Source organism: Panthera tigris, chromosome B4 (genome assembly GCF_018350195.1).
Source record: "Panthera tigris isolate Pti1 chromosome B4, P.tigris_Pti1_mat1.1, whole genome shotgun sequence".
In the NCBI taxonomy this organism is placed as follows: Eukaryota; Metazoa; Chordata; class Mammalia; order Carnivora; family Felidae; genus Panthera; species Panthera tigris.
In genome coordinates, this window is record NC_056666.1 from 14,461,863 (window position 1) to 14,750,220 (window position 288,358).

Below are 288,358 nucleotides of genomic sequence, written 5' to 3' on the forward strand. Positions count from 1 at the left end.
TTTTCTTGACTGCTTTATGGTCAGCATATAGTCTATCTTGGTAAGCGTCCCACAGGCACGTATAAAGAAAACGTATCCACGGGTTTTTTTTCCAGTCATGTGAGGAAAGACCCTTCCAGTCTCCCAGCTGCACCTGTAGATTGAGAAGGAGACAAGCTCTCTCTTCTGTGCTCTGTTTAAACTGTTCAGACTCAGAATTTGTAAAATGATTGTTTAATGACATGAAGTTTGGGGATGGTTGGTTAGGTAGCAGTAGTAAAAAGTATACGCTATTTTGTAGGCTCAGTGTTTCTGAGAAAATCTGTGCTTTTTCATAATCCTATGGAATTTAGGACCCGAATTTGTTTTATATACATTTGGAAGTAGCCAAGATTAACAACAGCCAAAAAGACATTGTACAGCTGTAATTTTAGTAGCTAGAATCACAGTCCTGAACATAATATCACCAAAAGTCATACATAAAATCATGTGCCACTTTTTTCTTATGCTAAAGTCTACTTATATTAGAATAGTTAACATCTATGACAATTAAATAAAACCCCAAGTAAATTCACAGAGGAAATACACCTTCAGCTAAACAGTGAAGACAAAATTTAGTTCTCTTGACAAATACTTCCCAAGTGAAGGAAAGAAACAATTTCTGGCTATTCACATTTCAAATTGCTAGGCAACAAACCTGAAGGAAATTTCTCTAGACAGGATAGGTCTTCTGAAGCTTTGTCTACTCAGGTTCTAGCACTCGGGGCTGGCTAAGTTATAGAGCTCTTAGGTCAGCATATGGTTTGGTCTCACTTTTCAAGGCATTTGTTGAGTACATCATAGAAAGCTCAAGAACTTTCTGCTGGGCAGAAACACTGTGAAGTATTAGTTTCTTCTGAGTAGCTAATGTAAGAAATGCAAAGCTACAGTTAAAAAAAGTGTTTATTTAGACCATCCACCAGGATAATAATAAATAATGCAATATACTAATGTAATAACAGATGTTCTCATGCATTTATCACATAAATATACAAGAAAGCTGGCTTACAGGCTGCTGGGACAAATTTGGAAGAGTGTATTTGGCAATACAGTTAACAGTGTTAAGACTATCAAACAGATTCTCTTACCTATCATTTTTTTGAAATATGTTCTCTATATATCAGTGAATAAATGGTAATGTTTCCTTATAGTTTCTACTTTTTATAAACATGCCAGAGCTAAGCCAATTGGCAAAGATTCCAGGTTGATAATTTGTTATTTATCAGTATTTCTAATGGAAACCAGATTTTAGAAAAGAAATAAGATTGAACTCTTCTGCCTTTCCATGTGGAGGCTGAAAGAGTGCAAGCCAGGATCACTGAAATAATAAACTGTGTCTGAATGAAATAAAAACCCAAAGTAGAAGTTTATAAAGAGTAACTCTGCTCTATAGTATTAGGATGCTTTTAATTTGACAAATGACCAATTATCCGACTGTAAAAGTGATGAACTTTGATTAAAGCTTAATTTTGCTAGTAAATTTCACATAAAGAGTTAAAATAGGGTAACCTTTAACATAAAGCTTTAAAACAAATAATTTAAACTATCTTAAACACTGAAAATGTGTTCTTAATTGTTATTTACAGTTGATGATACCAGTGTATAGCTTAATGTAGCCAACCGCCTGTCCTGCATTCCTCTTTCAACATCTGCTATTACGAACTTTCTTCTAAATCCGTAGGCAAGTTAGTTCAGTGAAGGAGAGCGATCTGTGGTCCACAGTAACTCAATGTATGGCCATTTGGTTTGGAGACAGCGTTTAATAGGAGTGTCATCTGTCTGTAGCATGGGATCTTCAAAACCCATAACCACTGCAGTCCCTTCAACATACATGACCTGTTGAACAAAATCAAGCCACAAAGGTCAATCACTATTCTTAGCAAATTCTTATGAGGGATATGCTAACAAACAAGGTATTGCATATTGTTTCATCTGGAACTTGAATTTTACTTTGATAGAAATTATGAGCAAGAATGCCTGCTGACTAATGGGAAAATATATTTGGAAACGAGGGTGACAGGCATTGTAACTGAGAGCTCATCAGTTGATTTTTAGCTCATGATTTAAAGGAAACAAAAAGTCTATGTGAATCCTGAAGCACATGCAGGTTGTTTACGATAATCATCCTTTAATTAACATACACCACTTGGAAGAAATGTTTATTTATATAACGAAGGCACTGTAACAGAAACAAAGGTATATATTCTGAATTTAAAAGTGTTAGGTTTCCAGAACTGGAGGCAACTTGAATGTGTGTCAATGCAATTTGCTTAGTAGAAAATGCTTGACAGATAAAACTAACCAGGTATTTTATATACAGTGGTAATGATCATATAAAATATACATGGGCAGTTGGATACTGGAAGAAACTTTAATTTACAATGAACTTTTAGAACTCTCTATGAAATAATATACTAATACCCGAACTCATTAAATGGGCTCACCGTGTACATTAAATGAGTTAGTCAATTTCATTTCGTGAAGAGAAACTCAAATTATAAAAGGAACAGATACAGACTGCCTTCTTCCAAAGTACATATAAGTATTTTTATATATTCAGTGTTGGATACACATGATTGTAATTATGTTCGTCCAATGTAAAAGCTGTAAGCTGTTGGACTAAGGAGCCCAAAGAAACAAGTTTCTGTAAAAACACATTTGTATCTTTATTTTGGTTAATTTCTACTTTGATGAAAGAAACTTGAAAAGTGTGAATTGTAGTTTTACTATAATTATCAGATAAAACTGGACCTATTTTTCATAAGGAACTTCACTTGCTTCTGGCATTGGAGCAGACCTTCTTGGGCAAAGTACTAGGACCTACCTCTGTGGCCTCAGCCAGCCTGGGGTGGCTGGATCATACTCCCTCCTACAGTGCCAGCATTCCAATGTTTGTTTATTGCCTCAGATATTTTTGGTAGGACCCTACCCTGTGGGAAGTAGTACTGCTCATCGTATTTCTGTTTCATATATGTATACAACTTAACAACACACATGCTTTGCTTTCTAGTACTTACATCCTGTTGTCCCATTAATACTTGATTTCGGATCTTTGTGTTAGTGAGATGCTTGTCATGAGCATGATTTGAGAACTTACTATATACAGGTAGCATGGCCGAGTAGACCAAGGACATTATTGGGAATCAGGAACTCAGTTCCAATCCCTGCTCTGCCAATGACTTGGTGAGTCACTTAATTTCCCTGTCATTGATGCCTCATCTGTAAAATATGAATAATACTTGACTTACCTTGCAGGGACTGTGTAGGCAAATAACTAATTAATGACCATACAATACCTCCTATTACAAGGTTATGTAAAACTTCAAAATCTAGAGGAAGCACTCATCAACATCTATAGCAAAAAAAAATAAATAAAACTTGGATGCTCTGTTCTAATTTATCTTGTGAAAAAAATCTTTGCACTCATGAAAAAGTAACTTTCAGTCTCAGTTTTGGATTTGATGTACACTATGATTGTGTATAGCCATCCTCAATTTACTTACGAAACCAGCATGGGTATTTCAAATTAAAAAGGTATGTTAGGCCTTATTCCTTCTAATAGTAGCTGTATCGATTGCAACTGTTAATTGAATAAATGCAAATATTACCTATATATTTTATGTGTAAACAAAGCTAATTACCCAAACTTTTGACATAAACCAGGTAGAACCAGAGTACATGTGGAAGTGAATCACCTGTGTGCAGTTGTCAATGATTCACAAAGGAAAGCAGCAAAGTGCAGCACGTACAAATGCAGGCTCCGGGGTAGACTACCTCAAGTGCAATCCTAGCTCTGCCATTTCCTGGCTGCTTGACCTTGACAAGCTGCTTACCTCTCTGGGCTTCCACTTCATCCTCTGTAACATGGGGATGGATACGCAAACAATACTTACCCCACAGGGAGGGTGGGAAACTTCAGATAAAACCAAGTATTTAACAGAATTCCAGGTAAATGCTCAATAAATGGTAGCTATTATGTTATTAAATACTTAAAAATATTTTCCTCAATCAAAAATCTTACCATTACCCCTTTCTTAATTTAAACAGATCAGTAACTATCATTGGGTGAAACTTGGTTTGGTAATATCTCTACAGCAGAGAGCAATAAAACATATGCGGATCAAGTTAGCTGTTTTGTCACAGTGAAACTATTGTTCCAAAACTCCAATGAGGATCTCGATGACTAACATATACTGATCTATTTACCAACTCAGGTGAAGACAAATTACTATGTGAATTATCATACCTTTTCATTATAATTTGACTGCTTCAATCCATTGTAGTGATAGACAGTAAACGACTCTGGACCACTGGAACCCTATTATAAATAAAAGACTATTAAAACTTTAAATTATACTCTGATATTTGGCAATTTCTAATTAGCAGTTGAAACGAAAACACAAGTTGCTTAAATCCCTACTCTTTGGCGAATTGTTTGATAAAGCAAGAAACTTACTAGACGTCATCTACCAGAAAACCTAAGGGCTGAACTAGTTGCTTCTGGGGAAGAGGTTGCAAAGTGGGAAAGTATTTATTTTTATTATAAGCTCTTCTATACTAGTTTATATTGTTAACTGTGTGCCATGCATTAGTATATATTTTCTTAAAGGATAAGACTCCAAAACGCCCATATGTTTTGTAAAATATTATCTCTGCCTTTTTTTTTTCTCTGGTTGTAAATAATTTGTTCCTCTCAATAACTACCTAAGAACAGTAACGTCACTTTTTGTCAACCTGCAATCAACAGCTAGACATCAGTACTTCTCATTTGGCTCACAATATCAAATTAGGGGTTTCCACACCACCCACCTCATCTAAATACTGTCAAATTTAAATAGCGAAAAGAGCCTTGTGGGAAATGAAAAGCAAAACTATAGCGTTCAGAGCCTATAACAGCATCCAATAAAGAAAGGAAATCCTATAACTTGCTATTATACTAAACTTGCAGGAATGTCTGATGATGTTAGCTCAGCTGCCTTATCCTGGGTTCTCAGCTAAAGATCAAGTTCAATTCTCTGAACTGGGGCATTCAAGGCCATCAGTGGCCTGGCCTCACCAAGCGCACCCGGCTCCAGTGATTTCCCACAGGGCTTGTGGCCTTGTTTTCCTTGCCGTATTGGATACAAGGATGCACATGTGACAGAAGCTGGTCCTGCAGTCTGCCTTAGAATTTGTTCGTTTTGGAATGTAGAGAAGAGAGATACTAGGAATGCTGGCAAGGATGGGAGAGGGCCCGACTGCCTTCCTGGAGGCTCACTGCGTCAGTTCTTGAGTTTGTCTAAGCTACTCCCCCCAGCTATGACCTTCCCCCCCGACTTCAGTCAATTCAGGCTGTGCTTTGCAATGAAGCATCCTAAAATACAGGACCTAGTCTATCTTTTCAGCTGAATCTCCAGCTGTTCACTTTTCTGAATTCTCTGTTAGGACAGACATATTAGTCATTTCCCATGAAAAGACCTGGTGTGGTCAGCTGTTTGCACATTCATTTTTTAAAAACTCCTTTCTTCTCATTTTTCAAGATCTAATAAATCTTTCTACAAAAAATTCTATCCCACTCAAAATGCTTTACAAGAAATAGAAAAATAACTTGATCATTTTCTTAATTGTATACATCAGTCAATACAATTAGTTACTTAGATAATTTGGCTGCTTATTTTTCAGAGTTAATGTACTTTAACTTAGAAAGTATTTCACTGTCCTGGCTACACAATCTATATTCTTTAGTTCCACCTAACAATTGGGAGAAAATACTGAAATATCAGCAGAAGGTAGGGTGACATGGTGGCAAAGTACGTACTCTGGACTCCTCAATCAGCCACGGTCTAGCTGTATGACCTCAAGCATTTTTCTGAAATTCTCTAATCCTTAACTTCCTCATGGCCAAAATGGGTGAAAATAGCACCTAATTTATAAGACAGTACCTCATGCACAGTTGTGAGCTCAAAAAATGGTAGCTGCTTCTGCAATTATTATTAACAAATTGCCTTGAAATGCTTACCTGTATTCCACCCCCCCTCCCCTCCAATCTGCCTCTCCTTGAGGCAAAGAAAGGCTCTTCCCTACTGCCTACTTTAAGCATTTGTAGAGATTACAGAAGTTAGAGAAATGTTTTCCTGGCTGTCCTTCTGAGCCCAGTTTTACAACTTCACTGAGTGTTACCATACTGATGTGTTGGGTACAAAGCAGTATAAATGAATGTGAATAGGTGGGGATGTGACAAGTCTTCCTCTGAAGCAGCAGGTCTCAAACAATGGCACCATTAGAATCCTCTGGAGGGCTTCTGATTCCCTAGGGCTGGGGATGAACCCAAGAATCTGCATTTCTGACAAGCTCTGGAAGATTACATTTTGAAAGGCAAGGGGACTAAATTTATCTTTCATTAGCTCAAGGAATACTACAATTAAAAAATGTTCTTAGAATACTTGTAAGTCCTATCATGTAATTAATTACATCTAAGATGTATATTTCCAAAAGACATGGTAACTATCCCCCTTCATTTACATTTCGCCAGCACTTTTCAAAATCCTGCCCTAAATTTAGTGCAATTTTTAATTTAATGCTATAAAGTGCTATAACTTACTGAACATTAATTAAACTGTCTAAAACAGAGTATTAGGTTCCAAAAAAGAACTTTCAGAAAACGCTGGTAGTTGGGTGTATGAACAGATTGGTCATCACAATCCAGTGGACGTTCTAGTCATGTCCGGAAAAAGAAAAATTTTTTTTCATGAAGCGTTTACCCAAGTTTGGAGAAGTCTAATAGAGATCTTGTGATAAAGTTACTTTTTGAAATTCACCCCACTTTCTTTACTCATGGTAAGCGATCCAGATTTAGAAAATGTGGGTTCCTTTTTCTTTTTTAATTACCGAGGGTGAATGTCAGTAATATCATCTACTCTGTTAAAGATAATTTAAACCTGAAATATCAAATTAACAATTCTATCTTGACATTTTCCCTCCATTATTTTGTTCTAATTTTGCTTCTTGACAGTATGTCTCCTTTGTAAGAGAGGTGAAAGAGAAACTGGCATTTCTATTGAAACAATAATCTTTAACTTAAGCCAGGCTGGTATCTGATGAAATGATCCCCATACACCTGACTCAAGTATTTGGCTTGGCCGTAAAATCCTTCACTGGGATAGGAAGCGTGAAGAAAACACAGGCAGAGGCCGTACAACTGGCTTTGTCAACGATGCGGATGGAACACGTGTCCTAACAGGAAACGGCTCCACTCAAAGGTTCTTCTTTCACTCAACTAAAATTCTGCTGGACCTCAGCAGTTTCCACTACATACGAACCTCTTTATCTTTATTTAAACATATTTAAAAATTGTAAAACGATGCAGACCATCTATGAACAACAGTGACCTGAGAGAAGGAAAACAGGGGTGCAAGTGGATAAAGAGCATCTTTGTCTTTTTACTCCACGTACTTCTGAATGTTATGCTTCCTGTAGAAGAACAGTATCATGGCATGTATATACTGATGTGCGTACATTTTTCCACTACCCCCACCCCGCAAGTGTTGCATTACGGTACTGAAACAGACAATCAAAAAACGCTCATCCCAATGGAACAAAACCGTAAGTGGATTTCTTCAACCATGTTACCTGATCAGGAAAAAATTCTTGGAGGAATGGACCCAATAATATGATTCCTAATCCTTCTGGATCTAATTTATTCTTCATGAGATTTATACTATAGGAAGAAGAAGAAGAAAAAAAAGGAAAACAGTGGATACCAAAGGAAAAAAAGCTCACTTTTCTTCTTTCATGATCAAATTACTAGCACTGAAACACATCTGACTGCCAAAAATCATAAGAACTGTTCTTTTTAGACCCTTAATGACAAATACACAGGAATGACATCTAATTTGCCAAAACTTGGTTATTTTTAAACCAGAGTGATCTGTTACTATTTAGAATTTAAATTACAATGATGACTTTGGAATATTGTTCCTTATTAGGTAAAGTAATTTAAAAACCTCGGCTTATAAACTCAGGCTTATAACCTCCCAAAGGCAAATTCTCTTTGCTTCATAGGTATGTCTGCATTTAACAATCAAATGAAGCACTTAACCTTAAAAAATGTTTATTTTAAGCTCAAAGAGAAAAAAGAACAACATCGAAAGGCAGTGCTACATCAGATAATCAGAAACATCTCTAAAAATCTTACCTTTAAGAACCAAATGAGAGGGAACCTTGAAATTCTTAGTCAATGTAAGCTGAAGGGTAAAGAGGTAGGATAATTTTCAAAGAGCTCCAGTGCAGTGACTTAGAGCAGGGGCAAGGACCATATTGTTCCAGGAGCAGCCTGGATTGAAGGCTGCTTTGCTTGGCCCTTAACATGCAGGTGTAGCCGAGGCTGGTGAAAGGTGTTATATGTAACCAGAAAGAAGGCAAAGTTTTAAAAGTGAAAATGGTCTTTTTAGAAAATTTTCATTTTCCACCTTCTCTCCCAAGTTATAAACCCCAGGTTAATTATACCTTATTATATATACTATGCAAAGGGTAAGACATTTGAATGTCTGAGTAAGGGCAGCAGGTTAGGACATGAAACAAATAGGCAAGGTCATATTTAATATGTTTAATTCATTAATCCTGAATAGGGTCCTGTTAGTTTATAGGCCATCACATATTATAAATGTGACTGGACCAATATACAGAATGAAGAACTCAGTCCAATCTGTCAGCTACTTCTAAAAAAACAATCTAACTCAAGTGTACTAACTTCACAATTCAAGGTATGTTATGTATTCTGATGAAAAAAGGAAAATTAGGTAGATGATATACAGCCACCTATGTAAGAATACGGAAAAAAAAACCACCACAAAACTTTTTCCCTCCTTTCCCTAAGAATTGTCAGTAACCAAAATTGCCTGAATTCAGTTTTCTTCTGCAAATTACAGTGATATAAACAAGATGGTCTCCACTTGGAAATCAGTTTAGCACAGAGTAATTAGGATTATACCATTTATTGGACTAGTTCACCTACTTCAACTTCTAATGTTTTAAAAGCAATAGAGTCTGAGCCACTTAAATAACACTTCCTATTTAGCTTACTATTCAGGATCTGAAACGAGGTCCAATGCTTTCATCACATCTTCTAGAAGTGATTCAGGTATGAATCCATTATCTGGGGAAAAAATTAGCAAAAACATTTTGGAGTAAGAGTTTTGCCAAGACCTGCTATGAGAAAAACCATGTAAGAGGCAATTGTGGCTATTGTTACCAGACACTCTCTTCTTTTAGTTTTCTTGGGCACAGAGGCAAAGATTCATTTTAAGGTGAGCTTCTAATAAAAAAATTCCACATGCCTTCTACCTGAGAATTCCAAGGAGACTTTAAAGCTAAATGACTTCTTAAACAGGCTTACAAATTTCAATGAAAAGAAGTTTCTTTCTCTATTTAAAGTTATGGTAATTATTTAATAATTAGGTATGTCTTTGAATAAAACAATGTGAATTTTTATATTCCCTTTAAGAAATCCAATGAAAATCAGTCTTTACCAACAAATTCCTTTAGTTATAACGTCATTTAGCTTTTTGAAAGAATGTTAACTATGAGCTGGTATTTAGGTATTTGACAATATAAGACCGAGAGCTATCCCTGTAACAGACTTGATTTAAATAAAAACCATAGATTTAATGGGAAAAATTCAAAAGTTGAAATTCAGAATAGAATCAAATGGTTGATGAAGACTAGTTTGTGGAAAATATTCCTTTTCTTGGGCTTGTTGAGGGAACAGCATTGGGAAATGGCCCAAATTCAGATGAGGCAATGGAACATGACACACAAAGAGAGCGTGTAGGTCAATTTGAAATCACAGTTTTAACAAGCAAGTTCATTGCCTTAAATGTGCAGTGCCTGAGTTTCTCTACCCATTTACTCATTCTTGAAGACTGTTTCAGCTTTAAATCAACTTCCAACACAATATCCTTTTCAGGAATTAGATAAGTTAAAAACAAAGTCTTTTCATGGAGAACAAGATGTACAAAAGCCATGCTTCCGTAATTCTACAGAATAAAATGTAGCTGTTCTTTCGCGATGTGGCATATACTCTGTCTCTATCTGAAAGGAAATAAAGACTTTAAAGTCGTAAACCTCTCAAGTGGATGCTTACCCATTTGAAGCAAAACTGGCCTGGACTCAAGGCAAAGAATCATTTAGGATAATTTAAAAAGTACAGTTTTAAAAAGTGAAGGTTTCATTCCAAATTGTCAAGTTATCAATAATTTGAGGTATACAGACTAAACTCGTTTCAAGGTACTTGTGAAAGGACTCGAGCTCTGTAAGCCTAACACTGATGAGTTTGAAAAGCAATCTGCTTAGCTAAGTCAGAGCTAAAACCAGCACTCGAAATGTAAAATAGGCTTTGTCTGGCCACTCACTGACAGGAACGTTTCTCTGTATCGGTTTCCCTGTTTTCCAGCTATCATGTATATCCACTTGAGAGAAACCCTCTGTATTACAGTGTTCTCCATGAGCACTGAATGGTGGGCAGTTTTCTCTCTTCTTGCCATAACTAGAACCTTGGCTAACTGACTGTATCATCTATGCAAAGAACAACTAGGAAAACAAACAACCTTTTTGGCTCAACTGTGATTAACCTCAAGCATAAACATTCCAACATATTTTTAAGATACCTACGAGTATCTTAAACACAGACATTCTGGAGAATAACAGTCACCAGCAAGCCAGTATTCTACATTTGGTACATACAGTACTTTAAAGCTAGATGGTAATGTAATTTTCAAAGACTTTTTACTATACTCAGGATGAGAAGAGGTGATTTGGAAATTGCTTACCTTTTTAAAACCTTAATTTTGACGTTACTTTATTCTTTAATCATATCACATCAAATATCAGACAAATTCTTTAAGAAATTCTTAAGTCTGAAAGCAAATGAAACTTAAATCATCTAGTATTTAGGCAACGAATTTGTTGAAGAATATGGAAATAGAGACACTGATAAGATCTCAAGACAGCAGAGGAAATGTGAGTACCATTTGCTGACTAAACAAACCTAAGAAACACCCTAGAGCTTGAACGCATCGCTAAATTAAGCAGATAAACATAAAATGGACTTCCATTGGTTTTAAAGCTCAGAAGAAGGGGGACCAGGAGGTGGGAGAACACAAGAGAGTGTACCAGTTGTGATCCTAAGCAGTTACCATGTAAATATTTGAATATGATTAAACTGTGTTTGAAAGGACTTGAAGGGGGAAAAGCTGTGTGTTTAAAAATTAGAATTTGGGGGGGGGGGTGCCTGGGTGGTTCTGTTAAGCGTCAGACTCTTGATCTCAGCTCAGGTCATGATCTCACAGTTCGTGAGTTCAAGTCCCATGTAGGGCTCTGCACTAACAGCCCGGAGCCTGCTTGGAATTCTTTCTCTGCCTCACTCATGCTATCTATCTAGTAAATCAATAAGTCAATAAAAAATAAATTATTTTTATCAAAAGCTTGTAAAAAGCATCAAGTTCCTAAAGGCTGAGCAGAGGAATAACTCAATGTAAAAAATCAGTGATGCAGAAGAACGATAGTTCAGTAATTTCCTGATAAGCTAAAAAACATTTGCACCAATCATGATTTCTGTTCTGAAAGAAAACAGACTTGCCCATCTGATGCTGCAGATGGAAAGCAAATATCAGCAACTAACAGAGAAGACAGGAGATTACTTGTGAGGAGATGGGGGTTAGGGTTGGGCAGAACACGATGGCCCTTAGGACCGTACATATTCAAACCACTGTAGGTGTAAGAGAGTCAAGTTTCTTGGGAATAGAAAATAAAACTGAGATTTAAAGATGTTTAATGCCATTTATTTAGTCAAATAATTATTTTTACTAAATGTTGTGTTGTATTATACTTTACCTAATCTTATTAAAAATATAAGGGGAGGAGTTAAGAAGGTGGAGAAGTGGGGGGATGAGGTCAGATCACTTGGCACACTCAGGACATCAATCCGTGGAGTGGCAGAAGGATCTCGACAATGGGAGGGAGACAGCTTGGCAGGAGGAGGTGCCTGTATGTGAACTGGGGGAGATAAAAGGATGTAAGTATGGAGGGGAGGGAACCCCTTCTGTGGAGACACAAAAGGGAAAGACAGACTGTGAAACTGCGGTATTGAGTTAGTACAAGAGGAAAACCTCTCCGGACTGCAGACTGGGGAACAAGAAATACGGAGAGTGACAGTTTCTATTTTGCAAACAGACTTAGGAGCTAAAGAATGGAGGTTTCAAAAGTGGGCGACTTTCTCCAGACAGGAGCTGCCCCCGTGTGCATGCCTGTGGGGAGGGGAGCCAGCTGGGGGGGGGGGTGCGGTAGGGATCTCAGGGGCACACGGGAAAGAATAGTCTCCTTCCTCCAGGAATGTGGGAGGAGGGTTTATTGCCTCTCCAAGGGCAAAAGACCCTGCAGGCGCCAGCCAAAGGCCTTTCATCAGCAGGGTAGAGTGGTGCTACCTGGAACCAGGGGTGCGGGATCCTTTCAGACATCAGGTTTTGTATCCCGGCTGAGGCCTAGGAGGCTGGGGAGACAGTGGAGCAGGACAGGCTGAGTGCCCGCTCTGTGAGGGCCGCCACTACAGTGTGGTTTGACACACTTGGTCCGGGGAAGGGAGACTGCGGTGGGAGACCAATTTTTCTCCCCATCACCAACATGGTGGGGCTTCAGGGAATAGGCCAGAAAGGACAGCGGCCCCTAGTGGTGGCAGGACCCGCTTACACCAAATCCTGCCCCGCCGTGCCTGGTAACTGCGTATCTACTGACACTGACAGAACCAGACGGCCTCTCCTCCAAACCAGCACAGCCACTGATCCCTGGCACCAACAGACAACTATTACTATTTTTGTTTTATATTTATATTTATGTTGTTTAATCAGGCATTTTCACTCTATTCTTTTTACACCTTTTATATATCTCCTTTATTTTCTTTTCACTATGGATTAAGCCATGCCTTTTTTTTTTTTTTTTTTTTTTTTTTTTTTAGCTTCTCAGCTTGGTCTTTTTTTCCCCCACTTTCATTTTTCTCTTTGTTTGGGATCAGGCTCCCCCTCCCTTTCCTTTTTTCCAGGGTTACTTCAACGAACAAATCGAAGCACACCTGGCAGAAGGTCCAAGCACTCCACCCCTATAAGCAAGGGACAGCTTTGCAGAGGACTGACCAGTGTGATAGAGCAGCCAAAACACAACAGAATACGTGCAACATACTCGAAAAACACTTCCTGAAAAGCCAGGCCCTGGACAGTGTATTACCCCTTTTTAATATAGTAGTACTCACAGGTGCAGGACACATAACAAGCTTTTAAAACATGTAAAAGACAAAAACCTGGCTAAAATCCCAAAATGGAAGAATTCTCATTAAAAGAAAATCCGGGAAGAAATGATAGCCAGAGAATTGCTCAAAACAGATATAAACAATATATCTGAACAAGAATTGAGAATAGCAGTCTTAAGGCTATCAGCTGGGGTTGGGAAAAAAACATAGAAGACAGCAGGCAATCTATTGCTGCAGAGATCAAAGACTTAAGAACTAGTTATGATCAATTAAGAAATGCTATAAATTAGATGCAAAATAAACTAGCCACATTGACAGCAAGGATGGAAGAAGCAGAGGAGAGAATAGGTGAAATAAGATAAAATTATGGAAAAGGATGAAGCTGAAAAAAAGAGGGAAAGGAAATTACTAGATCACAAGAGGAAAATTAGAGAGCTAAGTGATTCCAGGAAACAAAATAATATCCGTATCATAGTTGTTCCAGAAGAAGAAGAGCAAGAGAAAGGGGCAGAAGGTTTATTTGAACATATTATAGCTGAAAACTTCCCCAATCTGAGGAAGGGAACAGGCATCCAAGAGTCACACAGAACTCCCTTCAAAATCAACAAAAACAGGTCAACACCATGACATAGAGAAACTGGCAAAATACAAAGATGAAAAGAGAATTCTGAAAGCAGATAGGGACCAATGGGCCTTAACCTACTAGGGTAGACTCATAAGGTTAGTACCAGTCCTGTCCACTGAAACAGTGTCAGAAGACATAGGGTATCAGACTGGATTAAAAAAAAAAAAAAAAAAAAAAAAAGATCCATCTATATTCTGCCTACAAGAGCCTCATTTTAGACCTGAGGGAGGACACCTGCAGATTGAAAGTGAGGGGATAGAGAACCATCTATCATGCTAATGGATGGCAAAAGAAAGCCAGAGTAGCCATACTTATATCAGACAAACTAGATTTTCAAAGACTGTAATGTAACAAGAGATGAAACATTATATCATAATTAAAAGGTCTATCCATCAAGAAGAGCTAACAATTGTAAACGTGAAAGTACCCAATATATAAATCAATTACAAATGTAAACAAATGTACAGATAATAATACCATAATTATAGGGGACTTTAATACTCCACTTACAACAATCATGTAGGCAGAAAATCAATAAGGAAATAACAGCACTGAATGACCATTGGACCAGATGGACTTAACAGATATATTCAGAACTTTTCATCCGAAAGCAGAATACACATTCCTCTCGAGTGCACATGGAACATTCTCCAAAATAGATGACATGCTGGATCACAAAACATCCCTCAAAAAGAATGAAAAGACTGAGATTATCATACCATGCCATAGGTCACAACACTATGAAACTTGAAATCAACTACAGAAAAATGTGGAAAGCCCTCAAATGCATGGAGGTTAAAGAACATCCTACTAGGGGCATCTGGGTGGCTCAGCTGATTAAACGTCCAACTCTTGATTTTGGCTCATGTCATGATCTCATGGTTCATGAGTTCAAGCCCCATATTGGGCTCTGTGCTGAAAGCATGAAGAAGCCTGCTTAGGATTCTCTCTCTCTCTCTCTCTGTCCCTCCCCTGCTCATGCTGTCTCTGTCTCTCTGAGGATAAATAAATAAAAACTTAAAAAACAAAGAACATTCTACTAAAGAATGAATGGGTCAACCAGGAAATTAAAGAAGAAATTAAAAAAATATATAGAGGCAAATGAAGATGAAAACATTTTGACAGTCTAAACCCTTTGGTATATAGCAAAGGCAGTTCTAAGAGGAAAATACATTGCAATTCACACCTATCTCAAGAAGCAACAAAGGTCCCCAATACACAACCTAACTTTACACCTAAAGGAGCTAGAAAGGCAGTAGCAAAGAAAGACCAAAGCCGGCGGAAGAAGAGAAATAATAAAGATTAGAGTTGAAATAAACCATACAGAACCCAAAAGAACCAGTAGAACAGATTAATGAATCTAAGAGCTGTTTAAGAGTAAACAAAATTGATAAAACCCCCTAGCCAGACTTCTCAAAAAGAAAAAGAGAACCCAAATAGATAAAATCACAAATGAAAGAGATCACAACCAACACCACATACAATTAATTATTAAAGAATACTATGAAAAATTATATGCCAACAAAGTGGATAATCTGGAAGAAATGGACAAATTCCTAGACACTCACATACTATCAAACCCAAATGGGATGAAATAGAAAATTTTACCAGACTCACGACCAGCCAAGAAATCAAATCGGTGATCAAAAATCTCCCAATGAGTAAGAGTCCTGCGCCAGATGGCTTCCCAGGGGAATTGTACTGGAAGCAGAGTTAATACCTATTCTTCTCAAACTGTTGCAAAAAGGGAAAAGCTCCCAGACTTATTCTATGAAGGCAGCATTACCTTGATTCCCAAACTAAAGACCCCAAACTAATATCCCAAACTACAGATATTACAGGCCAATATCCCTGATGAACAGGGATGCAAAAATTCTCAACAAGATACTAGAAAATCAAATTCAACAGTATATTAAAAGAATTATTCACCATAAATTAAGTGGGATTCATTTCTGGGCTGCAGAGCTGGTTCAATATTTGCAAATCAATCAATGTGATATATCACAATAGAAGAAAGGAGAACCATGTGATCCTGTTAATAGATGCAGAAAAAGCACTTGACAAAATACAGCATCCTTCTTTTTTTTTTTCTTCATGTTTTTTATTTATTTTTGAGACAGAGACAGAGCATGAGCAGGGAAGGGGCAGAGAGAGAGGGAGACACAGAATCTGAAGCAGGCTCCAGCTCTGAGCCATCAGCACAGAGCCCGATGCAGGGCTCAAAATCACAGACTGTGAGATCATGACCTGAGCCGAAGTCGGACGCTCAACCAACTGAGCCACCCAGGCGCCCCTACAGCATCTTTCTTAATAAAAATTCTCAAAGTCAGGATAGAAGGAACATACCTTAACATCATAAAAGCCACATATGGAAGGTCCACAGCTAATATCATCCTCCATGGGGAAAAACTGAAAGCTTTCCCTAGGATCAGGAACATGACAGGGATGTCCACTCTTACCACTGTTTGATAGTGTTGGAAATCCTAGCCTCAGCAATCAGACAACAAAACGAAATAAAAGGCATCCAAATCGACAAAGAAGTCAAACTTTCACTCTTTGCAGATGGCATGATACTCTATGCAGAAAACCCGAAAAGACTCCACCAAAAAGCTCCTAGAGCTGATACAGGAATTCAGCAAAGTCGCAGGATATAAAATCAACATACAGAAATCGGTCGCATTTCTGTACAACAATAATGAAACAACAGAAAGAGATATCAGGGAATTGATCCCATTTACAATTGCATCAAAAACCATAAAATACCTTTTACCTAACCAAAGAGGTAAAACATTTGTACACTGAAAACTATAGAAAGCTTATGAAATAAATGGAAGAAGACACAAAGACACAGAAAAACATTCCATGCTCATGGATAGGAAGAACACATATTGTTAAAATGTCAATACTACCCAAAGCAATCTATACATTCAATGCAATCCCAATCAAAATAGCACCAGCATTCTTCACAGAGCTATAACAAATAATCCTAACATTTGTATGGAACCACAAAAGATCCCCAATAGCCAAAGTAATGTTGAAAAAGAAAACCAAAGCTGGAGGCAACACAATCTCAGACTTCGGCCTGTATTACATAGCTGTAATCATCAAGACAGTATGGTATTGGCACAACAACAGACACACAGACCAATGGAATAGAAGAGAGAACCCAGAAATGGACCCACAAACGTATGGCCAACTAATCTTCAACAAAGCAGGAAAGAGTATCCAATGGAAAAAAAGACCATCTTTTTAAGCAAATGGTTCTGGGAGAACTGGACAGCCACATGCAGAAGGATGAACCTGGACCTCTTTCTTACACACACACAAAAGTAAACTCAAAATGGATGAACGACCTAAATGTGAGACAGGAAACCATCAAAATCCTACAGGAGAAAACAGGCAACCTTTTGGACCTTGACTGCAGCAACTTCTTACTTGACATGTCTCCAGAGGCAAGGGAAACAAAAGCAAAAATGAACTATACGGACCTCATCAAGATAAAAAGCTTCTGTATAGCAAAGGAAGCAATCAACAAAACTAAAAAGCAAGTGACAGAATGGGAAAAGATGTTTGCAAATGACATACTGGATAAAGGGTTAGTATCCAAAATCTGTAAAGAACTTACCAAACTTGACACCCAAGAAATAAATGATCCAGTGAAGAAATGGGCAGAAAACATGCAGAGACACTTTTCCAAAAAAGACATGCAGATGGCAGACACACGAAAAGATGCTCAACGTCGCTCATCATCAGGGAAATACAAATCAAAAGCACATTGAGATACCACCTCACATTGGTTAGAACAGTTAAAGTTAACAAATCAGGAAACAATAGATGCTGGCGAGGATGTGGAGAAAGGGGATCTCTTCTGCACCGTTGGTGGGAATGCAAGCTGGTGCAGCCACTCTGGAAAACAGTATGGAGGTTCCTCAAAAAAATTAAAAATAGAATTACCCTATGACCCAGCGATTGCACTACTAGGAATTTATCCAAAGGTTACAGGAGTGCTGATTAAAGGGGCACATGCACCCCAATGTTTATAGCAGCACTATCAACAATAGCCAGAGTAAGGAAAGAGCCCAAATGTCCATCGATGGATGAATGGATAAAGAAGATGTGGTATGTATATACAATGGAGTATTACTCGGTGATAAAAACAATGAAATCTTGCAACAACATGGATGGAACTGGAGGGTATTATGTAAGTGAAATTAGAGAAAGACATCATATGACTTCACTCATACGTGGAATTTGAGAAACTCAACAGATGAAATAGGCGAAGGGTAGGAAAAATAAGGTAAAAACAGAGGGAGGCAAACCATAAGAGACGCTTAAATACAGAGAACAAACAGGGTTGCTGGAGGGTGTGGGGTGAGGGATGGGCTAAATGTGCCATGGACATTAAGGAGGGAACTTGTTGGGATGAGCACTGGGTGTTATACGTAAGAGATGAATCACTGGATTCTACTAATGAAGCCAAGACTATACTGTAGGCTAACGAACTTGAGCATAAATTTAAAAAAAAATTTACTAACATATAGCTACAATTTAATATAACACATAGAAAAAAGTACTTTTGTCATTAGGCTAAGTTAACGACATTTTTCTGTTTCAGTGTTCCTTGGCCTCTTCACCTTAGTGTTACTGCTGGTTTGTTCATCTGGCTCCCTGATAGATAGGAGCTCCTGCACTGCAGCGACTCCCTAACCCCAGAGCTAGCACAGTGCTTGACACAACTTGCGCTCAAGAACATTTGTTACATTTAATTATTCAACCTAGTCCCAACTTCATGTTTCAACAAAGTACTCCATCCAGGCACCTTGGTTCAACCAGAAATGCTTTGTAAACATATTAAGTTCAGAAAGGAGTGCTTTATGGCTTCTCTTGCAGAACCACTTTTATTACAAATGATAGAAAAGCTACAAAACAAACATGGTGGTGGGATATGGAAAAACTATGGCTGGGCGCCTAAAACAGAGCGATAACTGTGCGACCACAAGGTAAAGCGTTGCAGTGACAAAAGGGGGAAAAGGGGAAGCAACAAAGGAACAGAGAAGAAAATGGTATCATTTCAGAGGAATAGAGAAGACTGAACAAAAGGCAATTTCTGGAGAATGTCTAAGGACTGATGAATAGTAAATAATCTCAAGTAAAATTATTCTCAAAGGTTACACAAATGCAGCACACTAAAATCAGACAAAAGATGGCAGTCAATATATCTCATCAACTTAAAAAAAATAGCATTTAAAGGGCTCTTTTTATATCAAAAAAATAGAGCCCTGGCCCAAACAAGGTTGCCTCCTGAAATATAATTATACCAGGGAGGAGCGCCTGGGTGGCTCAGTCGGTGAAGCATTCGTTTTGGTTCAGGTCATGATCTCATCATTTGAGTTTGAGCCCCACATCGGGCTCTGTGCTGACAGCTCAGAGCCTGGAGCCTGCTTCAGATTCTGTGTCTCCTTCTCTCTCTCTGTGCTTCCCCCACTCGTACTCTCTCTTTCTCACTCACTCAAAAAAATAAAATGTAAAAAAAAATTAATTATACAAGGGAAAAGAGAATAAAAGAAAATAAAACAAATCCCATGGTGTGTAATGCACAAACTTGTGTCTGTCATTTCAAATACCATTTACGTAGAATTCAGTGCTTTGAAGGAAACTGAATAAGCTCTATGCCATTTTTTTTTTTTTTAACAACATGGTCAATTTACAGAGTAACTGAATAACCATGTAAACTAGATATAAGTCCATTTTAGGGAGGAGAAAACTGAGGTTAGGAACTTTCCCAAAATCACACAGCTGAGTAACAGAGGTAGGATTTGAATCCAGGCTGTCTGATACCAACAGAAGTGTCCTTAGCAGTTTAGAAAGACATTTTACTTTTAATTTTTAATTGTAGTTGATATATACTATCAAATTAGTTTCAGGCATTAAACAGTGATTCAATAATTCTATAGGATACAAAATGTTTACCATGAGAAGTGTGTTACAATATTTATTGACTGTATTCCCTGTGCTGTACTTTTCATCCCTGTGGCTTAAATTTTAGAACTGAAGTTACTACCTCATGACCCTCTTCCCATCCCCCCAACCTCCTCTTCTTTGGCAACCATCAATTTGTTCCCCCCGAGTCTGTTTCTCTTGTCTTTGTCATCATTGTTATATTGTTGGCTTGTTCATTTGTTTTTTAGATTCTACACATAAGTAAAATCATATGGTGTTTTTCCTCTCTCTGGCTTATTTCCCTTAGCCTTATGCCCTATAGGTCCATCCATGTTGTTAATGACAAGATTTCATTCTTTTTTACGGCTGATATTCCTATGTGTATATACCACATTTTTATCTGTTCTTCTATAGACACTTAGGTTGTCTCCATATCTTGGCTACTATAAATAATGCTGCAGTAAACATACGGGGGGCATATATCTTTCCAAATCAATGTTTTCCTTATCTTCTGGTAAATATCCAGAAATGGAACTACTGGATTGTGTGGTACTTGTATTTTTAATATTTTGAGGAAACTCACTACTGTTGTCCACGATGTGCCAGCGTGTATGAGCCTGTATGCACCACCAACAGTGTACGAGGATTCCTTTTTTTCCATTTTTCTCCACATCCTTGCCTACGCTTTTTTCTTGTGTTTTTGCTACTAGAGGGGATATCTTATCATGATTTTGATTTGCACTCACCACATATACATTTCAACTAATGTGACATTGAGCATATTTTCATGTTGTCTGTTGGCCCCCTATAGGTCTTCTTTGGGAAGATGTGTATAGAGGTGTTCTGCTCATTTTAAAATTGGGATTTTTTTGGGGGGGGTGTTGAGTTGTGGGAGTTCTTTTAATATTTTAGATAATAACCCCTTATTAGATATATGACTTGCAAATATCTTCTCTCATTTGGTGCTTGCCTCTTTGTTTTGTTGGTTTCCTTTGCTGTGTAAAAATTTTCTAGTTTGATGGTAGTCCCAACAGATTTTGTTTCCCTTGAGGAGACAAATCCAGAAAAAATATTGCTGAGGTTGATCTCCAAATTACTGCCTATGTGTGTTTTTTTAAAAATTTCTAATTAAAAAAAAATTTTTTTAGGAGTTTATAGTTTCAGGTCTGACATTAAGCCTTTAATCTATTTTGAGTTTGTTTTTGTGTAGGGTGTAAGAAAGTGGTCCAGTTTTTGTAGCACCATTTATTGGAGAGACTGTCTTTTCCTTGTATATTCTTGCCTCTTCTGTCACAGATCAATTGACCATATACCATAGGTTTATTTCTGGGCTCTCTGTCCTGTGATATTGATCTGTGTGCCATACCATAATCGTTTTGATTACCATAGCTTTGTAGTACATCTTGAGACCTGGAATTGTGATACCTCCAACTCTGTTCATCATTTTCAAGCTTGCATTGGCTATTTGGGGCCTTTTGGGGTTCCACACCCATTTTAGGATTTCTGTTCAAGTTCTGTCAAAGCCACTGTTGGTATTTTGATGGGAATTTCAGTGAATCTGTAGATCATTTTGGTAATACGAACAATTTTAACAGTATTCTTCCAATCAAAGAGCATGGTACATCTTTCCATTTATTTGTGTTGTCTTCAATTTCTTTCATCAGTGTCTTGCAGTTTTCAGAGTACAGGTCTCTCGCCTCCTTGGTTAAAATTATATCGAGGTATGTTATTCTATTTGATGTAATTGTAAATGGGCTGGTTCCCTTTCCTTCTTGTGATTTCATTATTAGTGTATAGAGACACAACAGATTTCTGTGTATTGATTTCATATACTGTAACTTTCCTGAATTTATTAATTAGATCTAGTTTTTTGGTGGAGTCGTCATGATTTTCTCCATAAAGTAGTATGTCATCTGAAAACAGTGAATGTTTTACTTCTTCTCTACTAATTTGGATGCCTGTTATCTTTTTCTTGTCCAACTGCTGCAACTGTGACTTCCAGTACTATGTTGAATAAAAGTGGTGAGAGTGGGCATCCTTGTCTTGTTCCTGATCCTAGGGAAAACGTTTCAGCTTTTCACCACTGAGTAGGTCAGCAGTGGGTCTGTCATATATGGCCTTTATTATGTCAAGGTATGTTCCTTCTATATCCACTTTGTTGAGAATTCTATCATGAATGGATGTCGAATTTTGCCAAATGCTTTTTCTGCCATCTATTGAGACAATCATGTATTCTGTTGTGTGTATTAAACCGTGCTTGCAACAAATCCCACTTGATTGTGGTAAATGATCCTTTTAATGTATTTTTCAATTTGGTTGCTAATATTTTGTTGAGGATTTTTGCATCTTAAATTCTCGTTTTTGTTTTTATTTTTTTTTTTTGAGTTGTTTAGTATCAGAGTAATACTAGTCCCATAAATTAATTTAAAAGCATTCCTTCCTCTTTTTCATTTTGGAGTAGTATGAGAATGGTAAGTAGTAAGTCTTCTTTAAATGTTTGGTAGAATTCACCAGTGAAGCCACTGTCCTGCATTTATGCTTCTCACAAGTTCTTTTGTTTTAAAAAAAAAAATTTTTTTTTAATTTATTTTTATTTTTTGAGAGAGGGAGAAAGTGTGTGCAAGTTGGGGAGGGACAGAGGGAGAGAGAAAATCCCAAGCAGGCTGTGGAGCCTGACATGGGGCCTAACCCCACAACCCTAGGATCATGACCTGAGCTGAAATCAAGAGTCAGACACTCAACCAACTGACCCACCCAGGCAGGCACCCCTTGTTCCAAGTGTTTTGATTAGTGACTCGTTGTTTACAGTAATGGGACCGTTTTCAGAAGAAGGTTGTACATTTTTAGGAATTTGTTTCTTCTATGTTAATTTGCCAATTTTTAAATAATAATCACTTGTAATTATTTGTATTTCTATGGTCTCATAACTTCTCATTTCTGGTTTTGTTTGGGCCCTTTCTCTTTATTAGCTTCAGTAAAGGTTTATGAGTTTTGTTTATCTTTTCAAACAACTCAGTCTTGCTTTCATTGATCTGTTCCACTGTTGTTGTTTGTTCTCTATTTCATTTATTTCTGCTCTGATCTTCATAATATCCTTCCTTCTACTAACTTAAGCCTTTATTTATTCCTCTTTTTTAGTTCCTTTAGGTATAAGTTTAGATTATTTATTCAAGATATTTCTTGTTTCTTCAAGTAGGCCTGTATTGAGATATACTTCCTTCTTAGAATTGCTTTTCCTTCATTCCGAAGATTGTGGACCATTGTGTTTTCATTTGTCGACAAGTATTTCTTGATTTCCTCTTGGATTTCATTTTAGCCTCTAGGTGTTTGGGTTTCTCCTATTTGTTTTTTTCTTGTAACTGATTTCTAATTACTTGCTGTGGTAGGAAACGATGGTTCATTCGACTTCAGATGGTTCATTCTTCTTTTATTGAGACTTGTTCTGTGGCCTATCATATGATCTATCTTGGAGAATGTTCCATGTGCACTTGAAAAGAATGTGTGTTCTGCTGTTTTGGGGTAGAGTGTTCTAAACATATCTGTGAAGTCCACCTGGTTGAACATGTTATTCAATGTCACTATTTCCTTGATTTTCTGTGTGGATGATCTAGCCACTGATGTAAGTGGGGTATTAAAGTCTCCTCCTATTATTATTATATTGTCAATTTTGCCCTTGATGTCTGTTAATATTTGCTTTATATAATTAGGTTTTGTTATATTCGGTGCACAGATATTTACAAATCCCATGTCTTCTTCTTGGATGGATCGATTGCTTTATCATTATGTAATGTCCTTTGTCTTGTTATGGCCTTTGTTTTAAAGTCTATTTTGTCTGCTGTAAGTATTGGTACCTAGTTGTTGTTTTTTTTTTTAACTTCATTTGTATGAAATACTTTTCCAATTCTTCACTTTCAGTCTGTATGTGTTTTCTGAAGGAGTTTCTTGTAGGCAGCATATAGATGGATATTGTCCTTTATCCATTCAGTCACCCTATAGCTTTTGGTTGGAGCATTTAGTCCATTTATGTTAATGTAATTTTTATAGGTATGCTGCCATTTTGTTAATTGTTTTTTGGTTGTTTCTGTAGTTTTCTGTTCCTTTCTTTTCTGGTGGTCTGATGGTTCTCTTTAGTGTTATGTTTGAACTGCTTTCCCTTTGGGTATCTTTGGGTTATCAGAGGGTTCATATACAACATCCTATGTGTGTGGCAGTCTATATTAAGTTGATGATTAAGTTCAAATACATTCTAGAAGCACTAAATATTTACTCCTTTAAATATTTACTTCCTCTTTGAGGAAGTTCTCATGGATTTCATCCACTCTTCTCTAAAGTTAGTATCTTTATGACCGTTACTTTGAACTCTTTATCAGGTAGATTGCTTACCTCCATTTTGTTTAGCTCTTTTTCTGTAGTTTTGTCTGTTCTTTCATTTGGAACGCAGTCTGCTGTCTCCTCATTTTGTCTGAGTCTCTGTTTCTATGTAGTTGGTAGGTCACTTAAAATTCCAGGTCTTGAAAGGAGTGGTCCTGTGGTGTAGTGCCCTCCTGTTCAGGAGAACCAGGAGTTCCTGGGGTGACCCCTATGTGGATTGCATGTGCCCTAATGTTGTGGCTGAGCAGCGAATCCTGTGGGCACCCTGGTGTGCAGATCTTGTTCCCTGTGCAAGCAACTGAGAGAGAAAGTCATTTTCTGATACCTCGAGGTACTCCGAGATTTTTCTTTTATCCCATATCTTTGGTCACATCAATTTACCTCCAAAACATCTACTTTTTAAAGTTTTGTTATTTTTAAAACTTGTATAAAACATGAACCTGAATACAGTGCACATATCCAAACACTTCCCCCACAAAAGGGATACAAAAAAACCACGAAACTATGAACTTGCTTTAAAGACCATATGTAACACTTTATATAGGTCTGATACCTGATTCATTTTTGGGTCTGAGCACACCTACTGGTGTTTATTTTCATTTCTGAATTTGAGATTATTCATTAAACTGAGCCAAGTAAAGCTTATTTCATCCAGTGGTGGGTAAATATACAGAGGTCAGTTGGTTGTACTTTTCATCTGAAGATTTAGAATGATATGTTTTTGAAAAGTGATGATTATTAAGTCCAAGAGAAAATAAACTAGCATGTTTCTTAAGTTAGAAAAAAGGCAGAGTGGAAGAAGCTAAATCAGAGTCGAGTCACTACTACAAGCACCATTCGATGTATAGAGAGAAAGGATCTCACATTTATAAAGTGGATACTCTGTGTTAAGTACTGGACAAGGTTCTTTCCACAACATTACTCATTTAATCTTCATGATGATTCTAAAAATTAGATGTGGTTATTTTCATTTGATGGATAGGAAAAAAGACTCATCAGACCCAAAAGCAACTAGCCTAAAGCTAGAAAAAAAACTGAATCCATTCAGGAGTTCAAAAGGACTTATTGATTCCACAATGTAGATTTTCCTGTATCGTAATTTACAATGGCATGTCAGGTATGACTTGGTTTTAGTTACACACAAATGCAAAATTGATCAAATTAACCCACCTACAGTGATACAGTGGACGCTCTAGTGATATACATGTGAACTTTTAAAACTTTCTTTGCTAGAAATGTTAGACTCAGACTCATAAGGATAATTTGTCTTGTCCTTCTGCATCTTTTCCCAGCACAATCAATTACATGGAGTGGAGTGATGTCAGTAAGATGGTGTGCGAGGAGGCCCCGAGGCATATCTCCTTCCACTCCCCACAAAAAACAACAAAAGCAGTAAGTAGGTAACCATAAACTTAAGAAAACACCTCAGGCAAAGCTCTAGAGTACAGAGAAGCAGCAGCAGCAACAACCCTGTGGGGTTCAGAATAATGGAGGATGGCCGCATCCAGAAGTACAGCAAACATATTCCCTGGGTCACTCCGTCTCCTAGTCAAGATCAGAGTGCCACCAGGGAGGATCCCCTCTGAGGAAGTTCGCTACATGGCATAATGGAAAAGAGGAGAACCCCAGCAAGCCTCACCACGGTGACGTCTGCAGCCTTCGCTTCGCCCGCCTTCAGCAACGTTGATTCCAGTCGAAGGAGCTACCCACAACCCCCCTCACTTTGCGTCTACTTCCAGAGGCTGGAGCTGCTGCTGCAGTGAGCCCTTCAACACCGCTGTCTCACTCCCACAGAGGGGGGCAATAGAGCACTTCACCATATGTGAGATCAGAGGTGCCACAGGTCTGTGTCCCACCTCTGCCCACCGCCCCACCCCCCCAGGTTGCGGCTTTATTCCACCACTACCAGGGTGCCAATGGACACATCATTGCTGGCAAGGGTGCCCTGAGCCATACCCCATGTCCTGGATCACAGCTTTGAACATCACTTCCAGGGCTGTGCTGCCATTGCTCTGAGCCCAGTTCCCCAGGACCTGACATGCAGCTTCAACAGACCACCACTGAGACTGTGCTGCTCACCTGTGACTGCTTCCTGGAGCCCAAGTTGGGACTTTGGCTGACTCTATGCAGGCTATGCTGCTACTGCATCGTGTCATCACAGGGCCTGTGCCACTACTGTGTGACCCAACACTAGCTAGTCACCTGAGTGAGCCCCTAAAGCCCAGTTCTGTGGGATATCTGCACACACATGGACCCCAGACACCAGTACCACAGATGCAGGTGCATCTGTGGCCCAGGATCTAGGCACTGTGATAGTTCTACACATGCCTGATCCTTGGACCCTGATGTTAATAATGCTCCGAGTGCCAGCAGGCAAGACAAAGAGCAGAGAATACCCTCAGCAAGAACTTCCTTCCACAGGCAAAAGGGAAGAACAGAAATATTCCAGCAGCCACAGCCTTTGCCTCTGAGGACCACAACAGCACTACCAGCCACTGCTACCTGTAGGAAACTGTACAGTCTTAGCCACAGAAGATCCCCACGCTATGGTCAATGTCAAACTCAGCCAATGAAGATGTACACAGTCTGTACCACTGTGCGGTCTCAAAAATCCACGATGCTGTATCCCACCTAGGGGGTGCCATAGCAGCCACCTCCAGGTTAAAGTCTTCCTCCAATGAAGCCAGTCCAAAAAGGTGGGAAAAGGTGACAACTTCAAGTGCACAGACATAAATGCAAAGCCATCAGAATCATGAAGAAGCAAGAAAAGATAAAACCACCAAAACAGTGTAATTTTCCAGTAACTGACCCCATAGAAATGAGTATCTGCAAGTTACCTGAAAAAGAATTCAAGAGAATTCAGAAAACTCAATGAATTTAGGAAAACAACATGAGAACAAAAAGAAGTTCAACAAAGAAGTATAAATCAAAGAAATGAAATTTTGGAGCTTAAGAATATAAGAAATGCAATGAAAAAAGCAACAAGTAGCTTGAACAGGCTCAATCAGGCAGAAGAAAGATGGATAGGTCTCTGGATATTATCAAGTCAAAGGAAAATGAAGAAATTAGAATGAAAAAGACTGAGAAATCCTAAATGCATTACACTGTTGGGCATCAACAAGAAAATCAATATATGCATTACGGAAGTTCCAGAGGGAAGAGAGGGGGAAAGAAATGAAAACTTCCCAATTCTGGAGAAAGAGATAGCCATTCAGGTAACATGAAGGTCTAAGATCCAAAGACATCTTCAGTAAGACATATTATTGTAATCAAAGTCACTAAATTCAAAGACAGAGAATTTTGAAAGCAGCAACAGAAAAAAAAAAGACTCCTCTCACACAATGGAATCTCAAGCCTATCAGCAGGTTTCTCAGCAGAAACCTTGCAGGTCAAGAGAGTTTGGGATGCTACAAAGTGCTCAAAAGAAAAAACTGTTAAAGAATACTTTACCCAGCAAAACTGTCATTCACAAAGGAGGCAGAGATAAACATATTCCCAGACAAACAAAAGCTGAGGAATTTATCACCATGAGCTTGCCCTATAAGAAATACTGTTTTTTTTTTCAAGCTGAAATGAAAGGATGCTGAATTAATAACATGAGAACATAAATAAGTATAAAATTCATTGGTAAATGTGAATATACAGTGAAATTCAAAATCCTCTATTGGAAGTGTAATAGAGAATTGTTTATGTCCAACACCTCAAGGAACTAGAAAGAAAAAAATAAATGAAGCCCCAAATTAATGGAAGGGAAAAAAGAACAAGGATCAGAGTGGAAATAAATGAAACAGAAATGAAACAGAAAAGGTGAATGAAACTAAGAGCTGATTTTTTGAAAAGAGAATTGAGAAACCTTTAATAAGACACATCAAGGAAAAAAAAAAGACTCGAATAAAATCAGAATAGAAGATGTGACATCTGATACCACAATCATAGAAATACAAATGATCAGAGGAGACTACTATTAACATTTATATACTAAATAACTGTACAACTGGACAAGAAAAAATGGATAAATTGCTACAAACATACAACAGATCAACTGTGAGTAAAGAGATTGAATCAGGGGCGCCTGGGTGGCGCAGTCGGTTAAGCGTCCGACTTCAGCCAGGTCACGATCTCGCGGTCCGTGAGTTCAAGCCCCGCGTCAGGCTCTGGGCTGATGGCTCGGAGCCTGGAGCCTGTTTCTGATTCTGTGTCTCCCTCTCTCTCTGCCCCTCCGCCGTTTATGCTCTGTCTCTCTCTGTCCCAAAAATAAATTAAAAAAAAAAAAAAAAGTTGGAAGAAGAGATTGAATCAGTAATCAAAAATCCGGTCAACAGACACAAGTCCAGGACCCGATAGCTTCACTGGTGAATTCTAAATATGTTGAAAGAATACATACCAATTCTTCTCAAACTCTTCCAGAAGTAGAAGAGGCAGGAATACTCCCTAACTCCTTTCATGAAGCCAGGATTATCCTGATATCCAAACCAGACAAAAATGGCACAAGAAAGGAAAATTGCAGGCCAACATCCCTGATTAACACAGATGCAAAAATCTTCAACAAAATATTAGCAAATATTAAACAATACATAAAAGGTACCACATACAACCATCAAGTGGGGTTTATTCCAAGGATGAAAGGATAATTTAAAATACATGAGTCAACCAATATGACATACCATATTAACAGAATGAAAGATAAAAAATCATATGATCATCTCAAGAGACGCCAAAAAAGCCTCTGACAAAAATGAACATCCATTCATGATTAAAACTCTCCACATAGTGGATATAAACGGAACTACCTCAACATAATAAAGGCCACGTTTGACTAGCCCACAGCTATTATCACACTTAATAGTGAAAAGCTGAAACCTTTTCCTTTAAGATCAGACAAGGCAAGGATATCTACCCTTGCCACTTTCATTCAACACAGTATGAGAAGCCCTAGCCAAGCAATTAGGCAAGAGAAAAAAAGGGCATCCAAATTGGGAAGGATGAACTAAACCTGTCACTGTCTACAGAGGACATGACACTATATATTAAAAAAAAAAAAAAAACCACAAAAAAACCCCTAAAACACTCCACTAAAAAAGTGGTTAAACAAATTCAGTGAGGTTGCAGAATATAAAAACCTGTTGTACGTCTGTACACTTATAATGAACTATCAGAAAGAGAAATTAAGAAAATAATTCCATGTACTATTATGTAAAAAGAATAAAATAAGCATAAATTTAATAAGGAGGTGAAAGAGCTGTAACTGAAAACTGGAACACATTAATGAAACTGAAAACACAAATAAAAAGAAGGCTATTCTGTGTTTATGGACTGGAAGAATTAATATTGTTAAAATGTCTACACTACCCAAAGCAATCTACAGATTCAATGCAATCCCTAACAAAATACCAATGGCATAGTACACAGAACTAGAATCAACAATTCTAAAATTTCTGCAGAAACACAAAGATCCCAAATACTCAAAGAAATCTTGAGAAAGAAGAAAGCTGGACACATCACACTTCCTGACTGTAAAGTACATTACAAAGTTATAGTAATCAAAACAGTATGATATTGGCATAAAAAAAGACACATAATTCAATGGAACAGAGACCTGAAACTATAAACGGTCAATTAATAACAAAGGAATCAAGACATACAAGGAGGAAAGGACAGCCTCTTCTATGAATGGTATTGGGAAATGTGGAAAGCTACATGCAAAAGAATAGAACTGGACCACTATCTTATACCATACATAAAAATTTAACCCATTTAATACTAGAATATAATATCTCAGGTTTTCTAATAAAAGTTTTATGTTTTCTAAGTGGTAAGCTTCAAGACACGTCTTGGCTATGACTTTCTGAATTTAACCCCAAAGGAAAGGCAACAAAATCAAATGTACATAAAACTAAAAAGCTACACAGTGAATGAAATAATCAACGAAATGAAAAGTCAACCTACCAAATAGGAGAAAACATTTGCAAATGATGTATCTGATAAGGGGTTATTATCCAAAATACATAAAGAACTCATACAACTCAACAGCAAAAAACCCACGCAATATTTTTAAAATATGGGTAGAGGATCTGGATAGACATTTCTCTAAAGTGGATATAAAGATGGCCAACAGGTACATGAAAGGTACCACTAGTCATCAGGGAAATGCAAATCAAAACTACCATGAGATATCACTTCACACTTTTTGAATGGCTATTATCAAAAAGACAAGAAATAACAAGTGTTGGCAAGGATGTAGAGAAAAGGGAACATTTATGCACTGTTGGTGGGAATGACAGATGACATTATCATATTTATATTATATATATATGATATAAATATATTAACATAAATATAAAACCCTAAAAACTCCATTAAACCACTGCTAGAACTAATCAATTATTTCAGTAAATTTGCAGGCTACAAAATCAACATACTAACATCAGTTGCATTTCTATACATCAATGGACTATCTGAAAGAAAAATTAAGAAAGCAATCCCACTTACAACAGCAATGAAAACAATGAAATACTTAGAAATAAGTTTAACCACAGAGATGTAAGACTTATACACCAAAAACTGAGACACTGATGAGAGACTGAAGACTAACAAATAATGGAAAGATACCCTATATACTTGGATTGGCAGAGTATCGTGAAAATGTCCATAGTATCCAAAGCAATCTATAGGTTTCATGCAATCCTTATCAACATTCCAATGGAATTTTTCACAGACGGAAAAATTATTTTGGAACCACAGAAGACCCCACGTAGCCAAAGCAATCCTGGGAAAGAGAAATAAAGCTGGAGGCATCATGCCACTCGATTTCAACCTGCATTACACAGCTACAATAATCAAAGGAGTATGGCTCTGGCATAAAAACAGGCACATAGACCAGTTTAACAGAATGGAGAGCCCAGATGTGAACCCATGCACATATGGTTGACTAATTTTTCACAAGGGTGCCAGAAACATAAAGTGAAGAAAGGATAGTCTCTTCAATAGATAGTTTTGGAAAAACTGGATAGCCACATGAAATGGATATGAAATGAAACCAGATCCCTTACACCACACAAAATTAACTTGAAATGGATCAGAGACTTAAATGTAAGATCTGAAACTGTAAAACTCCTATAAGAAAACATAGGAAAAAAGATCCTCATCACTGGTCTTGCCAGTGATTTCTTGGGTAAGACACCAAAACACAAGCAATAAAAACTAAAACAAGTGGGGCTATATTAAATTAAAAAGCCTCTGCAGAGCAAAGGCAATAAACTGAAAAGGCAACCTATAGAACAGGAGAAGATCTTGGCAAACCATCTATCTGATAAGGGGCTAATACCCACAACATTAAGAATTCAAGGAATTTAATAGCAAAAAAGAAAATAACCCAACTAAAAATGGGCCATGGGTCTGAACAGACATTGTTCTAAAGACAACATACAAACAGACAACAGGCATATGAAAAGATGTTCAATATTACTAACCATAAGGACAGTGAAATTCAAAACTACAATGAGGTATCATCTCACACTTGTTAAGATGGCTTTTATCAAAGAGATGAGATAAATGTTGGTGAGTATGTGGAGAGAACAGTACCTCTATACACTGTTGGTGAAAATATAAAACAGTAACCCATTAAAAAATAGTATGGAGTTCCTTAAAAAATTAAAAACAGAACTACCATATGGTCCAGCAATCCTACTGGTAGGTATTCTCTGAAGACAGCGAAATCAGTAATTTGAGGAGATATCTGCACAACCCAAGTCACTGCAGCATTATTCACAATAGCTAAGATATGGAAACAACCTAAGTGTCCATAGATGGATAAAGAAGATGTGGTTTATATATGCATAAACAATGGAATATTGATTAGCCATGACAACGTAGGAAATCCTACCTTCTATAATAATATGGGTGGACCTTGACGGCATTATACTAAGTGAAGTAAACGAGACAGATAAAAGACAAATGCCGCACAAAGATTGATTTGTGAAACAGTAGAATGGTGGTTACAGGGGCTGGGCAGGGTAGATTAATTGGGGAGATGTTTAAGACGTTACTTGCAACTAGTAGATAAATGAGTTCGGGAGAGCTAATGCACAGCATAGTGATTATAGTACAAAATTCTATACTATGCTACAAGACTAGATCTTAATCGTTCTCACCAAAGAAAAATTATAACTATGTGACATGACAGAGGTGTCAATTAATGGTACTGTAGTAATCATTTTGTAATATATAAATTATAAAAGCAAAACTTGGTATACCTTAAACTTACAGAATATTATTTGTCAATTTTATTTCAATTTTTAAAAAAACACTCTGGAAGACTTACTTAATATTAGTTTGAATAATAAAGGAATACCTTTTCAAAAACCTTGTTCAGAAGGTGGTATTTTCCCGTTTAACACTGACAGAGGTCAAGATTCAAGTAACCATAACTTTGTTACCCCCAAGAAACCTGCAAACCTTCTATTATGCTATGTGAGGATTTGACAATCACTTCAGTATCCTTATTTGTTCCCATTTTGACACTTCCCCTTTAAAATTTTCAAGAAATGCAATCTACATTTCCTTCAACAATCTAAAAACACTTTTGGATAAAACTCAGGTATTAATATATTTCAAATATGTAAAGAGATAAAACACAGAGTCAGTGTTAATAAAATAATAAAATCTTTTACCTTCTGGATCATAGGTTTGAAAAACTCTCCTGGCTTGTTCTGAAGGTGCCTCAGGAGCAACTAAAGCCATGTCCTGAAAAGACAGAAAGCACGCTATCAACCAGCTACAATATCATGACCTTAAAAATAAACAGGACAAATACAAGGCTAGGGTGAGGACACAGGACATCGGGAGTCAGAAGACTTGGAGTTCTAGTTCTATCAGACGTGTGTGACTAGGTAAGTCACAAACTCTCTGGGCCTTCACTGTACATTTGAAATTTGAAAAACAGGACAAGTACTTCAGCCATAGGGAATCGTTGTGATCGTGACACTGAAGCTTTATATAAAAGCTCTTGAAAAGTTTAGTATTACAGAAATGAGTCATTACTATAAAATAGAATCTGCAAAAAGCAATGATCTACACATCATTGTTCAAATAAAAATAAACAGAACTTAAAATATACTCTGGTTTTCAAATACTTAAAAATTAAATCAAGATCTAGGATAGCAAACAATTACATAGAAATGCATTTGAAATTTATTAGTCTAGTAAGCATTTTACATCAATACCTGGCCACAGATCAACAATCAAATTTTGCATGTCCAGGATTTTAATTTTTCTTAACTCAAAGGAAACATCTAGAAGGCAGATTTCTTTTTCCCATAAAACGAATTCTCTATCATATCTAATTTCTTTACATAGTAAGCCATATTACAATTTATCAAAAATAACCACAAAATTGAGTGTTATCTTGGACTCTTCACAAAACTTTACTCCATATCAACTGTTAGAAAATTCTACTTGACTGACAGAAATGTAGAATCTGGGCCCCAGTGGTCCTCTATTTATAGTGTTGGTCTGAGCCTCTGTCTATAATTGTGTTCACTGACCCAAACCTCCTCAGGGAACAAGTTTCTAACTACCTCAATTTACCTTCTTGAATCCTCTTTAAGAAGTTATGGGATATACAATTTGAAATGCTGTTCCTCTTTGGAAACACATTTTTGTAAGAAATGTACTAATTATCTGTTGTCCTAATCACTCCCCACCCCTGCCGCTTCACCCCAAAGATGAAGGAACAAAGTGTAAGAATCAATTAGAGTAGTTCTTATGAGACTAGGTGCCTCAGTTTATATGGGAACATAAGTCAAATGGGAATGGGAATTAAAACAATTACACATTTTTCAGGTATTAAAGTAAAAAAAAAATGCTATTTTATAACACAGTCAAATTTGTTCTTTCCCACTTACTAGCCCTTTGCCTGCAGTTTGAATACTACTTTGCAGATGATCTGCATGTCAAGTCACATGTTTTCATCTGGCCTAACTTTCAATCCTTTCTGATTTCATGATCCAGTCCTTCATTGCTGGATACTTGGATACTGTCTTTCACTATGAGAAACAGTGCTCTACCAAACAAAGCAGCACATGCAATTTCACACATGTGCAATTTTATCTGTAGGAGACAGCACGGAGTAGGATTGCTGGGTCAGAGGAAGAATGCACTTGTAATTCTGGTTGATACTGACAGACTCTTGTGTTATGTTTATTTAGCCTATTCAGAACATTAGTTCTTAAAAACGCTTTCCTTTTTATAATACATCACCGGTAAAGCCTTAGAACTATAATTAACTTTGTACTGAAGCTAGGATCCCAGTGTCAGCTCTCAGATTTAGGGAGCAATTACTAACACTGGGGCTATTATTATTATTCCCTAGCTGCTTTTATCACATCCAAACCGTAAGTGTAAAAGTCGCTGCATGTACTTCACTGTAAGCTTTAGTTTCCTTAACTATTTTTTTAAGTATATTTTTTTTCTTTTTAAAATTTTTTAAAATTTCATTTTCTTAATTTACATCCACATTATTTAGCATATAGTGCAACAATGATTTCAGGGATTAAGATTCCTTAATGCCCCTTACCCATTTAGCCCATCCCCCCTCCCACAACCCCTCCAGTAACCCTATTTGTTCTCCATATTTAAGAGTCTCTTATGTTTTGTCCCCCCGTTTTTATTTTTGCTTCCCTTCCCTTGTGTTCATCTGTTCTGTGTCTTAAAGTCCTCATATGAGTGAAGTCATGATATTTGTCTTTCTCTAATTTTGCTTAGCATAATACCCTCCAGTTCCACCCACACAGTTGCAAATGGCAAGATTTCATTCTTTTGGATTAATACTGCATTGTATATATATACCACATCTTCTTTATCCATTCATCCATCGATGGACATTTGGGTTTTTTCCATACTTTGGCTATTGTTGATAGTGCTGCTATAAACATTGGGGTGCATGTGTCCCTTCAAAACAGCATCCCTGTATCCCTTGGATAAATACCTAATAGTGTAATTGCTGGGTCATAGGGTAGTTCTATTTTTAATTTTTTGAGGAACCTCCATACTGTTTTCCAGAGTGGCTGCACCAGCTTGAATTCCCACCAATAATGCAAAAGAGATCTCTTTCTCTGCATTCTCACCAACATCTGTTGTTGCCTGAGGTGTTAATGTTAGCCATTCTGACAGGTGTGAGGTGGTATCTCATTGTGGTTTTGATTTGTATTTCCCGGATGATGAGTGATGTGGAGCATTTTTTTCAAGTGTCTGTTAACCATCTGGATGTCTTCTTTGGAGAAATGTCTATTCATGTCTTTTGCCCATTTTTTCACTGGATTATTTGTTTTCTGGGTGTTGAGTTTGAGAAGTTCTTTATAGATTTGGATACTAACCCTTTATCTGATATGTCATCTGCAAATATCTTCTCCCATTCTGTCGGATGCCTTTTAATTTTGCTGTTTCCTTTGCTGTGCAGAAGCTTTTTATTTTGACGAGGTCCCATTAGTTCATTTTTGCTTTTGTTTCCCTTGCCTCTGGAGACGTGCTGAGTAAGGAGTTGCTGCGGCCAAGATCAGAAAGGTTTTTGCTTGCTTTCTCCTGGAGGATTTTGATAGTTTCCTGTCTTACATTGAGGGCTTTCATCCATTTTGAGATTATTTTTGTGTATGGTGTAAGACAGTGGTCCACGTTCATTCTTCTGCATGTCACTGTCCAGTTTTCCCAGCACTACTTGAAGAGATTGTCTTTATTCCATTGGATATTCTTTCCTGCTTTGTCAAAGATCAGTTGGCCACATGTTTGTAGGTCCACTTCTGGGTTCTCTATTCTGTTCCATTAATCTGAGTGTCTCTTTTTGTACCATGCTTAACTATTTCTAACCCTTCTTTTCTTTTTCAATTCTTCCCTTTGGAATGGCTGCTGGAATCCGGGGATTCATCACTGAAATACTGGCTAAGGAGAAAGTACAGCTCCAGATGAGATTTTATCCAAACATAAACTTGTACGGGCCCAAGATGAGGATACAGTCCTTAAGTTTCTCTTAACCATCTGCTGCATTTCAACCTTTGTTACTAGTAAGTGATGAGGAAAAACTTAAAACGAGGGTTAAAACAGGACTTTGGATTTTCTAAATATAAGTATGATCTAAACAGAGGGAAAGGAAATACTGTTTTTCTTGGTCAATAAATAAACTTTTTAGGGAAGAGGTGGCAGAGAATACATCTGAAGCATTATTTTAATACTCTTAATAAGTGAAGTTTTGGGAAATTACTACTGTTTAGTTACACTAATAAGGAAGATTCTGGTTTCAGCCACAGACAAAAGTTTACATCCAATCCTCTGCATTCAAGGTATCAGAAAATGCAGAAGTATAAAAGAATTAGAAGTGAACCACCATCTCTAAGTTCCAAGCGCTACAAATGAAAAATATACTATGCTAATGTCAAAAAGATTTAAAACAGGCTTAATGAAAAGCGTGCTGCCTTATCTCTTGCCTTTGGTTATGAACATACAAACCACGTAGGCTTCAGAAAACGTATCATTCTTGTTTGAATAGGCTATATATGCTGGCCTGATACAGAAGATCATCTGAAGCTTGGGCACAACTCCCAGCGTCCTCTGGTTTAACAAATGTTCATTTAGAACAGGGGCTGGTGGTATACTTTTTCTCTAATGGGCCAGGGAGTACATATTCCAGGTCTTGCAGGCCATGTGATCTCAGCAGCAAGACAGCACAGTCAATACATAAACAAATGAGCATGGATATGTTCCAGTAAGTATTTTACAAAAATAGCTCATGGCTTGATTTGCCCTGTGGGCCAGTTTGCTAACCCATGATGTATTATTTCCTCAAATGCACCGACACTTATTAAATACGCCTTCTTTCCAACACATCTGGGGGTATAAAGAAGTCTTAGTACCTTAATGGGTTTCATAAAGAAGATAATTCTGGCTCTCATCTGAAAGAGAAAAGAGGGTAGGGAACCCTTGCTGGGAGGAATTAAGAGCCATGGCTGGGGGACTAGAACTGTGAGAAGAGCAGGAGTCAGCAAGGGAAGTCAGCTGTGGTGGAAGAACGAACATCAGGAGTTAGGAGGTGATGGTTACGTATCCAGGCAGAGCACATGGCGTTCCCACAATGCTTAGCACACATGGAACACTTAGTGCTGCGAACAGGCCAGCGGAAGCCGGACGCAGGCACTAGACGAGACAGGGTTGCAGAGCCTACGAGATGAGGCACTGGAACGGATGACAGGCGGTTACTTCAAACATGTCACAGGAAAGGAAGGCAAAAAAGGAATTTAGACTGTTCACTGTTTGAAGTTTCTAAGTTGAACCAAGTAGCTCAAAACCCTGTATGTGAGCAAACAGCCCATGTGTCAACCACCTAAACACAAATTCTTTTTCTCCTCCCAAAACACGGCCCAGTGGCATGGGCTATGATATACTAATAGTGATACACTAATAGCTAATTTGCTAAACTCCTTAGAAATTAATTGTTCTTAATCATACCACTCATTTTAAGATGTGTTTATGCCAAAGGGAGAAGAGAAAAAGGAAAAGAAAGGCCAAAGCAAAAAAAAGTGAATTCTAATGAAAACATTCCAAATGTTTTCATCCACAAATCAAAGCCAGTATGGTCTTCTAAACTGATTCCTGGCTTGCTTATTTTGAGTATTTACAATGATTTTTAGATTATTATAGAAAGCCATCTCTTAGTTAACACGTGCTTAAATTTACAGAATGTTTAAATGTTTATAGATGAAACCTGGGAAAGTTACAAAACCACCTATTCCCATTCAAGTGTTTCATGCTGAACTCTCTTTAACTTTCTAATTTGGTTTAAAATGACAAATTCCAACACTAATTTTAACCAATTTCTTTAACTTAAATACATCTGAACAAGGTTCTAGTTTAAACATCTGTAACAGAATGATCCAGGTCGTAAATTTGGTAATATATTAATGTCAAATGTATTTCATATTTGCATAGCAAGTTTGGCAAATGAAGAACTCTATTCAACTGAGGAAGACTCCTTTACCATCTTAAGGCAAAATATTTTAGCGAGAGACACAACTGATGTGTTTTTCTCACTGAACATAAAGGATGAAGTAAAATGGAACTCCGATGTAATAAATAACTGTGTAAGTATGAGGAATAATAAGAGAACATTACCCTTCAGATTTCCATTTCCAAGACTTAATATAGCAATAGCTTTTAGATTACATATTTAGTATATTCTTTGCATATAACTATCCACACCTCCATAATGTTTTGAACACTGTCCAGCCTGTTAAATGGTAAAGAAAGAGGTAGTCTGTACATTTAAGGTGACCACCTAGTGGGAGGGAGAAAAATGTGCTACTATATGCTTATTTTGGTGAACAGTATTAAAACTGTCTTAAGAAAATTACACTGCAAAACAAAATTCAAACATACACCACCCCCCCCCCCGCCAGAAAACCAATGAGTTACAAATAGACTCCAATGATGTAATTCCAAGTTATCCAAATCAGCAAGTATACCTGTAGACGTTTTTTCCTTCGCCCCTAAATGCATCAAGTAGGACAAAATACCGAGTTGTACTGCATCTGAAACTCTTTTAGGTACCCCTCATTGGGAAAAGATAGAAAACCTAACAGTCAAATATTTAAATATTGTTTTAGTTATTTAAACTCTGATTTACCATCAAAATTATTTTTACTCTAAAAGTAGTTCTCCATATTGGTCAAATATAATTGGATGCTTTTATCAGAGCAGAGGAATTTTAGAACAATTTCTATTTAGCCAATTTACTGGGCAACTGGGATTGCTACACAATATAGCTTTTACAATGATCTGTCCTCAACCAACTTGCCTTAATTGGCAAAGTGCTATTGAAGAGAAGGGGGAAAAAAGGCAAGCTGTTAAGGGACTATCTAATATCCTATACTCATGAAACAAATATCTCTTTTCACGTAGTTCTTCCTACACTGTTACTATAATTATTTGGTGTTCACCATAAACCTTTTAAAATGTAACATTAGCTATCCTTCTAAACAGCCAGTGAAATATAAGGCAGGCCTATGTTCAGTTCATGGGCTAGGTGTAAGTAGCTCATTACTGAAAAGGTCTTTAAAGTTTATTCATTATGGCTTTCATCATTATCAAGAGCAATCTCTTGTCATAAGTAATCAAAGAACTTCTGAGAGTTTTACCTAACTTCAGGAATGATCACACATATAAAGTACAATTTAGCTCCCAGACAACATTTTATAGTGCTATGAAGATCCCTTCAAAAGAAAAAAAAGTTAACTGGTATAGAACATACCTTTAAGCTGTAAGTAATGTTTGCTTTAAAATCGCTTTATGTTTCATATGCACTCTTAAACTCATTATACTTCTGAAAATATTTGGGGGTTACTATGAAACATTTTATATCAATTACCAAATGCTATTAAATATGTAACAGTTTTCAGTGCCAATGTTAGAAACAATTCAGGTAATGCCACGTCAACTGAGAGTAGCTAGGACAGTGGTCTTTTTTCTTTACTCTTCCATTATTTCCCCCCAAATGTGCAAAAGCCCTTGGCTATCTCCACAGCAGCCCACGGCTGTGCAGCACTGATTTGTGCTGCACTGGCAGCGAAGTCAGGGAAGGAAACATAAGAAAAGCCCTTCAAGGCTCCTTCTCCAAAAAAAACCAAACAAACTTTAAATGTGCAAGTTGAAATAAGGCAGTAGGAGGAAGTCTCCAATAGGTATCATCATCGTCGTTACTATTATTAACACCAGTCAAGGGGCTTCTTTTTCTCCCTTTCATCGTAACTATACAGCTCATCTTAAAAATCCTTCCAACCTTTCTCAATTGGTTTCTGCCGGAGAATTCACCTCTAAGACCTAAGGCGTCTACTCTATGCAACCAGAATCATGTTCAGTGTTCTGTTGCTTATGTGAAGAACTGCGCAGAGAAGAGCTGTTAGCCTTTTAATTACTGATTTTCATTACGAAAACAGCTAACATAAGCCATTACTCTCTAGGCACATGATACCTCCATAATTCAAGAAAAGTGACTCCCTAACTTATTTAAATGGTTGAAGTTAATATTCACTGATCAGCTGGATAAAAATCAAATACGTTGTTAAAAAGTTCCTCCTGATTTCTAAGTAAAGACTCTATATCAATTGAATCAATTTAAACTGCTAAATCACCTGGACACAAGAGTAACTGATTTATGGTGGTAGAAGGGGTTGTTCTCACACTCTTGCCCCTCCGGGCCTTGTAAGAGGATTATTTATCACTGCCTGTGGCTAGAGGACACAAAGTACCTCTCTGGTAGGGGTCTACTTCCTACCCTCACGGACATCAGGTTTGGCCAGAGAAATGAAAGCAGAAGTGACATCACGCTAGCTCCCAGAAGAAGCTTTAAGCGCCACCTGCGTTTTTGCCAGGTGTCTCTCTGTTCTCCCTCTGCCAAGAGAAGTGCACAATCCTATGGGCTGCTCCTTCAGTCCAGATCTTAGAATGAAGAAGGCACATGGAACGCACCTGCAGCCAACATGTAAAAGTGAGAAAGAAATGAGCTTTTGTGTGTGTTTGGGGAGAAGGGGTATGGTGGGAGTGGTGTACCCAGAATATGCAAATACAGGGTGCACGGTCTGGAGAGGATTTAAATGTAACAAAACGGACGCCGTCGTAATGTTTTTTATCACCAACACATGCAGGCAAATTTGAACAATTCCAGTGGCAGACATCCCTCCTACCTGGGGTAGACTGCACTCCTCGAATACTGAATAAATCACTTAAATTGCAGGGTCTTTGCTTCAGGGAGCTGGCATGAGGAATTAAAACCTAATATTCCGCCCAGGGTTTCACTTTGCTTGTGCCCCACGTGTATTCGCTTTTCCTATTCATAGGTGGCTACCTTTTCCTCTCGTCTTTCCCTTCGTGTTTACCCACTAACAATTTTGATAATATGAACTGTATAAAGGGGTCGCAGTACTCAAAGTTCTAATATTCTTCAGTTTTATCACAACTTTAGAGAAACATTCTTATTCTTCATTATGAAAGTTGTTCTACTTCCATGAACATGCCTTACATTCATGCCTTGGGTATTCAGGTTAAGCCTTTCATATCAAGATAAGCATGCAAACATAGTATACCAAAGACGGTGTGGAAATAAATGATTATTCCAGCCGGTCCTGTATCTGATGCCAGCCTTTACTTCCTTCTTAATCTTCCAGCACAACTAGTCTGGTTCGGCCATCCTGAACCCATTACTATTCCCCAAATAGAGCATGGACTGTCGTCACCTCCCTCATCTCTTGTGTTTCTGCTTCATCTTTTCTCCAAACCTAGAACACAGCCCTCATTTCATATTAAGTCAAAAACTTATGTCCTTTAATTCATGTATCATATCCTCTGTACCTCTCCCCTCTTCCAGTCTCTATTCCACTCTTGTGTAATTATTTGCTTTTTGTATACCTAAGGGACAGAAGTCGTTAAAAGCTAAGGAGTCAGAAGATTTGAGTTTGAATCCTGGCTTTGGTGCTCACTAGCATTTAACTTTGGAGTTGTTATTTTTCACTGGCCCCAGACTATAAAATGTTGACGAAAAATGGTACTTACCTCACAGGGGTGAACTGAGGATTACACGAATGCATGTAAGACGGTTAGCGTAATACCTGGCACAGGCAATGCTCAGTAAATGTAAAGAGAAAACTACTACAATGCGTTCTTTATTAATCTTTGCATTTCAACAGTACTTAGTGCAATATAGGTAATGTAGCTATATTGGGTCCTGTGGGAAAACAGACCTCAGGTAGTATCAGTGATCACAAGAAGGTAGAAAGCTGGAAGAAATTACAGGAGCAACAAGGGAGAAAGAGAAACAGGAGTCCCAACACTGAAGATTTCAAGCCTGGACCATGAATAATGAGCAGGATTTTAATCACATTCTAGGCAGAGGGTAACATAAATAAAAGAAACATAAACAAAATCATAAACTTGTTAACACCATCATACATAAATACATGATATAAGACCTTTTGCTCCATTCTATCAACTCTATTTATTATAATTATTTTCATCAATTATAAACAAACACCTAGAGGTGTATCAATGCTGATTCTAATTAAAACCCATAAACTTTGGGGCGCATGGGTGGCTCAGTCGGTTGAGTGTCTGACTTTGGCTCAGGTCATGATCTCCCGGTTCGTGAGTGTGAGCCCTGCATCGGGCTCTGTGCTGACAGCTCGGAGCCTGGAGCCTGCTTTGGATTCTGTGTCTCCCTCTCTCTCTATCCCCCTGTCCCCTGCTGCTCGCGCTCTGTCTCTCTCTCTCTCTCTCTCTCTCAAAAATAAACATTAAAAAAAATTAAAAAAACAAAACAAAACATAGACTTAACTGATGACCAAACTCCTTTAGGCCTTTCTATCAATGATATTTTATCTTATTTGGACAATTATTTGGGTTCTACTGTAATAAAAAAATTATTAGAAACTAATTGAAAAGGAAAGAGGGACTGCTTTCAGTCAGCAAGTTGACATGACTGAGATAAAAAGGAAATTCCTAAAAATTATAAAAACCAGACACAGGAACAGCTGCATAAGGGCATTCAGAGTAGTAGGAAAGAGAACATAAGAGCAATTTAATTGTCAGTTTTAGGAGGTAAAAATATTTATAATGCATTTTCAAAGAGTTCTGAAAAAAATCAGGTATAAAACAAAAGCTTTATCATGATGGCACAATCGCTGGCCTAACCCTACAGATTAGCTGATGAGGGCTAGCTCCAAAGGGTGTTAAGCAGCCAGGAAACAGTTTGTGGTTAAAGATACATAGTTTTTCAATAATTCACATAACTAAAAATTAATTTATGTAGACTTCTACCCAAACTTTCCAAGTTGTTGAAATAACAGATGCTATTCTTATGTTTGAAGATAGATGTCAAAAGTCACATGACAAGTTATGACCTTAACTATTAAAATAAGTAGGTCTTAAATCCATTTTCTTTCTGCAGTAGAGAAGGCAGGGCATTGAAACCTAAGCACAAATTCACAAAGTTACTTAAGATAAATGGATAGGGTGGGGTGCCTCGCTGGCATGTGACTTGATCTCTGGTTTTTGTTTTTTCTGTTTTTTTTGTTTTGAGTTTCAGTCCCACACTGGGTGGAGATTACTTAAAAATCTTCAAAAGCAAAAAAACCCAAAAAACCAAAAACGGATACATGGATGGGATGACGAAACTCCTTTAATATATATAACAAAACCCCAACTATAACATTTTATGTGTTACAGAATGCCCAACTGTGAATTAACTGCATTCCAAGTTCCAGGACTTTGACTCAACAATGAAAGATACACAGAGGTGAATTTCTTTATAACGAAGTCTATAAAGTGTTGTTTTACTATTTTCCCTTAAAATTATGTTTCTTACATGTAGAGAAATGTATTACTGGTGAAGTAGAGCTGTCCAATTTTTAAATACCTAAAACAAGAAATCTAACACTCAACTGTAGTAGTTTTCCTAATGTTACACCAAAGAACAAACACATAAAAGGAGCTAACTCTATAAAAAGAATTCTAAACAGTCTCCCAGTAACAGATACTACAGTAAGAGCAGTCAGCTCATGGAGGAACAGTTACATGTTTTGTTTCTCCTTCGCATTAAATTCAGTTTCTTTATATATTCTGAGCTGAAACAGTAATGTGTTTTCATGTGTTCTTACTAAAAGGAAAACTGCTTTATCACAGGAAAGGTCAAAGGTGATACTCTGCACATACAAAGAGACCTTTTTATAACCACAAAAGAGGACAGAAAGGGATGTAAAACTCATCTCTCCAACTTCAAAAGAAAGTATGAAATGGATTACACCAAGGCAATTAGTCACTGATCTTCCAAAGATGAAACTAGATGTTATAGGTGGGTTCCAGCTACTTTTATATTGAACCAGCAGCTCTCATCCCACACCGAGGTTGAAATGCACAATAAAAACAAGAGACAAACTTATTTTGTCTACTATTTTATACACATAATTTTAATAAAATTAAAAGTATCGTATTTTCAAATGTAAAACCCTTGCTTTCAAATTTGCCCTGAAAACTAACTTCATAATTGCAATTCAAGAGGAAATTACGAAAATGACCCCAAAAATTTAATCTTAAAGCCAAAATATAAAAAAGAAAAAGCATCAAAGGGAAAAATGATGGTTGGAGAGAAGGAAAAGATGGGAGGAGAAATGCTCAAATACTGACTGTGTCAGGTAGTATTTGGGCATTTAAATTCTATGTTTCAGAATGAAAAGAACTGACTCCTAAAAGACGATTTAACATATTATAAAACAAATGTTACATAGCCTTGTTTTAATAATAAGAGCTCTTTTTTTAAAAAAATATAAGTTCTAAATTCTTGAAGCATGTGCAAAGTCTTTTCTTTTACCTGTTCAGTAAGTTTGCAAGTTTTAAGCTTATCAAAAGTACCATGGCACTAGAATTAAAAAACAAACAAAAAAGTACACTGGTATGATGATTTTTAACATATTATCCATACCTACAAGGCCTGCTTCCTCACAATGTACAGAAAATTTTATTCTGTTATGGCTCAGATGACTTGTTTGGAGAATTCTCCACTCTACTTAACGGAAATTAAGTTTCCTTCTTTGAAGAAGTCCCTTTACCTACTGCATTTAGCTCACCCACATCCCTTTTTCCCAGGGTTCTGTGGGACTCCTGCTGCTTGACGACTAGGTTCCTGTAAGATCCCTGCAGTCAGGCTATGTGCTCCTCCCTCTTAGTATAAAACTCCCACTTACACAGGATTGCTTCCAGTTATGTTTTGCAACCACATTCTCTAAGATACATCAAATAATACAATATCATTTTTGTTGTTTCACAGACATAGATAAGAAAGGTCACTTTTTCTATGTCAGATGGAAGAGTACGATGACTTACAAAATGTGGGAGATAAATTTAAAAACTTAAATGATATTAAAAAGATAGCTATAATCAATCTGAAGTTTTAACAACCTGCTCATAAAAGTCAATTATTAAATTTATTTTTACCATTGATTTTTAAATAAAATTGAATGGTGAAAAATCTCTTCCAATCCCACAAAATGTGTTGAATGAATCTCTCCACGGGTCAGGAAAAGGGCTCCGATAAAATTAAAAAAAAGTTAAATTCTGGGCCACTGAATATCTCAAATACGAAGGGATAACTTTATGAAGTAAATAGTTTGGCACTCAAATTTATAATGACAAATTGTACACCTCTTTTAAAATAAATTAATATATGTAAGAGTCCTAAAAGTAAGCTATTCATCTCAAAAGGAAAACCAAAACAGACAGTTAAGAAGTTATCTCACTGAATAGGAACAATTTTCTCACTCATCCTCAAACTATGAACATAAATTTTAAATATGATAGAGGATATGTGACAATGCTTATTTATAAATACTCATCAAAGCTGTTTTTATTCACTAATCTGGAGAAAGAATCTGCGTAGGTGTGTGTATTTAAGTTGATCAGCTAGGAGAGCAGAAGCAAGTTCTTCTCTTTTAGTCTCCATATAGTTAATGCACACACTAACTGTTATTTCTTGGTTTACAAGCTTACGGGTATGTTGAATTCTTATGATCAAAGACAACTTAGCATTCCTACGTCCCCATCTCCCTCCGTGTTCAAATCCCAACACAGCTGTATCACAATTTTTGGTGAGACAGATCTTCAGTGTTTTCTACATGCAATCATTTGTTCAACAAAAGTTTACTGAGCACCAACACTGTGTCTGGCCCTGTTCTAGGCACTGGAAAACAGCAGGAGATAAAACAGACAAAATTCCTGCCTTCAGAGAGCTTACTAGTGAGAAAGATAGATAATATATAAAACCAACAAGTAAAATATATAGTATGTGCCTAAAACCAGAATATATTAAGAACTCTTGCAATTCAATGAAAAGACCAACAACCCAATTCAAAAACAGGCAAAGGACTTGAACAGACATTTCTCCAAAGAATATATACAAAAGGCCAAAAAGTCTATTTAAAAAAAAGATCAACATTATTAGTCACTAATTAGGGAAATGCAAATCAAAGTCACAATGACTACTCGACACTCACTAGGACGGTTATAATAATAATAAAGAGGAAAATAACATGTGTTGGCAAAGACGTACAAGAACTTGGAACCTCGTACGCTGCTGGCTGGGATGCAAAATGGTGTAGCTGCTGTGGAAACAGGCAGTTTCCCAAAATGCTAACCAGAGAATTACAATATGATCCAGTCATTCCGGTTCTAGGTATTTACCAAACAGAACTGAAAACAGGGATTCAAACAAGTTCCTGTAGAGGAACCTTCACTGCAGCATCATCCACGAGAGTCAAAGTCTGTTGTCTGCAGAGAACAGAGTGTCATTTAGCCACGGGATGGAAGCAGTGAGGATACAGGCTACAAGGAGGTTGCACCTCAAAAACATTACACTCAGTGGGACGATCCCCAACAGAAGGCCACATGTATGATTCCATCTACACGAAATATCCCGTATAGGTAAATTCTCAGCGACTGAAAGCAAACGGGTGGCTCCTGGGGCTCTGGAGAGAACGAATGGGAGTCCATGCTTAATGGATATGCCATTTTATCTTGGAGCAATGGAAATGTTTTGGACCTAGTTATAGGCAGTGGTTGTACAACGCTCTGAACGTACTGAAAGCCGCTAAATTCTCACGTGAGAAGGGTTACTTAAGTTGTATGAATTTCACCTCAATTAAAGTGGATCTATATCTAGATGTGAGAGAGAGAATGTCAATGAAAAGGCGGGAAGAGCAAGGGGCAGAGAGCCAGGGCAGGCCTTCCTAAGGAGACGACATGTGAATACCGACCTGGAGGAAGAAGAGAATCCTTCACACAGGCAGCTGAGGCGAAGGCAACAGCAAATGCAAAGGGCTCGCTGCATCTCGGAGCCACAGCAAAGCTCGGTGAGCAGGCCAAGCACGACAGGAGGGGAGCAGTAGGAAATGCGATTAGAGGGGCAACAGGGAATCAGCTGAGGTGAGGTGGGGCCGCTAAGTTATTCTAAGGACTTTGGCCTTTACGCTGAGCACGGGGGAGCCTATGTAGGGTTTTGAGCACAAGCGTAACATGAAGTAACTTACATTTTAACAGGGTCATTTTAGTTGCTGAACTGAGAAGATCCTACAGCTCCTCGAAGGGCAACGACAGAGTCATCAGTTAGGACGCTACTGCCAACGATCTAGGAGAGAGATTTCTCCAATTTGTCTTTCAGTTCCTTATTCGTCCTTCAAATATTCTTTTCTCACAGCCTCCAGAGTTTCATGGATATAGTAACTTCTTTGACAGTTTTTGGTTTTTTGAAAAATTTTTTTTGATCCCTACACTGTCCTACACCAACTCCATTCTTTTTTTTTTTTTTCTTCTTCTTTAATTTATCTTGAGTTCCTTTCTCCCTATTGCTCTGATTTCTGTTTTCCATGTAAGCATTTCAAGCACTGTCCATGTGGGCAGGACTTGTAAACCTCACTGTGGGGTTATCTGGCCGGGCCGTCTCACTGAGATACCGCAAACTGCAGTATCCGTCTTTCCTCTTGACTGGGTCAACTGGCCCAACGAAAAATAAATTGCTTTAACCACGAGTGGGTGCATTCAACAATGCAAAGCTGCTGCGCTCTTTCTGAGGCTCTAAGATTGATCACTAAAAACACTCATCTCATTAGCTTTCTCCACCCTTCGTCTATCCAATCCAATCTGTCACCAAGCCTGTCAGTTTAACTCAGGAATGGCTCTCTCAAATTTATGCACCTCCATCCATGGCTACCGTCATGACCCTGGCCAAACCACATTCCCTGCTTACTGGAAATACCACAGACGTCCTCCCTACCCACTCCCTAGGTTATGTCTCTTTTCCACAGTTAGCCACAGTCATCTTTCCAAGATGCAAATTTAATCCTGTTTCTTTCCTTCCTACCCCGCCCCCCCACAACTATTCCCACCACCTACTTTTAACAAGTCTAGTGGTTGTCATTACTCTTTGAACGGTCTTCCTAAGTCAAAGACCTGCTTTTGCAGCCTCATCCTAGCCCTTGCCCCTCAAATTCTCCGTGCTCCCGCTCTTCTTCTTCAGTTGGTTCCCACCATAGTCTTGTACTCCGACTATCTCCTGTCCAGGGAAAGCTCTTTTCTCCTCTTCCCGTAGTCTAATCTTACTAAGGCCTCAGAGTGCTCATCTGAGAGACACATCAGTTCTTCAAGGAAACGTTCCTAATTTCCAATACTAAGATAAATTCTTACAGCTTTATATACCTGTGCTTTGTCAGCCCTCATCATAGTTGTAACTGTTATAATTTATTAAGTGTGATTCTTTGATTAATGCCCCCCCCCCCATTAGAATGTACACCTCTGGAAAAACAGGAGCACATCTATTTTTGCTCACCACTGTTTGAGCACCTGGCACAACGCTGGGCACATACTATATGCCCAGTAAATATCTGACCAATGAGTACACACGTGAATGATGACTGCTGCAACTCTTACTACCTCTGGTGTGTCACCTCAAGAATTATACTGCTTTTCAAAGGCATTTTCAAATGCTAAATTACAGATTACTTTGAAGATTGTGACTTTAAAACACACTTTTTTACTTAATCATAATCAGCACAAAGAAGCCAGCATGTGAAATACACATCCATACAATCCTATGAGTTTTACGGAAAAAGACACCAACACTTACATTAAGCTGCTGTTACAGGCCATAGAACATAAAGTGAATGACCCCCCCCCCCAAAAACAAACCCAAACTCAAAAATAAATAACAAACCCTAAATTACTTTTTGAGTAACAAAAACAAAGCTAAAATTACCTGTTCAAATATAGAAATATCTAACAAAGAATGATCAAATCATAGATCTTATAAAAACAGAATTTATAGTATTTTCTATATGGCAAATACTATATAGAAATATTTATTTCTATATAAATATTACTGTATTTAAAAATTTATTTTATTTTTTAAATTTTTTATAACGTTTATTTTTGGGAGACAGAGAGAAACAGACCACGAGAGCGGGAGGGGCAGAGAGAGAGGGAGACATGGAATCCGAAGCAGGCTCCAGGCTCTGAGCCTGACAGCTGTCAGTGGGGCTTGAACCCATGAACCGTGAGATCATGACCTGAGCTGAAGTCGCTGCTTAACCAACTGAGCCACCCAGGCGCCCCTAAAAAATGTTTTTAAACTGGATCTAATAAGTGTAATCAAGTATTAGTGGCCTCATTTCCTACTTCTGTAATCTTCCAGCTTTTATTTCAAAGGGAAAAATTCTTTACTTGCAACTCTTTAAAAAAAAAAAAAAAACACGTTCAAGCAACCTAAGTTCAGTTGTTTTAAAATACACTGAAAAGTAGGGGCGCCTGGGTGGCTCAGTCGGTTAGGGTGCTCCTTCTGGCTTAGGCCATAATCTCCTGGTTCCGTGGGTTTGAGCCCCAGGTCAGGCTCTGTACTGACAGCTCAGAGCCTGGAGCCTGCTTTTATTCTGTATCTCCCTCTCTCTGCTCTTCCCCTGCTTGCGCTCTCTTTCTCTCAGAAATGAATAAATGTTAAAAAATTTTTTTCTTAAACACAGTGAAAAGGAATTACCCATACTTTTAAGAAGCTTCAGAATGAGTCATGAAAAAGTATTTTTAGAAGATATAAATATCACTGGAACAAGTGTGGAAAATTCATGCAAAGGCTTTATTCACTGAACTAATGAATCCCCTGCACCACGTGCCAGACTATATATCAGATCCAAAGATAAAAAGGTAGGTATCAAAAGAATTAGTGTAAAATTCAAGACTTCTAAAGGAGAAGGTGATTTTTAAGACCTATTATAGCTGAAGAACCTAAAATCTTACTATAAAATTCTCTCCAATCACTTCATGCGGGTGTGCATTCTCCTGTCAGGATTATGAGTAGCTTCCGGGGATGCAAATAAATGAAGACAGATTCCAACACCTTGTCTGACTCAGGAGGTGTACACGGAGCTTGTTTTGCCAGGCCTACAACTGATGTGGCAGGGCTTTCTGTTTCTCTCTATCCTCAAGTCTCTAACTCGACATTTTGTGGCACGTGGCTGAGGCCTACGAGTAAGATGACTGAGAAAGCCCCTGCCCACAAGGGCTCACTGCTGACCACGGAAGACACAGAAACAGGCTTGGGAAGCAAGAACTGTGCACTGCCTGATACGAGCAATTGCACAATGGACCAAACATTATGGGATAATAGAAAATACCAAGCAGATGGGTAAGAAGTGTATGTTTCATAGAAATGTAGGTATCATTCACTTTCAGGACTCTTGTCAACAGACCTAACATTTAGATGCTTAAATACAAAATGCCTGCATATTTATGTAGCTCGGTTGACATTATTCCTTCTATTTTACCTCCTGTAAAATCTCTTCTGTTGACAACAAAAATCACTTCTTGAATATCAAACATAAAATTTAAGATTTAAAATATTTTCATCTCATTATCTTTTGTATCTGAAACTTTTACTGTTTCATAGGATTTATCACTTTTCCTATGCTAAAAAACAGAGCTGGAGATAAAAATAATAATTGGCTTGAAAATACATTTTTGCAAGTAAATTGGAACTGATTTTCTATTCTGGAAATTCAGAACACTTTACACAAAAATTAGTCAAATGGTGAAATCCTCCCTCTGGAATTAAAAGTTGTTCAGTTTCTGTCATTTACATTGTGCTTGTAACTTCTTCTCTACTTTAGGAGGGAAATAAACAGAAAAAGCTCTCAGACTCAATGTAACCTGTCAGTACTTTTAGTCCTGTAGTTCTATAAAAGCCTGTACTTTTAGTTGTATTTCATAGCTTTTTCTGTTTAAGAAAAGTTAAGTATGGATCTTGCTCTAAATCCATTATCTAGATTTTGGCAGCACATTAAAAGTAATACTGTAGGGGCGCCTGGGTGGCGCAGTCGGTTAAGCGTCCGACTTCAGCCAGGTCACGATCTCGCGGTCCGTGAGTTCGAGCCCCGCGTCAGGCTCTGGGCTGATGGCTCGGAGCCTGGGGCCTGTTTCCGATTCTGTGTCTCCCTCTCTCTCTCTGCCCCTCCCCCGTTCATGCTCTGTCTCTCTCTGTCCCAAAAATAAATAAAAAAAATGTTGAAAAAAAAAAAATTTAAAAAAAAAAAAAAATTAAAAAAAAAAAAAAAAAAAAAGTAATACTGTAATAAGGGGCGCCTGGGCAGCTCAGTTGGTTGAGCGTCCAACTTCGGCTCAAGTCATGATCTTGCAGTTCATGAGTTCAAGCCCCGCACAGGGCTCTGTGCTGATAGCTCAGAGCCTGGAGCCTGCTTTGGATTCTGTGTCTCCCTCTCTCTCTGCACTACCCCTCCCCGCCTCGTTTGTGCTCTCTCTCTCTCTCTCAAAAGTAAATAAACATAGAAAAACTTTTAAAAAAAAGTAATACAGTAATAAATGAGGAAATAGAATCCACAAAACTAAGTTTTTGGTACAATTTATACAATTCGTCTTCTTTCAGACACAAATAAAATTACACTAACAAGTACAACCTAAAAAAGTATATGGGGGTAATCAGGAAAGTCCACTAGAAATAAGAAACCTCAAAATACACAATTATATATTTTCTCCCTTTCCAACATCAGCAACTGCATCTAGGCACCCCCGTGTTTAAGGAATACAGAATAATGAAAATGGCAGTGATGATGGCAACCGCCAATATTTCCTGGGCACCTAACTTGCTCTAGGTGCTGCTAAATATCTTATATTTAAGCCTGATGACAATTCTAAGAGTTAGGTATTATCAGAAATCACTATTTTAAAGACATGGGAAAAAGAGGCTGAATGACGTTCAGAAGTGGCAAGGCTGGGATTCAAATGAAGTCTGACTCCAAAGCTCTTAACCACTCCACTGTGGACATAGAAATACTATAGTTAAAGGCTGAGATTTAGAAACAGGTTTAAGAATTTTAAAATAAACATATTCAAATACATTTAATCTATTTCAATATTGTAACCCCGTATATATTAAAATTATAGGAAATATAACATCTTAAAAGAGAATTTCTATACCACTGAACTATTCATGTATTTAATAATGTTTTCCTAGATGTTGTAACTTAAAATTATTTTATATTACGTAAATTAGATTCTTATCCTCTTTACAAAAGAGCAACCTAAAACTTTTAAATTCAGTTACTTTCACCATAACAGAGTGATTTCTGGAAAATATCAAAAGCCAAAGCTCTCAAGTCACAAAAGGTAAAGAAATTATAATTAAATCATGACAGATTTTACTGAAATAATTGCAAAACTAGAGCAGTGTAACAATATTTTCTTCAGTATCATTTTTTTAGATTTTGGAATAGTCCCCCTGTTAGTGGGAATACACTGAAGTTTGCACAAAGATCCAAACTAAATATGGACTTATATTACTTGTTTGCCTGATGTCATACTTAAAAAAAAAAAAAAAAAAAAAAAAAAAAATCCTGCTATAAGCATACCTTGGCAAAAAATACGGTGAGGTGAGTTTCACTGCCAACAATCCAAATAGGGAATTTTGGAGATTTCAAGTAAGAACCAACCTAGAACAAATGTAGCAAAATAAACAAACAAATGAAAATCTGACAGTGCCTGTTGAATATTTGCCTATGAATATCTGAAGCAAATGGAAAAATGTGCTGTGCCAGAATGCCTTACCCATAAAGGTCAAATGCTGAGTGTAAAAAAATCAATGTTATAAATACTGTCAGGGCTAAGTTTATATTGCATCTTTACCATCAGGATAACAATAATACACTTTTAACACAGGTAAAAAAAAAAATAGTTTAGCACTAAGAATCATTCTCAAGTTTTACTAAAGTTGCTAGACAGAATGACCACTTTAAGAATATCAGCTTGATTGTCAAACCCTACAACTATAAACTTGATAATTACTTTATCAGGGGAACAACTGTAAATTAACAAATATATTTATGAATAAATAAAGGGGAAAAACCTTAAGAACATCCTGTCTTCAAAGAACGTAGGGCAATATAATAATCCCTCTAAAGCAAAATATATACTCCAAAATATTTAAGAATATGAAAGAACCCTGTCACTCTTTATGGTTGGAAGTTCACTCCTGTCACTCTGCATGGTTGGAAGTTCAAAGTTTTAAAATATGAAGTCTCCTTAAGATGTACAAAAAGTTATAGCCTACCTTCTAGGTTATATATTTAATCTATAAAAACTTTAGTATCTGAAATTTGAGAGTATCATTTCTGTGGGTGATGGAGAAAGTTTAAAATTCAACAAAAAACAGACTTGGGAAATCGCATCATGTTCACGTCGATCAATTCTATACCCCTATGAGGACAGAGACTACAACTTAAAAACAACCTTACCATTCAAATTTGCTGAATTTTCTTTTCTCACACAGACTCCCCGGAATGGGGGACATTCCGAGCAGCTACTTGCAGCAGTCAGGGCAATTCTTCCCTCATCAGTCAACAGGGTACCCTGCTTTCAACCACCACTACAGTCCTTTAGCATTTATGTTCATCATGGGGAAGTAGGGGAGAGGGACTCTTTTGTATTCACGGATAGAAACACCGGTATGTCTGTCCTTTGATGGGCAGGGTGGGCTGGATGTGCTGATGGCAACGGTGAACCAGGAGAGCAGGAAGGGTGATGATTTGGGGGTAAAAGAGAATAAGGGCAAAGGACAAAGACAAGCTCTAATCACAGGTTCAGAGTAGACGGAATTTTAGAGGTGCTCAGCGCAAGTCCTTCAATTTTACATCAAGAAACAGGAAGTATCCAGGATCCGCGCCTTGTCTGAATTCAAACAGTTAACAGAGCTGGAATTAAAACTCAGGATTTCTGACTCCTAATATGGTAGCTTTCCCTTACATCACGCTACCTCTTGGGGTGAGAAGTAAATAGACATTATTTAATTTCTATTTTAGAAAATGAGTATGTGTGTGTGTGTGTATTTAAATAAGGTAGAAGTAAAAAAGTGAGGATTATATACAGTAGAATCAAAAGGTAAACAAATGAACTCATTAAGTGTTTCATAATAATATAAATAAGTAAAGAGTGCATAAATAGTGCAGCCACTTTGGAAAAAGAGTCTGACAGTTCCTCAACAAGCATATAATTACTGTACGACAAGCAATTTCATTCCTGGGTACACATCCAAGAGAGACAAAAACACGTTCACAAAAAACTTATACGGAATGTTCTTAGCAGAGTTATTCATAGTAGCACAAAAGCAGGAACAACCCGGACGCCCACCAGCTGATGAACAGATAAACACAATTGATATATAAATACAATAGAATATTTGGTCATAAAAAGGAACAAAGTGCTAGTAGGTAAAACAAGAATCAACACTGAAAACACTGTGCCAAGTCAAAGAAGCCAGACACTAAAGGCCACCTATTGAAGGATTCCATTGAGATGAAATGTCCAGAACAGGCAAAACCACAGAGAAGTAGAGCTGCCAGGGGCTGGGGAGGATTGGGGAAGCGACCGCTAGTGGGGTTAGAAGATCTGGTCAGAAGAAGAAAAACATTCTGAAATTCAGTAAATGGTGACAGGTGCACGACCTTCTGAACTGCACACTTTAAAATGGTGAGTTTTATGGTATTTGAGTTTATCTATTTAAAAAAAAAGCGGGGGGGGCACAGACCAAAGCAGAGTCACCCTCTGCACTGTGTGCATATGTACCGACACGGTTTCATCTGTGTTAACGAACACATATGATCAAAATGACATGAAAATGTTAATTTCTAAAGAGCAATTTGCTATGATGGTAAAGCACAGGGAAATGTTCAGATGCACAAAACTAATACAAACACAATGATTTCCTTAATGCCATTTCTCTAAATGTTTGGTAAAAAGTAAATCTATACAGGTTTCCAGAAGGCCATTTACAGTTATGTACACCACAGTGTAATTTAGTTCTTCAAAAAACTTTGTCACACCATCCCGATCACTTCCCTTACAGGTCTCCCACACTCCAGGCCACTACGTACGGCCCTAAGTGCCCTGGAGCCAGCTGTCAGACAAGCAGAGACAGCCCTCAGCCTCAGAGCTGACTGAAACTATCCAACCCCTAGGGAGCCTATGAAACCTAGCCAACTCCATCCCAACGCCCGTACACAGGCTGCTCTCTGTAGTAGCACCTTGCTGTTGCCCTGTCCCCAGGTGTCATCCCGTCTGTGGCGCTGTCTGGGAGCCCTCTCTTGTTTGGAGGTGTAAGTAACAGAGAGTTCTGCCTTTCATCTATCTGAGTACCAGTGTGTTGTGTCCTGCCATTATAATAATCTTTAGGGGTGCCTGGTCGGCTCATATGGTTAGGTGTCTGACTCTTGATTTTAGCTCAGATCATGATCTCGGGGTTGTGGGACTGAGCCCCATGTTGGGCTCTGCACTGAGCACGGAGTCTGCTTAAGATTCATTCTCTCCCTCTCTCTCTACCCCCGCCCGGCTCGCATGCCATTTTCCCCTACCTCTTGCTCTCTCTTGAAAACAAACAAACAAAGTTACTGCTAGAGCACTAGAGCAATATGCATTAGGAGAACACATAGCCATTACTGGTTTTCCACTAAGATCGTAGGAGGAAAATAGGCATTGCTCTACCTGCTCTTCCTGACAGCTAAAGAAAAGCAAAAAGCATGATTTAGAAAAGCTTACAATTCTGAAATTGGTAATTCACTCATTCAACAAATGTTTACTGACCACCAAGTATGTACCCAGAAACACATCATCACTGGCTTCAAAGGGTCTATAGTCCACTGGTGATGAACAGAGAAAAGCAAATTCAAGATCAAAAAAATAAATAAGTTAACAGATAAGAACATAATAATAGAGAGATTATTCCTATGCTATTATGAAAAAGGGTCACTGAGGCAATGGCCGAAGAAAGGGTCTTGGAGGCACCATTTTAAGTAGGACCTGCAGGGGACAGGGAGCCATCCACTCAAGATCTGGAGAATTCCTGGCAGAAATGATGGCAAGCACGAAGTCCTATTAGGCAGGAAAGGGCTTGGGTGTGTTCAGAAACTGGCAGGAAACCAGGAGGACGAGTGCACAGCAACAGAGAGGGCAGTGCGCCTCCAGAGGGCCAGACAGGATCTGGTTCAGGGCGTGGAGAGGGCAGTACGCCTCCACGGGGACAGACGGGATCTGGATCAGGGCGTTACAGGCCACACGGTGACAATTTCACAGTATATCATCTCCACACCCTATCCACCTGCAAAACCCACACACATGCTTTAAAAAAAAAGGCTTTACTGAAGTGTCTTTGACGTGCGAAAAGGGTACACATTAAAAGCGTGCAACTTGATGTTTTCATATATGCATACACTGTGAAAAGATCACCACCATCAAGCTACTTAACATATTCATCACCTCTATACAGTTACCATTTTTGTGTGTGCACCCATGTGCACACTTGCCAGCACACACACACTTTTTAGGATCTATGAATGTTTGTGTGTGTTTCCTGGGAGAACGGGATGCAGCTTGATGCTCTGGTTGCCAGGCTACTTCAGAATAGCTTTAGCTTGTAAGTTAAAGTCACCGAAAATAATAAAACAGTTGCTACTGTGTAACAATATGATGTCTACTAAGAGATCCGGCAGGATGGAACCTAATTCATTATCATACCATACCACTCCTTTCCAAGTGTTGTCATGAAAGAGGAACACTTCTGCTTAAAAGAAAGTAAGAAAGCAAGAAGGCAAGAGGGCAAGACACCGTCATTTTCTAAATCACTATCACCAGAGCTACTGCTATGGAACCACAATTCTAAAATGGAAAAGAAAATGAGATCCACTTCTCCCTTTCCAAAATCAGGACACCTCATTAAGTGCAAATCATTAATGATTTGAACCCCATTTAAAACTATCCAATAGTTATTTCAGAACATCCAATAGTTATTTTAGAGTATGCAGAAAAGCCATGAAATACTTATCAATAAATGAGAAGTTCCTAACCTTAGCCCATGTGCTAAAGAATTTAATGCTATGAAATGCTTGGAATTTTGTTTTTAAGTGTGAAATCATTTTTCAGATGGAATAGACAAAACTTAAAACTTCAGGCATCTAGCAAATTCTTTTTCTTTGCCTCCTAAGTATTGCCAGTTGTTTCAGCAAAGCGTACCATTATGAGGAAGCAACAATACATCCTTTTCCCTTGGTTTACCAAAAAATAAATGTATACGCAATAATAGATTTATTTTTATAAATTGTTTTTTTTTTTACTGGGTTCCGCCCTCTGTCCTCGAAAACAGGAAACTCGGCATCATCAGCCAGCTTAACTCTATCCTTCATACGCCTGTCAGTTTAGGAAAGGAGATCAGGAAAGAAGTGGAGAGTATGTACTAGCAAGTTAAATGTCATCTAGGAGAAAATACCATCCACGACATTGGACATGTGAATAAAAAGCATTGAAAACACCTTCAGAATCAACTTACCTTACAGTATCTTAAAGCTTCCATTAATGTTAAGAATCCTACTGCTGCTTGTTCATGTATACCAAGAAGTTCTACAAAAAAGAAGTTAGCACTGAATTAGCATATATAAATCTGAAAAGTACCTATATGTAAATATAGATGTACCCTATATACATATTTTACATCAAAACTTTTATTCCCCAAACTATACTTCAAAACCTAGCATGTATTTACTGTTAAGAGTTCCATCAAATCATCGTATTACTAATTATTATCAAATGCCATTAGATCATGTTTGTGTGGGTGATGTGATATTCAGATGTACATTAAATGTCTTTACGAACTTTATTTTCAATGTTAATGTTTAAAATGAGGACATTTTTCTCTCTGAAAACCAAGGAGTTACGGACAAAAAGAAAAAAGAGATACTCAATAATATCCATTGTTTTGACTTAGAAAAACAAATGAATATGCTAATCTTAATCCATAAAATTGTAGAATACTTAAAACATGGGAATTTGATTCCATTCCTGACTCCTATAAATAAACACAGTGTGCTTAAGACTCCAGAAATAAAGACAAATAGAACAAGTTATCTGCCTTACAAAGGCTAAATTTATCAAGAGAGATAGAAGAAAAAACTTGTGTCTTCACTGTTTACACACGCACATACACAATGCATCTTAAAAGTGATAAAAGAACATCTGTTTATTGTATTACGGAAGGTGTACAGAACTGACAACATGTGAGTTGAACCTCGAAGCATATGTAGGAATTTTTTCCAGGCCAAGAAGATGATACGAAGGAAATTCAAGGCAGAGGAAACAAGAAAGAATTATCAACAATAAAGAAAATCAATGTATTTAAGGGGTGAAGAATATGCCAAACCTTCCTTCAAGGTTTCTAGCCTGGGGAATCTGACAAATGGTGACTAACTGATAGAGTTAAGAAAAAGTAGTTTCCGAAAGTGGTATCAAGAGAGAACATGAGTTTGGTTTTAGACAAGCTGGAAGGGAGGAAACCTCAGGACTTCTAGCTACAGATGGATACACAACTAAGGCTCAGGAACACAAGGAAGAGGGGTCAGGGGAGGATACAGAGCTTTGGGCATCATCAGCATAGAGATGAGAGGTGATGTCATGGATGTGGTTAAGAAAGAACTGACAAAGCTCAGAAAATGAAGACAAGTGATTATTTCACAACAAAGATGCAACTGTGGTGATGATCTTATCTTTTACAGACTATAGCTTTCAGTTGAGGTATATTAAGTAGAACTACAATAGTATTTGGATCCATAAATGTTTCTACAAAGCATTTTTTCTGGTTCAAAATTATGTCCACTGTAAATACTACACACACACACACACACACACATATATATAGCTTTGCTTCCTTTTCACCATCTGGTCATGTTTTATCCACTTTTCTGTTAAGATATAGTGTTTTCCTTATTAATTAATGTAATAATATCAATTCTTAGTCATACCATGTATCCTTAAGTACAACATTCAGACAGTGTAAGCCAAGAACTGGTTGTTGAAACTTTTGGATTTGGAAATTCAAAATTAAGAGAATATACATATATTTTTCACTAGTTTCTTACAGGTACCAGGAGGGTATAGCAATAGTTCCCAAATTGTCATTTATGATTCCTAGGGATCCACAAGACCCTTTAGAGACTACATGATTTTCATAAAAGGACATTAATTGCCTGTTTTGTTGGTTTTTTTTTTTTTTTTGCTCTTAAACTTTCATGAGTAAAGTGAAGTTTTCCAGAGGCCAAATGACATGTCATATCTCAACAGACTAGATCTATAAACAGATATGAGAATGTCTACTAATAACCTCAACATTGAAGGAACTTGCAAACTTTAAAACAATGTCACTCTTCTTACTGATTTTCTTCTTATTTTGGAAAACAGTTATTTATACTGAGAAGTAAAGGATGTATTATTGTCATTTTAAAATGAATTGATACATCTTTTAAATTTCTAAGTCTTAATTTCTAAGAAAAATATTGATCATTATTTGGTTATAACCCATACAAGAAAAAGCTCTTTGGGATCTTCAATCATTTTTAAAAGTATAAAAAGCATGAAAACAAAAAACACCTGAATCACTGAGTTATAGCATTCAAAGGAAAAAAAGGGAGTGGGGGTGAGTGACCCAAATAAGCAGAAATGGTACTCTACGGTCTTACAAATTTTCCCCTCCTCTTCCTTCTTAGATTTATCTTCAAGTTCAAAGAAGAATATGTATGTTGAGAAACATTTTCACACTTTAATTTCTAAAAATCAGATATCACCACCTAGTGTTATGATTAGATATTGCATCATCGATTTCCTTGTAATTTTAAACAAATGTCTCAAAGAATATATTTGTAACTTAATGCTACTAGCTATGGTGAACCAGCTGTTCGTAATTGTTGGGGAATGAATTATTCAGATTAGGTCAGTAATCACATGTTTAGGCATGCAGTTTGGATGATAATATTTAAAAACTACTCCTATTTCCTTAGACTAAATATTTAAATTTTTTATCTGTAGTAGCTAATGTGCATCCTTAAGAATATTTATTAGTGTACAAAGTTGTAAATATAGTGAGGATATACTCACCTCACATATTACAACTTATAGAATTTACTTATATAAGACTTGTCTCAGTAAGTCTCAAAGAAGTCAATTTACATTTGCAGAAAATCCTAATAATTGTGTCATTATATTTGAGAATTTTCTAACTTTGTTTTCTTAGCTTCATATTTCAGATTAATCATGATCAGAGTCCTTATCAACCCCATCTGCTTCAGTCAGTGAGACCATACACATACATACACACACACACACACACACACACACACACACACACACACACAGTTTTATATTCCCTGGTTTGCCATTCTACCCTTTTCTCTTCCACTTCAAGTGTCACTTCTCACCACCATCAGCCCATCTACAAAAGTCCTGTTTGGGCCTTTTAAATTTGATGCTGACTTGGAAACCAGATGACTGCACTGCACTTGTTTAAGAAACATACTCGGAGTGCCAAGTAGTGAAAAGAAACAATGCTGCATAGTGCAGGAATACAAAGCTACCAGCAGGAATACAGAGATGAAGACAAGACCTTCTTTGCAAACCATGTAAAGATAAGGGATTAATAACCAAAATATATAGGGAACTCCTACAACTCAGTTGGAAAAATCCAAATCACCCAATTAAAAATTGGGCAGAGAACATGAATAGACATTTCTCCAAAGAATACATAAAAATGGCCAACGATGGAAAATGGAAACGATGCTCAACATCACTAATCATCAGAGAGATGCAAATCAAAACTACAAAGAGTTACCACCTCACACCTGTCAGCACGGCCATTATCAAAAACAAGCCAATCAAAAACTGTTGGTAAGGATATATAGAAATTGGAACCCTTGTACACTTCTGGTGGCAATGTAAAATGGTATAGCAGCTACGGAAAAGAGTGTGGAGGTTCCTCAAAAAATTAAAAGTACAACTACCATGTGATAGAGCAATTCTACTTCTGGGTGTTCAATCCAAAAGAAATGAAAATCTTTTGAGATAATCTTGCGAAAATCTCAAAGAGATACTGTGCTCCCTCACTCACTGCAGCACTATTCACAACAACCAACATGTTCAAACAACTTCAAAGTCCAGCAACTAATGAATGGAGCAACATACTGTGGTACATACATGGAATGGAGTATGACTCAGGCTTAAAAAAGAAGGAAATCCTATCATATGTGGCAACAGGAACGACCCTTGAGGACACTATGCTCAGTGAAATACACAAGTCACAGAAGGAGAAATGCTGCATGATTCCACTTAGATGGCTATCTACAATCATCAGATTCAAGCGTAAGAGACTCTTAAAAACTGAGAACAAACTGAGGGTTGATGGGACGTGGGAGGGAGGGGGGTGGGTGATGGGTATTGAGGAGGGCACCTTTTGGGATGAGCACTGGGTGTTGTATGGAGACCAATTTGACAATAAACTTCACATATTGAAAAAAAAATAAAAAATAAAAAAATAAAATCATCAGATTCATAGAGGCAGGGTGGAATGACGGTTGCTAGGAGCTGGGAGGAGGAGGGAATGGGGAGTTGCTACCCACCAGATAAAGTTGCAACCATGTAAGATGAGAAGGTTCTAGATATCTGCTGTGCAACTTCACACTTACAATTAAAACGGTATCTTAAGTTAAAAATTCATTATGAAGGTAGATCTCATGCTGAATGTTCTTACTACAATTGAAAAAAATCCTCTCCCCCTCCCTCAAAACAGTAGGTGACAGAGTAGAATGCGTTAAGTGCCATGAAAACGAAATGCTCAGAGGTCAGGACAGATCACTCTGGACTGTGAGACTCAGGAAGCTCCCCCTGGAGGGACAACAGCACTTGAGGTAGGCAGTGAAGGACTAGACAGGCACATGTGAAGGGACATAAGTCTTTGGCAAAAGGCATAGTATGAACAGAGAAATAAAAAACAAGCAGCATAATTTTGTTCAAGCACAGGTTCATGACAGTTGAAAAATAAGCTTGGATCAAGTTATGCAGAGTGCTTAAGAAAAAAGTTTGCAGTGAGAAAAATTAAAAATGATTTATTTCCAAGGATGTTAGAACAGCTAAACTAAAAGGTGATAAAATACTGAGAAAGACTTGGCTATCTACTGAGACATAAATTGCACACATATACACAATTTGAGCTATGAACTTTGTGAAATCTATTTTTGAAAGCGAAGAGCTTTTCAAACCCAGTTACTGTTTGTTTTATTCCTAAGAAGTCAGGTTGCTACAAGGTTCACACGTAGCTACGGTTGCCAAATTTAGCAAAAAAACCCCAAAAAACAAGAAACAAGATGCTCAGTTAAAATTTAAATTTCATATAAAAAAAAAAAAAAACCAATTTCTTTTGTAAAACTATATTCCAAATATTGAATGTCACATACTTACACTAAAAACGGTTTACTCTTTGTCTGAAATTCCAGTTTAACTGGGAGTCCTGTATTTTACCTGGCAACTTAGCTCCAACTAATTACATGTATTTTTACAAGTAAAAAAATTTAGAGAAAATAAGCACTTGTGCTCTTTTCTTACACAAATTCTGATAAACCAAACACTTCAAATTTGTATATCACCTAGCCACTTAATTACAATTCTTATTACTTAAAAAATACTAAAATTTCAAAATGATCTTAATCTTCAGGTTCTCTTAGTGATTATGTATCATGAGTTCATCAACTTTCAGTGAACTATTTAATTATAGCCTGGATAGACTGGGATATTGATTTCTATTAAAAAAAAAAAAAAAAAACAAGCAAGCAAGCTCTGTGTTTCTGATTTATAAGAGCTGACTCCACCTCAATTCCATAAAATGAAGAAAACATTAAAATAATTATCAAATGAAAATAAATGTACAATACATTCAATAGCAGGACACAAATACAGCAGAAGGCCTTTAAGACAGAAAAGAGACCACCAGAAAACTGATATACAGGCAAACCAAGTCAAAGAGAAGCTCGGCTTAAAATATAAGCAGTAGTGCAAGCTAAAGAAAGATGGCAGGTAAAGAGGGGCCAGACCACAAAAGGATTTGAGAGCCTTCATTAAGGAGTTTAAGTGCACAGGCAAGCCGGTCACTGAGTGGTTGTGAGAAACTATCATGATCTGATTTAGCTTGTAAAATGCTACACCAGCCACTGGGAAGGACTAAGGGGGCGGGCAAAAGTGATATTAGGTGACTAGTTCTACTGTGTTCTATTGCAGAAGCAAAAGATAGTTTTAATGGTTGAGGTAGAATAAAGTACTTGGATTTGGGAACTGTGATCAACAATATACACTGTCATTTAAAGATACAAAAATAACAATCTAAATGGGAAGATTACTATTGTAAAGATGTCACTTCTTCAAAATAATCTACAAATTTAATATAACCTGAATCGAATTCTAACAAATTTCTTAAAAACTGAAACTTACAAAGCTGAAAAAAAGTTCAGTTGGACTGGATAATATAAAAATGGCTATAATCATTTTGAAAAAGTTCAACAGCAGGAAACATTTGCTGACAAATGTCAAAAACATTATAAAAGTACGCAATAATGTAGTTTTGGCAAGAGAACTCACAAACCGATTAGTGGAATAGAGGAGTATGAAAAAAGTCTCATATACATGGAAAAATCTGTTCTTTGATCAAGTGGGTATTTCACATCTGTGGAGAAATGACAAGTTAGCAAGCACAGTAAGCAATTCTTTGGGAAAAAGAAAACCGATCCCTCTCTCACACCACTCATAAATAAATAATCCAAATAGTCAAAACAGCTAAACATTAAAAAAAAAAAAAAAAGCCTACAAAAGCAGTTGAAGAAAATACTAGGAAATATTAGTTTAATCTTGGGATGGGAGAAATACAAAACTGATTCAAGAAAAAAATTAAAAAGCAAAACAGAAGCCATAACAGAAAAGATGAAATGATTTATCTTCCTAAGAATGAAAAGCTTGGGTATGATAAAAGATACCACTAACAAAGTTAAAAGACAGAAAAGGCTGAGAGAAAATATTTACAACACATTTTTAACACACAAAGAATTTATAGAGCTCCTAGAAATTGTGAATAAAAGAAAATAAGTCCTTCCCCACAAAATTCCAAAAGCTAGAAAGAGGCAATTCCCAGAAGAGGAAATACTAAAAGCTAACAAACACACAAAAAGACAATAAAGCACAGGCTCAGGAGGAATGAGAGAAATGTGAATTAAAAGAGGCTATCAACTATCAGTAAGATGACATAATATTAAAGATGGACGGTTCTGAGAGGTGGCCAGGATGCAGAAAAACAGGAACTCCCCTACAATATTAGAAGCAAAGTGGACACATTAGCAGTTGGTAAGGCAGACTGTACAAGGTAACTTGGCATTATCTATCAGTTTAACAGGTGTTCTTCTAAGATTAAGTATATGAGTTATCATATTACCTAGGATTTTACTCCTAGGTATATAACAAAGAAAAAAGAAAAATGTATAGCCACACAAAAACTTGTACATAAATGCTCCCAACCACATTATTCAGGACAGCCAAGTGGAAACAAGCTGGGTGTCCATCAATCGATAAATGAATACATAAAATATGGCCTAGCCACACAATGGAATATTATTCACCAATAAAAAGGAATGAATAGCTGGTATATGGCTAAAACATGGATGAAACTTGAAAACATGCCAAGTGAAAGAAGCCAGTCACAGATGATCAGATACTGTAGGATTCTATTTTTAATTTTTTAAATGTTTATTTATTTTTTGAAAGAGAGACAGAGCATGAGAGGGGTAGGGGCCGAGAGAGAGGGAGACACGGAATCCAAAGCAGACTCCAGGCTCCGAGCTGTCAGCACAGAGGTCGACGTGGGGCTCGAACTCATGAACTGCGAGATCATGACCTGAGCCGAAGTCAGACATTTAACAGAATGAGCCACCCAGGAGCCCCTATAGGTTATTCTATTTATAAGAAATCCCCAGTTTCAGCAAATTTGTGGACAGAAAATAAAGTAGGCCTGGAGCTGAGTGGCAAAGGGATTATGGGGACTGACTGCAAAAGATAAAAGGGTTCTTTTTGGGCTGATAAAAATGTTCTAAAATTGATGTGGTGATGGCTGAATAACTCTAAGAACATATTAAAAACCATGGAACTGGACAAACAGTATCACATGGGGCGCCTGGATGGCTCAGTTGGTTAAGCATCGAACCCTTGATTTTGGCTCAAGTCATGATCTCTTGGTTCCTGAGATGGAGCCCTGCATTGGGCTCTGCAGACAGAGAGGAGCCTGCTTGGAATTCTCAATCTCTCTCTGCCCCTCCCCTGCTCACGCTCATGCATGCTCTTTCAAAATAAATAAACATTAAAAAAAAAAAAATAGTACCACAGGTATGTGAATTCTATCTTGATAAAGCTATTGCTAACAAAAATTAAGATGCCTAAATTTTTAGCACACATTCTACTTTTAGAAATCCTATAGGAATAGGATTGTACAGAAAGATTTATATACAAAACTGTTCACTGCAGTATTTCTTTATAACAGCCACAAACGACAACAATATACATGTTCACCATAAACTAAAGCAAAAGACAAACTGGCAAAAATGTTTATTATATGTTATATAATATAGGACAGATCAAGCATTGATCTCCTCAATAAATAAAGGCAAAAAAACTGCCCTATTTATCTTTCAGTGAGCCTTCTTGGCCTTTCCTGGATAATACAGAATACTCATTTTCTCATCAACTGCTGGATTGATGATTACTGCAGGGAAAAAAGCCTATCAGCTTTACTGGTTGGACCCACTCTAAATCCCTCTATGTAAACTCATCCCTACTCTTACTGCTGACTCCACACTTAAAAATTTCTCCCATCACCCATTTTTTTTATTCCTTCTTAAAGCAGTGGATTCAAACCCTTTCTCTCCTTTATATACCTCTAACTTTACCCCTGTCCACTCATTCTCAGCAGACTTCAAAATCTCAAAAATTCTCCCAATTTAAATCTTTAACACCTCAAATGCCTTCTTCTTTTCTTAGCACATTCTTTCTTTCTGCTTTAGAAGAACTGTGTATTGTTCCAATGTTACTGTTGTCCCTGACCCCATTTACTTTGATTAAAGGTGGTTTCCCTTTCCTGGGCCAATGAACAACTTAAGTGACTTCCATTCCTTAAAACAAAACCTAAATGCACCATCTCTCCACATGGGAATCAATTCCTCTCTTTTCCTCTTTCGCCAGCAAAACTACCTTGCTTATGCTGCTAAAATATGTACTCCCTACGATCTGGTTTCTAGCTCGATAGCTCTTTAAGTTTTTTTTTCAATGTTTACTTATTTTTTGAGAGCGAGAGACAGAGAGAGAATGAGAGGGGGAGGGGCAGAGAGAGAAGGGGACAGAGGATCCGAAGCAGGCTCTGCACTGACAGCAAAGCGCCCGATGGGGGGCTCAAATCTACAAACCATGAGATCGTGGACTGAGCCAAAGGCAAAGGCAGTTAAGACTGAGCCACCCAGGCACCCCCTCAATTGCTCTTTTAAAAGCAAAGACCTAGCTAATTGCTCAATTCATAGCCTGGTCTTAGTCCTCATTCTCCTTGAATGAGAAATATAGCATGTGGCTCATTCACTAACTCTGTATCACGGACAAGAATCTTTGGATTAAGGGCACCAGGGTGGCTCAGTCTGTTAAGCGTCCGACTTGGGCTCAGGTCATGATCTCATGGTTCTCACATTGGGATCTGTGCTGACAGCTCAGAGTGTGGAGCCTGCTTCAGATTCTGTGTCTCCCTCTCTCTCTCTCCCTGCCCTTCCCCCATTCACGTTCTGTCTCTGTCAAAACAAAATAAATAAATGTTAAAAACATTTATTAAAAAAAGAATATCTTTGGATTAAATTCTCAAAATCTGTTTCTTTCAATAAATGAGGCAAATAATTACCTCTCAGGGTATGAATGTAACAAGATGAACTCCTACCACATCATCTTATATACTTACTATCGCACTCAAGATTCTGTTAAGCGTAGTTTAAGAGGTGGTTTATCATAATGATTATGTATGCTGGTTACATGGAATCAGACTACTGTCATTCAAATCTCAGCTCTGCTAGTGTGAAACGAAGCAAGATTCTTAACCACTCTATGCCGTAGTTTCCTGTACTCTATGATCTTCATAGAACACTTATAAGAATGAAGTCATTAAGTACTAAGTACGGTTAAATAAACGTTCCCCACTGCTGCTTAATAAGCATTTAATCATCGATAGCTATACCTGCTCTTCAAAGAAAGTCAAATACTTGAGGCCAGAGATTTTTTCTGACACCAAAATACACCAAGTGACTTTCAAGTCAAGTGGCCATGACGTTCCTTCATGTGTTCATTTCTTCAAGAAGCTTTATTTGAAAACCTACCGGTCCTTTGTCCATCACCCTCGCACATCTAATCAGTTGGATGCTGTGGGTTCTACGTTCCTATAGTCTCTGTCACGGAGGCGCAGGGTTACAGCGGAAGGTGATATGGTGGAATGAGCACAGGCTGTGGATGTGGTCAGAAGCACTTGATGCCTCTGCTGTTTGACGTTGGGAAATTACTAAATTATCTAAGGTTCCATTTTTGTATCTTTCCATCAAAGTTAAGAAAACACACATCTAAAACATACTGCTTAGCACAAAGCACACAAATACTAGTTGCTCTTCTTTTCTTCCTTCCAAATGCCTTCAATGACTCTTTTCCTAATGTTTGCCAACTAAAACGTCAACTTCTTAGTATCAAGAACCCTGAGGTCTTCTTCAGCCCCACGTTTATGATCATTCCTCATACTGGTCTCTCTCACAGGTGCCGTGCTCTCCTCCAGTGGTCCTCAAATGTGGCTGCACATCAGAATGATTCTGGGGTAATTTTAAAAGTACCATGTCCCATCTCTACCATGAAGAATCTCTAATTTATTTGTTTACTCTTGGCGGGGGCCTGGGCACTGACTTATTTTTAAGTTCCTCAAGTGGTAATGTGTAGTCAGGATTAAGAACCTGGGGTCTCCTCAGTGTTGTCTGCCTCCCAGGCCCCAAACACAACCTGCTATTTTCCTCAAAATGCCCTCTCACTCATTCCAGCTGCCACCATGAAAATGTTACCTCCTACTTAAAGTCTCCCTGTTTAACATGGTAGGAACGTAAACATGGTAGGAAAAGTTCTCTCCTTCCTCTGAAGCTGTGCCACAGTTTCTTTCAACATGCTTCATTTCACACTGCATTATAGTCATTTACATGCACGTTCTTGTTTCCCCAAACTAGGTGTGTGTGCTTTTGAGGGAAGGCTGAGTTCGCCTCGTGGGCCAGTTAAGGCATTTTAGAAATTTGATCTTAATTGTCACAACATCTCTTTGAGGAGGGCATTAAACCTCCAAATTTTATAACCAAGGAAACAGAAGCTAGAAGTAAAGTAGCTTGCCTAAGTATTTTAAAACTAGTAACTTACAATTTTTCTTCATATATTACCTATATTGCAACTTTCTTGCAGGTTGTCACATCAGAAAAACATCCAATAAATGCTGAATAAAGTATAGATTTTTAAGTTTGGTCACTGAAAACAGATCAAGTCAGTACTGCTAACAATTGAGGGAAAATGAAAAAATATGACCTATTTTCCTTTCCAAGATAATTACTTCAAAGTCATTGCTTGGTTTTGATACTTACACTATACTGAAAAAAATTCAGAGCAAAACAATAGTTTGGGAAACTACTATTTCAAGAAACAGAAAACAATGAATTTGTACACATCAAGAACCAAAAGTTGTGTAAGTGACTAATATTCTATAAAGAAAGTAATGAATTTACGGCAAGAAAAAAAGCCTATGGGAGGGTAGGTGAGGAAAGGCCTAGGGAGACAGAAAGCACAGTCTGGCTCTGGGAGTAGGAGGGGCGCAGGAGAATTTGCAGAAGGAGAGAGGAGGACCAAGATAACCAGTATCAAGAGCCAGAGGAACACACCCAAGTCCAGGCGACAGAGTTATGCGCCCCAGCCCAGTAGGGGCACCGAGGACAGGGGCTGCGAGGCGGAGACCCCTCAACCAAAGGGGAGCAGGAACCTTCCTTCTCTGATCATCTGAGATGATGGAAGATACTTCAGGCCCCGGAAACCGCAGGGGGAAGGGAAAAAGAGGGGTGTGGAGAAGTCATGTGGGTGAGTGCATATTACTCAAGAAAGAATGACATACTTTTAACTGGCAGCATTAAATGCCTTCAGTGTTGAATCAGAAGGGCAGGTTCAAGAACAGGACAGGCTCACTTACAAACAACAGAGCAAGGCAACCCGTGTAGTTTGTTCGTTCATAAATTTTTTGTCCTTTCAGAAATCAGCAAGACTAGGTTCTCATTCTAACTAAATATTCAATGAATAATTTCGCAGTATTTTTTTTTTTTTTTTTAAGAGAGAGGGGGCAAGTGAGTGAGGGGCAGGGAGAGACAGAGAGAGAGAGAGACAGAGAGAGAGAGACAGAGACAGAGAGAGAGAGAGAGAGAGACAGAGAGAGAGAGAGAGAGAGAGACAGACAGACAGACAGACAGACAGACAGACACGGGACTCACTCGGGTTTGTGTTTTACCCAAAGAGGGCTCAGGCTCACCCGATGCGGGGTTCATCCTCACCCAATGTGGGGCTCGAACTCACAAACTGAGATCATGACCTGAGCCGAAATCATATGTGTAACAGCTGGGCCATCAAGGCATCCTAATTTTGCAATATTTTATACAATGTATGGAGGGAAGGTGGTTCTTATATTCCTTAAATGGTAAAACAAAGGGATGGATTGTGCGAATGTGCTTTTAAACTTGAAATTCTATAATCTTTACTAACATTGCCCATGTTAATATTGTATCCTTTCGTGTTTCTGTTAAATAACTATACCCTATTTCTAAAACTTAAGAAAAATTCAAATTTAAGAACAAGATTCGTTCATTTAAATGGGAGTAAAAAGCAAAATATTTGCTTCTGTCATTTGGTGACAGTTTCATCTCATTATAGAAAAAAGAAAGACATTTTTTCTCAACCATATTTGCTTCTATCATTTGGTGACAGTTTGATCCCATGATAGAAGAAAGAAATAAAATTCCCTGTAAAGTATAGAAACTACAGAAGCTTCCTGTCCTATGCTACATACTCCAAAAAGAGGTACACAGCAGTTAATATAAGTTGAATAAGGAAATAACTGAATTTAGAATGACTCAGTAATCAACTGAAAGGAATTTTACTCAGAATTATTTATCAGCTCTCAACTGGATGCACTGGACAATAATGTGGCTTCACTTAAACGTCCCTGGGAACATATAAAGCTACAGCAGAGAAAAAAGTGAGACCAGAAATGGAGGTGTGGTGGATGGGGTGGTGGTTTAAAATTCTCAGGTAACATTACATCTACCCAGCATTTTAAAGGAAATTATGGACATTACATGTAATACAGGAAAAACCATTACCCTCACAAAACTGCAATACTTGTAATTCTCCTCAATTTTACGAAAATCCAATAGTGTCTGAGGCTTATAGATACCACCGGATAAATATGTACCAGATTTATAGATAATAAGAGATTTATTACTTTTCTAATGAAATGAGTCTTACAATCCCAATTTTATACTAGAAAAAACTTAAAGGCTTGAGAAGTAATTTGACTGAAGTCTTACACTTGGAATTTGAATCCAGGTGTGTCTGTCTCCAAACTCCATACTCTTTAAGTGACAGTGCCTTGAAAACAGGTAAGGATTCTTATATATAAAGCACTTATCTTACCTCTAAGTAATGCAGAGCCATTAAATACATGAATAACAATCCACTGTACTCCAGCGAAACAGCAGTCATAAAAGAGATCAACACAGCAAAAAATATACTTACTCATTCCTGAGCATTCTCTATCACCGTCCCATACATTAGAAACAGCATGTCCAGTCAGTAGGAGGTTAATTAAACTTTGGCTATTAATAAAAATTTAAAAGTAATTAAAATACGAATAAACTAGTTTTCAAATCAAATGATCCCTATGGTAAAGCATAAAGTAATGACTACTTACATTACATTATGTTGGCTAAGAAACAAAGTTAGAGAAAACCTTACATTTTTATTTTATACGCTCAACTGAACAACAGCTTTGCTAAATGTATCACTACGTGTATCACCACATGGGTATCTATTGTGCTATACGTTCAACTACACTTAACTTCATCCAACACGTCACCTTTTAGTGGACGAAAAAAAGATGAGACTAATAATTTGCTTGATATTTATAATACTCTATAAATATAAACATAATTATTATTTTTTGTTTGATGGCTGATTTAACTTTAACCTCTGAGGCAAAGATCTAAAGAGAAAGACTTAGGTAATACAGTGGGTTAACTATCATTGTTTCATTGATTTTAGTAGAAATATTAAGAACTCGGGTATGTGTTGGGGGAGGATGTTTCAGAGAAAAGTAAGGAGAAAATACTTCCCCCAAACAGGAAAGCATTTACAAATAGTTAAGGATATACTTATTTCTAAGTTAATTTCATCCATTAAAAAATTTCATAAGTGAAACATACAGCAGAATTTGTTAAAACACCCCTGTTGTCATCTTAAAAGAAAATTTTTGCCGTAATAGATGCAACGCATACATAAACCTGAAGTGGAAATCAACATTTCATATATAAAGCAAACAATGCGTAAAGTACAAGGTTGCTCAAGTTTCTATACCTTATGGTGTCAACACTGACAGACAAAATTATCTGACTCAGGAGTGTTTTATCTTAAAGTCAAGTTCCTAAAAACTTAAGTCCGTGTAGGTAGGGAGATAACAGATTTTAGTTAATTACCTGCCATGTCCATATACAGGATCTATCAAAGGTTCATTTGAATCTTCAATTTCATTTTTTATGTTTTCAATGCCCTAAAGGAATCAAGAAATTCATTGGCTTATTTTAAAAACTAAAATTGAATATTACGGTAATTTAAAAACTGATCATTTTTTACTATAAAAGAATAAAGCACAATTATTTAAGTAACTTTTCTCCCCCAAAGTTACTCAGATTTGATGTGGGGCGGGGGGGGGGGGGGTGGCATTTGAGATGCTAATGGTAAGAAGTAGCTCCTCCAAGAATATCTTTTCTTTCATGGGCTGTATATCAAGAGTGCTGACGGACTCATGGGTAACAGATCTCATGTCAGCATGATGAGAGATAATGTTTAAGTTTCAGGAGGAAGGAGGAGAAAATTATTTAATCCAAAAGTTAATATTCACTTAATTCCAGGCTAAATAATACACCCGCTAAGGCATCTGATGTGATTGCTTGGGCCATTTAAAAAACATAGGAAATTTAAATATACAAAAGGTATAACTGGCATAAAAGAAAATAGAATTCTGATTTTGCATTCTCACAAACATCAGTAATTTAAATGTACTGACAAAATACAATGTAAAACTAGGAGGGCAGGAATTTTCTTATTTTCTTAAAAACCAATTTTCTGATATTTTTTGATTCCTCACAAGGGCATCCAGATCGTCAAAGGTCTGGATAAGTCCAAGACCTGGGCATTTTAACCTCATCAACTTGGAAAAGGCCAAGATAAACTGCCCTTCATTGTGCTACTCACCTAACTCTAACCACTGGTTCTATCAAATTACAGGCTATTTCTAAGGATTAAAGACATTCATCAACGATCCAAATACTGAATGACGGCCTGAATATTGTAGGAGAATACAAACAAGTATGAGGTCTTACACTTGCTTCCTTTTAAACAACACGCAGCAGCCCATGATAAAGCCAAAATGAGTACTATGAACAAGTGACATCATCACTGGTGAGGGAGGGGACATCATTTCAAAGACCAGCACAAAGAAGGACAATTAGACATGATGGATTATTGGCTGTAGAGGGCAAGAGACGGAGGAGGTATCAAAAGTTTTGAGTATAAAACACCGGGGAAATAATGAACAGTCAAAGCTCAACTCCTACGAGCCCAGGCATCTTAGGTGCCACCCTCACGGCCACGGCCACTCGGCACATCTCACCAACTACGAGATACTTTTGGTTCTTTCTCTTAAGACATGCTCCTAAGATGTTTTTAAATTTCCAAATTTAGAACATGCTTCTCAACATGCTCCTTGTCTTTTCCATTTCCACAGTCACTGCTCTAGCTCACGTTCGGCTATTCAGTGCCCACTTTTCTCACCTTCCTGACTCCAGCCTTCTACGCCATATACAGACTCTCTCCACACAACTCTTAGCTCCAGTTAAGGAATCTTATCAACAAAAAGATCTTGTTATTCCTGTATTCAAAATTTTTGTTCTAATTTTGGCCAGATGAAATCACAATTATTTTTTGCACGGCACATACAAGGGCCTTCACATTCTGAGCTTTTTTTATATAGATGCGCCGTCTCATCGTCCCCAGTTGCCTTTCTGGTGTAAAATATGCTGCAAGCTACACTGAATTCCTTACAGTTCTCTGGGTGTCATACCCCGAACCCATATGACTTTACTTGCTGTTTCCATGGCTTAGAAAATCTTCCCACAGCTTTTCCATCTAGAAAACTTTTCCTTATCCATCAAGACCCTATAACCACCACATGGTCCCTACCATATAAAATCTGTCCTTGAATTTACCGAAACAGAACCCCCAAACTCAGACATTTTCTGAGACATTTCTATTTTCCCCCCATGCCTTGTACATGTAACAAATAAACACCAAAAACCACTGCCATAATGGGATTATTAAAAGTGTCAATTTATTTTTACAGTACTGAAGAGGAACCATTAAAAAAAATGTATCTCTTATTATAATTCCAGTCCCTAGCATAGAGTCAATGCCTAATAAACATCTGTCCAATGAAAGAAATCTGCTATCAGACATGGTAAATCTAGCAGGATACTCAACTAACGTGCTGCTGGAGACAGGAGATTGGCACTTGGGGAAAAAAGTCAGGATAGGATGTATATACACTGGAATTAACCACATAAAAGTAAGTTGAGAAAATAAAATGCCCATAAAAGAAAAAGGATGTCTACTGACAAGGACTGAAAATTTTTAGAATATAAAAATGTAGAGGGGGAGAGAAAAGAGCAGGAGATAACAGGTAAAGAAGAAAATGAAGCTATCAAAAAAAAAGGGGGAGAGGCCTCATGAAACAGTACAAAAAGAGAACCAGCACCGTGATTTATCTGTAAGTTAGGAGAGGGACTAAGGGTCAGAAAGAGCTTCTAGAAGGCAGGAAGGGGTCAAATGCCAGATACTAGGATGAAAGAAAACAAAATTCAGAACTGAGTCCATTTCATAATTAGAAAATTATTGATTACCCCTGTACCAAAGAAGATCAGGGGTAAAAATAAGTATCAAAGTGCATAGGTACTAAGTGAGTGGTGAAGACAGAGAACTTGATAATTAGTAGCATAAGAGATTTTTACTCAGATTTAGAAAAAGTATTGATTTACAAACAGTATCAAGAGTAAAATTACTCATCACAGCAGGAGAAACAGTCCTAAACTCAAACTAATAAAAGCCAGAAGAGGTAACTTCTTAAACAAACCTTTGTCAGTAACACAGAATACAAAAAAAGCAATACTCCAAATTTGTTTCCCCACATTGAATACTGGTCCAGGACAGCATCCTTTAATTCAGGTAAACTTCTGAATGATCTTTTTCTGGGGGGAAAAAAGAATTAAGTATTAGTACTATGATGAGAACGAGGACATTCACAAACGGGAAAATTTTTAAATCGCCTTTATACATTAAACTGTGAACATACAAATGAGATTTCTGTAAGTGCCTCAAATTTTCAAATACGTATTTAGCCATAAAAGCAAAAGCTATTGCTGACAAACGTCCCTAAATATATACCATTAAAAAGAATGCCTATGTGGCAAGGAAACACTTCATCACCTGGGTGACCTATCTGGCATCAATAAATTCCACAATAATTATACATATTTAAAGAATGGAGTGGCCCTCTCTAAAAGGCGTCCAAGAAAAAAGAAAACTTGACTCTGTAAAGGCTGAAGATGATTTAATAAATATCTCAATACCAAAGATAAGGTGAACATTTGTGGCCTCTTTTAAGAGAAATTAACGTCATATTGCAAATGCCACCAGTAATGCTATCAATGCGGCCATCCTTACCTTTCACATTAACACGTTTAATGCTCTAATGAAAATACGAGCACTTTTAACAAAAATCCTAGAAGGAATCTGGCAAATAAGAAATAATAATTCAAATATTTATCCTATTAGAATTCTTTGCATTCATTCAGGTCAGAGAAACATTAAGCTACAATGATTTTTTTTTTTTTTCATTCTAACGATGGAGAAGATTTTCACATTATGAAAAAGTATATTTTGGTAGTTAGCTAATTTAGGAATCAGAGTAATTTAAGTAAACTTTTATAACTTATTATTTCAAAAACACTGGTAACAAACGAATCCTCAAGTATACAAATCTAAGTACCTTTCCATGGTATGAACAGACTTAAAATGGCAATGTGTCCACAAGGTAAGTATTTTAAATGTTCCAATGTTACTTACTGAATTAATGCATGAAATCGCTCAAAGCCAAGCTCTTCGACAGCCAAGGCAGCTATACATAAAAGACACTTTTCAGCACTCCACATGGCAAATAAATGACACAAGATACACACAGCAGGCTGTAAATACTTTCAAGCAATCAAAATTTTCCCTGTTTCCTTACTCCCTTAAAATTCTCAGTTTATTTTCAACTTTACTGTAACACAAATTTATATTTCAAATTCTAGTTACCATGATTCTAACTAAAATGGATATGATACTGAGGATGTGGAAGGGGGATTAAATAATAAACCTTTACTTTCGATTCAGTTACACTAGGATAGTTTATAATACATGAAAAATTACTGACAGAGTGCTTCACACATCACTGGAATGTGTCCTGCACTTTTAAATATTCAATTCATAGATCCAAGAAAAAGAGCTAATCTTCCTCCTTCATCATATAAGATCTTTAGGTTAAATGTTTAATTGTTAAACAAATGTTATAAAAAGGCATAGCACTTTGAAACTACACAGGTTCAAAGACAGCTTTAAGTTTGTTTCCTCATTTACTTGTACAACTGTTGAGAAGTTTTCAGTAACTTATTTAGATTATGATTATTATTAACACAGCACAATTATAAATTAAAAAAAAAACCAAAGTAAATAAAAGACAGCGTTTAAATCCAAGGTAATGTCTCTGCAGCACTTTAAGTGTCAGGCCCCTCTCCAAAAGCGCTACGGGTATTACGTCATTGAATCCTCTAACAACCCTGTTATCCCCATTTCACAGAAAAGGAACTGAGGCACAAAGAAGGAGCCTCGCTGGAGCAAAATGTAACTAACAACAGAGCTGAGATCTGAATCAAGCCAGTCTTGGCTCCCTCTACAAAGATACTCTCTTTAAAAATGTCATTACATGAATCAAAACGCCTACTCTATCACAATGCACAATTTCACAAAAATTTTATAAAGCAAATATTAGTACTTTTAAATATTAATTCTTACTAGAGAATGAGAGAAATGGATTTATTAGGAGTTCAAAATTAGGATTTTTGATTTATAATTTAAAATGTCTCATGAGGCCATCCTTTCAAAATCATTTTAATTTTCGAATGTTTCCAACAGTTTTTAAAAATCTTCACAAGTCCAAATAGGTTAATTTCAGTGATTTTTTGATTTGTGGGGGAAACAAACTGAAATTGAACCTGAGCATTCACTACTGCAAACAAGTGTGCGTTACCAAAAGCCAAAACTACACACACCACACAAGCCAATGAAATTAATGTTTGTGCAGAATGTAATATTGACAAGAGGGAAAACAGTTCACATGTAAAATCTCAGGATAAAACAAAAATTCGGCCTAATCTTTTCCAAATTGTACTAACTGTTCTGCAGTGCTTGACCACTTAAATAATTTTACTGGATATACACTATGAAAGTAGACATAAAGATAGTAATTTAGAGAAAAGAGGCAAGCAAAATAAAAAGCTTAGCAGGCAGGATGGTGGAAAAATATATAACACAAGAAAAAGAACATAGCTGGGAATAAAGGAAAGAACAGGTAAAACAGATTGTTATATGAAATATAAACTTTAAGTTTTTTTGCATTTGTCAACATCTATGGCAAATTCTCAAATTTTCAGTTAAAAAAACTTGTCATATTTTTACAGTACTAAAAACAGATTTAACACAAGGTTTTATTTCATGTCCACTCTTAAAATGAAGCAAGGGAAATTGGAAAACTACTAAGACACGTTTTTTGAAGAGGAATTAAATCTAATATACCCACCTAAATTAGTTACTGAAGTACCAAAGTTAATATGTTATGAGGCTATTTAACCTAGAGCAATTTAACCTGTAACTACAGAAATGTACCGTATATCCCATAGAAAGCACATCGCGTACCCCTAAAATACTAACGAGAAACGTCATAAGAAAAGACCTTACTATTTTCTTGCACATTAATATACAGATTGGCTTTAAGCAGATATTCTCTAAAACAAGTTTTAATTAGTTCAACTATTCCTCTGTCAAAATTTTAATGTCCTAAATGCAACTATTAAACATGCTTCCATGCAACCCAGTAAAGCCTGGAAAATATCTTAAAACCAATCTTAAGATTTTTTTACTATCGTCCTTGTGAACATTTTCTACTTGTTTTCTTCTACTGTCATCATCAATTCAAAAAGTATGTTGAATTCTTTTTGAAAGGCTAAGTTTGAAAGAACCAAACAGGAAAAGTCATTCAACGGTTCAAATTTTTTAAAACTGTTCCTGGCAAATGTCCTACTGTTAGAATTTGCAACTGTAACTGCAAAAGTAGGAGAAAGAAGATGCTGACACATCAGAGTCATTTCAGCCCATGGAGACAATAGTCCCTGAGGGATCATCCTACATGGAAATGAAGATGTACATCACAAGTAATCAAAATTTACTCTCTATAAATCACGTTTATAATTTCTTTAAAAACAGTTTCTGCAGAGATGATAGTTATTGAAATGCATCATAGGAAGAAAAAGTCACTTATTCAATATAAACACGTGGAGCTACCAATTATCAAAAGTCACATACTAGCAAGAGAATTCCTGAAAAGAAAAACAGAAAAGCAATTCTTTATTTAGCTTCAGTACTATCAGAAGTTTCCACTTTACTAGTTCATTCTGGCAGTTTTAAGGTCAATTAAATAAGAATTTTCAAAGGCTAAAATCCACAGGGTACATATTTTTATGAATAAGAATAGCTATTATTTAAAGAGAAATCTTCAATAATGAAAAACTTAAATGAAGGAATAATTAAAACCCTTACTTAAAACTACCTTAAAATAATGCGTATAGACTGTATCGAGTAATATCCAAAAAGTTCAGGAGGAAAGAAACAATATGTAACAAAGAACAATGTCCCCACCTTTGCTCTAAGAAACAACTAAAGGTATTTAAGAAATTTTCTGATGTCCCTAAAACCCCTTTTTTTCCATTACCAAAAAAACCCCACAACGCTAAGGCATCTAAAACTAAAGTATGTAGGATTATGTTCCTTAAATTTTCTAAATGACAGTTCTAAAGCTCAAAATTTCATCAAGCAGACATTAACTAAAACTTTCTTAAAAAGTTTAAGAGATGCATTTCCTTTCTTTTTTCCAAAAGTGACAACAAGGGAAACAGGCCCCATTGCCCTCTGGTAGGTCAAAGAATTGAAAGGGAAATGAAAAATACTAAGGCTCCTGAATTAAGCAGGGACTAAAAACGAGATGTGTTAGGAGATTTTACACCTTTTTTTTTTTCCTTCAAAAACTTCAACAATTTTACTAAAACAAAGGTACAAGAAACTCCTCCGGGAAGTAAAAAATAGATCTTACCAGAATGCTCCACTTGGCAACTAGATTCTGCAGGACTCCCAGAAATGCCCGCAGTCTGCTCCTCGGTTGTCTTTCCTCTTAACCAGGAAACCAGGCAGAATGCTCCAGAGTTGTCACAACAGGCACTTTCTAAAATATCACATAAGGTATGACAAAGGAGTTCCTTCCGCTCTTCCTCTAAAAATAACCAAAGTACCAGTTATGATGGCTTTCTTTGAATAGAAGAAAAAAAATCCTGTCATGGGTAACAACAGTAAGAATGTTTTAATTTAATAATGAAAACCATTTTAAGTGGATGGAGTACTCCTCCCCCAGCATAAATAGTCTTACGTTTTGGAACAACAATGTGCTTGAGGGTTAAAGTGTCATTACTATTAAATATTGCCATTAATTAGAAAAAGAATCCTGAAAAAGTAAGAACTAAACCTTAGGAGAGAGAAGTTCCCTGCACTAACCCGATACTGATCGCTCCCCTTCCTTGGGCTGTGAAGGGAGCACTGAAGCCGTGAGGGTCCCTCTACTGCAGAACCAGGCACAATGTGAGGGCCTGCTGAGACTTCTAGTTTTTTCCTCATTTCTGAATGAGTCTAATGTCTTTGATCTCCTTGTCCCACAGGGGTAAAGCTTAGGAGATAACACACCATCAGCACACACAATACCAAATTCATTACATTAGCAGACGCCATCATGGTTATGTTGTATAATATAGAGGCTCCCGATGCTGTATTGCAGTGATTGGAGCATTAGACTTTTATAGACAGGAGCACAAATGTTCAATTTCTTCCGGAACCTTAGCCACCTCCTCTTTTCAAGCAGTATCACTCCCCAAAAGTAGTGCTGTTCCTGAAACTTTCAGGAACAGCATGGGAAGATGGGTATAGGAGCTATGCAAAATTTTATACTATGGGGAGATTTCTATTTCTAATAGACTAGTAGTTCTTTAAAGGAGGAACTATGTCATTCACTTTCTAACCACCACCATCTTTACGTTTATGACAATGCTATATATTTTATCAATGTGCATATATTTCTGTACAAGAAATACTTCAAATTTTACCAGTAAAGCAGTGATGTTAATATTAAATAGTATCTCTTGGTTTCTTCTCTACAATTTATTTTGCATTTCAGCTAGTAAATAATAAAAAAAAATACATGGGGGACACTTTAACTCTTAAATTCAGTAGATTCTATGGGTATAGTTTGGAATGAAACTGTTCTGCCCTTATACACAAAACTAGGATTATATAATATATCCTACATTCTTCAGAAGTTACTGTGAGGTTCACATAAGAGTGTTCACGTATTAAAGGGAAGACGGTAAACCGTCAAGCAGAATGCAAACGTTTTATTATTATCAGCTAGCACCATACAGCTCTCTGACCTAATCATACTGCAGAAGCTATGACAGCTTCATCTGCGATTTAATTCGGTTCTTTGCAGTATCTGCATTGTGTAAGGCACGATACAAAAAGCTGCAGGAATGCAAAGATAACTCTGAGTTCCTCCTCAGAGCTAAGTGAGATAAAACAAACACAAATGACTATCCCTTACAGGGTGCTATCATTTAACAGTTGAGAGAAATGCACCACTTTTTAGCGAGAGGCCAAGGGTTTATTTTCCCTTAGGTCTATTATCCTGTCTTATGCCTCTCAGGTAACCCAAATTTGGGAATATACACATTAAAATTTGAGGTCACTGTTCATGAAATTTTCTGAAACACTGAAAAAATAAAACTCTGGAAAAAAATACTCCATTTATAGTTTTTTTTAAGATAAATGGTTTCAGTTCAAGTACTGCCAATGGAAGCTGCATAGATCATCTCTAAATTAGAAGGTGATGGAAAAGTTTATAGAAAGCCACTATCATACCTGGGCAATCCCTCCAAGAAGACTTCTCAGAAGAAAACAGGAGCTTCTTCAAAAGAAAGGCCTTTATACAATTAAAGCAATAATTATTAGAATCCATTATAAACAAGACTTATTCTTTTTTTTTAATGGGAAAAAAAACCTAATGTATATCTCCTTTATGGTCTACTGAACAGTGTTATAAAATTTTCAGATAGTTTCCCTTCACATTCAACAGTAATTGAGCATATTATTCAGAATATACCACTATAAACTTGATTCTAGATCCCTAAAATTCTTCTTTCATAATATGTACTTTCCGGCAAATAGAACAACTGACCCAAAATAATAGACACATAACTGGAAAATTAAAGAAACTTACTGCTCATTCACAAAGTAAAGACCCCAGAAACAGGAACAAGTCTACATTTCTCTTAGATACCTTGGGGGAAAAGATGTCACAACACAAAACTGGTTCTGCTCTATTAGTTCTGATTTGTGATATGAGAATATCACTACAAGACTCATCATTTTAAGGAGTTCCTAACTTCCTGGTTTAACTCAAAAAGCTTTAAGATTCAAAAGAAAAAAACAAATTGATCTCTGACCTTTTCTTAAGTGAGTTGACTCTGTTACACTGATGACTTGATAGAAAGAAGATCAGCGTAGTGTTTCCTTCTCAAAGTGTAGTTCAAGGACCATTTCCATCCCAGTCACCTGACTTGTTTACTTAAAATGAAGACCCTTAGGCTCCACCTATTGGATCTGATTCTCCAGGGGGCAGATCCAAGAAAAAGGTTACTTGGACGCTTCTCACTTACTGTTTGAAAGTGGTAGTGTATTGGTAAGAGGACTGCTTTTAGTCAGACACATCTGGGTCTGAATCCTGGTTCCACTACTTTACTAAAAATAATAATAGCATAAACTTTAAAAGGCTGCAGTGAGGATTATATAGAATAATCTATGTAATACACTTAGCACAGTACCTGGCACCTAATCAATCATTTGAAAGTATTTCAAACAAAAAACAAAAAATGAAGTAATATTCTGCAGTATCTTAAAGAAGTAAAATCTAAAACTACTACAATCAAGTGTTTCTGACTTTTTCCCAAAACAGCAACAACCATAAAATGGAGGACTATAACTACATTACAAAAGTTGGGAAAAGTGAGGTGGGATACCCACTGTTTTACCACTGATGTGATCACTGTCAGTATTTTGATATACTTCCTTCCAGTCTTTCTTTCATAACTGTCTTAATTTTTATTACAAGTGAGAAGCATAATGGGTATGTGATATTTCCCATTTTTCTGTTTTCCAACAGGATTCCTAACTATAATTCTTAATCACTACATATCTATCGAGCTGTCGAAATTTACTCAAACATTACTTCATGTTTAAACATTATTGTACACTAGCCTTATAATTGTTTACTACTGTAAATATAAAAACTTCTTATTGAATACAATCTTTTCCATATTAAGTATTATTTCTTTAAGAAAGATGCACAGAAGTGCAATGATTTCATCAAAAAATATGCATTCTTATACTTCTGGTTCTAATGTAAATTTCCCTCCCTGAATCAAAGTACAAATGTACCACATGGCAATATGAGTGTGCCAGCACCATCCTACCCTTCTAGGCCCTGGTAATTATTTTATATTTAAAAATTAGGAAGAGTCAGCAATAGAATCTAGTTGTAGTTTTCTTTGTACTTTTTTGGATTCCTAGTGAGGTTGAACGTCCTGATTCTTTGGTCATCCATCATCAGTCTACCTGTTATGCCTGCACACACATCATTTCACCACTGGAGCCTGAGTGGTTTTCTAACTGATTTGTACACATTCTTTGTAGAAGAAAGACAATATCCACTTATTGCTAATATTCGTTGCAAATCTTTTTTTGGTCCAAATCTTTTCCATCTTTCTCTTGGTGTTGGCAATACATTAGTTTTTCTGTGGTTCAGTATTATGTCAAGAACATATTTAGTATATGGTATCAGATGATCTAACTTCATTTTCCCCCTCAAACTGGCAACCAGTCTTATCAGTGACATTTACTAAATTTCATTTTATTCTACCAGTGATTTGTAGTTCCTTCTTTATCACGGTATGTGATAAATTCTTGGTAAACTGCTATCTATAACATGGTCTACTCCTGTATTAGCCACCTGGTTCCACAATAAGCCTATTCTGGCAACAGGACCATGTTCTAATTTTTATAGTTTAAAGAAGTTTTACTATCTAGACTTGCTCATTTCCCTTCATTAGGCTAAATGGTTTAGTTTCGACTTTTACACTAAAAGTATTTTAAAAACCCAAAATTCTTCATGATTGACAAGATTTATGTGACTATGAAACTAAATTATGACCTCAAAGATACAGGAGGGTTTTGAACACTACAATTATCCCTTGCAGAAACAGCTATCATTATGGAAATATACTGAATTTTATAAAACAGGAAACTCCTGTGGTACACCTTACACTTAACTACATTCGTAGACTTTTAGTAAAAACCCTGGGTGCTAATATGGCCCAGGAGGCCCTGGGTTAATATAATCTAATTTAAATACAGACAGAACAAGCAATCTTCAAATTCAGATGGTAAGATTTTGCTAGCAACCAAAATCTGTCCCCAGCATAATGGCATGATAACTCCAATACTAATTCACAGTTAAATTTTATTCTTTATATTCAGTAACTCCCAGACAATGTTCAAACATTCAAATTTTTCTTAATTTTTAAATAATTTTACTAACGCAAACAAAATCAATTTTAGTCCTTAAAGAAATAAAATGACTTATAAAGGGTATAATTTGGAATCAGTCATGAAAGGATTTTTTTCCTCCTTCAGAGAAATAAATTTTTAATTTAATAATATGTAGTATAAGGCTTGAGAGACCAGTTTACTCCGCAGCTAACAGTTCAGGAATGTGTTCCTTATGTCCAACGAAAAAATATCACATTAAATATGTACTTTCAAAATGTGCTGATTAAAAAACAGAATAAATTCCAGTTTCTTTTATAATAGTTGTTAAGTGTTGATCAGACATTGTAAGTATTATAGTAAACCAAAAATTCAATTTGTGGTTTTAAAAATGTAATGATTGTGGCAAACTGGCCCTTGAAATTCAAACAATAGAACATATCAAGATTCAAAATCATATACGTATATTCAGAGTAACACTACCTTGTGCAAAGAAAAACCTTTTTTTTTTAATTTTGGAAATTCTGTTTGAAGTCTGTTATTACTAATTTTATTTTAAAAGCTGAAGCCATAGCCTAAAATTGTAAAGACAACTTATTTTTAAAATGTATACAGTTTTAGAGCATGAAAGTATTCACTCGTCGTCAACTTTTTAGGAAAATCACTTCTACAGAAAGAACAAATGAAAATAGTATATTGCTATGATGTAGCTATCCCTAGTATAAAATGCTATTACTCAACAGGATCATTGTATTAGAAAGATGTCATTATCATTAATTCCTAATTTTCTGAAGGTCAGGGAACACCTATTCTGGTTTTTTTGATGTAAGATTGTCAAAAGGCTATTGCTGCATAACCTGCTGATGTTCTGAACTCATTTTTATTCTGGATATTCATAGCACTTTACAAGAATAAAAAGTTAAGAGATAACTGATCATGTCTCGTGACACAGATATTAGAAAACAAAAAATAAAGTATGAACGTTTGAACATGTCCCTCTAAGGAGTCGGTAAAGTAGTCTATGTTACCTGAACAGGTGCAATAACAGCACAGGGGCCACCTTCAAACTGTTCTAATGCAGATCCCTCTGATTCACTAAACACAAACCCTAAAAATGAAAGCAAGTAGCAAAGATTAAAAATGTAATTCAAACAGCAGCCCAAAGAATTTTTAATGTACTTTGCTTCGAGAAAGACCACTTATTACAAAAGCAAAATATCTCCAAGTTAGGCACAGTGGTTCTTAACTTTTTGGGGTACCAAGGAATCCTTTGAAAAAAGATACAGAGCCTATGTTCCCACCCCTGTGCCACACACATGCGCGCGCGCACACACACACACACATTTTGCCCCAGGGAACCCTCTCAGTAGAATAAAGGAATAAAGTGTGGACCTCAGTAAAAGACCACTAAATTAAGTCATTTACTTGAAGAAAGACTAGATACACTAGCTACTGAATTCAAACAATTTTTAGGACCTTTCTGTACAGAATCTTTTTCATTCCAATCTTTGAATCACATTCTATAAGCTAAAAATTAAATGGCATCATAGACAGTGTATGTGTCCACACTAGGTCTATCTCAATTTCAGTACTATCCAACCAAGATTGACTGGGAACAACTAGTACAAGTTCATTACAGAGAGCACAGGGCCAGAAGTATGGAGGATTGTATTTGTATCACCTTCAGGAAATCATTTTGCCTCTGTAGGTCTCTGTGTACTTATCTTTAAAATGATTGTTTCCAATTCCAACATGCTAGGAATGTGTAAGGTTTCACCTGTAGTTCAGTCATTCATCCAACAAACATTTGATGAACGTAAGATACTATACCAAGCATCTAGGATGTATGCATGAATGACAAAGTCCCCGGTCTGGAGGAGCCTACAGTACAGGTGAATACGGACATAGGAGCAAATAAATAATAAAGAATAAGTGAAGGTTACAACAGAAGTATGAAGATAGCACTGTGGATATAGAGAGGAATGATTTACATGCCTGAGTCAAGTTATAACAGGTGACTTTGAGGCTGATCTTGAATAGGAATTTGCAAGACACAAGGGTGGAGAATGACTCCGAGGTAAAGAAAACACCTTTATTAAAGGACAAAGGTTTGATAAGAGCAGGGCAAGTTTATGGGTCAGGGGGAAATTTAGTGTAGCTTAAAGGTAGCATGGGGGTAGGTAAAGGAGATGGTAAATGGGAGGAGGGAAATCTGACAAGAGGTTAATACTGGGAAGGGCCAGACCATGACAAGTACTGATTAAATATGATCATACTGGATTTCTGTTTCTTTTTAAAAAGAATAGAATGGGGATAAGACTGTTTCAACAGCCATACAGAGATGGTGTTGACCTAATAAAACTGACATTAGTATGGACAGGAGGAACCATATCTAAACAGTATTTCCAAGGTAAAAGTTAAGATTTGATGTGTATGTGCAAGTGGGACAAAGACATTAGAGCAGATGCTGAAGTTTCTAGCTTGAGACATGAGGTGATAGCAAGTGAGATTAGAAATACTGTCGAGGATCCCATTTCATCCACCTCCTCTCTTCGAACCTTTCAATCCCTCTCTTTCAAACAGTACTTAAACCTGGATCTCACATATTTAAAAACAAAAAAATCCTCCTTAAGAATCCACCAAAAGCTCCTTATTTACTCGAGTTGAAAACTTCTAGCAACACAAAAACTGGTACACAGATGTTTATGGTTCCTTTATTCGTAACTGCTAATGGAAGCAACCAAGCTGTCCTTCAGTAAGTGAATGGGTGGCTAAATGAACTGTGATACATCCAGACAACAAAGTATTTGTTGTATTTTATAATTTAGGGCACTGAAAACACTATGAAACCATAATAATGGATAAAAGTCATTATATGTTTGTCCAAACCCAAAGAATGTACAACATCAAGAGTGATCTGTAAACTATGGACCATGGATGACAATGATATGTCAGTGTAGGTTTGTCAACTAGAACAAATATTCTTCTGTGGTTGGGGGTAATGATAATAGGGAGGCTATGCATGTTGTGGGAGCAGGAGGTATATGAGAAATCTCTGTAGCTTCCCCATTTTGCTGTAACACTGCTCTAAAAAAGTGAAGTCTTGGGGCACCTGGGTGGCTCAGTTGGTTAATCATCTGACCCCGGCTCAGGTCATGATCTTACAGTTTGTGAGTCTGAGCCCCATATCGCGCTCTGTGCTGACAGCTCAAAGGCTGAAGCCTGCTTTGGATTCTGTGTCCCAATCTCTCTGCCTGTCCCCCACTCACGCTCTGTCTCTGTCTCTCAAAAGTAAATAAACGTTAAAAAAAGTTTTTAAAAAGTCCAAATTTAAAAAATGCATTGGACCAGTAAAAAAATCCACCAAAAACTCCAATCACCACCCTCTCCAAGCCCACCCAGTTGTCTATGTGCACTGTCTCACTCTCTTTACCTCACGATTTATTCAACCCACAAAAATTTGGTTTTCAACCTATGACTGCACCAAATTCATTCTCACCAAGTTCATCAATGACCGGTACAGGCTGTTCCTCAAGTCTCTTCTTATTTACTCCCGAGAGAATCATCTGAAATGCTCACCAACAACTTCTGAAAAACCTTTGCCCCTTAGCTTTACTGGTCCAATTTTGTTTCAATTTTCCTTTTTTGTTTCTTCTCAGTCTCCTTGGTCAGTTCCTCTTAAATGGTAATGTTCCTCATGTCTTGGCGTTAGGAGCTCTATTTTTTTCATTCCAGACATCCTCCTTGGGTAATTCATCTACTCCCAAGATTTCCATTACTGGTAGTATTCAGGGAATTTTCAATTAGAGCCCAGATTAGAACTCCAGACATAAACAGAATCTCATTTCCTTACCATGGTCCTGTCTGATCTGCTTTCCACCTGAATCTCCTCTCTCATCCTTTGCCACTCTTCCTCTCAGATTTCAGGCAGGCTGAGCTTCTTCCAGGTCCTCAAATATCCCTATTCTCTCCGGTTTCTTACCCTTTGAACATACTGTTCCCTACACTGGAAACATTTGCTAACCCTTTCTCTGCCACTTGAAGGCAAGATTCTCTTGTTTCAAGGCCCCAAAACATGACTTCTGTCTGTCCATTTCTATCCCATCTCGGTAGACCAGATCAAGCCATGATTGTCTCTCACCTCGAGGACTGTTAAGAGTTTCCAACTACATGTCTCCACTCCTCCCCACCTGTCCTGCCTCCATCTTTATTTGTTCACCACAGACTTGCCACAGGAATATTTTAGATTTGGAAACCAGATTTTGTCCCAGCCTGCTTCAATACATTTCAGGGGCAATTAGAATGAAATTCAAACTTCTTTCCCTGGCCTTATAAGACACCATGTTGTATTAAACCCACCTTCCCTCAGTTCACTCTCATTTTCATCATCCACAGTGATCTTACAACATGGCAACACCTTGACTTGAGACCTAGTGCTTGCTGTTTCTACTACATGCATGTCCCCTTCTCTCTTCATAAAGCTGAATCCTTTTCCTTCTTAAGGACTCATGTTGGTGTTGACTCCTCAGAGATACTCCCTGATACACCTATCGAAGTAGGTGTGTCTAAATATCTAAGACGGTAGGTCTCTCCTACCATCCTCCAGAACAACCAGTACTTTTCATAATCTGTGATTATGATATTATTGTTTACTTGTTTATTATTGGCCTTACACGTGTCTTGCGTGTTCTGTTGCCCACTGTTTTCCTAGTATGTTGTACAGTTAATGTTCCATAAATGCTTTTTGAACTGTTGCAAGGAAAGAAAATGGGGGAATTTGCTTCTAGGTTTTCCAAGTTCGGTTTTGAGATAACCATTTGGCAATATTTAGAAGTGGGGGAAATATGGGTTTGGAGCTCAGGGCAGGGGTTAGGATTAAAGACAGCAATTTGAATTATCTTCAACACGGCAGTCATAGTAAATGAGGACGTGTAAACAAAGACAACGGAGATGGGAACATTAAAAAATAAGCAGAGGCTGAGTCAGCGAAGATGGACAAAAAGATTAGAAAGGTAAGAGAAAAACACATTGAAGTCCTCCAGGAAGCAAAGAGTAGTTACTTATTACAAATGCTGCTGAGAAAACACATAACATTCAAACAATGGATTAACCACATCACTGGGAATACAAAAGAAATCTAGAGCACTGGAGAGAGTAACCAAATTTTAAAGGGTTGAGGTATGATTCAGAATACAAGGAGAAAGAGTAAATACAAACTATTTGTTAAACAAGTGAAAAGGAAAAAGGATGATATCTTGAAGGGCAGCTGGATAAAGAATCATTATTTATTATTATTTATATAGGCTGAAGGACAGGAGTTTAAAAACAGGAAAGGGGCGATTATATGGGAAAGAGGAAGTTTAAAGACACCAAGTCCTCAAAGAGCTATGGTGTGGGGGGTGGCGAGACTGGATACAGAGAGGTCCTCAAAGTGTGGTCTACAGAACTTTGGAAAACTGAGACCCTTTCAGGGGATCTAGAAGAGGTTAAAATAATTCTCATAATGGTACTAAGACATCATTTGCCCTTTATGCTGTGTTGACATTCACAGTGATGGTACAAGAGTAATGGTGGGTTTTACCGCTGGTGCCTCAGCACACATGAAGGCAGTGTGGTTAAGCTGTGCTAGCAGTCATCCTAGTAAACAAAACCACCCTCTTTGACACAGAAAAAGCCAATTTAACTTAAAGAATGCCCTTACTGATGCTAATTTTATTAAACCTTGACCTTGAATAAAATGTCCTTTTAAAAAATATTCTGCATGACAAAATGGAAACTAAAGCACTTCTGCTACATACCTTGATAATGACTGTTGTCTCAAGAAAAAGCACTTGTGTAATTTTCTGAATTGCAAGCTGGAACTGCTTTTTTTGTAGAGCACTGTTTTTATTTTGAAGAGCTATCGACAAACTATGATTATTCAGACCTGGGTATGTGGCAGACCTTTCTCGGAAGTGAATGAAGGAAGCCTAATACTTCAAGGAAAATAACAGACTGTATTTTTGCCAGTGGTAAGTTTTCAGGCTTTCAAGCAATAACTAAAATTTTTGGAAAACCTGCATGCACCACTGTGAACTTGACCGCATCTCAATTCTTAGAGATTTTTCTAATGAGATCAGAGGTCATAGTAATAAATATGACTTCTGATATTGTATAATGAAATGTGTTAACATCTCTGTATAAACCAGTGGACCAGTAACTTCCAGATGACGGATGCATGCTGTTAGAAATGAATGCATGGGTAAAGATCCATTCAAAGTACAAGGCAAACCAATGGATTTCAACTTAAGAGAGTACAAAAAATTCACTGATGTGGCTTCTGATTCCAGATCACTAATAACCTGTAAGAAACTACCACTTGCCAAGTTTGGGTGTAGTACTAAAGAAAAATATCCTTAATTGTCTGAAAGGCCACTATAACTCCTACTTTACCAGTCGCAGTCTTTGTGAGGCTGGGTTTCTGCATACACTTCCTAACAACATCCTAACACCCTGTAAAAGACTGAACAGAGAAGCAAATGCAAGGAGCCAGCAGTCTTCTAATGAGCCAGACATTCAAGATCCTTACAGAAATGTAAAACGATGCCTCAGGTCTCATTAATTTTATTTTTCATATTGAAATCTTAATAACTTTTAAGATTATAATGGGGCCCTGAGTTAAAAAAACAAAAAACAAAAACTTGAGAGTCGCTGGCCTATGAGAAGAAGTGAATCTTGGCAGGCTTCTAAATTAACTGTTCAGGCAAAGAGGGAGAATAAGAGTGATTTTTAATTACTAAAAATTAAATTATTAAAACTTAAAATTTTAAGTTTAATTATTCACAATTACTGAATAAGAATGAGGGGAATCGGAGAGAATTGAGAAGCAGGTTAATTCTGACAGACATAACAAAAGCTGACAGGATAAAGAACTAAGAGAAACACTGAGGGCTCAGCTAATGTTTGATCGCTGCATTTGTATTGATGGTGACAACAATTTTCTCCATCAGTACACAGCAGCCTGGGAAAAACAGAACAGATGACAGGCTAAATGGAGGGGAGAAACAGGTGCGACGCACAGGACAAATTCAGTAAGGACAATGAGACCTAAGGGTGCTGGTTATCACGTCAAGACAACTACATCTGAGGTCAACACAGGAACAAGAGCTGAAGCCAAGAGGCCCCCACTCAGCCCAGCTCTGCTCCTACTGGATGGAAATAGGGGAAGGGACCCTGGCCTTGAGCCCAAGGGCAAAGGTGAAACCAGGCTCTGTCAAACTTTCAGGGTACGTAATAAACATGAATCAGTACTGAATTCTTACCTTCCTTAAAATTACTACGAATGTAATGCAGTTGTCAAGATCCATGGGTGGGGCTTATAGCTGAAATGCATTACAGTGAGTTGTTTGGTATGTGAGATATAAAGACCCCATGGAGAGAATTCTTGGCAGACCGGCTGCCCACCAAATTCTGTTTAATTACAGTATATGCGTTTGACTGTGTTAACAGATAATGAACAAAGGCCATTAGTGCACAAAAGGAAATACAGTCAACTAAAAGTAAATTAAGTATTCTATTCTAAAACAGGACTATGCTAAATAGGCTTCTCCTTTCATAATAAGGTTGTGCTTGAATTCAAATTTTTTAGGATATAGAGTTCTCTCTTTTGTATTCTCATATTTAAATTACTTCCTACTTTTAAAAGGAATTAACTTTTCACAAAATGGTTGTTTTTCCTGATTAGATCCAGAATTAGCCATCTAAAGCATCTGATCCTAAATATATAATTTTGTATCACATTCCACAGTATTACAGACATGAAATCTGTTTTATAGCTTCTAATTTAAACCTGAGCCATGAACTTCTTTGCAATTTTCTAACCTTTCACTTTCATGTGACTTACTATGCATATATACGTTATTTAAACCAGTTTTACAACTTCTGTCCCCATAATTCTGGATCCCCATGTAAACAAAAGCCCGGAGGAAAAAAACTTGGTTTGTCATTACAAACTCGATGATAATGGTTGAGCCAAAACTGAACTGGGCCTTAGTTTCCCCATCTATGAAAATCAGGAAACTACAATTATCCTTTGCTATCTCTCAGGGTTGTTGCAAGGATTAAATAAGACTTCCAAAAACTGTCAAGTATAATACAATTTAAGATATTATGACAGATACTTTAAACTGAAAAACATGTATTCAAAGTACCAAGAAATTAACTTTTTCATATAAGCTCACAAATCTTAAATTTGAAAGAAATGGATTGTAGATGACATGATTCAGGTAGGTTGGAGAAAGGAGTATCTATTCTTGAGAGAAATAAAAGGCTTCCACCAACAAAAACCTCTGAAATGATACGATCTCACAGTATTATTCTTACTTTAGAAGAAAAATTAATAATACTGGCATATCACTTTATTATTTTGGTAAAATGTTAAATCACATTATAACAAACATATTAACTTGTAAATACATTTTATACTTAAGTACTTCAAATAAATACTTAAATACTTTATATTTAAATACTTTAAAATAAAACCATCCCTCACTTTTCCTAATACATAACTTTTCCTAAGTTATTTGTTAAGTTTTATTTTTTCTTCATATTACATAACAAAAATTGTCCTATACCCAAAGTCCAAACTCTAATTTGAACCAACCACAGCTCCATTCCCCACCTCACCCCCAAAACAAGGCACTGGTATAAATAGCAATTGTGTTTCTCCCTTTCTGGCCAATCTTATAGATGAAATAATAAAATAAAGCTTAGAGGAAAGGGGGGAAAAAAAAGGAAAAATGGTTTCTCAGAGTTTATAATCTAGATCAGGGGTTGACCTGTTTCTGTAAATGCAGTTTTGGAACACAGCCACACCTATATTATCTAGGGCTGCTGTTGCTGCAATGGCAGAGATGAGTTTTAAGACAAAAATAATAAATGCCAGTGACCCTTCTACAGAAAAAAGTTTGCCAAACACTGAACTAGACAATCAATACTGAAAAACAAAAAAAACCCCGCAAATATTCCCAATAAGTCTAATGACTAAATGACTTTGGTTCTGCCGGGAGCTGGTCACTGCGACCACTTGCCACCATCTCCAGTGCTACTGTCATTGGTCCAAGTCACCACTTCCTCCCCGCTGCATTACTGCCTTTGTCTATCATTTCATCTTGCTGTCTCACTCAAGCCACTACAGTCTACCCTCAAACACAGCAGTCAGATCAGTGCTTTAAAAACTTGTCATGTCGTCTCTCTCTGCTCTGAACCTCTCAATGGCCTTTCATTTCATTCAGAAGAAACATCAAAGTTCTGACCATGGTCTCTAAGGCTTTCTAGGCCACTGGATGAAAATGAGGTCTTACATCATCGTTTATTACTCTCCCCTTCCCTCATTCCTTCTCTAGCCGAACTAGTCTCCTTCCTGTTCCTTGAACAAAAAAGCAAGGAATATTCTGCATTAAGTCTTTTATAGTGGCGATCCTCCCTGCCTGGAACACCCTTTCTTCAGATAACTGCACAGTTCACTCAGCTGCTTCAAGGTTTGCTCAAATCTCATCTTAAAATGAGGCCTAGCCACACTACCCCACTGCACAATCCCTCGTTCTTTACCTTCTAACTATCACTTATGCTCAATTTATGCTATGCGCATTATCTGCCGTCCTTCCCATCCCACCAAGTCTAACCTGCAACACTGCTGCCTGGAACACTGTTGTAGTGTGTTTCGGGAAGAAGGCAAGGAGGACAGACAGTGCTTTTGAATAAGAGGTAGAGGGGCGCCTGGGTGGCTCAGTCGGTTGGGCAGCCGACTTCGGCTCAGGTCATGATCTCACAGTCCGTGAGTTCGAGCCCCGCGTCGGGCTCTGTGCTGACAGCTCAGAGCCTGGAGCCCGTTTCGGATTCTGTGTCTCCCTCTCTCTGACCCTCCCCCATTCATGCTCTGTCTCTGTCTCAAAAATAAATAAACATTAAAAAAAAATTAAAAAAAAAAAGAGGTAGAAAATACACACTTTTCTTAAAAAACTATCACAGGCAACAGAGCAGGAAGGAAGGCGGCAGGAGAGACTCAATTTCCTAGTTAGAAAATAATTGCAAACCTTAAAAGTACGTCTTTGAAAGAAAAACTGGCAACCCCCCCCCACAAAACCCTCTTTTTTTTTTTTTAAGAAAAAGGAATTGCAGAAGAGAATTATCTAAAACTGCCAAGTGAAATAAAACAACGACCATGTGCCACTTCTGTGGCTCACTGCTGTCATGTACAGTCTGTAACTGGCAGATCAATGAAGAGAAAAAAAGCAACTCTGGGCTGCACCAACCCCTGCAGCTTGTTTTAAACGCATCAAAAACGTTTAATGTGACCAATCGATATGGTTTCATAAATGGAATATCCCTAAACATAATTTTACAAATATTTACCCTAAACATCTCACCCTTTTAACGTGCTTCCAAAAAACTCGCTACGATTCCAGTTGTCAAAACACAGTGACAGACTGTGAGCTAGAGCCAAAGTTGGTGTCACATTTCAAATGCTGTAAGGCAAGTGCAGCAGAGCCGCGTCCTGTGCCTATGCTCAAATCCCAAATGACCCCCAAAGCGATCTTCAGCAATGACTTCTGCCTCTAAACAAATAAATGAATGTAATGGCTAACAAAGCAAAACCATTAACAACCTCCCTCTGATTCGGAAGTGGTAACTTACAAATACATATTTGGCTGCCTGAAAATCTTGATCAGTGTAAGACCATGAAGAATTACCTATCCACGATATAAACACACTCTAAAAAGAAAAAAAAAATGTAAACGGTATTGACTGAATGATTCTCATTAAGGAACTCCTACAGGACTACAAGGTGGCCGAGCGTTCTCATATCATTATAAAGTTATAGCTTAAATAGTGGTTATCATGTATCAACTATCCTTCAATAAAAAAGAAAGAAGAGTAAAAACAAAATGATTATTCATCAAATAAACAATAATTTCTTGTAACTGTCAGCTCACGGCCAGAGAGTGATCTTTGGCTTAGCCTACAATGAAACAATTTTTAAATCAAGTGCTAACGGACTTCCATTGTGTGAGCGTTCACTCTATGTCAGATATTGTGCTAAGCGCCTGAATGTATTTATATGCCTTTAATCCTCACAACAACCCTGTAAGGTTGACACTACTATTATCTGCATTTTACAGAGAAGGAGACTGAGGCCTGAGGAAGTGAAATAACTTGAACCTGGAACCAAACTACACCTGTTCCAAAGCCCTCTCTTAACCAGTAGAAGTGCCTTTCGATCCTCCTTGAAACTTCATCACAGTATTAATATAAACAAGGCTGGACACCATCTTATTCTACGTTGTACATGCTTAATTAATGTTGACTACATGGGAAGTAAAAGTTTTCTTAATGCTTCACAGCCTTGTAGACTTCAGGGCTGTTCGCTATTAGGATAAAATGAAGTCAACGTAGAAAGCAAGCTTTAAAATCTGCAAATGCAGGTGTCCAAGATTTCAGAAAATGCTACTCCAGTGACATAATCAAATGTGTAAAAAGTACAAAAGCAATTCCATGTTAAGGTTTGAAACCTTAACAAATCTGTGTGAGGAATCAGGAGACTTGTAATTCACTCCCTTTCTATCCATTTGTGTGACTCTGGCCTGGTCATTTAGCTTCATGACTCATTTTCCTCATCTGCAAAATAAGAGTGATGGACTAAATAACCTGTAATAACCTGTAATACATTACGATTCTAATTTTACCAGCTCTTAAAAGAGGCGTATCTAAGAGAGAGGAAGGGATTTCCTTCAACCCTGAATTCTTCTTACAAAATACACACTACGAACTAGGAACTTAGATTTACTAGGCTAAAATTCCCCCAAATCCTTTGAGAACACGGATTCTGTAAATAAATGATTTAACAATAGAAATGAAGAGCTACCATTTACTGGCCTATGTTTTACACACTTACACCACGAATCCTGCTGACTCCAAAGACTATGCTTGTAACCTCACTTAACTTCAGTCTTTCTGAAGTCACCTTAAGTAATGTGCAAAGTTGAGTTTTATCATTAAACTTAAGAATTACAGGTAATTACTGGTACAAAGTGCCAAACGCAGAGCCTGGCACGGCGGAGGAATACAATAAATGGTCATTTTTATTTCCTTAGAGTTCGTAATAATAAAACTTCTTACATAACTCAAAAATCCTGTCTGGATAATTAGACCGGCACGGGAAGTGCTGTGATCCACACTCCTTTGAACCGTAACTGATAACTAAACTATCTCAAAACTGGGGATACTTTGGGTCAAAAGAGCACCTGACAGCAAGCAACACTGGTATTTTTACGCCGAGGACCACGTCCGACCACACGGTTAAAACACAAACAACAACGCTGCCTCCTGGAATTGGCCACTTTGACTTTCCTGTGGACTCCCCTCTCGCCAAAATTAAACCACACGCCAATAACACGAAGCCTTGACAGTGGGTACGGATTCGGGAAGCCGCAACCCTGGCTGCGAAACTGACACCGGGGCACGGGGCACACCCTCAGTGTCACACACTGCAGCCCAACCACCATCCTTCTCTCATCCTGCCGGAGGGCAGCCCAGGGAGTGGCAGAGGCGCTTCGGGTCCTTAGGGGACAGCTGCAGCCATTCTCCTACTCAACCACTCCCCCCTCCCCCCACCCCGAGACAGGCAGGGCGTTTCTAGAAAGTCCAGTGTCCGAGCTGAGCACGGGAATCGGGACAGAGTGCAGGGCAAGCCAGGGGGGCTGTGGCGCCGGCGGCGTCGCAGCTAGACTCTCGCAGGGCAAAGGAAGCGGCTGGAAGTCAGAGCCCCATCAGGGTACCTTGTGTCCAGCGGCAGAAGATGGTGTCAGAGAGACCGGGGCTGCTCTTGGTGCCCCACACCAGCTCCATCAGCTCTTTAGTCAGTTCGGACATGATGGGGTACCGGCGAGCGGGTCTTCGCTTTCAGGACTCCCGCCCCGGAACATGGGGAAGGGGCGCCTTCAGGGACAGGAGTTGTGGGACGGCAGCGGCAAAAGAGCTGGGAGGGTGGACGGGCGGAGGGCGGAAGGCGAGAGGAGAGAGAGCTACTAGCCGAGACCGCGCCTGTCAAGCCAGCCGGAGCGGCAGCAAGGAGTTTCCCGTGCCGGAAGTGCCGGCCACTTCCGGCTTCCCTTTCGCTACCGCCCCCGCCCCCGCCCGGTGGACCCGGGAGTCGCCTCCCCGGAAGCGGAAGTGGGGGGGGGTTAGGAAGAGCTTAGGCACACTCCGGTGGTCGCCGGTTTTCCTGAGCTTCGCTCCCCGCTTTAGGTGGGGTGGTAACTTTTGTACTGGCGGGGACGCCGCGTTCCCTGGGCGTTGGCCTGTTTTCACCATCCAGGAACCCCTCCTCCCTCGGCGCACCGCAGGCCCTGCGGCCCACGCCTTAGGGCCTGGAACGTAGACTAGCCCTTAAAATATGTAATATTAGTTACACAGAGCTACAACTCTAAGACGATGGTTGAGTCTCCGTGAGGAAACATCTGTGACTTCACAGAGAGCCACCACTAATTTGAAGGCTGTCGGCCTGTGTGCCTCGATAAATCCTATAAAGTCCAACCACCTATTAAGTGCATAAGCGAAGGGTGTGGTGTGTAATGTGCGTTGGAAATGGCCTCTGCTGGGTGTAACGCAGACTTAGAAAGCTATTTATTGGGAAACAGATTCAAAGCAGCCTGTTTGTAAACGGTAGAGCATGCTCATCTCGTTTTTTGAGAGTGTTCGGTGAGTGGATAACACCTGAACTGAAGTCCAGGTTTAATCGTTGACAAACATGCGGTTGAATTTGGTTTGTGTAAAAACTTGTATTTAGGACGCCTAAAAAGGAGAGAACCTATTGACCAAACTTTGAATTTAAAACAAAAGAGCCAATCTGATGGGTTCCCTACAGGTTGCAAATAAGAGGGCGTTGCTAATTTATCCTTTATTCCGAACTGCAACAGTCTTTGCTGTAGTGCCTGAGCCATATCTATAGCCCTCCTAATTTTTATTCCCTTTGGAACTCTCTTTACCCTATTTTTGCAAACCAAATCTCACTCATTCTTCAAGACACAGTATGAATGCCATTTTGTAATAAAGCTGACTCCAGTCATTAAAATCTGAAGTACAAATTTTAGCTTCTGCAATTTCATGGTAACTCATGTGTAACTTACTCATGACAGTTACTGTCATCCTTGTAATTGCAAAGAATTACTCTTCTGAGGGGCACCTGGGTAGCTCAGTTGGTTAAGCCTCTGACTTTGGCTCAGGTCATGATCTCCCAGTTCATGGGTTAGAGCCCCACGTGGGGCTCTGTGCTGACCGCTCAGAGCCTCCAGCCTCCTTCAGTTTCTGTGTCTCCCTCTCTCTCTCTCTGCCCCTCCCCCACTCTCTCTCTCTCTCTCTCTTTCTCTCAAACATAAATAAATATTTAAAAAATTAAAAAAAAAAAAAAAACAATTACTCTCCTGGGATATAAGTTTATGGAAGTCAAGGACTTGTCTTACTCATAGCACCTAGTATGGAGCATTGAACATTGCTGGATATCAGTTAAGTATTCGTTGAAGGAATGATATTTGCCTTTACTGGAATTTAACAATTCGTTTTCTTTTAGCACATTAGGGATCAGGAGAAGTAGTATTAAGTCCAGTTAAACATCTATTATTTGCTTGGTGGTTTACAATTTACAGGATTATTTCACTTCCTGAAAGACATAGAAGGGTCTATGTTCATAGAGTGTGTAAGAGGCAGACCTCTAAGTTCAGAGGTGTTGGCCACAATTGTTTTCTTTCCATTAATATACAGATAGTAGTTATACATTTGATTAACTCTCTATACATATGGGGTAAGGCTATACTTTCAAAACATAATTTTAAAAACAGAATATTTCTTGATCTGTGATTTTTCTAAGTTTACAGCTACAACGAGCTGACAAAATCTTCAGCACATTGATATGTCCTTTCCACTTTTAGGTTATATTCTTCATTTGCAGCGTTTAAAAATTTTAAATTAGCAGGACATCTTTTTAACAAGGAATATTTGATGTTAAATTATTTATGTTGCTTAATTCATTAGTTATAACATCTAAAATGTGAACTTACTTAAACTACAATAGAAATGCAAATTAATATTCGTTTCAAATGTTCTTATTCAGTAATTATACATAAACATAATACATTTTGGAAGCAGTCAAGTTTGTTGCATTTATATCTGGCCCAGGATAATAATGAGTTTCTCTTATTATAATAACTTGAAAATTATGTACATTTACTTTGAAGTATTTATATTGCTCCATATTTTCACACATATTTTTTCTTAGGACCGTCTATGGTTTTGGTGAAAGTGATGTGTATCGTTAAGATGTACACAGGTTGCATGAATGATCTTTAGTCCTAAAAGAAAGTCCTGAAAAATCAGAAACATTCTGCTCGTATGTAAATTTTATTAGTAATATTTCTCTTTCGTTCAAATTCAAGTCAGGGCACAGCCATAAAACTAGGCTGAGATTTCCATCATGATTAATTCCCTTTAGCAGTCTTTACTAGTTCACAGCAGCAGAATTACTCTATCAAGCCCCTAACTCTGGGCTTAGTTTCCTGTCTTTCCCCAAATTTCCCTGTCAAACGAAGCACGATGACTTCGTTACCTTGCTCCTAGCAATCACCACGGAAAGAATATTTGTCCAACTGGAATCCCTCTTAGTCGTCATTTAGTGTATTTGCATTCCGGTTATCTAAGAGAAATCATATCGTTGAAAAAACCTACACTATAATGTGGTTAATACATTCCAGGTGAGTTGATCAAATAATCCCATACTTATTCACTAAGAAAGCTATTTTATTTATGGGCCCTATGTCTTCCAGTAACAGCATAAATCTATCAAACAAATGAAATTCTTTCCTTTCCTTTAGCCTGACCTCATCTCGGCAGGATAATTTTCCTACCAAGCATTTAAGCCCACCATTGTCATTCTCAAGTATGGCATACTGCATCATTTCCCAAAGCATTTTCTACTGGCATTAATGCATGGTAGAAAGGGGATTCTATGATTAAAATCTGGGTTAAGGAAAGTTAAACAGTTATGGGGTGCTTGAGTGGCTTGGTTAGTTAAATATCCGACTCTTGATTTCGGCTCAGGTCATGGTCTCATGGTTCCTGAGTTCCAGTCCCGCATGGGGCTCTGTGCTGACATGATGGAGCCTGCCTGGGATACTTTATCTCCCTCTCTCCATCTGGATTCTCCTCCTCTCAAAATAATTAAATAAATAAACATTAATAAATGAAAAATAGAAAAATAAAACAGTTGTTCACCGCAACTCTTCAAGAGAGAGGATTGTATTCAGGGCTAAAAGACATTTGAATGACTTTATTCACTGATCTTCTCACATAGTTTAGGTTGAGAATCACTGGTATAATGGAATGGGCTTCTGATTGGAATGAGAAAACATGAATGTTATGATTATGAATATGATTAAGAGGTACAAACTTTAAAAAAGGAAATATGAATGTTACTTATGTGACTACTAACTATGGCCTTGGATGAATCATTTAAACTATACTGTGCTTCTTCATCAATAAATTAAAAGGACTAACTTTAGATCATCTCTTAGGATGCCATTTATTTCAGATCCTGTCCCCTTCTATGATTTAAGAAAAAACACTGTTTAGAAATTTAAAAATATGGAAAAAGTGAGAAGAAAAAGAATGTTGAGCATGTATATAGAATAAACAAATGACTTAGCATTATTCTCCACTAACACATAGAATGAAAGAGGTTATTTGTCCCTTACCACTTACTTGGGCTAACATTATGAAATGAGAAGATCAAATTCCAAAATATATATTAGTCCAAGACTGGCTATGTTAAATGAGTACATAATATTTGCACACTTGGATGTGTCATAGACACCTCAAACTCATTGTGTGTCAAATAAAACATCTTTTTCCATAAAATCAGCTCCTCTTTCTATGGTTCATGGTCAATGAATAGTACCATCCTCTACAAACAAGCACATTTTTTAATGTTCTCAATTTTATAGGATGAATAAACAACGTCCTTGAGGCTAAGTTGCCACATTCATGAAAGAAGGTCATTAACAATAATTACATCATACAATGATTATGAGATTTAACAGAAAACATTGTATGTGAAAGAAATATGTAATTGAAAAATACCATTCTTATGTTAGCTATGTCAATGGTTTGACCAAAAGACCATAGGAGCAAACATGGAAGATGAGTTACTTACGCATTTGAACTGGGTATAATTTTGACCAGAGAAAAAAGGGAGGATGTGCCTTTTTGGCATGAAATGCTATTATGGCAGGAGCCTGGCATTTGTATCCCTAGAGAGAGATGAGTCAGGAATGTCAGATAAAGGAGGGTGCCATAGACTGAATTGCGTCCCCTTCAAATCCATATGTTGGAGACATAATTAAGTTAAATGAGGTCATAAAGATGGGGCCCTAACCCAATGGAACTGGTGTCCTAATAAAAGCAGAAAGACACCAGAGATCCCACATGCATCCGGCAAGAGGCTATGTGATGACACAGTAAGAAAGTGGCTGTCTGTAAGCCAGAAAGAGAGGTGTCACCATTAACCAACCCTGACGGAACTTTGATCTTTGTACTCGCAGCCTCCAAAAATTGCGAGAAAACTAGTTTCTGTTATTTAAGTCAGCCAATCTCTGGAATTTTGTTATGGCAGCCTGAGAAGACTAATATAAAGGGCCAGAATCTTAACATACTGTCTTACATAGTTAAGCAGCTAATATTTATTGATCACATTTTATGGCAGTCCCTATACTAAACAATTTACATGTGTTACAGTACAGAACCCTCATGACTCTGGAATAAGAACTATGATCTCTTAGGAGGATAAAAATCTTGCCCTGAATCATGCAGTGAATGGAGAAACTAGGATGGACACCCAGATTTTTCTGACCCAGAACCTGTGCACAAACTCATTTCAGAGCACAGGTGATTTGATTCTAGATCTGTGGCCTTAATACTACTCAGTCCTCAATGCTATGAAGTTTAAATATAACAAGAGCTAGTTAAGATTTTTCAACAGTGTGGTGCTAACATCATCTTTATATCTTATGATTATAACTGGCAGTATGCAGTGAGGACAATGATTACAAATGAGAAGTGGCTGAACCAGTTAGGAAGTTACTGCAATAATCCATGATGAGATGCTTAGGGCATAAAGTGGAATGGTGCCGTTGGCAATTTCACTGAGCAGTAAATCCCATGGCCATTTTAGAAATAGAATGGGTGAAACTTGGAGATTTACTAAGGAAGGTAGGTGACATTCAAAATTTAATGAAACTTAACTACGCTTAAATACAAGATTAGCATCTCTGTTGGGATCACAAACAGAACAGAAACACAAAGGGGGGTCAGACCTATAGGTGTGCTTGTTTCCAGATATGGAAACAGGAATAAAGAAGGAAGAGTTTGTCTTCTGAGTGCTGAAGTTTCCTGAAGCCGCTGTATAGAAACTGGAGTTGAGGATGCTGACTCTGCTCCTGAAAGGAAGCTATGACCACTGTATTAAACTGTGTTTTTGGTAATAGAGTGTCAGAGAATAAGCAGATCAAAAGAGAAGAGGAAGAAAGTGTATTAGTTTTCCACTGCAGTCATAACAAGTTACCAGAGAATTTACTGGCTTAAACAACACAAATGTGTCATCTTACTTCTGAAGATCCTAAGTCTAACAAGAGTCTCACCAGGATAAAGCCAAGGCATTAGCAGGGCTGTTCTTTCTGTAGGCTTTGGGAAGGGTTCCTTTCCTTGCCTCTTCCAGGTTCTAGAAGCTGCCTACATTCCATGGCTTGTTACCCCCTTCTATCTTTCAAGCCAGCAAAAGCTAGTTGAGTTCTTCTAACATCACACCACTCTAAGCTCCTCCTCTTGTCCCTCTTCCAGTTTTAAGGACTCTTGTGATTACACTGAGCCCACTCGGCTGCTCTGGAACGATTTCCTTAGTTTAAGGTCAGTTACTTAGCAACTTCAATTTCATCTGCAACCTAATTCCCCATTTCCATGTAATCTGCACAAGTTCCAGGGATTAAGACATGAATATCTTCGGATGGAGGTAGTCTCCTGCCTATCGTAGCGAATGACAGATAATGCTTGGTGTCTCTCGAGCATTAAAATGAAGTTGTTCGTTAGATGTTCACTAAAACTGGGGGTCTACCATTTATCCGTCTAATAAGTATTTACTTACTGTCTACTATACCGGCTCTTTTCTCTATATATTGGGGATCCAGCAGTTAAAAAATTGACAAATATTCTTACCCTCATCAAATTCACATTCTAATGTGGATCACATGCAAAAAAAGCCAGATAAGGGAAGTATATAGTACGATACATTAAATCCTCCCGAGAAAATAAAGCAGAGAAGGGAGATAGAGGGCTGGGTGAAGAGTAGGGGTTGCAGTTTTATGTAGTCCTTCCCTAAGTCATGATAAAGTGGCCTGTAAGCAGAGAAATGAGAGAGTGAGCCAATATATACAATGCAAAAATATTTCAGGCAGAGGAAATATCAACCGCAAAGACAAACTGAGAGTTAACCAGGAAGTTGGTAAGACCGCAGGGAGCACACTGAGATTGAGGACAAATGAGGAAATAGCCTTTGTTCTGTGCTGCAACTTTCCTATTGAGGATTGTTAGGGGTTTGTCCAGCTTCTTTCTCTCCAAAGGGTATCTTGGGAGCCCCCAGGTCTGTAGGATTGTATAGAGGAAGGGAAAGAGTTGCTTTCCTTGCAGCCTGACCTTGCAGTCAGGTATCTTTTTGCATTCAGCCCCACTCAAGAATTCATGCGGCACGTGATAAGCGAGACAGAATATTGTGCTCGAGTGTGGAATGTACCGCCTCTGAAGCATAAAGAAGGCTACTAAGTATCGTTCTTCTTTCTTAGTGGTTAGAGGTACAAGGTACATAACTTGTCCTTTATTTTGGAGGCAAGTCCAGAAATGCTCAAAACACTGAACCCAGAAATGTATCACTGATTTGCTGGGCCCCTGAATCTTTGTAGCGTTTCTCTCTTACCCTCTGGAGCACGTGTCTTACCAGGCATCTAGAGTACAGTTGGTCCTTGAAGAACATAGGTTTGAACCACACAGGTCTACTTAAATATGTGGATTTTTAAGATATACTACAGTACTGTACATTTTCCCTTATGGTTTTCTTAATAACGTTTTCTTTTCTCTAGCTGGCTTTATCATAAGAATATAGTATATAATACATAGAACATACAAAACGTGTGGTAATTGACTGCTTATGTTATTGGCGAGTCTTCCAGCCCACAGTAGGCTCTTAGTGGTTGGGGTTTTGAAGAGTTGAAAGTTATATGAAAATTTTCAACTGTATGAGAGGTCGGCACCTCTGAAACCCTGTGTTGTTCAAGGGTCAACTATCCTTGCCATTTCTTAGTTATCAGGTCCAATTAACATGACGTCATGTGTAGTAGCCAGATTCCAAGACTGTCCCCCGTGATTCTCTCCCCCCTGCTATTCCTGCATTTCTGTACTTCCATCACATTGAGGAGAGAAATCTTTCCAAGGCAAGGTCATGAAAGTACTTCCTTGCTTTCTTAGGGGATGTTACCTGCTGTGTTATGAGGATACCCAAGTAGCCCTACAGAGAGATCCATGTGGATCTAAGGTTTCTTCTCAATAGTCAGCACCCACTTCTGGGCCATATGGGTGAGCCAGTGTGAAAGTGGGACCTCCACCACCAGTCAGGACCAGGGTCAGTGTGGCACCAATGGGAAGAAGCCCCGGTAGGGTCCTGGAGAATGCATGGCGCAGCTCCCCAGAGCCGGTGTGTCCACAACTTCCAATTTCTGCACTGTCTGATGCTGGTAGCTTGAAATCTACCATAGCAGGGATATTCGCAGGATGGAAATCGCCAGTGCTACAGATTAGGATCTTTTATTCCTAGAGACCAGGATGTCAAATATTTACCAGCACACCATGGAGGAGACTCTGTCTCCAAAGGAAAATGTATGCATTAATGTCAGCTTAAAGGAGAATGTGCTCTGGAAATGCATAAACAACAGCAGTCCACCATGGAAGGAGAACTTCAGTTGGGACATTGATACTGAGATAGCCCCAGTTTAATTCAGCACTTAGTACATGCCAGGCCTTGTGCTGAGTACTTCATGCACATTCTTTTCTTTTAGAGAAATTTGAGAGGCAGTGGGGGGCAAACTGACTCCCAGTCACAGAGCTCGGATGGATGATGCCATTGTACCTATGCCCTGCTGACCAGATATGTCTGTTCTTTTATTCACCTGACTTCCCTCCCCCACCCCACCCCCAGCCCCATCCCAATACTGTTCAGCCTGAAGAAATCAGAGTCAACAAAACGGTGGCCTTTCACACGCTGGATCCAGAAAACCAGGGGCAACGTGAGCCAACCACAGCAGAAGAGTTTTTGTGGATGGTGTAAAGAAGGGGTTTAGTTTCATTCTGTTGCATGTTGCTATCCAGGTTTTCTGACACCATTTATTGAAGAGGCTTTTTCCCATTAGATATTCATTCCTGCTTTGTTGAGAATTAATTGACCATATAGTTGTGGACTCATCTCTGGTATGGAAGTGTTGAATGACTACAGTGTACGTCTGAAACTAATACTACACTGTGTGTTAGCTAACTGGAATTTAAGTAAAAAACTAAAAAACCCCACAAAACACTAACGTCTAATTTAAGAGATAATATACTTATGGAAACAGTGCCAATTTGAACTAAAAGGAGAAGAGACAATAAAAAATACAAATTGATCTTTGACTCCTCAAATTTATATAGGAAGAAGGCTGAGAACACAACCCAGCTGGGGTTGCAAACATGAGATATCTTCTATGGTCAAGGAAGGGTAGAACCAAAAGGTCAGAGAACAGATTCAGAACTACAGTGAGTCTTTCCCAAGACTTAAATCCTAATTGAGGAAATATCAACGTGTGTCTGATGTGTTATTCTAGATTTTAGAAATGCTATGGACCCACAACTCCTGTGGACCTCCTTTACCAGTTTCTGATGGAAGAGTCTACTCTGGTTATCCTATCCCTGCCCCACAATTCTGATGGGTGTCAGGCCAGATAAACTGTCTCTTAGTTCACCAGTCTTTGGAAATTACATTCAAGGAAGCTCATACATACTTTACCTAATTTAGATGATGAGACCCATAGGATTCAAGCTGATGCTGCAAGGGTATGAGACTTTATGAGAATTCATGTGTGGGAGAGACTTGAATTATTAAAGCCAAAAGGTAGTCTGTGGGACTCAGCCTACATTATGGCAACCATGATTCATGCCTCTTGATATTCATACCCTTAAATAGTTTCCTCCCACACTAAATGGAACTGAACTGTGTGACCCACACAGTATTGTGGAAGTGATGGTATCTATTTTCCAAAACTAGGTCATGAAAGGTATTACAGTTTTTGCATGATCTCTTCTTCCACTTTGTGGAAAGCCAACTGCCAAAATGGGAAGATATCCAAGCTGTCTGTGAATAGGCATGTATAGAGAGGACGTGAGGCTGGATATCCCCATTCCAAGTCTTGGGATCCCACTTTATTATGAGATCCCCAACCTAGGCAAGGAGAATTTGGCCTCCTCTGAATTTCTGATACTTTCACAAATAAATTTTATATTTGGCTTTTAGGTTTATTTACTCTCTTACTCCCAAAACTATTTTTAATGCTGCCAAGGAGAATTTTGAGTCTCATACTTTGTCTTAGACTGCCAATTAATAAGTATGAGCCTGTCATTTTGTTTCTTCAATGTCTCAATGATACTTACAAAGTGGTCAGTCTTTGTAATCTGACGTCAGTCAGTAGACACTCGTTGCCCCAGTGGCTCCAATTTGATCAAGGATAATTCTTTGTGGAAAAAGGCAGCTGCAAACTTTAACTGTCAGTAATTTCCAATAGCGAGAGGATGGTTGTATTGACTGGCTCCATGAAAAGAATCTTGGTTGAAACTGATAGCATCCATCATAGGAACCAAATATAATAAAGCCTTTGGCAACATCTTACTTAGTGGAGAAACTAGAAAAGCTTCCCTTTTAGATTGGCAACAAGAAAAAGATGCCTTCTATCATCACTTTTATTCAACATAGTAAAGGAGGTCATAGTCAGCAAGGCAAGAAAAATAAATCAGAGGGCGAATAAGATAGAAACAAAGCTGTTGTTATTCATAGCCTGTCCCATGTTTCATTCTGTAGATAGCCATTTTTTTTTTCTGGATTTCTGTAGCAAGGTTTGCCTTTCATGCTCAAGACCTTTCCCTCCTACAGTCACTTACACTTCCATCTAAGTCTCACCTACCTATGAGTCCCTCACAGCATTTCCTGAATATCTTTTGGATAGACTGAGGCCAAATAAATGAATATGAAATTGAGCTGCTTAATTTTTACCAACATAATAATCTAATTCTTTTTCTCTATTCTGGAAGAAGAATGGCAATTTCTGTTGGGTAAAGCTCATAAACTGGATAGAATGAGACAGCCAGAAAAGAAATGTTCTGCAGGTTTTAAACCAAGTCAGCAATGGTAAAACTGGATAGGAAAATTGGTTCCATCTGCTTTTAATCTCAGAATGCCTCCCCATCTTTCTTGGTTGTCTCAAGTAGGAGCTGTCCAAATTTGCCCGACTCAAAGTTCATATTGAAATGCTGATCATAAAACCAGAGCAGGAAGAGGTGTATGATCAGATTGAATTAGTGTCGTGATCACTCGTGGGGCTTCTGTTCAGCAGGATGTCATGCTTGCTGAAGGATGAATGACCTCTGCCCCTAAATCTTTTGGTGCCACACATTGTGCAACATTGGGAGGCAGCTTTAGGTGAGGCTGGGACCTAGAAGAATGGAGGTCTGGTTCACATTAGCAAAGAAAAGCAGATCCCTGAGGCTGCTTCTGTTTTCTTTGGTTTTTATTTTTGAAATCTGTTATGATAAAAAATTTCAAACACACACAAAAAGAAGGAATTATAAGCACCTATCTCCTAGATTTAACAATTAAATCACTGGTTTCATCTGTTTTGGTACATTTTGAATATAAATTAAAGATATCATAACAATATACTCCTAATATTTTCAGTATGCATCTCTAAAATGAAGATACTTTTCTACATAAACACGACAGTATTATCACACCTAAGATAATTAATAATTCCATTAAATAATTTAATATTATTTAATGTTATCCGTTTGTCTCCAGTAGTTCATACAATGCCTTTGAAACCTAGATTCTTCAGACCATGATTCAATCAGTGGTAATATAAGGTATTTCTCTAAAGGAGAATTTAATATAGAACATTTCCCTCTTTTCTTTTTCGTGACACTAGCTTTTTGAAGAGAATGGATCAATTTTCCTTTAGAACATTTGATTTTTAAAATGTATGTCATGATCCTTCAGGGATTGTTTGACTTATAGTTTTGGCATTTGGTATTTGGTATCACTGTAGGTTTTGGTATTGCCTATTATTTGGAAGTTTTGGTGTAAAGATTTTATTTGATTTAATCTGAATACATTATTTAGATTGCAAGATGCTTTTTTGCAAGTATATTTTAAGAATAATACTATGTGCTGCTTATTACATCACATCAAAAGGCTGTCTAATTTTGAATTTTGCTAACATTGACTAATGGTGGAAGGTGTCACCAGCAAGGAATCTGTGGGCTCGACTTTTGCTCTGTATCAATTCCATTTTCTGTCAACTTTTTACCTAATGGTTTGGCATCCACTAAAAATCTTTGCCTGAATCAATTACTTCATTAGGACTTGCAAAATGATTATCTTCTGTTTATTTTTTGTTCTTTTTTTTTCTATTTTAAACTTTTTAAATGTTTTATTTATTTTTGAGAGAGAGAGAGAGAGAGAGAGAGGGAGAGAGGGAGGAGTGGGGGAGGGGCAGAGAGAGAAGGAGACAGAATCTGAAGCAGGCTCCAGGCTCTGAGCTTTCAGCACAGAGCCTGATGCAGGGCTCAAACCCATGAACTGTGAGATCATGACATGAGTCAAAGTCAGACTCTTAACTGACTGAGCCACCCAGGTGCCCCTCTAATTTTTTTGAGTTACATGGTTAGTTTCATTATTTTTAATCTATCTGATGCATTGTAATACAGTATATAGTACTACAAAATTCCTAAGAATTAAACAAGCTTTGATATTTGGTATTTTCATAATCATCATTCAATTCAAATATGTTAACATTCTCATTTCTCTCCCTCAATTTATTATTTCTAAGTAAATTTTAAATCTTCAAGTATTTCTTAATCTATTTGTTATTAATTTCAAGTTTAATTATATTTTTTCTTAGTGAACAACATATTGTGATCCTGATACTGTAGCATTTGGTAACACTTGCTTTTAGGCTCAGTCCATGGTCAACTTTTAAAAAAGTTTCATCCATGAATGAGAGGAGTATCTGCTCCCTGATTTTTTAGTATATCATACTATGTGTTAGTAATAGATTAAGGGACTAATTCATTGTTGTATCCATCCATAGTCTAAACAACTTTTTAAAAAATCTAGTTGCTCAAACATTTAGAGAAAACGTTAAATTTCCCACTGTTCAGGAGGATTTGTCAATATTTTCTTGTTGTGACAGATAATGCTTTATGTATTATTATATATTAGGTGTTCACACATTTGGAATTGCTATATGTATCTGGAAAATTATACTTTTAGCTATAAGTAATGATCTGAGTTAATATAAGTAGTGGTAGTATCTGATATTTAGTTCTCACTTGTTTATGTAATCTCTAAATTATGTTTATTTCTTTAAATAAGTTAAAGTAAAACTTAGAAGTTAAAGTTTAAGTTTATTTAGTTAAAGTTTATTTAGATTTACTTGCATGGTTACCACTTTATTTGTTTACCATTTCTTTTTGGATTTAACTTCTTACTTCCTACCACATATCTTTTCTGAATCCTTCCAAAGAGAGGATTTTTGTGGACACTAAATATTTGCAAAAATGTCTTTATTTTGTCATTAATTGTAAGTGCTAATTTAGCTAGGTATAAAATGCCAAGTTTTAGGTTCACCCTTGCCATGTGACTTTGAGAATGTTACTTTACCTCACTGTCTCTCAATTTTCTCATCAGTAAAATGAGAGTTTAAAGTTGTTTAAAATTGTGAACACAACTGTAAATGGTGAATATTTGTAAGCACCTAAATAATGGTGGCTCATGGTAAGTGCCATGTAAATGTTGCTAAATAAAAATAAAATACATGGCGTGAGGGTGTGTTTCCAGTCCAAGATGGCAACATAGAAAGACCCTGAACTCACCTTCTCTACAGACACACCAAATCCACACTATTTATAGAGTAGTTCCTCTTAAAGAAGAACTGAGGGCTGACCAAACAGCTTCTGCACAACATAAGATAGATCACATAGAGAACATGGAGAGAGACAAAGACATGGTAATGAAGGGAATCCCTACCTCTAACACTTGGATTTGCAGTGGGGAGGGACAGTACTGAGGGACTTTGTGCAGATTCACCCACCCTGGCCCTGTCTCTGCACAGAAAAAAAAAAAAAAAGCATACTTTAAAAGAGGAACTAGTATTTAAAAGAGTCATTCTTAGAACTCCACCCAGTGGTGGGAGAGCTGCTGGTACTCTCTCCAGGTTGGAAGGGCTGGCAAACACCATGGTGTATGCTCCTCCCCTTCCCACCTTCAGAGTGCAAACTGAAGCAGGGTTCTGGATGCCATAGCTGTACCTGCTGCCTTGGTGAGCACTTGGTCCCTAGCCCACACTAGCCCTGGATGCCTTGGGGCACAGAAAAAAAAATCTGTATCTTAAAAGAGCAATTTAAAGGAACTAGGGCTAGAATTATGCCAAGTGTTGGGGGAGCTGCTGGAACTCTCTCTGGGTTGGAGGAGCTGGTGAATGTCACAGTTTATGTTCCCCCTCCACCTTGGTAGACTGGACAAGAGCAGGGTTCTAGACACTATAGCCAGCCCACTGCCTCAGTGATTCCCAGGCACCTCGACCACACCATTCTACCTATACGGTCCCAACATGGCACACACTAGAACACCCCTGGTTCTACAACTCTAGCCATTGCACTGGGAAGGCTCCAGGTCTGTATCACTTCAAATGGGTGGCTTGTTAGGCCACCCCTGGTGTGGGGTGCTCAGGAACTTCCTGGCTCATACTTTGTCTCCATAGTAATAAGTACATATTTGTCAATAATTACTTTAAATGTAAATGTTTGAAATGCTACAATCAAAAGACATAGAGTAGCAGAACATATAAAAAACCAAAATGCAACAGACAAAAATAAGACTAGCTATAGTTGCCTACAAAGACTCAGTTCAGACCAAAAGACACATATAGACTGAAAGTAAAGGGATGGAAAAAGATGTACCATGCAGCTAGAAGTGAAAAAAAAAAAAAGCCAGGATAGCAATACTTATATCAGATAAAAGAGACTTTAAAACAGACTGTAACAAGAGACAAAAAAGGATATTTCATGATGATAAAGGGGTTAGTTGAACAAGAGTTTTTTACAATTGAAAATATGTGTGTACCCAATATTGGAGTCCCTAAATATATAAGGCAAATACCAACGGGCATAATGGAAGAAATTGACTGCAGTACAATAATAGTAGGTGACTTTAACACCCAACTTACATCAATGGACAGTACAAATTACATCCAGGTACAAAAATTAACAAGGAAATAGTGTCTTTGAATGACATATTACATCAGATGGACTTAACAAATATATACAGAATATTCCAGTCAAAAACAGAAAGACATTCCTTTCATGCACACATGGAATATTCTCCAGGATATCTCCATATTAGGTAAAAAAAAAAAAGTCACAATAAATTAAAAAAATTGAAATCATGTCATGCATCTTTTCCATAACAACAGTATAACCTGAGAAAACAATCCCAAGAAAAAACTGGAGAAAGCACAAACATGTAGGGGCTCAACAACATGCTACTAAACATTCAAGAGGGCAATGAACAAAGACAAAATTTAAAAAATACATGGAGACAAATGAAAATGAAAACACAACAGTCCATAATCTTTAGTACACAGAGAAAGCCATTCTAAGGGAGAAATCTATAGCGGTAAATAGGTCTACTTCAAAAAAGAAGAAAAATATCAAATAAATACTTTAACCTGAACAGAATTAGAATTAGAATTAGAATTAGAATTAGAAAAAGAAGAGCAAACAAAGCCCAAGGTTAGAAGAAGAAAGGAAATAATGAAGATCAGAGCAGAAATAAATGACACAGAGACTAAAACAACAATAAAAAAAATCAATAAAATCAAGAGTGGCTCTTTGAAAAAATAAACAAAATGGAAAGATCCCAAATGTCCATTGACTGATGAATGATAAAGACACTCATATATATATCTATGTATGTATATGTATATATGTATGTACGTATATGCATATATGTATGTATGCACATAGACATATACAAAATGAAATATTATTCAGCCATAAAAGAGAATGAAATCTTGCCTTTTGCAGCGACGTGGAGCTAGAGAGTATTCTTATCAGTCAATCAGAGAAAGATAAATACCATATGATTTCACTCATATGTGGAATTTAAGAAACAAAACAAATGAACAAAGGGAAAAAAGAGAGACAGTCAAGAAACAGACTCTTAACTATAGAGAACAAACTGATGGTTTACAGAAGGGAGGTGGGGGGATGGGTGAAGTAGGTGATAGATATTAAGGACGGCACTTGTTGTGATGAGCACTGGGTGTTGTATGCAAGAGATGAATCACTGAATTCTGCTCCCGAAACCAATATCGCACTGTATGTTAACTAAAAATAATACTTTAAAAAAAGCTTCTAAAAGAAAACATGGCTAGTCACGTCTTTGACATGAGCTATGGCAACATTTTCCCAGAGATAACTCCTCAGGCAAGAAAGCAAGAGCAAAAGTAAATTATTGGGAGGACACCAAACAAAACCTTTTGCACGGTAAAGGAAACCACCAACAAAACAGAAAGGCAACTTACCACATGGGAGAAGATATTTGCATATTATATATTTGGGAAGGGATTAACATCCAAAATATGTAAAGACCTCATACAATCCAACACCTGAGAAACAAATAATCCAATTAAAAAACGGACAGAGGACCTGAGAGATATTTTCCCAAAGGAGACATACGAATGACAAGCAGACACATGAAAAGATGCTGAACATCACAAATGATCGGGGAAATGCAGATCAAAACCATAATGAGCTATCACCTTATGCGTGTCAGAATGGCTAGAATCAAAAAGACAAGAAAAACAAGCGTTGGTGAGGATGTGGGAAAAAAGGAACTCTTGTGCACTGTCGGTGGGAATGTAAATTGGAACAGCCACTGTGGAAAACAATATAGAGCTTCCTCAAAAAATTAAAACTAGAATTACTATATGATCCAGTCATTCCACTACTGGATGTTCACCTGAGGAAAATGAATACACTAAATTGAAAAGATATATGCGCCTTTTTGTTTATTGCAGCATTATTTACAATAGCCAAGATATAAAAGCAACCCAAGTGTCCATCTACAGATGAATGGATAAAAAAGAAATGGTGTATACATGCAATGGAATATTACTCAGCCATAAAAAAGGATGAGATCTTGCCATTTGAAATAACATGGGGGATCTAGAGGATGTTAGGTTAAGTGAAATAAGCCAGACAGAGAAAGACAAATACCATATGAATTTATTTATATGGGGAATCCAAAAAACAGAACAAACAAACAGAAAGTAGAAACAGACTCATAAATATGGTGAATAATTTCAAGGTTGCCAGAGATGAAGAGGGGTAAAGGGATGGGTAGAATGGGTGAAGGGGAGTGGGAGATACAGAGTTCTAGTTATGGAATGAATAAATGGAGGGGATAAAAGGTACAGCATAGGGAATATAGTCAATGATATTGTAATTGTGTTGGTAGCTACAGTGGTGGTGAGCACAACATAATATATCGACTTGTTGAATCACTCTGTTGTACAACCGAAACTAATGTAATATGGTGTGCCAGCCCTACTTCCATAAAAAATAAACTAAAATACATGAAAAATGTGAGAGCTATTTTCTCCCATTCCTTAAAGATAACATTCTACCATTGTCTGCTGCTTATTGTTTCTTTGGGGATGTCCATAGTTGATGTAATTGTCATTTCTTTTAGAAAACCTGTCTTGTCTGTTTGCACATGAGGGTACTTCACCTTTGGCTTTCTGTGCTGCATTGCGTTCCGTAGGCATGGTTCTTTTCTATCTACCGTTCTTGGTGTTTGTTGTACATTTTCAAACTGGAGATTTATGTTTTTCATCAACCTGGAAAATATGGCAGCCATTTAACTTTTAGTATTTTCTCTCAGTCATTCTGCTTATTTATTGTCCATCTCTGGAAATCCGAAGAAGTACACATTAGGTTTAACCATTTCTATGGTTCTATGTCTCAACTTGTCGTCCATATTTTTCATTTGTCATTCTCTGCAACATTTTATATGTGAAATACAGTCTTCTATTAACTCTGTTTAGCTTTGTCTTACCTGCTTTTAACCAACTTATTTACTTTTAAATATAAAGGTCTGTTTTCGATTTATACAAATCAAGATGTCTGATTATTTTTCAGACTGGCTAACTTGCTCGAACTTTTAGAATCGTGTTTTCTGACTCACTTATGATGACATGTTTCCTTGTTCTTTTATGATTTTGGATTGTAAGCATATTTCCGTGAAGCTTTATTTGTGAGAACCTTATGTGGCTGTATAGTCTAGAGTATTTGTCCTTCAAAGAGGGTTTGAATTTGATTCATACAGATATTCCAGTGATATTGTACAGTAATGCAGCCATAGACAAATTTTATCTTGCTTTCTCAGCTGAAACTTTCCTCGATCGTATAGATAGTAGAAATAAGAACTTCATCCTGTCAGAGGAAAACTCCAATATCAGAAATTCTCAAGTCCAACTTTTTATTGATCCATCTAGATTTCATGTCAACACAAACTTAGTTTTTTCCTGAGTTGGTGGGTGTATTTTTTTTCCCTATTCTGCCCTTTTACTTACAGTGACATTTGAAAGATTCAGTTTCATCTAACATTATCACAGAAGTTTAAGTTATTGTCTTTTGATTTGATGCCTTAAAACCCAAGAACTTTGAAAGTTTTTTCTTAATTTTCTTTCAATGTTTATTTTTGAGAGAGAGGAGAGAGGGAGACACGGAATCTGAAGCAGGCTCCAGGCTCTGAGCTGTCAGCAGAGAGCCCGATGTGGGGCTCGAACTCATGAACTAAGATCATGACCTGGGCCAAAGTCAGACACTCAACCGACTGAGCCACTCAGGCGCTCCAAAACCAAGAACTTCGAAAGCAATCCCCACTCCTCCAAAACAGATACACATTCCTCTAGGACAGCTGGGGGATATTTAGTTCACTGGCTTATGGCTTTTCTTTTGGGGGTCTTCTTCAGGTTCAGTCTTTGGGGATATCTCTTACTTTCTTGCAAGTATCGGTATGCACCTGAGAGTATGTTTCCCATATTACAAAGTTTATTTTTGAATGTGTTTACTAGATATTATTCAATCCAACATCTTTCCAGAAAACAAAGTCTAGATTCCCCAAAATGTATTCCAAAGATTCCTAATATTCAACTCAATGTGACGATGTGTTAGATGAAATAAATCATTCTTACAATATTTTTCTTCTAAGATTTACTTTTAAATATAGGTAAGAAAACTAACATTAATGATATATTTTCTTATGTTTCATCGATGATTAGCCCTTCAAAAACTGCTGTGCCATTCCAAAGAATGCCAGAAAGTAAAAAAAAAAAGCAAGTGACATTACTGATATATGTCATCTTATCAGTGGTTAATGACCTATGTTCTATACCTTGGTTTATAATTCCCATGAATATCTGACCCTGTGTTGTTTGGAAATTTAGGATTTAAATTCTGCCATTCCATCAATAGGTGGTGCCATTGTATTATAGTTTGAATATTGCAAAAGGAAAACAAAACAAAACAGAACATTTTGGAATAGTTGCACCTATCAGCCAGCATCTCATCTTTTCTAGATGATTCTGTCATTGCTGTGGCACCAAGAAACTTAGGTTTAAGGTTTTCTTCTTAAAAAGGTTTTATATTAGGATCATGTGGAATAAAATTGCCCGTATTCTTCTAATGTGTATTATGCTTTCAGAAATTGTGGGAGCACTTGTGTGCGTTTTGTTTACAAAGCAATTCTAATCAAAAATAATATTTGTGGCAGTTAGCGATATATTCTGATATCTACAGGACAAGTATATGCTTTAATATTTTAAATCATCACAAATTCTCATTTTAATTTTATGATTTTCAAAACACTCCTTTGTATTTATAAAAATGTTGCATTTTTTTATTTTTTATATTTAAAAAATTTTTTTAAATGTTTATTTCTTTCTGAGAGAGAGACAGAGCCTGAGTGGGGGAGAGGCAGAGAGAGAGGGAGACACAGAATCAGAAGCAGGCTCCAGGCTCTGAGCTGTCCGCACAGAGCTCGATTTGGGGCTCGAACCCGCGAACTGCGAGATCATGACCTGAGCCAAAGTCTGTCGCTCAACCGACTGAGCCACCCAGGCGCCCCGCGTGTTTTTTTAATACCGAGAAGAGCAAGACAATACCTATTTGTGTTTTTTCTTTTATGGATGCTATTAAATATTACCTTGGTCACAGCTCTGTGAAGAGATCGCTTTTAACTCAAGTGTTCCCAGAAATAACACCACTGTGGGGGTCCTCTCAGGTTGCAACAAGTTGTGCAGGGTCACTTGGGAATGAGTAACCCAGTATGTACCGGAATAAAGATGACAAATAGTGGGAGATACCAGGCTCTACCCCTTTCCTAGTTCTGCGTTTCGATTAACTCTGTAGGCTGACAAAACTATTCCCTCAAGGGGGATTGTCAAAGTCACGGCATGATCACAGAAGGTGGGCGTAAGAAGTGGGAACTCACCAACAGAGCTTCTGTAATTCTCCTCGGTGATTTCAGAAACGGCTGGTGCTTCTAAAATAATTAGTCCCGCAGTTGTTGATAGAGATGATCTGAGAAGAAGCAATTGAAAATGATAGTTCCTTTGCAATACTAAAAATGTAGGCAACATAAATATCAACAAAGGAAGCAAACATATTTACGGTCGTTTCTATCCACTAGATGAGTAGGTCAGCAGACAGAAAACTCAGTTCAAAGTAGATAAAATATAATCCATTCGGGAGGGAAAACCCAAGTTGGGGGCTATATGTGAGATGACGCAATTATCAAACAGTTAACACAATTAGTTTTATTAATAAGCTAACAGGTGTTCTTAAAATTATTTTCCTTTAGTGGAAGTTTAACTATGTATTTCTTATTTATGAACATATTTCTATGGTTTCAATACATATTTTCAAATTTATTCTCATTGATTTTTATTATATAACTCTGTAACAATCCATTTTATTTCACAATTTGCAATTCAGATACATTTTAAAAAGTTACACTGAAAGTAAGTGTTAAATCCCAGACTAAGCGAGGGCCCTCTAAATTATATGTTCTTTTTCATTACAAAATGGGGGTTGAGAAGATTAAATTTTAACCACGACTATAGTCACTCTGTAATATAGCAAGTGAAGAAGTTTAGAGGCAAAGGCATGTACAGAATAGTACAAATGTTATTTCAATTAAATTGTATTAATAGATGATAGGTATCCTCTGCTCTCCATGAATTATCTTACCATATTATAATTCTGTCTTCATTAGGGATTAAATTAGGAAGTCAGATTATCTGATTTTCAGATCTGGTTCCTCTTCTAGCTAGAGTGGTGAGGAGTAGGGAATATCATTTTTCTTGGAACAAAACCAAATAAAGGCATATTCTGGGTGCATTTTGTTGATATTCTATTCCTATCTGCCATTATGCTCTTTCAGAGTTTGTTTGCAGGTACTCATCCATTTTTCAAAAGATCATAAGAGTTTACATTTGTCCTTTTTTCTGTATGCCAGGGAAGTACATAATGATTTTTTAACCAGGCTGGACTTTTTAATCTTCTTTGAGACTGTTTTCCTTGATAATAGAAAGCATACTTTTAGTCATTGAAAAAAAATTGGTGCTTATCTTTTTTTTGCAGAAATTTTATGCAAAGTGGAAAAATATATTCATATTGTATACAACATATATATAACAAATGAAGTTTATATAAAGAATTCAATTTTTTGTTAAATGGAGAGTTTAATTTTTTGTTGCTATTGAAAGTTAGGGAGAACAGTTGAAGTTACAAGGAAGACAATATGCTTCCAGTGAAAAACACTGTAGGAAGTCAACTTAAGACATTGTTAAGATATTGTTTGCATCATCAATAGTATAAAAAAGAAATTCACTTTATTAAAAAAAAACTATAAAGATAGAAAATAGGAGATAAAATTTTGATGGATGAGGAAGAAAGCGGAGATTGATGACACAAAATTGATTCACATGGCGAGAAAATTGTGAAGAAACTAAAAACCGTAGAAAAGGAAAGTTCTTTCATAGAGTGATAAAGAGCATAATTCGTGGTGTACAAAATCAGTTAAGTACTCAAGCAGACAAACTGAAATAAGTCTTCCAGCATGCATATGGAAGATTAGAGCAATGCGTAAAGTGATGATAGACAAAGTAGACAGAGAGGATGGAGAATCAAAATAAACATAACTGGCTAGAATAAGCTCTGTGAGGAAAAAGCAATTGTTTCTGCTTTGTTCACTGCTTATGAGAGGGTGCCTGGGTCCTAATTACTTGCTTACTGCTTCAATTAGGATGCTTTCATCTGCGACCTAGAAGACTCAAGTCAAATTGACTTAAGTCATTAATGAAAACGGTTCACATAAGGAAGTCCAGAAGTAGAATGAAGGTCAAGGTTGGTTGATCCAGCAATTCAACAATGTCTTCAAGGATTCGTATTCTTACTATTGCTCCGCTCTGGTATACAGAGTAGAAGCTTCCTTTTCAGACTGATTCCTCTTGGAGTTTTAGAATGATGGCTACTTCCTCATTCATGTTTAGTGGGATAAAAAGAACGTCTCTTCATCAACCTTTGAAAGAATGTTCTTCCTCAATTTGGCCAATAGTTTAGAAATCCAGCTCTGTGGCCGGGGATTGCTATGCTGTGATTGGTTTAAGCTTGAAGTTAGAAACCACTCTGTAAGAAGCGTTTTGTGATTGCAATGATTGTTTAATACTAATCAGAAATCATTTGTGGAGCTCAGGCACTCAATTGTTGCTACATAATGGCAGAAGGGTAGAATTGGATTTGAAGAGTCAACTACATGTTCTTTACAAAATTCATAAAGACATTTGAGACAATTATATAGCAGGTATAGTTTTAAAACTTCTTTTGCTTAAGAAAGATTCATGTGTACAGATTAGAAAATCAAAGACTGTTCCTTAATTTTCTTGACTTTAGTGCTGTATTAGTCTATTAGGGTTGCCATACAAAATACCATAGAGTGGCTTAAATGGCAGCCATTTATTTTCTCACAGCTCTGGAGACTGGAAGTTCAAGATCAAGGTGATGTCAGTGTTGGTTTTTGATAAGACTTCTCTTCTAGGGTTATAGACAGCCATTTTCTCATTGTGTCCTTATATGGCTTTTCCTCTTTGCATGGACACCAAGAAATCTCTTGTTCTCTCTCTTTCTGTCTCTCTCTATTTCACTCCTTCTCTCTCCCTCTCTCTCTTCCTTTTCTTATAAAGACAACAGTACTATCAGATTAGGATACCACTCTTATGACCTCATAAACCCTAATTACCTCCTTAAAGACTCTATCTCTAAGTATAGTCACATCTCAGGTTAGGGCTTCAATTCAAAATCCATATGAATCGTGAGGGACACAACTCAGTTCATAACAATGGCTTTGACACTTTGAGAATTATGGGATACTTATTTTGTGAAATAGCAGTCAATTTGAGTGTGTTTAATATTTCCTCATGATGGGATTCAGCTTATACATCTTTGGTAGTGATGTTCTCTTCATTGTATCCTGTCAAGTGGCATGTGATTTCAATTTGTCCCATTACTCATGATGTTCACTTTGGTCACTCAAGTGATCAAAAGAGTGACATCCAGCCTTCTCTACCATAAAGTTATTTTTTCCTCTTTTGTCATTAATAAGTGTTTTTTAGGGGGATACCTTGAAACTATGTAAATGTCTCATATCTTATCAAGTACTATTTTAATCAATTAATTTTCTAGTTAATTTGTTATGCAGTATTTATTTTATTTAATCTTAAAGTTTATTGATTTATTTTGAGGGTGTGGAAGGGGCAGAGAGTAAGAGAGAGAGAATCCCAAGCAGGCTCTGCGCTGACAACACAGGGCTCAATCCCACAAACCATGAGATCGTGGTCTGAACTGAAATCAAGAGTCAGATGCTTAACTGACTGAGCCACCCAAAACACTCCCTTTTGTTTACTTTTATAATTATTTAAATCAAAATGGAATTATATTACTCCCATTATTTATTCCACTGCCTCAAATGCCTCCAATTTTGTCCGTGGGTGCCTCTTCCTGATGGTTTTTATACAACCCAGTTGAGGAATTTCTGGGTTTGCTTAAGGAAATCAGAGGGCTATTCATCAAAGGAGCTGCAGAACTTGGATAGCATGAAGCTTGGTACTGGCCGTATCTATTTCTACTAAAATAAATTCCTATCTCTTCCAGGGTTGAAAAGGTCTACTGTGGTCATCTTGCCAGTGAATGGCCAAGAAATGGTACCATATCAGGGACTCAGATTCAGTTTTTGTTTTTTTTTTGTTTTTTGCTGGCATGTGGTACATTTGGTAAGTGGGGTCTGTGTTTACTCCACAAAAGTCCTCAATTCCTGTCATTATGGCCATGTGTCCATTGTGCCAGCAGTGGGACAGGCTGATGTCATCTGGTTGAATCATTTTGTTTACTTGATTGTTTAGTGGATGCTCTCTGATGGACAGTAACATGAGTGTCTTCATACTTCATGCTCATTTTCACATGCCCATTCTCATGCCTTTATGACAGACCTCAATGTATTTAATCTTCTAGTCTTTCTTCCTCTTACACGTCCCTGATCAGCTGACCAAGCCATTTTCATTTCTCAAGAATCTGCCTGTGTATACTTTAACTGTAAGCAATATCTCTTCCTACATAAAATGGCTAAGCATGCACAAGGTCAAATCTTTGGCCACAAAGGATATTTTCTTCTCTCCTATTTTTCAAGGCTGTACTTGAGTGGAATTATACTGTCATCCATTTTTGGCCTGCACACACACATTCCAAGAAGACCAATCCATGAATCAAGCTTGAGCTTTTTCCTCCCCTGTCACCTAGACATAAGGAATTTTTTAGTGTGACTTAGACACAGGTACTAGTATAACTATGGTGATGAACTGGAGATCTGGGTTATCTGCTCATGGAGCTTATTTGTACTCTCTGGTCCTGCTCTGGTTTGATCCCAGATGTACTATTGCTACCTATGATGGATTATTGTTGGGACTAACACTAAAATGTGTTGCACCTAAAAAAATCTCAAGATGGGCACTTGTGGCCAAATGATCTTGTTGCCTTATCAGTTGGATGTTCTGTCTTTACCAAGTCCCAGTAGCATATCTGAAGGTGGAATGGTCTTTCTCCAGAACTCTAAGACTCTGCATTGTGATTCTCACGTGGCAATTTTCCCCAATACTGATGCTTTTAATACCATAGAGTCTAATGGGTTGTCCAAACCAAAGAGCAAGGATATTTATACCACACTCTGGATCTGCTATAGAGCTCTTTCCTGATTGATAGCTTTTTGCTGCCCAATGGATGGGTTGGAGCATATACCAGTATGGAATATGCTGCTTTTAGTGTGCAAAGATTTCTATTAGGCATGTGCTTCCTTCTACTTGGTAAAAGCTACAAGGTGTAATAAATTGTCCTTTATTATGGATGGGATATTCTGGGGTGCCCCTGACAACTGAACCCCTAATCATTTATGTGGCAGGGCCCTGAGGATTTATCTCTCATCCCTGGAGTATATGTGTCTTACAGAGGTCTCCAGCCTGCCAGCCACTTGGTGTTTTGCATGACAACATTCAACATAGTGAATCGATGTGATGTTCAGAAGGATGTCCACATATTTTTCAGACAATATTTTAAAAGAAGGTGGGAGACTTAGAGGACTTGGGAAAATTTGTAGTACATACTGTAGTCTGTTTCACGGGAATGTGAACAGATTCTGATCCTCCATAGGAATAGGAAAAACTTAATCTTCTCTAGCAATGACGCCCACACCCAGCAACATAGCTGCAATTAAATCTAGTACTTGTTTGAGTCTGTGGTAGTCTTCTGTTATTCTATAAGGTCTATCTATTTTTTTTCAGGGGCCAGACTGGTGAATTAAATAATGGCATCCATCACTCCCTCATCCTGAATCTTTCGAAGTGGCACACATTTCTGCCCTACACCCATGACTGATATGACTTAAAAAAAATTTTGCTAGCTTAACTTGAATGGGGGCAGATTCAGAGAATTTCACTTGGTCTTTATCACTATGATAAATCTCACTCCATAGGCCAAGAATCTAATGTGGGGCTTGTGCTAATCTGTAAGTAATCTCAATTGCAATTTTACCTTCAGAATTCAAGGAAGTGACCATCAGTGAACCCATTGTGGGTCACATATTGTCCAGGACTTCTTTATTGTCTTGTTCCCATATGCCCCTGAAATAATAGGGGGCCATGATATTGATTTGGGCCTCTGGGTGTCACTGTCAACTTGGACTCCCTGTTTAACAGAGTTCTAGAAATGTTTGGATAGTTCCCTTTCCCCAGTGCACAGTTACATGAGTAAATACCTGTAGGTTCTGTTGGGGAAGCACTAAGGAAAATCATGACTTTGTACACTTGCTTTATTGTTACAAGATCCTTTTCCCTGGGAACCCAGTCTCTTCTTAAGGCAATGAATTCCATGTCTAACACCTGATTCAGGTCTGAAAGCTGGTGTAACAGTATCACTTAAAAAAATTGGGGCAACTGTCTTCAATATCAATCCTTTCTTTCTTTTCGATGGTACAAATTGAGTAGTAACCCTGTTAGCTGTCCATCTATTTTGCTCCTTAGGGAGCATGTTCTATTAAACCATCCCCATAACTCTCTCTGGATCAAGCCCACCTATATGTCCTTCCAACTTTGCTACCCATTATAATTCCATTCACCTGGTTTCCTACGATTATGTGCATTCACCTAGACTCTAAAGTGTATGGGTGTCTATCAACACCATAGTTATCAGGGACACTAGTTCTTTAAAGGACTCTCTTACTGTCAGTCTCAGACTACATAGGAGATGTACTACTGAAGCTTTTCTTGACACTGGTGATTTCTCACCAGTGTATTTCTGATGGCCTGGAAAGGGTGTCTCTTCAAGGATTTCCAATTGAACATTATAATTTGATAGGTTTTCTGGCCTTATGTGATATATTCACTCTAGCATGAACACTTCTGTGAGCTTCTGGATACTTTTCTACCATCTTCTATGGCAATTCTGGCATTTCAATTTTCTTTTGTGTGGTCTATTGCTTTTTCCATGCTTCTGGGAGTAAGTTGTACCATCTTCTGGGGACCTTGTCAGGACAGTAAATCCTGCATCTTTGGAATATGCATTTATCCCCTTTCATCATACTCCCTTAGAATCCAATCCCATGAGAATCTTCTGGTTCTTTCTAGAATATAGAGGCTGATCTTGAAGGTCTTTCGAAGTATAGTCTTTTTCTTCTCTTATCAGGCCCAGCATGTTCCTGACTGAGTTGTACTGTGACATAATTCTAGTTACAGGCCTAGACACCGAGAGAAGAGATGGGGCGGATCTTGAGAAGGGCACATGTTGCCTTGGAAAGGAGAGGTCTTTGCATTCTCTTTAAATATTATGGAGCATTCTAGCTTTTAATCAGGATTGAATAGTTGTGCAGATTCGGAAGGTTTAGGGGAATCTTGGGATTCAAGATTTTGGGACCATTAAGCCAGATATATCTTTCTCATGTGTCAGGACACATTCTTTCTCAATCAGACCCTGACCTTAACCTACCTCAGTTTTGAGTTCAATTTTTTTTAAAGATTTTATTTATTTTTTAAATTTACATCCAAATTAGTTGGCATATAGTGCAACAATGATTTCAGGAGTAGATTCCTTAATTCCCCTTACCCAATTAGCCCATCCCCCCCCATCCCTCAAGCAACCCTCTGTTTTTTCTCTATACTTAAGAGTATCTTATGTTTTTGTCCCCCCATTTTTTTTTATTATTTTTGCTTCCCTTCCCTTATGTTCATCTGTTTTGTCTCTTAAAGTCCTCATATGAGTGAAGTCATATGATATTTGTCTTTCTCTGACTAATTTCACTTAGCATAATACCCTCTAGTTCCATCCACATAGTTGTGATTGGCAAGATTTCATTCTTTTTGGTTGCTGAGTAATACTCCATTGTATATATGTACCGCATCTTCTTTATCCATTCAACCATCAATGGACATTTGGGCTCTTTCCATACTTTGGCTATTGTTGATAGTGCTGCTGTAAACACTGGGGTGCATGTGCCCCTCTGAAACAGCATCCCTGTATCCCTTGGATAGATACCAAGTAGTGCAATTGCTGGGTCATAGGGTAGTTCTATTTTTAATTTTTTGAGGAAACTCCATACTGTTTTCCAGAGTGGCTGCACCAGTTTGCCTTCCCACCAGCAGTGCAAAAGAGATCCTCTTTCTCTGCACCCTCGCGAACAACTGCTATTGCCTGAGTTGTTAATGTTAGCCATCCTGACTGGAGTAAGGTGGTATCTCACTGTGGTTTTGATTTGTATTTCCCTGATGATGAGTGATGCAGAGCATTTTTTCATGTGTCGGTTGGCCATTTGGATGTCTTCTTTGGAGAAGTGTCTATTCATGCCTTTTGCCCATTTCTTCACTGGATTATTTGTGTTCTGGGTGTTGAGTTTGAGAAGTTCTTTATAGATTTTGGATACTAACCCTTTATCTGATATGTCATTTGCAAATATCTTCTCCCATTCCGTCAGTTGCTTTTTAGTTTTGCTGATTGTTCCTTTGTTGTGCAGAAGCTTTTTATTTTGATGAGGTCCCAATAGTTCATTTTTGCTTTTGTTTCCCTTGCCTCCAGAGATGTGTTGAGTAAGAAGTTGCTGTGGCCAAGATCAAAGAGATTTTGGCTGCTTTCTTCTTGAGGATTTTGATGGCTTCCTGTCTTACGTTTAGGTCTTTCATCCATTTTATTTTTGTGTATGGTGTAAGAAAGTGGTTCAGGTTCACTTTTCTGCATGTCACTGTCCAGTTTTCCTAACACCACTTGCTGAAGAGACTGTCTTTATTCCGTTGAATATTCTTTCCTGCTTTGTCAAGGATTAGGTGGCCACATGTTTGTGGGTCCATTTCTGGGTTCTCTATTCTGTTCCATTGATCTAAGTGTTCGACTTTCTTTAGAGTTCATTTACACTGAAAATTTATTCCTGGGCATGATCCTCAGCTTTTACTGCCCTCTCAATACTTGAGAAACTATAATGGAAGCCATCTGGATTTCAGACTTCACTTTCAATTTGGCTACTAATCACTCTTAGTTTTTTGTTATCTTTTCTAGCATTTAATAGTTTAACCCCATCCACTTTCATTACCTTTGTAGTTATTCTTTCCACCATATTTCTCAAATGCGTGATTCACAACACCAGCTAGTGCATTCACTTCTACTGACATCATTCCAGTTCATCATCAGTGAAAGTTTTAACAATTGTTCCGGGGAATACCTACACTCTAGTTACTACCAGTGATGTGGTCTTCATTGCTGGCAGGTGCAACACCTAACTCCAAAACCCCATCTAATACCCTGCCTTCACAGACTATTCCTGGTACCAATCATTGCAGGTTGGCTTCTTTGGGAAGCAGGCTCTGAGACAGAGCTTAGGGTTCCAGCTGTTAATTAGAACTGTATTTGGAAACATCACCTGTGGAAGGGAGGGCAAGGAAGGAGCACTGGGCTGCTACAGGAAGACCTAGCTGTGTTGCAGACCCAACACCAATCTGGGCTGATCACTTGAGACCTCTGGAACCCAAATGGTCCTACAGAGTTGTACTGAGCTGAGTTGAAATGTTAGCATTTTATATTCCTGCATTAAGCAGTCATTGGATGTGGACCATTCTGAGAAGGGTGTCTGACCTTAGTTGAGGGTGTCTCTGTAGCTGAGATGATGCCTGAGAGTGTAGGCAGCTGAAGACTATTTTCCACTGTGACTGGCATCAGCATCAGGGACATCTAGTCCTTCATTGAAGGGGATCTGAGTGACGCATCACAGTGCCCATAACAGTAGTCAGGAAAGGTATTTTGCCATATAGATATTCAAAAGAAATAAAGAATGAAGACTGAATAATGAAGAAAAGAAAATCTGAACAGATTAATTACTAGGAAAGAGATTACATCAGTAATAAAAATCTCCCAACAGACAAAAGTCTAAGACCAGATAGATTCACTGGTGGATTGCACCAAACATTAAAAAAAGAATTAACACCAATCTTTCTCAAACTATTTCAAAAAATTGAAGAGGATGGAATACTTCCAAACTCATTTTATGAGGCCAGCCTTATCCTGATACCAAAACCAGACAAGGACACTATAAGAAAAAAAAAATTACCTGCCAATATCCCTGATGAACATAGATGCAAAATTCCTCAACAAAATATTAGCAAACCAAATGTAACAATACATCGAAAGAATCACACACCATGATAAAGTGGGATTTATCCCTTCAATGTGGGGATAGTTCAACACCCACAAATCAATCAACATGATATGCCACATAAACAAAATGAAGGATAAAAATTGAGTGATCATCTTGATAGATGCAGAAAAAGCATTTGGCAAAATTCAACATTCATTTATGGCTAAAACTCTTAAAGTGAGTATAGAGGGAATGGACCTCAACATAATAAAAGCCATGTAAGACAAGACCACAGCGAATATACTCAGTGGTGAAAAGCTAAAACGGTTTCTTCCAAGATCAGGAACAGGACAAGAATGTCCATTCTTGCCACTTTTGTTCAACACAGTAGCGGAGGTCCTTACCAAAGCAAGAAAAATAAAAAGCCATCCTAATCAGAAAGGAAGAAGTAAAATTGACTCTGTTTGCAGATGACATGGTATTTTATAATAAAAATCTATGAACTATCACTCAGCCATAAAAACGAATGAAATCTTGCCATTCACACCAACATGGGTGTACCTGAGGGTATTATGCTAAGTGAAATAAGTCAGACAGAGAAAGACAAATGCCGTAAGATTTCACTCATTTCCAAAACAAAGGAGCAAACAGAAAACAGAAACAGACTCAGAAATACAGAGAACAAACCGGTGATTACCAGGGGGGATGGAAATGGGGGTTGGAAAAAATAGATGAAGAGGATTAAGAGGTACAAACTTACAAGTCATAGGAATGAAAAAGTACAGCATAGAGAAGACTGTCAATAATATTGTAAAACTTTGTATGGTGACCAATGGTAACTACATATAGCACGGTGAGCACTGCAAAATATATAGAATTGCTCAATCACGGTGTTGTATACTGGAAACGAATCTAACATTATCAATTATACTTAAACCAAAAAAAAAAAAAAAAGAAAAAGAAAAAGAAAATCCTAAAGACTCCACCAAAAGCTGTTAGAACTAATGAATGGAGTAAAGAAAAAAAGAAAGAAAGAAAGAATGCGTGAGTAGAGGATAAGGCTGGTGCCCCAATGGAAAATCACGAACCTTTGTCTAGTGGCTAGACCAGAGCTAGTTTTCAGACCCTGAACTCAATAATTGAGAAAGAAGCCTGGTTCCCCTGGGGAAGGACTCTGCAACTCCACGCGTGTAAAAAATCGTGATTCCTCTAGTCCTTTAACAAAGAGAACTATGTCCACTTATTTTGATAAATGTAGATTGGGGAAGGGGAAATCCCCAGATCATTTGTAAACGGTTGGATATAAGATCCAAGTTGACGCTGATATCCAGGGACCCAAAATAATGTCATCCCTGCCCCAGCCTCCCCATCTCCCCATTCAAGTGCAGGCATATGGGGCAAAGTAATAAACGAAATCGTGGCCTGGGTCTGTTTCCCTCAGTCTTCTAGATCCACCTATATCACATATAGTGTCATTATCAGTTTGGTGAACTTCAAATCTATCATCTTGCTCTTTGTTTTCTATTTGGCCTATTTTTTCCTGCGTTATTTTTGGAACAGATGAGTACTTTTTAGAATTCCATTTGTCTCCCTGCTTAGCTTTATCTTTTAGTGGCTGATCTAGGCTTACCATGTATCTTTAAGTTATCAGAGCCTGCCTTCACCTCTTCATATGGAATGCACCAATCTCGCAACACTGCTTTCACTTCCTTTTTCCTGTGCTTGGTATTATTACCGCCATATCTTTAACTTCTATGTGCAGTGGGAATGTTACAACTATTAACAAGTGTGGGGGGTGAATTCTCAGTTCCAACTCCCTTGGGCAGGCAGAAGGCCTATTTCCTGTCCCCTAAAAGTCTCTTAAAAAACACAGTCAAGAAGCTTCAGCTTTGGCTACCACTCTGATTCTTGCAGCCTACATTCTACCTCTGTTGCTCTTATGAAGAATTTTCCTTACTTTCTGGAAGGCTAGGCTATTAATATAAAGGGGTTTGCTTGGTTTTATGTATCATTTCTAGTTGGTCTGAATGGGGAAAATACTTCAGGACATTTCGTATATCATATTTCTGAAAATGCATATATGATTAATACAATAAACCACATCAATTTTACAATTAAATACATAGTTGTATGTATGGATATGATAAGCTTTGCTTCTTAAAAAGAGTTTTTATCTGGGCGTCTGGGTGGCTCAGTCAGTTAAGCGTCCGACTTCAGCTCAGGTCATGATCTCACAGTCTGTGAGTTCGAGCCCCACATCGGGCTCTGTGCTGACAGCTCAGAGCCTGGAGCCTGCTTCAGATTCTGTGTCTCCCTCTCTCTCTGCCCCTCTCTTGCTCATGCTCTGTCTCTATCTGTCTCAAAAATAAATAAAAACATTAAAAAAAATTAAACTGCAACCCAAAAAGAGTTTTTATCTACTCTCTTTAACAGAACCTTTGAACATTTAGAAGACTCAACGGAATTTTAGGTCACAAATACATTTCTTAGTAAATGTATAAATCATACAGGACACATTTTTGTCCCAAAGCAATAAAATGAAAAAATAATAAAAAATATACCTAGAAATATATAAAATACTTTTTAATATAACTTCTGGATCATGTTGAAAATACTGGCTTCAGGAGATACTAGGAATAATTTTAGGTTTTCTTGGGGGGGGGCTCTAAATACTTTTTATTTTTAACATTTTTTATTTAAATTCCAGTCAGTTAACATATAGTTTAATATTAGCTTTAGATGTAGAATTTAGTGACTCATCACTTACATACAATACCCAGTACTCATCACAGCAAGTGCCTTCCTTAATGCCTGTCACCCATTTAACCTATTCCTCCTACCCACCTCCCATCCAGTAACCCTCAGTTTGTTCTCTGTTGTTAGAGTCTGTTTCCTGCTTTGTCTCTCTTCTCTTCCCCATATGTTCATCTGTTTTGTTTCTTAAATTCTACATATGAGTGAAATCATATGGTATTTGTGTTTGATTGACTTACCTCACTTAACATAATACTTTCTAGCTATAGCTGGGTTATTGCCAATGGCAGATTTTATTCTCTTTTATGGCTGAGTAGTATTCCATATATATATATATATATGTCATATATAATATATATCACATCTTCTTTATTCATTCATTAGTCTATGGACATCATTTGGGCTCTTTCCATAATTTGGCTATTGTAGATAATGCTGCTATAAACATCGAGGTGCATGTATCCCTTCATATCAGTATTTTTGTACCTTTGGTTAAATATCTAGTAGTGCCATTGATGGATCATAGGGTAGTTCTAAATTTAACTTTTTGAAGAAACTTCCTACCGTTTTTCAGAGTGGCTGGACCAATTTGCATTCTCACCAACAGTGTAAGAGCATTCTTCTCTGCATTCTCATCAACACTTGTCATTTTCTGTGTTGTTAATTATAGCCATTCCGAAAGGGGCGAGGTAATATCTCATTGTAGTTTTGATATGTATTTCCCTGATGATGAGTGATGTTGAGCATCTTTTCATGTGTCTGTTGGCCTTGTGTATGTGTCCTTTGGGAGAATGTCTATTCATGTCTTCTGCCAATTTTTTAATTGGATTATTATTATTATTTTTGGAGGGTGTTCAGTTTCATAAGTTCTTTATAGAACTTGGGTACTAACCCTTTATGAGATATATCTTTGGAAATATCTTCTCCCATTATATAGGTTGCATTTTAGTTTTGTTGATTATTTCCTTCATTGTGCAGAAGGTTTTCATTTTGATGAAGTTCCAGTAGTTCATTTTTGCTTTTGTTTCCCCTGCCTCAGGAGACATATCTAGTAAGAATTTGCTATAGCCAAGGTTAAAGAGGTTACTCCCTTTGTTCTCCTCTAGGATTTTGATGGTTTCCTGTTTGACATTTAGGTTTTTTTAAAATCCATTCTGAATTTATTTTTGTGTGTGGTGTGAGAAAGTGGTCTAGTTTCATTCTTTTGCATGTCGCTGTCTAGTTTTCCCAGTACCATTTGTTGAAGAGACTATCTTTTTCCCAGTAGATATTCTTTCCTGCTTTGTCAATGATTAATTGACAATACAGTTGTGGGTTCATTTCTGGGTTTCTATTCTGCTCCATTGATCTATGTGTCTATTTTTGTGCCAGTACCATACTGTCTTGATCGCTACAGCTTTGTAATATAACTTGAAGTCCAGAATTGTGAGGTCTCCAGCATGTTTTGCTTTTTCCAGAAGCCTCTGGCTACTCAGAGTCTTTTGTGATTCCATGCAAATTTTAGGACTGTTTGTTCTAGCTCTATGAAAAATACCGGTGGTATTTTAATAGGGATTGCATTAAACACGTAGATTGCTTTGGGTGGTATAGACATTTTAACAATATTTGTTCTTCCAGCCCATGGGCATGGAATGTTTTTCTATTTCTTTGTTTCTTCAATTTCTTTCATCAACATTTTATAGTTTTCAGAGTATAGTTCTTTTACCTCTTTAGCTAGGCTTATTCCTAGCTATCTTATGGTTTTTGGTGTAATTGTAAATAGGATTGATTCCTTGATTTCTCTTCCTGCTGGTTCATTATTATTGCACAGAAATGAATCAGATTTTTTAATGTTGGTTTTGTATCCTGCAGCTTTACTGAATTTGTGTATCAGTTTTAGCATTTTTTTTTTGGTGGAATCTTTTAGGTTGTCTATACAGGGTATCATGTTATCTGCAAATAGTGAAAGTTTGACTTCTTCTTTGCTGATTTGGTTGCCTTTTATTTCTTTAAATAAATAAATATTTAATAGATAAATAAATAATTTAAATAAATTAATAATAAATTAAATAAATAAATAATTTAAATAAATAAATATTTATTTATTTAATAAAGTTAGATCTTCCAGTATTATGTTGAATAACAGTGGTGAGAGTGAACATCCCCATCTTGGTCCTGACTGTAGAGGAAAAGCTTTCAGTTTTTCCCCATTGAGGAAGATATTGGCTGTGGGTTTCTCATCTATGGCCTTTATTAAGTTGAGATATGTCTCCTCTATCCCTACTTAGTTGAGGTTTCTTATCATGAACAGCCATTGTACTTTATCAAGGGCTTTTTCTGCATCTGTTGAGAGGATCATACAGTTCTTTTATAAATGTGGTGTACCATGTTGATTGATTTGCGAATATTGAACCACCTTGGCAACCTAGGAATAAATCTCACTTGATTATGGTGAATGATTCTTTCAACGTACTGTTGGCTTTGATTTGCTAATATTTTGTTGATAATTTTTGCATCCGTGTTCAACAGGGATATTGGCCTGTAGTACTCTTTTTTAGTGGTGCCTGTCTGGTTTTGAAATCAGGGCAATGCTGGCCTCATAGAATGAGTTTGGAAGTTTTCCTTTCATTTCTAATTTGTGGAATAGTTTGAGAATAATAGGTAATAATTATTCTTTAAATGTTTGGTAGAATTTGCCTGTGAAGCCATCTGGCCCTGGACTTTTGCTTTTTGGGAGATTTTTAATTACTGATTCAAGGTCTTTGCTGGTTATCAGTCTGTTCAAGTTTTCTATTTCTTCCTGTTTCAGTTTTGGTAGTTTATGTTTCTAGGAACTTATCCATTTCTTCCAGAGTGCCCACATTGTTGGCATGCAATTTTCCTAATATTCTTTTATAATTGTATTATGTGGTGTTGCTTATGATTTCTCTTCTCTCATTAGTGATTTTATTTATTTGGGTCTTCTCTTTTTTCCTTTTGATAAGTCTGGCTAGAAGCTTATCAATTTTATTAATTTTTTCAGAAAACCAGCTCTGGTTTCATTGGTCTGTTCTACTGGTGTTTAAGTTTCTATATCATTTATTTCTGTTCTAATCTTTATTATGTCCATTCTTCTGCTGGCTTTAGCATTCTTTTGTTATTTTTCTAGTTCCTTTAGGTGTAAGTTTATGTTGTTAGAGATTTTTCTTCTTGAGATAGGCCTATAGAGCTATATACTTCCCTCTTAGGACCACTTTTGCTGTATCCCAAAGGTTTTGAGCCATTGTGTTTTCATTTTAATTTATTTCCGTCTGTTTTAAAATTTATTCTTTGATTTCTTGATTGGCCCATTCATGTAGTATGTTTAACATGTTTAACCTCCAGAGATATGAGGTCTTTTCAAATTTTTTCTTGTGGTTGACCTCAAGTTTTATAGCACTGTGGTCAGAAAAAGATGCATGGTATGATCTCATTCTTTTTGTACTTTTTGAGGTCTGATTTATGACATACTATGTGATCTGTTCTGTAGAATGTTCCATGTGCACTTGGAAAGAATGTCTATTCTGCTGTTTTAGGATGAAACATTCTGAATATATCTGTGAAGTCCATCTGGCCCAGTGTGTAATTCAGAGCCATTATTTCCTCATTGATTTTCTACTTAGATGATATGTCCATTGATGTAAGTGGAATATTAAAGCCCCTTACTATTATTGTATTATTATTAATTAGTTCTTTTATGTTTGTTATTAATTGTTTTGTATATTTGGGTGCTTCATATTGGGAGCATAAATATTTAAAACTGTTAGATTTCCTTGTCGGATAGTCTTCTTTTTATTCTATAGTGCCCTTCTTCATCTCGTTACAATCTTAGGTTTAAGATCTAGTCGGTCTGATACACGTATTGCTCCTCTGGCTTTTTTTTTGACATCCATTCCATGATAAATGTTTCTCCATCTGCTCACTTTCAATCTGCAGGTGTCTTTAGGTCTCAAATTCGTCTCTTGTAGGCAGCATATAGATGGGTCTTGTTTATTTTAATCCATTCTGATACTCTATGTCTTTTGATTGGAGTGTTTAGATTATTTCTATTCAGAGTATTTATTGATAGATATGTATTTAATGCCATTTTATTACTTGTTTTGTTGTTTCTGGAGATTTTCTCTGTTTCTTTCTTGTGTTTGTCACTTCTGATCTTCCCTTCCCACTCAAAGATCCCCCTTTAATATTTCTTGCAGGGCTGGTTTAGTATTCACAAACTCCGTCAGTTTTGGTTTGTCTGGGCAACTCGTTATCTCTCCATCTAGTCTGAATAATAACCTTGCTGGGTAGAGTATTTTGGTCGCATATTTTTCCCATTTAGCATACTGTATATATCATGCCACTCCCTTCTGTCCTACCAAATTTCTGTGTAGGGAACATGGTGGAGAAGTAGGGGGATCCATACTTCCTGTGTGTCTCAAACAAAGAAGAGCTGAAGCCAAAGGACTCTGAACCCCAAGAGTCTGGGAGGAAAAGAGACTGAGTCTAAAAGGGAGACACCGGGACACCCTTGATGGGCTTTAGGTGGGTGATTGCGAACTGGGGGAAATAAAATGGGCCACGTGGGCACTGAGGGGAGGGATCCCCTTTTGCAGAGAGACAAAGGGAAGAGAAAGAGTAGCTGGGGAAGCGTGGGACTGTATCTAGACAAGAAATAAACTTCGGACTGGGACTAAGAGGGATCCCATCTCTAGCTGCGGGGCTTTCTTTGGACTGTGGCCAGCTGCCCATTCATGCACCTGGGGAGGAGGGGAGCCAGCCCTGGGTTCGGTGGGAAGTTAGGGGTGCAGTCTGCAGGAGAAAGCGGCCCCCTCCCTGGAATGCTGTGGGAAAAGACAAAGCCTGCCTGCGTTTGCCACCCCTGGGGCTCAGCAGCGAGGTTGGCGGAGCAGTCCACAGTAGGAGCAGGCGGTCCTCCCTGAAGTGTGGCGGCACAGACAGAGCCAGCCGGGACCACATATCCAGCCGCACAGAGAGGTGCTTCCCCAGGGTCAGAGTGCACAGAGCTGAACTTTGAATACTAGCCAAGAGCTGGGTCAGGGGAGTTGGTGGAGCGAGAAGGACCGCCCCATCTACTCCCAGGGCACATTGAGTACGACCCGAATGGAGTCCACCGGGTCCATGGAGAAGAGACGGGGGGGACGGCCATTCCCCACCACCCACACCCCACCACCACCAAGGTGGGGCTTCATGGATCCATCCCGGGGCCCACAGTGGAGGTGGGACCAGCCTACACCATGCCTCGCCCCTGTGTGCTGGGTAACTACGTATCTGCTGAAGCCGGATAGATGCTGTGGAGCCAGATGGCTCCAACATGCAGATCAGTGCTGCTGCATTGCCTGGATTAATTCCAGGACAATTCTTGATATTTAGATATATGCTCCCTTCTTATCTCTTCCCTCCTCTAGCTGGGTTACTCTGGTTGTCGGTTTGTTTAAGCAGACATGTTTAATCCATTCCCTTGATACATGCTCTACATCTTCTGCACTTTGCTTTCACTCTCTCTGGAATAATCAAGCTGTATAGTTTCTCTATCTGGGTAACTTTATCTTCTCCCCCTCCGCCCCCCAACCTCCTCCTTTATTTTCCTTTCTCTCTCTCTGGATTAAGCCATTTAGTTTCTCTACCCAGTCAATGTTTACTTTCTCGCTTTCCCCACCCCTGTCATTCCTCTCTTCCATCAGCATCACCTCCACCCTGTTCTTTACTTGTAGCTGGTGTTCCTGGTGTTTTTGCTTTTGGACTGCTGTGTGTGTGTGTGCGCGCGCGCGTGTGTGTGTGTGTGTGTGTTTGCCTGTTTGTTTTATTTGTCTATGTGTTTGCGTGTCTTTTTTTCCTTTTGTTTGTCTGTTTGTTTTCCTTTCCAGGGCTACTTCAAGGAACAAATCAAAGCACACCTCGTGGAGGGTCCAAAACACACTACAAGGAGAGAAATAAAATAACCGAAGTCACAACAAAGAGCAAGTAACACTCTCCAAAAAAACACCTCCTGAAGGACCAGGCCCTGGACAGTGCTCGCAGGTGCAGAGCACATTAACAAGCTTTTAAAACTCATAAGGGACAGAAAACTAGCCAAAATGATGAAATGGAATTCTCCTCAAAAGAAATTCCAGAAAGAAGTGACAGCTAAAGAGTTGATCAAAACAGATATAAACAGTATAACTGAACAAGAATTTAGAGTAATAGTCATAAGATCAATTGCTTGGCTTGAAAAAGGCATAGAAGACAGCAGAGACTCTATTACTACAGAGATCAAGGAACTAAAAAATAGTCATGATGACTTAAAAATTGCTATAAATGAGATGCAAAATAAAATGGAGGTGGCCACAGTGAAGATTGAAGAGGCAGAGGAGAGAATAGGTGAATTAGAAGATAAAATTATGGAAAAAGAGGAAGCTGAGAAAAACAGAGCTAAAAAAATCTGGGATCAAGAGGGGAGAATTAGAGAACTAAGTATGTAATTAAATGGAACAATATCTGTATCATAGGAATTCCAGAAGAAGAGAGAGAGAAAGGGACTGAAGGTATACTTGAATAAATGATAGCTGACAACTTCCCCAATCTGGGGAAGGAAATAGACATTGAAATCCAAGAGGCACAGAGAACTCCCTTCAGACATAACTTGAATCGATCTTCTGCATGACATATCATAGTGAAACTGGAAAAATACAAGGATATAGAGAGGATTCTGAAAGTAGCTAGGGATAAATGGGCCTTAACATACAAAGGTATAAGCATAAGGGTAGTAGCAGACCTATCCACTGAAACTTGGCAGGCCAGAAAGGAATGGCAGGAAATCTTCAATGTGATGAACAGAAAAAATATGCAGCTGAGAATCCTTTATCCAGCAAGCCTGTCATACAGAATAGAAGGAGAGATAAAGGTTTTCCTAAACAAACAAAAACTGAAGGAATTCATCACCACTAAACCAGCTCTACAAGAGATCCTCAGGGAGACTCTGTGAGTGAAATGTTGCAAGGACCACAAAGTACCAGAGCACCACTACAGGCATGAAATCTACAGATAACACAATGACTCTAAGCCCTTATCTTTCAATAATAACACTGAATGTAAATGGACTAAATGCTCCAATCAAAAGGCACAGGATATCAGAATGGATTAAAAAACAAGACCCATCTATTTTCTGTCCACAAGAGATGCATTTTAGACCTGAGGACACCTTCAGATTGAAAGTGAGGAGATGGAGAACTATATCATGCTACTGGAAGTCAAAAGAAATCTGGAGTAGCCATACTTATATCAGACAAACTAGGCTTTAAATTAAAGGCTGTAACAAGAGATGAAGAAGGGCATTATATAATAATTATAGGGTCTATAATGCAGGAAAAGCTAACAATTATAAATGTCTCTGCACTGAATTTGGAAGCACCCAAATATTTAAAACAATTAATCACAAACATAAGCAATCTTGTTGATAAGAATGTGGTAATTTCAGGGGATTTTAATACTCCATTTACAACAATGGACAGATCATCTAGACATAGAGTCAGTAAAGAAATAATGGCCCTGAATGATATATTGGACAAGACGGACTTGACAGATATATTTAGAACTCTACATCTCAAAGCAGCAGAACATACTTTCTTCTCGAGTCCATATGGAACATTCTCCAAGATAGATCACATACTGGATCACAAAACAGCCCTCAACAATTATAAAAGAATTGAGATCATACCATGCACACTTTCAGACCACAATGCTATGAAACCTGAAATCAACCACAGGAAAAAGTCTAGAAAACCTCCCAAAGCATGGAGGTTAATTAAAGAACACCCTAATAAAGAAGGAATGGGTCAACCAGGCAATTAGAGAAGAAATTTAAAAATATATGGAAACAAATGAAAATGAAAACACAACAATCCAAATGCTTTGGGATGCAGTGAAGGCAGTCCTGAGAGGAAAATACATTGCAATCCCGGTCTATCTCAAGAAACAAGAAAAATCCCAAATACAAAATCTAACAGCACACCCAAAGGAACTAGAAGCAGAAGAGTGAAGACACCCAAAACTCAGCAGAAGAAGAGAAATAATAAAGATCAGAGCAGAAATAAACAATATAGAGTCCAAGAAAACAGTAGAACAGATCAATGAAACCAAGAATTGGTTTTTTGAAAACAAAAACAAAAACAAAAACAAAATTGAGAAACCTCTAGCCAACTTTTTCAAAAAGAAAAGAGAGAGGACCCAAATAGATAAAACCATGAATTAAAATGGATTTATTACAACCAATCCCTCAGAAATATAAGCATTTATCAGGGAATACTATGAAAAATTATATGCCAACAAACTGGACAACCTGGAAGAAATGTACAAATTCTTAAACACCCACACGTTACCAAAACTCAAACAGGAAGAAATAGAAAATTTGAACAGACCCATAACTAGTGAAAAAATTGAATCAGTCATCAAAAATCTCCCAACAAGTAAGAGTCCTGGACCAGATGGCTTCCCTGTGGAATTCTACTAGACATTTAAAGCAGAGTTAATACCTATCTTTCTCAAGCTGTTCCATAAAATAGAAATGGAAGGAAAACTTCTGGACTCATTCTATGAAGCCAGCATTACTTTGATTCCCAAACCAGACAGAGACCCAGCAAAAAAAGAGAACTACAGGCCAATATCCATGATCAATATGGATGCAAAAATTCTCAACAAGATACTAGAAAATCGAATTCAACAGTATATAAAAAGAATTATTCACCATGATCAAGTGGGATTCATTCCTGGGCTGCAGGGCTGGTTCAATATTCACAAATTAATCAATGTGATACAATGAGCCCTGCTAGTTGTAAAAACTCGTGAAAATCAGCCTCTCCTGTTTCCCAGCCAATGGCTTTGGGGAAGTGTTATCCTTCTGTGTATCTCTGTGCACTCCATTCTCTCGTCTTTCTCTGTGACCAGGGCTCCCTCCCCTCCACAGCACCTGCAATCTGTTTCTCCCCCAAACCATGTCTCCGAACCTCCTTCCTTCCTTGATGTGACCTACTCTCTCCCTCTAGTTGTGCAGTTTGTTCAGTCAGTCCTCAGGTTGATTTCTTGGGTATTCAGAATGACTTGATTGTTAGCTAACTGTGTTAAAGGGATGAGGCAAGTCTGGGGTCCTTCTACTCCACTGAAATTTTAGCTTCCCAAAAGGGGAATGATTTTGGATGGGTGAAAGTGCCACAGGCACTATATAAAATATGTAAATACATGATACGTATAAAGCTGAACCATTTATTGCTCTTCATTCAAATAAGTAACAGTTCAACATCTTCCAAAAATTTGAAAAGCAATTTAAATCTTTATAGTGGCATAGTTGGCACACATTTCTTAAAGTTTTTTCTCTTCTCTCTCTGTCTCTCCCTCCCTTCCTCCCTCCCTCCCCTTCTTTCTCTTTCACACACACACACACACACACACCACATTTCATAGTCAAAGCTTTACTATTCACTTTCATTACAATCTTCTTTTCTCTTTTCCTTCCATATTCCACATCTATTTTCTTCTCTTTTTTAAAAATTTTATTTATTTATTTATTTATTTATTTATAATTTACATCCAAATTAGTTAGCATATAGTACAACAACGATTTCAGGAGTAGATTCCTTAGCGCCTCTTACCCATTTAGCCCATCCCCCCTCCCACACCCCCTTCTTTAACCCTCTGTTTATTCTCCATATTTATGAGTCTCTTCTGTTTTGTCCACCTCCCTGTTTTTATATTATTTCTGTTTCCCTTCCCTTATGTTCATCTGTTTTGTCTCTTAAAGTCCTCCTATGAGTGAAGTCATATGATTTTTGTCTTTCTCTGACAAGTTTCACTTAGCATAATACCCTCCAGTTCCATCCACGTAGTCGCAAATGGCAAGATTTCCTTCTTTTTGATTGCAGAGTAATACTGCATTGTATATATATACCACATCTTCTTTATCCATTCATCCATCGATGGACATTTGGGCTCTTTCCATACTTTGGCTATTGTTGATAGTGCTGCTATAAACATGGGGGTGCATGTGTCCCTTTGAAATAGCATACCTGTATCCCTTGGATAAATGCCTAGTAGTGCAATTGCTGGGCTGTAGGGTAGTTTTATTTTTAGTTTTTTGAGGAACCTCAATACTGTTTTCCAGAGTGGGCTGCACCAGCTTGCATTCCCATCAGCAGTGCAGAAGACATCCTCTTTCCCTGCATCCTTGCCAACATCTGTTGTTGCCTGAATTGTTAATGTTAGCCATTCTGACAAGTGTGAGGTGGTATCTCATTGTGGTTTTGATTTGTATTTCCTGGATAATGAGTGAGGTTGAGCATTTTTTCATGTGTTGGTTGGCCATCTGGCTGTCTTCTTTGGAGAAGTATCTATTCATGTCTTTTGCCCATTTCTTCACTGGAATATTTGGGTTTTGGGTGTTGAGTTTGGTAAGTTCTTGATAGATTTTGGATACTAACCCTTTATCTGAGATGTCATTTGCAAATATCTTCTCCCATTGTGTAGGTTGCCTTTTAGTTTTGCTGATTGTTTCCTTCTCTGTGCAGAAGGTTTTATTTTGATGAGGTCCCAATAATTCATTTTTGCTTTTGTTTCCCTTGCTTCCAGAGATGTGTTGAGTAAGAAGTTGCTGCAGCCAAGGTCAAGGAGGTTTTTGCCTCCTTTCTCCTCAAGGATTCTGATGGCTTCCTGTCTTACATTGAGGTCTTCCATCCATTTTGAGTTTATTTTTGTGTATGGTGTAAGAAAGTGGTCCAGGTTCATTCTTCTGCATGTCACTGTCCTGTTTTCCCAGCACCACTTGCTGAAGAATTTTATTCTCTTTCAATGACCTTTTGTAGGTAAATCATTCAAGTTAGTATTTCTTTCTTCTTTTTCAAAAAATTGTGGGGTGGACACTTAACATGAGCTCTAGCCTCTTAACAAATTTTTGAATGTACAATACAGTATTGTTAACTATAGACACAGTGTTGTAAGGCCTTACTCAACTTGTATAACTGAAACTTTATACACATTGAACAACAACTCCTCATTTTCCTCTTCTCTTTGTCCCTGGAAACCATTATTCTATACTCTATTTCTGAGTCTATTTTGAATATCTCATACAAGTGAAATCACACAGTATTTGTCCTTCTGTAACTGGATAATAAGCAGAAAGACATTTTATGTTTATGGATTGGAAGACTTAATGTTATTAAAATGTTCATACTATCCAAAGAGATCTACAGATTTGATGCAATCTCTATCAAAAGCCCAATGACCTTCTTTAAAGAAACAGAAAAAAATAATACTAAAGTTAATGTGGAATCACAAAAGACCCCAGATAGTCACAACACTCCTGATAAAGAAAAGTAAACCTGGAGGCATCAGGTTTCCTGATATCAAGATATATTACAAAGCTATAGTAACTAAAACAGTATGGTACTGAAATAAAAAGAGACATACACACCAATAGAACAGAATGCATATACTGCCAACTAATCTTCTACAAGGGTGTCAAGACTACACAAAGGGGAAATGACAGTCTCAACAAATAGTGTCAGGAAAACTAGATATCTACATGCAAAAGAATGACATGGGACCCTCAGCTTACACCACACACAAAAAACAAGTCAAAAGGAGTTAATGATTTAAATCTATAAATCTAAACCTATAAAACCCTTAGAAGGAAACTTAGGTGAAAAGCTTCATAACATTGGTTAAGGGAGTGATTTTTTGGATAGGATGCCAAAAGTAAAAGTAGGCAAGTAGGATTACTGTCTTTTTTTTTTTTTTTAATCATCCAAGGAATGGCATATTTCCTTCCAGTTTTCTTTCCATGGTGTTTTCTTTTCTTTTTTTTTGAAATCAAGTTTTTAATTTTAATTCTAGTGTAGTTAGCATACAGTGTTTCTATTATTATTATTTTAATGTTTATTTTATTTTGGGGGGAGAGAGTACAGAGCACGAGTGGGGAAGGGGCAGAGAGATGAGGGAGACCCAGAATCTGAAGCAGGTTCTAGACTCTGAGCTGCCAGCACAGAGCCCAATGAGGGGCTGGAACTCAAGAGCTGTGAGATCATGACCTGAGCGGAAGTCCGACACTTTACCGGCTGAACCAGCCAGGTGCCCCAAATGTTATATTAGTTTCAGATGTACAACACAGAGTGATTCAACAATTCTCCACATTACTCCGGGCTCATCATAAGTGTACTCTCATCTTCGCCTATTTCCCCCATCGCCGCACCCCAACGCTTCCCTTCTGGTAACCATCTCACTTGTATGTAGAATTTAAGAAACAAAAACAAATGGGCAAAGGAAAAAGCACGAGACAGAGACAGAGAGACAAACCAAGACGAAGACTCTTAACTATAGACTTAACAGATGGTAGGACTACAGTCTTGACTTTTTAAAGTATCTATCTCTTACAAATGTATTCTACACTGTAAACAGCAAGGAACTCTGACGACAGACACAGCATCCTTCTCAGCCAGCATAGAACTATGGCTGCTTCAGTTTTTCCCTGCTACATATGATTCACCAATAGGTATGAGGAAAGGATTGAAACATAAAAGATAAAATCGTAATACTGTTTACCGTCAGAAGGAGAGATGATGGCTAATTTTAAAACATATCTTATTTTTATCTGTTTTTCTAACTTTTAAAAAATGATAAAAATGCAATAGTTGGAAAACGAATTAAAATTTACAATATGGAAAATAAACATATAGATGCTTCTCTCGTGCCCTTGATTCTTATTAATATTTTTATCTCTACCTTATCCCATGCAGATCAAAGCCTCCAAATCAAATACTTTATTTTCTATAATATCCTGGCAAACCATTTTACTTACAATAGTGGTTTAATAAATATCTATTTTAAAAATGAACCAGTAAATACAAAATACATAAAATAAAAGTTAATTTTGTAGTTTACACGGCAACCAAAATGGAAATACTTGTAAAAACCATGTAACAAAGGCTAACATTGTTTTAAATCACAAAGAGTCTTCATGTAACCATTATTTGAAATTGATTTCTACCAACAAAAAACTCCATCATTTTGCAAAATAGTGACAAAAACTAATATCCTCTACTCGGCTGGAGCTGGATAAGAGTTTAACAAAAGTCACTGTTAGAAATAATGCAATGTACTGGGCTCAAAGCTATCCACTTGATACGGAGTTTTGTTGTATGTTGTTAAAGTTTGATTTTCTTATGTTGTTTTAGACTTTACTTTCAGCATACTTATTAATGCTGTGAGAGCCCTGAAGGACTTCAGAGTTGAGTGTTTCCCACTCTGGCATTCACATGTCCTTGTCTCGGACACTTGTCCCTTCCCGACTTTTCTTTCTTTTGACTTGATACAGTAATTGTTCCTCTCCACCTCCCTTGATAAAATCTAGTCACCCAAACAATAGCTGTTAGCCTTCAAGAACAATCCCTCTATTCCCGGCACCTGATGCACTGGCTGACTTTGGTGATGCTCTCTTGCCTTACAGAACATCCGATCCTCCTCTCCAAAAGAGGACTCCCCTGGCTCCCTGCCACATAAAGACTTAGGGTAACAGTGCGCTGGTAAAGTTTCTTCCAAAATATGAACAATTGTTAATACTAGGAGAATTAGGTTAAAGGGGACATTGTTAAAATGTTTGCTGATGCAGTAAGGATTTTACTTGGTTTCAGGGAGTGGGCAATGGAAGAGTAGCATTTGGTTCAGAGTGGGAATTATATCGCTATTTTCAGTATGTCTGTATCTCATGAAAAACATACGGTACTTAACACCAAGAAAATCACTCATAAGCCATCTTCTATAGCTCTTGGTAGCATAAGTGGAAGCTGTCACTCAGGAGATCTTGAGCCAAAAGTTAGGTGTTCTAGTTTGCACCAGAAGTTCGTGAATTTGGAGCCTGTTAGTAGATGAAGTGAACTGATTTGATTCTTGAAGACTGTTATTTGATACTTATCCAAACTCCCAGAAATATTTTTTAACTCTCCAAATTCTTTAATATATCTAATATCTTGGCTGATATTGGGACAAAGATTTAAATGCCCTTATATGTATTTGTAAAAATGACCCACTTATTGTAATTTTTTAAGGCAAGGGAAGGTTAATTCTTTAACCTATAAAGCTGCACAGGGGTCCATCTCACAGAAATTTGGCTGATCTGTGTTGTGGATATCAGATAACTCTGGAATCTGGACAACACGTCCTTTAGACAATCCATTTTCTAATACTATGTCAGGAAATAATGTTTCATTCCTCAGTACTATTCCATGGGCTTTACGTATTTTGGCAATTTTGCTAACCCAGGGAAAGGCAAAATAGTAGATTCTTCCATAAACTTGACAGACCACAGGAATGGGTGTGGTAAGGCATCGTGAAACTCCTTCATAGCTCTACTAAATCATCATGTGATGCACTTGGAATTTTCAGAGTCACTGAAGTTATAGACAATTCCATGTATTTAAGGAATACATTTTAATTTGACAAATATTTCCTTAACACTTGTGCTGAGGGCTGCAGAAGAGGCAAAAAGAGGGTCCTGGTTTCAGGAGATTTCATTCTATTGGGGCAGGACAGTGTGTGACAGTGGCAATAAAGGGACAGTTACATAAATAATTTGAATACGAGGAAGAGTGGGCTAAGGCAAAAATAAAGTGGATTCTTCAGAGAAAGAAGACACAACATCTGGTTGGAGAGATCATTTTACTTCATAGCCAAGATAGGGAAACAACTCAAGGGTCAACAGGGGAATGGGTCAAGAACACGTGGCGGATTCTTGTGACAGAATATCCAGCCATGAGAACGGAGAAGATCCCGCCATTTGGGATGACACGGAGGGAGCTTGAAGGTGAAATAAGTCAGAGAAAGACAAATACTGTATGATCTCACTTATAAATAGAATCTAAAAAAGCCAAACTCATAGAGGAGTAGAATGGTAATTGCGAGGCGCTGGGGGAATGGGGGACAGGACGAGATGTTGGTCCAAGAGTACAGACTTCCAATGATAAGTTCTGGGCCTCTAACGTAGAGCATGGTGACTACAGTCAAAAATACTGAATTATATACTTGCAAGTTGCTAAGAGTAGATCTTAAATGTTCTCACCACCAAAAAACTGTGACAGGATGCACGTACCAGCAACACTAGACTTGTAATTCCTTTGCAATGTGTAAGTGTATCGAACACATTGCACACCTACACTTTCCTTGTGTTGTATGTCAATTAAATCCCAATAAAACTGAATAAAAAATGAAGCAACAAAACTCCACCTCCTACAGCTGGTTGGCACTTGAAAGTTAGACAAGACTCCCAATACTCCCTGGTTAAAATACAATCTGTTGAGGTAGCTTGTTCACTATTTATTGTGTATCCTATGCCTAGTATAATGCTAGCACATAGTAGGTGCTCAGAAAAAAATTTTTTTTGGTTGAATAAAATAAAATGGTTTTTGAGAATTTCGGTGTTTCAGAAGGTAATTTTTAGAAGCCCCCCCCCCCCATCTCCCATTACCTTATAGCAATATGAATTTCTGAAATAATATTTATAGGAAAGATGACATCTTCTTTTGAGTTTCTACGAATATTGTGACTTTTGATCTTTCTTATTTAAAACTGTTGACCTGTCTTCTTGTATGTCAGGAATCTTGAATGTTCATGCTCCTCTCTTTCTCTACTTCACAGATTTTGGCAGAAAACTCCATTCTCAGGGGAGGCTAGTTGAGTTGAAACTTCAAATAGAATCTGAGTCACACACGTCTGGTAACATGAGAGAGACGAGGACGGGTGTACAAGTACAGAAGATGATGGCAAGACAGCTACTTAATTTCCCCCCCTCCCCATCTTCATCAGGAAATAGTCTTTCCTCCCCCACTTTTATTATTATTTTTTTTTAAACAATGTATTTCACCGACAGGAGACTTAATGATGAGTCACTTCTAGGAAGCAGACATTTGATTTTCTAAATACATAGCAGGGATCCAACAGTGACATTTAAGAATTATTCTGTTCCTGTAACTTGGTAACTTTTTAAAATAAAAGGACAATGTATGGGAAGGGGGTGCACCTACATGATAATTCATGTCACCCATACACTTACTACAAAATCTCAAATGCTTCTCCACATAAATCAGTTCTGAGACCTAAGGAATCTAACTCATTAAAATTTACTTGAGATTCCTGTAACCTTTTCTCAGGAAGCAACAGCAGGTATAAAATGTGCAGGTTTTTTTTTTTTTTTTTTAATATGTGCAAAGCTTTAACTCCAGTGTGTAAAAGAAAACCTTTTTGTAGGTAGCTGAAAAGCCTGGAAGAGGGTGGGTGGGAAAGTCGTGGAATTTTGGAAGTATGACGTAGATTTTGGTAAATTAGAAATTTGTCACAGGACAGTGATGGAGGAGATGCCAGGCTGAGTCAGAGGTTCTCAATGCCTAGGTGACCAAGTGGTTATAAATTAGGTTCCTTTGAAAACTGCACGGACATCGTCGGCCACTAGGTCATCGGAACTCATTTCTCCCAAACGCAGTTAACAATACTAGTGAGTCAGTCTGCATATGGTGTAGCCGGTATTGTGCTAGCAGCTCGGTGTCTGGTGTTTGGAGCAAATGTCACATCATCCCCCTGCTTAGTAACCGCCAATGACTCTATCTTATCTACAGAATAGAGTCATCCTCTAAAATTCTTTGGTGTGATAGGCAAGGCCCTCCGTGATCTGCTCTGGTGATTCAGTATTCCTCATCCTAAGCTACTACCCACATACAATCCTACGTTAAGACTCAGATCCTCCCCTCCCTCCTTTATGCCACCACTGTACCTTTCAGGGGCTCCATTGCTGCATTCATCACAGCAAAGATGGATCCATAAGTCACTCTCCTTGAGGACCACGGGTTATTAAACTTTGTACGAATAGCACCTGGTATAGCGTTGGAGGGCCATATATGTTTGTTGAATTCGTAAATATGCCCTTAATCTTTTTTTTTCAAAAAATTTTAATGGTTCTTTGTTTTTTTGAGAGAGTGCGTGCAAGCAGGGGAGGGGCAGAGAGAGGGGGACGCAGAATCTGAAGCAGGATCCAGGCTCTGAGGCTGTCAGCATAGACCCTGATGCGGGGCTTGAACTCAGGAACCGTGAGATCACGACCTGAGCTAAAGGCAGATGCTTAACCAAGTGAGCCACCCAGGTGCCCCCTTTTTAAAAATAAATCATAATTACTACTACTAAGGTGACATATGCAGTAGGCAGAGTATGACAATGAGCCCGATGACCCTTGCCTTTGTAGCCTCTCCTCCCCTTTGGGGGTGGTGAAATAAGAGACAACTCCCACGATTATGTTATATGGCAAAAGGGAGGAGATCTTGGTGGGCATAATATAATCTCACAAGCCCTTTCAAAGCAGAGTTGTAACAAGCGGTGGAAGAAAAGGAGGCCAGAGATCCAAAGTTTGAGGGACATGTGATGCAGCGTTCCTGGATTTGGAAATGGAGGGGACCATGTACCATGGATTGCAGGTGACTCCCAGGATCTAGGAGGAGCTCCCAGCTGACAGCCAGCAAGGAAATGGGGACCTCAGTCCACCAACTGCAAAAGGACTAACTTCAGTCAATAATACTCGTGAATTTGGAAGTGGATTTTGCTACATCCTTCGGGTAACAGAGCAGCCTGCTGATACCTTCATTTAAGCCCATGGGACCCTCAGCAGAGAACCCAGTCATGTTATCCCACACTTTGGACCTACCCAACTGTGAGGTAACACATGGGTATTGCTGAAATCCACTAAGTCTGTAGTCATTTGCTTTGCAGCGATAGAAAACTAGTACCACTACTGTGCAACCTCATCAGATAAACTGGATGCCTACGTCGTGCTCTGTTTTGGTCCATTTCTTTAAATGGGTATGCCCGCATCAAATAGATGCTTGTTAAGTAGGCAAAAATACTTAGCCCAAGGTGGTTTGCTCATTTCAAATCAAGTAACAAACTGTTATGGAATATATTCCACATTTCAGGGACTCTGCAGGGCTCTGGCTGAAATTCAGCCCTGAATATAATATATACGGTCAGAATGGATTGATATTCTGGCTCATGATAGCACAGGCCTAACTGCAGACAAAAATGTTACATCAAAGATGTCAACATAATAGCCTTTAAGTCTGAATATTCAGGGGGCTTCTGCTGGGGCAAGTGCATTTATTTCCTAATCACCAGTTCTCTTTGGTTCTGTGTCCAATATGCCTGGCATTTTTATATTTTTTGACATTTTAAGTAAAACAATTTTGGGTAATATCCCAATTCTCTTGTTTTTAAGAAATAGATCCTGATTTTTAGTAATGCTTAATAAATCCATTTATGCCAGGTGTGAGACAATTAGAAATTTATACACTGGATATTTAATAATAGAGAATACTTTAGATATAAGTACATGGTTTTGTTTTTTTAAAAAGTCATTCTTTTCTGGATAAAAGGAACTTGCTTTCAAATAGTATGTGGACTGAAGGGAGTAGATGGGAGTTCGGGTGGGGCAGTGGGTTGACTGTAGTTGACGGCTGTTGGGCTGGGTGATGGGTATATGGGAGGTGATTTTAAAAATTTGTCTTTAAGGGGTGCCTGAGTGGCTCAGTGGGTTAAGTGTCCAACTTCAGCTCAGGTCACGATCTCATGGTTCATGAGCTCAAGCCCTGCATTGGGCTCTGTGCTTGACAGCTCAGAGCCTGGAGCCTACTTCGGATTCTGTGTCTCCCTCTCCTTCTTCCCCACCCCGGCTTGCACTCTGTCCCAGTCAAAAATATAAACAAACATTAAAATAATTTAAAAATTCGTGTGTAATCTATCTAAAAGAGTATCTGCTTCTCCCCATAGAGCACTTGTAACGTTTTAGGGTTGGCGTCTTCAGGTTAACTAGTCAGTTGTGTAGCTAGAAACTGAAGTATTGGTGAATTTCACAGGCTTGGAATTGCTAAGGTGATGTTACGCTAAGCAAGCCATGGTGACAAGTGCTCGCATTGTGGTAAACTCCTCCAGTATGGATTTAAGAGCTTCAGTGTGCCCTGAATCACGATACACCCCATGGTATATACAGAAGTTTAAAAAACTGGCTAGAAAATTTTGCTAGGTAGCTGAGACCTACCTCTGATATATAGAGAGCTGGCTATGAGGTAGGCCGGCTCCAAAATTGTACTATCATGTCTGTAGGATTTATCAAACATGAAAAAAAGGGTAAGACCAAGATATTGTATTACAGGCAATTTTCTAAGGGCATGCACATGGGCTGGTGGGAGCAAATATGTTTGAGTAGCTTCTTGATGATGATGAGATCCGCAGAGGGCATCCCGAAATGCAGGGTTTGTGTTTGGGGGGCGGGTAGGGTAGGAAAGTTTTGGGAACAGGAGAGTAGTAGCTGAATTCTACAGTCCTCCTGTGTCCTTCCCCCATACCACCCCGGCCTCTCCTTCGCATAAAAGTTAAACTAATGTTTAACTAGAATGAATGAGAAACCTGCTGGGGATGCCCACACATGTATGGGCTCACAAATCGTTAAGAAGCCAATAAATACTACATAGCACTTAGAAGCAGGTCTAAAGCATGCAGAGCATGTAGGATTCAGAGTTAAGACCATGGCAGGCTGCGTAAGTCGGTGCTGTACATGTTGAGACTTGAGAAGTGGAGAAGTCACATCTTCCCGCAGGGTAATGGTTCTTCTGGGAGATGCATGGCAGACTGGGGGCCAGGGCAAGAGACGCCAGGCTGCAGTCGGGGTTTCAGACAGGGATCTGGGCGCAGGAGACAAGACCAGCTGGTGGAGAGCCTGAATTCCTGCCAGAGAGAGGTTTTAGAGTTGATCTAATGGACAATGGGGAGTGATTCACTTTTGTTAAACAGGTGGTGCTAATTAACCGAGGATAATCAGCAGTCAGCTGTTGAGCAACAAGTTAGCTCAAGAGTTTTAGGTGATTAAGGGATATGTGTGTCGGGAAAGTGTTTCCTCAAGCGATCTGAAAAGAATCAGTTGGGGGCAATTTTTAAAAGTGCAGATTGGCAAGCTCCTCTTCTGGCATGCATGTTTCAGTGGATTTGGGATAGAAACGGTGTTTTCACAAGCTCACAGAATGAGTCTTACTTATCCATAGCTCTCTTCTAGGCAGTCAGAAAATGCATTTAATAACATATTTCGTGTTTGCCCTGACTTCAGTGAGATTAGACAGAAAGTACAACCATGATGAGGAAGAACGAACTCTGGTGAATTTCATTTAAGCAATTTGACATTTCCCGTTTAATAACTTTAAATGAATCCCTCAACTCACTCGAATCTTTTCTGTCACTAATAAGTTTCTGAAATGCGGTATAGAGAAAAGAATACATGGTTAGCCTGAAAGAAGATCTTCCAAGATATCGCTAATATTACCAGATAGTTTAATAAAACGTCCAGTCTTTGTCTAACCATTACAATGATCGGTTGAGGGTGTTTTTACTCTTGACCAGCAGAGGGGGCTATGACTCTTGATATAAAGAATCTTTTTTTTCTCCAGGTAGAAATAACACGACCATCGTTTACATTTAATATCCCTCATAATTTATCACTTAAAACTTCTACATACATTGTCTATGATACTCCTTTTTACATATCTCTCAGGATGAACTTTGACAGATCAAATGGACTATATTACCAGCATATTTTTGGCTCTTCCTTTCCCATCCACCTTTACTCATGCTTTCCCCTTTTCTGGAAGGCTGGTGATGATCACCTCTCTAAATCTGTCTTGCTTGAGACCCAGTTCAGAAATAACTCGTTAATGTATCCTCTGATCTCCCAAGTCTGAACTTGTATAGAACGGTTACGTTCCTGTTTTACAGCGCTAATACAACTGTTTACGTTTACTAGAAGAAATAATGGTTTTTGTTACTCTTCTATTATATCATAATTGGCTTGCCAGATAACATAGTGGATACCCAGTTAAATTTGAATTTATGATGAACAAATGATTTTTTTAGAGTCAGTATGTCCTATGAAATATTGGTATACATTTGTACTAAAGATTATTTATCCGGAATTCATATTTAACTGGGCATTTTGTGTGTGTGTGTGTGTGTGTGTGTGTGTTTTGCTAAGCACTTTGTAGAGTTTTATATTGTTCATAACCACAGAACACAATGCCTGCTCTTAGTGGTTGCTCAATAAATAAAAGGATCAAAGTGTAATATGTGGCTAAATTATTACAGTATAAAGGGCTATCATTTTTTAAAGCAATAATGGCTTTAAATTACCTACATTTGCATTACACTAATGTGTGGACAGTGAATTTTCATTCAGTCTAAAACAGAAAATAGTTATAAGAAAGAACTTTGTGTTAATTAGAAACTTCAAGATTTAACAATAAAAATTGGAGGAAACATTTGAAATAGATTTAAATGTCTTAAAATATCTCAAGTAGTTAAGAAACATTATGTGGTTAAGAAAATTCTTTTGTGAAATGAGCATGGATCCTTTGTAAGGAAAAAGTTATTTTAAAGATGCATTATGTGGGGTGCCTGGGTGGCTCAGTCAGTTGAGCATCTGTCTCTTGATTTGTGCTCAGGTCATGATCTCACGGTTTCGAGATCGAGTCCCACATGGGGCTCTGCACTGGGCATGGAGCCTGCTTGGGATTCTCTCTTTCCCTCTCCCTCTGCTCCTCCCCTGCGCATGTTCTCTCTCTCTCCAAAAAAGAGTAAAGAGGCACTGTATGTTGAATCAAGACACGAGTTATAAAAAAAGACAGTACTGGGGCGCCTGGGTGGCTCAGTCGGTAAGCATCTGACTTCGGCTCAGGTCATGATCTCGGTCTGCGAGTTCAAGCCCCGCGTAGGGCTCTGTGCTGGCCGCTCAGAGCCTGGAGCCTGTTTCAGATTCTGTGTCTCCCTCTCTTTCTGACCCTCCCCCGTTCATGCTCTGTCTCTCCCTGTCTCAAAAATATATGTTAAAAAAAAATTAAAAAAAAAAAGACGGTACTGATGCTACTCACTGTTTAAAACAATGAGTTTATTCCCATACCTTGCCTTTGAAACAAGGGGGAAGCACTGTTGCATGGGTATTACCCTGTTTGAATAAATTAATTCTGTCTACTTAATCTAAGCTATAAGACTCACTGTGTTAAACCAAACCTACAGCATTTCTCTATAAATCTCCTAAACTTTTTTGACTTACTAACCTGGAAAGAATAGAACCAATATTTATAATTTTCCTCTATCAAAACACAAATACTGTACAATCTCTGAAGCCTCTCTTAAACACTTGGAAGTTGTATGTTGGGTCACCTTATGACTAAATTCCATTATACTTAGCATGATGTGACATTAGTATGCAAAGAGATGAAATTATACTGATAGGGCTAGTTTAAAAGAAGAACAATCCAAAACAACTGATTCACACACACACACACACACACACACTCGGAAGTGACTGAAAGTTGAAAAAAATTTTAATCTCATTAGATTTATACAGTTTATAATAACAACATAATGTAATTCTGCACCTATTAGCTGCAGATAATCCCATTACATTTGAGGAAGGGAGGGATGGTCACAGTTCCTCGTGGTAACGCCAAGTCCTTGGAGCTCCTCTTGCCGTCCATGGGCACAGAGGTTGCCTTTTCACAAGGGTCCCTGCACCCCTGGCTCTGATGTGGTCACCCTGTTGAGAGCTACCTTCCTGACATGTTAATCCCTACCTCTCCTATGTGGATGATGTCACAAAGGTCACAGCACTCTGTAAGAGTTCCGGCTGCTATAACAGAATACTATAGGTTGGGTGGTTTATAAAACAAACAAACAAAAAAACCCAGGAATTTATTTCTCACAGTTCTGGAGGCTGGACGTCCAAGATCAAGGTACCTGCAGATTCTGTGTCTAGTGAGGCACTGATTCCTGGTTCACAGACATCTCTGTCCTCACTGTGTCCTCACGTTGGTGAAGGGGTGAGCGAGTTCTCCGGGTTCTCTTCTTAAAAGGGCCCTCATCTAATTCACGTGGAAGCATCTTCTGACTTAATCACCTCCCAGAGGCCTCACCTCGAAATGCCATCACATTGGGGATCAGGTTTCAACATATGGCCTCTGTGGGGGGACACAGACACTCAAGTCTGGGAGGGAGCAGCATGGAGGCCTGCTTTGCTTCTGGTCTTGTAGCCTGGGAGGAAGCTGCCCTCCCTCGCTTTTGCAGGTAACAAGTGACAGTGGCTCTGGAGGGTGAATGAAAAACACAGGGTGTGGTACTCACTGCTTATTGTAAAGGGGGTTTAAAGATGAGAAGCTACACGCCTGTCTGGTCTAACCCCGATAGTGGACTCGGGGAAGCGTTAAGGGCCCATGGGAAAGTGGTCATTTGGGCAAATTTTCCCCATGTTTCCAGACTGCTGGCAATAGATTCAACCTCATGGTTCTGTGAACTCTCATGTGCCTAGTTCCCTGGTCACAATTTTTCTGTAATATTTTGCTCTCCATCCCTTCGTCAATCATACTAGATGCATGTTACCTAGCTTGCAGATATGCAGATTTGAAATGCGTTTTCAAGATAATCTTTTAAATTACCAGTCTTTCATTTTAAACAACGTCGGGGACTACAAACCTAAATTAAACACTCCCCCCCACCCCACCCCAAGCACTTTCAGTATTCTTCCAGTTTACTTAGGTAATTCTTTCTCCTCTATTACAATAGAAGAAAATATTTCCACGTTATTCCTTATGGTCATTAAAAATTTAAAATATCAGGTATCTGGTTCTTACCTGTTCAAAATGAATCCAGATGTTCCCCTACTGAAAAGGTGCCAGGTTTTTTTTTCTATCATGGATTGAACTTCGGAAAATAAATTTGGAACAATTCTGTAGGGACTGTTGGTCACAGATGGCTGAGTGATAATAAATCCTCAGGCTGAGATAGTGTCCTTCTGGATTGTAGCACTTGAACTGATTTTAATAATTTAGAATACTCTACCCAGCATCATCCAAGTAAACAGCAGGTATCTCTTGTTAAAGTACTTTCATTTTTTTTTAAGGTATGTCATTAGCTTATGACACCTTAATTTTTTTCTTACTCTTTTTTTCAATGTTTATTTCTTATTTTTGAGAGAGAGAGAGAGAGACAGACAGAGAGAGAGAGAGAGAGAGAGAGAGAGAGAGAGAAAGAGCAGGGAGGGGCAGAGAGAGAGGGAGACACAGAATTCAAAGCAGACGCCAGGCTCTGAGCTGCCAGCCCAGAGCCTGACGCGGGGCATGGACCCACGAGTTGCGAGATTATGACCTGAGCTGAAGCCAGATGCCCAACCGACTGAGCCACCCAGGCACCCCTTCTTACTCTTAATTCAATACTCTGGCATTCTTCCAGGATTTTGCTCTTTCTCTAAAGGCCATAAACAGGTTCAATTTCTTACATCTCTTAAAATAATCCCTCTTACTGCAAGAAACTCTTATATTCCCAAATTGAGTTTCTATAATGTTCTTTCTCTTATTCATCAGCATACTTACCACATACCATTATACTTATCAGCTTATACATCTGAGCTCCTTAGAGGCAGGGATCACTTTCTTATCAATCATTACATCTCTATACCTTAGCAGAGTTCCTGGTATATAATAAGTGCTCAATAAAATGAAGCATAGTCTTTGAAGTTAGAGGTTGATATGCCATTTATATTGCCCAGTAAGGAATAAAAAAAAGATTCAGTAAGTTCTTTGGTTATTTCAGTTAAAATGTTTTAAGCCACTTTTACAAGGAAAAGGGAAGTTTTAAAAATTTAGAATACCCTGCATCATCCAAGAAAACAGAAAGTATCTCTTGTTAAAGGACTTCTTTTATTTTTTTTAAAGATATGCCATTAGTCCTGACTCACAGAGGAATTTTAATACAACTTCTAAATGCTATTGTAAAATGTTTTTTCTTATGTCGTGAAGTTTTATAAATCAGGGCCCCAAGTAGAACCTGATGGGGGGTAGGGGGGAGAAAGGGACTATGTTTCATAAAGTGAGTATGGAAAAGTGGTGATCAGGTTGGAGAGACATTTCAAGAGGTAGACGTTTGGGGCGAATATCAATAGGGATGTGGTCACCCCTAAGAGCAAAGGGAGGAGTGGAGATAAGGGTACTAGAACTTGAAAAAAGAAAATCATGTGTTTTGAGGAAATCATAATGCTGTCGAGGAAGAGGACCATCCCAAGGCAACCCAACTGCACTCTTTTCTTTCCTTTTGATCTTTGGGGCTCCAGATTGACCAGCCCAACTGCAAGCCACAGGGGAAGCAACCACGTTGCTGTGGTCCTTACAGGCTGACTTTCTATTGCATCCATGGAAAAGGATGAAGAATGGTGATGGGAGATACAGGACATGGTGATCACTGTCTGTGATAATGTAGATTCTTTCTCAGTGGAATATTCATGTCACTTAAAGAAAGCCATAAAATCAGTAAAAAAAAAACCCCAAACAAACCAAAAGCCCCACCAAGTCCTTTGTACTAGTACTCTCCTTGTATTTAGTTTTATTTAAGTGCAATTAAAGCAGTCCTGACCTTCGGGAATTGCAATGGGGGATAAGAAATGATGAACCCACAAAAGCCTTCAATTGTACAATATTAGCTGGAAGGTGGTTGAATTGGGTTCCACAGATTGCATTGCTTTTGACCTCAGGTTCATCTTCATACAGAGTTCAGGGCCACATTTGCACTAATGGGATATTTCATCCCATAAGGGAATACATTTCTCAGTGCGCTAAAAAGCTTTGCTCTCACATCAGGCTGCTTAATAATATGAAGAGGTTTCTCCAATTGGGTTCACTGTGTATTGCCAGCAATATGCAATTTTTTTCATATACTATATTATCTTAGTCTACTTCCTTCAATTTAAATTTGAGTAAATGGTGCTTGCATTCTATGAAAATGCTCCTTATGCTCTATATTGGGCTTAAGCAGATACCGATTTTCACATTTCTGGCTAAAAAGAATATTGATGTCTAAATAAATTTGAGAATAGAAGACTTTATACATACTGATTCCATCAAACTACAGATATGTAGCATATATTTGATACTTAGTTGAAATTGGCATTCTGACACGGCAAGCTAATATCTTTAAGACTATGTACGAATAGAATAGAAAACATAATTTAGTATTTTGACAAACACACCACAATGGCCCTCAACAGGAAAAGTACCCAATGTTGGCAGTGGACTCTTAACTGAAATCAGTAGTTTAAAAGTCACCAGACCAGGGGCGCATGGGTGTCTCAGTTAAGTGTCCAACTCTTGATTTCAGCTCAGGTCACGAATGATCTTGCAATGTGTGAGTTCAAACCCCACGTAGGGGGCACTGACAGTGCAGAGCCTGCTTGCGATTCTCTCTCCCTCTCTCCTTGCCCCTCCCCCAACTCTCACTCTTTCTCTTTCTCAAAACAAATAAACGAACTTAAAAAAAATTAAAAGCCACCAGACCATTTGCAAAAATGGTAGAGTCCAACCTGTATGCCATTGTAAATATTGTATGCCATAATTGCAAAATAGGCCATATTTACGTGTGAAAAATCTGAAGCCCTTTGGAAAAGATTTATTTAGTATGTCTAGCAAGTTAATCAAACATGTTTTAAGCAAAACTTTATGCAGAGAGAAAGCACTATCCATTTACTTGGTTTGGTTGCAGTTAGATAGGATGGAACTGACTAAAAACCAACTAAAACCCAACTCGTTTAGGTAACAGCACATTTTGATTAGCACATTATATGCTATAAAAAAGGAAATACAATGCTTAACCTACTAAATGGGTATGAAAATAAATTAAAATATTTAATATGAGCCTTTTTGCAAAGAGAAAAATTTTCAGAGTCAGGACAAAGTTCCAACTGAATTGATTGCATTTTGGAAAGGGGGCAGCATTGGATAATGAACGCGCCTAGAAAGAAGAAATCTATGATTGAATCCTTAATATTTATTTTTCCATTGAATTGGATGTGGTGGTTGACAGCTTCAGCTCTGGGGCCTGACCACCTACCTTCGAATATAACCCCTTCCCTAGTCACATGAGTCTGAGAAAATTACTTGGCCTTTCTGTGATTTAGTACACTTATTTTCTTTCTTTTTTTAAAGTTTATTTATTTTGAGAAAGAAAGAGATGGGGCGGAGGGGGGGGGGGTGGCAGAGAGAGAGAGAATCCAAAGCAGGATTCACACTGTCAGTGCAGAGCCCGACGTGAGGCTTGAACTCACTGACTGCAAAATCAAGACCTGAGCCCAAATCAAGGGTCGGATGCTTAACCGACTGAGCCAACCAGGCACCCCTAGTGTTCTTATTTGTAAAAATGAAGATCTCAAAATACCTAGTAGTGAAATGATAATGGACTTAAAACTTAGTATATGTAAAATTCTTAGAATAGTGCTTGGTATACGTGGTGTTGTATAAACATTAGCTATATTATTCATTGTTGAATTCAATTGAGTACCACTTTATTCACTGACTTGAGTGGTTCTGCATAGGTTACTTAATCTCAGTACAGTTCAATTTAACTAACTTCAACATATGCTAATGAGAGCCTAACCTAATGCTGAATGTGTTGTGACTATAAATTTCTGCATCAACCCTTTTTCAGATCTCTGGGAAAAACACAGTAAGAGAGACACAGGTCCGGGTACCATGAAGCTCAGAGTCAAGTAGGCAATAATGATACTGTGATGAGTAATGCTGTAGTGCTATGGTTGAGTCTGAATGTTGGAGGGTACCCAAACTATTATCTTCTGAATGGTTGTAGCTCCAGAATTTTCATGTAAGTCTTGTATTTCTCCAATTGTCAATATGTCCTCTCTGTTTCTTCAAGCCCCGGAGAGCCCTTCAAGCTTTGAAGGTCTAGATCACTACTCCTGAATTGCCTCCAGAAAAAGGCACAAGACACTGGGATCCCTTTTTAGACCCATTACCTAAAGCACAGTGTGAGCAATGTGACGTTCCACTCCCTACTCCTCCCTTTGCATTCTCACTGGTGTCCTTCCCCCTCCCATCCCAATGACTATCCCACACCAGAGCCTTGGTAAGGTGGCTCCTTCAGTGCCCAGAAACACCACTTGAAGACTAAGCATCTCTGAACGCTTGACTCACTTCTTATTTCTCTCAGGATTCCCTTCCTAGGATAATTTATTAAGGGTGATTTTTAGAAAGAGAAGTACCATTTGTTTGATTGACTGATTCATTCTTATTTTAAAATCTGCGTCTTGTTGACATTAATTTCTGGAACTCCTTTGAGCCTGATTATGTTACGTGACATTTCTGCTCATTTTTTTGATGTGTTCATGCCTCCTTTGGTGCTTAGCTATTGTTTAGTTTGTGCCCGATACTGCAATTGCAGAATTGGTTATAGAAGTAATCTGAGGTCTCAGACAGTGCTGTCTTCCTCCAGAGAGGGCTTTAAGAGACTGAGATGTTCCAAAGCTGGACTGCATTTCCAGTGAGGTCCTGTGAACCTCCAGTTCCCTCTTAGATCAGGGATGCAGAACTATGGGTTCCCAACCTAAAGCAAGCCTCTCTTGGATAAGGGGGAGGTGAAGGAGAGGGAGGGGGGAGGAGGAGAAAGACAATGACAAAGAGGGGGAGGAAAAGAAGGGAGAGGGGGAGAAAAGGGAAGAAAGGAAGGAAGGGAAGAAAGGGAGAAAAAACCATATATGAGAGAAATTTCTATCTTTGAAGGAACATAGGCCAATGAAGAATTTATAGTTCCAGGGAACTTGAGTCAGGGAAACATCAGAGTCATTAGTAAAACCAAGTACTTTAGTTCTAGTTAAAGCTCATTAAGGGATGCTAAAATCCGTGCCCCTCTCCAGCAAAGTCACTGACCAAAAGGCACAGAAAACATTCCTCCAACTTAAAGATGCGGTACCATGAGTTAATTAAAGATTCCTTTGTAGATACTACAACAAGGGGGTGAATAGGGTGGGGTGAATAGGGTGGGGAGGAAGGGCGGGTATGGGGCAGGAGGAAAGCCTGAGAGGTATTTTTTGCTCAGATTTAGACTTTTTTGGAAAAATAATTTTCCAAAATATTTTTGGAATATTTTATAATCACTAAATAAATACAGGAGTTTGAAAGGTAAGGAGATTAAGAGTAACTTGTCATATACTTATTTTTGCATTTTTCCCATGGAAAAGAAAATACTGCAAATGAGGAAATTGGATGTTTACAGGTAAGTGGTGAAGCTGGCAGGTTATAGGTAAAATTTCCTGCGCTCCTGTCCTCCAAAATTACTTTCCATCATGACCACTGGCATCAGTGTCGGGAGAATTCACGATTATTTCCTATACAACATTTTAAAATTGTAGTCAAATATACATAACACAATATTAGTCATTTTAACCATCTGCAAGTGTACCTACAGTTCAGTGGCATTAAATATATTCACAATGTTTCTACATAACATTGCACATATTGGTTTTGTTTTATATTTGTTTTTATTGTTTTATGATACTTTTCAGGGTGTGATTTACAAAGTGTAAAATGGGCAGATCTTAAGTATTTAGTTCAATAACTTTACATGATGTAAACCAAAAGCAAGATCTAGAGTATTATAATTACCTAAAAAGGTCCTGTGTGCTTCTGAACCAACCACTGTTCTGAATTCTACTACTAAAGGCTCATTATAACCATTTTAAAACTTAATATACTGAGAAACTTAACAGACGATCATGGGGGAGGGGAAGGAAAAAAAATGGTTAGAGAGGGAGGGAGCCAAAACATAAGAGACTCTTAAAAACTGAGAACTGAGGGTTGATGGAGGGTGGGAGGGAGGGGTGGGTGGGTGATGGGTATTGAGGAAGGCACCTGTTGGGATGAGCACTGGGTGCTGTATGGAAACCAATTTGACAATAAATTTCATATTAAAAAAATAAATAAAACTTAATATAATAAAGTATCTGTTCTTTTGTGTCTGGCTTCTTTCACTCATCATTAATTTGTGAGATGCATCCATGTTGTGTATTTCAACAGTTCTTTTGTCTTCATTACTAACTAGTATTCCATGGTATAAATATACCACAGTGTATTTCCCCATTCTCCTTTGATAGATTGTTTCCAGACTTTGGCTACTATGAATAAGACTGCTCTGATGATGATGATAATGATGATCGTGATGGTGATTTTTGTGCAAAAATATGTAGGAGTAAAAGTGCTGGGATACAGTGTAGCTCCACACGTAAATTTGTAGAAAATTACTAAAGTGGTCATTCCATTCTACAATTATCAGCAGCGCATCAATGTTGGGAATTGTTTCTATTCTCACAAACATAGGATATTGCCAGTCTTTTAATTTCCTGGATTTGTAAAATGAGTTGGGAAACATTTTGCCTTCCTTGAAAGTTTGTGTAGGATTTTTATCATTTCTTCCATGAATATATGAATGAATTCAGCATTGAAGCCACCACAGGCTGGAGATCTTTTTGTACATGTGAGACAGTTTACGATGACATAAACAGCCTTTCATAGATATGGGGTACTTAGTTTTAAAAGTTCATCTGGGGTCAATTTTGCTAAGTTGTATTTTAGAAGAAATTACTCCATTTCATCTTAGTTTGCAGGTTAATTGACAAAATGTTGCTGATAACTTTCCTTTATTGATTTATCTGTAAATTCTTTTGAATATTTGTATCATCTGGTATATTTTCCCTTTTGATTCCTGATGTTGATAATTTATGCTTTCTCTATTTTTTTCCTTGATAAATCTTCCTGGAGTTTTATCAATTTTTCAAACCTTATCACAACCGTATTTCTCTTTGTTGATACTCTCTATGGTTAGTCCATTATTGCCCTATTGTTTTTCACTTTTACATTTGTGTTTTCTTTCTTAGGTTTAAGTTGCTCTTCATTTTGTCTCAGGTTTTGGTAAAAACAGTTGCTTGGTTTTATCTCTTGGCCTGCAAATCTTAAAATATTTCCTGAATCCTATTTTATTTGTTAATTTCTGTTTTGGATCAACAAACTTTATTTTTTTTCTCTTAGCTTTTTAAGTATGCTAATCCATTGTCTTCTGACATCCATTCTTTTTGATTAGAAGTCAACATTATCTTAATGGTTGTTTTTATCTTCTTTACAGCTTCTTATGGAAACTGAGACCAATGATTTAACATAATTCTTCCTAAGGGATGAATTCTTAGAAACAGCCTCCCAAGACTAATTCATGAAGAGATTAAAAATATGGACAGATAGATTACTAATGAGGAAAATGAATCAGTAATCAAAAATCTCCCAGCAAAAAAGTCCAGAACCAGACGGCTTCACTGGTAAATTCTAGCAGACATTTAAAGAATTAACACCAATACTTCTCGGATTCTTCCAAAAGACAGAAGAGGAAGAAGCACTTCCAAACTCATTACATGAGGCCAGCATTGCCCCCCAAAAATCAGACAAGGATGCCATAAGAAAATTATAGGCCTATGTTTCTGATGAACATATATGCAAAATTCCTGAATAAAATATTCACTAAATAAATTGAGCAGTACATTGAAAGGATCACACACCTGACCCAATGGGATTTATTTCAGGGATTCAAGAATTGTTCAATATCTGCAAATCAATGAGACATACCACATTAACAAAAGATAAAAATTATATAATTATCTCAATAATGGAGAAAAAACATTTGACATAATTTAACATCCATTTATGATAGCAATTCTCAACAAGCTGGGTATAGAAAAAACATACCTCAACATAATAAAGGCCATATGTAACAAATCCACAGCTATTATCATACTCAATGGTGAAAAGCTGAAAGCTTTCTGTCTAACATGAGCAACAAGAAAAGGATCCCCACACTCATCACTTGTTATATTCAACATAGTATTGGAAGGTCTAGCCACAGCAATTGGGAAAAATAAACAAGAAATAAAAGTTATCCAAACTGGAAAAAGGAGTAAAACTACAACTATTTGCAGATGACACAATATTCTATATAGAAAACCCAAAAAACTTCACAAAAAACCCCCAGAATAAACATAAACAAATAAATTCAGTAAAGTTGTAGGATACAAATCAATTTACAAAAATCTGTTGCATTTCTATACAGTAATAATGAACTACCGGGAAGGGAAATTAAGAAAGTAATGCCATTTATAAGTATATCAAAAAGAATAAAATATCTAGGAATTAATTTAACCAAGGAGGTAAAATATCTGTACATTATAAATCAGAAGATACTCAACACATCTCTGGAGGCAAGGGAAACAAAAGCAAAAATGAACTATTGGGACCTCGTGAAAATACAAAGCTTCTGCACAGCCAAGGAAACAATCAGCAAGACTAAAAGGCAACAAACAGAATGGGAGAAGATATTTACAAATGACATATCAGATTAAGGGTTAGTAGCCAAAATCTATAAAGAACTTCTCAAACTCAACACCCAAAAAACAAATAATCCAGTGAAGAAATGGGCAAAAGACATGAATAGACACTTCTCCAAGGAAGACATCCAGATGGCCAACCGACACATGAAAAAATGCTCAACATCACTCATCATCAGGGAAATACAAATCAAAACCACAATGAGATACCACCTTACACCTGTCAGAACGGCTAACATTAACAACTCAGGCAATGACAGATGTTGGCAAAGATGTGAAGAAAGATTATCTCTTTTCACAGATGGTGGGGATGCAAACTGATGCAGCTACTCTGGAAAACAGTATGGCAGTTTCTCAAAAAATTAAAAATAGAACTACCCTACGACCCAGCAACTGCACTACTAGGTATTCATCCAATGGATACAGGGATGCTGTTTCAAAGGGGGACATGCACCCCAATGTTTATAGCAGTGGTATCTACAATAGCCAAAGTATGGAAAGAGCCCAAATGTCCATTGACGGGTGAATGGGTAAAGAAGATGTGGCATATATATATACAATGGAGTATTACTTGGCAATCAGAAAGAATGAAATCTTGCCATTTGCAACTACATGGATGGAACTAGAGGGTATTATGCTAAGCGGAATTAGTCAGTCAGAGAAAGACAAATATCATATGACTTCACTAATATGAGGACTTTAAGACACAGATGAACATAAGAGTAGGGAAGAGAAAAGAATATAAAAACAGGGCATGAGACAAAATGTAAGAGATTCTTAATATAAAGAAAAACAGGGTTTCTTGAGGTGTTGTGGGTGGGGGAATGGTCTAAATGGATCAGGGGCATTAAGGATTCTACTCCTGAAATCATTGTTGTACTATATGCTAACTAACTAAATAAAATATTTTAAAAATCAGAAGATACTAAAGAAAGACACTAAAGAGGACACAAATAAATGGAAAGATATCCTGTGCTTATGGATTAGAAGAATTCTTAGTGTTAAAATATCCATATGGCTCAAAGCAATCTTTGGTTTCAATGTGTTCCCTCTCAAAATTCCAATGGCATTTTTCATAGGATTAGAATAAAGAATTCTAAAAGTTATGAGAAACCACAAAAGACCCCAAATAGCCAAAGCAACCTGGGGAAAAACTAAAGACATCACACTCTCTGATTACAAACTATATTAAAAAACTACAGTAATCAAAACAGTATGATATTGGCACAAAAACAAACATACAAATCAATGAAACAAAATGAAAGCCCAGAAATAAACCCATGCATATATGGTCAATTAATTCATGACAAAGGAGGCAAGAATATACAATGGAGAAAGGACAGTCTATTCAATAAATGATGTTGAAAAAACTGGAGGGCCACATGTAAAAGAATGAAAATGGACGACTATCTTACACCATTCACAAAAATTAACTCAAAATGGATTAAAGACTTGGATGTATAACCTGAAATCATAAAAGCCAAAGAGAAAAACCGTAGGTAGTAAGCTCTTCAACACTCATCTTGGCAATGATGTTTTTGGATCTGACACCAAAAGCACAGGCAAGAGAAGCAAAAATAAACGATAGGGACCACATCAAACTAAAAAGCTTCTGCACAGCAAAGGAAACCATCAGCAAAATGAAAAGGCAACCTACTGAATGGGAGAAAATATTTGCAAATCATTTATCTGTTAAGGGGTAAATATTCAAAATATGTAAAGAACTCATACAATTCATTAGCAAAATAACCAAATAATCCAATTAAAAATGGGCAGAATATCCAAATGATATTTTTCTAAAGATTTACAGACGGCCAGCAGGTGCATGAAAATATGCTCGTATCACTCATCATCAGGGAAATGCAAACCAAAACCATAGTGAGATATCACCTCACACCTGTTGAAATGGCTACAATGAAAAAGATAAGAAATGACAAGTGTTGGCAAGAATGTGGAGAAAAGGGAAAACATGCGTTGTTGGTAGGAATGTAAACTGGTACAGCCACTGTGGAAAACAGTGTGGAGATTCCTCAACAAATTAAAAATAGAATTACTATATGACCCAGCAATTCCACTTTTGGGTAGTTATTCGCATAAAACAAAACCACTAATTAGAAAAGATCTATGCACACACACACACACACACACACACACAAACTCACAACAGAATATTATTTAGCCATAAAAAAATGAAATCCTGTCATTTATGATAACGTAGATGGATCTTGAGGGCATTATGCTAAGTGAAATAATTTTAGAGAAAAATAAATACAGTATGAACTCACGTATATGTGGAATCTAAATAAAAACCAAAACAAAGAGACAAGAGAACAGAACCAAGCTTATAAATACAGGAACAGACTGGTGGTTGCCAGAGGCAGGGGTTGTAGGGTAGGAGAAATGGGTAAAAAGGACTAAAAGATAATCAACTTCTAGTTATAAAATAAATAAGTCACGGGGGTATATTATACAGTATGGCAACTATAGTTGATAATACTGTGTTGCATATTTGAAAGTTGCTAGGAATATAGATTTTAAGAGTTCTCATTACAAGAAAACATATGTAACTATATAAGGTAACGGATGTTAAGTAGCATTATTGTGGTGATCATTTTGTAATGCATACAAATATGAAATTCTTACGTTTTCTATCTGAAATTGATGTTATGTCATTTATACCTCTATAAAAATGAAAAATAATTTAATAATTCTTTTCTAACATAGAGATTGACATAGCCCATAAATTTTACTGATTGTTTTACTTATCATTTAAATATTTTCTAATTTTCATACTTCTTTTTTGACCCAGGGTTATTTAAAAGATACTGCTTAATTCCCAAATGTTTGTGTTTTGGGAATATATTTTTGTTTTTGGTATTTACTTGAATACAATTTGCATCTGAATATTAGTTGGTATGTTTTCAATCCTTGAATATTATTGAGGGTTTCTTGTTTACAAATGCATTTTTTTTGGCTTTAATTTTTGATACGTATTTTTTGCTGGTTTTAGACTTCCAGATTAAAGGTTGGCAAACTGTGGCCCATGACCAAATCAGGTCCTTGGCCTTTTTGATATGACTCGTGAACTAAGAATTATTTTAACACTTTTACATGTAAAAGGTAAAAAAGACTATTTGCCATGCATCAAGCATGTTTCAAGCATCTTAAGGGCATGACCTTAGTCACCACAATAAAGCTAAAGGATAGGTTTTGTTCTTCATGTTGGAAATACTGGAGGGGACACTGTTATAGTATAGAATTTGCTATTGGTTTCTGATATTCTATCAAGTCAAGAAAATTTCTTTCCCTTCTGAATGAATGATGAATTCTTTAAAATACCTTCTGTCATCCATGTGAATGATTGTATTAATATACCAAATTAATATACAGAGGTCTCTTTGTATTCCTGGAATAGCCCATATTTGATCTTGATGTGTTAGATACCTAATTTCACCTTTATACATTTGCATATTTTAGGTAGGTGTATGGTATTTTTAAGCTGTCCACTTTTAATCAAATTATACCAACATCAGTGAATGAATTGGATGATGGCTCTTTCTGAAAATTTCATCATCTTTGTTTGGTGCCTTAAACTTTGATAAACATTTTCTTTTACAATGCCTCATCAATCTCCAGATGATACACACATTTAACATATTAGCTGTCTTCATCCATTTGGCTGTGTAGCAAAATACCACAGACTTGTATTTGGGAGCTGGGAAGTCTAAGACCAAGGTGCTAGCATGGTTATGTCTCAGCGAGGGTCCTCTTCTGAGTGTCAGACTTCTTGAATGCTCACCTGGTGAAAGGGGCTAGCTAGCTCTGTGAGATTTGTTATAAGGGCACTAATCGCATTCACCAGGCCTCTACCCCCATGATATAATCATCTGTCAAAGTCCCTGCCTCCTAATATCATCACTTTTAGCGGTAAGGATTTTACCAGGAATTTAGGGAGGACACAAACACGCAAATCATAGCATTAGCAGATTATTTAACAGATCACCCCGTGCCTTTTAAGACAAATGCTAATATTAAAACCTTGACTCCCAGATTATTTCTGCATAGATTTAGGATATACTTTTCACCACCATTGTAGCTCTTGCTGGGGCATACTGTAAGAACAGGGCAGTTTCCACCATAATATACGTCCTTTGAGGATAAGGACGATGTTTCTTGTGTTCTTTGTATCATCAGCTCCTACCATAGTATGAGGCAAGTGGCAAAAGCTCATTAAATATTTGTTGAATAGCTGTGGTTTCCACGGCTGGGGAAAGGACAGATTTTACTGCTCATGATTGTCTAGATCTTACCCTGAGTGTTTCTACACTCCTTTCCATAACAACTAAACCTAGAAGAGAAGCAAATTCTGGTTGCAAGATATTGTCCATTGGTGAGAACACGGCCATGCAACAGTCCTTTTCTGTTGTGAATGCATCATCAGTGGTTCCTATTTCTAACTCTTCATGTTTTGATTAGAGTACGAGATATAGAATGAGCCATTAGACATGTCACCTAGTGGACTTCTTTGGGTGACCTTTATTATTGAAGGCAGATTTTTCAATGTCAAGTCATAAAATGATAAGCATATGGTCTTATTATTAGTTTTCGCTGGAATCGAGTCTCTTTGTATGACAAAAATCTGTTACGAGTATTTTTTTGAGCCAAAGAGTCTCTGCAGTCTATAAATTTAAATCTGATCTTGAATGTAATATATGCCTCCTGTAGACAGAAAAGATGTTCCTATTCACACTGGTACAGTTACTTTGGATTATGATTTTCAGTGTCATATTTTTTTAAATAAAATGTTTTAATTTTCTTTCATCTGAACACTGCAAGCTTTATTTTTAGGACTGAAGATTTAATTCCAACAGGATATGTTTAGAACGCTCATGTACTGGCTTTTTGAAAACATTGAGTTTCATCTTATTATGAAAAGTGTAAACAGGTTATAGCTCAGAAACAGGTGCTAGAACACTCAGCTCTTTGAACTTCACAGGGATGCCTTCCAGCAGTGCACAGCAGACTGTTCACATGTGATTTCAAAAAAACATCTTTCCATCTTTTTACTCCCTTTGTTTGTTAACTGGCAGTATGGGCTGTAAACGCCATTCGTATGTTAAATAAAAAAGCACCCGTCCTAATTTTGTCAACACATTTCCACAAGAAACCACATCTAAGCAAAGGAAATCTTCAAAAGAAAAATTTCACAAACAAAATGTTAATTGTGATTCAGTGCAAGTTTTGTTTGTTTTACATTTAACCAAGCTTACTGAGCGTCTACTATGTGCCACGTACTCTTCAAGGTCTAAGAGGAGATTTGTGCATGTGACAGGCAAGATCTCATATCTCGTAGAACTTACATTCTGGAGAATGGAGGTGGGCAACCAAGAAACCAACCAATTAACCAATTAACCAACCAAATCTTTCCAGTGAGAGATAACTGTCATGGAGAAAAGAGCATGCTTTTGGAGAAAGCATGCTTTTGGAGAACTGTCATGGAGAAAAGACCCATGCTTACAGAGTGGGCCAGTAACCCTTGTTACTCTAAAACATTTAAGAGCAATTTACTAATGTTATGACATTCCACACATGAAAGATGAATATGCATTTCTAAATAGTAAAAACCTTCTACCATGTAGACAAAATAACAGCATCACCATCCTTGATAAAATTAGGAATAATTCCTTAGTGGCATCTGAGAGCCAGTCCATATTTAAATTTCCTTTACTGTTTCCCTAGTGTCCTTCACAGTTGTTTGTATGGACATTATTGAATATCGAATCCACGGCCATATATTGAATCTGAATGTTACAACTTGTAAGTCTCTTTTGATCAGAACAATTTCATGACCTTTTGGCCACTGCCCCATACCTTCCTAATGGTGTCATTTAACCTTATAACTCTCTATCCCGTATTTCCTATAACCAAGAACTTAGTTCTAAAATTTTGGTAAGATACTACTTAAACAATTTCAGATAGCATGCATCGTAAGTGATGTATACTTCATACTCTATTATATCTGGGAACACATGGTATCTGGTTGTCCTACCGTTACTGAAACTAAAAAATGGCCACCAAATTCGGGATAAGGCAGTATTGTTCCTTCATTTCTCATTAAAATTTCCCTCTGCAGCCAAGAAATAACTTTTGTGGTGTACTTTGACACCATATATACACCCATTTCTCAATCAACCATTTGTGCAGTGGTTTTAAAATCAATTTATAGTCCTTATCTGAATACATAATTTTATCGGACATCGCAAGATGATGACTGTTTTCCTAATTTTATCCTTCCTTTCATGATTATTAACTGACAGCCTTATGTAAAGTAGAGCTTTCTCTCATGAATTGGGGTCATATGGTTACTCTGAAATACAACTCCAGCGGGAAGACAGAGATGCATGCATTTAATTTTCCCTTTGACTTCTAATTTTCAAAGAAAAATTGATTTCATAGCAAAGTAAAAGACAATATTTTGGGTTTTTTTCACCTCTTTGGTTATTGCTACAGATTCATTGATTTTTACTGATTCAATGTTTTGTTTAACATTCAACAATCATATCTTGCTCTTTTCAATGCTCAAAACTGGCATAATTTTGGCCGGTAGACGATTAAAGCCAGCTCTTGAGCCCTTTCAGTATAACTCCACTGTGGTATTGGTTAGGAAAAGTTTTCATGAAGAGGGTGCAGAAATCACACCCCTAAAATAAAAACTGATAAAATAGGCTTCATTAAAAAATATTTGCTCATGAAGATAAAGCATCCTTTCATGGTAAAAACCTTTGGCAGATTGAGTACCGAAGGAACATAAATCAACATAATAAAGGCCAAATATAATGAACCCACAGCTAACATTATAGTCAAAGGAAAGAAAATGGAAGCCTTTTTCTAAGATTAGGAAGAAGGCAAAGATGCCTACACTTATTAACATTGTCCAATATAGTATAAGATGTCCTAGCCAGAGCAATTTATTCAGACAAAGAAATAAAAGGTATCCAAATCAGAAAGGAAAAAGCAAAATTGTCACTATTTTCAGATACATGATTTGATATATAGAAAATCCCAAAGACTGTACTGAAAAACTGTTGGAACTAATAGGCAATTTCAGTAATGTTGGAGGATATAAAATCAGCCCACAGAAACTCATTGCATTTCTATAAACTAACAATGAAGCATTTGAAAAAGAAATAAAAACTATCTTCATCAAAACCATCAAACCAATAAAATACCTAGGAATAAATTTAATGAAGGAAATAAAAGATTTATACAACAAAAATTGCAAGATTTTGAAGCAGGCATCACCTGCTTCAAAATCTTGCAATTTTTGATATATATATATATATATATATATACACATATATATATATATACATACACACATACATGTATATATATACACACATGTATATACACACAACATACATACAACATATTATATATAATTTTTGTTATATATAATTATATATATGATTAATATATATAATTTTTGTTATATATACATATGTGTATATATGTATATGTGTGTATATGTACATGTACATGTATATGTGTGTACATGTATATGTATATGTATATGTATATGTATATGTATAATTCCACCATTAGAAAGAAGGATATCCTGCCATTGGGACAATACGGATGAACCTTGAACATATTAGGCTGAGATAAGCCAGACAGAGAAAGAGAAGTACTATATGACATCACTTAAAAATGGAATTGAAAAAAGCCAAACTATAAAAATAGAACATAACATGATAGTTACCAGGGTTTGAGAGTGTAGAAGATAGGACAGATGTTTAATGGCACAAACTTGCAACAAGAAGTAAGCAAGCCTTAGAGATCCAATGCAAAATATACTGCATATAGACAACAACACTGTAATCAAACTTGCTAAGAGACTAGAACTAAATGGTTTCAATGACTAAAAAGAAAGGATAATTATATAATGTGATAGAGAAGCTAATTATTGTTACAATGGCAATCACATTATAATATGTAATGTGTCAAATTCAACAAGCTGTATAGCTTAAATTGATATTGTGTTATATGTTAATGTATTTCAGTAAAAATACTAAAAAAGAGAGATAGAATAAAATCTTGCTCTTCCCAAGACTTTATTAACAAAATGTAAATACATTTATTAAGTGGATGTACTGTATTTTTATAAATAAAGTTTTATTAGGACACAGAACACAATAAACTCACCATTTAGGAGTGTCTCTGGTTGCTTTCCTGCTCCAATGGTAGAGTTGAGTAAGGCTTGACATAGATTTTATGTTTCCCAAACCTAAAATGTTTACTATCTGCATTTTTGTAGAAAAAATTGCTGACCCCTCACTGAGACCCTAAAATTTAAAAGTTCAAGCTGTAAGATCTTTTTTGTTTGATGTTGTCCCAAGGGATCATCTTGTTTTCTCAACCAAACTATTACCTGCTGCTTAACAGGAGGAATGCTGTCTTACATTTCATCTGCATTAAAAAAAAATTTTTTTTAAACATTTATTTATTTTCGAGAGACAGAGCATGAGTGGGGGAGGGGCAGAGAGAGAGGGAGACGCAGAATCTGAAGCAGGCTCCAGGCTCTGAGCTGTCAGCACAGAGCCTGACGCCGGGCTCAAACCCACGAACTGTGAGATCATGACCTGAGCTGAAGTTGGTTGCTTTACGGACTGAGCCCCCCAGGCGTCCCTGGATTTTTTTTAAATATATATATAATGGCTAAGCACATAGTTGAGAATACAGCAGGTGCTCTGTAAATACTTGATTGGTTAATCTACTGAAATTGTACTCTGATAGAAGTTTTTGTTTTCTTTGTTTTTCACAAAGAATATATATTAATCCAAAGGAATAAAGTGTCTAGATACATGTGTATATTCAGTGCACTGGAATAATGTGTGAATGCACGGGGATTCGGTGTTCTGAGAGAAATAGATTTTCTGTACCCTTATTACATTACAGAGATGACCCTACATTTCTACCCATTCCACAAGTTTGTCTTTTAGAAGAAACTAATTTCTTCCACCAACTCACTGAAATTATTCAGTGTTAATCGTAACACAGCTAGGTAATATAAGACGGCTTTAGTCTCCTATGAACTCTCTGTGCCAGAAAAGCCCCTAAATTGGCAGGGGGAAACACTGAGATTCAAAGTCTGTGGTTTTCAAGGGCTTTTGTTCAGGATGACATTAACAGAAATTGAAAAAAGATCCATAGTGGAATAAGCAATAAAAATCAGTGCTCAATAAAAAATAAAGAAGACCTTCACTGGGCATAAACAGAAAGAATTTACTGCAAGTATAGCAGCTATGATTCACTTTAAAAAATCCATTTTTACTGGGGCCCCTGGGTGGCTCAGTCAGTCAAACAGCCAACTTTGGCTCAGGTCATGATCTTGTGGTTCATGAGTTGGAGCCCCGCGTCCGGCTCTGTGCTGACAGCTCAGAGCCCGGAGCCTGCTTCCGATTCTGTGTCTCCCTCTCTCTCTGCCCCTCCCCTGCTCGCAGTCTCTCTCTCTGTCTCTCAAAAATAAATAAACATAAAAAAAATCCATTTTACTTGTGTGTAGAAAGATCACTGGACTTATGTAATTAATTTTGCAAAAATTCAATGCAATGTAAGACTGTGCCTCTTTGCAGTGATAATGTTGGGAGAACTTGGGCTTATCTGTATGGGCTCTTCTATATCCAGTGGCTTATATTTCTTGTCGTTTTGTTTGGCCAGATTGGCAGCCCATCATCCATGGATGGATGGATGGTGAGGGTGTTTCCACATGTTGCCTATTGTCAACAGTGCTGCGATGGACATATGACCAGAGGAGTACTAATAACTCTTTGAGATCTTGAATTCAATTGTTTTGGATACATGCTCAGAAGTGGGCTTGCTGGATCATTTAGTAAGTAGCTCTATTTTTATTTTTATTTTTTTGAGGAATTATCATACTGTTTTCCATAGTGGCTGTATCATTTTGTAGTCTTCCCAAGAGTATGCAAGAATTCCAATTACCCACATCTTTGCAGATACTTATCATTTGCTCTCTTGATTATTCTGTATTGCATACTTAAAATTTGTTAAGAGGGTGAGACCCAAGTGAAGTGTTCTTATCACAACAAAATTACATAAAGTGACGGCCAAAAGTGGGTGTCTATCGCTGTGTTGGTATTTGTTTCACATGCGTATTACCATCGATGTTTGGCTCTGTTCCAATCAGTTGAGATTCAATTTTTGAAACAGTCTGCATAAGAATTCTATAGGACTAAAATCTATTAAATGAATACATTTTCTGTGCAACAAGCAAATTATTTCTTAGGCTATTGTTCGTAAATAATGGAGCACTGTGAAATGAATACTTAAAGAAATATGGACCTATGAAAATAATGCACCATTTGCACAAGTTTATGCAGTTAGAATTTACTATAACTGTAAATTACTTCAAGATTGACTGCAGTATTCTATAAATTTAATGGTGGATAATGTGGCAAGCAGTCCATTAACAAAACAAAATAGAAGCACTAAGTATTTTCATCTACTTTCCCTAAGTTAGAATTACAAAACATTTTTTTGCCACAGTAAAGATTTTGTAGACATTCTGACATATTTTATAATTCTCAACATTTCTGTAAAATTAAACCCGAGCGCTACACATATCTTTATGCACTCACATATATGTATGTGTATACGTATGTGTGTGTGTGTGTGTGTGTGTCTGTGTGTGTTTACATATATATGCATGTCATGCTAAAAGTTCTTAGATTACAAAGAGCCTCTTTTTCTTTTTTAAAATGTTGGTTTATAAGTCTTGAACCTTAGAAAACCAAAATGGATCAGGGTTTTTGTGCCCTGGGACTACAGCTCCTGGGTTAGTTCCGTTTTGATGAAACCTGTCATTGATAAAAGAGAGTTCAAGCTTCTCTAAACCAATTAAAATGTTTTTGCCTCAGGAGGTAAATAAAAGCACATGATAGAACGAAAGCAGAGTGGAGAGTGGTAATCAGTATAGTAGCTCAGTATTGAACAATATTGAACACCATAACAATAACACCTAATAAATCATTCTGAAAGGTACATTGGATGTATTTTTTTCAAGGACAAATAAAATATACTCATGAGGATCAAAAGAATGCCTGTGTGACTTTTATGGTCTATTTTAGAAAGTATTGACTATTTTTTCTAAAGTAAACTTTAAATTCCTTTAATATACGAATCATTCCTCAAAGTATTTGAAATCTGTCATATTATGCTTAGATACATTATGAACTGAGATGTAAATCAATTAAGTGACTTGTGTAAATCTATTTGGAAGCCTTATTTAAATTATTTAAAAGACTTTACGTTATAACAAATATTTGTACTACTTTTTACCACAAAAGATGTTTTGGTGTTTAATGCAAAGTTTAGCTATTATTAATTTCTCTTTTAAGAATGTTTTTCATTTAGTTCGAGAAACTGGAACTATTAAAATTATTTTTGTGATAAAATTAACTCTAATGTTTTGCTTCTATCTTTTCTTACTGGTTTTTTTATTCTCTATGGCATAATAATTATAATGCCACAATTAGAAGATAATGAATTTGAGTGAGAATATGAACACAGTTTTTAAGAAACACATTTGTTTGGGTCATCCAAGCATTGATCTATTGTGTCTTCCATTTATCTATTCTTCTATCTATTCATCTAATATTTTCAGCCCTCGTTATCTCAGCATTTATATTTTCCTGGCAAATGACTTTGATGACAGAAACAGGAGCAGAAGTCTACAGCACTTTGGAAGAAAACACATGGTACACACGTTAGTTAATTTATTTCATGTTTGTAAGTAACATACCTACTTGAAAGCAATTGTCTTCTTAACCAGATACGGAGATATTTAGCACTGTTATTTAAAGAAAACTGGTTAAAACCTCAGTAGCAGTTTTCTCTAACAGATTTTTATAAATATTTTGGTATGAATAATTCAGTACAGAACTAGCTCTGTAACTTGGTATAGTCATGTAATTTCACTTGCATTTCTATTTCAGTGAATTATATATTTGTGCTCTGATATTTGCCCATTTTTCTATTTAGATATACTTTTTGTCTTACTGATAGGAGTGCAGTGTATGTTAAAGAAAGTAACGCTTTGTCATCTATAGTGCAAATATGTAGTTTTTTAAATCATGATTTCATATATACATCAGTTTAGTTCTTTATGTAGTCAGATTTATTAATTAGTATTTATAAATTCATCTTTTATTGTTATTTTTGGTATTATGCTTCGAAAATGTTTTCTCACAATGTACAAATTTACATGTTATCTTAGTCTAATAAAGTATAAGTTCAATTTTTACATTTAATGCTTTGATTTCCTGGAAATAATGCTGGTACTTTATGCCAGGTAGGGTGCCCTCTTAATTTTTTATAATTTGGTCTTCCAATTGTCCTAAAGTGTGGGAGACAATTAGGTTTGTAGAAAAATTGCCAAGATAGTATAAAGTTCCCATATGCCCCACATTAAGGTCCCCCCATAATTTCTATAGATGGTGCACTTCTTACAACTAATGAACCAATATTGATATATTATTATTATACATTCTTATGTATTATTACATACTTTTTAAAGAAACTATCTTGCTAATTTCAGTTTACAAAAAAATGTCTGTTTTTAAAAATAGGAATGGATTTTATCCATTCATCAGTTGATGGACATTTAGGCTCTTTCCATAATTTGGCTATTGTTGAGAGTGCTGCTATAAACATTGGGGTACAAGTGCCCCTATGCATCAGTACTCCTGTATCCCTTGGGTAAATTCCTAGCAGTGCTATTGCTGGGTCATAGGGTAGGTCTATTTTTAATTTTCTGAGGAACCTCCACACTGCTTTCCAGAGCGGCTGCACCAATTTGCATTCCCACCAACAGTGCAAGAGGGTTCCCGTTTCTCCACATCCTCTCCAGCATCTATAGTCTCCTGATTTGTTCATTTTGGCCACTCTGACTGGCGTGAGGTGATATCTGAGTGTGGTTTTGATTTGTATTTCCCTGATGAGGTTAGAGTGGGAGAGAGCCAAAGCATAAGAGACTGTTAAAAACTGAGAACAAACTGAGGGTTGATGGGGGGTGGGAGGGAGGTGAGGGTGGGTGATGGGTATTGAGGAGGGCACCTTTTGGGATGAGCACTGGGTGTTGTATGGAAACCAATTTGACAATAAACTTCATATATTGAAAAAAAAAAAAAAAGAAAGAGAGACAAACAAAAAAAAATAGGAATGGATTTTGCCTTTTATCTATTGGTTTGCAACATCTATTAGATTGATCTTCTTATTCTTCTCCACATGCTTAATTATATTAATATATTTCATAGTATTAAAATTTCCTTGCATTATGATACTAGTCCTGCCTGACTATGGTGTGTGTGTGTGTGTGTGTGTGTGTGTGTGCGTGTGTGTGTGTACACATACACGTCTTCCTGTATTTGCTAACATTTTACTTAAGTTTTTGTATATTTATTCACAGATGATGTTTATTTCTTGTTTCTACCCTTACCTGATTTTTTTTTAAATACCACAGACTGGGTGGCTTACAAGCAGCAGAAATTCATTACTTACAATTATGCAGGCTGGGAAGTCTAAGATCAAGTCACCTGCAGATTCAGTGTTTGATGATGATCTGGTTCTTGGTTCAGATAAATCCACTTTCAGGAGTTTTAGGAAGATGGCAGATGAAGGAGGATCCTGAGCTCACCTCATCCCATGGACAGACCAAGATAACAACTGCATTTATGCAACTAACTCTGACAATAAGCTGAAGAATGGCAAAACAGAATTTCCACAACGAATCATAGAATGAAGGCCACATAGAAATGGGTGGGAATGCCAGAGACACATTTGGGAGCCAAATTCCCTGTGCAACTAGCCCAAACTAGAGGGACACTAAGCACAGAGAAGCAGGAGGATCAGACCCCACACCAGACCCCTAGCACTGGGGACTTGGACCACAAAGACAAGTTTCCTTAACATCTGGCTTTGAAAACCAGTGGGGCTTACCCTAGAAGCTTTAAAAATCAGTAGGGCTTAACTCTGGGAGAGTTGGAAGGTGACAGGAAATTGAGCCTCTGCCCTCAGAAAGCCCACCAACTAAATAGCTCAGCTAAGATACAGCACAGAAGCTCAAGTTTGAAAAGGATTCGGAGTATATGTGAAGGTAGATCTATTGACTAATGTTAGAACTTCTGCCAGAAGGGCAGGGATCTGTAGGAGACTTCTCCAAAATGGTGCTGATGGGCACCATTTTTCTTCCTCTTTCCCGCCTAGATAGCCAGACGTTTGAAAGAACCAGTGCTAACACTCTTCATCTACTTTGCTAGCACTGTGTGCCCTGTCCCAGAGTTCCCTTGCAAACCTGCCCCATCCAACCCACCCACCTTGGCAGACCAGACATCAATCCCAAGTGGCTCCGGCAGGAGGGTATATGCAGCTCACCCACAGGACACTGTTAGAATGCCTGGTTCTGGTGACAGGGAAGACTGTGCTACAGTATATCACAAGATCTCTGCTACACAGAGCCACTAAATTTAAGATGAGAAAACACAGATGACCTACTTAATACCTAAAGATGCAGAGAGTTGGATAAACTGAAAGACCCCATGAAAAAATAAGATAAGATGACAGTAGAAAAAGCTAAATGAAATGCAGATAAGGAATATGCTTCATAAAAAATTCAAAGTAATGGTCATAAAGATACTCACTAGAACTTAAGTAAAAAGTAGATGAACTCAATAAGAACTTCAACAAAGAGATATAAGATATAAATTAAAGCTTCAGTCAGGGCTGAAAAATTCAATAACTGAAATATTTTATTTCAGTTATTGAGGGAATCAATACCAGATTAAAGGATGCAGAGAAACAGATCAGCAATCTGTAAGACAGGGTAGAGGAACATAACCAAGCTGAACAGCAAAAAGAAAAAGGCTAATAAATGAGAATAGGTCAAGGTAACTCTGTGATATTATTAAGCATAAAAAATTCATATTATAGAGATCCCAGAATAAGAGAGATAGAAAGGGACAGAAAACTTATCTGAAGAGATAATAGCTGAAAACATCCATAGCTGGGGAAGCAAAGAGACATCCAGGTCCAGAAAGCACAGAGATTCCCAAACAAGTTGAGCCCAAGAAGGTCTGTGTCAAGACATATAATAATTAAAATGTCAAAAATTAAAGATAGAGAATTGTGAAAGCAGCGAGGAGAAGCAAAAAGTTACATACAAGGGAAACCCCACAAGGCTACCAGTTGATTTTTTAAGAAGAAACTTTGCAGACCAGAAGGAAGTGGCATGATATATTCAAAGAACTGAAAGGAAAAAAAACCCTACAATTGAGAATACCTACTTGGCAAAGTTATCATTCAAAATCGAAAGAGAGATAAAGGGTTTCCCAGACAAAAAAGAGTTAAAGGATTTCATCAACACAAACATACTTAGAAAATGTTAAAGGTAATTCTTTAGAATTAAGAAAGAAAAGGTTATAACTAGAAGTGAGAAAATTATGAAAGAAAAAAAAATCACAGTAAAAGTAAACATATAGTAAAAGTAGTAGGTGAATCACTTATGAAGCCAGTATGGAGGTTAAAATACTCAAGTCAATTACATATACAAAAATAAAGAAACGTATATGACATCAGATACATAAAATGTGGAGGAGGAGTAAAAATTTAGTGTTTTTAGAATGTGTTTGAACTAAGCAACCATCAGCTTCATACAGACTGCTATACACATGAGATGCTATATATGAATACCATGGTAACCACATATAAAAAAATCTGTAATAGAAACATAAGAAAATAAAAAGGGAGGAATCTCAATCTCAGCATAAACATATAAAGAAACCCTTTAAAACACAGGGAAGAAAGAGAAGAAGAAAGGAACGGAGAAGAATTTTAAAAACAAGTAGAAAACAACAAATGAAATGCAAAGTACACATCTAAATTAATTACTTTAAAGGTAAATGGACTAAATTCTCCAATATAAAGACATAGAATGAGAGAGTGGATAAAAAACCAAGACCTATCTATACGCTGTCTGCAAGACACTCATTTCAGACCTAAAGGTACATACACACTGAAAGTTAAGGGATTATGTGTATATATATATATATATATATATATATATATATATACACACACACACACACACACACACACACAAACACACACACACACCAGACAAAATAGACTTTAAAACAAAGACTGTAGTAAAAGATAAGAAGAGTATTATATAATGACTAATGCATAGAAGCACCTTGGGACATAAAGATAATATTAATAGACGTAAAGGGAAAAATTGACAGCAGTACAATAATAGGGGAATTTAGTACCTCACAAATATCAACAGATGATTCAGACAGAAAATCAACAAGGAGACAGTAGCTTTGAATGACACATTAGACCAGAGGTTATTCAACAGAGATATACAGAACCATCTATCCCAAAAGAACAGAAAACATACTATTTTCAAGTGCAATTAGGACATTCTCCAGGGAAGATCATATATTAGGTCACAAAAGAAGTCTCAATAAACTTAAGAACATCAAAACCACAACATGATGAAACTAGATCTTAATTATAAGAAAAAAACTGGAAAAAACACAAACACATGGGGGCCAAATAACATGTTACTAATCAACCAATGGATTATGAAGAAATCAAAAAGGAAATTAAAAAAAATTTTTTGGTTTATTTTTGAGAAAGAGGGAGAGACAGAATGCAAGTGGGGAGAGGCAGAGAGAGAGGGAGACACAGAATCCAAAACAGGCCCAGGCTCTGAGCTGTCAGCACAGAGCTTGATGTGGGGCTAGAACCCATAAATCACGAGATCGTGACCTGAGCCAAAGTCTGACACTTAACCGACTGAGCCACCCAGGCAACCCATCAAAAAGAAAATTAAAAAAAAAAACACATGGCAACAAATGAAAATGAAAACACAATGGTCCAAAATATTTGGGACACAGCAAAAGCAGTTCCAAGAGGAAAGTTTATAGGAATACAGACCTACCTCAGGAAGCAAGAAAAATCTATAACAAACAACCTAAACTTACACCTTAAGGAGCTTGGAAGACAAGAACAAAGCCCAAAGCTAGTAGAAGGAAGGAAGTAATAAAAATAAATAAAATAGATATGAAAATAAATGAAGTAAATGAAAAAGAGACTAAAGCTGGTTCTTTGAAAAGAAAAACAAAATTGATAAAGCTTTGATAATACTGATCAAGAAAAAAAGAGGGGACTCAAATCAAATGAGAAATAAAGGAGAAATAACCAACACCAGAGAATACAAAGAATTGTGAGATAATTATGAAAATTAGGTGCCAACAAATTGGACAAACTAGAGAAAATGGATAAATTCCTAGAAACATATACTTTTCCCAAAATGAATTAGGAAGAAATAGGAAATTTGAACGACTGATAACAGCAGAGAAATGGAATCAGTAACCAGAAACTCCCAACAAACAATAATCTAGGATGAGAGGGCTTCACAGGTGAATTCTACCAAACATTTAAAGAAGAATTAATACCTATTTTTCTCAAACTATTCCAAAAAAAAAAGGAAGAGAAAGTGAAATGTCCAAATTCATTCTATGAGACCAACATTACCCTGATACCAAAACCAGACAAAGACATTACAAAAAAAGAAAATTATAGGCCAATATCTCTGATGAACATAGATGCAAAAATCCTCAAAAAATATTAGCAAGCCAAATTCAACAATACATTAAAAAATTATCACCACAGTCAAACGGATTTATTCCAAAGGTGCTGCTTCAATATCTGTAAATCAATGTGATATATCACATTAACAAGAGGAAGGATAAAAAACATAAAATCACCTCAAAAGATGCATAAAAGCCTTTGACAAAATACAACATCCATTCACTAAAAAGCTCTTAACGACATAAGTTTAGAGGGAACATACCTCAACAAAATAAAGCCCGCATACAAAAAACCCACAGCTAACATTGTACTCAGTGGTAAAGCTTTCTCTCTCTAAAATCAGGAACAAGACAAGGGTGTCTAACGCTCACCACTTGTATTCAACATAGTTCTAGAAGTCCTGGCGACAGTAATCAGACAGCTAAAAGAGATAAAAGCATCCCAACTAGTAAGAAAGAAGTAAAACTGTCACTATTTTCAGATGACATAATATATATAGAAAACCTTAAAGACTTCCACGAAAAACTATTAGAACTGATAAATAATTTCAGTAAAGTTGCAGGACGCAAAATTAACATACAAAAATATGTTGTGTTTCCATACGGTAATAATGAAGTAGGGGAAAGAGAAATTAAGAAAACAATCCCAGTTACAACTGCATCAGAATAGGTGGGAATATATTTAACCAAGGAGGTTAAAGACTTGTACTCTGAACACTATAAGACATGGATGCAAGAACTGAAGATGACACAAATACATGAAAAGATATGGTGTGCTCATGGACTGGAAGAATTGACATTGTTAAAATGCATATAATACCCAAAACAATTTATAGCTTCAATGTAATCTCTATCAAAATATCAATAATGCCACTATGGGAAACAGTTTGGAGGTTCCTCAAAATTTAAAAATAGACTCCCCTATGATCCAGAAATTGCACTACTAGGTATTTACCCAAAGAATATAAAAATACTAATTCAAAGTGATACATGCACCCCAATGTTTAGAGCAGCATTATCTACAATAGCCGAACTATGGAAACAGCCCATGTCCAATGACTGATGAATGGATAAAGAAGATATGGGAGACACACACACACACACACACACACACACACACACACACACTGGAATATTACTCAGCCATAAAAAGGAATGAAATCTTGTCATTTGCAATGATGTGGTTGCAGCTACTGTATTATGCTAAGCAAAATAAGGCAGTCAGAGAAAGACAAATACCGCATGATTTTACTCACATGTGGAATTTACAAAACAGAATAAGCATAGGGGAAAAAAGACAGAGGCAAACCAAGAAATAGACTCTTAACTATACAGAACAAACTGATGGTTACCAGAAGGGAGCTGGGTGACTTAAATAGCTGATGGGTATTAAGGAGGGCACTTGTTGTAATAAGAACCTTGTATTGTATGTAAGTGCTGCTCACTAAAGGCTGAAACTAATATTAGACGGTATGTTATCAGATAGGAATTTAAATAAAAACTTTAAAAAAATGTATAGCATTTTTTACAGAACCAGAAGAAATAATTCAAAAATTTGTATGCAACCACAAAATACCTCACACAGCCAAAGCAATCTTGGGAAAGAAAAACAAAACTGGAGGTATCACAATCCAAGATTTCAAGATACACTACAAAACTGTAGTAATTAAAAACAGTATGGTACTGGCACCAGAACAGATACATAGATCAACAGAACAGAATTGAGAGCCCAGAAATAAATCCATACCTATCTGGTCAATTAATCTTTGACAAAAAAAGACAAGAATGGGAAAAGATAGTATTTTCAATAAGTAGTGTTGGGAACTCTGGACAGCTACATTTTTTAATGTTTATTTATTTTTGAGAGTGGGGAGATCTGAAGCAGGATCTAGACTAACAGCAGAGAGCCTGATGGGAAGCTCGAACTCCCTAACTGTGAGATCATGACCTGAGCTGAAGTTGGACGCTTAACTGACTGAGCACCCCTGGACAGCTACATTTAAAAAAATGAAATGGGACCACTTTCTTACACCATATACAAAAATGAACTCAAATAATTTATGTAAGACCCAAAGCCATAAAATTCCCAAAGAAACAATAGGCAGTAATCTCATGACATCTGCCCTAGCAACATATTTATGGATACGTCTCTCCAGGCAAGGGAAACAAAAGCAAAATTCAACTATCAGGACTACCCCCAAGTAAAACTTTTGCATAGCAAAGGAAACCCTTAACAAAACAGAAAGGCAGCCTAATGAATAGGAGAAAATAGTTTCAAATGATATATCTGATAGGGCGTTAATATCCAAAATATATAAAAAACTTACACACCTCAAAAAATTTTTTAAAAATCTGATTAAAAAGTGGGCAGAGGACCTGAATCGATGATTTTCCGAAGAAGTCATACAGATGGCCAACCGACACATGAAAAGATGCTCAACATCATTTATCATCAGGGAAATGTAAATCAAAACCATAAGGACACATCACCTTACATCTATCGGAATGGCTAAAATCTAAGAGGAGAAGTAACCAGTATTGGCAAGGATGTGGAGAAAAACGAACCCTCATGCACTATCAGTGGGAATGCGAATTGGTGCAGCAGCTGTGGAAAACAGTTTGGAGGGTCCTCAGAAAATTAAAAATAGAAATAACATATGATCCCACAGTTCCACTACTGGGTATTTACCCAAAGAAAAATGACAACACCAATTTGAAAAGACACATGCAACACTCTATTTACTGCAGCATTATTTACAATAGCCAAGATATCGAAGCAACCCAAATGTTCATCGATAGATGAATGGATAAAGAAGACTGGTGTGTGTGTGTGTGTGTGTGTGTGTGTGTGTGCATTTTCATAAGGAATGAAATATTACTCAGCCACAAAAAGAATGAAATCTTGCCTGTAGCAATACCATAGATGGATCTAAAGAGTATTATCCTAAGTAGGATAAGTCACACAGAAAGACTTGCTGCTTCCAGAAGCTGAATGTTTGCTATGGGCTTTGATATAGTTTAAGGAGGGTCATATCCATGAGTCACAGATTTATGGTCAGGCAAATGCAACTCTACCCCCTATACAACAGCTCCTCTACACTGTGGACAAAGCCACCATAAGATTCAGGGACCTCAAAATGTAGAAGCCCATGTGGTTAAGACATGAAAAATACAAAACCACAACTGTAAAATACCAGACACATAGCCCCTGAAAGTCTCCACAAGTTGTCAATGTCATGTGTTTAACTAAAGTCCAAAAATAAAGCTGCATTCCTTAGCCCAATGTGGCCATTCCACATTGTTATTTTAGTTGCTGCATCCAAATCTTTACTTCCAGGGGTTCCTTGCTTAAGGAATTGGATTTTAATACTACCAGGAGATGAATTTACCATCTCTTTTTCCAAACTTTCCCATCAAGGGAAAAGCCTGATTCTCTCAAACTAAAGGGTTGGATCAAACAGCAGAACATTGACTTTCTGTGGGCAGGGGGTCCCTTTTATCTGGGAAGGAGGGAATGAGTGAGGCACAAGAGGTGGGGGTGTTCTGTGGGTGATGCTTTTCCATGGGACAATAGCAGGAGGGAAGCAGCTCTCTCTCTTGCCCTTATTTATTGGCTTGCTTACATCTATCCTTCAAATCTACTGCATTTTCCACCTTCTTATACATCTATTCCCCAAAAGCCTTGGAAAAACGGTTTTCTATGTCACTATTTTGACTTTCTGAAACTTGAGTTTTTGTTTTTGAGCATCCCTGCATTCATTTCTCTTTCTATTTACGTCTCTTTTGGAGCATCTTACTGCATTTTGTTTGCAAAATATACTGGTATCCTATTCTGGTTTCTTGGTGGATATATCTTCCTGCATTTTATGGGGCTACCAGACAGGTTCACACTTAAATGCAGAATTTTCTTGTGGATCACAGAGTTGGTCAGTCTCAAAGTCTTATGGATGTTCTTCCCTTCCCCTTGTTCTTCAGTATTTCACTTTCTACTCACTCTCAATTGAAGAATCTTTCCTGAGTGAATATTTGCAGAAAAATGTTACAGGTGAAATGCTTTCCATCTTTGCCCAACTGTTTGGTGACTTTAATTTCTCCTTAGATCTATAACTGTAGAGCACATTGAAACTAACAGGTTCTGGCTAATTCTCTGGCTTCCAGCCCAATTTTTTTCTTCTGGAAGTAGCATTATCCAGCTCCCTGGCTTTTAAGGACTCTGATAGGGACTCTAATTTCTAGTATTAAGTTATACTAGAATTCTTCCCTCAGGTGCCTCCAGAATGTTGCTTTGGCCATATTGAATATGGGTTTTGCTACCAAGACGTTTGCTTCCTGTTAAACCATAACATTTTTCTGAAGGATGGGAAAAGTCAGTGGATAGAGAGGCTTTGGGAGTGAAGGTTGGGGTGCAAAAATAACCCAGAATCTGCCATGCAGCACAGAACCTACAGGGAGAAAGTTACAACTGCTAGATTTCATTGTGGAAGAGTCTTTGAACCTTTGTATTCGACTATGGTCAAAAAGGTAGGAAGCATATTATTACCATTTTCAAGATGTTCTTTTTTTTCAGTATTCAACTCCAGGATATGCTCTGACTTGATTGTACCATCACAAATCCCTCCTAGGCTCTGAAATTAGACTTTAGTCTTTGTTTTCATTGTTTGAATTCTTATCTTCATTTTAAAGCCTCTTCTTTTTTCCATTCCTCTAATGATTTAATGGGAAACTAGTTTTAGATACTTGTTCAGGGCTCTTGCTACACTCTAGTTTTGACCAGATATGTCTCACGGGATACTATTCTCCAGAAAATTGTTCTTAAGCATGTTAGTAAATGAGCCTTTGAAAGTATTCTATGCTCACTAGGTTTAGAAAATACTGTGTTAAGCCAAATTATGGAGGTTTGTCTATTATAGGACCTCTCAACAGCTTTAACATGACAATGAATACATATTGTGAACCACCAAGAGGTATCACCAAAAAGTATATCCCTAACTTATTTAACCATGAAATCTATTATTCCCGAACAGTGTTCTTCAGATCACTATTTTGAGAAACAGTAGACTCACTGTTTATTCTGTACTTAAATGCCCCAGAGTCTTTACTACTCATTGGTCAGGAGGAAAATTCTTGGGGAAACTTAATTTATTCAGACTTCTGGATTACTATTATCTGTACTGATGAAGAAAAACATTTAGCTGTTTTAAATTTTTTTCAAGTTATTTATTTATTTATTTTGAGGGAGAGAGAGAGAGAGAGCATGAACAGGGGAGGGGAAGAGAGAGGAAGAGACAGAATCCCAAGCAAGCTCTGTGCTGTCAGGGTAGAGCCCGATGCGGGGCTTGAACTCACAAACCACGAGATCATGACCTTAGCTGAAACCAAGAGTCGGATGCTCAACTGACTGAGCTGCCCAGGCACCCCTAAAAACATTTAGCTCTTGAGCTCATTTTAAACTTACTGATAACATCCTTTGTTTTAAAATTATTATTCAATTTAATGACAAAGTTTGATTCACTTTCAAAGTCTCCATGTAATATACAAACAAAGCATAAGCCCAATGAGTTGTTTTGTTTTATTCATTTACATGATCCCCTCTAATCTCCTGTGTTTGCTTTGTCAACTCTATATAGTATTTAAGACTAAAAATTTTGTTTCACATAATTATAAACATGGGTATAGATTTGTGCCACAATGTTGTACCCCGTAAAACTTGAAATACATTGATTGATTTACTACACTACTATCTTAAAATGGCAGAATTCAATGTTTGGCTCTGGTTATTCTAATGTGATCTTTAGAGTTGCATGTATATTGCATGTATGTAACTTGTATGTATATTGTTTTTTTTTTTAACGTTTATTTATTTTTGAGACAGAGAGAGACAGAGCATGAACGGGGGAGGGGCAGAGAGAGAGGGAGACACAGAATCGGAAACAGGCTCCAGGTTCTGAGCCATCAACCCAGAGCCCAACGCGGGCTCGAACTCACGGACCGTGAGATCGTGACCTGAGCTGAAGTTGGACGCTTAACCGACTGAGCCACCCAGGCGCCCCTATATTGTTTTATTATATACATTAACTAATAAGTTTAAACTTAATACTGATTATGGAAGTGCTGTAGGGAGCCAAATTAAATATTTGTGAAAATAAAGTGCTATGTCTTAAATAAGGTGCTTTAAAGGGGCGCCTAGGTGGTTCAGTCAGGTAAGCAACTGACTTCTGCTCAGGTCATGATCTTGAGGTTCATGAGTTCAAACCCCACAATGGGCTCTGCACTGATGGTACAGAGCCTGCCTGGGATTCTCTCTCACTCACTCTCTGCCCCTGTCCTGCTCTCGCTCTCTCCCTCTCAAAGTAAAAAAAAAAAAAAAAAAAAAAAAATTAGCTAATTAATTAATAAAATAAGGTGCTTTAAAAACAAAATAAAAACTAAAGATAGATGGGATTTGAAGAACTTCAAGAAGGATGGAGAGTTATTTCAGTAACACTAAGGTATTTTGCATTGTGTTAAAGAGGAAAAAAGGACATTCAGGTGGTAAAATTCTTTTATGGCATTGAACTTTTAAAAATTGAGAAAAGTAAATAAAGCTGAAAGTAAAAATTTTTTGAAGCTCTTCTCCTTTGACCTCTCAAAATGAGAAACTCTGAAATGAAAGTCACATGACAGTGCTAAGAATTCTTTTGATGATGATATTTCTGGCAGTGAGATCTTTTAAAGAAACTGCTTTCTAAGTCACTTAAATGAGGAGAAGGCAAATATGCCTCACTCAAAATTACAAACCGCTAAAATTACTCCCTGATTTCCCTACAACGTTATATATATTTATTTTATTAAGTTTATTTAGCCTGAGGTTGCTTCCTAACATCATTTAGTTGAATGTACAAGCCCCGCCTTTATTATGTACAAGGTGGGAAATTATTTTCTTGGCAACAAATGGAGTTGTAATTTTTTCTCTTCAGAGGCATTGAAGAAATGTGTCTGGTCTCATTAGTAGCTTGAGCTGTAGCAGAATTCTGTGCCAACATCAACATACTTGGCAGAAGAACTGACTCTGGAGCCCCCAGACTGTGACCTGAGCTGAAGCTTCAGCAATAAATTGGGAAGTCAAGAGAACACAGAATGTATCTGAAGAACTTCAAATAGCACATTGCCAGAGAAAATACTGTACTAACTTTTTATTGCTGCATAACATATTAATGCAACCTAGCAGCTTAAAACAATGTTTATCCTCTCCGTTTCTATGGGAGAGATGTGTGGGCATGGCTTAGCTGGGTATAATGCCTAAGGTCTCAGAGGTTGTAATACAAATTTTGGAGGAAATGCATTTTCACCTGGAGACTTGAATGAGGAAGAATCCTTCTTTGGGGCCACTCAAGTTACTGGCATAATTCATTTTCTTCTTCTTTGGAATTCATTTTCTTAAAAACTGAGAATAAACTGAGGGTTGATGGGGGGTGGGAGGGAGGGGAAAGTGGGTGATGGACATTGAGGAGGGCACCTATTGGGATGAGCACTGGGTGTTGTATGGAAACTAATTTGGTAATAAATTTCATATTAAAAAAAAGAATTCATTTTCTTCTATATATAGATGTAGATAGTTCTATATTCACAGATATAGGATTGAAGCTCCTGGTCCTATTGGCCTACAGCTAGAATCTGCCTTCACTATCCAGATGCCAACCACAATGGAAAACCTCAACCGATTGGAATTTCCAGCATGGCTCCTTAACTTTTTCAAATACAGCTAGGAAGAGAGGATTTTTAGAGTGAGCTAGCAGAAATATGGAGTCTTATAAGCTTATATAACCATGAGAGTGATATTCTATTACCTTTACTAGATTCTGTTGGTAAGAAGCAAGTCAAAGGGAGGATTATGCAAAGGTGGGAACACCAAGAGGCAAAGATCATGGGGGAAGAGAAATCCTTGAGTCTGTTGCCACAAATACCATGCCCTTACTTGAGGAAGAACTCCTCAAAGGAGAGACTTAGCATTCAATAAAAAGGCATTAAGCAAGAATGTAAGAAAATGATGAGTGTCACCAATTTGCAATGATTATTTCAATTACCCTTTGCTCATGTTTGTGAAACTGATATTTATGTTTTCCAAGTGATTTCTAGGGTCAAGGAATGAGTTCTTTGGTGAGGTGGTAACAGTGACTGTCACACAATTAGAATGTTTCTTGCATGCTGCATTTTCTGTTACTAATTTGCCAGTTTGTTGGTCTTCTTGGATATAGGTATTTACTTTTGGTAAGAAATAAAATATGAGATCCAAAACTTAATCCTGTTTGATCAGGGAAAAAAATCTCAACCTTGGAAAAACATATAAGGCTATTGTGAAGTAAAATTTCAAATAATGAATAAAAAAAAAGAAAGAAACTGAAGCAAAGTTTATGTAGAGTGAAATACACGGATATTAAGTGTATAATTCAATGAGTTCTGACAAATGTACACAGCTGCCTCATGGACACCCTAATCAAAAAATAGCACACTTTATTGCCCGAGCACTTATGTTCCATTCCAGGTGATCCCTATCATTCATAGATAATTATTGTTTTGGTGTGTATCATCATAGCTATTTTATATATTTTTTTATTTTTAAAAAGTTTACTGAGATATAACTGAACTACGCTATATGCACATATTGAAAGTGTTCAGTTGGAGAAATTTCACCATATGTCTATACAATAGTCCCTCTTATCCGTAGTTTCACTTTCCAAGGTTTCAGTTACCAGTGGTCAACCATGTTCTGGAAGCAGATGATTCTCCTGATCTATCATCAGAACGTCAATGCGTCTAAAGGCACAATGATAGGGCACAATGCCTATCTAGGATGTTCACCTCATTCCATCTCATCATGTAAGCCTTTTATCACCTCATATCATCATTATAAAAAGAAAGCTGAACACAGTACAATAAGATATTTGAGAGAGAAACCACATTCACATAACTTTTATTATAGTGTATTGTTATAATTCTACTTTATTAGTTGTTAATCTATTAGTGTGCCTAATTTATAAATTAAACTTTATCATAGGTATGTATATTTAGGAACAAAAGAATATATCTAGGTTTCAGTATTGTCTGTCATTTCAGGCATCCACTGGGGGTCTTAGAATGTGTCCCTGTGGATAAGGGGGAACTTCTGTACCAGTGAAATCATTGCTACAATAATGATTATAAACATTTCTGTCACTCCTAAAAGTTACTTCTGCCGCTTTGAAATCCAACCTTCCCTCTACTCCACAGGCAACAAATAATTTGATTTTTGTCACTACAGATTAGTTTGGATATTCTATAATTTCAAAACATGCTCAACATCATTAGGTATCAAAGATATTCAAATTAAAACCACAGTGAGATAAAATACAACCCATCAGGACGCCCAAAATTTTAAAAACTAACCATGTGAAGTCAAGCGTTAGTGAGAGTGTAGTAACAATGGAACACTGTTTTACTATGGTTGGGAATACAGCATGGTACAATCATTTTAAAAAACAGTTTGACAGTTTCTTAAGGTTTTATACATTCACCTATCATAGAATGCAAATGTTCTGCTGCTAGGTTTTTAGGCAAGAGAATTCAAAACATATGATCATATGAAGACTCACACGAAAGTTTATAGGTTTACTTGTAATAAAGCTATAAATGGGCCGAATATAAATGGGCTTTGTAAAAAGCTGAAAAATGGGCCGAATGTCCACTAACAGGTGAATGGATAAACAGACTGTGGCATAATCACACAACGGAAGACTACGTAGCAATAAAAATGAATGAACTACTAATACATACAACAATAGCATGAATCTAAAAATTTCTATGATGAGTCAAACTTTTGTCTGTTCTTGAACTTCATAGACATGGGATGGTTACAGCATGTGTTCTGTTTTTATTTTATGTGTATGTTTTCATCTTAAAGTCATCTTCATCTAGACCATGTGCACAAAAACAGTAACAAAAGCCTTCAATTAACCGGATGCTTTAAACATGATGCCAGTTCATTCAAAATACCAGGAATGATTTGTTTAATAAACAACCTTCCAAGAGTGAATCATGAGGAAAAAGAAAATCTGAATAGACAGATTACAAATAATAGAATTGAATCAGTAATGTAAAACTCCTCAGAACCACAAGTCTGGAACCAGATGGCTTCATTGGTGAATTCTACCAAATATGTAAAGAATTAGTACCCGTCTTTCTCAAATTGTTCCAAAAAAATGGAAGAGGAAGGAATAATTCCAAACTGATTTTATTAGGCCAGCATTACTCTGATTCTAAAACCAAAGACACCGCAAAAAAAGTAACAGAACAGGCCAATATCCTGGATGAACAAAGAAACAACATTCTTCAAAAAATATTAACAAACTTAATCAACAATACATTAAAATGATCATACACCAGGATCCAGTGGGATTTAACTCAGGATTGCAATTGTTCAATATCCACAAATCAATCAATGCAACCCCAGTAACAAAATGAAGAATAAATACATTTGATCATCTTGATGATGCAGAAAAAGCATCTTCCAAAATTCAACATCCACTTATGATAAAAACTCTCAATAAAGTGTGAAGAGAAGGAACACGCTTCAACATAATAAAGGCCATAAAGGATAAATACAAAGCTAATATCATACTCAGCTTCAGTTTGTCTAAGGAAAGGAACAAGACAAGAATGCCCATTCTCATCACTTCTATTCAACACAGTATTAGAAGCCCTATCTATGGCAATTAGTCAAGAAAAATAAATAAAATGTATTCAAATTGTTAAGGGAGAAGTAAAACTATCACTCTTTGAAGATTACATGATACTATATATATGTGTATATATATGTATATATGTATATATGAATATATGCATATATATGTATATACACATGTATATATATTTATATATATATACATCTATATATACACACATGTATATACATATACATCTATATATACACACATGTATATACATATACATCTATATATACACACATGTATATATATATATATATACAGATGTATATATATGGGTTTATATATGTAAACCCCTAAAGATTCCACCAAAGAACTATTAAACCTAATGAATTCAATAAAGTGGCAGGATACAAAGGTAACATACAGATATCAGTTGTGTTTCTGTACACTAATAATGAATGTACTATAATTGAATCAAAAGAATAAAATAGCTAGGGATATATTTAACTGAGGAGGTGAAAGACCTATACTATGAAAACTGTAAGGCACTGATGGAAGAGAGTGAGGATGACACAAATAAATAGCAAAATATCATGTGATTATGAATTGGAAGAGTTAACGTTGTGAAAATGTCCATACTACACACAGCATTTTGCGGATTCAATAATGCCCTCCATCAAAACTGCAATGGCCGTTTTCACAGAACTAGAATAAAAAATCCTAAAATTTGTGTGGAACCACAAAAGACCCAAAGCCAAATCAATCTTGAGAAAGAATAAAGCTGGAGATATCACATGCCCAGATTTCAAATTATATTAAAAAGGTATAGTAATCAAAACAATATTGTGTTAGCATGAAGAGAGACACATAAATCAATGAAATAGAATAGAGAACTCAGAAATAAAACCATGCATATTTGGCCAATTAATCTATGACAAAGGAAACAAGAATATGCAATGAGGAAAAGGCAGTCTTTTCAATAAACGGTGCTAGGAAAAGTGAAGAGCTACTCACAAAAGAACAAAACTGGAGCACTGTTTTACACTACATACAAAAATCAATTCAAAGTGGATTAACGACTTAAATTTAGAACCTGAAACCATAAAAATCAGAAGGAAACAAAGGAGTAAGCTTTGGCATGCGTCTTAGCAGTATTTTTTTGGACCAGTCTCCTTAGGTAAAGGCAACAAAAGCTAAAATGAACCAATGAACTACATCAAACTGCAAACCTTTGCACAGTGAGGAAAATCATCAACAAAATGAAAAGACAATCTATTAAATGGTGGAAGATAGTTGTAAAGCATACATCCAATAAGGTGTTAATATCCAAAATATAACAAAACTTGCACAATTTGCTAAAAACAAAACAATACAATTTGGAAATGGGCAGAAGACTTGAATAGACATTTTTCCAATAAAGGACATATAGATGGCCAACAGGCACATGAAAAGATGCTCGATATCCCGAATAATCAGGGAAATGGAAATCCAAATCACAATTGAGATATCACCTCTCACTGGTCAGATGGGCTATTATCAAAAGTAAAAAAATAACGTGTTGGTGAATATGTTGAGAAAAGGGAATCCTTCTGCACTACTGGTGGGACTGTAAATTGGTGCAGCCGCTATGAAAATAGTACGGAGGCTCCTCAAAAAATAAAAAATAAAATATGATCTAACAATGCCACTTCGGGTTATTTATCCACAGAAGACAAAAACGCCAACGGGAAAAGACATACGCACTCCTATGTTTATTGCAGCCTTATTTACAACAGCCAAGATATGGAAGCAACCTAAGTGTCCATCAAAAGATGAATGGGTCAAAAAGATGTAGGAGATATTTGTAACGGAATATTACTCAGCCATAAAAATGAAATCTTGCCATTTGCCATAATGTAAATGGAACTAGAGGGTATTATGCTAAGTGAAATAAGTCAGACAAAAAAGACAAATACAGCATGATATGTGAAATCTAAAAAACTAAAACAAGGGAAGAAACAAAACAGAAACAGACTCATAGATACAGGAAATGAGCTGTTGGTTACCAGAGGTGGGTGGGACTGGGGGAAGGCAAAATAGGTGAATGGGATTAAGCAGTATAAGCCTTCAGTTATAAAATAAGTAAGTCACAGTGATGTAATGTACAGCATAGGGAATATAATCAACAATATTGTCACAACTTTGTATGGTGACAGATGGTAACTAGATTTATCATGGGGACCGTTTCAGAGGCACAAAGATATCAAGTCACTATGACGCACACCAAAACTAATGGGATATTGTCTGTCATTTATTCTTCAATAAAAATAGGATGATTTGTTTGAGTGATTTATTTTCAGTTGCCACCAATGTTGAATGAGCTTAATATTACCCTGATATCTAAAACACACACCTATGTTAAACACGTTGGTTAGGAGAAAGATCACAGGAATTAGTAGTAACCGCAATAAAATCTTTGGTACTTCAGGGAATTACAGCAAAACCATGGAGAAATGGTGAATTCACAGTTTATATCCAGAGTTTGATACGGCAGGACTTAAAATAAAATGTTTTGAGAATTTTTGTCAGAAAATAAAATGTTTATGTGAGTTACATTAGCGCGGTGTTATATTAGTTTCAGGTGTACAACACAGTATTTCAACAAGTTTACACATTATGCTCTAGTCACCCCAAGAGTAGCTACCATCTGTTACCATACAAAACTATTACCATATCACTGATTATATTACTTATGCTGTACTTTGATGTGAGGAAAAAAGGAACTCTGTACCCTGTTGGGAGGAATGTAAATCAGTACAGTTACTGTGGAAAATAGTGTGGAGATGACTCACAAAGCTAAATATATAAATGCCATATGATCCAATAATTCTACTACCGGGTGTTTACCCAAAGAAAACAAAAACACCCATTTAAAAAATATGCACCGTGTGTTTATAGCAGCATTTACAATAGCTGAGATATGGAAGTAACCTAAGTCTCCATGAACAGCTGTATGACTCTTTTACTAGATATTTTGGCCGCCACTGGTCCCTTCCGAGTTTTTCAGGATTATTTTATTTTTTTTAAATTTACTTTGTATTTCTTTTTCTATGAAATAGTCCTTCCCTGTTTTGGCCAATATTTCTATTAGGTTTTTAAAATTACATTTTTATATACATAGGACACGTGCGTTTTAGAGCTATTTATATACATAGGACACCTGCGTTTTGTTTGTTATTTGGTTTGCCTTTGACTTTTAAGATTTGCCATACTTAAATTTCAAATGTTTATGTAATTATTTCAATCTTTTCAAAACGGATTTTAGGTCCTGTGTCTTATTTAGAAAGACTTTTCTTACTTTAGGAGTATACAAAAATTTTATCTTAGTTTCCTCCTACATTATGGCTTCATATTTTTATCTTTGAACATATAGTCAACTTGTATTTTTAATAAAGAGAGATGTAGGAATTCTGTTTAAATTTGTTTTTCAGATACGGATTTTCCCGTAACTACTTACTGAAAAACCCACCTTCTCCACCTATTTGAAATGCCATCCTTATAATGTATCAAACACCACGAGTGTTTAGACGTATTTTAAATTCACTATTCTGTCTCATTAATCTCTTGTCATTACTGGGAAGTCCTGAACTATTTTAATTATTGTAGTTCTGTGAATACTTTTAATACCTAGCTGGGTTATCCATCCATCATTACTGTTTCTTCCCCCAGAATTTCTTAGCTAAATCCCATAACTGTCCTTTCACAGGACTTTAGAATGAGTTTTTCATACGGAAAACCTCTATTGGTGTTTGCTCTGGGGTTATTTAATTTTCATAGACTTTCTTTGGAAAAATGGCATTTTAAAAGTATTGAATCTTATTCATTAACAAGGTGTATTCTGCTATTTATTCTAGTCTTCCTTTTATGTTCCCATGCAGAGCTCTGAAGCATTTTTTTTTATTTTAGTGTAGATTCTATATATTTCTTGCTAATTTTATTAGTAGAAATTTTATGTCTACCATTGCCAATATAAACAAGATCCTTCTTTTATTGTGTTTTCTAATTAGCTATTGATTATATAAAGAATTATGTGATTAGAGAATTATGTAATTTGGAAACATGAATCAACTATTTCTTGCCGTGAAATTTCTTTTAAACTGTGAGGCTTCTTCATTCAAGAAGCAATGGATGGTAGTCGAAAGGATGATGGAGATGACACAGAAGAATGAACATAAATAGATAAATGTATCTTCCCAGCTACTGAGTTTCAGAGATATAAGCCTGTGAGAAAGGAGGATAGTCTTTGAGAAAGCTCCCAAGTTTGGGAAAACAAAACAAAGATGTAAACATCAGATATTCCTTCTCCTCATACATAATTTTGATTCCTTGGGCAATGAGAAGAGGAGTGTGTAAGAGAAAGCAAAACATCTTAAGTGACTGATGGGGTCCTGAACCCTGTCTCTCTTGGGTCACCTGCTTAGGCTCCAGGAGAGAGAGTATATGTGACATATTCTTGATACGTTTGGGGAAATCTAATTGCACAGAGTACTTGTTCTTTTCCTTCCTGGGTAGAGGCTTGGGAGGTAAAACAAACAAACAAACAAACAAACCCCCAAACAAACAACAAAATAACTCAGAGGAGAAAGCCTTTACATGACTAGTCTAGGCAGAAGACTTGAAAGCACTTAAAAGCCTAATATAAGAGCGCAAAAATGATATTTCTGTGCTGGAGGGACCTCAAAGAAGTGACTTCAGGATTTTCCTGCACGCAAACCTGACTTAGAAATGACATGCTGATGCCTGAGGGGACTGAAAGAGAAATCTAGATCTGAAGGGGTCCTGTAGGGAGGATGGACAGACAAAATAGAAGTGACATGGGTGGAATAGTGATTTGGGGATTTTTGTCACAAAGTCCATTTTCCTCCCTTTAAAAGAAGACCCCTTTATCCATTTATCTATGGATGGACCTCTGGATTGCTTCCGTATGTTGTCTATTGTAAATAATGCTGCATATATTTTTTCAAATTAGTGTTTTTGTTTTCCTCGGGTAAATAGCCAAGTGTCCATCCATAGCTGAATGTATACAAAGGACATGGTATATATACATAATGGAATATCACTCAGCCATAAAAAGGATGAGATCTTGCCATTTGCAACAACATGGATAGGCTTAGAGGGTATAATGTTAAGTGAAATGAGTCAGTCAGATGATTTCACTTCTATGTGGAATTTAAGAAGAACAAAGAACAAAAAAAGAGATGAAAAAATCAGACAAATACAGAGACAAACTGGTAGCTGCCAGAGGGGAGGTGGGTGGAGGGATGGATGAAATAGATAAATGGGATTAAAGGTATACTTTCATTCATGAGCACCCAGAAATGTACAGAAATTTTGAGTCATTATATTGTACACCTATAACTAATAAAACACTGTATTCTAGATATCTTGAGTGACTGAAATTATCTGTTTTCTTCTTCTTAATAGCCTTACTGAGATGTAATTTAAGTGCCATACAATTCACCCACCTAAAATGTGAAATTGATGGGCTTAAATGTATCCACAGAATTGTGGAACCATGACCACAGTCCATCTTGGAACATTTTCGTCATCCCCAAAAGGTCCTCCACACTTTTAATTTCATCCTCAATTCTCCCATCACCCCAGGTCTACGAAATCACTAATATACTTTCTGTCTCTATAGATTTACCTATTCTGGATATTTCATATAAATGGAATCATACATGTGGTCCTTTGTGACTGGCTTCTTCCACTTAGCATAATGTCTTCAAGGGTTTGTTCATGTTGTAGCAGGTATCAGTATTTTCTTTTTATTACCTAACAATATTCCATTGCATGGATGTGCCACATTTCACTTATCCATTCATTAGCTGATGGACATTTGGGTTATTTCAATCTTTTGGCTATTATGAGTAATGCTGCTATGAACATTTGTGTACGAGTTTTTGTGTGGACACACATTTTCATATCTCTTGGGTATATTCCCGTGAGTGGAATTGCTGAGTCATGTGGTAGTTATGTTAATCTCTTGAAGAACTCCCACCTTGTTTTCCAAAGTGGCTGTACCATTTCACATTTTCACTAATAATGCATAAGGGTTCTGATTTCTCCATATCCTTGACAATACACTTGTTATTATCTTTTTTTCTTTGTTTTGATTATGGTCATCCTAGCGGTTGTGGAGTGGGATCTCATTGCGGTTTGACCTAAATTTCCCTGATACATAATGATGTTTAGCATCTTTTCAAGTGCTTGTTGGCCATCTGTATATTTTCTTTGAAAAAAACATCTGTTCAGGTCATTTGCTCACTTCTTAATTGGGTTATTTGCCTCTTTATTATTGCGCTATAAAATTGTTTAAATATTTTACAAGTTCCTTATCAGATTTGTAAAACTTTTCTCTGATTCTTTGAATTGTCTTTTCATGTTCCTGATGGTATCCTTTGAAGTACTAAAGGTTTACATTTTAATTAAAAAAAAATTTAATGTATCCATTTTTGAGAGGGAGAGAGACAAAAGATGGGTGGCAGAAAGAGAGGGAGATACAGAATCCAAAGCAGGCTCCAGGCTCTGAATTGCCAGCACAGAGCGTGATGCAGGCCTTGAACCCCCAGACTCTGAGATCATGACCTGAGCCGAAGTCAGATGCTTAACCAACTGAGCCATCCAGGTGCCCCATGCATTATCATTTACTCCTATTTATCTGTATTTTCCTTTGGTTGCCTGTACTTTTGGTCACATATCTAAGAAACCATTTTCTTATGGTTTTTGCACAATAAGGGATTTTGCACACATTTTCTTCTATATAAAAGATCTCTGAGGTTTTTCTCTTAGTCTTACCTTTTCTGCCATTTTCAGTGTTGAACGCAATTCATAGATATTGATGAAATCTTTCTCTTCTACAAAAAAGGTCCTGTCTGGGCCCTTCAGAAAATTTTCACCTATACTTGGAGATTCTGTCAAACAAGATGCATGGGATATCGAAGATCTATTTCTCCAACGGATATCTCACTCACTTGACTACAAATTTTACTGTATCTGGTAGCTACTCTTCAGAATTGTTGTTTAATGTTGTGACTATTTCCTATTTTATTGAAATTAGAATTTTATTTGTTGGTTTTTGTTTGCACTTGATTTCACAAAGGATGATGGGGACAGAAAGGCTCTTAATGCACCATCTTGTATTTTGGTTGAGAAGAGACTCATAGGATTAAAACAGAGCTGTCACCATTAGGGAAGGTAATATTTACCGAATGTGGATTACACGAAAAGCTAGTTTACTTATCTTTTCTGAGGTGATATTCTGCTGATGAAATGTGATATTAATATTCACATTTTTACAGATGAACAAACAGGTGCTGGCTGGGATGGATAGTGGAGAAGGGAACCAAAAGAATTCAAGAAAGACTAAAAATCTGCCTAGATCTGCCTAGAGAAATGGAATAGAGTTTTCTAGAGGTGGTAGGATGGGAATGATCTGAGAAGAAGGAGAAGGATGGAGATGCTTGAGCAAAGAGAGATCTTGAAGATAGGTGGAAAGCCATAAAGACACCTAAGGGGGAGAGAGAGCTGGAGGTAGAAATTTGAGGAGGAAAAGAAGAGATGTTCAAAGAACATGTTGGAGGAAATGTTGTCATGTGATGTGTAGTGTAATTCATGAGTCATGGTCTCCTTCAGAGTCACTCAGTACAACAGTAGAAACATTAATTTTCAACACTTTTTGACTCCATCTATGTTTCAGATTTGACACTTGGAGGGTCCCAATTAAAAGAAAAAAATCTAGGTTATATTGTTTATGTTTCCCTAAAAAATAACTATTGTTTTTGTATTTCCCAGAGGTTCTGTGATTTCTTCAGGATAAAATCAAGTTTTTAATATACCTCCTACAATGCTTAGCCTTTCATATAGATAGTTTAAAAATTTAAGTTGTCGATATTTAAAATACCATTAAGAAGGGCCAAAAGTTTTTTTAGCACAGCTTTAAGCCTCCTAATACATTCAACAGAAATCTATAATTTAATCCGGTATTGAGTTGTAAAAATAAAAGTTTTAAATTCTAAACATTAAAAAATAATCTTCTAATTAATATTTTAGTATGCCTTTTAAGTGACTTTTTTTCTGATGAAGTAACACATTCATTGCAGAAGATCTGGGTAATATAAAAAAGTATAAAGAAGAAAATTAACATCACCCATAATCTTGTCACTTGGTAAATATCTTGTAGCATTATGCTTTATACGTGTATATATCTGTGTTCTTATATATGTGTGTGCATTCTTTTAAAAAATCTATTTTCACTCGAAGTATTTTCACATCTCCACATTTAAAAATATACGTTTAAGACATGGCTTTAAGTGTTTTCATAACTATAGTTATTTTAAAAGATCATTTCAGGTAATTCATTGTGTAGATAACCCATATTTTGCTTAACAAATTCCTTATTCTATAAATAATGGGATGAATATTCTTGAATGTACATATTTCTCAATTTATTTTATTCTAGTTATCTTATAGGTGGGTTTTGGCAATGCTCTTAAATACTAGTCTTTTCCTTTCTTCTATCTTACCCATCCTGCCCACAAACACAAACAAGCAAGATGATTTGCTGTGATTTTTGTCCATTGCTTTCTTTCTAAAGGAAGAGGCTGTTGTCTGCTCCTCAACTATCTGAGCTTTATAAGCTCAAATCAGGCCTTAGTATTGTCTCTTGTATATAGTAGATGATTAAAAGAATGTACCTGTCTTTTTGCAAGACACTTAGTAAATAATAGTTGAATGAATAAAAGTTTAATTTTACTTCGAGCTATGATGATATAGGTTTTATTCATGTTAGAAGGGTGAGAGCCTTGGGATGCCTGGGTGGCTCAGTGGGTTGAGCATCCGACTTGGGCTCAGGTCACGCTCTCACGACCTGTGAGTTTGAGTCCCGCGCTGGGCTCTGTGCTGACAGCTCAGAGCCTGGAGCCTGCTTCAGATTCTGTGCCTCCCTCTCTCTCTGCCCCAACCCACTTGCATTCTGTCTCTGTCTCTCTCAAAAATAAACAAACATTAAAAAAAAATTAAAAAAGAAGGGTGAGAGCCTACTTGATTGGCCTTTCTCTGGTTTTTATTACAGTACAAATGTGTGTGTGTGTGTGTGTGTGTGTGTGTGTGTGTTGTCCTTAATTCTAGTAAACTTAACTTCCACTCTGTTAGCAGGTAGCAACTTAAAAAAATTGGTTATGTGCTAATTTGCGATGCACTTGAATTTTACTTAGCTCCTGCTTCCAATGAGAAAAAGAGAACTAATAGAATTACAGAAAAATTTAAGCTAACCAGAACTGGATATGGGCTTGTTTCATCACAAATATGATACAAGATGAACTATTATTCATTGAGAAGAGGTTGGCTGATAAACTATTAGTAGTTAACAGTTTCCAAAGCTAGTTCTTGAATTGAAATGTTTCAAAACTAATCTTCTATGCAAAAGCCTCTGAAAGAACTCAGAACTAAAGAGTTATATTCTAGTATCAAGATTACATTTACATTATCTAACATGATAGAAATATCAGACACTACAACATTACAGAATGTAAAAGGATGAATAAACATACTTTAAAAGATTGGAGTTTTAGTATTAGCTATATTATTTCCAATTAACAGTGGAAACATATTGATATATTACTCATTAGTGCAAAGGTAAAAGTATTTCTCCACTAACAATAATAAATGGCAGCTTTTAGCATATAAATGGTGCAAGCTCTTAAATTACCTTTACTTTTCCTATACGAGTGCAGCCTAAGAATTTCATGCATTTTTTACATGGTGTAATTTTATCTTGCTCATACAATGTGAGACGAGTAATCATGATATTCTAATATTAATATAAGTACAAAATATACATATTGATGAATAATAGCCATGTTTTTTGGACCTCCTTGCCAAGTCATATTAAAATGACAAATAATTGCAATTCCTTCCCAGAGAAATGGTGCAGGATCTGTAGTCAAAAGCACATTAGGGACCAACAGTGTCCATTTGTTATCCTTTGTCAGGAAAACATGGCTCCTAATGAAAGTGAATGAAAGAACACTGATTGAGGACAGTGACACTAAACCTTTTTCTCAACAAGAGTCATGACATGGGTATTAATAAGAGGATTGAAAGTTGAAGGCAAAGCTTTGGTTCTTAACATCTCTGTATAATCTTGATTTTCTTTTTGTTTGATTTTTACGATAAAGCCTGATACTTCTGAGGGCTGGGGGGGAGTATACCTATGGGGGAAGAGAGGATAGTATAAAATGTAGTGAAGACATTCCAAAGACATCACAGGGTCAGAGCGCTCTGGAAGGAGTCCCCAGGTAACCTGAGTCAATGTTATTTAAACTCTGAACAGTTCTCAAATCAGAATCTGAACAGCTCTAAAAAGAAAACTTCCACTATTTCTTCATTCAAACTGTTAAACGTTCTTTTCCCTGTTAATTGCCTTATCTTTCTGAAAATTATAGTCTCTCTATGCAAAATACTGCTAGAAGAAGAATTTTTGACCGGGAAAATGAGTAGCCTATTAAAAGGAAACAGGAAAGCATAATTCAGGGATTTCTCGGCACAATTTTCAGGAATTATGATGGCTTTATTATAAATCCGGGCATATACAGTTTCATTTCATTTTATTCCTACTGATTCCTATTCCAGCAATATTTAAGACTAGCAGTTCCTGTCCGAGATGGCGTAAATATGCATGTACATATCTCTGAACAGAAGAAAAGTACCTTGTAGTTTCTAGTAATTTATTCACTATTTATGTGTCACCTAGCATGAATAAGGCACTGTGCTGGGTTTGGGAGTATCGTTGCTCACAATCCAGTGGAGAGGAAAAAGTAAACAAATAATATCAACTATTACTAATTGAACACATTACATATGGGGCACTCTGCTGAGTTTCACAAAGATGATCTCAATTTTCACAACGGCTCTCTGAAGTAGATATCATTATTATTGCCATTTTAGCAGGGGCCCTAAGACACAGAGAGGTTTAGTGTATTCCTCCAGATCATACAGCTGGTAACTACAGAAGCCATGTTTGGACATAGATTCCAGAGTCTGTGCTCCTGTTATACCTGCATATTTATAATACACAATATATTACATGTACATGTGTACACATACACACACATACACACACACACACACCTCAATTATCCTAAGTTACCTGATAACCTCACTTACCTCTGATAGAGCTAAAGGCCAGAAAGTAAGCAAAAAAGACCTCTGAGTACCTTAAATAAATTTATCCATTCAATAAACAAGTGAGCCTCTAGTTGTTCACACACAATTGTGACCCAGATTGACTTGGTGCGGGACACCTGGGTGGCTCAGTCGGTTAAGTGTCCAACTTCAGCTCAGGTCATGATCTAATAGTTTATGGGTTTGAGCCTCGCATAGGGCTCTGGGCTGATAGCTTGGAGTCTGCTTCAGATTCTGTCTCATGCTCTCTCTGCCCCTTTCCCACTCACGCTCTCTCTCAATAAGAAATAAAATAAACATCAAAAAAATAAAAAAAAATAGACTGACTTGGCATGACCCAGGACCTTTTTTTCTGAAGCTAGTAGACTTTGATATGGAGGAATACCTTAGGTTTTCATCCAGAGAATATTATCTCTTATTCTCTGACAACTCACATGTTACAAATGGCAGGTTTCCACGTTGGGAGAGGTGAAATGGAAAAAGCTAGAAATGGGTACATAATATTATGAAGAAAAAGAAATAGAGATATAAATAAGATTAAGAAATTAAGAACAGATCATTAAAAGCCAATAGCTCTATATTTCTCATAGACTCTAATTATTTTGGAATATAGCATATTATAATGACACTCCTCACGATTTCTCTGAAGTAATAAGAACATACAAGATGATATGATTATCATTTAAGATATAATATACTTTAGCAAATTTTCAACAGAAGTTTAATTTGTAATTTTGACATTTACAGCTGTGTAAAGGGGTGAACCATCACTGACTTATGATGAACAAATCCTTTTGTAGCAATTGCAATATGAGTAAGATGCACGCAATCATACTTTGCATATTAAGAAAGATGTAGTGGACATTTGTGTTGCCACTGTCTCTCCTTTTGGCAACAACCATGATATTTTTGGAGGAAGTGTTCTTTCCCCCATCTCGGATAGTCTGGCTGAGGCTCTCTCTCTAGTCCTAAAGTAGAACATGTGACCAGATGTAAGCCAATCAAAGCATCACATTTTCCCAATCACCCAGTGTTATGTTCAAAGATGTCTTCAGTTGATTTAATGAAAGGACACCTCAAAACTAATTCTGGGTGGGGCACCTGGGTGGCCCGGTCAGTTGAGCTTCCAACTCTTGATTTTGGCTCAGGTCATGATGCCAGGGTTATGGGATGCAGCCCCATGTTGGCCTCTGCACTGAGCATGGAGCCTACTTGAGATTCTCTTTCTCTCCCTCTGTATCTCTCCCCCACTCACGTTCTCCCTCTCTCTCAAATACAAAAATAAAACCGCAAGGCTGGGAATGCTAAAACTGAATTGTTTCTTTCTTGTGGGATCTCAACCTGAAAGAAGGTAGCTCCAGGAGTTGCTGGCCACCATCTTGTGAGGGAAAGGGGAGAGCCAACCTGAGAATAAAGTTAAGAAGAAGGAGGGAATGCTGAGGGAGATAAAGGGAAAAAAATGCCTTGATAATTTTGTATAATTGAATAACGAATCTTCTCCCTTTTTGGTTAAGCAATCTGGTAACTTTCTTTGTAAATTTGTAAAGGATGAAAGATTAACTAATTTAATAGATAACAAGCACATAGGAAAAATGAAAAAAGAACTACAGTCCCTGTTATCAGTGGGGATGTGGGAAAAGTATACACGTATACATTGAGATAGAGATATAAAGTATTCGTTTTTCTGGAAACATCCATTGGCTTTTACATGTATATAAAATTATATATGTGTATATACAGATACATATATTCATTTTATTCCTGGGAATTTATGCTTTAGAAACAAAAACATACAAAGGCCATATATTTCTAAAGCTAGGAGCTGTTTACCATAGCATTTTTCATAGTAGGAAAAAAGCAGCAGCAAAATGAACGTCCCCAAAGTGAGATAATGACTGAATATGCTACAGCACAGTCCCAGAATGGACACGACTATTATGCAGCTTTGAAAGAATGAATTAAAGCTGTATCAGATATCTTGGAAGAATTTTCACAAGGTATTTTAGAATGAAAATCAAGATGTAGAAAAGCAGTGCACCATGACTTCATTTTTAAAAACCAAGATAATCCCCAGTGTGTGACTAAGCATAACCACATAGGATTACAGTAACAGAAAAAATATGAATAATATTAGACTTTTAACATGGATTATGTGGGGGAAGGTATTTGATGTCAGTGAAGAGGGAAGCATAAGGGAAGGAAGAACCAAGCAAGGAATTACACTTGAAACAGGCATGTGTATACTCATGCTTGTGCATTTATGTAAAATTATGTATATATGGAACATATGCATGAGCATGAGGTATTCTCAATTATGTGTATGTATATTTGCTTATATGTATAAAGAAATTAAATACCAAAGTCATTTTAGAATGAACAAACAAACAGAAACGGATCCATAAATACAAAGAACAAATGGATAGTTGCCAAAGGGGAGGAGGATGGAGCGGGGAGTGAAATGGATGAATGAACTGGAAGATACAGGGTTCCAGCTATGAAATGAATAAGTCACAGAAATGAAAAAAAGAAAAGTATTTTAAGTAGACTCTAATATTACTGTTGCATGTCATTAAAAAAAATAAGTGCTAGATGGCGCACCTGGCTGGCTCAGTCGGTTAAGCGTCCAACTTCAGCTCAGGTCATGATCTCACGGTTCGTGAGTTCAAGCCCCGCGTCGGGCTCTATGCTGACAGCTGACAGCCTGGAGCCTGTTTTAAATTCTGTGTTTCCCTCTTTCTCTGTCCCTCCCCTATTCACACTTTCTCTCTCTCTCTCTCTCTCTCTCTCTCTCTCTCTCTCTCAAAAATAAATAAATATTTAAGAAAAAAAAAATAAGTGCTAGCTGATGAGTTTGAAGGCATGTCCTACAATGGAGGGTAGTCCAAGGCTTATGCTTCTAGCCCAACATGGTTCACTTCCTAAGACCTAGCTTTCACCAAAGAATGATTGGTAGTTCTGGATAGGTTCATCCCATGATAACACCAAGAAAAAGAATTGGAGTAAGGCAGAAGACAAACGAGATAATTGTCTCACCTCTCTGATTCCCAGAACACTGGTTATGAGATCAATTTCCAAGCCAGTTGGTGTGACCTTTTCCTAGCTACGTTTTCAACATCTACCCTAGAGACATGTCACATCACATCATACTCTAGTCTAGTATTCTCATATCATATCATTATATCCTATTTATATTGTATTGTACTATATTATGTTGTATTATATTTTTCTTATATCTTATCATTTTTGGGGTGATCATGTCTTTTATTGACATTGAAAATTTCTCACTTCCTGATTTACTTTTTGTTTTTGTTTACATTTAGGTCTTAGCTATGAGGTGGAATTTTTTAAAAGTCTTTTTTTAAATACCAGCTTTATTGAAATACAATTCATAACCACTTTAAAGTACATAATTCAGTGTTTTCAGTTCATTCACATAGTTGTATGACTATCACTTCTTTACATCACCCCTAAAAGAAATCCCACAACCATTAGCAATCACTCTCCTTTCCCCCTTCTCCCTTCCCTTTGGCCACCACTAAGCTACTTTCTATACTTATGGATTTGCTTTTTCTAGACATTTCAAATAAATGGAATCATGAATGTACAGTCTTTTGTGACAGACCTCTATCAATTAGAATACTGTTTTCAAAGTTTATCCATGTTGTATCATGTACCTGCTGTCTCATTCCACTTTAATGGGGTATTATATTTCATGGGATGACTATACCACATATAACACATATATCAGTTGATTTAGGTTGTTCCACTTTTGGCTACTAATAATGATGCTGCTATAAACACCCAGGCACAAGTTTTTGCGTGGATGTATTATATTTTTATTTCTCTTGGATATACACCTAGACGTGAAATCCTAGGTCAAATAGTAACTCAATGTTTAACATTTTAAGAAACTGTCAAACCATTTTCCAAAGTGGCTGGCCAATTTTATAATTTCACCAGCAAATTATGAGGGCTCCAACTTCTCCACATCCTGGCCAACACTTGTTATTATCTCTTTTTGATTATAGCCATCCCAATAGGTGTGGAGAGCAATGTCATTGTTGTTCTGATTTTTATTACCTAATTACTAACATCGTTAGCATCTTTTCATGTGTTTGTTTTCCACTGTATGGCTTTTTTAGAGAAAAACCTACTCAAGCCCTTTGCCCAATTTTTAATTGGATTATCCCTCCTTTTTATTATTGAGTTTTAGCAGTTCTTTACATATTGTGGCTATGTAAAATTTGTCAATTTTATCAAAAACAATAAGATACCTAGGACAAAATTTAGTCAAGGTGGTGAAAGACTTGTACCCTGAATATTATGACACTAATGAAATAAACTGAAGATGCAAATAAATTTAAAGATATTTCATGCTCACATGTTAGAAGAACTGATATTGCTAAAAGGTCCATGCTACCCAAAATAATCTATAGAATTAATGCAATCCCTATTGACATTCCAATGTCATTTTTTTTACAGAAACAGAACAGCCCTAAAATTTGTATGGAACCACAAAATTCCTTAATAGTCAAAACAATCTTAAGCATGAAGAACAAAGCTAGAGACATCATGGTCCCTGATTTCAAACTATGTTACAGAGATATAGTGACCACAACTGAGTAGCACTGGCAGAAGGGCAGACACATAGATCAATGGCACAGAATAGAGAGCTCAGAAATAAACCCATGCATATATGGTCAATTAATTTATGACAAAGACCAAAGAATATATAATAGGGAAAGGACAGTCTCTTCAGTAAATGGTAATGGGAAAACTGGACAGCTACATGCAAAAAATGAAACTGGACCACTAACTTGGCTTAGTTGCACTACATCAAAAATGAACTCAAAATGGATTAAAGACTTGAACATTCACCCGAAACCATAAAACTCTTAGAAGAAAATATAGGTGATATGCTCTTTTCCATCGGTCTTGATGATGATTCTTTGGATTTGACACCAAAAGCAAAGGCAGCACAAACAAAAATAAACAAGTGGGACTATATCAAATTAAAAGCCGGTTTGAAGCAAAGAAAATAATCAACAAAATGAAAAGGCAGCCTACTAAATGGGAGAAAATATTTGCAAATTATATATCTGACAGGGGGTTAATATCCAAAATATATAAAGAACTCACAGAACTCAACAGCAAAAAACCAATCTAAACGATGGGAAGAAGATTTGAATAGACATTTTTCTAAAGAGGACATATAGACGACCAACAGACACATGATAAGATGTGCAATATTATCATCAAGGAAATGAAAAACAAAACCACAGGAAACTATCACCTCATACGTGTCAGGATGGCTAGTATCAAAAAGAGAAGAGAGAAGTTACAAGTGTTGGTGGGGATGTGGAGAAAAGGGGACACTTGTGCACTGTTGATGAGAAAATAAACTGGGGCAGCCACTATGGAAAACAGTATAGAGGTTTTTTCAACAAATTAAAATGTGACCCAGCAATTCCATTTCTGGGTATTCATCTGAAGAAAATGAAAATAGTAATTCCAAGAGATATACGCATTACATGTTTATTGCAGCATTATTTATAACAGCCAAGATAGGGAAGGAAACAACTTCAGGGTTCATTCATAAATGCATGAATAAAGAAATTGTGGTATTAGATACACAATGGCATATTGTTCACCTATGAAAAAGGAAATCTTGCCATTTGTGACAACATGGATGAAGCTTGAGGGCCTTATGCTAAGTGAAATAAGTCAGAGAAAGACAAATATCATTTGGTCTCACTTATATGTGGAATCTAAAAACAACAACAACAACCACAACAACAACAACAACAACAACAACACCAAAAATGAGCTTATAGATACAGAGAATAGACTGGTCGTTTTCAGAGGCAGAGTGTAAGTGGTGGGCAAAATGAGTGAAGATGGCCAAAGGATACAAACTTCCAGTTTTAAAAATAGGAAAAGAAATCCCTTATTGGGTATATGATTTGCAGATATTTTCTCATTTTGTGAGTTGTCTTTTTAGTTTCTTGATAGCGTCATTTGAAGCATAAATGCTTTAAATTTTGACACAGTCCAATTTATCTATTTTTTCTTTTCTTCCTCATGCTTTTGGTTTCATATTTAAGAAATCATAGTCTCATTCTAGTGCTTAAAAATTTACATTTAAGTTTATCAATTTTGAATTAATTTTTGTGTATGATGTGAAGTAGGATCAAGCTTCATTCTTTAGCATGTGAATAGCCAGTTGTCCCAATACCATTGCTGGAGATTACTCTTTACCTATTGATTTACCTTAACACCCAGTTTTGAAAATCAAGTGACCAGAAATTTAAGAGTTTACCTCTACACTCTCAATACCATTCCATTGAACTACATGAATATCTACATGCCAGTACCAGACTGTCTTGATTACCGTAGTTTCGTAGTAAGTTCTGAAATCAGGAAATTTAATTTCTCCAGCTTTGTTCTTTTTCAAGAACGTTTGGACTCCTACATCTCTTGCATTTTCAAATGAATTTTAGGATCACTTTGTCAATTTCTTTAAAAGAGACAGCTAGGATTTTAATATGAAATATACTGAATCTGTAAGTCAGTTTGGGGAATATTGTCATAGTAAGAATGTTGTCTTGTTATCTGTGAACATGAGATTTCTTTGCATTTATTTAAGTCTTTAAATTTTCTTTGTTTTATGGTTTTCAGTGTACAAGTCTTACACTTCTTTTGTTAAATTTATTCATTTTATTCTTTTTGATGCTATTGAAATGGAATTGTTTCCTTAATTCATTTTTGGGTTATTTGTTTCTAGTATAGCCAATTGATCTCGTATCCTGAAAACTTGTTAATTTTTTTTTTTATTTCTAACAGTGTCTCTGTGGATTCCTTAGGATTTTCTATATATCAGATCATATGCTCTATGCATAGAAATAATTTTACTTCTTCATTTCCAATATGGATATCTTTTCTTTTTCTTACCTAATTTCCCTGGATAGAAACTGCATTATAACATTGAGCTGATAGAGTGAGAGTAGACATCCTGTTTCTGATGTTGGGGGTAAACATTGAATCCTTCACCATTAAGTGTGATTTTAGTTGTTTTTTTTTTTTTTTTAATCAATGCCTATTTCCTAGTTTGTTGGTAGTTTTCAACAAATGGTTTTATTTTTCTATTTTTGTATTCTTTGAGATAATTTTTTTGAATCCTTTATGCTATTGATATAGTGTGGTACATTAAGTGAATTTTTGACATTAAACCAACCTTACATTCCTGGGATAAATCCCACCCGGTATGGTGTAGAATCCTTGTTATAGGATGCTGAATTCAGTTTGGTAGTATTTTGTTAAGCAGTTTTTCATCTGTATTCATAAGGGACATTGGTTTATAGTTTTCTTGTGATGTTTCCTCTGGTTCAGTCTCAGAGTTAGTTAATACTGGCTTTATACAATTAGTTGGGAAGTGTTCCCTATTCTTTTATATTTTTGAAGAGTTTATGAAAAATTAGTGTTAAAAAAAAAGAAAAATTAGTGTTGACTCTTTGTATATTTTGTAGAATTCATCAGTAAGCCATTTGGGCCTGAGCTTTTTTTTTGCAGGAAGTTTTTAAATTATTAATCCAGTCTCTTTACTTGTCATAGGTCTATAAAATTTTTCTATTTCTTCATGAGCCAGTTTTTTTTAATGTTCATTTATTTATTTATTTATTTTTTTAATATATGAAATTTACTGTCAAATTGGTTTCCATACAACACCCAGTACTCATCCCAAAAGGTGCCTTCCTCAATGCCCATCACCCACCCTACCCTCCCTTCCACCCCCCATCAACCCTCAGTTTGTTTCATGAGCCAGTTTTAATAGTTTATTTATTTCTAGAAATTTGTCCATTTCATCTAGATTATTTATTTACCTAAGATTATTTTTAGTTTATAATCTTTTGTATTTCTGTAAGGTCAACTAAAATGTGTAATTTTTATTTATCTTTTCAAAGAACCAGCTTTGGTTTCATCAATTTTCTCTGTTGTGTTTTTTTTCTTGATTTCATTTATTTCTGTTCTAATTTTTATCATTTAATTTATTCCACTTGTTTTGGATTTAGTTGGCTCTTAATTTTCTAGTTTTTAAAGGTGTAAGATAAGATATATTTGAGTTCTTAAAAAATATGGCATTTACAGCTATCAGTTTTTCTCTAAGCATTGTTTAGCTTCATCCATAAATGTTGGTGTTGTATATTAATGTTCATTATTGAAAAGTATTTTAATATTTGTATTGTGATTTCTTCTTTGATTCATTGGTTATTTAAGCGTGTATTAAGTTCCACTAACTTGTGAATTTCCAAATGTTACTGATTTCTAATTTTATTCCATTGTTGTTATAGAACATGTATTGTATGATTTCAATTTTTTAAATTTATTGAGGCTTGTTTTAAGGCATAACTTATGGTAAATTATAGAGAAACTTCTATGGACACTTGAAAAAATATCTATTCTGTTATTGAGTACATATGTCTGTGAAGTCAAGCTGACACATGGTGCTGTTCAATTTTTCTTGTTGTTGTTTATCTTCTGCTTTGTTGTCTTATCCATTAATGAAAGTGGAGCAGTGAAGCCTCCAAGTATTGTTAAATTTTCTATTTTCCTTTTTAATTACATCAGTTTTTGATTCATGTATTCTGGGGCTCTATGGTTAGGTGCATATATATTTACAATTGTCATGCCTTCCTGATGGATTGAACTTTTTTCATTATAAAATAGCCTACTTTGTTTTTAGTAATAATTTATCTGAAAGCCCATTTTGTGTGATATTAATATAGTTACTCTAATTCCTTTTTAGTTTATTGTTTCATATATATATCTATATATCTATATATATCCTTTTACTGTTAATCTATTTATGTCTTTGAATCTAAACTGTTTCTTGTAGATATATACTTTATCAATCCCTCTAACCTCTGCCTTTTAATTAGAGCAACTAACCCATTTAATTTAATATAATTACTGATAAAGTAGAATTTACATCTGCTATTTCGCTAATTATTTTCTAAATGTCTTATGTCTTTTTTCCTGTTTTCCCATTCTTTCTTCTGTACTAAATATTTTCTAGACTACTATTTTAATTTTCTAATTATGTCTTTGATTGTATTTTTGAGTTATTTTCTTAGTGTTTTTCCTGAGGATTCAAATTAACATTTAAATTTAAAACAATCTAGTTTATATTGATACCAATTTAACTTCAGTGTAGAAAAACTTTGCTCTAAGAGAGCTATGGCTTTTCCCCACACCTTCTGTGCTATTATTATTATACAGCTTGGATCTCCATACATTATGAGCCCCTCAACACAGTTTTACAAATAGTTTTATACAGCTGTTTCTTCAATCATACAGGAAAGAGTTGCAAACAAAATGTATTTACATTCTTTTATATTTACCTATGTAGTTACTTTACTAGTGATTTTTATTTCTTTGTACAAATTAACATTGCTCTTCAGTATCTTTTCATTTCATTCTGAGGGACTCCTTTTAATATTTCTAGTAGGGCAGGTACGACAATGACAAGTTCTCCCAGTTTTCTGTGTATTTGGAAATGTCTGAATTTCTCCAATTTTGCCTTTAAAAATTTGTTTTTAATAATTTACATACAAATTAGTTAGCATATAGTGCAACAATGATTTCAGGAGTATTTTCCTTAGTGCCCCTTACCCATTTAGCCCATCCCCCCTCCCACAACCTCTCCAGTAACCCTCAGTTTTCTTCTCCATATTTATGAGTCTCTTATGTTTTGCCCCTCTCCCTGTTTTTATAATTGGTTTCCCTTCCCTTTTGTGCATCTGTTTTGTCTCTTAAAGTCCTCATAGGAGTGAAGCCATAGGATATTTGTCTTTCTCTGACCTTTTTTTTTTTTAAAGGATGGTTTTCTAGATGTGGGATTCCTGGTTGACAGTTATGCCTTCCAGAACTCTCTGGCAGCCCACTGCCTTCTGGTCTCCATTGTTTCTGATGAAATTTGAGTTGTAAATATTACTGATAGTAAATCTTTTTTTTTCTCTTGATTCTCTCAAGATTCTGTCTCTACTTGGCCACTCAACACATTGGCCATGATGTGTGTAGGCATGGATCTCTGAGTTTATTTCAGTTTGTTGAGCTTCCTAGATTTTTAGCGAATGTTTGAGTTTGTGAAGTTTTCAGCCATGATTTCTTCAAATCACCCTTATGCTCATTTTTCTCTCTTTTCTCCTTCTGGGACTCTCATAATGGGTACACTGATACACTTGATAGTATCCCCACATGTCTTTGAGGCTGTGGTTTTGTTTTTTTGTTTGTTTGGTTTTTTTTCCCTGTTCCTTAGACTGGATAGTCTGAACTGACTTATCTTTAGGTTTGATGATTCTTCCTTCAGCTCAAACCTGCTGATGAGCCCCTCTGGTAAATTTTTTGGTTAGTGATTATAATTTTTAACTCTAGAATTTCTTTCTTTTTTGGTTTAGATTCTCTCTCTTAGTTGATTTTATCTATTGGCGAAACATTGTCCTCATAACTTAATTAATTATTTAGATACTGTTTCTTTTAATTCTTTGATAATGTTTATACCAGCTGATATAATGTCTTTCTCTTAATAAGCCCAATATCTGAATTTCCTCTGGCACAATTTATTTTTTAATTTATTCTTTAAGTTTATTTTTTGACAGAGAGTGAGAGAGCACAAGCAGGGGAAGGGAGGAGAGAGAGGGAGAGACAGAATCCCAAGCAGGCTCCATGATGTCAGCATGGAGCCTGATGTGGGGCTTGATCCCACAAACTGGGAGATCGTGATCTGAGTCACAATCAAGAGTTGGACGCTTAACCAACTGAGCCACCCAGGAGCCCCACAGGCACCGTTTCCGTTGACTGTTTTTTTCCTCCTATCTACTTTTGTACTTTCTTGTATGTACAAGAAAGTGTATGTGTATGTCTGTGTACGTCTCCTAAGTTTTGTTGAATTATGGACATAATGTAAATACTGAGGAATCAGATTCACTTTTTTTCTCTAGAGTTTTGTTGCTGCTACTGTTTGTTTAGTGACTTTCCTGGACTAATTTTGTAAGGTGTGCAGTTATTGTAGTATCTCTTGCCTGAATGGTCAGGTAATGGCTGGACAGAGGTTTACTTAAATTTATTCAGCCAGTAAGTCTGCCATATTTTGATGAGGGTCTCTGTGCTTGTTTCATGGCATGCCCTGAGCATGCAGGCACTTTATAGCTCTGCCTTAGCCTTCACCTACTGTTTGTGCAGAGCATCAAGGTCAGCCAAAGCCGAGAGAAAGCCGAGGCTTTCTCATGTGTTCCTTGCACATTCTTATAGCACTCTAAATCCTAAGAAATATAATGAAGCTTGCCCCTTATGCATATCTTATTAACTATATTTTCCTTTTAAGGTTTTGGCCAGACTACTGTTACCCCAACAGGTATCATCACCTCAGGTAGCTACTTGGTATATTAAACAATGTCTTTGTTTTGGACTAACAATTTAGGGATGGGATTTTCCTCACTGAGTGATCCCTGATTTGGGTCAAATAGAGACGAGCTCTGTAAGTGCGTGTTTCCTTTCCAAGGACTTTCCAGTCCTTGCTGATTAGTGTTAATTATGTGGAAATGGGGCTTTTGGGGAAAGAGTCAAATTTGTTTAGCTTCCTTTAGTGGCCACTGGGCTACTTGTATTCTCAGCATAGTTGCAAAGCTGCTGGACTTCAGGGTGATTTTGGAACTATGGAGGAAGATATTTAAAAAAGAAATTAAAATGCCACAAGCTCACTGTACTTACTGAGCTTCAGATTTTTTGTTTGTTTGTTTGTTTGTTTTAATAAATACTCCTTGGATCATTGAAAGACTTTGGTTAATTTTCAGAGTCCTAAAATAGTTGATTTTGACCATTTCCCCCAGGGTTTTCATTAATTTTATGAAGAAGTAGATTTCCTAATGTCCTTATGCTGGCATTCCAGAAATGCTTTTCCTTCACAGTTATTTTCTATTGACTCATTTCACCCCACCATAAGTCTGATCTTTTTCATAGAAATTATGTTTTCTCTGAAAACACCTTTCATGTATAGAGATTAACAATGTGTATTTATCATATGGCTCAACAGTTAGACATGCAAACTCCTATCTAGGGCATAATGTTATACAGAAAGTCTCTGCCTCCTTATAATTCCAGATTTATTAATAGTACTAAATGAAATATTTCATTTCAGGTTGTGAAATTCTGGGAAGTTGCTCTTACACTCAACATCTTAGTTTTTGAAATCCTATGTCTACCAACCGGTAAATTAAAAAAATGCACATATATTTGTTGACATGGCATATTAATTTACAATTGATCTAGTTTATCTTTTTACACTATTTCTTAAACTCTGAGGACTAATATATTACATCAAATCAATTAAAATAACTTTTGGCTTCTAATGAACTAAAATAAATACAGGCTAGCAAGTTCTACATTAGAACATTTAAACCAGAGAAAAATAAACCCTTCCACACCCCAGTTTAAAGTTTTAATGCATTTCCCGCACCAGGAATGACATTCATTTACTTATCTTCTAGGGTGTGGTCTAACTTATGGTTTCAGAGAAACAAATCCTCTAGAATTATCTATTTAGAACAAAATGGGATATGTGGCCTTATTCATGAGGTGAGAGATATGTGGATGGGGGGGGCGGATAAAAAAGTCATAATGTAAAGGAGTGTATGTCCCATAATACAGGGATTTTTTTTTCACTTATTAAAACTATATTATTGTTCTTTTTTTTTAATATATGAAGCTTATTGTCAAATTGGTTTCCATACAACACCCAGTGCTCATCCCAAAAGGTGCCCTCCTCAATACCCATCACTCACCCTCCCCACCTTTCCACCCCCCATCAACCCTCAGTTTGTTTTCAGTTTTTAAGAGTCTCTTATGCTTTGGCTCTCTCCCACTCTAACCTCCTTTTTTTTATTTTCCCTTCCCCTTCCCCATGGGTTTCTGTTAAGTTTCTCAGGATCCACATAAGAGTGAAAACATATGGTATCTGTCTTTCTCTGTATGGCTTATTTCACTTAGCATCACACTCTTCAGTTCCAACCACGTTGCTACAAAGGGCCATATTTTGTTCTTTCTCATTGCCACGTAGTACTCCATTGTGTATATAAACCACAATTTCTTTATCCATTCATCAGTTGATGGACATTTAGGCTCTTTCCATAATTTGGCTATTGTGGAGAGTGCTGCTATAAACATTGGGGTACAAGTGCCCCTATGCATCAGTACTCCTGTATCCCTTGGGTAAATTCCTAGCAGTGCTATTGCTGGGTCATAGGGTAGGTCTATTTTTAATTTTTTGAGGAACCTCCACACTGTTTTCCAGAGGGGCTGCACCAATTTACATTCCCACCAACAGTAATACAGGGATATTTTTATAGATCTTGCCTCAACTATTATTTGTAGTTTGGTCACAGACTAACTCAGAACCACCACTGCTTTCCTTGTTAAATATGAAAGATTCAGGCACTAAGCAGAGAAAGATTTGGGTTCTGCTACTTGCTGTAGAAGGAATTACTTGTGTGGTCTTGAACAAATCACTTGATTTCTGTACACCTCATTTTCTTTTTCTGTAAAACGAAGATGAAAGACAAAATGACCTACAGACTCCTTTTCAACTTGTGCAGTACATTTTAATGTGGATTTCTCTTAACAGAATTAGAGTGGGAATGAGGAATCAGTATAGGATCGGGGAAATAATGGAGAATTTAGATGTATTTCCAACTTGCCCCCAAAAGGCATTTAAATTCTGTTGTATAAAGGATAGACTCATAGAGTTGAATGTAAAAAGTACTTATAGTAGGTTCCTCTGCTCTACCTTTTCTTTATAGGACCAAAATTTGCTAAATTATTCTAGCCAGGATACTGCCTAATTACTTATAAAAATTTAAAAAAAAATTTAATGTTTATTTATATTTGAGAGACAGAGAGAGACAGAGTGCAAGTGAGGGAGGGGCAGAGAGAGAGGGGACACAGAATCCGAAGCAGGCTCCAGGCTCTGAGCTGTCAGCACAGAGCCCAATGTGGGGCTTGAACTCACAGACTGCGAGGCCATGACCTGAGGTGAAGTCAGATGCTTAAAGGACTGAGCCACCCAGGTGCCCCAAACTGCTTATAAAAAATTTTTAAAGACAGAGATCTCATGTGTTTTTTTTTTTACATAGTGTCTTGAAAAAGCATGACTATTGTTTTAGCTTCATCATTATTTCCTATTACTTATGTGAGCCAGAATTTTCAAATCTGTGATTAGTCTAGCATTTCCTAAGATCCAAGATGCTTATCTCTCCATATCATGTTTTTCTAGTTAAGTGAAATCTTGAAAGATAGGAATTTCTAATGAACAAGAACAATGCTGCTTTTAAAAATTGGAAAGCAAATCTCCAAAACATAAGATAATACTCGGGATTTATGACATAATCTACGTTTTAAATGTGGTCTAGGTCTATCTACATTAAACCCAATCTTCTATACCTTTTTCCCTCTCCATTTATAGAATTTTTACAATGACATTTAAAGTGTGGAATGAGCCTTCTTCAATACCTTAAATCTTCATAGAGCGAATGAATAATGGAACTATCCCACTTACTCTGCTAATTAATGAAACAAAACTTTTCGTGTTAGAAACATCTTCAGAATTAAGGAATGAAGTAAGGACTTTCTTACAGTGTGTCTAAAAACACAATTAACTGAAACATTATTTGCTGAGAATTTTATACTACTATTTTCCTCCTACTTTATTCCAAAGTATTTGAATTCAAATTGTTGGGCCATCCACAATCTCTGATTCCTTTCCCCCCTGGGTACTACTATCTTTTTAAATTTCCCTGTCATTTGCTATCTCCTGGGTGTCTCAGAAACAACCACTGAAGTACCCCTGCTAATTTCTTAAGTATACACACATATGCATGTTGTAAAATGAATATCATTAAGTTCTGATATGAGATTATCATTTATGTACACCCCCCTGTGGCACAACCAGCAGAAAGATCCTTCCAAGGATAAGAAAACCTCCAAAGGATGAACTTACCCAATCACACTCAATGGTACCAAAGAGCAGAGAGAGCTATTCATTTTTGACCCATGACAACCTGCTTATTTCTTCACACATAAAAGCAACATTGCCACACAAGTAATTATTGGCTATAAAATTATCCATAAATCTATTGAGAATCTAAATAATTAAAATCACCTTTGGTCATAACTGGATTACATGCTCAGAGACGGCATGCTAATATTTTCCAACTTTGGATTTGCCTTACACTTGAAAAGTTAGCCTAAAATGAAGTTGTTAAAAGTGATATAATTAAATGGCATTTATATTTTGAGTGACATTTTTACTTTTATATTTTATTTTTTTAAATAATAAAATATTTCTTCAAAAATATTTTAGTCTAACGTGGGTATCCATTTTTTTTTTTACTATATAACATCCCCTTGAACTTTTAGGTTTATTTAATTTAAATCCTTTGCTCTACTCCAATCTTGCCCTATCCTTACTTTAATAGAAAAAGCACACGAGGATGATATGCAGACAAGTGCAGAGCAGTTCTGCTAGCATTTAATCTCTTTTTAGATAAATGCAAATATTGCTGCTGATTGTATTGGACTCTTGTCCGGGAATCATTTGGGGAGCTTTCTCATCCATTTTTCAAGCTGTGTCTATTACAATCAGTCACTGAAAATGTGATCTAGAATATTCGTTCTTGACGAAAACAATAGAATTAAGCTACAGGGCTTTGGAAAATTGCTTTCATATTCAAGCAGGGCTGCACATATACAGACACCTTGTTGATGATTTTACTGCCTCGAAGAAAATGCATTGCAACTGCCACAAGCCTGTCGTTTGGCACTTTATCACTTACAAGTGATGATAAAATTGCGACAAAGAGACTTCTTTTTAATCTTATAGGTCACTGCTTGTAGTCTGGACTATCCACCCTTTTGTCCTCTTATTTAAGCTAGATAAGGTGGAAAATTCCCTTCAGTTGTCTGTAAATTTCATTTAAACAGTATGAAACACAGACTCTGTCTTCTGATTTTCAAGTCCCCCAATCTTTTAATATATCAATTTTATTTCTTCATATTTTAAAATTATTTTTTTAGAAACAGTTCTGAATGTATTGGAAATGGTTTTTATGAAATTAAAATACTGGGTGTATTTTGAAGGGTTCAAATGCTTTTATGAATCATAAATATAGAAGAGAATCTTTTTGACATCATGAGAATCCTGACTACAAAATAATTTCGTTACTGAGTTTCTTTCCGTTATTATAACCATCAGTTTCTACAAACTACTCACATAAGGATATTTATGCAGATACCAATCTGGCAACACATAGTTACCAAAAAAAAAAAAAAAGGTATTTCTGAATAAATTTCTCTAATCAATGAGTCCTTACCTAAGGAACAGTGAAGCAAATGAAGAGGAAATATACATAAAAATCTATTTTTGAGCTATTTATTTCTTTTGCTCTTTGATTTCTGGACTTTTGGGTTTTCTTCGGGGGATCTTTCTATGAAGCCACAAATGCATAGTCTCATGGTTTATTTCTCTGCCACAGGTTTTTATTATTTTAACAATCACTTAGTAATAAAGAAAGGCTTTGTGAATACACTAAGTCTTAGAGAAGAATATTTTATATTATATAAATGAGGAGAAACTTTATTCCCAAGGCAACACTTTATTTCTACTAAAGTACCAAGGATGCAGCTCATGCTGTCTTTCTCTCAAGTGGATCCAGTTTACAAATGTAATTTTTATCTCTGATTAAATATGCTTTTTGGCCTGCTAGCCTCATTTTACAAGTGGATAAAGCATCAAAAAGAAAAGTTAGTAACATTTTACGTGTCTGGTAAATCAGAATATAATATTTAGAGAACAGAAACAGGCAGGGGATGAAGTCTTACTAAAATGCTCTTAGCAAAGGCTTCCATTTATTGAGCACGTACTATGACAGGCACTATGCTGGCTGTATTATGTGCATTATCTCTAGGACTCCCTGCAATCTGGGAAGAGATGCATTATTTCACCCACTTAACAGAGAAAAGTGGTGCATATGAGAAGGTTAAGTGTCCAGCTGTGGAGGACAGAGCCAAAAGCCAAAAGCCTAAAGATGCATTATAAACCACAAAAAAATGATCCACGCAAATCATACTGTACTCTCTCACACTAACAATCAGAGGCTTGACAAAGAACAAAACTACTATGAACCCAAAGGAAAAGTTACGTGGGGTTTCATCGTTTTGCCACGCTCTCTGTAAGGTGGCCATTGGCTTTCTGTTTTTAGATCTGCAGTTCAGCACTCTGTCTACAAGACCCATTTAGATTGTTATGCGTGAGATCATTTTCTAAACATGTCTTCTGATGACGGAAAACTTTTTTGGTGGGGAGGGTTTGTTGGAAGACGCAGTTAAACATACTTGGTCCTCTCTTGTTAATTTTTACTTCATCTTGAGTGCAGGGCCCTGATCTCATGTGGTTGTCTACGTAGGCATGCTTTCTGATATTGCGGGTGTGAATGTATACACCTGCTTTTGTGGAAGGGTACCAAGTCCCTGTTTCTTCTTCTTTTTTTTAATGTTTGTTTATTTTTGAGAAAGACAGAGAGTGTGAGTCGGGGAGAGGCAGAGAGACGGGGACAGGATCTGAAGCGGACACTGCGAGGACATCAGCGGGCCCCATGCAGGGCTTGAACTCATGAACTGGGAGATCACAACCTGAGCTGAAGCTGGACGCTCAACCGAGTGAGCCACCCAGGCACCCCAACACTCCTTGCTTCTGATCACTTGTGGCTCTGTGCAACCACATGTTTACTGAATGACTTACAGACTCAAATATAAACAAGTGGCAAGCAATTTGCTCAACAGTTACTCCCCTCTCCTTTTCACTTCACCGTGAAGTCTTCCCTGATAAATTGGAAAAGACAAGACCACCTCCCACTGCCCTGACCCTGTCTAAAAATGCAGTTCTCATAAGTACTTAGAGATAAACAAAGCAAGTGCGTCCACACTTGGCTTCTCTACAGGTGTGGTTTAAAAAAATTTTTTAATGTGTATTTATTTTTGAGAGAGAGACAGAGTGTGAGCGGGGGAGGAGCAGAGAGAGAGGGAGACACAGAATCCAAAATAGGCTCCAGGATCTGAGCTGTCAGCACAGAACCCAATGTGGGGCTCAAACTCACTCACTGTGAGATCATGACCTGACGCAAAGTCGGTTGCTTAACCGACTGAGCCACCCAGGCGCCCCTACAGGTGTGGCTTTTATATATGACTGTGTTTGTAAACCATGTCTAAGGTATAAGGAGGAACCATGACTATTAATATACTTTGCACAGTGCCTAGCACTGCCCTCTGAATGAGAAATCATGAAAGGGGTGCGCTAATATTTATGATGCTAGCAGATTCCAAGAACAGCCACCTTGGGTGGCATCTGTTTACAGATACAGGTTTTAGACTTACAGTCTGAGTGCTTGCAATGCTACCTCAGAATTTTACCTGTCCAAAAGCTGATTTATAATCACAAAAATATGTGTAAATCCCAAACAACTTTTTTTGGGGGGGTTGCAAGCCAAAAGTCTTATTTTTGCTTCTGGCAGCATTTTTTGAGTTCTCCCCATAATTGTAAAAAATGTCTGTATGTGTGACCAGAAATTCTTTAATGGTGAATGTTTAAAGACTCTAAAAGAGGAGTAATTGGGTCATTTGTAAAAATATCACAGCCTGTGACTTGCTAAAGAATGTTTTTGCCTTATGCAAATGGGAAGTACTCTTAGGATTTCCTTAAGAAAATGAACCGTTCCTCAAGGAAATAATAGCAAAAGCTTTTATATCAGATTTCTTCCTGCTGAAACTTTGCTTGAAGAAAAATTATCAATATGTAGGAGGATACGGGGGAAGAACTCCGGCAACGGCATGGCTTAGTAATTTTACTAGGAGCTAGGGTTCGTTTCTTTACACTTGCAGGTCTAGCAACTGGATTTTATTAGTAAAATAAAGATGATATGATTCATAATGGACTTACATTATACAACACATATAAATCAGAAAGTCAATTTATTAATTTAATGTGGGAGTTACGGTTACTAGGGATGTATGCATGTATATGTGTGTGTGTGTGTGTGTGTGTGTGCGCGCGTGTGTGTGTGTGTGTGTGTGTGTGTGTGATCCTTTCTCCCAATGTCACCATTCTTTGGAAGCTAAGTAGAAATTTTCTTGGTGAGCGCAGATTAGTGCAAACCTTCAGCTATATCTTGTGGTGAAAGTTTACAGATCGACTTTCTCCACAGAGGATGCTATATATCTCTCATACAGGAATATGTGCCCACCCCAGACTCAGCCTTTCTCTCAACTCTACCCTGGTAGACACAGGAGCCAATCAAGGCATACCAAATGACAACAGATCACTGTTACTACGGTTACTATTATCGTTGTCATGGGTGACTTCTGGAGTTTATGCTCTATTTATGCTCTGCCTCACTTCTCACACTCAGGCCACACGTGATCAGTTTTTCCTTTGTCAATTTGCCATAGACAGGGAAGCAAATAAATGTAGACATTGAGATTATGTCTGAAGTTAGCGCTAGGCACAGAATAGAGGCCTAAAGATTTCTTCAATGAACATGCAGCTCATAAATTTTGGCATCTATGTTATCTGTTTTGGCTATTCACTTATCTTCATTGCTTTTTTTTTTTAAATGTTTATTCATTTTTGAGGGGGGAGGGGCAGAGAGAGAGGGGGACAGAGGGTGACAGGGACTCTGACAGCAGAAAGCCCAATGCAGGACTCGAACTCACGCACCGTGAGATCATGACCTGAGCTCTTCGTTACTTTTCGATATTTACTGTTTCCTAGATAATTGAAGTTAGTAGAGAAATGGCTTCTGTGTCAGCGAGGTGCTGTATCGCTATTATACAAGGTCAGTTCTGTCTCAAGTGGCTTCATGAGGATAGGTGAAGCTAAACTAGGTAAAAAAACTGGGTCTCAGGGCGCCTGGGTGGCCCAGTCGGTTAAGCATCCAACACTTGATCTTGGCTCAGGTCATGTTCTTATGGTTCAAGCCCTGCGTTGGGCTCTGTGCTGGGCAGGGAGCCTGCCTAAGATTCTCTCACTACCCCTCTGCACCTCTCCCCTGCTCACTCTCTCTCTCTCTCTCTCTCTAAAAAAATCACTTTGAAGTAAAAATGTGAGTTTTAAAAGAAATTTTAAAAAGTGGGCCTTTATTAAAAGAATGGGTACACTACATTTTCTTTAGGGGTAGCACACAAGCATGAAATAGTTTCTCAAGATGCCTTGACTAATACTACTGCACCTTAGTTCAGAGACGAGACTACAGTTATTTGAACTTCAAGTTATAGCTCTCACCTAGAGAAAAGTAAACTACCCATTTTAAAGTATCTCAAAACACTGCAAAATGCCCATCAATCAGAGTCCTAAAATATTTAGGATTTTTATCCTTTGGAAATCTTTTGCCATAATTTTGTGCTGCTATTTAAACTAAAGTAGTTTAAGCAGTCAACTTGCTATTGGCCTGTCACACCCCCACCTGAGGCAGCAGCTACATTTTTATACCTCCTCATAAAACTTTATCATATAATCAGCATAAGGTCAGGAGAAGTTGAATGTTGTAATGAAATAGTTCTCAGGAGATGACTTATTTTATCTCAATACCTTTTTTTTTTTATAGATCTTTCTTAATCATGGGATGATTCTGAAAGTTTTCTGTTGGACAACATCCAAGACATCTATAGAATATTTCTCTCCTGTATCTTGCGACGAACACATAATGTGTTTTTGCTTTTCCAATTAGAGGCTTTTTTTTTCTATCAGAGTATAATTTCTAACTAATTTCTTTGGTAATAATATATCTATAGTACAAACCATAGGAAACAAATGGTTTTATTTTATTCCTTAAGTCATCTGAGAAATTTTTCTTTTAAATTGAATTTACTTTTTTAAAAAATTTTGTTTTTTAATATTTTTGAGAGAGAGAAGGAGAGAGAGAGAGAGAGCATGAGCAGGGGAGGAGAGAGAGAGGAGAGGGAAACACAGAATCTGAAGCAGGCTCCAGGCTGTGAGCTGTCAGCACAGAGCCCGATGTGGGGCTTGAACCCACAAACTGTGAGATCATAACCTGAGCGGAAGTTGGATGCTCAACCGACGGAGCCACCCAGGTGCCACTAAATCAAATTAATTTTTAAATCACATTCTACAATGCAACTCTTGAATAGATCTTCTGGATCAATCAAGTGTTTTGTTTTCTAGGGGAAAAAAGCATGAACAAAGTAATGCTAACTCATGCAATTCAAAGAAGTCGTATGAATTATGTTCAAATCAAGATTTTATTTACTTTGATACCTCTTTAACTGTATCAATTACAGTAACATAAAAATATCTTCCCCACTTTGCTCCAGACCACCATCATACCTTTAAAGCCATTTTTATTTATCTCTAGAAATTGCTTTGCCTTGCACAAAATAGTTAAGAATATCAAATTTTCAATTAAAACAATATTTCCCAAGTTCATTTATGTACCCATCACAAACTAATATTTCTGGTAAAAACAACAAACACAAAAAAATTCAAGTGGTATAAAAGTACATCAAGTAAAAAATGAAAAAACCCCAAGTCTCTTTAAATCTCACAATATCTCCATGTTTAACAACTATCTTGATAAAGAAGTCTTAGTTTCAAACTTGTTTTTTTGCATTACCAGAGGATAACAAAGTTGCTTTCTCAACAAAGAATGAAATGGACTTATACTCGGATGTCATCCAGAGTGAGCAAATAGAAGCCTTTGAAATTTGTGCCTTGAAGCTGAAAAACAAGTATACTTGAATGCTAGAGGCTAAGGAGTGAGAGGAAAAAAAAACCTTCGAGATTGACCTGGAGAAATTTAATATGATCTGTATTTCAGTGCATTTGCCATTGTTTAGGGACATCCATTCTCCTGTCTCCTTAAACTGGTGTTCTCTTTTTTCCTTTAATAATACTAAAACTTGTTTTTTTTTCCTCATGTGTTTCATTTATTATTCTTCACTGTTTGTAGAGATACAGATCAGAGCATCCAAGGACTCAATTAAAAACACAAGTAAATAAAAATTCTACAAGATAAGGACAGCTATGGGGTGTTAGGACCCCAAAGCTCATAATCAGATTTCATTTGCTCTATTGAGATGATGCGCAGGATGGAAACAGAGTGTTCATCTGCTCATGTGTGGCTGTTACAACAAAGTTCTTGAAAATCTCCCTGTTCAAAAATACCGTAATTACACTAAAAGGCAAAGAGAAAATCATGAAAACTATCGGTAGTGTTTATGATAGGAAAAGCCTCTCAGTAACTAAAAATCAAATCTTCAAACCTGTAAGAAAAAAACATAAACTACTCCCAATAGAAAATATTTATAACAACTCTGTGTTAAGATAATAGTGAAAGACACCAACTTAAATGTCTAACATTAGGGAATTTTTTAATGATTAATGGAATCGTGATATAATGAATTATTATGTAACTATTTAGATAAGGATTTAGAAATATATATTCACTATTTTAAAATCATGTGGCCAGCAGATCTGACCATAAAAGTGTTTTAGTTCTTATCTACATGGATATGCATTTTATTTTTTTAGTTTATTTTTGAGGGAGGCAGAGTACGAGCAGGGGAGGGGCAGGGAGAGAGGGAGACACAGAATCTGAAGCAGGCTCCCGGCTCTGAACTGTCCACACAGAGCCCCACGCAGGGCTTGAAACTCACAAACTGTGAGATCATGACCTGAGCCAAAGTTGGACGCTTAACTGACTGAGCCACCCAGGCACCCCTGGATATGCGTTTTCTAAGAACAAAATATTAGTTGAGCCAGAAATGAGAAGGCCTGCTTCTCTGAGACATCTTCAGGCTAAATAAGGTGATAAAAAATAAGCTCCTGGATGGTGGTCATTAATGCTATTCACCACACACTGCACTCACTGCATTTCTTTCAGCCCTCATCAGATTGCACTCCCCAAATCCTTAGAGCTGGGATTGGTCACGTGACTTGTTACAGTCACTCATAAACGAATGGAAGTAACAATGTCACTTCCAAGAAGAAGATTGTGACCTAATTTGAGATTGCCATACTCTCTTCTTTCTCTCTACTTTGGTGACGAGCAACATTCCAGAAGGTGACTGCTCCATCATCCTGCGTTCTAGAAGGAAAGCAGCACAGCGCAGGCCCCTAGCTGATCCAAGATGGATGTGTAGCATAACTGAGAAATAGATCTCTTTGGTTGCATGTTCCTGCTATAGAACCCAGCCTATCCTTGCTCAACTACCGTGCTTCTGAAGAAACAAGTTTAGGGTCTACCGAGATATACTTGTATAGTCTTGATTCTGGCTATACTCCTAAATAGTTCTGTGATCTGGAGTAAATTACCTAAATGAAATTATAAACCTCAGCCTCCTTGTCTGTATAACATGCAGATAACAATACTAACTCACAGGGCTATTACAGTGATTACGTGAAACGATATTTAGTATAACACGTGGCACAGAGCAAACTCTCGTTAGACAGTGTTATACTTACTACTGAACGAGGTCAATTAAGGAGCGTGCCCCACTTGGGATAGACAGGAGTTGGTGGAAATGTGCGGGTGGGGGTGCACATGCTATCGGAGGTCTCTGGCAAGACCCTAAGGCACGCCTACTTGTTTGAATGGTGAGATCGGACTCCGTCACCTTGTCTTTAGAAAGAGGGCCTGGTGCTAGCCAAGTCATTATCCAAAAAGACAAAAAAGACGTGTACCCATCTCCAAGCATGCCCCATCTAAAGAAGACAGTCTTGAGAATATTTGTTCGGCAGCACAGCAGGAAATTAGGAAACACAGGAAATTAGTGCTACCGCTTTCCTTTATCTTTGTCCAGTATACAGTAAACAGGATTATGCCCCCGAAGCCATGGCTTTTTAAAAAAAATCAGTGCGATGTTATTTTTCCTAGGTAGGTGGCTGGGGGGACAACTGTATAAGGCACCTTGTCTGAGGTCTAGCTTGTGCGGATAAGACATCTGGACAGCACATTGCCAGGGAATCTTTCCAATTTACTGGTGATGCTCATTATTTGCAGATTCTGCATTTGTGAATTCATGTACTCATGGAAATTGATTTGTAATCCCCAAATGAAATGCGATGCTTCGCGGTCATTGACAGACAACTGCTTAGAGGTGAAAAAGTTGAGTCATGTGATGTGCATAGTGCCGGCTAAGGTTGAATAGGGCACTGCTTGTTTCAGAGCTCATACTATAAAACAGGTGTCCTTCTCTGGTCTATTTAGTGTTCCTTTTTTTGTATTTTTGTGATTTTTATTCATGACTTTGTTGTTTAAAATGGCTTCTGTGCATAGTGCTGAAGTGCTTTCTAGTGTCCCCAAGGTCAAGAAGACAGTGATGTGCCCTATAGAGAAAATATAAGTGTTACATCAACTTCCTTGAGGCATGAGTTATGGTGCTGTTGGCTGTGACCTGAAAGATAATGAATTAATACATACATACATTAATACATACTAAACAAAGTGCCTTTAAACAGAAAGACATAATGAAGGTTATGCATTAATTGGTTGATGAAAATGCCATGACCAGAGGCTCACAGGAACTTAATCTGTATATTCCTTAGGAGCGATTGTTCTGTGTTTATTAATTTACTGTTCACAGGGACTTTAGAGAAAGAATGTAACTACCACCAAAACCAAAAATCAACTGGAGCTCCTTTCACTGCTAAATTGTTTGAGAAAGCACATAAAAAGATGAAGGACACCTGGGTGACTTTGTTAGTTAAAGTGTCTGACTCTTGTTTTCAGCTCAGGTCAGGATGCCATGGTCATGGGATCAAGCCCCATGTCAGGCTCTGTACTGGGCTGGGTTTGGAACCTGCTTGGGATTCTCTATCTTCCTCTTCTTCTGCCCCTCCCCCATGTACACTTTCTTTCTTGAAAGAAAGAATGAAAGAAAGAAAGAACCAAAGGACAAAAGAAAAGAAAGGAAGAAAAGAAAGAAAGAAAGAAAGAAAGAAAGAAAGAAAGAAACAAACAAACAAACAAACAAACCATGGTAATATGGAATGGAAGACTATGGAAGTCAGGCCAGTACCTAACATTTTCTAGTAAGTGGTGGAAATTTACATGAACTACAGGGTGCATGCAGATGGATTTCAGAGTTCCCACTGAACACAAGTCCGATCTTTTCAGACCCTCTCAGTATTCTTACTCTGTCAAATTAGCACAGGGAGCCCCAAGAATTGGTTGAGTGAAAATGACTGGAGAGAAGACTGATGGAGAAGTTGTAGGTAATATATTTTTGCATTTCAGTTACCCTGAGTGTCCAATCCCATAAATACTACTTCCATTTAACATGGAACACTTCTGACTATACCCAACTTGAGTTTCGGCAGATGGAGAAAGCTCACACTATGTGATACACAATTCAATGTGCATAGACACTGGGTATCTCTCAGGCAATAACAAATTCTAACAGAGTCTAGTCACAAGCAAGAGCTTTGTCTCCAAAGGATGATAGCTTTGATTTTAAGAAGTGGGTTTTTTTTTCTTTATTTCTGAAATTCAGTGGCTCCCACTAAAATTATTTTACTGGAGTTTACCATAGCACATACACACGGCACCTGGTCTAGTACTAAGAGAACAAGCACTCTAAGGTTCCTTGAGTCATAGTAATGGGGCAGCAGGCTAGATAATGGCATAGCCTGGGTTCTCTAGAAATCATTCCCCTGCTCCTGACCCCCTAAAAGAGGTAAATGAGTCAGGGTTTCCAAAGAGACATCTTACCTTTAAAACCCAAAATTACTCAGAAGTTAGTGGGTAAGGAGTTCAAGATGTCCAATGACCTCTTCTCCTTGGAAGTGAAATCCCTACATGCTCCACTGGCTCTCCAGAAACTTCACTTAAGTTGTAACTTCAGTCGTATAGGTATAACAGCTAGACGTTCACGTTTGCCATTTGTCCAGAGGTAACTGGCAGGACACCACGAAGGCACCAGACAAGGATGATATCCAGTGGGAACATGAGACAGACAGAAGGTCATTGTGCTGCTAGTGGCAGGAGTAAGACGCACCACAGAGCCCTCTGTGCTCTTGGAGAAGACACTTCCACTCTGCTAGCACTGAAATATTCCCAGCTAACACACGGTAAGACTATTTCCATCATGCTCCTCATCCATTGACTTCAATCATCACAAGGGACTCAAAGTGCCCACATCTCTTGTTACCTGAATCTTCGTCGCCAATATAGTTCTGTATTTCCTTTAACCTGACTGCATCTCTCCATGTTCCCAATATTCAAAATCCTCCCACTGTTCCCTCTGGAATTCACAGTCCATCACCAGCAAGATCTTTTGCCTCCTCAACCTTATTTCCACGTGTTTTCTTTACCCTCTTACCTTAAATGAAATTTGTCCTCTGCAGGTTACTGTTTCCTCACAGCCCTCAGAAGGTTATTGTTTTCTCTTTTACATTGCTAATACCACTGTCCCTTCCCGTTCTTCTCAAATAATTCTCTTTCTATACCCCTCATTACTCATCTGCACCATTTTCAAAGTCATGCCATAATCTGAATTCATATAACATACTAAGCACTTTGTTTTACCCATTTTCAGGCTTTCAGGTTTCTTCTCTCATTTCTTCAGTATTTTATTTTATTGATAATTGTTACGATTTCTTTTGTTTTTAAATTTTTTTTAATCCTTATTTATTTTTGAGAGACAGAGCAAAGTGGGGGAGGGGCAGAGAGAGAGGGAGACACAGAATCTGAAGCAGGCTCCAGGCTCTAAGCTGTCAGCACAGAGCCCGACGTGGGGCTCGAACTCACAAACTATGAGATCATGACCTGAGCCGAAGTCAGATGCTTAACCGACTGAGCCACCCAGGTTCCTCTCCTGTTGTTATTTCTAATACTACTTCTATAATAATTCACAGTGATTTATGTGTATAAATAGATGATCTCTCCAATATTCTGGCTTCTCAGTGCCTGATCTCCTTTCTGTGAATGACTTTGTTGTCCTTCCTCCCCACTACGCCCTGGAGACATTCCCTAGACTTAGTCATGACCAGTAATGGCACAGCCTTCATAATCTTAGTTTCGAGTGTTCGTTGTTTTACCACCATCTTCCACTTTGCAGCTCATAGTCTTCAGTACCCTATGGCCAACAATTTTTCAACCCTCCAGGGTCCTACAACCCACTGGCCCTTTTAACGCTTGAATGTCTCTCAACCCTCTCTTGTAGTCACCTTCCTTCTTACGCAGCTTGGATTACATAGCTCATCATTATAACTCCATTGCTTTCACCCTCAGCTACCATGCTGCCTCCCAACTCCTATCTGATCCCATCGTCCTCCACAATACAACCTCAACATGCATGGGTGCAACTCAAAGTTGGCTATTCAAGGGCTCTATCTGTGTTGCTGAGCCTTTCTGGAAAGCAAATATCTAATCATGCTAACTGGACCACCAGCCTCAAAGAATGCCTGGAAATGCTGTATTTCCCTAATTATCTTTGTCTCAAGTGATCATTTTATACTGAGTTATCTCTTCTCAAACCTCTGATGCCCCTTAGCCATTCTCACTTTTGGGGATGATCTTGCTTCCTAACTCCCTGACAAAATTTGAATAATCAGAAAAGAACTTCTACAAGTTCCCATCCTGCTTTACCTCCTGTTTCCATGGATGAATTCTTTGTGCTCCTGCCTAAAGCCCAGACCTTCACTTGTATTCTGGATCCCATTCCCTTGTGCCTACTCCAATATGTCACCACAGCAATAATCTCTCTTCTCCTCTCTCCTTTAAAAAAGAGAAACTCTCCACACGTCTGTATGTCTCCTTCCAGGTGCCTGTTGTGGCAAAACTTTACGGAAGGGTTGAATCTCCTTGCCGCCTTCACTTCCTCTCTTCCCCTGCCTTTTGGGATTGATCGAAAAGTCCTCTGAGGCTAATTCAGTTATAGGAAAAGGGAAGGTAAATGAGGAAAGGAAGAAGAGGTATAGGCAAAGCATCCTCAAGTCATATACACCAGGTCCTTGTCTCTTAAAGACAATCCTAATAAATAAATAGCTGCCTTTCTTACCCCCTGCCTACATCATCCTTTCTCTTTTTCAGACCACTGAGAGAATCCTTTTGTCAGTGCCCGAGTCAGAGTTTTGAGGCTCCTGACCTAAACCTTTCTGCTGAACAGAGCCAGATATAGACTCCTCAAGCAGACGATAAATCCCACGTAACCTACTTCTCCAAACACCTATATCCTTTTGGTCGTGAAGGCATTCATGAAGTCATACAAATTGAGTTTGGGGGGAAAAAAGCAATGATTTACTCTACAAAATTAAGCAAGCATAGGATAGGAATGAAGGTAGAAATTAGCCTCCAGTTTCTTTTTGAGATTTTTGGATTATAACGCGTCTTAGCTACAAACAAAACCAAAACTAAAACCGAACCAAACAACCTGTGAGAAATAAGCAAGTGGCCCGACGAGGTGTGTTTTGCAGTGAAACACTAACAAACACTTGACCAAAGTTATGTTGGGCTGTTTAAATACTTTCATGGTTGAAGTTGCATCAACTATAGGTCATCGTATTTTCTTCAGAGCATGTATTTTTATGTGCATCTCTGCAGCTAGATATCTAAGTCAACACAGCTTCCTAGGTTGAAAACATTTCTGCGCTTGTTCCTAAAATCCTACAGGTCATATGATTTGCCAATTACCTTTTAAAAAATGAATTACGTATTTTCTCTCTTAAATCTTTTGAGTAACAGATTCCCTGTTCAAGGTTCCTTGAGATGACCCTTAAGCCATCCTTGAATACTTATATTTAGTCTGTCTAATCATGAATGATGAAATATCTGAAAACATCTCATCACAACTTTTAGGAAACTTTGAGATGAATTTGCAGAGTCATATGTTTTGCTTTCGTTGACCCCCAAAAGTTCCATGTATGTGTCCTGGTTTTTCTTTTGAAGAGAAGAGGACCAATTAGTCACATGCTAATAAGGACTTTTGGGTTGAATGTGTAATGAATCTTTTTTTTTTTTTTCAAATCAATCATTAACTTTTACTGAAGAGGCAACTCTGACACAAATTGCTATGGGTCATTTAGGAAGGAATAACAAGAAACAGGCTCTATCAGAAATGAAAGAAGATCCATATATTTTCCAGAAGCTGCCTGCTTCAAGAGGTCCTTATCTTATTGATTCTCATGCTTCCATGTCTAGATTTCTGGGCTCATGTCCCAGAGTTTCTGACCCATCACATAAGAGAGACAGTTATTACCACGAAGGGTTCCAAAACCTCTTTGGGCTCAACCTCTACTCTGGGCAACCATGCCAAGGAAACTTCCTGAGAAACTTAATTAGGTATCATTGGGCCACACCAGACCTATTACCACGGTAAAGAATGCTAACTATGTTCATCCAATATTCACTCATTCATGCATGCATTTGTTCCTCTACCCACTCATCAAACCTTTGCTGAGAATGTTAGATCACATACCAAACGTTAAAGGCACACATGTGATTAACCCACAGCTGGTGCCACCAAGGAGCTCACCTTCAGTGGAGGAAACACAAGTAACTAAATAATACAAACCAATCTGAGAAGAAATCTCTGCAGGTTTGGGGCATCTGGGTGGCTGAGTCAGTTAAACGTCTGACTCGTGACTTTGGCTCAGGTCATGAGCTCACAGTTTGTGAGATGGAGCTCCACTTCGGGCTCTGAGCTGACTGTGTGGAGCCTGCTTGGGATTCTCTCTCTCCCTCTCTCTGCCCCTCCCCCCTGCTCACGAGCACCCAGCCCCTCTCTCTCTCAAAATAAATAAATAAACTAAAAAAGCAAGCAAGCAAGCAAGCAAGCTCTACAGGTTTTTAAACTAATGGTCTTGTTGACCAAAAAAAGTTAATAATTTTCAAACTATTGACTGTGTTTACTATTAGTTTTAGACATTTTCTTAAAAGGTCTGTTTCATACTTTTTACTATGAACCTGTTCATTATTTTGTTCTTTTCTGTTCTCTCTTTTGGGCATTCAAAAAGTTTCTGTTTTAGTTTATTATTTTTTTTAAATATACCTTCAACCAATGATTTGCCATTTTTATGTAATGTTTAAAAATAATCATGTTGACACATCAATGTTGGGCAGAATATAGCACTGATGATGGAGGCCCATTTACAATAATTTAAAATAACAATAAGGTGATTCTAAAGGATTAAGATTCTAGCAAAACAATGAAAATAACTTTTTCAACAAAATATCTAAACCTCCAAATAATCATGTAATCTGGACAGTTACGAGTTGAATTATGGTTCTGATTACTGCTCTATTAATATCGATACTTGTCTTTAATTTTATTTTTTCCTTAAGAAGGAATCAACATAAGGCAAAAATTTTAGTGTACTTAAATGTGAAAATGATTTGTTACAGGGAGATAACTAAACCATTGTCTAAAAATAGTAAATTTTTTAAAGCCTACTTTCTTCTTTAGTCCCTGAAAGAAACACTAACAGGTCACCCAAATAAATTTTTCCTATCCCTCAAACGATTCTATTATTTCTCAAGTGTTTTGTTTTAGTAGGAGGTCATGAAGTTTATGTTTTATATAATTATAAGAATGGGACGCACTAAAATTATTTTTAGGAGAAGTCCATGGTAGATTAGTACCACTCCAGGCAACATCTTTACAACTCCATTGAAGAGTTCGGAGTGGTTACCTTCTGGGAATATTTAGAAAACTTTCGTACTTTTATGTCCATAGTATCTATTGCTACTACACATCTTCCTTGACTTACTATAGGGTTACATCCTGATATACCCATTGTAAGTTGAAAATATCTAAAGTTGAAAATACATTTAATACACCTAATCTATCGATCATTGTACCTTAGCCTAGCTTACTTTAAACACGCAAACACTTACATGAGCCTACAGTTGGGCAAAATCATCTAACACAAAGACTATTTTATAAAATAAATGTGGTGACTATCTCATGTAATTTATTGAACACTAGGCTGAATGCGGAAAAGCAGAATGGCCACATGGGTGCAGAATGGTTTCAAGTGTATCAGTTTTTCGCCTTCAGGATCACGTGGCTGACTGGGAGATCAGGATCACTGCCACTGCCCAGCATCATGACAGAGTGCCACGCGTCCCTAGCCTAGGGAATGCTCCAAAGTCAAAATTCAAAGGTTTCTACTGAATGAGTATCACTTTCGCACACTGTAAAGTTGAAAAACTGTAAGTCAAATCATGAAGAGTTGGGGACAATCTGTGTTTGTTTTGTGTCTTAAAATTTCAATACAGGAGTGCTAATATTAGCACTAAAAACAAGACACTGAATGTACTTTGATTCCTTTGTGGTTCTTTTGCCTTTAGAATTATATTCCATTAAGAATATACAGTCAAGGGGAGCCTGAGTGGATCAGTTGGTTAAGCATCTGACTCGGTTTCGGTTCAGGTCATGATCTTATGGTTCGTAAGTATGAGGAGTAGGGCTCCGTGCTGAAGGCTAGGAGCCTGCTTGGGATTCTCTCCCTCTCCCACTCTCTCTGCCCCTCCTCCATGCTCACGCTCTCACTCTCTCTTTCTCTCAAATAAATAAATAAATAAATAAACAAACTAAAAGAAAAAAGAATATACAATCAAAATACCATGTTTCAAAGCCAGTTGAAGAAATGTATCAATGTGGTTATTTCATTAACTTTATATGCTATCTATATGTACAGAATACTTTCTTTTAATTTGTTTTTAGTATTTAGGGATTACTTTTCTTTCTTTTTGATTTGTGTTGTTTTTTAACTGCATAAGGCATGTACATGATTCCAAAGCCATAATAATGAAAATAAGTATTTTCAGGGCATGTGGGTGGCTCAGTCAGTTAAGCATCCAAATTCAACTCAGGTCATGATCTCGCAGCTTATGAGTCCAAGGCCCGCACTGGGCTCTCTGTTATCAGCCTGGAGTCTGCTCTGGATTTTCTCCCTCTCTCTCTTCCCCTACTCTGCTCTCTCTCTCTCTCTTCTTCTCAAAAATAAGTAAACAATAAAAAAATCATTAAAAAAGTATTTTCACAGAAAGGTCAATTCTATCCCTGTCTTCTCCATTCTGTTCCTTCTCCCAATGTAGGAGACCAATTTTATTAGTTTTTGCTTGATTTTTCCAGTGAGTGTTTTGTAAAATACCAGTGAAATATATCCATATATAAATACGTTGATATTTCTTTAATTTCATAAATATGAACGCTATTTTCCACCTTGCTCTTTCACTTAATGTATTTTAGAGATTGGCCCATATCAAGATGGAGAATCACATGCCTTCCTCTTTACAGTTGCAAAATACTCTAATTTGTAAATGTTCTACAGTTTATATAACAAATTCTTTCTTTTTGAATATTCGGATTGTTTCTAATCTAATGCTTCTATAAATAAGATAACAAAGAATATCCTTTTATATGTACCAGTTTGTATTTTTTTCCTGTGAATCTTTGGGATAGATTTCTTAGAATTGCTGGGTCAAAGAGTAAATGCAAAAGTAATTGCTCCGTAGCTTTACTTATTTATTTGTCTCTGTGTCTATCTATCTATCATCTACCTACCCACCTACCTACCTATGAGAGAGAGAGAGAGAGAGAGAGAGAGAGAGAGAGAGAGAGAATGAATCCTAGGCAGGTTCCACACTCAGCTTGGAGCTGGACACGGGGCTCGGTTCCATGACCTGCGGTCATGACCTGAGCTGAAATCAAGAGTTGGATGCTCAATGGACTGAGTCACCCAGGAGCCCTGTAGCTTATTTTTTTTTTCTTTTTTAAGTGTTTATTTATTTTTAAGAAACAGAGCACAAGTGGGGGAGAGGCAGAGGGGGGTGGGACAGAACATCCAAGCAGGCTCTGTGCTGACGGCAGAGAGCCTGTTTCAGGGTTCGAACTCACTAACCATGAGATCATGACCTGAGCTGAAGTCAGATGCTTAACCCATTGAGTCACCCAGGTGCCCTGCTTTTTATTTTTAATACACTCTTCTAGTCTTTATCCATATACATGTATATTTTAAATAATTTCACTCAAATTCATGAGGATTTTTTGTATTTACATTTAATATAAACGTTCATCTATGTTTTTATGCCTTTTCTTAATTAATTTTCATCATTCCATAATAGTTTGCAATGATGAATGTATCAAAATCATTTTTGTCTTCTGTTTCTTTCCTTCCAAACTAGAGGATATTTGTTAAACTCAAAGGAGTTGATAGTTACTTTACGTCTAGTGTAAAGCACACGTGTAGCTGTGTTTGTGTGTGTGTGTGTGTGTGTGTGTGTGTGTGTGCATTTAAAAAAATTTCTGTGTATCTTTCAGCACATGTAATTCCCTAACATTTCCATTTTTTTTATTTGCTCAGGCAGAATTTAAAAAAAACACACACCGGGGTTTCAGATTATAGCAACTTATTTTGAATTATACCCATCAGGTAATGAAGAGGTCGATCTGGTCCATGGCATGTATTCCTACACATTTAAAGCATATGGAAAGGCCATGGCTAGGAATTCACGTATCAATTTAGAAATCACCTAAACTCACTTCCCTTCACTGACTTTCCACTCCTTCCTTTTCACCTTGCTGAGTGGTGGTGCTATGGATCAAGAGGGAGAACTGTTTCCTTGGACCTGATACACCGGACCCCTTGTCACTAGCACTTAAAACTTCAATACCTCCTTCTGGGCAGGTGACCCCTTCGTAATCACATTTGTGCCTAGACTCAGCTTATACCAGTAACTGTATTTAAAATTAAAAAGTAACTTATGGGAAGTGTACATATTGAATTGACCGGTCATCAGAATCTTCTGGGCAACCTGGGAGGTACATTTTGCTAAATTGTCCGTGTGTTTTCTACTTCATGTAGCAAAAATCCCCAAACTGAAAAGAGAACTGTGAGAACTTACTCAACGTGAATATAAACATTATGTTAGCTATTAATCTATAGCTAAATTAAAAATTATTCTCTAAATGTAATTAGGATCATTTTGCAGTATTTAAGTTTCTATTTCTTCATCCAGCTCAGAACCGTCATGACTTTTTATGGAAAAAAGAGAACTGCAATTTGGTTAAAGCCTAACACAAGTCGCTCAGTGATTTATAAACACGTGATTTACGCAACGAATAAAGTCAGACATCATATTCCTTAGCTGTTTTGCATCAGAATCTTATTGTCAGGCAAAAATCCATAGTTTTTCCTCTTAAAATACGTATCATACAAAGAGAGCAGTAGAAATATTTTATTATAATTGCCGGCATCACACTTTAATGGTAAAATGATTCAAAATTATTAACATTGTCACCAAAGCCAAGACAGATGTATTTGTTATAGATGAAGAAATCCATGAAAATTGTGTTAAAGTGGATGTGAGAGTCACTTAAGATTATTTACAATACAATTACCTAGGACATTTGAACTGAAAAGGAAACAAAAAGGACGTAAATGGACAAAAAAATAAATGACAGAAGGAACTCCTTCTTTTTTTCCTTACAGGGAGGCCAGTAAGGAAGGGAATCGGGAGCATTTAAAATGTAATAGAGTTGTGTGCAATTTTTTTCCAGGACCAAGAGCCACACTGTTATCTGGTGAAAAATGAATATGAGACATTTATTGCTGCTGAGGGATTCCCTGGGCCGCCCGTGATAGGTCTGGACTGAGGCTTTGCTTGAAGGTTATGTGAAGACTTTGTCATTCAAAGTCAGCACCACTGACAAGCACTATCCTCAGTAGGGCCAGCCCGAGCTCCAGTGAATAAACAAAGGGGCAAGATATATTAGAAAGTGCTTGGAATCCTTCTGCCTCCTCACAATTACTCATTCAGATTTATGGTGTATGATTTTGACTCACTCTGGCCAGGGTCACTGATCATACTATAAAGAGGCTCAACATCAATAAAGACACATGGATCACACGTGTCAAAATGTGCACAAGCCGGCGTAGACATTACGAAAGAAGACCGGTCATTAAATTGCGGTCCTTCTCATTTTCGATCCCAAACAATCATTTTCTAATCTGATCAACCACCATTTGCAACAGGCCCAGTACTAAATAATTTCTTGGCTTTTTCTAAAAGGCAAATTCATTCTCACAGGCCAGAGATTTACTGCTCTAGAGGATATTAAGAAAAAATATTCTACCAGTTTTGAAGGCAGGCTTTAAAAAAAGAAGTCCCCAAATGATTTTGAAATGCCAGAGTCATTGGAATTAAATGAAAGATTTCCCAAGATGATTACTTTGAAAGAAACAACTTTAATTTGGGATTTGTGTGCATGTGGTATTTGCAACTTCTGAAACCATCAAAATACCAGTCGTTTTAGCTTACAATGCCTCGACTGGTGATTCTGTGTTTACCCTGTGAAAAGGAGGGTTACTCAGCCCTTAATCTTCACCATTTCCAGGTCTTCAGTCCAAAAACCTCACAGTCATCCCAGACTTCTTGTAATTTTTTGTAGCCCACAACCATTCTAACAGGAAATCCGAACAGGGAAATGTGGCATTTGAGAAGTGTAAAGAAATCCATCCAGTTATATTCAGGAGGTCCCTGACTTCGGATGATTCAACTTAGAATTTTTTTGGCTTTATGATGGTGTGAAAGCAGTCTGTGTTCAATAGAAACTGTATTGAGAGTTTTGAATTCTGATCTTTTTCTGGCCTCGTGATATAGGGTATGATATTCTCTCCTGTCGCTGGGAGTAGCAACCACAGCCACCAGTCAGTCCTACGATCACCAGGATAAACATATGATACAGTGACAACCATTCTCTACCCATGTTTTTCACATGCAGTACAGTTTTCAATAAATTACATGAATCAGTCAACACTTTCTCATTCAATAGGCCTCGTGCTAGATGATTTTGCCCAGCTGCAGGCTAACATTAGTGTTCTGAGCACACTTCAGGTAGGCCAGACTAAGCTATGATGTTGTGTAGGTGAGGTGTATTCAAGGCGTTTTGGACTCACAGCATTTTCAACTTACGGTAGGCTTAAAGGACATAACCACATGGTAAGTAGAGGAAGATCTATATATCTAAATTCTAGCTAGCACATAATTTTTTAAATGGGCAACTGAGGTGCTGCAAAATAAAGCAGTTCTTTGTACGTTAATAATCATAAGAATACCTGGATCCCGAGTCTTAAGTTTGTCCTGGGCTAAATTACTATGGCCATGGGCCTAGAACCTGCATTTTGAGGGATCACAAGAGCAGTGGAGAGGAGTCAAGCAGAGGACTGCACTGATGGGAAGTTGGACTGGAGACCTGACCCACAAAGTGTCCATATCTCAATATTGGGGAGATCTGGATGACGAGAAGAGAAATCGTTAAGAATTTCCTACCACAGGCTCACATTCAGAGGGGTTTAGGGCCTGGATTCCTACTCTAGGTAGCAAAAGGGCCAGCAAAAATTGTCACTGCTGTTTCTTTGAAAGGTTCATTCTCTTCTCCCTGACCACTTAGGCGATATCCTTAAGCATACATAAGGCGATATACTTAACGCTTAGCTCTTATTTCTCTCTACACTTCACTGCCTGGTGCATATTCACTCAGAAATGTATGCCTGTCTCCTGCCTAGACTCCAGATTTGTATCTCCAACTGCCACTAGGCATCTCCATTTGGGTATCTCAGAGCTTTTCAAACTTAACAGTCTTTAACTAAATTTCTGAATTCCCACTGTTTCCCACCAAATCTGCTCCACCTACGTCTTCTGCATCTCAGTTGCTCAGACCCAAACCTTGCAATCATCTTTCACACTTTATACCCAATCTGTCGGGAAATTCTGTTGGATCTACTTTCAAGAAATATCTATGATCTGAGCAATTCTCACCACCCACTGCTAGCTGTCCTAGTCTCTTGCTTGGGTTGTTGCAACAGTCTCCTGATATGTCCCTGCTTCTATATTTGTCTTCCTGCAGTCTATTCTCAACAGTGTAGCTGGTATTATCCTCCTAAAATGTAACACTAATCATGTCACTTTCCTGCTCATACCTTAGAATTACTCCTGCCTTCCCTCAGAGTAAAGCCAAGTTCTTATCGTCCCAAAGTTCCCATAGGACCGGGCCATACTGCCTCAGAAACATCTTTGATGCTTCTGGAACACATTCCAGCCATGCCCAACCTTGGGACCTTTTCTCTGTTGGAATCCTCCTGTCTCAGGTACCCCATGTCTCACTTCCTCACCTTCTTCAAGGCTTTCCTCGATTGTCACCTTCTCCATGACTGCTTCCCCTCATCACACTATATTTGAAATTGCAACCCCCTCCCTTGCTTTCCTGATCCTGTTTTCCCCCGTGTGATATTCTTTCCATGGCACATCTCCTGTTCTAATATACTATGGGGCTTAATTATTTATTACATTGAACATTTATCATCAGTTTCACTATGTTAAAAAGTAAAACAAGGGCAGGGATATTGATTGTTTCATTCAGTAATTTCTCCAAAGTACCAGAGCCATGATTAACACATAAAAGGCACTCAGAAAGATCCAATAAAGGAATTAAGTGAAACTAGAATAATCATGATGTCGAAAGAAGAAACAGACAATGAGGGAGAAGAAAAATCACAGGTCATTCTCATTCATGAAAAATAGAGGTAAAAATTCCAACTGATAGAAATTGACATAAAATATACTGGAATAAAATTTAAACAATAAATAAGAAATTTAAAAAATAGATATAAAATTCACACAAAGTTACAATGCAAATGTTTCAATATATAAAAACTGAGTTTAGGGTAAAGATGTAAAGTTGTATCAACACTAAAAAGTTAATTGATTTTATTAATTTAATTTACTACATGATTACCACAAAAGAAGGAAAAAGTACTTTATAAAGTCAAAATTTATATGGCTCTCTTGGTAAACTAGGAATAGAATAAAATCTTTCCAACCTCTTAAAGGGCTACCACACTCAACTGGAAATTGTAAAAGCATTTTCCTTAAAGTTGAGAAATAAAGCTAAGGAAGTCTGTTATCACCATTTATGTGTAATATTTTCCAGAAGGTATTAAATAGTGATCTAAGACAAGAAGACTAAATTAAAATTCTAAATGTTAAAAAGGAAAGAAAAATGTCATTAATATCTGTGGAAAGCATGGCTAATTCAATAAATTGCACTCTGCCAATTTCTCATCCATATGGAAAAAATTCAGGTTGATTCTTCCCCAATAACACAGTCAGAAATAAATTCTAGATAGTTCTGAGATTTAAATATTAAACACAAAACACTACATTTCAAAAGACAGTGTACATAGTGATAATTTGGGGAGCAGGAAATAATCCTGAAATAAGATCCCAAAGCAAAAATATCAAAGAAAAACATTGATAAATTTTACTACATTCAAGATAAAAATTTCTAGTTTTCAAAAACCATGATACAGAAATGAAAGCAAAAAATGGGGATGATATTTAGATCCCGTATGACTAACGCATGACTATGTCCCAGAAAATATGAAGAACTAATATAAATTAACTACACAAAGACCATCAACCCAATAGAGACACCAAACAAAACCATGAACTGACTTTTCTTAGAAGAGGAAATAATGATAGTTACTCTGTATATGAAAAATTGCTTAGATGCACTTAGATCAGTAAATTGCGCATTAAAACCACAGAGGACTGTTTATGCCAAACGGGGTGAGGATAATTTAATAAACTAAGAATATCAAGCATTGGTGACGATATAGAATCAAAAACTGTTTAACGTTGTTGACTGGAGTAGAAATTGGCCAAACCACTTTGACAATTCAGCATTATCTAATAAAATCATAACCTAGCAATTCTGCAGGTATATTCTCTAACAAATTCTCGAACAAGCGCTCCAAGAGACACGCACAAGAATGACCATGTTCAATCATCAAGGCAGGAACTATGAGAGCCTCTGAGATTTCATCCTGCTTGCAAGCTAACAAGCTAGTCCGTCAGAGCTTCATAGACGCCGACAGAAAGACTCAGAGGTGTCAAGGTTAGAGACAAAAGACAGTTTATTATTCACAGCAAAAGTCGGAGTAACATTGAAGCCCACAACTTCCACAGGATGATGTGGTGAGGGCCAGATGGTACTTGCACAAGCAGTAAGAGTGCGCTATAGAGAAGAAGCCTGAGGTTAAGATTCTGATCCTCTGTAAGGGCAGCGGACCAACATGGCCATCCTCTCTTCCAGAGAGCGACCTTATCCTACTAGCCTGAAATGTAAGCAATTCTCTCTGGGGAGAAGAGAGATTCGTCTCTATTTTATGATTCTGGAATGTCTTTGGGGAGGGGGATAGCTCTATCTTTATTATCTGGGAACACAAGTTAGTTCTAGAGCAATTCACTCTTCCTATCTTTCCAAGGCTATTTGTTTATACAAATATTCTTGAAATGGTAATACTGGAGCACATTGGCTGTTAGTGCCTAAGAGGTTTAGCAACAGGAGAGATGGATGGAGAATGATACACTCGCAGTTCACAGCAGCGTGGTTTATAATAGTACGACAAAGCCAAACAAAACCACAATGTTTAATGACAGAAACCTCGGCAAATATAATTGTGAAATATCCAAACAAAGAAATACTATGCAAGAGTTAAAAAATGAAATTAACTACAACTTTTATCAACTTGCGTCAATTCTATGTTAAGAAGTAGAGAAATACACAGAAATATAGGTTTGAGTTTGGAAGCGGGTAAAACTAGTAAAATAGCTTGATTAGTTGAACACATAGGAAATAAAAGTATAAGGGAAAATGAGAATAGTTAACATAAAATAGTGTTTAACTTTGAGGGGAAGGAAAGGGAGTAGGAAAAGGGATAGACACACAGGATGTTCCAAAGGTGCTGGTAATGTTGTAGTTCCTGATCTCAATAATGGGTATTCTTTTTTTATTAATACTCATTAAACTGTATATGAAAGTTATATACAGTCTTTTGCATATGGGATATGTTTCATAATTTAAAAAAGCTAAAAATAGTTCAAAAACTAGATTACAAATGGGATAGAGGAAAAAGACACAAAAAACCCCCTTCCAAATGGAAGAATTCTAGATCAATATTTAGTATATGCTAGCATTGTCCAATTGAACTTCATGTAATGACTGAAATATTCTACAATTCTATAATGTTCTATAATTGTGGAAGGCAGCCACTAAGCTATTGCACTCTTAAAATATGGCTAGTGCAACTGAGGCAATGAATTTTAATTAAAAAAGTTTTAAATCTTTATTATTTTTTTAAATGTTTATTTATTTTTGACAGAGAGAGACAGAGGGTACAAACTGGGGAGGGGCAGAGAGAGGGAGACACAGAATCCGAAGCAGGCTCCAGGCTCTGAGCTGTCAGCACAGAGCCCGACGTGGGGCTCGAACTCACGAACTGTGAGATCATGACGTGAGCTGAAGTCAGACACTCAACAGACTGAGCCACCAGGCGCCCCATGACTTTTAATTTTTAAATTTTACTTAAATTTAAATGAACATGTAGCTAGTCGCTACCATTTTGAATGGAGTAGATACAGACCATAGGATTTTTAAAAAATCATGTTAGCCGAACACAGGTGACAATCTCCCTTTGAATTATCAAAGATTGATTCTCTTTATTTCTCTTTTTCCTTTTTGGGAAGCAATTATTATTTTCTATTTTTTTCTGTAAATAGTGCTAAGATAAATATAAGAAAGAGAAGAGTGATATTTTAATAATAATAATAATTAAATAATAAAAAGGCAGGGTGGTGAGAAACAACATGAGTATGGGCTTTGAATCATTAAGTACTGGGTTTGAAGCAGGAACGAAGGATGACAGGTGCACTTCGGTAAGATAACATTACTGTTCTAGTGGTACAAAAAGATACTTGAGAGAAAGACAAAGCTAGGCAGAGGTATTCATACAAATCATTCAACAAATGTTTACTGAACACTTCTGAATCGATGAAGAGATACAGGCTTTCATTTACTGAATGAGCAAGACAATAATAATTTCTAATATTTACTATTTGCTTAGTGTTTAGCACCATTACCTGTGCTTTCAACTTAATGGCAGCCTTTATTTTAGAGGTGAGAAACTCTAAAATAAACTCTAAAGTAACTTTTCCGAGGTCATATACCTCTGACCTCCTACAGTCAGCGGCCTAGAAAAAAAATGGCCATTGAACAAGAAATAAAAAATGTGAACATTTTATAAGAAGGAAATACTGGAGCTATGAGACTGCTTAATAGGAAGAAAACTTAAGAGGTATATTAGTTTTCTATTGCTATGTAACAAATTATCCCCAAATTTAGTGGCTTACAACAAAAACAATTATTATCTCACAGTTTCTGTGGCTCAGGAATTCACAAACAGCTTGGTCGGGTGGCCTAGCTAGGTTCTATCTCATGATACTGCAATCAACATGTCAACTGGGGAACATATTTGCAAGCCAGGTATCTGATTATAGCCAGTGTATGTAAGGAACTCCCACAATTCAGTAGCAAATAAACAAACAAAACTCCAACCAAATACCTGTTTAAGAAATGGACGGTGGACCTGAATAGATATTTTTCCAAGGTAGACGTACAAATGGCTAACAGGTATATGAAATGGTGTTCAACATCACTAATTATCACAGAAATACGAATCAAAACACAATGAGATATCACCTCACACCTTTGAGGGTGGTCATTATTTAAAAAAAAATGTGTTGGTGAGGATATGGAGAAAAGGGAACCTTGGTACACTCTTGGTGGGAATGTAGCTACTATGGAAATTAGTATGGAGGTTGCTCAAAAAATTAAAAAGAAAGCTATCACAGGATCCAGTAACCCTGCTCTTGGGTATTGAGCAAAAGGAATTGAAATCAGGATCTTGAAGAAACACCTGCACTCCCACATTCATGGTGGTATAGTTCACTATAACCACAATATGGAAACAACCTAAATGTCTAGTGAGTGGTGAATGCATTTAAGAACTGCGGTAGAAGACTGACATCACCACATGGTGACATAGGTCATTCCTAAGTTGAGACCGAAGCAATCCCGCCACCACTGACACAAACGAATACATACTGGATTAGTAGGATGAGAGGAATGGCTACCCAGTGACCACATGTTCCCTCCCTGGGGCAGGAACAGTACCATACTGAGAAGTCTTCTCTAAGCCTATGGTTCCTCCAGTAGGAAAAGGAGCTCAGTGTGGACATCCAGATCCCCCAGCATTGTGGGTAACTCCTTGGGAGTACCTATACTAGTCTCCACTCAAGGGTATGGGGGAATGTGTAAGGCTTGACCACTGGGAATATGATGTGATGGAGAAGGGGGAAGGGGCTTGCAACAGTCAGCACTTGGATGTTAGCAGACTGAATTCCTACCTGCAGGGGTTAAGTGGTATTCCAAACCAATGCCTTTACTCATATGGACAGCCAAGATGGTGGCACAGTCTGCCTGATTTTGGAGCTCAAATGAAGAGCCATTCTAACTCTGGAGCCTGGTCTGTGCCCTCTCACTCCAAGGCAGGGGAAGTGAGTCTTAGCCCTGCACGTTGCTGAGTGTACATGGTGGTCTTGCCTGACCAGGAAGTTTGGTCTGAGCATCCGGGAAGCTTCCCAGCCCAGCAACACTCAAATGGGGATCCTGGGAGACAACACTGCATTCAGTAGAACAAAGCAGGTATCCCCATTCAGGCAGAGAACTTAGGGCATGCTTCAGACAAGACTCTGAAGAGATTTGCTGGTTCTGGCGTCAGTTCTGCCACCAGCCTGGGCAAGGGAGCTAATTAGTAACTTTGCTTATTGCTAAGGGTAGCTTCTGTCCCTGCCTGACCAGGAAGCCTGTCCTGAACACCTAAGAAATGGCTTGGCCCGGCAGCATTTCAAAAAAGAGCCCAGCCAGTAGCTCTGCTTATCTTCGGTGACAAGTTGATGACCACATCTAACCAGAGAACTTGCTGCATAGGTCTGCCTTCTTAGTTCTCCAGACAAGAGTCTTGTCAGCCCTGGGGCCTGCTCTGCAACCAGCTCCCACTTCCCCACCCTGAACAGAGAAACTAACTTACAACCTACTGAATACAATCTCCAACACTACTAATCAGAGCTCCAGGGAATCTTGGTAGTCCATTCTACAGCCCCAATTACAGTGACAATGATTGGGGAACCTGACCAGTGGCTCTGCATTTGCAAAGCCAATACTGTGGCCCCTCTATCCAGATAGTTTATCTAGCAGGTTTCTTTGCTATGATTCCTAGATAAAGAGCTTTGTTGGTCATGGGGGTCTGTTCTGCAACCCAGCTGGGCAGAAAGGCTAAATTATAGTTCTGCCTAAGACTGAATACAGCCTCAGACTTACCTGACTAGTAATCTAATTAGAGCTCTTAGGATTCCACATAGCCCATCTAGTAACTCTGATTACACAGGCACTTGATGGAAAGCATAGCCAGAAGCCCTACCCATCTGCAGAGCAAGGACAGTGGCTCATTAGACCGGGAACTTGGTGCCTAATTCTGCCTACTTTGATCCCCAGGCAAGAGTCTTGATAGCTTCGGGGCATGTATAGGGCCTTTCCCAGGAAGGGAAAATAATTCACAACCCCACCCACTGCTGAATGCAGACCTCAGCCCACCTAACCAGAGGACCTAACCAGAGCACACAGGGAGCTATATAGCCCATGCTACAGTCCTGTTTCTAGTGACACTTGAACAGAGAGCGCAGCCTAGGGTTTTTCCCATCTACAGAGAAAAACTGGTGGCTTTGTTAGGCCAGGAAATTTAGTGCACAATATAGACTCATTTGGGTCTCCCCCCCCACCCCACCGAAATTAGCACTGCTGGATTTGGGTCTCACTCTGCTGCCCTGTCAGGACAGGGAAGCTAATTTCTAATCCCACTTATTCCTTAGTATAATACCCAGAGCAGACCATTTAGAAAGCCTGACCAGAGACACTAGACAACCATGGATCCTATCCTACAGCTTTGCTTGAGCAGGAAAACAAGTCAGTGGTTTTATCTAACTGTTATCAGGCAGTGGTACACTTCCCCCTTAAGACCTCAAAGCATAGGCAGTGGCCTTGTCCTCAAAATAGATCCTAATAGCAGACTTCACCTGCTCAAGGATGTTCCTACTGACATCCAGAACACCGATCCAACCAGAATGAAGAACTTTCTCTGCCAACATGAACCTGCAAAATCTACAACAGCAAAATGTTTACCCAAATTCACAGATACACAAGGAATCAAGAATCATGAAAAATGAGGTAAATATGATGCTACTAAAGGAAACTAATAAAACTCCAACAATTGGCCCTAAAGAAATAGAGGCCTACAAAGAGACAAAGAATTCAGGATAATCCTCTTAAAGAAGTTTTGTGAACTCTAAGAATACACGGACAGCTAAACAAAATTAGGAAAACAACACATGAACAAAATGAGAGGTTCAAGAAAGAAATTGAAACCATTAAAAAAAAACAAGCAAAAATCTTAGAGCTAAAAAATACGATCACCAAAGTGAAGAATTCAACTGAAAGAATTCAAGAAAAAGCAGACTTGAGCATGCAGAGGTATTAGTGGCCTAAAAGATAGGGCATTTGAAATTATCCAGTCAGAAGAACAAAAGGGAAAAAAGAATGAAAAATAGTAAAGAAACCCTATGAAACTTGTAAAAACATATCAAAAGAAATAATATCCACATGGTGAGAATTCTGAGAGAAAAGAAAGAGAAAGAGACAGATATTATATTTAAAGCAGTAATGGCTACAAGCTTTCCAAACTTGGGGAAAGAAATGGATAGACAGATGCATGAGGCCCACAGAACCCCAAGTAAATTGAACTTGAATAATGTTACATTATAATTAAATGGTCAGAAGTCAAAAAAAGAAAGAATTATAAAAGATAAAAGAGTCCAGTTATATACAAGGGAACATCCCCCCATAAGTCTATGGGCGGATTTCCCAACAGAAAACTTTCAGGCAAGAAAAGAATGGGATAATACATTTAAAATATTGAAAGAAAAAAATAACCCTGTCAACTAAGAATTCTATACCAGGTGAAGTGGTCAGGGGCATTAAGGAATCTATTCCTGAAATCACTGTTGCACTACATCATAACTAACTTGGATGTAAATTAAAAAAAATTAAAATAAAAATTAAAAAAAATAAATGAAGGGGAGATAATGACTTTTCTGAGCAAGCACAAGCTAAGGGAGTTCATCATCTCTACCCTTGCCTTACAAGAAATGCTAAAGAGAGTTCTTTGAATGGAAATAAAAGAATACTAATTAACATCATAAAAATGTAAGAAAGTAGTTTAAAAGTCACTGGTAATGGTAAATATATAGTCAAAGTTAGATTCTGTAATATGACAGTGGTAGTGTGTAACTCACAACTCTAGTTTATAAGTTAAAAACCAAATGTGGTAAAAAAACATAATTACAATAATGTGTCATTGAATATACAACATAAAAACATGTAAACTGTAACATCTATGACATAGACCTTGAGAAAGAGGAGAAGTAAAAGTGTAAAGTTTAGGTCAGCTTCATGGTAACCATAAGACAAAAACCTGTATTTATTACACAAAAGAACATGATAAAGAAGTCAAAACCTACTGACACCAAAAGCATAACCCCCCTGCAATACAGCCAATTAAGAAACAAGAAACATAGGGTAGGTCTATTTTTAATTTTCTGAGGAACCTCCACACTGGTTTATATACACAATGGAGTACTACATGGCAATGAGAAAGAACGAAATATGGCCCTTTGTAGCAACGTGGATGGAACTGGAGAGTGTGATGCTAAGTGAAATAAGCCATACAGAGAAAGACAGATACCATATGGTTTCACTCTTATGTGGATCCTGAGAAACTTAACAGAAACCTACGGGGGAGGGGAAGGAAAAAAAAAAAAGAGGTTAGAGTGGGAGAGAGCCAAAGCATAAGAGACTGTTAAAAACTGAGAACAAACTGAGGGTTGATGGGGGGTGGGAGGGAGGGGAGGGTGGGTGATGGGTATTGAGGAGGGCACCTTTTGGGATGAGCACTGGGTGTTGTATGGAAACCAATTTGACAATAAATTTCATATATTGAAAAAAAAAAAAAGAAACAAGAAACAATGGATCTACAAAAAAAGCCAGAAAACAGCCAATAAAATGGCAATACTAAGTCCTATTCTAACAGTAATTATTTTAAATCTTGACTGAATGGATAAAAAACAAGAAGACAAAACCAAAGATCCAGTAATATGCTGCCTACAAGAGACTCACTTAGCTCACTGGCATACAAAGACTGAGAGGGAAGGGATGTAAAAAAAAAATCACAAAATCTGTCCTGCAAATGGTAACCAAATATAAGCAGAGATACCTTACTTATATCACAAAAGATAAACTTAAAATGAAAAATGATAGAAAGAAACAAAGAAGGCCATCATATAATGAAGGCCATTATATAATCAATCTATTAAGAAGGTACAACAATTGTAAATATTTATGTACCCAACATTGGAGAAACTAAATATATAGTGAAAACTAACAGAGCTAAAAGGAAAAATAAATATCAATACAATAATAGTTGTGGACTTTAAATTCCATTCTCAACAACAGATTATCCAGGGTGAGAAAATCAGTAAGGAAACAATGAATTTGAACAATACTATAGACTAAATGGATTTAACAGACATACACAAAACATTCTATCTGACAACATTCTTCTCAAGCATGCATGAAACACTTCCTAGGATAGACCCCAGGTTAGACCAGAAAACAAGACTTGGCGAATTAAAAAAAAACCTGAAATTATACCAAGTGTCCTCTCTGACCACAATGGTATGAAACTGGAAATCAATAAAAGGACAAAATGTGGAAAACTCACATATACATGGAAATTAAACAACATTCTCCTGAAGCAATATTCCCCTGAATAGATCAAAGAATAAATTAAAGGGAAAATTAAAAAATATGTTGTGACAAAGGTAAATGGAAACACAACAATACCAAAACTTATGCAAGGCAGAAAAAGTAGTTATGAGGAAAGTTTAGAGAGAAAAATGTCTACCCTAAGAAACAAGAAAGATCTCAAATAAAAAACCTAACTCTATTGCTCAAGGAACCAGAAAAAGAAAAAAAAAAAACAAACTGAGTACCAAGAAGTTCACAGAAAGAAGGACATAATAATGATTAGAGCAGGAATAAATGAAACACAGAGGAGGAAAACAATAGAAAGAATTAATAAAACTATGAGTAGGTTTTTTGAAAAGATAAAAGTGACAACCCCCTAGCTAGACTAACCAGTGAAAAAAGAGAAGACCAAAATATATCAAATTCTATGTGACATATGATTACTACTGATACCCCCAAATTACAAAGGATTATAAGAAGCTACTATGAACTACACACCAACAAGTGGACAGCCTAGAAGAAATGGAAAAGTTCTTAGAAATATACAACCTAGCAAGAGTGACTCAAAAATAAATAGAATATCTGGACAGTTCAAATACTGCTGAATCAGTAATTTAAAAAATCTCCAAATGAAAAAAAAAAAAAAAAAGCCCAGGACCGGATGACTTTACTGGTGAATTTTATCAAATATTTAAAAACTTATTTCTTAATAAACTCTGAAACTCATTTCATGAGGCCAGTATTTCCCTAATACCATAGCCAGAAAAGGACACTACAAGCAAAACTATAGGCTATTTTACCTGATAATATGTACATGCCAAAGTTCTCATAGAATACTAACAAAGTGAATTCCTCAGATCATTATAAGGATCACTCACTACAATTAAGTGGGATTTATTCCTGGGATGCAAGGATAGTTCAACAAATGCAAATCAATAGGGTTTGGGTGTGCAGTTACCAGGAAGTTCATGAATAGGATCCTAGTACATAGCAGTCTATATTAAGTTGATGGTCACTTAAATTTGAACACATTTTAAACCAGCTTCTCCCCCCTTTCCCCATGTTTTATGTAAATGATGTCATATTTCACATCTTTTTATTCATAAGTTTCTTATTTCTAAATATGGTACTTTTTTTTTCCACTTAAAGAAGCACATTTAACATTTCCTATAAGGCCAGTTTAGTGGTGATGAACTCCTTCAATTTTTGTTTGTCTGGAAAACTTTTTACCTTTCCTTCAGTTCTGCATGATAACCTTTTCATGTGGGATATTCATGGTTGTAGGTTTTATCTTTTCAGCTCTTTGAATGTATCATGCCATTCCCTGCCTGCAAAGTTTCTACTAAAAATATCATCTGATAGCCTTATGGTGTTTCGCTTGTAAATAATTTTTGCTTCTCCCTTGCTCCTTTTAAAATTCTCTCTTATCTTTTGGGGCGCCTGGGTGGCTCAGTCAGTTAAGCGTCCAGCTTCAGCTCAGGTCATGATCTCACAACTTGTGAGCTCAAGCCCCACATTGGGCTCTGTGCTGACAGCTCAGAGCCTGGAGCCTGCTTCGGATTCTGTGTCTCCCTCTCTCTCTCTCCCTCCCCTGATCACGCTCTGTCTCTCTCTCCTTCAAAAATAAATAAACATTAAAAAAATAAAAAAATTAAATTCTCTCATCTTTAAACTTTGATATTTTAATTATTATGTATCATAGTGTGACCTCATCTTGTTTGGAATTCTGTCTTAACCTGGATGTCTGTTTCCTTTCCCAGGTGAGGGAAGTTTTCAGCTAATATTTCTTCAAATAAATTCTCTGCAAAAGCAAATGAGTAAAATGTGATACATCTCATTTATAAAATGAGAAAAAATCATATGCAGAAAAAGCACTTAAGAAAATTCTCCATTAATTTCTCCATCATTTCTCCATTAATGATTTAAAAAGAACAAATTAGGTGTAGGAGGAATGTTCCTCAACATAATGAAGGTTACATATGAAAAGTTGTCCTTAGCTAACATTATGCTCAGTGGTGAAAAACTGAAAACTTTTCCTCTAAGGTGAGGAATACGTCAAAGGTGTCCACTCTTAACCACTCCTATTCAACATGAGACTGGAAATCCTAGCTAGAGCAGTGAGGTAAAAAGAAGCAGTACATCATCAAAATTAGAAAGGAAAAGCAAAATAGTCTCTATTTATAGATGAAATGATTGCATATATATATATTATATATATATATATATATATATAATATATATATTTATACGTATATATATAGAGAGTCTTAATGACTTCACCAAGCACTCTTTGATCTAATCAGTCAATTCGGTAAAGTTGCAGGTTACAAAATTACTATACACAGATCAATAGAGTTTCTATACACTGACAATGAACAGAGTTTCTATATGCTAACTATATATAACACCATTTATAATAGCATCAAAAGCAATAAAATACTTTGGAATAAATTTAATCAAGAAGGTGAAAGATGTGAAAACCGTAAGACATTAATGAAAGAAATAAAAAAGACACAAATAAATGTAAAGGTATCCAATGTTCATAAATTAGAAGAAATTATGTTATTAAAATGTCAATATTACCCAAAGCCATCTATAAATTAAATGCAATCTCTATCAAGATTCCATAGGCATATTTTACATACTAGTAAAACAATCATAAAATTTACACGGAGCCACAAAGACCATGAATCAAAGCAATCCTGAGAAAGATAAACAGAGCAGGAAGCATCACATTCCTTGATTTCAAGGTATATTATAAAGATATAATAATTGAAATAGAATGGTGCTGGCATTGAAACAGGCATTTACTGATGGAACTGAGCTGAGAGCCCAGAAATGAACTCACACATACAGTCAACTAATACTTGACAAGGGAGCCAAGAGTATTCAGTGGAGAAAAGACAGTCTGTTTGATAAATGATTTTTGGAAAATTGATAGTCATATGTAAAAGAAAGGAACTAGACCACTTACACTACTCACAAAAATTAACTCAAAATACACTAAGTGTTTAAATGCAAGACCAGAAACCATAAAACTGCTAGAAAAAAACACTGGAAAAAAACCTCCTTGGCATAGGTCTTGGCAATGACTTTTAAATATAATACCTAAAGTACAAAATAAAAAGTTAATGTGCCACTACATCAAACTAAAAAGCTTTTGTGGGGGCGCCTGGGTGGCTCGTCGGTTGAGCGTCCGACTTCGGCTCAGGTCATGATCTCACAGTCTGTGGGTTCGAGCACCACATCGGACTCTGTGCTGACAGCTCAGAGCCTGGAGACTGCTTCCGATTCTGTGTCTCCCTCTCTCTCTGGCCCTCCCCTGCTCATGTTCTGTCTCTCTCTGTCGCAAAAATAAATAAAAACACTAAAAAAAAAAATTTTTTTTAAAAGCTTTTGTGCAGCAAAATAAAAGACAACATATAAAATGGGAAAAATATCTGTAAATCACAGACTGATAAGGGGTTAATATTCAATATGCTGTATATAAAGAACTCCTACAACTTAATAGTAAACACACACACAAATAATTTGATTAAGAAAATGGACAAAGCATGGGCCACTCGGTGGCTCAGTAGGTTAAACATCTGACTCTTGATTTCAGCTTAGGTCATGAGATTGAGTCCCACCCTGAGCTCTGTGTTCAGAGTACTCTCTCTCTCTGTCTCTCTGCCCCTCCCCTACTCATGTGCACACTCCTTCTCTCTCTCAAAATAAACATATAACATTTTTAAAAAATGGACAAAACACCAGAACAGATCTTTTTCCAAAGAAGACATACAAATGGCCAACAGGTACATAAAAAAGGTGCTCAGCATCACTAATCATCAGGGAAATGCAAATCAAAATCACAATGAGCTATTTATTATTTCATGGCTATTAGAATGACTATTATCAAAAGACAAGACATAACAAAGGTTGACAAGGATGCAGAGAAAAGGAAATGCTTCTGCACTGTTGGTGGGAGTGTAAATGGGTGCAGCCATTATGGAAAACAATATATATGGTGGTTTCTTAAAAAAATTACAAAGAGAACTATCACTTGATGTGGTACACGTACATCTTGGTGTATATCTGAAGGAAATGAATACACTAAGTCAAAGAAATATATTCACCCTCTTGTTCATTGCAGCATTATTTATCATAGCCAAGGCACGTATACAACGTTAAGTGTCCACTGATGGATGAATGCAAAAAGAAGATAGAATATTTATATATACAATAGAATATTTTTTTAGCCACAAAAAAAGGAGGGAAACTGCCATTTATGACAACATGAATGGACCTTGAAAGGGGTAATCATGTAACAATGTATGTAAGCCAAGTCATTATTCTGTATACCTTAAACTTAGATACTGCTTTATGTCACAGATATCTCAATAAAACTGAAAAAAAATATTGAAAAAGAGATTTGCATGTACATACGATGGAATAATATCCAGCCTTAAAAAGAAGGAAATTCTGTCATTTCCACGGAGGGACCTGGGGGGACATTATACTAAGTGAAATAAGCAAAGCACAGAAAGACCAATATTGTATTATATCATTTATATAAAGAATTTTAAATGGTCAAAATCATAGAAGCAGAGAGGGCAATGGTTGTTGCTGGTGGCTAGGAGAGAAGGAAAGGGGTAGGTGATGGTCAGAGGGGACACAGTTTCAGTATGCAACATAAAAAAGTTCCAGATATCTACTAACAGCGTAGTGCCAATAGCTAACAATACTGTATTGTATGCTTAAGATTTGCTAAGAGGGTAGATCTTATGTTAAGTGTTCTTATTACATCAATCAATCAACCAATCAATCAATAAACGGGGCAGGAGGAAACTCTGGGAGGTGATGGATATATTTATGGCCTTGATGGCGGTGATGGTTTCGCAAGCATATAATCATCCCCAAACTCATCAAGTTGCATACACTAGAAATGTACGTTAAATTTATATATTACGAGTTAATTACTCCTCAATAAAATTTTAAAAATTTTTAAATCTTTATTTATTTTTGAGACAGAAAGAGTGCGAGTGGGGGAGGGGCAGAGAGAGAGGGAGACAGAATCCGAAGCAGGCTTCAGGCTCCCCGCTGTCAACACAGAGCCTGACGTGGGGCTCGAACTCATGAACTGTGAGATCATGACCTGAGCCAAAGTTGGACACTGAACGGAGTGAGCCATCCAGGCGCCCCCCAATTTTATTTTTTTAATAAACACAGATGTAGTTGGGGCTAGAGTCATCTAAAGACTTAACTAGGAATGAGGGATCCACTTCCAATTTAACCCACATGCCTGGTGATAGGAGATCTCAGTTCCTCAGTGGCTCTTTGCAGAGAACTCAGTTCCTTGCCACATGGATCTCTTCATATGGCTGCTAGAGTGTCTTTAAGACACTAGAGTGTCCTTAAAACAGTTGACTTCCCTTAGCGTGAATGATTCCAGAGAAAAATATAGCAAGGAAGAAATTATAATGTCCACTATGACTTGGGCTCAAAAGTGACATACTATCACTTCTATGTTCTAGTCGTCCTATTGACTAATTCTGATATAATGTAGGAGTGAAAGGGCACTTACACAAAGGTGAGTACCAGCAGTCAGGGATCACTGGGTGCCATCCTGGAGGCTGCTTAATGTAAGAGGTTACATTAATATTTTAAGCCAGGAATGATGAGGGCTTTAACAAAAGGAATTGCAGTGGGAGAAGAAAGTAGAGAACTAATTGATAAATATTTAGGACCTAGAATTAATGGAACTTGGTGGCCAGCAAGGTGTGGAAGAGGCAGAAGATATAATTCGAGATAACCCCCGACTTCTAGCCTGCCTGCTTGAATAGACGGTGGTATTCTCCCAAATCAGGAGAAAGAGCAGTTTGAATGGAACAATTTTCTCCTATTTCTTATCATCTCCATCAAGGACTTTCCTGACACTTGTTCTCTTTAACCTTCATCAGATTCTAAGGTCATCTCATTCTCAGCTGACAACATCGTCTCTTGTCTTACAGAGAACATTATGACAATCAGATACTGAATTTCATCAACTCTCAATCTCATCATCTCAGGCTGCCATATTTTATCGGTTCCAAGACACTTTTTTTCATGTTTGGCATATCTTAAATTGGGATGTGTTCCAATGAATTATACTTTAGATTCAGTGAAATACGGCATATTTGTAACTTCATTCATTTTTTCATGTTTTCTTTTTCCTTTCCAGAGGAAAACAGAGCCTTCTTTAAAAAACCAACCAACCCATCAATGTTTGATTGTCCACCAGAGCCCTTTTGTCTTGGGAAGGTCAATTTTTAATACTTTTTTTTTCTGCTGAATAGTTCTTCAGGCTTTGTATAACCCCGGGTTCACCATCATCATGGCCGACAGACACTTGAAAAGATGTTCAACATCACTCGTCGTCAGGTAAATGCAAATCAAAACCACCATGAGGTATCACCTCACACCTGTAGGAATGGCTAAAATCAAAAACACAAGAAACAAGTGCTCACAAGGAACTGGAGGAAAAGGAACTCTCATGCACTGTTGGTGGGAATGCAAACTGGTGCAGCCACTCTAGAAAACAGTACAGAGGCTCCTAAAAAAGTTAAAAATAGAACTGCCTTACAATCCAGTAACTCCACTACTGGGTATTTACCCCAAAACTAGAAAAACACTAATTCAAAATAATACATGCACCCCTATGTTTAGAGCAGCATTATTTACAAAGAGCCAAAATATGGAAGCTCTGTTGATCGATGACTATATCAAAAAGTGGGATGTTACACATGAAGTGTTACTCAGCTATCAAAAAGAATGGTATCTTGCCATTTGCCACGACATAGATGGCAAAATCAGTCAGTCAGAGAAAGACAAGTAGCATGTGATTTCGCTCATATGTGGAGCTTAAGAAACAAATGAAAAAAGAGACACACGCAAAAACAGACTCTTGACTATAAAGAATTGATGATTACCACAGGGAAGGTGGGTGGAGGGGGAGGGGTGAAATAGGATACGAGGATTAAGAGTACAGGGGTGACGAGCACCGAGTAATGTATAGAATTGTTGAATCCTTAGAGTGTATGCCTTAAACTAATATAACACTGTATGTTAACTATCCTGAAATTAACTTTTTTTTAAATTGCTGGATTTTGAAGAAAACGATCCACGCGTCAAGAAAATCCAATGAGGGGCAAATACGACTGAAATCAAATGGGGACAGTTTTTCTATTTTTCCAAACTACCCTGTAATCCCCACCAATCCCTGTGATGTTTATACCCCATATTAAGCCAGTGACGAGAACACGAGAGTGACCGTGTTCCCGTTTAAGCACTGCTCCCATGCAAACATTTCTCAAGGGTTGGGTGTTTGCCTGGCAGAAGAAGAGAGGGTACAAAGGAAGGACATTTGATCCCTGACAGGCCAGACAGTCCAGACCTCCAGCTGTGCTCTCAGCTGGCTGTCTTATTCTTTTCGGCCTGAGGCATCTTTTGTATTCTGTAAGCAAAGAGAGACCCAGCAAGGACACCTCATTATCCAATTAAACCTAATAGAGCAGGAATCACAGGCTAAATCTTACAAACCATTTTGGAGGGGAGGAAACATTAATGGGGTTTCACCAACCTCAGTGAAAAGACCGTCCTGCCTCTTGTACACATTTTTGTTTGATTTGGTTTTGTTTGTTTTGCCGAAACATTAAGTAATCCTAGCTGAAAGTGCCTTCTTTTAAATCCACGAGGTGGAATCTGCACGGTTCTGTAAGCTTCTAACTCACACCAAGTTCCTGGTAAACAAATCTTATATGTGATGGAGTTCTCGATCCGATTCTTTTTGCAGCACAGCTTTCTTTTTCTTTAATTTTTTTTAATGTTTATTTTTGAGAGACAGAGAGAGAGCGTGAGCAGGGGAGGGGCAGAGAGAGAGAGACACTGAATCTGAAGCAGGTTCCAGGTTCAGAGCTGTCGGCACAGAGCCCAACTTGGGGCTCGAACTCACCAGCCGTGAGATCATGACCTGAGCTGAAGTCAGACACTTAACCGACGGAGCCACCCAGGCGCCCCTTTGCAAGATAGCTTTCTGAAAAATATTTTATATTTATTTAATTGCTCCTAAGTAAGTATGGGTAATCAGGATAGAGCTTTTCTATCTTAGAATCTAGGCTTTCGGGAGAAATTTCCCTTGGGTGCTTATCACATCTTGATATTGTTTACCAAGTAAACAGTATCCAGTGTTTTTTCTACCTCCTTTACATCAAATTTCTTCTTTCGCTTCTTCCATTTTTGTGTTAAAATCTTTATGTCTCTACTCTTTGTGAACAAAAGAAAACTCTTTCCTACAGTTTCCTAGATAGGATACAAACACACACACGCCCCGAATCCATCCTTTTCCCCTTTGGTTCCTAACTTAAACGATGACACCAACTACCGTCTTTCCTCAAAAATCCTAAGTCCCAGATTTCGAAACCTTTGGGTGTTTGTAATTTCCTCAACATGACTAACTTTCCCTCTTTTTACTTCTCTCCCTTCTTTTATTTTTATTTTTTTTTAATTGTATCCACGCATATCTTCTTCCCCAATATCTTCCACCTCCTGAAGTGAAACTTGGTCATGTTGTTTCCTTGCTCGCCTCACTGGCATGGGCATCAAGCACAGACTCTCACTGTGGTTCCCAGGGTCTGCCATTATCCACCGCCCTGCTTATTAAACTTGCCGTCTTATCGCTTTCCACACGCTGCCTCATCCTCCGTCCTCCAGCCAGGCTCAGTCACTTCATAGTCCCTTCAATATACCAGGCTTACTCTGGTTACTCTTTGAACTTTCCACATGCTGTTCCCCCTTCTGGAATGTTCCTTCATATGTATTATCACTATTTACATTGTGTTACTATTACAAGTTCATCTGTGTCCCATCTTCGACCGTACGCTACGAGCAAAGACTATTTATCTTTCACTGTTGTGTCTTCCTCACTCAATGCAATGCCTCTCACTCAGTAGTTGTTCAGTGAATCCTGGTGAATTGTTGTTCAGTGCTGTTCAGTTGTTCAGTGAATCCCTGGGCGGACCACATGCATGATGCAAAAAATCACTGCGGCCTTCATCGGGCCCGTCAGGACTCTCAAGCCTCCTTCCCGCCCTCCTCCTTTTCCTATTGGCCTTATTTCTGTTCAACCTCCTTCTGTTTCTTTTACGACTTCACGGTAGCCTCTTGTTTCATCTTCATTTCAGAGGCTTTCCCCTCCAACGTCTGGCACACAGCTGCAGAGTTCTGTTCGCAAAGTGCAATTTGGACCAGGCCACTCATTGCCTGGCTAAGTAATTCTCAAAGACTCCTCACTGCTTATAAAGGTCACACCTAAGGAATTTCTACAGGCAGTGATAATATCCTTTCCTGGTTTCTATTTTACCAGTCTTGTTCTACTGACCTCCACCCTAGTAGGCTGACTACCTGTATCATGATGTTCTGTGCAGGCTTTCTACCCCACCCCTCCCTTTGCTAAATTAGAGGGGTTTCCTCTTCTCCCTCTACTGACATTCAAACGATGCTTCTAGGCTCAGCTCAACTGGTCACTCCTCTGTAAGTATTTCCCTGACGCCCCTAGGGGACAAGATAGGTTTTTTTTTTTTTTTCACCTGTGTTCCCAGAGCACTTTGTTTTTACCTCCTTTAGGCACCTGTTAAGGATATTTTTCTATTTGCAATTCAGTGATAAGGTGAGAATAAATCTTACTCATTTTTGTCCTCCCCAGAGGACCTTGCCCTTATGTGCTAAGTGCTTGTTGAATCAAATTTGTTAAAGGTATTAAGACTCAGAGCTAAGCTTTACACCGTAGTAAATTATATAATTTATTTTTTATCCAAAACACTGGTTGGTGATCATACCCAAAAACCTAGTGGTAGTTGTTAGAGTTTCATATTTAATGCTTTTCTTTTCAGGCATAGGACTTTCCCTAACTTATATGAAAGAAATATTAGCTTAAGTGACCAGGACATGAAATCCACCCTCCCCTTAAAATATTATAATAAATAACATGAAAATAAACATGCTTTCCATGTTTAAAAATTGGTTAAAAAACACTAGAGCTAAAGTGGTCAGAAAAAAAATGAGGCTGACTTAGTATTTCAGAAATTGTCCTCAGTTGTGTCCTCAAACTCTTCATTTGCTGTAAGTTTGTCAAAGGAAAGAACTGTTCTTTTGGTTATATTCTGTAATAGTGACCATTCTTTTTGGACCTTGCACTCAATGAAATATTTGCTGCATAAATAAGCAAGCACCTGCGACAAGCAGGGGCTCCTATCTTCCTCTCCCTTTCTTCATTCTGTGTGTGACCTTGGAAAAGTCATCTCACCTCTTTTGAAGGGAGCTGCCTCGTTAGCAATATTGAGATACTTGTATCTGAATGAGGGCAGGGAGCTTGCTTAGATGACCTGAGATACTATTTTATTTTATTATTTTATTTTTCACCCTTTCTGAAGCTCCCATTTAGTCATGGGCACTCAAATCTTAATGAACTCCTTCAACATTATCAATGCCATCGTGATCACAAACGCTCTAATAAAGACTGATAATGTGCTCCATACTGCATGGGGCATGTTTGGTGCACTTCATTTTCTGCCTCCTAGAAGGACTCTCTAAATAAATTGGAGAAATCAGAGGGCTCTACAGGAGAGCTTGCAGACAGGCCAGAGATATCTATGCCCTTGCCATGTCTAGGGATGGTCAAACATCATAAGAGATTAGTCTCTCAGAAAAATGAATTTGCTTTTATGAACAACCCCCAAGGATGGGCTCAAGCCAATCTGGCATCTGCCACAGAGCCTGCATATGTAGGAGAGCGGCTTCAGGTCAGTAGTCAGGAAGTATTCCTTCTGCTAGAATGATCTTCGAGTGGAAGGCTTCTCTGAAATACAAGCCCAAAGACATATTAAGTGTCGTCTGCAAGTGACAAAAATTATATTTGCTTATTAGCGGGGTTAATAGGCATCTTTCAGCAGGTCTTATCTCAAATTGTGTTTTCTCAGGCATGAACGAAGGGGCTTTTGAAATTTAATCAGGCACAAAAAAAGTTACATGCACTTTCTAGGATAACTGCGTCCACCTGATAGAAACATTACCAGCAGACTATATTTTAGTGACCTCAACATCTTTTCCCAGAGATCTATAGGAAACCACAAATAGACTTTAGCAATCAAATTGACGTTTCATGGGTGGCCTCCCTTGCTAACCCCAAACAATTCCTAGACAGCCACATATTTTGATTCTCTTCCTCTCAGGAGGCACTAAATTGTTTGATGAGGTAGCATGAAGATACCGCAACATTCTTCCTTCCAGTTGGACTGGTAGCCACTGTCTCCTGAGTGGATCGGAGACTTTGACCTCCAAGCTCATGTCCATTCCCATAATCGAAAAAGAAAGGAATCAGAGAATGCTTTCGATATGGACTGGCCAGCACCCCCTAACCTAAGGAAACAAGAATGCTTTCCTACTTTCTAAGCACTTTATCAAATCTGCCAAAATACAGACCTTCATTCCAGAAAACCTTAACTACACAGATACCTTTGGACAACACTAAAAGTAATTTCAAATTACCCCTTATCTGATAAATTTTTAGCATATATTAGAAGCTATTTTCTTTTGGGTAAAGAACATTTATGGAATGAATACCTCCTACACAACCACCAGTTACCTTGTTTTTCTTACAGGAATGGTAGATATCCTTTATCACATATTCTAGTCAAAATTCTCACATAAGTTATGTACATGATACATCTTAGCACATATTGCCTGTGAACATCTGCCCGGCCCCTCTATGCTAGAAACTAAATTTCTTGAGAAATTGCTTCTTAATTATCCTGTAAACACTCAACCAGTCATAATGTTTATGAATGCTCATTAAACATAAGTTGATTATACTGTTTGCTTGACATTCTTTATTTCAGCTAATGTACCTCAAAAGAAAACTTTTTAAAAGCAAACCATTATGAGATCAATGTATCCATTACACATGGCCTTCTTGATATTCTTGGGACACAGGAAAAGACATGGGCACCAACATGGGTTGGTACAATTATTAAGATTTTGGCTATGCCTTTGCTAATAGAGCACAAGACTTTTCTATGGAAAACAACAAAAAATCCTTATACTTCCAGGCTATCATGTTGAGCAGATACATAAGACTTAGCTGAGGGCAAAAAAGAACACAAAATGGTAGCCTGAATCATAAACCTACTAAGTACTGGAGTTATACCATGACATATGGTCTTTGACTCAAACTTCAGAGTTAAGAAAATACAGATGTAAGACTGCAGAAGGCACGAACAATTTTGAACTGTTAAGCTTCTCTGAAAATTGATCTTAGCACAGCTGAGCTGTAGAGTGAAAGCAAGTTGATTTATGTCGAAATAAATTACTGAGTGCCATTTCTGAAGGCCTAGAAGACTCTGTAGGTTGCATATTAGTGGGTTTATGTCTAATTTTAGGGACTAGGACATTTCTGTTAACTTTACCATTTTTCTTGCTATACCAAAGGAGATGAAAATAAGTGCCATTTACTGAGAACTAACTGATAGTTTCCCCAGGTTGCAATGTTTTAATTAGAGAGATAAAAAGAAAAGGCCACAGTCTACTGCTCAATGAAGGGAGTCCTTTATAAAAGGCTTATAAGAGCGTGAGACAGATTTTTATTTGATAATGAGAGGGAAATGTATGAAAAAGAAAATGGAAAAAAAGACTTTGAGCAATAAAGTAGTGCTAGATGGATTTTCTTTTTTTGTAAATAACTTTAGCAGAAATTAGCACATTTTGAAACTAGATTTACTTTTATTATATGAAAAAGCATCAAAACCCTTTGGACATGCCTGGATTGATAAATAGGGTACAAAAACTCCCCCCCCCCCAACTTATAGTTTGAAACATTTGCTTCTATTGCTTTTCTTTTCTTAGGTTTTACAGGTCTTTTCTTTTAAACCACTCTATTCCTACTGAAAAGAACTCAGGAACTTATAAGGAAGAATAAGAAAGAACTTATAAGCAAGAATGCATTATTTTGGTATCTGAATTGTTCAAAGACATTAACTTACTGTCTTTTAATTGTGTTATTTTAATTATGGCAATAAAAACAATTTGAAGTATAAAGGAAACATTTTCTTTTATTTAAAAACATTTTTAACGTTTGTTCATTTTTTTTTGAGAGACAGAGAGAGACAGAGCATGAGCAGGGAATGGGCAAAGAGAGGGAGACACGGAATCTGAAGCAGCTCCAGGCTCTGAGCTGTCAACACAGAGCCCAATGCGGGGCTCGAACTCATGGACTGCCAGATCATGACCTGAGCTGAAGTCGGACGCTCAACTGACTGAGCCACCCAGGAGCCCCAGGTAACATTTTCTTAATCCAATTTTGTGTAAAATGTATTTTATCAATAAAATTTATAGGACTTCTAAAAAATAAGATGTTTGGATTCATATTAAGTATACAACTCAGTTTTAATAATGCACTTGCTAACTTTCTTAACCACAGATACGAAAGTCTAAAAAAAATTAAAAACAGGAAATAATTTTCTTATGGCATGTATGATAAAAGAGCAGAACATTTTACCTTGAATTAAAACACATTAAAAAGAACAACTGACTTTTTCTTTCTCTATCCTCTCTTGCAAATATAGGACACGATGTCAGTCTTATTTCAATAAGTAGCATAAAAAGCAAAGCAAGTAAATAAAAAAAAAAACAGATTTTACTTATTCACAGTTGGTTCTCTTAGACTATAGCCCTGGACTAGAATTGGGATATTTTGGAGCAAGAAGCCAGGCCTGCTTTGCCTTTCAATTTAATTTTACAGAGAACTAGGACAATGGTAACACATCATCACTGAGGGCATGCTGTGCAAGATTTATCTTCCTATGTTCAAACAAATCATTAGATTTATCTTTTTTGGTATCATAGGTCTTCATTGAGTCAAATAAACCGTATTTTGTTTACTACAGTGGAAAGATATAAATGCTAACTACTGTTTAACTTTATTTTATGAGAGTGAATATTATATTCTTCTTTCCAGTGACCTTTTATTGCCTCGTGAATAAAGAAATAATTTGCTAGACAGAAATAGCAGCAAGAGAGTGATGGAATTTATGAGCAGGCCAAGTCTTCTAAAACTGAGAGATCAACATGATAGTTTCATAATAAAAGTAGAGAATTTTCTGTACCCCATTTTCAAAACTTTTGCTAACTTTACATCATATAGCAAACAATACGCACGATTTAAAAGGTAGAAAACTTATCAATCTTTCGTAATAGAAAAATAAAGTCAAAATCTGTGATGGATAGGATATTTCACCAAACTGCTAAACACTTGCTCCTTTAAAAATTATCCAAAAAGGGAATATAGAAAAACAAATAAGGGGAATGCTTTTTACAAGAGAAAAAAATAAATAACCTAACAACAGCAAAATAAAAGAGTACAGCATAGTGGTCAAGAGTGGGACTTCTGGAACATCACAGAACATTTTAGAGTGTTAGGATAGCAGGGAGATTACCTGCTGTCTGAAACTGCTTCCTCTTATATAAGATGGAGATCACATCATGAGAGATATACAGTGCTTTGCATGGTGCTTAGCACATTTTATTTGATAGATGTTAACCATCATTACTAATTTTAGTTAACAACTGAATTTTTTTGACCAGATCTGCATGACTTATGGTTGCATACCTTAAAATTGTGGCCATCCAGCAAAAATTTGCAAAACACATCAATCCATTGTCTAATCTTTCTGGAAGTGCGCTGGACAATTTTTTCTTGAGGTTCCTTGGTCGTGACATTGTATCAGAACATAGATAGTTTCAAAGAAACTTAAAAATCAAGTTTCCAGGGATTCTGCTTATGATAGAGAAATCTGGGAAGAATATTGGTACCTATCCTTACAATAAGAAAAAAGATGGTTAGGCTGTGAAATCTTAACCTTTCCTGAATGCATTACAGAGCTGAGATCACAGGGAAAAGCTAAGGATGATGATGGCGGAATAGAAATGTTAACAAAAATATTCCAGAAATACAGTGACTATCCTAAGCATAAACTGCCATCAGAAAAATCTGAACTCAGGGCTGCATATGGTGACCACAGCAAAACCAAAACCTGAATCCAAATCAACTTATGGCTACACTAACTCAACCCATATACTAATAACCTACCAAATAAAGACATGTGTCCACTTCCAGACATAAGTGCTTTTTATGTCAGACACTGTTGTGCAATGTAACAGATCTAACCCTCAAACAAGAAGTGTGAGAAACATAAAGAGGCAAGAAAAAACAACACAGTGTTAAGAAAATCAATAGCAGAAGACTCCAATATGATCCAGATGTTGGCACTATCACCCAAGAATTAAAAAAAAACCAATGATTAATGTACCAATGATTAATTGTTACGATTAATAGTGGAAAAGGTAGACAACATAGGAGCGGATGGAGGCATTCAGCAAAGGAGTAAAAACTGTAAGGAAAAAAATAAATGGAAATGTGGAAGTAAAAAACACAGTAACAGATGAAAAATGCCTGCGATGGACTCTGCAGAAGGAAAGAATTTCACACCATTGAGGAAGGAATTTGTGCATCAAAGATAGGTCAAAAGAAATTACCCAAACAAAGTAGAGTAAAAAATGAAACATCATTTCATAGCTGTGAGACATCAAATCCTCTAACGTATGTATAGTTGGAATAGCTATCGGAAGAATGGGGCAAAAAAAGTATTTAAAGAAATAATGATCGAGGGGTGCCTGGGTGGCTCAGTCGGTTGAGCATCAGACTTCATGCAACTCAGGTCATGATCTCACAGTCCATGAGTTTGAGGCCTGTCTTGGGCTCTCTGCTGACAGCTCAGAGCCTGGAACTTGCTTTGAATTCTGTGTCTCCCTCTCTCTCTGTCCCTCTCCTGCTTGCAGTCTGTTCCTCTCTCAGAAATAAATAAACATTGAAAGCATTATATAAATATATATATATATATATATATATATATATATATATATATATAGGAAGTAATGATTGAGAATTTCCCAGGACTAATGAAAGACACCAAAACATAGCTCCAGGAAGCTCAGAGGAAGCAAGCAGGATAAATATCAACAAAATTTACCCAATCATTCAAACTTCTGAAAACCAAAGTCTTGAAAGTATCTCAAAAAACAAAACAAAACAAAAAAAGAACACATTACATCCAGAGGAACGAAGTTGAGAGTTATATTGGACGTATTATTACAAACAATTAAAGTAAAAGACAGTTCACTGAGATCTTTAGAAGTGTTGAAATAAAAAAAAAAAAACCTGTCAACCTCAATTTCTATATCCAATGAAAATATTTTTCAGTAATGGAAAAGAAATAAAGAAGTCTTTAGACAAAAACTGAGAGCATTTTTAAACAAAATATGTGTGCTACAAGAAATGCTAAAGGAACTTCTTCAGGCAGAATAAAAATACCAGACAGAAACTAGGACCTACACAAAGAAATGAAGAGTGTTGGCAATGACATGAATGAATGTATGTATGTATGTATGTATCTATACATATATATAGATATATATAATTTATTATTTTCTTATACAAAGTGCTCTAATAGAAAATTGTCTCTCTACAACAAAAACAGTGGTGATATGTGTTGCGTTAAATGTACTGTATACAGCTAATATTAAAAAATATATGGTAATCACTGTATAAAACATGGAAGTGAGTAATTGGGAGTATACCATTGTAAATTCACTATACTGTATGTGAAAATGTATATTATTTGCATGGATGGTGCGATTAAAGTTGTATATATAAACTCTAGGGAAATGAAAAATGTCATTTTAGGGAGTTATAAATGATAAGCTAATAGTGGAGGCAAGTGTGGAATCATAAAGTACTCAATCCAATAGAAGGCAGAAATAGGAAGAAAGAATAAAAGAACACATGAAAAAAATAAAAAATAACCAGAAATATGGTCCGCTTTTACTAACAATATCAATAATTACATTAAATATTAAATGGTATACATACATCCACTAAAAGATAGTCTGACTGAATTAAAAATTAAATGAACCAACGATATACTACCTACAAAAAACTGACTATAAATATAGAGACATAGATAGGTAAAAATAGAAAGAATAATATACAATGAACCATTAAAAAATAACCAAAATAAAACTAAACGTAAGTATACTGACATCAGAGAATTGACTTTATAACATGGAATATACTGAGGGAAAAAGAAAAATATTAGTTATCAATAAAGGGCCAATGTACCAATAAGATATAATGAGCCAAAATATATATACATCTAACAATAGTGCTTAAAAATACATAAGGCGAATAGCTATAAAACTGATGAGGCAAAAGAGACAAAGCCACAATTATAAGGTAACATTGTGCTTTTCACTCAGTAATAAACAAAACAAGTAGTCTAGCAGCAAAGATACAGAAGATACAAACAACACTATGAACCAATTTGACCTAATTGACATTTATAGAACACTCCACCCAATAACAACAAATAAAATTCTCATGGAAATTTAATCAACATATTCTAGACCATGAAAGAAAACACAGGAAATTTTAAAAAGGAGAGATCATGCAAGTGTTTTTCTTTAACCATAACAAATTAAATTAGAAATTGATAAAAAAAGATTTTGGAAACTCTCCAAATACTTGATTCCAAGACTTCCTATACAGGCACAGAAATCAAGACAGCCATATATATAGATAAGAGAATAGACATAAAAATCAGTAGAAGAGAATACATTGGCACATATACGGTCAATTGATTTTCAACACAGAGGAAATGGCAATTTAATGGAGAAAGCATATCTAGTGCAATAAATGGTGCTAAAACAATTGGATATTCAAAAGGAAAACAAGGAATCCTCGGTTCATATCTTGCACCATAACACAAATGAAATAACAAACAGATCATAAGCCTAAATGTAAAATTTACAATTATAAAACATATACAAGACAAGACAGGAATAAATCTTTGCAATGTTTGGTGTAATGGTGACTTGTTAGGTGTGATACCAAGACACAGACATAAAAGAAAAAATGGTAAATTGGATTCCATTAAATTTAAACTTCTGTTCTTTGAAATTCACCATTAGAGAATGAAAAGCTAAGCCAGAAACAGAATATTTTCAAAACACATTTGTGATTAAGATCCTCTATCTATTATACAAAAAGAGCTCTCTAAACTCAATGATTAGAAAACAATCAACTCAACTGAAATCAGATAGACATTTTAAAAAATCCACCACACGAAAAACACAATGAAGGATAAGATCAGTCATCTGGAAGACAGGTCAGTAGAAAATACACAGATTGAGACATAGACACAATAAAGAAAAGTAGTGAAAATACCATAAGGCTTTTGTGAAGCACAGAAAAAGTCTTTTAAAATTGTGTAATTGGAACTCCAGAAAAGTGAATATGGCTGAATAATTTTTTGAGGATAGAATGGCCAGGAACTTTCCAGTGCTAATGAAAAACATCCATTTACAGATTCAAGAGACTCTGCAAGCCTCAAGAAGGATAAACATAAAGAAAACCACACTTAAGAACATTAGTAAAACTGCTGGGTTGCCTAGGTGGCTCAGTCAGTTAAGAGTCAGATTTCCACTCATAATCATCTGAAGGTTGTGAGTTTGAGCCCCACCTCGGGTTCGGGACTGAGAGCTCAGAGCCTGGAGCCTGCTTTGGATTCTGTGTCTCCCTCTCTCTCTGCTCCTTCCCCACTCGTACTCTGTCTCTCTCTCAAAAATAAATAAACGTTAAAATAAATAATTAAAAAAAGAACATTAGTAAAACTGCTAAAAAACAAACACAAAGAAACTCTTCAACAACCAGAGAATAATTACACAATAACTTTAGAGAACAATTGTAAGACTTAAAGCTGATTTTCCAACAAACTATGGAAGCCAGATGAAAACAGAATGACATTATCCAAGTAAGGAGATTATAAAACTGCCATCCTAGAATTTTATAACCAGAGAAAAAACACCTTCAATAATAATTACATTTTAGGGGCACCTGGGTGGCTCAGTTGGTTAAAGCATCCAACCCTTAATTTTGGCTGGAGTAATGATCTCACACTTCATGGGTTTGAGCTCGGCATTGGGCTCCATGCTGGCCATATGGAGCCTGCTTGGGATTCTCTCTCTCTCTTTCTCTCTCTCTCCCCCTCCCCTGCTCATTCACTCTCTTTCTCTCTCTCTCAAAAAATAAACTTAAAAAAATGATTATATTTTAAACAGACAAAAATGAAATCACCAGCTGACCTATACTAAAATAGATTATAAGAGAGTTTCATTGGAAGTAAAATGACCCCAGACAGGAATGAAATAATGAATGAAGAGCACCAAAAAGGGAAAAATTTATGTAAGTAGAAATGATTATTGACTTTACAAGACAAGAGACAGTATCTTGGGTGTTTAAAATATGTGTGGAATTAAACTGATTTATAACAATAATACAAAGATGTGAGAGCGTAAATGGAGTTGATATGGTCTAAAACTCTTAGTATTATCCTGGAAGTGGTCAAGTATTGATTTGCATATAATTTTAATTTTTAATTTTTAAAAATTTTTTGCATAAGATTTTATTAAGTAAAATATCCCCATTGTGAGTTATAAGGCAACTGTTAAAGGAATAGAAAATAACGTAGACCTAACTAATTAATAGAGGGGAAAAGTAAATAATAAAGACATCTGTTAGTCAATAAAACAGAATAGAAATAAAAAAACCAATAGAAGAGAAAGAGGAGTATAAAATGGGAGTTGTGGGCAAACAGAGAATACGTATTAGGTTACTGTTTTAAATACAAATAGAGTCGTCATGCATTAAGGGTATGTAAACTATGTAATCCGATTTGAAGACTAAAATCGACAGAATTATTATAAAACCACGTTCAATATAAGCTGCTTATAAAAACATAACTCAAATATAAGAAAACGGAAATGTTGGGAAAAAATAAGGGAAAAAGGTAAACTACGCAAACATTAAGCAAAGACTAGTTCCTGTAGCAACTAAAAACTTTCAAAGACAAAGGCAAAACAAGAAGAAGGATTATTTCATGATAGTTATGGGTTCAACCTACAATGAAGATAACACCGTTCTAAATTTGTGTGTAAGAACATAACTTCGAAATAGAAAAATAAAAAAATTATAGAACTAAGAGGAGAGGTATTACAAATCCACAATTATAATGTGACACTATTATATTTCTCTCAATAGCTTTTAGAACAAACAAAACATATTTAAATGTATCTATTTGACAGAGTTAGAGCGGTTACTATTTGCTGCTAGGTTTCCCTCACAGATGTAAGGAAAAGTGTCTGCATTTTCTGATTGTGGCAGCCAAGATTGAATGGAGATATATAGGAATTATAAAAACAGGGAAGAACTCATATTGCAACTAAGATATAACCTCATAAACAGGGAAGAGCCTGTTCTATTCCAGAAAAGGAATCTAAAATTTGAATTTATATGAGAAAAGAAAATTCAATAAGAACATAGAAAATCTGAACAACACAATACACTGCACAAAATGACAGAAAACATAGTCTTTCTCAAGTACACATGTATTTTACGCAAAAATTGACCATATTCTGGGTCAGTTAGGAAGGCTTAACAAATTTTTAAAAATTGAAATAATTTATATAATTTTATTTCACCACAGAAGAATTAAGCTAGAATTTGAGGTCACTACAACTAAAAAATATCAAACTACTTAGAAATTAAACAATACATTATCAATAACCCAGGGACAGAAAAGGTAAATTTAGAAGATATGTAAGAAAATGATTTCAAACTGTGGGATATAGGGAAATCCGTGCCTAGAGGGAAATTTATCATCTTAAATGCATTTCCCAGAAAAAATACATGCTAAAAATGAGTTAGTTCAGCTTCTATCTTAAGAAGCTAGGAAAAAAGAACCCTACAAATAAACCCAAAGAAAGTATAAATAGGTAAGTAACAAAAATAACAGCATAAATCAAACCAATAGAAAACAGAGGTCACAAGTTACAAGTTTCCATTTATTTATTTATAAAATAAACATAAATAGTCTACAAAATAAATAAATATAAAATATATAGTCCTATAAAATAAACAGTCCTGAGGATATAATGTTGAACATGGTAACTCTACTTAAGAATACTGTAGTGTGTATTTAAAAGCTTCTAAGAGAGTAGAAGAGTAGATAAGACCTAAAAGGTCTTATCACAAGAGAAAATAATTTTTAACTATGTGAGGTGATGGATATTAATTTGACTTGCTGTGATGATCATTTTGCAGTAAACATATACTGAATCATTATGTTCTACTAACAAAATGTCATATGTCAATTACATCTCAATAAATAAATAGAAAATAAAATTTCCGCAAAAATTAAAGTTGATTCTTTAAAAACATTAAGAAAAAAATTACAAATGATTATATCAGGAATGAAAACCTGGACACTACCCTGACACAATTCTCATCAGAGGGATAACTGAAAGATATGAATGAGCAACTTTCTAACACTACATTTACTAAGTTAGATAACATAAAGCATTCTAGGAAAAGAGAAGAAATAGAATTTTTTTAGTAGTTCTATTTATATAAAAGATATTGAATCATTAGAAAACACATAATGAGGGAAACTCCATAACAAGATGGCTTTATTGGTGAATCATCCCACATATTTAAAACTGAAATCACATCACCATGTACTAACTGTTGCAGAATAAAGAAACACATACCAGTTCTTTTTTTTGAAAATAGAATAAACTTCACAGTTAAACCTGCCAAGGACAGTAGACAAAAAGCAACGTAAAGGCTGATCCCTGTCATGACATTAGAAGCTGAAGTCTAAAATATTAGTAAATTTAATAATGAGATATAGACAATGATAATATGACAGCACCAAGTGACGCTCATTTTAGAAATACAAGGTGGTTGATATCTTGATAGATGAAGAAAAAACATTTCACAAACTGAAGCACTCAATCATGACACAAATGCCTGGGAAACCAAGAATAAAAGGAAAATTCCTATTTAGACAGAGTAACTACAAAGAAAATCAATAGACGTTACTAAAAGGTTTTTTTTTCTGAAATCAAGGATCAGCCAAAGTTATCTGCTGTTCTCAGTTGATTTCAATTTTATACTGGAGATGTAGTCAGTATAGGAAGCAGGGAAAATATTATGAAGATTAGAAAAGAATAAAAAGAGAAGGCCATTATTTGCAGATGTCATTTTTGTGTCTACAGACAAGTGTAGTACAAAGACCACTGGGTATAAGATTAATATACAAGAATCAGCTATATTTCTATATATCAGTGATGCACAAAAAATAAATTTGTAAAAATATTATTTACAATAGTGTCTAAAATATCCAATAGGAATAAATATAACAAATAAGGTCACAAACAGCATATTTCACCACACCAAAAACTACAAAATATTATTATGAGAGCAAAAGACGATGCTGGCAAATGGAGAAATATGCCATGCTCGTGGACGTGAATTTTCAACTTTGCAAAGATATTGATTATCCCTGAAATATTTCATAAATTTAATGTAATAGGAATATAGTTTGTGGAAATAGACAAGCTAGTTGTGAAACAACCAGAGAAATAGTTTAACCGGAAGTCCAAGAATAGGTAGAGAAATGTTAAAGAAGAAAGTACAACTGAAAGATGTACATTACTAGATGTCAAGACCTACCTTACCCGTAGATATATCGAATGTCAAAAGGGGAGTTACAAAACAGTGAACAGCAAAAAATTAAAAATTATTTTAAAACTTGAGGAGTATATGGTTAGATAAATATTTTTTAACAAGACTCAAAAACTCTAAATAGAAGGAAAACTCGGGGAACCTGGCCTCACTCAAATTAATTTGCCACGCAACAAAGGATATCACAGCCTTTTAAAAAATGAGATCAACTAGAGAAATGCATTTTCATATAAACAAAAGAAAGTTGCCCTACGGAATATTTTTAACATCTTGCAAACCAGTAATAAAATAACTCAAAAGAAAAATAACCAAATAATAAGCACTGGAAATATAGAGGAAATCAAACCTAAAGAGCCAATAAATACTTGAAAAGATGATTAATCTCACCAGGATCCATGCAAATGTAATTTAAAACAAGAGTCAGATGTAATTTGCATTCGTCAAGTTGGCAAAAACTAAAAACCTTGATAACATTAAGGGTTGACTAGAAGATGTGGGAGCAAGATCCCTACATGATGATGGTGGGAATGTATTTTTGATACTTCCCTTTAGAGAGCCACTTGGTAGTAATTTCCAGTAACACTGAGGATGCGCATGCCCAATATTTCCACTTCCAGAGTTGGTGTTATTCAATATCCGCTGTCCTAATGAAAAACTAGGAACAATATAAATCAATAGAGGAATGGATAAATTGTGGCATGTTATTGGCTGGGAGGGAGATTTTACAATTTCAGAGTAGTTGTAACTTCAGAGAAGGGGACGTATGGTCACATACGTGATAGTGATGACAAGGGGATGATTTTCAATGTTTTATGTCTCAATATGTAAAAGTTAATACTTGCAGTATCTGGGTGTTTTTCACAGATATTTCTTACCTTCTTGTTAACATTTTTCTTTAAGTTTGAATTATTTTACAATCAAAAGGGAAAAAAAAAATAGGTTGCGTGAACTTGTCCCGGGATTAATACAGTTCAAATGGAGAGACAGGAGACAGACAGGTGAAGAAACTGAATGGGTGAATATAATATATCTTGACACCGGATTAATGACAGCAAGGAAAAGGAGAAAATAGAATGGGGAGGGAAAAAGGAGGGGAGAGATGGAGAGAGTGATCACAGAAGGAACTGTAGCATAAATGTTAGGTGAGGGGAGATGTGGGAGTGAGTGGGGAACCGGAGGGGCAGGGGGCTGGACTGGGGACACTGATGCTCTTGACAGAATCAGAGAGCATGGGGCAGGAGGCTCAGGAAGGAGAAGTTTCACTTCTGAAGAGTGACTTGTGGATACTGAGAAGACATCCAGTTGTAGATGCAATTGATACTGGCCAAAATGGGGAGAGAAATTAAGGATAACGCTGTAGTGTTTCAAAGCCACAGAACGGAGTTAGCTAAGTTTCCAAGAACGTGAGGATTATGAGAGGAAGAAAAAGAACCACTGCAAGATCCTTGGCACAACCTTTGCACTGGAGGATCGGCCTCTGAAGAGCTGCCAGGGCAGAAGGGGCGTGAGACACAGTGGAGGGAGGGGGGAATGAGGGAGGGCTGGCCCAGAAGTCGGTGCCCTCGTCGGTGTTAATGTTACGGAGACTTGGAAGAGGGAGAGAAGGCAGCTAATGCTGCTGTGTTTAGCAACTCAGGGTTCCCTGATGACTTCAGGATGATGCTAAGAAAGAGACAGGCAATGGTGGCTACCCGGGTGATGGTCTGGCTACTAAACATATGCAGTAAGGATCAGGGGACAAAAAGGAGCCACGCTTCCTGGACTGTGTGTCAGCTGAGAGGTGACATTTTGCTCATTTGGGTTGCTCCTCTTGAGACTGGCCTTCTTCCAGATCCGGTGAGGGCTCCTCCAGGGCTTGCCATCCTCTCACCTTCCTCCTGTGGGTCTTAGCTGAAGAGCGTTGGGGAACTGACTGCGAAATAAAACTGTTTATCCCAGCCCTGCATAAATAAATGTCACTTCACTATTCCCTGCATCTGAATCACTGATATCCTGTATTTCGCTGATCTCGTTTATCCTTGAAGCTGTCCTCAAACACTTCGCAGTCTCCTGAATTGCATACAAATGGATGAATATTTGAAAAAGTGTAATTGCTGTTGTTTGTTATTTTGTCCTGCCACTGTGCTTTCGTATACCATCTGGACCGGAGGTGGACTTGTTAAAAAAAAAAAAAAACACCCAGAAGGGACAGTCTCACGAATTTGAGCCTACAAGAGAGAAGGAAGTCCTTAGTCTCTCCCCCAGAAAACAGATCTTTACAGAGTTTCCTGGCCAAACATGCAGCCAAGATGTTGCTAAATCTGGGAAGCTTATCAAGTGCAGACTGTGAGTCTTCTCACAACTGTGCTCAACGACACATGGTCTGTTTGTTGCTTTAAATGAACATCACAGGAATAATCACAACAGACACCTGTATGGCACTGTGCACTTTTCAAATTATTGCCACATGCAAGAGATAATTTCATCTTCCCAAGAACCTTGTGAGGTTCTGAGACTCTGAGTGGCTATGTGATCAAGGTGAAAAGCAAGGCAAGTCTGTGATGGGGCCAGGTCTCCACCCACCCAGTACGTGCAACACTGTGGTGTATCTTCAGTAGATTCCCTAGCTGAGATTTTGATATCTGCCTTTGCCTATAACAGCAGTTAGGTGGGAGGAAATGACAAGGTAGATGTTCATCCTACATTGATAGATATATGACTGATTCACCATTTTTTTTGTGCAAAGGGTGGAATCAAGAATATCCACCAGAGCCTCCCTTCAAGGAGACCATTGTCTGTTTGGAGGAAATTACTTGGAAAACCAATCATGATGGAAGCTTGGGTCCAAATGGAGTTTGGGCTTGCCCTGAATGAGGAAAGGAGAGGAACTTTTCGGTTGGATCAGGAAGAAAGAGGATGAGAGAAGGGAAAAATAATGGTGCAGAGCCAGAGAAAGACAAAGGGTTTATGTTTTGTATTATGACCTTTCCTCGATCCTTCAAATCTATAGTTAAATTATGAATTTCAGGGAACATTTGGGGTGAGTGTGTGGTTTGAGGACAAGAGGTAGATATTTTGTGCTCATATTTTAAAAAATTAACGTGAGAAAAGGGGAGTTCAATTGGGATGTCCGAAAAGTTGTGGGGACTTCTCTGGACTGTGCTTTGCTATGGATTGGGGGTTTAGGCCAAGTTCAGCTGCATTTCTGAAGAGCAGGAGGCCTCAGCAACACAGGGGTTACTTTTCAGAAATTAGCATTTTATTTATTTGGATGTCCTTAATCTTCTAGTTCAACACACAAAAGAAAAAAGAATTATATATATGTACATGTGTATAACATGTATAACAATAACTTATTCAAGAGAAATGTGTCTTAGTGATATACAAGAACAGTCTAAGTGAGGAAGAACATTAGATTTCTCATTGTACTCTCTTACAAAGGCAACTTTGGCTAACTATGAGTGGCTGCTCATTGTAGACTTTTAAGAAGATGCTGATGATATCTGTTGAGGACACTGTAGAGACACTCCTCAATGCTACAGCATTGATTTCCATCAGGTCTAAAAGGTGCCCCCCATTATTTTCTCTTAGTTAGGAGAGAAAAATGAGGGGCTATGAAGTCATCAAAAATACTGCCCAAGGTAATTTCCACACCTTAACAGAACAAAAGGCAGGCATAGCAAAGAATTAAAATACAATTTGGATTTCAACTTCAATTTCTGACCAAGTTATTTTTTCCCACTAATCGCTTGATATCAGCTTGATCGTAAATCTATTTATTCTCTGACTCAGACTATTAGGATTCTGAAAGAGCTAGAGAAGGTTCAATATACTCATATAATCCATTTCAGATCTTTATTTCACACTAAAGATAGACTTTCCCTCTTCCTCATTATTGATGGGAAAAGAGATATGCGTGTAGTTTTCATTGCAAGAAAGACAATATACAAAGATGTTTCACTTGCTGGAAGACTCTAGGATGAAAACACAACAACAACAACAACAAACCCAACAATAACAAAAACAAGTAAATTCCTTTTTCACTTTTGTCTGCTAACACCGAACAGGGCAAGTGAGCCCAGCCCAGAGATTGCTTCCAGGTGAAGAAGACAGGCAGGCAGCAATGACACCATGAAGCCTGGGAAAATTTTGGAGTGTGGGGAAGAGCTGTAAAATTTTTTTTTTATTTTTTAATATATGAAATTTACTGTCAAATTGGTTTCCATACAACACCCAGTGCTCATCCCAAAAGGTGCCCTCCTCAAAACCCATCACCCACCCTGCCCTCCCTCCCACCCCCCATCAACCCTCAGTTTGTTCTCAGAAGAGCTGTAAAATTTAATGTCACATTGATAAATCATCAGCTGAAACTATGTGAGACAGGAAGACGGCAAGCTGTAGGTAGAAATGGCCTCTGCAATGAAGGAAGTGAGAGAGAAAGGAAAGAGGAATATGAAAGGGAACCACAAAAGAGCAAGGGATTTGAAGAGTATATTGGTTTCCTTTTTGCTGTTACGGTAAGTTAACCCAAACTTAGTGGCTTGCAGTGACACACATTTACTATCTCAGAGTTCTGGAGGTCAGAAGTCAAAAACCAGTGGGCTAGAATCGAGGTATTGGCAGGGCTGTGTTTCTTATAGAAGCTCTAGGGGAGAATGCATTTCTTGCTTTTTCAACTTCTATTGGCTGCTGTGATTCCTTGGCTCCTGAATACATCACTTTTGCTTTCATGGTCTGACTGACTTCTCTGCTTCTAACTTTCCTATGTCCCTTTTAAAAGGACCCATGAAGTTACACTGGACCCATCTGGATAATCCAACATAATCTCCCCATCTCAACATCCTTATTTTAATCACATCCACAAAGACCCTTTCACCATATAAGGTAATTAACAAATTTCTGGGATTACAAAGTAGACACCTTTGGGGGCGGGGGGCATGATCCAGCCTACTACAGAAGGTGTTCAAAAAACATCATAAGGATTGTTTGTGATCACAGTTAAGTGTATGGATGGGGATTTACACACACAAGGAACAACCAGCCCAATTATCCTTGAAACCTTCAAATAGGGTGAATAGCTGGTATCAATAGACATTGGTAAGATGCCCATCTTGCGTCAGGGGCAGTGTAGGGATTTGGAGAGAGAGACTCTTGATCCTAGTTATGGGGTAAATATCTGGTGCTTTCTCTCCTTGCCACTCTGCCATTCTTGTTCTTGTCCTGGAAAACAACTTAACTTCCAGTTCTCTACTTAGACATTCACTCCCTTCAGGGAGCTTTCTATGAGCTACTACATTCCTCTGTAATACAGGGTATTCCCTGGCCTCACTTCTTTCATGGGTAGCCAAGATTGAGCTTATCTTTCCTGAAGCCAAGGAAAACAAATTCCATGAGAATTGCTTTTAAGTTGGTGAGTCTCTGAATTGTCCTCTACTCCACTAGTTTGAGTCCAATGACTAAGTGTGTTGAGGTAGTGTGGAGAGAGGGGAAAGAGAAAGATGTCAAAGATAATTACAGGAATAGCATAACAGCGACCTGCTCTCCCATTCCCTAGCATGGTGAACTTGTATGATTTTTCATGTGTCAGCTGGACACTTAGGAATGTGATGAGTCAACTTGCTGGTACTCCACTGCAAAGCAGGATGATCTCAGCAGGTAGAAGCTGCAGAAAAATCCACATGTGTTGTGAGCTCTGAAATGGGGGGAGGCTGGTAGTCAAACTAGAACTAGATCTTCTCTATCAGGAAACTGAGTAGTGGGGAAAAAGCTGTAGTTCCTCCTTCAAGAACCTGCAGAAGTGATACATGTGAATGTCCATTCATATACCCTGATTATTCTACCGACAACCACACGCACCACACACTGGATATTAACAATGTGCCGGCCATACAGAGAACATCCACAGTCTATTTTATATGGTGAAAGACTTACTTGACATTTTCTATTTCCTTTCAAAAATCCCCAACAGAGAAGAAACATAAGAGGAAGGGGGAAAGGCAGTTGAGAGCCAGATCGTCTCCTTTCTCCCTTCTCTATGAAGAAGGGTACGAGGAGAACACTGAGTCAGAACTGAAATGCAAACATTCAAAATAAATAGAACTGAATTTTAAATAGTAGAATGACAAAGTTTAAATAACTGTAAGTGTCTGAAAAAGTATAGAATCTGGCCAACATGTTATTAAAGAATTGGAATAAACTATTTCATTTATATGCCCAAGAAGTTGGGGCCAGTTAATAAACTGGTTACATAAGCATTTAGGTTATAAGATTATAGTTAATTGTTTACTCTCACTCTCAGCTCCTTGAGGCCAGAGACTACTGCACCATGGAGAAAATTTAATTGCAAGGGACCTAAACCTGCTCCAATTACCTCACCAAAAAAAATGTGTTTATTATAAGCATAGAGACTTCACTGAAATCAAGGACAAGATGAAAAAGCAAGTCTTGTGAACAACATAACTTTGGGAACTTTGGCAACTGGGAATTCAGGTTCATCAACCTTCAAACTAATGTTCCACCGATAATGAAATTCAGCCAGTATTTGGCTCAGATTCTTTTACTTCAAATGAGACACAGACAGAGAGAAAGGAGGCAAACAGACGGACAGACTCAGCCAGGCTTATGACTTTATTCAGTTAAGGTTGGATAAAGGATTGGCATGATTATGAGTAGCTGGTTTGGAGTATATAAACATCATTGAGTCATTTAATAAATGAAATTTGTTTGGTTTGAGAATCTTAGATTCTATTGGTTGATAATAATCACAGTACTTCAACAGCTAGAATGTGAATGTCCCCCACCTATCCTGAAGTGGTGCATTTTGAATGGAGATATACTGGAGAAGCACCACATCCTATTTCTTGTCTCATTGAGTTTTTATAATTAATACTTTTTTTTGTTTCAGCATTTTACTACAATTGCAGCAACCGGAAGCAATGTCAGGGACTAGTTAGCTTGCCGCTACAATCTTTCCACCCACTTTGGAGATATTTATCCTGAGGAGTTTCTTGTATTCTTTTCATGACATTTAAGTACCTTGGGAAAATCAGTTTGTTGACCTGGCTCATCATGTAAAACCTGAACAGATTAAGAAAATAGCCCAGATGGGTTAGCCATACAGTCAAGGGTAGGAGCGGGAGGTGGAAAGGTCTTATCCCCTCAAGGAGTTTCATCAGAAAAATGTGGACTTTTCAAATTATCAATGTCTTTAACGCCAGAAATTTTAATAAACTCTCAAAGGTATATGATTCTACATGACACTGGCCCACAAGCCTTTCCAGAACATTTCTTCATTGAGTCAGCATCTGTGGTACTGGGAAAGAATGAAAGTGAATACCCCGGAACTGGGTCAGATATTACCTGCTGGTGGTTAAGTGGGTGGATACAAGATGATGGAGGATAGTAAGTACACAATGAAAGAGAAAAAAGGAAAAGAGATATTTACCAGGGTGGCTTTGATTCCAGACCTTTTCAAACGAGGAAAATTCCAGACTAGTTCTTACAAGTTTGTCCTTATATGGTTCTTCTAAAGTTAAGTGTTTTGTCTTTAAGCGTTATTTATAGAGGAGTTCAAGTTCACATAAGTTATTTGTGTTTTTAAATTCACAGAGTTCTACATAAACATTGATAGAGATGGGAAGAGAAGAAGCATATGGAAGTGTCACAGGGAAGGTTCTTCCATCAAGAAGGCAGATCTAAACTTAGATGTCAGATGACGATGGAAAAATACAGCATAATAAGCCCTTCCTCTTCTGGAAGAGTGCCAATTTGTGAATCTTTTGGATTTATGAAGAACACTCTAATCTCAGCGCCCCGGTAAATTCTCTTGCTTTTTCTTTCCTATGCTCCAGACTCAAAAATTATGGTGTCTTCGGTCATTATTTCAAGGGAGATGCAAGAGGTTAAAAAGGAATAAAAATGCCAGAATGGGGAAAATCAGAAAGTACCATCAAAGTCATCTTAAAGCAAGTATGTACACATAACACATGTACATATAAAGAAGTAACAGTTAAGTGATAACAACAAAAAGAGCTCCTCCAACTTCTAAACAGGGAGTAAGACATTTAAGTGCATCTAGTTTCATAATATATTCCAGCAGCTCTGAACTTTATGTGATTCCTTACACAAACCATCTACACTTACGACACCCCCAATGCTTAATACCCGTCCCCACTTTTTCCTCAAGTAACTCTTACTTGAGCTTTAACACTCAGATTTAGTGACAACCAAGCCATTGATATATGAATTATAGGACAAAATCTCTCTCTCTCTGTTTTTGGCTATTGAAGAAATAAAAGGACTAGGAGGCTTATGAGAAAAATTTAGCTCTCCTAGAATTATCACAAAATGCCACAGGTAAGTTTTTCTCTTATTTTGCAGGTAAGCGGTTTCCTAGAATTACTGTTTTAGCTGATGAAACTCCTTGGCAGGTGAAATCTTACATGAAAACTTGATACGTAACACAGATCAATGGGAAGCAGACCCCCAGGGTCTCCCTCAGATTACCAAGGTGGTTTTGGACACCTTGATGTCTTATTGAGCACATACGAAATCAAGTGCGCCAAGACAACTGGAGCATTAGAAAAAGAAAGACTCCTCAGTTCTTCATTTTTTAAAATATCTTGCTTTCATTCATGAAAAAAATGGTCTTATGTAGGTATGGATTATCCTGAGCTGGCCTATAAAATCTGTAATTAATATTGTGACTATAGTGCACAGTAGAATTAGTAGCATCACATCTTTCTCATCTGTGAAGTAGGAATAATAATGTATATCTTGCTGACTTCATAGAGATAATTGAAGATAATATAGGAAAATGAGTATAAAAACACATTGCAAACAATTATGCATTAAATAAGTGCTGCCCTTTCTCTATTTTTGATAATAGAAGCCAGAGTGGGCCTCTGGATTTGTGTAAAATGTGACTTTATTGAAATTAGCAAAATGTAACCACAGGCACATTTTTTCTTTTTTTTCCCAAAAAACTAGGGACAGACTAAAAGAAAATCTATTAAACTTTTGCAAAAGTCAGTTCAGTGTTTTTCTCTTCTGGAATTCACCAAAAACTTGATGGAGAATGAAAACAAAAAAATTAAAATCCATCTTCAGTAATAGTACAAGACAACTCTAATTGAGAGTTGCCAAAATATGTGGGAGAGTTGCCAAAAAAAAAGCTGTGATCAGGCAGAAAGTGGAATGGGCAAAGTACTAATAAACATAGGGACTGGCAGGAAGGCTTGGCGTTAGCACCTCCATAAAAGCACCAGCAAAATACACTTCTTGACCTTCTTGACCTAAGAGGCTGCCCCTAAAGTACAGGGACTCTATTCCTTGCTTGTAACTTGAATGAGAAGGTGTCATGGGTAGAAACCTTCTGCAAGGTGGGTAAGACTTGAATCTCCATTTGGGATAGCCTGTGTATGGCAAAACTGCCTCAGAACTTTCAACATCATTACCTACCATGAGAAAGTTAGTGAACTTTAAAGCTAAAGAAAATCTTTTTTTTGTTCAGGATGCAAAAGACCAACCATTGGTAAGATAAGTATCATAGAACACTTTTGAGACTAAAATGAGTCAAGGAAAATGCTAAATGTAATGAGATGCCAAATAGTCATATGGCAACACCGTCTTGAACAAAATGGAATCTATAATCACCTTACTTTAAGACAGAAACTTTAGCCTGACATAAAGTTTCTGCACGGTAACATTCAATGTTTGAAGACAGTAGAGCAACATTCAAGATTTTTAAAGAAAGTCATCAATTTCGTATTTGGAAAGTTATTCTAGTGTATAAACCAGTTACATCAAACATGCCAGAACTCAAGGAATATTCTTCCTCAAAATACTTCTTGGATAGAGTATTACTGGATGACTTCAGCAAGCGATGGCTTGGGAAATTATGATGCAAATACTGTTGGTGAGAAGTGAAAACAATTACTTGAAGAACAAGCACTCAGACAGATGTGGGAATTAGGGTGAAAAGACAAGTAAGTAACATGTACCCTGATAATGCAGAAATGCCAAAAATATAAAAAATCAGGGAGAGAAGAGAATAAAAAGGGAGGGAGAGGGAGTTTACTGATTTCTTCATGTATGATAGCTGGGAGTTAAAGAATATCATTTAAAGACAATCAACTTTATTTAAAGTACTTAAGAATATAAAACTAAACATTAAAGAATATTATTGGCTGAAAGTGAATGGTGGAAGAGAGAGAAGAGAAAGAGTAGAAGGTGAAATGCAGTGATCTGATCAATGTTTATGGTAGGAACCTAAAGGTTGTATATGAGTATAACTAAGAACCTTTAGAACGAAGTAAAATCTTACATACAAGAGGAACTAAACTTCAACAAAGCTAAGAAAAACAAGTGAAACTTGTTTAAAAAAACTATTAAAAGAGAGGTGCCTGGGTGGCTCAGTTGGTTAAGCATCCGAGTTCAGCTCAACTCATGATCTCACAGTTCATGGGTTCAGGCCCGCCATTGGGCTCTGTGCTGACAGCCCAGAGCCTGGAGCCTGCTTCCAATTCCGTGTCTCCCTTTCTCCCTGCCCTTCCCACGCTTGTGTGCATGTGTTCTCTCTCTTTCTCAAAAATAAATAAATAAACATTAAAAATGTTAAAAATATATTAAAAGAATTCTTCCCAATGGTTAAGAAAAAACAACCACCCTTATAGAAAATGAACAAAGAACTTGAATGGAGTTTAGGGAAGAATGAATGAATTCATAACAAGAGAAATAAAAATTTTTGAACAACTAGTCACATACCACTTTCACCTAAACTATGGACAAAAATCTAAAAGTCTCATCATACATTATATGGTGAGGCTTTGGGGAGACAATTTAAAAAAGACTTATTTTTTTATAGCAGTTTTAGATTCACAGCAAATCTAAGCAAACAATACATAGAGTTCCCATATTCTTCCTGCCCTTATCATAACCAAACCTTCCTCCACTATCTACATCCTATACCAGAATAGCACATTGGTTACAATAGATAAACCTACAATGACAAATAATTATCACCTGAACTCCATAGTTGACATGAGGGTTCACTCTTTGTGTTGTACATTATAGGGGTCTTGATGAATATATAAATATAGAACTACCATTATTAGACTTATAGTTCCAATGCCTTAAAAGTCCTCTGTGCTGATTATTTCCTCCCTCCTCCAAACCCCTGGCAACCACTGATCTTTCCCGTCTCCATAGTTGTACCTTTTACAGAAAGTCATATAATTGCAATCATGCAGTATGTGGCATTTTCAGATTGGCTTCTTTCACTCAGTAATATGTATTTAAAATTCCTCCATGTATTTTTCATGATTTGATTGTCCCTTTCATTTGGGAAGACATTATTTTATGGAAGTGTTGTTAGAATACTTACAGAAGACAATTGAGCACACGTACCAAATTCATAAACTTTTAAACCTAGCTTTAATGGTCAGATCATATTAGGAGGGCCTTATGTGCCAAGTTAAGTTCTCTAAGTAGTGGTAGACATGAAGATTTATCAGTATGGAAATAATATCATTAAATTTGGGACTTTCAAGAATCAAGTGGTAACAACATGTGGACAAAAATTTACAGTCAGGAAAAATTGAGTCAGAACAACTTTATAGGTGACTATCTTAGTTAGGCATAAAATAATGAAGGTAAGAACTAAAAGGGCAATGATAGAATTTTTAAAAGATGAGTAATGATTTAAAAATTCCAAAGTAATAAACAATGGAATCTGGAAACATTAGGTCATCTTGTAAAGATTTATTTATTCATTTGTTTAACAAAAATTTATTAAATATCTACTCTGTACCAGTCTGTAAGATTAACACTTGCATATTGCACTTGGAATTAAGCAAAAGAAAAAGCATAAGTATGCTGCAACATGTTGGAGATGAGGGTCTAAGTCTCAGATGAGAGATTATTCTTAAGATAAACTTAACTTTGAGAGTTATCCTCAAGGAGATAATGATGGAAGCCATGACGCTGGAGCAGCTCCTTCTTGTATACACCTGGTTTCAGAGACAGAGAATACCCAAAAACTGAACAATTATATGATAAAAAAAGAAATATAATTCAACAAAACAGATACAAATAGGAGGAGATATCCATAGCCATGGAAACAAAATGTGGAAAACATTCAGAAAAAACACAAAAACAAAAACAGAAAAAAAAAATCCACAGAGAAGTCACCAAGGTCAGTTAATTTGACACGAAATATGCCATGGTAAGTAAAGACCTGGTAAGTAATGAGTGTTGAGAAAATGTAAGTATGGACAGAAATAATGAATTTGAGCATTAAAAGTGAGAATCATAAGATACTTTAAATTTTTTTAAATAAGCAGAAACGTGTGCATGTATGAAGACAGTGTAGAAGGTATCAGTGAAGAAGGAGAGATTTAAGATTCAAGGGGGAAGGAACTGTATCATCATGGCACTGAAATCTATGGGAGATCAACTGCATTTTGATCTAAAAATATACAAGAAATCAAGTATCGTACTCCTTAGGGATGGAATTGGGCTTAGAAATAAAAGAAAGGAAGAAAAGTACTGTTAATAAATTCACACTGGATCAGGGCTTACTTATTTAAGAGATTGAGAGGAGATGAGAAACATAGGTGCAAAACAGAAAGCTGCTACTACACATAGGTGCTGTTTTCATGTGTCAAAGGCCCTGGAACATCAAACAATTTGAACAACAACAATAAAAGAATTCATAGAGCTCCACCTGAAATCATGGAGAAACATCCCATTAAATCAATACCTCTTCTAATGTGGACGTAGTTGAGTCAGGCAGTAGTGTGCATTTCAGTGATGGGAATGTGAGAAATACATCCAATATGTCCTGTTCACTAGATAAACTGTATTAAGAGACATTCCTACAAATAGCAACAGGGTAATCCCATTATCCAGTGAAGCATAAATGCTGCTCTATCTAATAACCTTGGCTGAAAAGAATATTAGCATTCTCTATTTCTCTTTCCACCTACACTGTGGGTCAAATCACATCCATGGATATGGTAGGCAGATTATACATACACCAGCTAGACGTACAACTTTCATTTTCAAAACAAGATTAAACTCAGTCTAATATATCTGCTGGATAGTAATTATGCACTAAGTGCAATCAATTTATTAGTGATAAGAACACGGGCAGTTAGTTTGGAGGTATGATGGCTATATTTTACATTCTTTTTTTAAAATCTATTATCTTTTAAATTTTTATTTAAATCCAGGTTGGTTAACATAGAGTGAAATAATGGTTTCAGGACTACAATTTAGTAATTCATCACTTACATATCACTTACATACACCCAGTGCTCATCACGACTGCCCTCCTAAATGCCCACCACTCAAGAGCCCATTCCCCCACCCAACACCCCACCAACAACCCTCAGTTTGTTCTCTGTATTTAAAAGTCTCTTATGGTTTGCCTCCCTCTCTGTTTTTATTTTTCCTTCCCTTTCCCTATGTTCACCTGTTTTGTTTCTTAAGTTTCAGATATGAATGAAATCATATGATATTTGTCTTTCTCTCACTGATTTATTTCGCTTAGCCTAATACATTCTAGTTCCATCCATGTCACTGCAAATGGCAAGATTTCATTCTTTTTGATCACGGAATCATATTCCATTATATATAATATATATTTATGTATATAATATATATTTATGTATATAATATATATTTATTGGACTATCTCCATACTTTGGATATTGTCAATAGTGCTGCTATAAACATTGTGGTGCATGTGCCCCTTTGTAATCAGGATTTTTGTATCCTTTGGATAAATACCTAGTAGTGTAATCACTGGGTCTTAGGGTAGCTCTATTTTTAATTTTTGGAGGAACCTCCCTACTGTTTTCCTAAGTGGCTGAACCAGATTTCATTCCCACCAGCACTGCAAAAGCGTTCCCCTTTTTCCAGATCTTCACCAACATCTGTTGTTGCCTGAGTTGTTAATTTTTAGCCATTCTGACAGGTGTGAGGTGGCATCTCACTGTGGTTTTGATTTGTATTTCCCTGATGATGAGTGATGTTAAATATCTGTTAGTCATCTGGATGTCTTCTTTGGAAAAGTGTCTATTTATGTCTCTTGCATATTTCTTCACTGGATTATTATTATTATTTTTTGGGGGGGGTGTTGAGTTTGATGAGTTCTTTATAGATTTTGGATACTAATCCTTTATCTGATATGTCATCTGCAAATACCTTCTCCCATTCCATCGATGGCCTTTTAGGTTTGCTGATTGTTTCCTTCACTGTGCAGAAGGTTTTTATTTTGATGAGGTCCCAATAGTTTATGTTTCCTTTTGTTTCTCTTGCCTTTGGAGACATGTCAGGTATAAAGGTGCTTCACCGCGGTCAAAGAGGTTGTTGCCTGTGTTCTCCTCTAGGATTTTTATGGTTTCCTGTCTTACATTTAGGTGTTTAATCCATTTTGAGATTATTTTTGTGTATGGGGTAAGAAAGACTATGTTTTATATTCTGAAGTCAACAAAGATAAGTAATGAAGGAGTTAACTTGGCCAGTCAAAAATTCATGTGAACAGAAGGCCTTTCTGGCAGGTGGTAGTAGATGGCCACCTACATAAATTTACCACTTCTGTACAATAACCCGTATAATTTCATATGTTATTATTTTCTTTTGCAGGAGTCCCAAATGCAAATGTCTAGTTTTAATTGTATTTCGGATTTTGTTTTGTTTTGTTTTGTTTTTAGCCACTGAGTGCTAGAACTCATGGTATTACAAATTTGTTTATGTTCTAGTGCCTCACTAATTAAAGGTCTTCTAATGAATTTCAATCGATTCAAATAAACTTATTTTGTAGGGTTAATGTTTACAACTAATAGTTGTAGGATTCAAGTGGTAGGGTTATAATTATATTATAAAGTATGTCATTTTTTACCCCTAATGCCTAACTTCAATAAGCTTTGAGGTATGAATTTTACTAAAACTATGTCTTTATTTATACTGTGAGCAGCAACCTTCATATCTAAGGTAAAGATACAATCAGATATCATTATAAGTCATTATAATGAAGTCACTTGATGAATTTTACTTCACTGATGCTTCTTCAGGCCAATCTCAACCTTATACACTTATACAAACTTACTTTTAGGTTCTACTTTTCTTTCTCTCTCTCTCTAAATATATATTGTGTATACACACACACACACACACACACACACACACATATTTCTTCTATCTTCCAATAAAATTGTCTATCTATATATTGATATAAACAGCTATGACATGTAACACTCTTTCTCATACAGTTTTTAACATACCATATTCAAACTATTGAGGCCAGGGATAGTGGTTCTATGTAAGAAAACTTTTTGATTTGATGTATCTATTATCATAGGCCAATATTATTGAGCTCCTATTATGAGAGGGACATCCTATTGGGCAGTTAGGCTGTGATGAGGCATAAGATGGAGTCCTAGGCCTCCAGTATTTCCAAATAGGCGAGGAAACAGAACTTAAACTAAATAAAGGGACAACAGTAAATCAGATACTATCAAAGTTTAACTGATAGAAGAGATATACATAAAGGACCCTGAAGGAGTAAATGAGGAAAAGAACCACTTAAACACGTGAAAGTGGAACAGCATAAATAAATTAATCTGTTCAGACTCTTAAACAGTTATCACACACAGCTACGTGCCAAACCAATTAATTTGAAATCATTAACGATATGCAAACAACAAAATGCAAAGAGGCATTATCCCGTATGTCACTCGGTTCATTTAAAGATGTTTCTTTAAGGGAAGTCACATTTACTGAGGGTCTGATGCAGTACACATGCTATTTCATTCTTTCGGCTCCCCAGATAAACCTGTGGAGTAAACTCAGCGTAAAAAGTAAAAATCATCCTCAAGGTCATTCAGCTGGTGCCTGAGCCAACATTCAAATCCAGACGTGTGTGACATCAGAGCCAATGCTTCTTCCACTGCTTACTTCTTTCGTTTAAAACAAATCGTGTAGGGTCCCTTTACATCAAGGATCATTCCTTCGCTGAATGTACTCAGCCTGTGTCAGATCGATATTTTCTGAATGTCATTAATTACATTCGGTAAAAGATATAAATCACAACTCTGTGAGACAACTTTTAAAAACATTCATCTCCAACACCAGCACAAGTATTTTAGGAGTCCTGGGATGTGCTATATTCTCTGTCAATACAACTTCTTTCCTTCTCTCAAATTAACCCAAGTTAGGGACACAGTGTTCATAACTCTAATCAATCGATGTTTCCATCGGGAAGCCTTTCACTATCCTCCTAGTCAAATTTCTTTCTTAAACATCCATGCCTCTTAAACATTACCATGGCGCTATATCCCTCTTGGTTATAGCACTTAATGCACTGATAGCTTTACACCTTTATGAGTGTGAGGGTCTGATATATACCTCTTTATAAACTTCATGAGGATAGAGACAATGCTTTTGCTCAATACCATTTCCAATCCTAGTATATCATACCTGGAAAAAAAAAGAGCTTAAACATATATGCTGAATAGCATAACATACAGTCTTGTATATAAGGGGGTCAATTAAAAAACAATATTATTAGTGACTTTTTTCGCAGGCTGGCATTTCTACTTTCCATGAGGTAATACTGAAGCAAACACACATGCTGGCGAGAATTTCACAGCACCATGTGAGATTGCTCAGATTATTATCACTCAAATCACTCAGATTATGAAAGGGTCAACAATCAGTGAGGACATATGAGAGTGTCAATATTCTTTTTTTTAATAAGGAATTTATTGTCAAACTGGTTTCCACACAACACCCAGTGCTCATCCCAACAGGTGCTCTCCTCAATGCCCATCACCCACTTTCCCCTCCCTCCCACCCCCTATCAACCCTCAGTTTATTCTCAGTTTTTTAAGAGTCTCTTATGGTTTGCCTCCCTCCCTCTTTTTTTCCCCTTCCCCTTCCCCACGGTCTTCTCTTAAGTTTCTCAGGATCCACATAAGAGTGAAAAAGTATGGTATCTGTCTTTCTCTGTATGACTTATTTCACTTAACATAACAAGAGAGTGTCAATATTCTTTATATTCTTGAACTTAAATAATTTTATTTACATAAAGAATGAAAATTAGAAATATATTTATCAAAAAAGCTAAACTCGACTTTAGACATTGATGGAAAGTAGAAACCGTGTTGTGTCTGAAAGTGGAGAGCTGGCATGTTCTTGGAACATGATGGAAATGATGTTCGATAAGAGGCTATTGTAATGTCTTTTTCATGTCCTATCAAACACGGGTAAATAACTGTGGCCCAACCTCATAGGATTTCTAGCACAGATTATTTGGTTATGGGTAAGTTTTTGAATACCTTATTACTGTGGCTAAGTGAAGGAGAATAGAAAGAGAAGCAGGGAGTGAAAGAAGTTTAAGGAAACAGCTATGTACTTAACTTTTGTGATGGAGCTAGTATCTACAAATATACTTTTTTTATACAAATATACTTTTCAAAGATTCCTTCAAGGGACTTGAGAACAGGAGGTATAAATTCTATGCTATTTAGAAAAATTCTTATCAAGTTATTTTTAATTAGCTTATCTTAGCATGACAGAGACAGTCTAATTCTTTCATTTATTAAAAAATGTTATTAGGCACCTATCATGTGCATGTGCTAACTATGCAAAGATAAATATGACATCTACAATTCATTTCTGGGGCTTCCTACACATACACAAAGTATAATGCAATTCTATCTTGTCAAAACATTAAACTCCTGCTAAGCAACTCACATATGTTGTTTTATTTTTACAATTCTGATTGGCTTATGTTGTCACTGTCCTCATTTGAGAAACTGAAGCTCTGAGAGGTTAGGTAACTTGCTCCAGTCACCCAGACATTGAA

General features: G+C 37.1%; 1 protein-coding gene and 1 long non-coding RNA gene across 6 annotated transcripts; one reads left to right on the top strand and one right to left on the bottom strand.

The window, feature by feature from the left end:
• Window positions 1-903: 903 nt before the first annotated feature.
• On the bottom strand, window positions 904-102,350 carry MINDY3 (MINDY lysine 48 deubiquitinase 3). 5 transcript variants are annotated; one of them, XM_042991145.1, is made up of 15 exons: window positions 102,332-102,350; window positions 84,638-84,717; window positions 80,928-80,988; window positions 79,060-79,236; window positions 75,723-75,774; window positions 74,731-74,845; window positions 72,020-72,093; window positions 71,064-71,143; window positions 57,670-57,740; window positions 52,709-52,789; window positions 32,897-32,969; window positions 9,079-9,151; window positions 7,627-7,714; window positions 4,265-4,336; window positions 904-1,854 (listed from the first exon to the last, which is right to left on the bottom strand). In XM_042991145.1, the coding sequence occupies exons 1-15, from the start codon at window positions 102,348-102,350 to the stop codon at window positions 1,705-1,707; spliced, it is 1,266 nt and encodes a 421-aa protein (XP_042847079.1). In that variant the 3' UTR covers window positions 904-1,704. The 5 variants fall into 5 exon arrangements, with proteins under 5 accessions (XP_042847079.1, XP_042847080.1, XP_007081320.2 ...); XM_042991146.1 differs by lacking the exon at window positions 102,332-102,350 and adding an exon at window positions 100,849-100,989; XM_007081258.3 differs by lacking the exon at window positions 102,332-102,350 and adding an exon at window positions 96,425-96,752.
• Window positions 102,351-102,470: 120 nt separating this feature from the next.
• LOC122240565 lies at window positions 102,471-144,943 on the top strand. The gene is made up of 2 exons (XR_006220345.1): window positions 102,471-102,596; window positions 144,715-144,943. It is a non-coding gene; the product is annotated as an uncharacterized LOC122240565 (long non-coding RNA).
• Window positions 144,944-288,358: the final 143,415 nt, after the last annotated feature.

Excerpts from the sequence above, each read along its gene's own strand:
- MINDY3 (XM_007081258.3), bottom strand. The coding sequence starts at position 96,518 with ATGTCCGAACTGACTAAAGAGCTGATGGAGCTGGTGTGGGGCACCAAG. Across the intron at positions 32,970-52,708 it reads TCACCGTATTTTTTGCCAAG|GACATGGCTTTAGTTGCTCC; the intron begins GTATGCTTATAG and ends CTGTCTTTTCAG. Across the intron at positions 4,337-7,626 it reads AAGAATTTTTTCCTGATCAG|GGTTCCAGTGGTCCAGAGTC; the intron begins GTAACATGGTTG and ends TATTTATAATAG.